Source organism: Enoplosus armatus, chromosome 11 (assembly GCF_043641665.1).
Source record: "Enoplosus armatus isolate fEnoArm2 chromosome 11, fEnoArm2.hap1, whole genome shotgun sequence".
Lineage (NCBI taxonomy): Eukaryota > Metazoa > Chordata > Actinopteri > Centrarchiformes > Enoplosidae > Enoplosus > Enoplosus armatus.
In genome coordinates this window covers 5,007,606-5,253,664 of record NC_092190.1, presented here as the reverse complement: position 1 = coordinate 5,253,664, position 246,059 = coordinate 5,007,606, and the positions used below count along the sequence as shown (strand labels likewise).

Genomic DNA, 246,059 nt, shown 5'->3' with positions numbered 1-246,059 from the left:
GCCTTCAAATCTCCCCAGTAAGCCATACTGTGTCTCATCTTTAAAATTTGAACATTTCGAGATGTTAAAACGGTTGCTTCACCAGAATATTTCATTTATAGATTCCACCACTGTAGAAGTACCACTTTTTTAGCTTAATTCTTGCTGCAGAATTTTGGCTATGCAACCATGAGGAACTGCTATTTTCAAATGCACAAAATAGTCTCCTATCCAGTTGATTGATTGAGTTCTTGAACAGAAATGGGTCAAGGTGGGCTTACAGCGTAATACACTGATATTTTGCTGGAGGGTGAATTCCTCAGCGGCTGAAAAACAAAGCAGGTCTGTCAAACAGTTCAGTCATCTGTCGAATGTTACCGAGTATCAGGATATCACAGATAATGAGGCGATCTGGAGAATTCCCAAAACACGCAACATCTCCTGCTTTCTCAACGGCCTTTAGAGTCATTAGAGTTTAATGAACGGCATGTTCTGTGTTGGTCACCTTTTAACCTGCATGTGTTAACGGCCAGAAGAGTGCTACTGCATGTTTTTGTTTGCATATTGCTCATTTTGTACTGAAATTTATCCCCCCCCCCCCTTTCAAAAAGATTTGCAACTGAAGATGCTCCCCAGAGGCTCAGACATAAACACAATCTGCTGAGGTGAAAGTTCCTGTTGTTTACTTTGTTTTGGGTAAATCGACATATGTAAGAGGTTCAGAATGTAGGAAAACACAGTCTTTCCAGGACCAGAAGATGAGTGAACGTTCTGGTTTTCTAAAAACACTTTTTTCATGTCAACTACAAACAAACAGCTATAAAAAAAAAAGCCTCATTACCAATAATTAGGAGGTCAGGGGTCACCCAGGAAATAATGGCTAAAAATGTCCAAGAAAAATGATTTGTAAAATTGGTAGATTCATTGTGGGAACTCGATTTTACACATCAAAGTCAGTTTACAGGTCTTTGAGAGTACTACTGCATACATAAAAAAGTATCTTAAAGCCTTTTGGGGCTATTAGCACAACACATCTGAATCTCTGAACAAAACTGTTGGTGGTCGAGTTACATTGTGACATTGTGAGTCCGACAGTGTTACAGGAGTATCGATATGACAACTCATCCGTGTTCCCTCTATGGGTTGGGCTCAGGTGAACAACGTAATTCATACTCACAATGCCACGATAACCTGAATATACATGTCTCTCTCCATCTAAGACGGCTGCAAAGCAAGTTCTCTTGAGGGAGAAGGTAGAGTAAGTGCAAGGGTTCATGGGCAGAGGAAGGAAAGGCTGCAGCTCCTCATGCATGGAAATCTGAGCAGAACTAGAGAGTCTAAACTGTCTCTCTTGCTCTGTCTCTATTTGTTCTTAACGAGTAGCAGGTACAGTAAGTCCTTATTTACAGGACGCAGATTCAGATTTGTTTTTAAATTCCTAATCAGAGTGCAGGAGCTTGGATGATGAACTCTAAAGTATTTGCTACAACACATGACGGACACACATCAGATCATAGTGTGGATGACATCACTTTACCAAAGTCCATTAAACACAATCATTGTTAGTCACGTGGCTCAAGAGCTGATTCTGCTTGTAACCGATCGCTGTGAATCCAAACAAAATCAATATAAATTTAACAAGGGGAATGTGGGATACAGCACTTGCACGGGACCCAGTTATGGGATTGCTTCCATGGCAATCATGCCACCCTACAGCTTGCATCACTGAAGAGTACACGTCATCAGCAGGAGTATGTCAATATTGGAAAATGCTCAGTCATGATCAATGTGTCAGCCAAACTGAGTAATGCACAAGAATGCACAATGGTGGACACCGTAGTTTCTATGCAGCGAGATGACAGAACAGTGAGTCACACAACTATTCCACAGCTGTTTTTAAACATTTGTTTACACAGGGACGTTGAGCTGAGAGCCAGGTTCTTCTGCTCCAGGCACAGTCTGCCTCCGAGTCAATTACATTAAGTATTCATGCAAGAACTGAACTCATTTTCAGCAGCAGCCTCACACTCACACAAAGCCAGGGAGGTTCACTGGAGCAGGGGGGTTTGGTGCAGCCCACATCCTATTTCACTACAAGTACCATTAAAACCTAACTTACAGAACTTGAAAACTATTTGGTGGGCTCTTTCCCCTCCCATTATATAAAACAGCAAAAGTTCAGACAACATTGTTTTAATCTAAAAGCTTGAAATTCAGTGCATGAATGAAATGAAATCCTCTTACTCTCCGTGCACCTCACAATTGTTGTTTGATGCTAACAATTATCCCACTTTTTAGAGGATGTGATTTAAAATGTAGGGAAGCACCCTTTCATTAAGGGCGACTTAGAAAAAACTAAATTGCTGACTTTTAAAACAAAAAATAAGCTACAAAGCTTGCAGCAGTTTGTCCCTCTCATGTTTTCATTGTCATTATATTTGACTCACAGCCCTGAGCTTCATTTTATCTGAAACATACATCTCTGACGATCTTAAAAAAACATTCTGAAGGTTGTTTAACAACAGTGATGGATTATATTATTTTAAGTATTTCCAAAATCCTCCAAGACTCCCTCTAACCTAAAAAGATTTTGGACCCGTTTCATCGTATTATATTTGTCTATATTAATGTTACTTGATTTTACATTTTCTTCCACAATAACGCATTTATGTTTTCATTGTGTTACACAAAACAAGCCTGTTAGCTCGCCAGGCTAACACAACTCATTGCCTACGCTCTGTCCCTGTCTGTCTTCCCACTGGGCGCTGTGTCTCTACTGTCCTTGCAGCACAACATGGATGCAGACAATTAGCATAGTCAGACATAGAAAGAGTTTATTCTTAATAAACTACACTTGAAAATAACCAAACCTGAACCCAGCTCGAGTTTAAAGCTTTTCTCAACAAAATGGCTGCGTCTGCAAGCAGAAATCTACCCTGTTATCACCTCCACTGCCCCCCTGCAGTTTCTACTTACTGCAATACCTAATGTCACCTGCCCTGGTGGACGTGTACACGCTCACGTACTGCTTTACAAGAAAAGATAGGGAATGTCGCATATTTCATTACAGAATGGCTGGCTTGTTATTCACTAATGAAGCATAAATGCTGAAGAAACAATATCAAAGCTGTCACCACAGCCGATGAGCTGTGCTCCTCCAGTGTAACCACAACAAATAACCAGCCCTCTGGCCAAATGACTCAGTCAACAGCTCTGGAACTAGAAACAATATAATATTAAGTAATAGGCGAGAGGTGAATACAGTCCAAATGTATTAAAAATGTGTTGAAAGTGACAACTCATAAAAATACCAGAAAGGTGCTGAATAATAGAAACTTTTTTTTACCCATGAAAACAAAATGTCATTCATGACAATACATTGAAAATAATAATCAAATAATAATATGAAATTTGCTTAGAGAGGGGACAGAAAAACTCCTTATCTCAGCTGTAATCCTAAACCAATACTTAAAGATATAATTCAACACTTTCTTTCTTTCTGAGAGTTGGATGAGAAGATCAACAGCACTCTCGTCGTTGTGTGTCAAGTATGGAGCTGGAACCAGGACGCGGTAAGCCTTGCTTAGCACAAAGACTAGAAGCAGAGGTAAACAGCAAGCTTTGCTCTATCCAAAGTTCAAAAATACACCTACCACCACCTCTAAAGCGCACTAATTCAATAGCAAGAGAGTAGAAAAGTTTGGTAGAAGGTAGTTACATAGACGATGTGTTTCATGTTTCAATGATTTCAGAACCAAAGACGAAATTCCATACGCCTCCATTGTATTGACAGAAATGTGTGAGACAAGTAGCTCAAAAGCTGGGAGAATAAAAACAAATCTATCTGCATGACTAGATACTCCTACTGGTGAGAAAATGTTTTTTTTTTAATGTGGGTGAACAGCATCTTACTGATTATCTTTCTCTCATAGGTGGATAGTTATTGTGTGTGTGTGTGTGTGTGTGTGTGTGTGCATGTACGCGTGTGTTCTTGTCCTAAAACAAACACTGAGATGTCCGCTACTGAGGCAGATGATGCCAGAGGAGCAGCCACAACAGCCGCAAACACTTGTAAATCTAGACCACGGCCTTTTTTTTTTCTTCTTCCAGAATGAAGCTGCAGGAAATCTGCAATAACTGTTGCTCTTCTCCCACAATGTACAGCACTTGTGTAAGTGTGTGTATATACTGTGTATGTGTGTGCTGAGGAGTCAGCAGACATGAGTGGTGAGCTGTACAGTACACTGCGTTACATTGGGAAACCTGAGAAATTTCCATCTCAGAGGGGTGGGAACCTTGAAAAGAGAGCGCAGGTTCCCCCTGAGCCGGCAGGAAACTGTCCACATGCTGCTACAGTCCACGCTGTCACCACATCTGTCTGTTGTCTGTGTCACACTGCCGGGCCCGCCACGCTCACCTGTACGCCGTGAGTATACTGTACTGCTGTGTGTGTAATCATATGCAAGTGTGTATGCATATACATACATACAGTTTATATATATTTTCGTATGTACATGTATTGAATGTATGTATTTGTTGATATGTTATTTAGAGTTTGGTTAGTATGAATAAGTATTGCTTTTATGTTTTATACTGTATACAGTTGATGTATAAAATACACTACAATGTTATGTTTGTATAAATACTTTTAATGCATTCCTTTTACAGTGTAGTATTGCTACTTTTTAATATTTTTGTACTACTGCTTATATGTCCTAGTTTTAGCATAGACTGTATACAGTTCATGAATTTGAGAGCATCTTCAAGTCATTAACAACAGATTGAGATTTATCCAAAAATGCAAAAAGAATTTGTGTATAAACTTTTGAACGTACATTATAGAAAATGTTGCATGCCTGTGGCTTCTAAATTTAATAAGTCAATAATTCCACATAATCAATCCATTATTCATAAATGCATATATGTATATTCATTGTGTACATATATTCATTTTTGTCATAACAACGCAATATCATATTTACTGTGAATGCAAAGGCAGACAAAGTACTGCAATGATGACTACTGAAACTGGCTCATTATCTCTCACTTATTAGCCAGGAAGAGTTCCTACATACAGTATCACATAACATATGACTGATTGTCAGGAGTTTGATCATCAAAAATAATCTCAGGTAGATATTTTTTGCTTTAATTGATCACATTTTAAATGCATGTGCTAAAGTTTCCATTTAACCCCACACAACGTCACGCTGACAGCACTGTGACTCACATGTATAGATTTCAAACAATGACACTCCCACAGATTTTATGAATGGGATTGCCCTTTGATGACACACTGATCCGGGAGTCAGAGAATCAGGGAAAAGATTTATCACTTGCTAGCTGAGGCTGTTATCACAGACGAGGAAACAGAAGCAGAAGTGAAAATCAGCTTGTTTCCATGGAAATGATGATTTAACTCTGCGGTAAATAGTCTCTGCACGAACTCGAGAGTTTACCTTCCTGTCTGACAAAGCCCAGCTAAAACGGAGAAAGAATAGAGCAGTGGAGTGGAAACTAATTTGACCACCATAGAACATTTTAAATTAGGATGTGATAGAATACAATATCTAAGAATAATTAGGTTAGTTTAATGCTTATACCTATGTCTTTGATACTGGGACTAACACCAACTATTCGAATTTCTTAAGTTTTTTTTTAATGTATTTTGTATTCTATTATTATTATTATTGTTAGTTGTCAATATTGCTGACCTCTGATATAAGTGGCCTTTAACCATTTAAAGTGACTCATCTCATGTGTTGCTGTTGGTAAACCCCCGTGGTTAAATTTGGCCACTGAGCATGAGGGCGGGATAAATGGGAGTGCCGGTATTTCGATGATGACTTTCGTGATGTCACAATTTTACAATCTACAAAAGACTTTAAATTAAAGCTGAACGTCCTTAAAACTCTAAGCTGCTTGGGGAAACAACATCGGCACAATCCCAGTACCAGGCACGACTCCTCGCTTTGTCTGCATTTTAGTTTTCCTCCATTAGTCCTCAAGAGCTTTAATGTTTTGTTGAGAAAAGTGGCATTTTGTTATTCCTCTGGTTTGTTCTTCTCTTACATTTACTTATTAATATTAAACCCAGTAGTTTTCCCTGGAAGCCACTGAACAAATCCTGCTCTCTCAGATGTCCCACTAGTTAGACATCGCTACACATTTTGTCAGTGGATCTTTTATTTCAGATTTTTGTGTCACTGCAGACTGCCATCATGGCCCGCTTGGTCTTGATGTTTGCTGCGGTCATCATTGAATACGTTTACGGACGACCTCCACTACCTCCTCTGCCTATGAAAGGTGAGCGCGCAGTATATTATGTAGCTGACACTGATCAAATGGCTAAGTTTGTGTCTGTACAGTATTTTAAAGTGCCTCTCTCTCCAAATATATAAATGTCGTATTATACATACATATATTGAGATATATAATCCAGCAGTTTTTGTCACAGTAATGACTTGTTAACAGTTAGCTCACTCTCACTGGTGAAATAGGCCAAGCCATGATTAAAGTGACTACAAAGAAAATCAGAATATCTATTTCAAAGAAAACAGTGGATGAGGTGGAGATGAAGAATGCCATGAAACAGAATGTTGTATTATCAAACGTTGAGTTTAACCTCATCAGGCTATTGCTGGGCTGTTTTTATATACCAGAAGACGCTGCATGGTCAATATGAGGTGTTCAAAGAATTAAGCAATGCTGGCCTAATATATTAGCAAAACAACATGTTGCTGTAACCGTTGTTTCCCCTGCAGACGGCTGCTACCTGGTGTCTCCAGAGGTGCAGATATTCAGAGTGGAGGGCGAGGCCATAATCCTCTCCTTCCCGATGTTCATGAGAGTGCTCGAAGTACGCAACATCGACCCCCCAACAGCAAAGTACCTCATCAGCAAGGACAATGGGACAGAGGGTGCGGTCTATCAGGGCGAGGGACGTGTCCAGCAGCGTAAAAAACAGTTGTGGTTCCTCCCTGCTCAGGCTTCTGACTCAGGGGAATACATCTGCTCTTACAGGTAGGCATCAAGACTTCTGCCTCACCTGTGCTGCCATTTTCTTTATGCTCTACTGAACTACTCATTTGCAGATAGCGACTTCAAAAATGTGACAGTCTTGCAATCAATAAGTGACAAGACAGATTTCTTTTCACGGCTGGAGGTTTTTCCCCCCAAACACACAGTCGATAAAATGTAATCTCACTGGAAACCACTGCAATATTCTTCAAGTTTTATCCATATTTAAATAAGTAGGTAATCTCTTTCCAAAGGCTGCCCTTTCTCTCGCCTCCCTCCATAGAAAGGTTAAGAACAGAGCAGGTTTCAATGGGGCAGATGCTTGCCGTCATGAGGATTCGAGCCTTCAAAGAATGACTTCTTTGCTTGCTACACTTTCTGGCTACCCATGATTTAATATTTTTTGTCCTTACTTTTGTCTCCAGAAATGACACCTACTGTGTAACTGGGAGTATCATGCTATATGTGTACGAGTCCAGCTCTGTTGACATGGAGAAACTGTCCTATCCAATCTCGGCCACAGTGGGAGAGAATCTGCCGTTAACATGTCCATCTCTAAGTGACTTCAACGAGACAGACAGACTCATAGAGTGGTTCAAGGTGAGAGGAAAAACACTTCATATGCTGGTTGTCGATCAGCACCAATAGGTCAATGATTAGTTGGTTGACTTTAATCTTCTAAAACGTATTTTCTGTCATTGTTATACATTTTAAACTTGACTTGAATTTTGATAGGGTTAGTGAGGAACCCTCAACCGTTTCAGTGTTAGTGCCTTGCTCCCGCCCTGTGACTGACGCAACATGTTGTTTTCTGACAGGACTCCAGCCCCACTGCCCTTCAGCAAGGCAAAGCGGGTTCCTTCCGCCTGGACAGAGGTGACCTAAATATCCCTACAGTGAAACGATCCCATGCAGGTGTCTACACCTGCCAGCTTAGAGTGCTCATCAACAACCAGCAGTACAAAGTCAGCAGAGTCATCCTGCTCCATGTGCAAGGTGGGTAACACCTCTCATGTCCTTTGTGAAGTACTCTGAGGAGCGTAGGCTAAAATCAGACATTCCTATTGCAGGTTTTATCAATGAGGGGTGACCATTATTGAATAATATTTATTATTAGTGCCAGGTGTAAAAGTACGACCAACCTGCACATACTGTGCATGCAGCGCTATTTGAAGCACACTGCTGTAAGGTGTTACTTGTTTTGCGGATGAATGTAAAGATTTATGTAATGTAATGCAAATTCTGCTCCGTTTAATGATAATAACACAAAAACTAACTGATTTTTTATTTTATTTAATGAAGTTAATACATATTAATTTTATAAATATCTGCAGATTGAGTCAGTACAACTAGAAAAGTTTGAAAATAAAAGAATGCATGTCATACATCACCAAATATTAATGTATTATATGATCATGAGAAATAATCATATACATTAATTCATTGGTTAGTTTACTTCTTCACAATAATACCATGAATCATTAGCGTGCCCTGCCCTCTACTGGCCTAATAGGTGCAACACACTGACTTAGCTTCACCACAGGGACCAGACAACTAAATCTCAATTCTCTGCACAAGATGCAAAACCCCAAAACTCCAGAAAAATATGGATGGGTTACTGAACGGGCCTGGCACAGCTAGAGTCTCTGTTTGATACGTTTGTTAACTTTTCTTGTTGCAAAGTCACAAAGCACAGTTAAAAGTAGGGCTGTCCTGATTGACCCAAAGACACTCAAAATGACTACAAGAGAACTACCACCAAGAGTTGCAAAATCACTGACTACAAGGAGACACAACATTACTGCAAAGAGATGCAAAAGGACTACAAAGAGACGTACATGACGGCAAAGATGCGCAAAATGACCACAAAGAGTCTCAACACGACCACAGATACATGCAAAATAATGACAAAAACTACAGTAGTCATTTTCAGTCAGTGTGTCTTGCTCCTGTGTTGGAGGGGTGGGGGGCCTTTTACATGTTTCTGCCCAGGGGCCCATAGTCTCTTTATCCGCCCATGCACAAAAAAAGCTGTTGCCTGACATGAATTAATATCATTGTGTGAAATGAGCCACTGTTGCTGTCATTTGAAGAGTTGTTTGTTTGGATGTGTTTACATCTGTCTAAATCTGTGTGTATGTGTGAAGGTCAAGACCCTGCAGTCACTACCACTGTGCCTGACCTCTCCATGACCTCTAACCCCGGGCTAATCAGCAGCAGCAGCAGCAGCAGCAGCACTGTTTACAGTGAGTTTTTTTGGTGTTCATTTTTTACTTTGTTGAACCCAAATTTCCCTGTGGGGACAATATAACTGACGTCACTGATTAAATGCGTTTCTCTGTGTATTAGCTCCAATACTTCAACCACCTGTGATTGTCTCGCCACTGAATGGAACCATTTTTGAAAGTCTGCATGGTGAGTGATAAAAATGATTAGTCCTAATATATCAAGTCTGCAAAATGCTTTAATGAATAGATGGAACATTTAGACCAATTAACCTCTGACTTCATTTAGGTTCAGGTCTGGAGCTGCTTTGCAAGGTACTCACTGAATGTCAAATGGCAGACTCCACTGTGGTCACATGGCTGGTCAATGGCCAATCGGTGGAGTCATCATACCTTGATGGGCGAGCTCTGCAGGGGGGAAGGAGGTAATTGCTGATTTGATTTTAATAGATATTTCCTCTCAGTACTGAAACCTGAGATCCCGAAGACAATATGCCTTCCTATACCGGCAACCTGACTGCACCTGGCTCCTGGCTCCGCTGTGTGAAGTAGCTGCTAACAAAGTTAGCTTGTAAATGTACTTATGTATGTACTGGAAAAAAAAATGAACAGCCGACTCCTGAGAGTGCCTTTTAGTCCAATCAAATGCCTCTATCTTGATTGACAGGTCACCGTGGTAGCGACTTGTCAATCACAATGTAGCCCTGCCCTAAAACATGCCCCATGCTTTATCGTCTGTTTTACTCTAAATAGGACAATAATTTACAAAATAAACATCATGCTGTATTGAAGAAGACTTGAAACTAGCAACTGAGACCATAAAGTCATTTGAAAAATGTTTACTGAGGTAATAAATCAAGCCATTAGAAAGAATGCAGGTTTAAGGTACTTCCACGTTGGCTTCACTAGGTAATAATGTACTTTGGAGCCCACACAAATACCTACAAATCACCCGTTCACTTGCTGCCATTAGGGAAGCACTTTGGAATGGACCTTCTTGACTTTGATTGTCCCTTTCTGTGTGTTGGGATTTCCAACCTGGCTAAGTCTGTCTCAATGTTTCCAGGGTAACCAGGGTGTTGGAAGGCTGCCAGATTGAGTTGAGGCTAGTTGTTGTAGCGATGATGGAAGAAGACGTGACGACGGAGCTGAAGTGCGTCACTGAGAACCAAGGAGGGAGACAGGAAGTTATCGCACAGCTTCACCTAGAGGGTGAGTTGTGTGTGTGTGTGTGTGTGTGTGTGTGTGTGTGTGTGTGTGTGTGTGTGTGTGTGTCTGTGTACAGTGTGTGTATACAGTGTGTAAATGAGAGAGCACTACCGAAACACTTAAATAAGGTCAATCAGGTTTATCAAATACTTATGATGTAAAATGAAACATGAAACACATACTAACAGTATGTCATATTTTTGTCAATTTGGCTAGTGTTCGTGTCGATTATGATAACGTGATAACGTTGTACTCACTGAAGTAATTGCTGCCAGTAAGCAGTCAGGGGATTTGACAGGCTGTAAACAAGCCAACAGTTTAGCCAATTATAATAAGATAATTTTAATGTTTGCCTTTTCTTTTCCAAATAAGTTTGGGTAAACTGGAGGTTTGCATTTGTTTCTTACCCAATATGACTTTGTTTTAACAATGTCACCATGTTCCAAGATCTCAGTAAATAACTTAGAACACGTTATCGTAACCAATATACCCAATAGTCCAAGTTCTAATACACTGGATTTATCCTTTGCGATGATCAAGGCAACCAGTGGCCTCTATATCAACACATTCATTTACCTCTGCCTCTCTCTTTGCAGACTCCACATTTACATGGCTGGTGGTGGCTGCAGTGGCCGTGTCCTGCTTCCTGGCTGTGGTTTCTGTCTTCATCTACGTCCTCTTCAAACCTAAAAGGAAAAAGAAAATGGATTACTTTCTGGCTCGGCAGAACAGCACCTTCTAACACCGCTAGAGTACACACTCCCTCCACAAAGACCTTCTTTAATGTGTTTGCTCTTACATCAAATTAGTCTTTCACACATGGGGTGCATGTGATGTCGTGCAGTGACACAACCACGTCGTGTTTGGTGTTCAACACTCCTTTTACAGGGATTACATGTGACCTGCTGTTGCCCACTGTCCTCCATTTCTTCACCCTCGACTGAGACTTGCACAAGGATTTTTTGGTACTTTTGAATGATATTATATGTGCAATTACATGCGTTGTTTGTTGTACGTGCAATTGTTTAATAAAAAAAATAATATTTGATAATAAGTTGGAGTCAGTAAGAAGTTGGAGCCATTGATCAATCTGTATTATGTTCTTTAAGCTCACTAAAACTAGACATATGTAACAGAAAAATGAAAACAGTGTAGGAGTGTACAAAAGTGCTTATGGAGCCACAATATAATGAATCTATTTAAAAAGAGGTGCAGGCTGGAGCTGTAGTTGATTACACCTACTCTTCTTAAAATACACCATTTATGAACATAATACACAGTTGTTGTTGTTGTTGTTGTTGAAACTGTTGTAAAGAGGTGCTGATCCAACTTTATTGCAAACTGAATTGCATTAGACTGAGAGGTGTTTCTATACAGTATATCTTCACTGTCCTGGGAAAACCTTTTTTTGCTTTAATGCGATGCATTTTTCAGATAATCAAATAGGTTTGTTAATGGTTTGTAGCCATTAATGTAACGTAAGAAGTAGGAGACTATGTCTAGTCCATAAAAGGTACATTTAATCTTTCAGTGTATCTGAAAAATTAAAAATCACCAAATTTGAACATCCATGGACAGGGTTCCCTCAGGACTACCAGACACTTTCCATAGTGTAACATCATTCATCATCATTACAGTACAATAAGGTCATTATATTTTCTTGAGCACCACAGAGGCCTACAGAAACACATCAATCCATCCATCCGTCTTTGAAACCACATCCATTTCAGGGTTGTGTGGGGCCGGCCTGTCCCAGCATGCACTGAGCAAAAGGCAGATCCTGTCTAGATTTAGACAGTCAAACACATTCACACCAATTTCTACTTAATCTAAACTGTCTTTGGACTGTAAGAGGAAACAGGAGCACAAAGAGGAATCCCACACCAACATGGACCCAACCTCTGAGCCACCATGGCACCCTGCACAGAAACAAACACATATAACTATTACTCATACAGAACTTTTCTAGTTTACTCCACAGCAGCACCACAAAGCGACCAGTAAATAAAATCAGACACAATTAATTAAGCACAAGAATATAAACTTAAACTTTAATATTTTAAAGGATTGGTTGATCAGTTCATTTGCAGGTATTTTGATCCCAAGTTGCTCCTCTGTGCCGCCACAAGAGGTCTCACCATGACAGTGTATTAAATGGAGCGTCCAATGACGTCATAATATAAACCAGAAGTATGCGAGGCAGCTCCACTGAGCAAACAGGGATTTATTAGAGCTGGGAAGGATTAATCTGACAGAACAGGGTGGGACACAGAGCAGATTGTTAATAACTCGATTATACGTGTATGAAGTAAATTGTAAAAAAAACACAAGTGCTCTAAGTGCTGCATGGTGTGAATCATATGAACAGCAGGATCCAGGCTGCTCTCCTCCCAGTTATTGCTCAACAGATTAGGACACACGCTGGCTTTCAAAAGATCCTTGACAAGGAAATTGCAACATGTGCTGAAGTCTCCACAAAAGAGGAAGTCAGAGCTGGAGATGACACGTCTCAGCTTAGAGTTAAAGTAAAAAAAAAAAAAAAAAAGAAAAAGAAAAAAAAAAAGAAAAAGCAATAAGATGTTTTTACAGGATTTTCATGTGACCTGAGAAGGCTGCTGCCTTTACAGAGGGACCAGAATCACATCAGGCTGGTGAGTTCTCTGTTCTGAACAATACTAAGAGCTGGGGTCATTCTAATACCCTGTATGATTTATGATTTACTCGCTTACTGCTGAAATATTTATTAGACCAAAGTGCTGTAATCAAATAAATACTTTAACAGTAAGTGAGTGGCACCTTTCTCCGACACACCTGTAACACATTCAAGTGTGCAGAGATTTTTTTATTTTTAATAAAAATCCCTGACATCACCGTTACTGTCTGTGAGATAAAGGTTTGTTTGATATGAACGGTATCCATACAAACTTGTCAAAACTGTAATCCAAACACATGTCAAATTGCGTTGACATCTATTCTACATCTAAAAAATGGTTTTCCCATCTCCCAAAAAGAGGCACGGTCGTGACGTTTTGCTGAGTACCCGTATGCTCCACTCTGGTCTATAAAAGCATAACGCAAATCCCACATTTATGTAACTTGTCACACACTCTCCTTGTCAGGTTCTTGGCAGCGGTCAAAATGATTTTCTCTGACAAATAATATTTCTCAGACTTTTTAGCTCCTCATCATCTGTGACGGCAGTCATTTTTGGCTGCGTGACAGATGACTCAGTCTCCAGTGAGTTTCTGCTGACGATGCTGGGAGATGCTTTCGACTTGTTGTCACTTGTCAGTCATTTATTTCCTCTGTGCAAAACATTTTACATGGGCCTGAAGAAACGCACTAGCCTAGCAACAATAAGGCTACAAACAACCCATTATGAACATCAAAATAATACTTAACTCAACTTAATCAGTTGATGAAGTGATTAGTTGATTGACAACAATTTTGATAAACAATTAATTGTTAAAGTCATTTCAAGCAAAATACAAAACATATTCTTTGGTTGCAGCCTCTTAAATGTGAGAATTAGCTGGTTTTCCTCGTCCTCTATGATAGTAAACTGAATATATTTGGGTTTTGGACTGTTGGTCAAACAAAACAAGTTATTTCAATATGTCATCTTGGGCTCTGGGATGTTGTAATGGACATTTTTCACTATTGTGTGAACAAACTATTCATTGATCAATTGTTAAACTATTGTTAGCAGCAGCTCTATTTCTGACATAAAAATGGTTGAATTCAAACATCCTCAACTGTTAATGACAGCTTCTGTATCACATTTCAATAACACACACAGTATCAATTATCAACTGTCCACACTCAAAAGACATTATCATTTAGCAAATAACTACAGATTGCACACTGTTTCCTAATGGTGACACACAATGACAATGTCTTTTGTTATTATTGTAATCACCCCGGCCCCTGCTCATCCAAGCAACATGGTGGAAACGTTTTTGCTATGTGAGACAGAAATGAGCGCCAAGGACTTTCTAGTCAGGATGTGTGTTCTAACTACCACATTGTGGCTGTCAGTGTAGTTCACGTTCTCCGCAGTGTATCCCGTTTGAAAAAGTGACATTGATTCAGGGAGTGTGGTTGATGGGGACTGACTCATAGCTGTCTCCTGGGGATTCCTCTATTCAGCAGGGAAGCCCAGGTTTGGCTTCACACCTCTGCACCTCTTAACACCTCTTACATTTGTTTTTGGAAGGATCTCCCACGGCAACTTAACATGATGGGAACCAAAACCTGTCCCTGGTACACGTAGTGCTCCATTTTAGTCCCTTGGTTCATTTAGTTCTTGAAGTCATGAGATTGTGGACATTTGTATCAAAAGGGTTGCACACAAAACTCACAAAACAAAAAAGTGTAGGTAATCTGCTAATTTACAAAGAAGAATTTGACATTAGAACATTTTGAATTTTAGAAGTTATTTTGGTTAGGGTTTTGCTGATGGTTTAACAGTGTGTTGTAGTGCAAAGGAGGCCAAACAGAGTTGAGAGGTGCAATCCAAACACACTCTTCCTCCTCCTGGTCTGTGTTTGTGCTTTCGTCCCATGGAGGTGGGACAGAGCTTGTTGGCTCATTGGCTGAGCTGCATGGTCGAGACTCCACTCTGCACGCAAGGGTCAGAGGTGAGGTTTCCTCTGTTGACTCTGCTGTGTCGCCTGAACTCTCTCATCCTTCCTCAGTCTGTTCGGTGCCTCGGTCGCGTTCTGAGGTGAGTCAATATATTCTGCTCACTTTTGCTTATCTGAATTCAAAACTTTTGTTTTCTTTCAGATTTCTTACTTTTGTAATATTAACTATGCCACTGAAAGCAAATTAAACTTGTTAGGAATACTCAAGCTTCGAGGAACAACACACCCTTCAGGGTTGCATGTTTACTGTTTTAGAGAAGTGTGTGGTAATTTTAACCACAAAGGAGACACACTTCCTTTCACACTATATTAAATGGCACCTGCTGTATCCACTAAAGATAACTGATTTGTGTATATATATAAATATATATATATAGATAGTAATATTGATGCTCCTTTTCTCTACCAGTAGAAATGTCCCTGAAATAAATGGCACGGCTTTGAATTCAAGAAAAAAAGAAAAGGTCAGGATCGTTATACAGAATCAAAGCTTCAAACTGAAATGAAAAGGAATGATTCATTTAGGTGCACTTTGACGATTGTTTAGTGTTGGTCTGCACTTTTCAATTGTCTCCAAGATTCCAGCAAGTTATGCCAATTTTTTGGACGATGCAGTTTGTGTTTTGACTGTGAAAGCTGTGCAGATGTTTACTAGTAATAGTGTTGGAGCACTTCATTTTTTCACATCCTGCACATCTGAGCCAGGCACCTGAAAGACAGAAGGTTGGGCACTTTATGCACCAATAAACAAGTGACCACATTTGACCAAGATAGCATTGCAGGCCTCAAATTAAAGGTTAGCCATGCTGTGTATGTTAGACTTTGACTAAATTCTTAACTGAGGTCGGGTTAGTTAGGCACAAGCATTAGAATAACCTTATTCTATTTACTGTTAACTGTGCATCTCCTGTTCTGCACTTCTCTTACGTTACTTGGTGCATTGCAGTTTGTTAAAAGGGACTCTGGCACAACTTTATATTATCGTTAATTTATGTAGCCTGTTGAGTTGGAAATGTAGCCCACCGTACAGTACATTCTAATGTTAATGCATGCTGCTGCACTGACTGTTTCCAGATCTAATTTAGTGTAGTTTTACATAAACTAATAGAGCCACAGTAAAAAAAACCCAGAGATAAATAAATTCGCCTGCAGTGTGAAACATCACATAGTCATATTCCCATCCTGTAGGGAGGGTAACTCCCATTACTTTCCCTTTCAGCCTTTTTTAAATGAGTCATGTATTCTGATAACCTCCTACAGGCTAAATGGCTTCAACTTACTCTCCACCAATCCTAATTCAAAGATAGCACTGATAGCACAAACTGCCCTTGGAAGGATATTTTCAACATTATATCTTCGTCATTTATATTAGAATATTCCCACATCGTTTTGTCCCTAATCAGTCCAGTAGAATATTATTTACTGCTGTATCTTGAAATTTCCGGTGCCTGCAGATACTGCGTCTTTAATTTCAATGATATTTTCTCAGACTTGGTTAAAAATAAACTGTTTTAGAGGCGGAAGAATCAGATGTAGGAGGATTCTCTAATGGCCAGCATGTTTCCTCTCAGCATGGAGAAGAATCCTAACCGGATGTTTAACAGAGTCAAGGTGTGGTAACATAACAAAACAATCCAACATGTAGATCAACATAAAGTGAAATAGTGTATTCATAGCAAGTCCTTCTTTGTTGAGCTATGATAAGTAGATAAGTACAGAAGCTTTACTGGTTCAGACTCGTAGTGTGGTTTATACGCTGTCGTGTCTCAGTCATCTGAACAAGTTGCTGCTTGCATTACATTCATTGAGAACATGCATTGAGGATCCGGGTTTCAATTCTCCATCACCATTTGGGATCACATCCTCTTCCCCTTGAAAAAAAAAAAGTTTTTTGCTTTGCTTAGCACTCTTTCAAGTGCTTTTGAGAGACTGAATCTCAGACAGAGCAAACTGAATCCATGTGAAGACCAAAAGCATTGTACACATATTTAAATCGGTTAAAATATTAGAAACTATCGGGACTTATTTTAAGGATGAACAGAACTGTAGATCTATGTGAAGGAGCTTTACACAAAAATCTTCAATGTTCAATTTAGACTGATCAATTAGTTGATCAAAAGGAAATTGACAAGAAAAAACAAAAACAATTTTGACTGTTAGCAATTTATCAAGCCAAAATGCTTCCAGCTTCTCCAGAGTGAGGATTTGCTTCTGTTCTCTGTTTTCATTTAGTGCTGAAACGGTTGATGCATTAATCGATTCGTCAACGGACAGAATATTTATCGGTCCCAATTTTGGCAACGGATTCATTGCTGAATTCATTTTTCAAGCAAACATGAGAAACATTCAGCTTCAGAAATGTCTTCATCATATGAGATATTAAACTGAATACCTTTTTACACACACAAATACACATACAAAAGAAATTGACGACAGCACCTTGAGCTCTTTGAAACTGTGATGTGAATTTTTCACAATTTTCTCACATTTTATAGATAAAACAATTAATTAAGTATTCAAGAAAACAAACAGCAGACTAACCAATCATGAAAACAACGATTAGTTTCAGCCCCAATATCGTTGTAATTTGAATATTTTGGGGTTTTGGACTGTTGATTGGGGGAAAAAACAAAACAAGCAACAAAGCGACTCTAACGTCTCTTAAATGACTTGTAGTGCTGGTGTGAAAATGAGACTCAGTGGACCAGGTGAAGTCTGGGCCATGTGGGGGTGTTTACTCTATTGTTTTCCTTCCAGGAGTTCTTCCACATGTGCACCATTTTGTTGGTCGTTCAATGTGAACTGTTTAGAAGAACACCAGGTGAAAGTACATCTTGCTGCTGACGTTTGTTTTGTCAGTGAATCACGATGTGAATGTGCATGTTTATGATGACTCATGAACAGGACTGCAGCTCAGTGGGCCGCACTCAACCACTGTTCTGACCAAATCACTGCTAATGTTGCTCCCCACTTCACTGTGGGGTTTTTCCAGTTTAACCTTGAATTGTAATGATTTGCGACTATATATTACAGTATAGTACATTGTTGTAGCATTACTCTGCTTCACATTTGCACTGTTCTCATACTCAAACTAAGTAATTACATTAGATTAAATTAAATGAACTCCATCTACTGTGACCAACAGTTGCCAACATAGCATGCGGTCGACAACAAAAACATCGACTCCATGTTGTTTATCAAACGGTTTTCCGTTCTGTAGATGTTCATGTTGTCACAACCTTGGACCTGTGATCAATCTTCAGTCTGTGTTGCAACCGTTGTCCCACAAACAGATGGACAAAGTTCACACGACTGAGCTGATTTGTAGGCCAACACACCCAACTACCACTTAACCGAATGCAAACAGAAATAAATGGACACTCCTTCCTTTCTGTCAGTTTGTTGTAGTGAAATCAAACATTGCACAAATTTGTTAAGTTAGTGAGGTCCATTTTCCAACAGTTTCTGCCATGCAAACACTTTCTACAACTAGATCTCAGTTTACAACATATGACTTTGTAAGATATATACTTAATATTTATTTAACAAACAGAAAAGATCATGTTGGAGATGGTTAGCAGCCTCTCTCTAACATTTGTGGAGCAGTTATTGCTTTAATAAACATATATTTACAATTTCTCACGTTACCCAGCAGACTTGCCCCTTCCTGTCCACACTCCCCCTCCCTGCACATTGGTAATGATATTGACATTAGCCTTTCACTCCTTCCACCATCTGCTGTCACCAGAAACCAGAGGCATCGTCTAGCATCGTCTTCTTTTTTTTGTGCTTTAAAAGAATCCAGCAGAGCTTCCAAAATCGGACACAGTGGCTCAACATAGCTGCTAATAGGAGAATCCAGAGGCTGGATGCTCCAAAGACGGTTTTTCTAGACCAAATAGATCAAACATGCTTGCACCTCACCAAAAATGTAGCCTCCTTTTACCCAAATTTGCTTTCTACAAAAGGTGTGGTCGTCAGTATTCAGCAATCCATTGTGTGCCGGCCAGTTTTTAATGGAGCGATTTGGTGATCTTTGCGAACTTGTAAACGTGGGAAATATCGAGTGACGACACTACAATTACTACAAGCTTGTGCACATAAAACCTTCGAGGTAGATGTTAACTGCAGCTCCCACGGTGCATTTCGGCAAGAATTGAAAACATAATCCGCTGCTTAAATTCTCCTGACTGGCCTCTTCTCATGCCAACCGCTGCTGAGGCTCATGGGTATTGTAGTTTAAACCCGTCCGCCGTGCCAAAAGGACAAAACAAAACATGATTTCTCAGACACCAAGTTTAAAAGAGCAATATGTAAGAATTGGTCACCAAACAACCAATTCATACTCCAAACAAACAGAGAAACTGGTTGCATCGGGTTGACATTTTGCCACAACACGATGCAACATCATCCAGCAACACACATTGGCCAATCAAATATGTGCATGCACTCATTATCTTATGTATAAATATATATATATAAGATAATGAGTGCATGCACATATTTCTGATGATAACCATGGAAATTTCTGACTCCACAAGTTGAAAAGGGATTCTAAAATAGTGCGGTCTCATGTGTGGGGGGCGGAACATGTTCAGCCTGGCCTTCAGTTCCCCTGAGGGGCCAGGTCCTTCAGAGGTTCCAGCCCCTGAGCTTGGGAAATAGCCAGTGTAGATTAGAAGCTCATAGAAGATATCAGTCCTTGATATGATGGCTTCGTTTTCTTACAATAATACCACTAAAGTGCTGCACGCACACAACTGCAATGTGAATCTTCGTGTTCAAGTAGTAATGTCAGTGTTGGTAGCCTCAAGGTCAAAGAAGCAGACATGGACATGAAAAGGCACTATATCAAGACTACAATCTTGGCTGGGGCAAGCTCTTTTCCTCTCTTCTTTTAACAGCTTCCTGCCAGGAAGCCATATGTCCATTAGCTATTGTCTGCAGTTAAGTGTGGAGTAGGTTACCAGTAATGGGGGTGAAGTTATGATGAGTTGCTGTAAAGTGAAATATTAAAGATGACGAGCTGCTCGTAGTCACAGGCGGTATATAGTCATTTCACAAAGTGTGCAAGTGTGGTCCTGTGTACATTGAAAGTAAAAACAAAACATGAGTTAGGCGACCACCGACACCTCTAAGCCTCCGGTCGCGAGGGAACTCACTTGCCAGACGTTTCTCTCCTCAGTGTGACTCAGTCAGTTTCATTCACCTCAGCCTCCCACATGTTACCCCCCTGTCTCTGGTCGTACCACAGGGTGCTGAGCCAGCTTCCCACGCTCCTCTCTGCCTGGACTTGTCCCAGAGTAAAACTATGCTGCCAAACCACTTACTCTGGATCCCTTAACAACATCCAGACGCAAGGGTTAAAATCTGTGTGTACTAAAGGAAAGATTGTTGTTCTTTTAATACATACATAAGAAATACATTTTTGATCAAAATAGCACTTATCCTCCAGCTATTGAAGCTACAACATGAAACTTTCGGAATACACATTTAAATAAATTGAGATTCACTTGAATACTTGCTTAGATTGTTGTAGATTGTCCCTTTCGGTACTTCTAGGCCTCCACACCGAGCAAGGTAGCACATTTGTCAACCTTCTCAAATGCTTGACTTTTGTTTGTTATATTCCATTGGTACTGAAACGACTCGTCGATTAGTCAATAAACAGAGAAATAGGTGGCAAAATTTTGACTTTTAACTATAGTGTTTGATGGTCTTTCTTGATTTATATCATTGTGACTCAAAATCGTTGGGTTATGGACTGTTGGCCGAGCAAAACAAGCAATTTGAAGACATCACCTTGGCCTCTAAGAATCGATGACATTTTACAGACTGAGACTAATGATGAATCAAAAAAATAATGGTAAACCACAGTATTTTTAAAAAAATACTAGATGTGATTTTAGTATGATTTCAAAAGCCACATGACTAATGAATCCATCTGCTGTTCGTGATGTGTATGAGCGATATATTCATGTAAATCATTTGGTAACCATGGCAACACGGACGTGCGTGTCAGTACGTGAGTGCAGAGATTTTCCCTGATCAATCAGAAAGCAATTCAAACTACAGTGTGTTTTGCTCGTGTCCCACGTGTATTTTGGCATTTTATTATATCCACTAAAAAGTGCTGTCCCATAGTAATTCCTCCAGGAGGATTGCTGTACACCTGTTGTCATTATTCCTAACACACGGTCGATTTGCAGTCTAATAATACTAATGATGCTTATAATCACTTATTTCTACACAAGCTCTTTGTGATACCACACAATGTAAGTATACACATTAGAAGCATTCAAGTGGTTAAATATCTGCCCAGCATCCTGTCTGGGACTTAAACAGACACTTTCCAAGTTTTACTATTTGTTACCTAAAGTAGGAGTACCGAAAAATATTTGTATATTCCTAAAAGTAACTTTTCAAAAAATACCTCGCCCTTACCATAAGTGCACACAATTTGGTCTAGGTGGAAACCCCAACCGTAACCTCAGTGTTAAAACAAAACTGACATGTTTACATCAGAAAGTGTCATATTTGTGGTAAAACAACAGTGTTAATGTGACTGTTGCTGCTAATCACACTGGAGCCACCCATCAAAAAAATGTTTTAATGTAACCGGACTAGAGAAGAGAAACCAACACCTCTGAACAATTACACAAAATATTAAGGGGACAGTAAACAAATACCACACACTATACCAAAGAAATACCCAAAGCTTAAACACAAGGATCCACCAACACACACACACACACACACACACACACACACACACACACACATCTATTGTTGGAGTCACACCAAAGACGTGACTGACTCAAACCAGCACAGTAACTGCAGTAGTCGTACAAGTTTGAGACAAAGCGAACCCCAATTTCCCCTGAGGGTTGACAGCGTTCATTCATAGATTTACAGGCACGGCTGAGTAGGAACATTCACTTGTGTTAAGCAGCGTTCAGGAATGCTGGGCCTCCTTTCAGTTCCAAAGCGTTACGCAGCGTTTTGTCAGAGATTTGTACACAAATGACTCCTGAAATACCAGAACGTTGGTCATCTATGTTTGAGGGAGAAAGGCAGTTGGAGAAGAAGAGAGAAGAAAAGACGGACGTACTTTTAGACGTGTTAGGTAGGAAAGGTTTGCCTTAAAGGGGAAAGAAAACTGTTTCTGCTGATTGTTGCTGGGTTTGAAAGCCTCTTGTGATCTGTCAGTGTCACTGGACAGAAGTGCTCCAGTAAGTTGTCAGCCGTTTCTCATGATTTCAGGCTGTTGTTGTAGCTTTTTCTCCAGTAGCATTTTCACCCTGACTTGTTGTTGATGTTCATTTCTAACTGTTGTTTATGTGTGTGTTTTTCAGTCATGGGCCGGCGTTCAACACTGGGAAGCCTTCTGTTTTTCCTCGGGCTATGTGGGATCTGTACAGGATTTGTACAGGGTGAGCTATGTCACACTGTTTTCTCAAGGAACTATATAATTACTAGTAGGGCTCTGAGACTAATTACACATACAGTATATATATATATATATATATATATATACATATACACACATACATAATGTGCATACATTTTATACGTGTTTTTTGTAAGTATTACATTTCATATGTTTTTGCCAGGTCTTCTAGTCTGTACTGAGGTATTCTATCACCATCTTGTGGCCATTGGTGGAACTACAGTAACTATATAAAACATACAGTATATGTATTATATATGATGCAATAATTAAATCCTCATTGCCTTAGTTTTCTCATAGGTGTATGATGGGAACAAAGCAAAACTGTTATGTAAGTTTAGCTTCAGCTGACAGAATTGGAAAAATCCATCTCAGTGACAGAGCAGCATGGAAAAATACTGGAAGTCCGGCACAATGTCCTCTGGGCAGCTCTAAGTCCCTGGGCTGCTGGTTAAATGTGGAAAAAGAACATCCAACTAGAAGGACAGGCCAGACAAAGAAAATCACTTGTATTACATCTTTCAACAACAAAGCAACTCAGTGTTTTACATAAGACAGACAGGCATTAAGAAAATATATCAAAGAAAGGTTTGTTGTAGACTAAAATTTACTGTATTCTGATGACTGATATTGTTTTTAATCGATGAAAGTAAAAATATACGTGAGAGCAAATATAAATAGTAAGCTTGACGAAAGACCCTAAACCTCTTTTCTTTAAATTTCCTCTTAAGTCACTTTACAGTACAGTAAAGACCATTTAGTTTTCTTGTAATGAAATGTGCTATATGAATAAAATTGCCGAGCCTTTCCTGCAAAACAATTGTTTCTTGCCAGAAAAAGCCCAAATGTGACATTGACAAGCTTTCTCAGAGCTCTATCAGTGTTAAATGGCTGAAGAAATGATGAATCCATTCCCCACTGATGTGTGTGTTGCAGAGAACTGTACCGACTACAAACTCCAGTTTGGGAGGGTTTTCTCTGTTCCTGGGGATATAGCTATGCTGAATAGCACCCTGGTGTCTCCAGACGTCTTCAACTTCACAGCTGTCCCTTACAACATCACCTGGTACGACCCAAAGACGGGCCGAGAAATTAGCAACCAGACCGGTCGAATCCTGGTGCACGGAGAGACTCTGTGGTTCCTCAACATAACGCTGGACGACGACGGAGACTATGTGAGCATACTGAGGTACTGTAGCATCAGCAGAAAACAGAAATATCAACAGAAGTTGAAAGAATCAATGGAACATTTGTCCTGATGTGTTTGTGTGCCAGTAATTCCTACAGTGTAGACAGTCTACTACCGAAAAAGTACCACCTCCTCTTTACAAGAGAATATGTCTGGAATGGGACTTTGGCAACTTCTAGTGGCATTCAGTGAGGGGGGGGGGTTCATAATAATGACACTAATGATAATATCAATGACAATCTATTGCCAACAATTATAATTTTCTCTTTCATTTTCAACAGAACTCCCTCTCGGTGCTACAGGCAGGCCACCAAGCTGGTAGTGGATCTGCCAGCTGCTGGAGAGTGTGGAAGGCCAAGGAAAAGTGGTCAAACACTTACAAATGGAGTCACTGACAGCCTGTCCTGCCCTCTGAAGGACTATATCGATAAACTGGACAGCTACAACGTCACTTCCTCCATCAAGTGGTACAGAGTGAGTTGTGGGAAAGTCTTGTTGATCACTGACAACAATATTCATTAACCTATCGAGGTTACTCCAGATGTTGTAGTTTTGCTCGGCCAGATCTATACAGACATAACAATCTGGAGAATACTCAGTCAGCTTAAATGGGGTTGGCGCTAATATGCAATTCAGTACACTATACACTGGTTCAGGAAAGGCAGTTTTGAAGTCTTGAGTCACGAATGTCACATGAACTGTGATGTGATGAGTTACATTGCATGCACAACCGCCGCAGTTCATGTGACTGTCGTGACTCCGGGTGTCTCTGCCCGTCATCCAGGTGGATGCTTGTTTTCTACTTAGTTGAATTATCTTGTACTGACATAGCTGCCATGCAGATGGCGCTGTTTTTTGTATAATTATTAATGCTTGACTATCTTGCACTTCAATCATGTTTTAGCCTTGTTCCATTAAAATGAAGGGTCTTAAATTAAGCAAAATGCTCACTATATCCAGCATGTGTAAGATACAATATTGGTGAAGATTTAACATTAATATTTTACTGTGAAAAAGTCATCCAACATATATTCATGTTATTTTAATACAGATTTTGGTGAATTTTACTACGGCCATTACTTCAACTCTCCTCTTGCCGATTACAGAGGAATAAAATGGACATTTCCTTATAGCAATATCAATCAGTGGATTATTACTTCTATATTATCGTGAGAGTTGTTGTTGAAGGGAGGGAAAGTGTAATGTCCTTACCCAAGACAAACAGTCAGTCTGATTTGGACTTGTCTACTTTCCAAAGTCTGGCTATTCTGCTGAAAAAAAAAATAAAGGGATCGGGTTGGCTGTTTCACATATTGTCATTATAAAAAGCCTGACTTTTGTGGTTCCTTTCCTCACCTAGGGTTGTGACCCCATAGTGGATGGGACAGGCAGGTACTCCTACTGGGATACGACCTACCTGAAGATTGACGGGGTGGAACCTCAAAACAGCCCCTACACCTGTACCTTGACCTTCACTCTCGGTGGCATCACGGGATCCGTGTCAGAGACCATTGACACATGGGTCACAAGTAAGAACGGAGATAATAAGTTTGTCCATAACATAAGACAGTGATTCCTACAGTGGAAGACACTTCTCTAAATCACCAGCATTACAATAAACCACTAGTGAACAGCAGAGTCACAGCAGGCTGACAAGAGGTGGAAATGATTCCCATGACCCTAAACAAATATACACAGTTTATTTAAGTGATTAGACAACCTCAGCCTCTGTTACTGTATTTCATGTTGTCTGTCTTTTCAGTGAGGTACTCTTTGGTTCCACAAGTGCATGAACCAGCCAATGAAATAGCCGAGGCACAGATGGGTGAGTCCATGTCTGCAACATATTCTGAGAAATATGGTGTTTTGCAGTCTAGTGTTGAAACCGTCTCAGGCTTTGTTCAGACCAATATTTGCATTGCAAACACAGCCCCCTAATTAATTTTAGTGACACCACTTTGTTGCTACGGCAGTGTGAGTAAACGCAGGTAGAATACTTTGTAACATGAACTGCAGTATTCTGCTGTTAACCTTGCAAATCGGAGATTAAAATGAATGTACCTGTGATAAGTTTACAGAGTTATAAACCACTGTGCAATTTTTTGCGCTTGATAAACTGAGAGAAATAGTTCTGTTAAATGTAATTTGTTTGTGCATGTGTTTAGGGTCCAATTTCAGCAAGCAGTGCCTCGTCTTCGTGCCGTGTGTTGGGAGGCCCTCGGTTGATATCTTTTGGTTGGTCCGAGGTGGTTTAATTTTCGATACCAACCCCTCAGACCGTGTCTACACGTCAGAACAACGGTCAGCACCCTTGCCTTTCCTTTCATTTTGTTTTGTTTTATCTGCTGCTTTTTGGGTTACAATAGGAGAAATATGAAGTTTATGTGATCATAAGGTTCCCAGGTTTCTTGGGATATATACAGAATTATAAGCCATATGTTGACTTGTGTATTATCTCTGTCTTGATATTTTAATGTAGCCTGAGTTTTCATTTCTTATCTCTTCTTAGTTATTTGGTTAAAGACTGAGGCTAGTACAAAGCACAGCAGTGTCACATTTTGCTGCATTACCTTTCTTTTCTCTCATCTGTCCGTCCTCAGCAGTTCGTGGAGCCAGGATGTTCCTATTAAAGGTGTGTGGTTGGAGCGACTGCTGATGTTTTCTGAGCTGAGGGAGGAGGATTTCCACATCAACTACACTTGTCGTGCGTACAGCGCCAGGGGCCTTCCTGAGGGATATTTTACTCTGCTACCAGCAGGTAAAAACACAGAGTTAACCTGACCAAGTTGACACCTTACATTGTTTGCTTTATCAAACTAAGAGTCCAAAACCCATCAGAGACTCAAGTTCTCTTAACACATCCATGGTGGAGACGCAGCCCTTCATTGCATGTCTGCTATATGTGATGTTCATCCCTACAGATCCCAACATCATACTTCCCATTGGATTCATGCTTGGTGGTGTGACTGTTCTCTTCATCAGCAGTGTCATCATCTACTACCGTTTTAAGGTGGACATTGTGCTGTGGTTCAGGAGAGCGTTTCCAGTCCTTTACATGAATAAAGGTAATGTTTCACAGCAGGTGTGTGATCAGTAATGTGCTCTTTATCACATACAGTATGCAATGTAACGATATGTCAGCTAAGAAAAAAACACTCTTGCACTACACTCACAATGCTGCAAGATGGAAAAACCCACAGTGATGCGTTGACCTTAAAACACAAATACATTACAACTCACAGAACCTTAAGCTCTGCCTTATACCTGACCGCATGTATCAACAGGGAGAGCTAACAAAGGAAACAAACTAACCACAGGGCTGCCTGCAGTATTTCGAATGAAATGTCATCTGCTGATTATGCAACAGAACCTTTTAACATTCAGGATTTTGTGTAAACATTTAGCTGGAAGCCCATTGGCATGACGTATTTTCAAAATTTGACTTTAATGTAATGAGGTTAGTAAATAAATTAATCACTTGCGTATTTACTCGTAAAAGCCTCCATGGCTGCATCAACAAAGAAAAGTGGGGGCAGAAAAGAGTCAGTCTTGCCATGTAGTTAGCAACAGAGACAAAGACAAAAAGTCTTCAGTCACGAAAGTCACATAAACTGTGATGTGATTAGTTACAGTGCATGCACGACCGCCACAGTTTATGTGACTGTTGTGACTCCAGGTGTCTTTGCCGTCATACAGGTTGAATTATCTTGTACTGACAGTCCATAGCTGCGTGGGATTTTTTTTATTAATGTGCATAACTAAGACTGCCATGCAGATGGGGCTGTTTTTATTATTATTATTATTAATGCTTAACTATCTTGCACATGAAGTCTTGAGAAAAGATACACAACATGATCATGTTTTGGTCTTGTTCCATTAAAATGGGCAAATCACCCCAATCTGTACTTTCAACCTTGTAGGAATAAATGAAATGTGCGCTGACTTCACTGACACTAGAATGACCTGTATTGTACATGCATCACAGTACTTCTCTTATTTGATGCACTGGGGTTGAATGACATTTTCTTCACCTGAGCAAAATGACCACCTCCTCTTTTTCTCCTGTGTCAGATTTGGATGGGAAGCTGTATGATGCCTATGTGGCATACCCACAGCCCTGTGCTGTCGGATTCAGCAAGGAAGTGGAGATGTTTGCCCTTCACACACTGCCTCAAGTGTTGGAAAAAGCTTGCAGCTACAAACTCTTCATAGCAGGCCGGGACTGCCTGCCCGGGACAGGTAAGTAATCTACATGGTGGACACAGCATTGTTGTATTACTTGCCTCAGACAGGGGGATGACAAGTGTCCGTTGTAGAAAAAGACACCGTCAAAACTCCTCAGATCTATCTTGCAACACCTTGGGGGGCCCAGACCCACGGGTCAGGAACCACTGGTCTAAGTGATAGTATTAGAGTTAGTGCAGTAATGTATCCTTTATGTGTGGCCACGTTGGGGCTCATCACTTAGCTTGTGTTTTTCTAATGAAACTCCACTGTCCTCTGTTTCCTCCCTGCAGCCATAGTGGACTCAGTGGAGGAGAACATGCAAGCCAGTCGCCGCCTCCTTCTGCTCTACACTGCATCCACTTTCACCAGCAAAAGACACACAAGCAGCACTAGTAGCAACAACAACAACATCTCTAAGACCAGAGACAGCAGTAGCAGCATGAGTTCTGATGGTAGCGAAGAAGTCTATCCAGACACAAGGCAGCAGTTGGAGTGTGTGGCAGCAATGCACAGAGCGCTGCTGGAGGGATCACTCAAGGTGAGAAAACAAACTCATTATGCATATTCTATGCATAGGCAGTATATAGTTCAAGTTCACATTAAAGCTCCACTAGTCAATATTAACAACTGGAAAATGTCTCAAGAAATTTTGAGTGTGCCTTGACATCGATGCCGGCGCTTATTTCAGATAACCGAGATCTACATGCCATGAAACTTGAAATAATGAGTAGAAATGAAATTGGTCAAAAGATGTCAAACATCATCTGGTGATGTTTGCTTTATGAACCGTTAAAATAACTACCCTGCCAGAATACCATAATAAGCACTGGGGGTGATAGTATTTGTTGCACTCATCATTGAAAATACTTTCTCAGCTCAAAAACTACAAGTCGTATCGAAAACATATCATCAGAACGGGGAGAACCTGTCGAATACACAACGTGAAATTTGTGCGTGTACTGGCACTGTCTGCTTTCCTGCAGGAAGGTGCGCTCTGCGTTTGCACTACAGTCAATGGCCAGTTTCTTGGAACATTTACTTTATGGTTTCATCTTCAGACAGCTGTGTTATCATCTTCAGACAGCTGTGTTATCATCTTCAGACAGCTGTGATAAACCCAATTGCTCAAAAGCAATTACAATTCAGTGATGATTTGATTGATGTAGTTTACTCTTCTTCATGGTCCATGGTCACGCGCTCAAAAGGGCACCCTGATTCTAATTCGAGCGCTGCTTTGCAGGTGGTTCTGGTTGAGTTGGAAGAGATCACCCCGGCTCAGCTGGCTCTCTTCCCAGCGTCAGTGCGTCACCTGAGGAAGAAGCAGGGCGCCGTGTGTTGGTGGAAGAACATGAGGACGAGTCAAAGTTGGAGGACATGTATGAGGAGGAGAGAGGCCGAGGAGAAAGGTGGACAGGACACGCCGTTGTCGCCATCCCTCTCCCCTTCCTCCAGGTTTTGGAAGGAGATGAGGTATCATATGCCGGTGAGGGGCAAGAGGGCGGTGTATCCTGAGAAAACTGCCCTGCTGAACTTATGACGGAGTTATGATATATAACTGTTGGACCAGAGAGCAGCTGGTTTCCAATGCAAATGTGTATGGTAGTGAATGCCATTTCAGACATACTGTGCTGTCCCAGAAGCTGTGAGGACCACACTCCAAGTCGAGGATACAGCACAGGTGCACCATAACATACTCTTACTACAAATGTCCCCTCGACAGGTACAGCTTTCCATTAGCGCCAAATTTCTGAGCGCCAAAGTATGTACAGCATGTGCTGAAGGCAGAGTAACTGATCCAAGACTCGACCTGATGTGCAGATCATCACAGTGACTGGTCCATCCTGAGGTTGCCTGCATCACTATATGAACTGCTGGTATTCCCTGGAGCTTGAGACTGAAAACTGATGTGGACAAAGAAAGACTGATCAAACCAAATGTTCATGTTTAACTGTAAAATGTATATATGCATGACAACAAGTGTAAATATGTAAAAGAAAGAAAGATGTAAAATATATATTTCTACAGTATCATAAGTCAAACAGCAAACTGTGCTTCATTTGAAATGTACTGTCATTTATTTATTGTTATTGAAATACAGATGAGGAACTATAAAGAGCAACAGCCAATGGATTTTTATTTACAAAAGTCACATTTCCTGCAACAAAGTAGCACAAAGCGCTAGGTCAAAGTGTGTCAAACACAAAACTGTGTGCAGACATTTTTCATCGTAACGGTTATTTTCATTTCATGCTGAAACATTTTTTTATTTTTTATTTTTTACATGCTAAGATTTTGTTCTCAGCAGTATGTAAAAGCCTCTGAATTAGCATTCACTGTAGACTGCCATGGGACACAAAATGTCCACCACATACTGTATATTCAATGGTAAGGAAACTCTTCCAACAGTCTTTGAATAAAAGCCTGATTATTCTGTCAATACATTTGAAATTTGCAAAGGAAACTGTATGTGGAAGGTTTCTTCAACTTCATTTTTTCTTCATAAATAAAAACACAGCGGTTCCAGTGATTCAACATCTTCCAGTCCATAACCTATACTTCAGACTGTCTGTTTTCAGGAAGAATTGCATCTTAAATGAGAAGTTAAAGGTCCAACAATATGAAATGTCGTGATTTGTTTTGGACTTTCTTCTTAAATGAGGAAGTCTTTTTGAATAATATACGGCTATCTGTTTCATATTTGGAGCAAATGAGGTCTGGTGGCCTACATTTGAACCAAAGCCCTATTGAGTCGGGATGAATCATAGCGGCGCACCTATATTGCAAAGCAAGCGGTACTTTTTTTTTTTCTGTAGAGTGGAAATGTCATGCAGGTGGTAGTGGAACAGTATAAAATGCTGTAATGACAGAAGGAGGGAAACCACAGCAGATCTTCAGAAGCTAAGTGCAAGTAACAAGCAGTTGTCTTTAAGTCTCAACACTCCTGGTAAGTTCAAATTATTATAATAACAGTCGGCTCTGTTCTTTATGATAGTAGCCCTTTAAGGAATTGTACTGTGTACTGTATGCGGCAGTGCAGGGTGAGTTTACATCAAGGTTCATGACTATTCTGTAGTATATCTGTTATATCCTTTTTCTATACATGGTCTCATAGTCAGTGAAATTGGTTTCATATTGACTTGATTGTTTTTATGGTATTTTTACTACAGTGCGTCTCTTATGTCATGTAATATTCCCGTAGTTCCTTTTGTGCCTTTTGCTACTCAAAACTGAATTTATAACCAACAGTTATAAATGATACAGAATAGAAATGTTCAGTGGCGCTGTGTGGGGTGCCACTTCACAGTAAGGCATATTTAAACATGATATCTGAGGGCACTGTCAAGTAAAATAACAGGCAAACAAAAATTCACAGTGTCTTGGCCAAATTGTTTGTCAATGATTAAGTATGAATCTAAAAAACACTTTGGGTTGGCACATTAACGGAAGGCTTGCTTTGACTGAGGAGCATTCAGGGCAGTAAACTCTTATTAGCGTTAACAACAGCCAAGGTGGTGACATGTAGTAAAATGAAAAGCTTATTCATTACAAACTTCAGTGCTCTTTTTGGTCATTATGGGCATTACATATGTAGTCATTTTCATTTTCTATTTTTGTGTTGCATATTTGCATACATGTTTATAAAACACACTACAAAAAGGGATTGCAAATGTACTTTGCTAACTGGGCTACAAATGCTTTGCTGTTACTTTAGTCCGTCCAGTGAATATTCTGGAAAAACAAAAGATCTTCCAATGAACACAGCCTGACCTGTTTTCCGAAGTTTTACATCATTCTGGACTGTCGGGCAAACAAAACGAGCAATCTACCGGTAAGTCATTATTCAGAGCATGCGGCTGATTTGCAGTCTGATAATATGAATAATGTTCCTCAGTTATTTCTGCATGAGCCCTTTGAGACACTGGAGAATATAAATGTACACATTTAGAAGCATTACAGGGCTGAATTAGAGCCAGAACTGTACAGACAACTGAGTCACCCGTCAGGCTGTGTGACTTCATGTTCACTCGTCTCGGTTCGTTTGTAAAAAGCCAGTGTGAACACGAACCGGACCAGAACTAAAATGCAGTCCATGGTCTGGACCAAATGAGCCAAACCACAGGTGTGAAAGTGCACTGTCAGACAAATCTGCCTTTTGACTGAGAGTAAAAGTAACTTCATATTCAACCGAACCTAACCTGAAGAGAGAAGCAGAAGCAGGGGGAGGAAGAGACAGATTTACTTTGAGAAATATTGGGCAAGTGTGTCACTGTGTTCCAGTAAGTTGTCAGCTGTTTCTCATGATTTCAGGCTGTTGTTGTAGCTTTTTCTCCAGTAGCATTTTCACCCTGACTTGTTGTTTATGTTCATTTCTAACTGCTGTTTGTTTTTCAGCCATGGGCCGGCGTTCAGCACTGGGAAGCCTTCTGTTTTTCCTCGGGCTATGTGGGATCTGTACAGGATTTGTCCAGGGTGAGCTCTGTCACACTGTTTTCTCAAATAACTACATAAAAAAACACTAGAGCTCAAAGACAGACATGCTTTACAAGTATTACATTTCCTGTGTTTTTGCCAAGTCCAACGCTAACATCTGCTTCTAGTCTGTACAGTAGTATTTTATCACCATCTTGTGGTCACTAGTGGATATGCAGTACCTTCAGTCCTCCGTTTCTGATTAATGTGAGGTCTTCAGAAGTCTCACTGATTTCAGGTCATTCTTGCAAAAAACAAAGGCAAAGCCTTCAAACAAAGCCAGGCTGCTTTGGTTCAGTTCGATTAAATAAAAAATCTGTCAGGCTTGCAGAATCAACTATGGCATCACTACTAAAATGTATATGCCATACTATACATTAGACTAAAATGTACCGTATTCTGATGACATTGTTTTTACTCCATGAAATTAATATACGTGAGGGCAAATATAAATAGTATGACTGACTAAAGACCCTAAACCTCTTTTCTTTAAATTTCCTCTTCAGTCACTTAGTAAAGTTAGGTAGAGCGCATTTAGTTTTCTTGCAAAGAAATGTCCTATATAAAAATTGCAGAGCCTTTCCTGCAAAACAATTATTTCTTGCTGGAAAAAGCCCAAATGTGACATTGACAAGCTTTCTCAGAGCTCTATCAGTGTTAAATGGCTGAAGAAATGATGAATCCATTCCCCACTGATGTGTGTGTTGCAGAGAACTGTACCGACTACAAACTCCAGTTTGAGAGGGTTTTCTCTGTTCCTGGGGATATAGCTATGCTGAATAGCACCCTGGTGTCTCCAGACGTCTTCAACTTCACAGCTGTCCCTTACAACATCACCTGGTACGACCCAAAGACGGGCCGAGAAATTAGCAACCAGACCGGTCGAATCCTGGTGCACGGAGAGACTCTGTGGTTCCTCAACATAACGCTGGACGACGACGGAGACTATGTGAGCATACTGAGGTACTGTAGCATCAGCAGAAAACAGAAATAGTAGAGTATGCTGTTGTATATTTTCACAACAACGAATCTCTGTTCATTGTAACAATAAGAGGTATATTTTCTCTTTCATTTTCAACAGAACTCCCTCTCGGTGCTACAGGCAGGCCACCAAGCTGGTAGTGGATCTGCCAGCTGCTGGAGAGTGTGGAAGGCCAAAGAAAAGTGGTCAAACACTTACAAATGGAGTCACTGACAGCCTGTCCTGCCCTCTGAAGGACTATATCGATAAACTGGACAGCTACAACGTCACTTCCTCCATCAAGTGGTACAGAGTGAGTCGTGGGAAAGTCTTGTTGATCACTGACAACAATATTAATTAACCTATCGAGGTTACTCCAGATGTTGTAGTTTTGCTCGGCCAGATCTATACAGACATAACAATCCTCTGTTAGTTTAAATGAGGTTTGCGCTAATATGCAATTCAGTATACTATACACTGGTTCAGAGAAGACAGTTTTGAATTAAGCAAAATGCTTCACTATATTCAGTGTTTCACATTGGTGAAAATTTAAAAGTTAATATTTTACTTTGAAAAATCAGCATGGTGGCCATCACTCCTCATGCTAAATACCTAGGTCTTCTGTCAATTACAAAGGAATAAAATGGACATTTATTCATATGAATCAGTGGATTATTACTATAACGTATTGTGAGAGTTGTTGTTGAAGGTAGGGACAGTGTCATGTCATTCCCTAAAATTGTTGAGCAGTCAGTCTGAATTGGACTGAAGCCTGACTTTTGTGGTTCCTTTCCTCACCTAGGGTTGTGACCCCATAGTGGATGGGACAGGCAGGTACTCCTACTGGGACACGACCTACCTGAAGATTGACGGGGTGGAACCTCAAAACAACAGCCCCTACACCTGTACCTTGACCTTCACTCTCGGTGGCATCACGGGATCCGTGTCAGAGACCATTGACACATGGGTCACAAGTAAGAACGGAGATAATAAGTTTGTCCATAACATAAGACAGTGATTCCTACAGTGGAAGACACTTCTCTAAATCACCAGCATTACAATAAACCACTAGTGAACAGCAGAGTCACAGCAGGCTGAAAAGAGGTGGAAATGATTCCCACGATGACCCTAAACTAAGCTACTAACTCTTTGGTTTACAAATACATATCTTTTGTATCTCTGATTAGACAACCTCAGCCTCTGTTACTGTATTTCATGTTGTCTGTCTTTTCAGCAAACTACAGTTGGGTTCCACAAGTGCATGAACCAGCCAGTGAAATACTCAAGGCGCAGATGGGTGAGTCCTTCGCTTTGCCTCAAATTGCGTTCCTCCGTACTTACACTTGCTATTTCGAGTGCGGTCACACTGACAATTACTAATCATAATGAGTGTGCAACGCTGGACACTTCTCACCTTCAATGTTTGCCATCTTGGCTACGTAGCATAAGGGGAGGGGGCACACACAAGCAAGTAAAAGTAAAAGCACGTTCACTTTTATTCAATTTTAAAATTGAATTGAGAAAACAAGCTGGCGGATATTTTGGCGAGCAACAATCGCAGTCAGTTTAAATGTCTGTTGTTGAAACCGTCTCAGGCTTCGTTCAGACCAACATTTGCATTGTGTCGAAAAACACAGCCTCCTCATTCATTTTAGTCACACCACTTTGTTGCTACGGCAGTGTGAGTAAACGCAGGTAGAAATAGAATGAATGTAAAAAAATAAATTAAAAAAAAGGGTTGTAAAATCCAGTCTCTTTCTGGAAAGTCAATGGGCACCTGTAACAGTTTCACACACAGTGCTATTTTTGGTCTGAACGCCTGCCAGGCTCTGAGGCCCCTTACAGGCATACATCAGTGTATTAGTCTGTTTGACAAACACTATTTGGAAAATTTAAATTGAGGTTTATAAATGAAGAGAAATAGTTCTGTTAAATGTAATTTGTTTGTGCATGTGTTTAGGGTCCAAATTCAGCAAGCGGTGCCTCGTCTTCGTGCCGTGTGTTGGGAGGCCCTCTGTTCATATCTTTTGGTTGGTCCGAGGTGGTTTAATTCTAAATACCAACCCCTCAGACCGTGTCTACACATCAGAACAACGGTCAGCACCCTTACCTTTCCTTTCCATTGTTTTGTTTTATCTGCTGCTTTTGGGGTGCGACAAGTGAGAAAGATGAAGGGAAAAAATCAAAGACATAAATCACAGGTTTCTAGGGATATATACAGAATTACAAGCCCCCGACACTGCACAAATCGCTATATGTTACGTTTCAGCACAAACATTGTCATCACCATTTCTTTCTTAAATGAAGTAAGTAGTATCTTTGCCTTGATATTTAAATGTAGTCTGGGTTTTCATTTCTTCAATACAACTCCATGTGGAGAATTTCCCTGGGGAGCAAGCATGCCTTTTTAAACAATGAGCTTCAAGGGGCTAAAAAAGCTCTTTAGAGCTGCAGAGTTGATAATAATTCTAATTCTAAAAGAGGTATTAGATAGAATATTTGTATATGAAGTATTAAGCAGCACAGCAGCGTCACATTTTGTTGCATTACTTGTCTTTTCTCTCATCTGTCCGTCCTCAGCAGTTCGTTGAGCCAGGGTGTTCCTGTTAAAGGTGTGTGGTTGGAGCGACTGCTGATGTTTTCTGAGCTGAGGGAGGAGGATTTCCACATCAACTACACTTGTCAAGCGCACAGCGACAGGGGCATTCCTGAGGGATATTTTACTCTGCTACCAGCAGGTAAAGAGTTAACCTGCCAAACGAAGACTCCAGACCAAGTTGACACCTCACATTGTTTGCTTCATCCAAGTCCAAATGGTTATTAAACAGTTATCAAATAATTCTGCCGACTAATCAATTAATCGACAGCTCTAGTGATGATGGTCTTTCCTGATGGAAAGTTGTAGGTTGACACTTTTCCTCCTCACTCAATAAAGATACTGACAGTAGCGGCAAACTCTTGGTGACTCTGAAATTCCACCTTGTTATATCACAACTGCAGCCATAAAATACAATTTCAACAGTTTTAAAAGCCATGTCAGTACCTTATTTTCATGCCAATGTGTTTGGAGAGTCAGACTGCTAATGCAAAAAACACAAAAGCCTGAACAACTTTTTTGACACTTGGAATTCGAGTGAATGAGGTGCGATCTTCTAACACACTTTTCTTAACACATCCATGGTGGAGACGCAGCACTTCATTGCATGTCTGCTATATGTGATGTTCATCCCTACAGATCCCAACATCATACTTCCCATTGGATTCATGCTTGGTGGTGTGACTGTTCTCTTCATCAGCAGTGTCATCATCTACTACCGTTTTAAGGTGGACATTGTGCTGTGGTTCAGGAGAGCGTTTCCAGTCCTTTACACGAATAAAGGTAATGTTTCACAGCAGGTGTGTGATCAGTAATGTGCTCTTTATCACATACAGTATGCAATGTAACGATATGTCAGCTAAGAAAAAAACACTCTTACACTACACTCACAATGCTGCAAGACGGAAAAACCCACAGTGATGCGTTGACCTTAAAACACAAATACATGACAACTCACAGAACCTTAAGCTCTGCCTTATACCTGACCGCATGTATCAACAGGGAGAGCTAACAAAGGAAACAAACTAACCACAGGGCTGCCTGCAGTATTTCGAATGAAATGTCATCTGCTGATTATGCAACAGAACCTTTTAACATTCAGGATTTTGTGTAAACATTTAGCTGGAAGCCCATTGGCATGACGGATTTTCAAAATTTGACTTTCTTAAATTGTACACAGCGTGACAAGTAAAAGCCTCCGCGGCTGAATCAACAAAGAAAACTGGGGGCAGAAAATTGAATTGTGGGGAAAGAGGTGCACAAACAGCACAGCAAAGAGCACTGAGCTGCAGAGACGAAGACAAAAACAACAACAACAACAACAACAACAACAACAAGCCTTGCAGAGTGGCCCGTTGTATTTTGGCAGTTTGAGTCACTACTCATCAACAGCATTATAAAGTTATATATCATGATAAATAACAATATTTATCAGGATCATATCTTTTGCCATATCATCCAGCCCTAATCGTACATGCATCACAATACTTCTCTTATTTGATGCACTGAGGTTGAATGTCATTTTCCCTACCTGAGCAAAATGACCACCTCCTCTTTTTCTCCTGTGTCAGATTTGGATGGGAAGCTGTATGATGCCTATGTGGCATACCCACAGCCCTGTGCTGTCGGATTCAGCAAGGAAGTGGAGACGTTTGCCCTTCACACACTGCCTCAAGTGTTGGAAAAAGCTTGCGGCTACAAACTCTTCATAGCAGGCCGGGACTGCCTGCCCGGGACAGGTAAGTAATCTACATGGTGGACACAGCATTGTTGTATTACTTGCCTCAGACAGGGGGATGACAAGTGTCTGTTCTCCACCGTTCAAACACTCTGTGTTTTACTGAAACTCTGCTAAGAAAACATGGGATTTGAAAAAGCCTTTCAAGCTTCACAGTTAAACATTGATGCAGAGGACCTTTTCCTAGGTTGTCACTACTAATATTATATTCTCGGTCTCAACCCAGTAAATGTCTGGTTCTTTACAACAGCGCTTGTTTTTCATAGCAGTGGTGATTGAAGGGAATGTTGGTTTTGGCTGAATGCCGGTGCCATATTTTGACTTACAAATACAGTACAGGCTGCTTTCTAAGTTGCGAAATAATTTTTATTGTATAATGTTTATTAATTTATGAGTTACACACTAATCTGGTAAACAATGGCTGGCTCCTTGCTTATATTTTCATCAGAAAACTAGCCTTAATCAGTGGTTCCTCAGCTTTTTGGCTTGTGACCCCTCAAAACAAAGCAGTGTCTACAGGCTATGACAAGTTTTGTTTTTGTTTTGTTTAATATATTCTAAAAATAGAATATACTACATATCAGACCCAGTCAAACAAAGTGATTCTCCCTACTCTGACTTATTTTTTTTTTTAGGGGTAATATTTGAATAATTCATATTGTGTGATGTATTTGTTTTGTGTGACAAATATATTTTTCTGCTTAATTATCCTATTAATTATCTTAAAACCTCAGATCTATCTTGCAACACCTTGGGGGGCCCAGACCCACGGGTCAGGAACCACTGGTCTAAGTGATAGTATTAGAGTTAGTGCAGTAATGTACCCTTTATGTGTGGCCACGTTGGGGCTCATCACTTAGCTTGTGTTTTTCTAAAGAAACTCCACTGTCCTCTGTTTCCTCCCTGCAGCCATAGTGGACTCAGTGGAGGAGAACATGCAAGCCAGTCGCCGCCTCCTTCTGCTCTACACTGCCTCCACTTTCACCAGCAAAAGACACACAAGCAGCACTAGTAGCAACAACAACAACATCTCTAAGACCAGAGACAGCAGTAGCAGCATGAGTTCTGATGGTAGCGAAGAAGTCTATCCAGACACAAGGCAGCAGTTGGAGTGTGTGGCAGCAATGCACAGAGCGCTGCTGGAGGGATCACTCAAGGTGAGAAAACAAACTCATTATGCATATTCTATGCATAGGCAGTATATAGTTCAAGTTCACATTAAAGCTCCACTAGTCAATATTAACAACTGGAAAATGTCTCAAGAAATTTTGAGTGTGCCTTGACATCGATGCCGGCGCTTATTTCAGATAACCGAGATCTACATGCCATGAAACTTGAAATAATGAGTAGAAATGAAATTGGTCAAAAGATGTCAAACATCATCTGGTGATGTTTGCTTTATGAACCGTTAAAATAACTACCCTGCCAGAATACCATAATAAGCACTGGGGGTGATAGTATTTGTTGCACTCATCATTGAAAATACTTTCTCAGCTCAAAAACTACAAGTCGTATCGAAAACATATCATCAGAACGGGGAGAACCTGTCGAATACACAACGTGAAATTTGTGCGTGTACTGGCACTGTCTGCTTTCCTGCAGGAAGGTGCGCTCTGCGTTTGCACTACAGTCAATGGCCAGTTTCTTGGAACATTTACTTTATGGTTTCATCTTCAGACAGCTGTGTTATCATCTTCAGACAGCTGTGTTATCATCTTCAGACAGCTGTCTTATCATCTTCAGACAGCTGTGTTATCATCTTCAGACAGCTGTGATAAACCCAATTGCTCAAAAGCAATTACAATTCAGTGATGATTTGATTGATGTAGTTTACTCTTCTTCATGGTCCATGGTCACGCGCTCAAAAGGGCACCCTGATTCTAATTCGAGCGCTGCTTTGCAGGTGGTTCTGGTTGAGTTGGAAGAGATCACCCCGGCTCAGCTGGCTCTCTTCCCAGCGTCAGTGCGTCACCTGAGGAAGAAGCAGGGCGCCGTGTGTTGGTGGAAGAACATGAGGACGAGTCAAAGTTGGAGGACATGTATGAGGAGGAGAGAGGCCGAGGAGAAAGGTGGACAGGACACGCCGTTGTCGCCATCCCTCTCCCCTTCCTCCAGGTTTTGGAAGGAGATGAGGTATCATATGCCGGTGAGGGGCAAGAGGGCGGTGTATCCTGAGAAAACTGCCCTGCTGAACTTATGACGGAGTTATGATATATAACTGTTGGACCAGAGAGCAGCTGGTTTCCAATGCAAATGTGTATGGTAGTGAATGCCATTTCAGACATACTGTGCTGTCCCAGAAGCTGTGAGGACCACACTCCAAGTCGAGGATACAGCACAGGTGCACCATAACATACTCTTACTACAAATGCCCCCTCGACAGGTACAGCTTTCCATTAGCGCCAAATTTCTGAGCGCCACAGTATGTACAGCATGTGCTGAAGGCAGAGTAACTGATCCAAGACTCGACCTGATGTGCAGATCATCACAGTGACTGGTCCATCCTGAGGTTGCCTGCATCACTATATGAACTGCTGGTATTCCCTGGAGCTTGAGACTGAAAACTGATGTGGACAAAGAAAGACTGATCAAACCAAATGTTCATGTTGTTTATGTATGTTTATTAAAATGTATTTATTTTTATTCAATGTCAATTATAAAAATGCAACACTTCCGGCACAAAGTGCTAGGTTAAAATGTGGAAACAAACACCAAACTGTGTGCTCACATTTTTCAAGTATTTTTGTCCCTTATGATTTTGTTCTTAGGAGTATATAAAAGCTTCTGAAATAGCATTCACTGTAGACTGCCATGGGGTACAAATTGTCCACCACATACTGTATATTCAATGGTAAGGAAACTCTGGGTAACAATACAGCTTTGAAACATGATTAATTTCCCAATGAGGGTGTTTGAATGAAAGCTTGATTATTCCGTCAATAGATTGGAAATTTGCAAAGGAAACTGTATGTGGAAGGCTTCTTCCACTTTGAAATTGTTTGTCCTTCTTCATAAACAGTGTTTCATAAAACATATTATGAAAATCAAACCCACAAAGCAAACAACATGTAAACGTGGATGTGAAAAGGATAGTCTGAATCAAGTCATTTCATGCGTTAAAAAGGTTACCGTTTGGCAGCTGTTTCTGAAATCATTGATGTTGGAGCGTCTTTGACGATGGTTTAAACTTGAATGATCCTTACAAGTTAAATGTAACTTCATATTTGGAAAGAGAGAAGTTGGATTAGATGGGGAGACTAAATCCATGATGGCGTTATTTTTTTTAGAAGTTTTATTACTATCAACTCACACAGTGTGAAGTCTTCAGTAAAGATTTTCAGGAAGACTCGCATCTTAAATGAGAAGTTAAAGGCCCAACAAAATGAAATGTTGTGATTTGTTTTGGAATTTCTTTTAAAATAGGTATTTGTGGAAAATCGACACACTCTTAAAAAGTCTTTTTGAATAATATACGGCTATCTGTTTCATATCTGGAGCAAATGAGGTCTGGTGGCCTACATTTGAACCAAAGCCCTATTGAGTCGGGATGAATCATAGCGGCGCACCTATATTGCAAAGCAAGCGGTACTTTTTTTTTTCTGTAGAGTGGAAATGTCATGCAGGTGGTAGTGGAACAGTATAAAATGCTGTAATGACAGAAGGAGGGAAACCACAGCAGATCTTCAGAAGCTAAGTGCAAGTAACAAGCAGTTGTCTTTAAGTCTCAACACTCCTGGTAAGTTCAAATTATTATAATAACAGTCGGCTCTGTTCTTTATGATAGTAGCCCTTTAAGGAATTGTACTGTGTACTGTATGCGGCAGTGCAGGGTGAGTTTACATCAAGGTTCATGACTATTCTGTAGTATATGTGTAATATCCTTTTTCTATACATGGTCTCATAGTCAGTGAAATTAATTTCATATTGACTTGATTGTTTTTATGGTATTTTTCCTACAGTGCGTCTCTTATGTCATGTAATATTCCAATAGGTCCTTTTGTGTGTTTTGTGTTGTATATTTGAATATGTATTTATAAAATGCACTTTTGCAAAATTAAGTTGGCTAACTAGGCTACAAATAAGCTTATATGTTATATTAGTCAGTCCAGTGAATATTCTGGGGATGAACCAACAAAAGACTTTCTAATTAAAAACCTGTAAAGTATTAATACATCTATATATCTATTGACAACTAAATAAGTGGTATCTTTTCTAGCATTTAATTGCCATAAAATCCCCTCACTGTGTATGCACATCTGCATAAGGATATTGGTGTCAATCCAATCATGTAACATGACAGTGATTTATTTTATTAAAAAGCATTGTGCTCAATTGTCATTTTCCTCCAAGATACAACATAAATATACGAGTAAAACTCAGAGCCCCAACCACAGTATTGTAATAATACCATACTGCACATTTTGAGCAAAAGTGCTACAATGAAAGATAAAAATCAGTTAAATCAGTTCATTTATATGGACAGAGAGACAGAGATAAATATACGTCAAGATAGATTGAAAGAGAGAGCTGGAGAGCTTTTCCAAAGAAAAACACCAATCAGTGGAACTTCCTGGGACTTTACAGGGAGTGTTTCAACCCTACCTTCCTGTGCAAACTGCGTGTCTCACTTCCCTTTATTGGAAGCTATTCAGTCAGTTCACTCGTCAGGAAATGTGTCAAGAAACCTTTCTTATAGCAGAGAGTCAGTGTGGCTGAGATCATGAGCCATGTCTGAGAAATCACACGGGAATTTAATGAAATGTGACCGGTCTCTTAGCCACAGACAAGGACAATGGCAGCAGCATGCTGGGGATTCTTGCTGGCTACACTGCCGTCTCTGGCATTCACGGTGGCACACAGTGAGTACTGATCTTCCCAGTTCTTCTGAGCCGTTTACAGGCTAAGACAGCTTCTGCTGTTAGGAAAAATGTCTCAAACCAGACTCTGGCTGCTTTACAGGAAATTTAAAAGATGTTGTCCAATTGTTGATATGAATTATTAGCTGACTCTTAGGTTTGACTGGGAGAATATTGAAAGGGAAAATGCTCAAAGAATTAGCATGGCCTTCTATGGCTTGGGGGGGGAAACAACTTTTGAAACCCTGTTACAGATGGAGCTGAAAACCATGATCCATTTTAGCTCCTGAAAAGTAGGTTTTGGAGATATAAAGTACATAAGACGGACATATTGATGCCATGAACTGAACGTTACAGCGCAGGGTTTGTGTTGCAACACTGCTTTTCCTGTTTATAACCTGTTAAACAGGCAATTGAGAAACCTGCTTGAGCATTACTTGTTAGGAGTCCCCTTCATCCAGCGAAGATTGCCTGTTTTTAGCATACTTTTTCCATAATAGCTAATAAGATTAATTGTTTGTGACATGATTGTGACAATTAAAGCGTTCACAAATGTATGTACCAATGTAGTTTTTTGAAGAAATCTTTTAAATATTTCTTAACCCTAAAGTATCATGAAATAAAAGATATCACATAAGCATAAAGTACCCATGAACAACAAAAATAAGTGAAAAAACAAATTCAAAGCTCTAGATGGTCTTCGTCCCTTTTTGCTTCTTCTCTAAATGAAAACTACAATACGACACTTCGGAGATCCCACTATTTGAAGGTGGGACGTTTTATTTCTGACGAGACGACCTTGGAATGCACTATTAGCACAATAGGATGCATTGTAGGGTGAAGGGGGACAGCAGGACAGCTGTGTGGTCAGTGGACAGTCTTCGGCATATGTCTGATCAGGTTGCGAACAGGCAGACGAGGTCAGAGGAACAGATTGATAGCGGATGGAGCTTTTAATGCAGGTATAGGGCAAATAGGGTCGAGGCTGTGTTGCAATCCAACACCAGTCAGTGATGAAACATGTAAAATCAATATCACGATTAATTGTCATAGTTACCTCAGTAATAATCAATATGTTATTAAAGACACAAGAATCTCTGCTACAGTAGCTCGCGTTAGCTACCCAGCAGGTCGAACAAACTGAACACCGTAAAAATCGTCTCCCATTGCTTCACCTCTCGTCACCAGATAATGCGTCTTTTTCAGTCTGTCCCTCACAATCAGACAGCCGGAGCCACCTGGAGTCACAACAGTCCCGTAAACCGTGACATGAATAGTTAACACTGTATGCTCGCCCGCCGTAGTTTACGGGACTGTTACTAGTTTTAAATGACATCAGTACAACGTCAAGCATGTCTTCAGCTGAAAAGTGATTCATAGCATGTAAATGAGCACACGTATGGTTGACAAACGAGGCCCCAGTAGTCGTCAAGGTTACAACATTTCTTCTCCATTCTCCTCTATTACATTCAGCAGTTTTGGCCCAGTTGAGACAGACAAAACGATGCGATACCTGTTATACATTTGGGTTAAAAACACAGCAAACAAGGGAGCTGACCCTCGTCTTGGCACAAAGCCTTTACACCTCTATTACAAGATGCTCTTACGCCCAACCTCAGTGTAAAGGTTAGACATCTGGCTTGGTGAGCAGTGAAAAGCAGGCCTCATGCACTACATCATTCTCATGACCTAAAATCATTTTTCATCAAATGTTAAGGTGCAAAGGTTTGTAAGGTCAGTGGGTTCTTTCAATCTGCCTCCTCTGTTAATTAACTAGGTCAAAGGCGGCAAACATTTATGGCCGAGTCTCCAGAAAGTCCCTTACTTGAAAGACGTCAACACTGCTTTACAAAGGAAATTGTTCAGTCAGAGTGAAGATAAACAATAAAAAACAGTTTTACATGGGAGGCTGAAGCTGAAAAAAAAAAAAAATCAGTAAAAGAATCAAAAGCTTTTCTTTTCAAAACAACTCTAGTAGCTTACTGCAGCTTGGTTAAGTTGTCTTTCAGTGAGAATGGAGAGAGACATTTTTGAAGTGCAATTTTTTTCCACATACTACGTGGTACTACAGCCGGAAGCAGGGAACATTTTACAAACTCTCGTTGAAGCAATCAAAAACTCTCTGAAATCCATCACATGGACAAGAGTCAGCAAAAGAATTGACAAGCCGTGCTGTAAAAAAAAAATAAAATCAGACCCAGTTAAGAAACACGACATATGATTCTGTATCTCAAGCAAGATTCAAGTCTCTGCAAGATGATTTTGGCTGCCTGAAGAATAGTATAGTATAGAATAGAATAGTGTATCATCAAACGTGTGCTTTCTGAAATAGTCACCGGTAGTGTACAGTATATACCATCTGTGGTTAAGGGGATAAAACATGCAGAAATGGAGAGGAGATACTTCAGACAACATTTCTCTAAGTAAGCAGGCTATACCGAAGAACCTGGCAGTCAATATTAAATTCAGAATCATCATTCTCTTATTGCCTTCAACTTTTCTTTTCAATATACACTCTTCGGCCTCTTGTTTGACGACAATAAACTGGCACAATCAGCTGATAACACTCAACAGCGACAACGTAATTTCTGGTTAGTGTCACACGTCACAGCTGTGGAAGGTGTTCCACTGATAACATTGACTATGCCAACAATGGATTTACATCTGCCACAGTAAGTGCAAACGAAGCTCCTCCTCAATACTTGAAGGAGCTGGCAATCCAGGAAAATATGCCATACTAGACAAATCAAACAGCCCCTATAATATTATGGCACAATATGAGAAAAATACTGTAAACTCTGCTACAACAGAACATGTTACTATACAATATAATTTAATGATAGTAGATTTTATAGGCAAAAAAAGCAACATTAGCGAGATCCAAACTATTTGCACACCTTCATTATTTGAAGTCCAACCTTGAAAGATTAATTAACTGTAAGTGCTTAAACATTTTACTGCAAGAAATAGGAATTTTGCAACAATGTCAACTCGTGAAAAGTCCGGTTTCACACAACTATAGATCAGTGACGAACTGCCAGACTGTCATCAACCACAGATTACGACCACAGGGGCCTGTAGGCTGACACACTGGGGAGGGCAGCATTGCACAGAGGCGAAGCTTCATTTATAAGCACCTGTGTGTGTGTGTGTGTGTGTGTGTGTGTGTGTGTGTGTGTGTGTGTGTGTGTGTGTGTGTCAAAACAGGATTTACTGTAATCGGCTGCAGGGAAACACCGAAAGACACACAGCAACTTGTTTTAAGCACACCACTCAATCACTCAATTCACTGATAAATCAAAAAACAAAAATGTTGTGATTTCCTATCCAAATCCGTCAGTCTGCCACCTCTATCAAACCCGGCACTGCCTCACCCACAAGTCTTTTTCTAATCCAAAACTTTGTGTAGTCGACAAACAAAGCATTACAATGACAGCTGGATGACAGACAAACATGACACAAAATAAAAAACTAAAAAAAGATACTGCACACATTTGCAAGTTAAATGTAGCTGACTTTGAACAAAGAATGTGTACTTTGATCAACAATAAAGTACACATTCTACACAAAACGCGAGATCAGCCCCACACAAACTGCTGCAAACAAACGAACAAACAAACAAACAAACAAACATACCTTGTGCTTGTTCTTTGCCTTCCTCTGTGCAGAAGCATCCACCGCCAGACTTCATCATCTTGGTATTCTTTGGACAACTTGCATTCACAAGGATGCAACAATTACTTAAGCTTGCAGCGAGCTAGCATCAATATCTGGGGCCTCACGTATAAAACAGTGCGCATCCATCCTGAACGTGTGCCCGCGCACAGAAGCCAAAAAATGGCGTGCGGCAAAAAAGAAAAAAAAAGCACCTCATGAATATTGATGCGTATAAACGAGCCTGCCGATCAATGGTACGTCACGTGGTGAAGGTGTTCAGGGTGAGACTGGAGGCTGCTTGTGGAATAGTTATGGCTCACTACAAGCACAAGTGCAAATAACACTGCTGGTTTGAATGTTTATGATGACATGGATCTATAATGAATCTGGTATTATAAAGAGTACGGTCTAGACCTGCTCTAAGAAAAGTGCCCTCAGATAACTTCTGCTATGATTTTGTGCTGTATAAATAAAATTTAACTGAATAATTAACATTTGTCCTTTTTGCCAAATTCTCAGTTATTTTAGTCGTCATGTTACGTCCGTAGTTTAGTTAGCCTGCCATCTGACTGAACTCTGTCTTGTGCTTAGGCCATCAATAGACCATGAATATGAACATCACAGTGGGGGAACTCCCTTGAGCCCTTATTCTGATATTAGTAAATGTCTGGAAATGTTCTGGTTCAAAAGTTATGAGACAGAACGTAAGTGGCCACATTGTGGTGCTGTGATTACAATCACATGCCTTTTGTGCCAGAGAACACTTTATAATCTGAAGCCTTGTGTCCATGCTCTTCTCTATTTACTCCAGACGTTCCGTGTCAGCTGCTCTGTTGCAGCAGCGTGTCATGCATGTATACTGGTGGCTTAATGTGCAAGTTTTTACCCCATGACAAATGACTGGTCTCCCTTTGCACTGTCACAACCAGACCACACCGGGGAGACAGAGACCTACCATGTGAGTGTTGGCCACCTCTTTCTGCTGAGGTGCCACATTGCTGATGCTCACACCAACGTGACCTGGAGGAGAGGGGGGAGGCACAACCTGAGCCTGCCCACAGGAGTGGAGGTCAGGGACGGGTTACTGTGGTTTTTACCTGTGCAGATGTCTCATCATGGATCCTACACCTGTGAGAAAAGGTACAGAAACTCCTGTTTGACTTATTTTGACCACATAAAGAGCTCAAAGTTGCCTGCTGTGCAAAGACGTGTTTCTTATATTTTGTCCACCCCATTTATATCAATTAGGGTAGACTAAAAACCTGAAATACCTCACCAGATTGTATAATGCAATACAGTTCAACAGCACCAATCTAATTTTCTAATCAGGATTTATTGCATGACTGTTAGACTGCATTAGTTTGAGCTGTGTGTACTTAATAAACTGGAAACTGAGTCTATTTTAACATTAAGATTAAAAATTAAGATTGAATGAATAATTAAATAATGGAAAAAATAAACTTACAAATTAATCTAAATTTCTCAAGTCGATCCCAGCAGAGATCATCTTAGTTTTTTCAAATCAAATAATCAACACTCATACAGTATGTCTCACTGTTTATCTCCTTCTCTCTAGGGACGAGACTGGATTGACGAGGATGAAGTTTAGGGTGTCAGTGTCTAATGGAGAGTGTCCTGATCCACCTGAGGCCATTACCATCCCCCAGGGAGTCAATGGAGGTCTTCATTGCAAACAGACAGAGATCTTCAGTCTGAATAACACAAGGAACATACGATGGATGAAGGTAATCACAGCTCCACGACATTCACATGCTGTTTTCATTGCATTCATGTGCCTTACTGTATGTCTTCTTGATTTATTTTGCACCCAGTTCAGTTTGTTTTGACTACAAATAAAGTGTGCAGTTCAGTGATACCAGTTTGCACCTTTAATCTATATAAACCCAGCTGATGGAAAAGAATGTAATGAAGAGTGGACAGAAACAATAAGTGAAAGCATGGGAATGGAAAGAGCAGAAATCCCAATTTTCAGGGGTGAAAATGTACTCCTTAATGCTGGTTGAAAACAGATTTGAGTCATGTCCTGTACATTCTGGCTTGATGAATGCAACACTGCCCCCTCCTGTACGCATCAGGAATATATGAAAGTTTGCTGACATCTAAGTGGAGGTAGTACGAAACATCTGCCCTATCTGCTGATGATGTTGGTTTCTATAGTTACTGCTGTTGTTGTAGATACAGTACACATCTGGGTCATGTGTATAATACTGTGTATTGCCTGTGTATTCAAAGCCTGATATAGCTACTTCCATTATCTATTAAAAACACATACATTCAGCACGTTGAACCTCACTGTGGCACTGCCTGACATGTTCCATGAGCACAGCCACTGTAGTTATTCAAAGTCAATCCCACATACACCAAAAGCGAATTAAACTGTGGCTGAAACCCAACAAATGTCCTGTTTACAAGTGCTGCAAGTATTTATAAAACTATTTTAAAAAACTGCACCTGCTCCTTTTATTAGAGACCTTATCCTGAATTCAATTTCTTATTTGTTTTTACTTGAGTTGCCTAATATTTCATGGCTTTTGTGCCTACCCTTTTTAATGGTCCAATTTAGTGTCTTTTGCTTTTATTTTTGTTGGCTTTTAATTTGTTGCCTTGTGTTCTATAGCACTTTAGGCATAATTTAGTGCTCTATAAATACATTTTGTCCTTGCCACCGCGCTGTAAAAAATCTGTGTGTGTGTGTGTGTGTGTGTGTGTGTGTTTCTGTGTGTAGGACTGCCACCCAGTGGAGCAGCAAGGGGAGCACATCTCTGTGGGTGAGACTGGCTTCATGAGACTGCCTGAGGCCTCAGAGGGGGATGCTGGGAAATACACCTGCCTGGTAGACATTAGCCTGGACGGCAGGAAGTACACCGCTGCACGCAGCATCCAGCTGACTATTGACAACGGTATGTACTGTGTCATCAGCTTGAATCCCTGATGGATAATTATTTATTCTTTTATTATGATTTTTCGCTTAATTGATTTAACATCATTACATGGTTTCTTTTTAGTTATTAAGGAAATTATTTATATTATCTTATATTATATCATTTATATAATGCCATTTATCTGTGATACAGAGATGATATCAGTTTGTTTGGCTTTTATATTGCACTGATTTTGTGTCTTTAGGGTTGGCAGGTACAGTTTTTGCAGAGCCCGAGGTGGTGTTCCCTAAACAGGAAGTGGTCGTTGTTGAAGTGGGCAAGTAACTCTGTCACAAATTATAACCCCTGTCACCATGAATTCTTTACAATAATAATTATTTATATTCACTATTCAAATGTCACTATGAGAGAGAGAAATAGTGTAAAATCAAATGATGAATCAAAAGCAAACATCCAAACTACCTCTTCAGTGAAAGCTGGACTCACCAAAGAAAATGTTTCTTTTTCTTTGCTTGTCAGCCTTTCGGGAGATATGAAGAGGTTTTCAGTTTACAGTGAAGTTTTTCATCTGACAGTGACAATTTCAAAAACACCAGGATGTGTGGAGTGACAGCTGCTTTGTTATTTGTTTCCACTGGCGACCAGGTACGAGAACGGAGCTGAAATGTTTAGCCTACATAGGCTTCAGTGACGACAACGAAACTCTCATGTACTGGACTGTTGACGGGACCTACTCTGAGGATCACGAGGAACTCAACGAGTCCTGGAAATAGTGAGTTTCTGCATCCTCTGATGCTGTTTCGGCCTATACGTGGACAAGGAAGGGGCTGTAAACAAAACAAGATAAGCCACTTATTGGAAAAAGGACTAAAACTCTGAAGTCACCTAAGTGCGAAATGACAGTGCAGTGCTTTAGGCTGAAAGCCAGTGAGCAGCATGTGTCAGCCATTAGATAAGTCTGGCAGTCAACACTTGATATTTGAGTAAAAACACTCCATAGAGGCCAAATCATTTTGCACAGATTGCAGTATCATTCAAAAAACTGTAAAGTGTAAAAAGAAAATAATAATAACATTGCTAATGCAGCTTTTAAACAAAACAGAACAAAAGCATGAAGCTATAAAATGTCTATGACTTTCTGGTTTGGCTGCCTGATTTATTAACTGACCAACTGATTGATCCACTGAGACTTAGATTGACAAAGTGATTAATTGACTCTCTGACTGATCCTTTCCTTTTTAGTACTCACAACAGAGGAAGGGTGTTTGGTCTGTCCACTCTGTCCATCTCTGAAGTGCCTCGTCGGTTCCTGAATGTCCCCATTCGTTGCCATGTAATGAGCCCAGCTGGAGCGGACGCCGGCTTGGTGTGGCTTCAAGAAGGTATTTTCTTCGCTTCTCTTCTTAGTCTACTCTATTAAACATTGCAGTGATGTGCACGAAACATCAACTTCAATATCAACCCAAAGCAGAACTGGTCAAATGGAAATGGTCAAAACAGCTTTACAAACTTTGTTTTGGATCGAATTTCAGCAAGCAATGATATCAGCATTTACATATTGCAAATAGAATGTAAATGTTTACTTATAGATGCTATCTCCTAAAATCGGTGAGATGAATCTCATCACAAATCAAATCAGTTTTAAAGTAAGGCAAGAACAGAAAAAGACGTTGCAAAGGAATTTCACAAAATTAAAATGTTGTTAAAATTAAGATGTTTCAGCAGTGGCACATCTATCTGTCTTCCAGCAGTATGTTGTTTTTCATGGCTAGGCCTCCAATCAAGAGAAATTCTAAAGCTACAATGTGGCAACAATTTGGAGCAGGCTCTCTCCTGTTTCAACATGACATTGCCCCCTGTGCACAAAGCCAGGTTCATAAAGAAATGCTTGACGTCATTTGGTGTGGAAGAACTTGACCTGCACAGAGCCCTGACCTCAACACCATCCAACACCTTTGAGATGAACTGGAACGTCAGTCCTTATCTCCCAACATCAGTGGTGGACCTCACTAATGCTCTTGTTGCTGAATGGGAACAAATCTCTGCAGGTTCAACATCTGGTGCCTGAAAGCCTGAAAGCAGAAGAGTGGAGGCTGTTACAGCAGCAGATTTCTGCCGGTGATTTTGGACTGAGCCGTAACAGTCACTTATGTGATGTCTGCATACTTTGGGCCATATAATGTATCTTATGGACTTCACTGAAACTGCACTATAACCTTTATTATTTTTTGTCTAGCAAGTACTTGATTCCATTTTTATGAAAATTCGTTTTTTGATTGTTATACTATTAAAGTATTATACTATGTTGAAAAAATAACTTTCAACATTGCATATTACATCTTATGTTTTATTTACATATTGTACTTTGTTACACATAGGCCCTTACCAAACACAAATGTATCAAAATGTGTGTCTGTATTAATTCATAGTGTCGGTGACACAAATGAGGCCAAACAGGAAAACACAACATCAGCTGCTATCACCTGCTACCTGCATACCATGAAAAACAGACACTCTTGCAGCTTGGGTCCATAAACAATTTGAGGAATACAGGAGACCTGAGGGAATAACTGAAGAAACTGAAATGAGTGTTTTAAGGTCCCAAGACTTTTTTTTAAGGGTTAAATGTTGCTTAGTTTGTTTTTTACATCTTATGTAAAGCATTACAACTGTCCTTTGAGTCTGAAATGTGATATATAAATAAACTGCCTCCTCCTCTCTCCAGCCGACCGCAGTGCCCTCTACACCGGTGTGGCTCTCTGCCTCGCCGCCTCCCTGACTATTCTGGCCCTGGCTGCTGCATTCCTCTTCTTCAAAGTAGATCTGGTGTTGGCTCACAGGAAACTGTTGAGACATTTTTCCAAACAACAAGGTAAGTGTTTTATTTGTAGAAGGTGTGCTTTCGTGTGGAATCATCAGACTGGATACTGCCAGGAACTCTCTTGTTTGCTTTATTGCATAGCAACAACAAAACTGCTAGTTCGGCTGATTGTTGCTTGATATAAAGAAAAGATAAAACAAACATAGATGTCAGCATAATAGAATGAACACAAGCTCCATAGAGAATAAAACCAACAGGAATTTATGAAGGCAATGAAGTAGTTGAAAGATGCAGTGATGCCCTCAGAGACAATGCTGTCTTCTCCACAGCTCCAGATGGGAAGCTTTATGATGCCTATGTGAGCTTCCTCCATCCCGACAGCATGACTTCCGCTGAGACGGCGAGCTTAGCCATGCAGCTCCTGCCGGAGGAGCTGGAGAAAAAACACGGCTACTCTCTGTACATCAGAGGACGGGACGACTGCCCTGGAGAAGGTCAGGAACAGACACTCACCCGGTTCACATTTAAAGGGGTAACAAAGGTACCTAATGGAGTTTTCTTTTGAACAAACACAGTTATGTTTGCATTTAGTGTTTCTCACCAAAATACATTGTGTGTATCCTTGTGGTCTTATTAGCATGTTGAATACATTTCCTCGTATGTATGCGTCCTCATGTGGTGCTCCACACTGCCACTAGTGGTAAAACCCCCCCCAAAAAACTTTACATAATCTATGATCTCCTATTATAGAACCTGAAGCGATAATTGGCAAAATGAACCTTGTTGTGCACATATCAAGTTGTTATTGAGAAGAAGTGAGTTTTGGAATACAGGTGGTTTAGCACGCTTTAGTCATAAATAACAACAAATCTTTCTTAGTGACCATTTTACACTCACACCTCCTGTCATGCCAGCCATTGGTTTCATCAAAGAGATAAATAATAATGTCAATGTACTTGATCACAGTCACATTGAATAATTCTTCACCTCCGTTTTTTTTCTGTTTTATTTTGTCATGTGTTACTGCAGTTACTGAGTTCCTTAGTGATGCATTTAAGGACACTTTTACATCTAATATTTAGTATATACTGCTGAAAAGTAGAAAATGTAATTGAGGATACAAAGAATAAGACAAGCACATTGGGAAAAGGGTTGTGTAAACAACGTCATTTCTTAAATATAAAAGTTTTCAAAATGTGAGAGGTTTTGAATTCACCAGCAGGGGAAGCTCTGAGTCCCTGATTTCAAAAACATGAATAGATTCAGACTTGTCTTGTCCCTGACGCTCAGGATATTCCACAGGTGTATAAAAAATTAAATGTGTAAAATAAACAAAGGTGATGCATGGTTTACTGTCACACATTGCCTTTCACACTTTTGTGAAATTAAAATGATTGGATGCCTAGCACTAGAAGACATTTGCCTAAAAGCTTACATTGTGCTGTGGAAAATGTCCAGCTGTAGTTTTAATATAGATTGTATTTTAGGCAATAGACTTGGCAAAAGAATCATCGGATAAGGTTAAAAATGTCTGGCCTCTAGATAAAAACCATGTTGTTTTCAGTTTGCTGAGATGTGTGGCTTACTCCACGGTGATGATTTGTTTTCATTTCCTGTGTTTAATTTTTCACAGCGGTGCATGATGCCATTGCTGCCACAGTGTGCCAATGCCGCAGACTGATCATCATCCTGTCACCTGTGGCAAAATTTTCCAGTGATGAAAAAACAGAGGAAACGCCCCTGTGTGACAACCAAAACCAGCTGTGTTATGAGCAGAAAGTCGGCCTTTATGACGCTTTGACCCAGAACGACCCCAGAGTGATTCTGGTGGAAATCGGTGAGGACAGACTCTGCTGGGCCTGATTAGAGGACAATTCTGACAGAGTCGCATCTGGCTGCTCACTAGAAGTTGCAGATTGATGTCATGAGGGTGCACTTGAATACATCTGCATACATTCACAATTGAGAAGTAAAGTCCCTTGGATTCTAAAAAGTTCCTTAACCTAGCAGACTAGCCTAAAGTAGTCATGGGTGGTGCTTTGCAGGCATCGCAAGCAGAAATCCAAAAACTGAAAATTTCTGCTTGAGATGTGAGGAACAGACACGCTTCTATTTGAACAAGTCTAGCTACACAGGCCACGTAACGGCCCATAGTCCAGCTAGCTGCCTCCCTCTGTTTCCATTCTTATGCTAAACTAAGCTAACTGGCTACTTTATATTTGCCCTACAGATGAGAGAGGTAGTCTCAGCAGGAAAGCGAATAAGAGGTTTTCCTGAAATGTTTTACTATTTCTTCAAGAATAGCAAAGTTTCCTATCCATTTTCCATCCCTCTAATGATTTTGTTTTGTGTGGGAATAAACCTCGGGGCTTGTAACACTACACAGTCATAAAGTTGAGCAATGCAGTAACAACTGCAAGTGCCAGAGCTCTGTAAAGTTGGAGGCATGTTACATTTGTTTCATTAATCATTGTGAAGGTTTAATAAAATAAAGATGATCAATAACCAATCAGATCAATAATTTAACTTTTTTTTTTTTTATATGAATACATGGTGAACATTTTATTCTATTCTACCAGATGGTCCGGTGGATTACAGTTGCCTGCCAGAGTCTCTGCGGTATATTAAGAGGAAACAAGGAGCTCTGATGTGGAAGAAACACTCCCTTGGAACCCACAAACTCACCAAATTGCGTTCAAACAGAAACTTCTGGAAGAATCTCAGGTATCACATGCCCTCAGTGCCTGCAGGGAGACTCCAGACTATTGTCTGAAGCGGAACATTTAATTTATCCTAAACATCTACAGATGGGATCCAACATGGATGTTTTGTTTGTTATATCAGGACCTCCGGGCTATTTCCTGGAACACTGACACAGACGGCATTGCATAGGATTACTGATAATAAACAAGACTGGTTGCTTTGCTTTTTGGCAGCCTGCTCAGTGAATTTCACATTGTGAAATGTGAGAGAATGAAATGAGAAGGAATCCAGATATCTGCTGGATTTCTTCCTGCTACAAAACAGGAATCGTTTACAAATGATGCAGCGTTGTTCCACAGAATACAGACTTCAAACTCATTACTGGCTCTTACCTTCTTGCTCTTCAGAACAGACTTAAGGCTTGATAGTAGTTAGATAATGATCAGAACAAAATATGAAGAGCACAGATATCCACACAGCTGTGGTGCAGAGAAACACTGATGAAGCACATTTTCAGCTGCCTTTTTCTCCTCATACTCCGGCAGAAAACATTATACAATCAGTGTTTCAGTCCAACATTAACTACATCAACATTAGTTCTGCAATAACCAATTTGACCTAATTTTTGTTATGGAACTACTGTATGTGTTTAATATCTGACAATTGTCTGAAGGTTTGAGACATAATGACACAAGTCAAGGCTATGATGTGTTGTATATTGATAAGATTGCTTAGGATTGGTCTACAGAGTGCTAAACTCTTCTTTTCCTTTCCTAGAAACCAACCTGTATTTATATTTCCTTTCTGATGTACTGTATCATGTTATGAGGAGGTGTATCATCCCTGATACGTGTGTGGCCTTGTGTTCTTTCACTGAAGTACTTGTGAATGAAATGATTAAAGATATTTGATCATTAGGGTTGGGTATTGTTTAGATTGTATTCTTTCTAATTTACTGCCAATATTGCTTATTGATTCTGGGTTTTTAATCAAATCGTGGTCCTGATTCCTGGAATATACTGTAATTTAAGTAGGAAAAGATTAGTTTTAGGGTTTTACTGCTGCTGTAATAACTGACACATGCTTTTATTAATCCTGGTTTCTGGAACAGGAGGTTTTCTATCAGCCTGGTTATTGAACCATAACATCCAGGACTGTCCAGTTTCGTATTTCACCTTGTTGATGGCCTAATCCACCTATTATTCACTCTTATGAGTCAACTTGTGTTTGGGAGCCTGCCAAGTTGCCCACTTTATTTTGTGTCATTTATTTGCCGATGTCGGGATGTGAATCTGTCATGGGGTTGAGTCTTTCCATTTCTGCATCTACAACAATGAACATGTCTGTATGCCCCAGCCGCAGACTGAGGTTTGGCCTGATTTGAAGATTTATTTTTTGCCTGTGGTCTGTTTTGCTTCAGCTCATTATATTCATTTAAAACAGAGAAATACACTTATTGGCTTTCTATCAGGGAGTGAGATGGGGAGAGCTATATCTCGTAAAAATGACTAGGTATTTGCGACTTTACGAGGGGAGTTGTGTGCTGTAACTACAGTATTTCATGGCAACTGTGTGCAGCTTCTTGGAGCGTTGTTGTCAAAGTGAGGTTGTGTCGTGGGAATTTCAGGAAAAACAGAAGACTGGCAACAAGGGAGTAGTTCTTGTGGTTTTATTCACGTCTGCAGACGGACGCCCACGACAGCAACTCATTCGCTCCTGCCCGGCTGACCGTACTGCATCTCAGAGTGGTCTGCTTTTATACAGCATATACAGCAAATAATGTGAACACTTGTAAGACATACGTCACTCTCTTTGACAGTCATCACCTTGTAAGGATCAAGGCCACAATAAATGGTAATTATAGAGGGCTGAAAATACACCACCGAGAACATGCAGAAAAGGCTATGGTCCCTTGCTAGGGTCAAAGGGCACCACAGCGAATACCTGTGACCTAAAATAAACTCTTCAGGGTGTGAAAGGGATGTGTTGTATTTTCCCACTACAGGTTGTTTTGCCTGTACAGAGACCTATACCAAAACCTGTACTCACCAACAGCTTCCAGCAACCAGCACTCCTAGCTGGAGACAGAAGTGGATATAATCTATTGTACGTCAAGAAACAGTTATGTATATACCATGTAACTCTTCCAAAAAATCACAAAGAACTATTAACACTTTTGCCTTGGGATGTTGTCGGATATGTTGTACAAATTACTTTTTTTCTACCATAGCCCAACCCTGTATGAACACTGTCAGGCTGTGTGTCAGACATATCTCAGCCACATTTTGTTACTTGCCTCTGAGTATGTTACTATATGTTTGGGCTCAGGTGAAGTGCATCAGATCTCTAAAAACCTTTATCTCCAGTTACATACAAGAGAAAAGTCTGTTAGAGGGCAGAGCATGTGTGAAACAGCCAGTTTAGGTAACAACAGGCTTTGTAAGTTAGAAGCCTTAAGTTAGAAGAAGAGTTAGAGTTAAGTCCTAAACAGAATTACCCATACTGATAGATTATATGAATCTTGGACAAACATTTCCTGTTCAGCCTTTCAGAGAAACATACTTTCTTATCTTCGTTCATTTTATCTAATCGCATCTGAGGCATCCTGTAACTTTACTGGTCTCTTTTTTTTCATCTCTTTCTCTGTACAGTCAAATGTAGTGGGGGAAAAAACACAACAGTCTTTTTTGTAAATAATATTTGTCAAACCTTTAACATTTTGTTTGTTGTCTACTTTTCTAAACTTTGAATTGCAACCAATTTTTAATCATACATGAAAATGTAATTTTCCTTATCAATATTTGGCTTTCTTAATGAGGTTTTACTAATAAATAAAAATTTTTACTTACTGGACATACTTACTTACTTGAAACGTAATTCCAATAGTAGGATAGTCAAAACGTGTAAGCATGTAAGCAGGGCCGTTCATATGCAGGAATGCTCAGCAGCATGCCTCACTGAGAATATGCTCCAGTGTACAATGCCCACAAATTGATGTGTTGGTTTTTGGAAAAGACTGATCTCAGATTAGCATGGCTGAAATACCCATCAACTCCAAAAAGACCATGGGAGTGTGCAGTTCAGCCTTGGAGAGTCCCTGATCTCATGCATGTCCTCACCTGCTCATTCCAGCTGAGGGATTTGGATTGTACTTTCTCCAGACATTAGGTTCTCTAAGCTGATGTGACTTCTTCTAATGTGTGTACGGGTGGTGATTGTGAGAACTATTGCTCTATTGAAAAAGATTAAAGAGGGTTGTGATTCCCGTGATTGACTGCTATTCGGGAACTCCGACCATGCTGGTGTACAGTCTGTTTTTGTGGGATGACTACAGACATTCTACGACAAATATTTACATAAAGATTTCCGTGTGTGTCCAGTTCTGCCTCAGAATGTTTTTCCGGAGGGGAAAGTCTTACACATCCAAAGCCATCAACAGACTGCATATACTCACCCCACAATGTCTCATCTGTGTCACTGCTTTTGAAAATATTCTCTGACAGTTTCCAAGTCAGACGACATGACACATACATTTCAAAATGACACAGTAATGATTTTGTTCCACTCAACCACAATTCCAGAAAATAAAACAGTGCATGCCCCATGTGCCAACGGTAACGGGCGGTTTCCACTACAAACCATGACATACACAATGCAGACCAATCACATCTTTACCCAAACTTGCAAGCTGCCACACTACCTGGCAACTAATCTTACCTCATACCTGCCATGTACCACCTACATTCCAGTTATGCAGGTTTCCAAGCCCCTGCCTCTACGGAGCATGCCCGACCAGTTGTTGAGATATTTCAGTCTGAACCGAAACTGAGCACATTGAATTTGTGTCCTCTGTATGTTCTGTTTTGTTTGCTCTACGTCTAGTTCTCACACAAATATACAATGTGGTGATTCTTTTTATATTTTAGAATTAAAACTCCCATTCCTCCTGTAGTAGTATTTTTTATGTCCCGTTTCAGTTTGATCTAAGTCCTTACAAATGTCTTAACAAATGTATTTTGGCTTAGCCTTCAATATTTTAAAGTAAAACAAGACTAAGAGTTTGCAGACACACAAGCAGCTCTGTGCGGTTGTACTTGGACACAGAAGTGCAAGTACTGCAGTCAGTGCTTTGAGCTAAATGCTAATGTCACTATGCTAACATGCTCCCAATGACAATGCTAACATGCTTACATTTAGCAGTTAATGTTTACCATGTTTGCCATATTAGTTTAGCATGCAAACATTTGCTAATTAGCACTAACAAAGTACAGCTGAGGCTGATAGGAATGTTATTAGTTTTGCAGGTCACAAACCAAAGCATTGGGCAAATGAAAATGTTGACCTTATGATGGCACTAGATGAAAAAGGATCTGAAAAAGTCATTAGCATTCACCCTCTGAGGACCATGAATGTCTGTACAAACTTTCATGGCAATCCATCCAATGGTGAAATATTTCAGCCTTGAAAAAAGTGGTGGACTGACTGACTAACACAGCAACACTGACATCCACGTGCCATGCCGGTAGCACAGCTAAAGTTCCTTAAAATATTTTTATATCCTTAAAGTGACAGAAGTTACTATTTAAGAACTAAAACTGAGAGATTGACATTCAGAGAAGTAATACTTACGTTTTCTCCAGGAACTAACGGTGTCAAAATTTCATATTGTATTTTGCTCAGATATCATATTCACCACAAATGGGCTGTTGCTACGAGCCATGAAGACCTTTTATGATAAGAGAAAGAGTTGTGTTGGCGATGGGGTGAGGAGCTCAGACATGTGGAAGGAGCTCGGAGTGAGAACCGTTGATCCTTCACATTTAAGGGAACCAATGGAAGTGTTTCAGGCATGAGATAGGGATACATCCTGGAGGACTCTCTTCACAGGTTTCTGGACACGCTGGAGGGATTACATATCCCTGTGTCTGATGTCTCAGAAGGACGTCACCACAACCCGATAATAAGAATAAGTAATGAGAACAATGGACACTAAAGTCTGTTTTCCTATTTTTTTCCCCCTGTGCCTACGGTCTTCTGACCAACAGGCCTTAGCACTGACGTCAATCAAGGCTGAGTTTCCTGGACCCTGGGCCTGCACTAATGCATTCTTGTGAATGAAAGTGAATGATGAACATTTCCACTCTTGTAACATGTACTGTTAAATTGCCCTTTAGCCCTTCCACTGTGAAATGTGTGCCCAGAAATAAAAATGTGCTCATGTGTGAAATATGAGTTGACATTCTTTAGATAAATAATAGTTAATACGCAAAGCAAACCACCGAACTGGCTTCTTTTTGCACTACTATACTACCTGAACTGGCCAAACAGAAACTGAGCTGCACTGTTAGGAAGCACTTACAGACATCTACTTGCTGAGTCCTCTCATTGGAAAGCACTTACAGTTATCGCTTACTGAGTAGGTGGAGATGTATTTGTTTCCATTAGTTCTTTGTGGGAAGTCTCAAATCACGAGGAATCCTGTATAAAATTTCCACGATTAAGCTTTTTTTAAGCAGCATCCTGCCAGTCATGAACTTAAACTCATGACTGGATTCATGAACCTCATGAGAAGCATAGACTGAATCACAGTCATGTACCAGGAAAATATAACATCTTTTGAATTTTGGTAGAAAATAAACTATCCTTGTGAAAATTGGTGCTTTTTTGCTCAATGATAACTGTATTGTCAAATGCTGTTCATCAAGCCATGTTTCCTAAAAGTTTTTTTTATTATTTTACACTTCAACTATCTGCAATATTTGTTCTTCATAAATGGCAGGAAGTCTTACTGTTAACAGTTAAATGTAATTATTCAACATAAGTTAAGGAAGTTAGTAAGTAAGTTTTTCTTGTGAGAGCAGAACACACATTTTGGTAAACAGTTACTTTATAATGTTAGGCTTCATATGATGTCATAGTTCTATAATACAAAATATTTTCATACTAATTTACACAATATATTGCTGACAACCATGATGCCGTTTTCTAATGTTTTCGGTCCTCGCTTTGACCCAGTTGTTTTGCATAGGGAACATCACAACAGGACAGTTTAGATCTTATAATTACACCTGGGAGAGAACATGTGATTTTCTCTGTATGTGCAAACTATCTGGAGTTACGGTTAACGGCTCAGAGGAATGGCAAGTGTGATCCCAGAAGCACGACACACAGACAATCAGGTTAAGACAAGCGAAGGTCTAAACCTGGTGATCAGTCAGAACAGGCAAACTTATCAATCATCAATTCGGGGGGACAGGCAGGCAGAATCAAGCAGGAAGAAAACGAAGGCTGGAAAGCTAGAATGGATGCAAACTAGCAGGTGAGTAGGTCAGATCAGGTGATGGGAATGGCAGGACAGGAGGGGAGCGGTGGGATCTGGATTGACAGGGGGATTTGTATGTCAGACAAGCACAAAGCAAAACATAAGAATGACTATTGAAGGAGCTGGCTGGAGTTTGGAGTGACAGGAGTCTTGTTATCATGTGCATTACACAATAAACATGCAGGATCTTGTTCTTATAAATACCATGGAGGGTGCCGCAAGCTGTCTGTGACGTAGGCTGTTGAAATAATGTGTAAATATTTTCCCATGCATTTTCCCCCATAAAAAGGCCAATGTAAGTTTTGGCACACACGCACACACATTTTCACTTAAATGTGGTAGAATAACCAGGGAGGGAGGATGTCAGGGTTTTTCCAGTTAAGATGCATCAGAGAGAGAGAGAGAGAGAGAGAGAGAGAGAGAGAGAGAGAGAGAGTGTGTGTTAATGATTGATTTCCTTTTTCTTGTTTTCATATGTGACTGATGCTGCTCACTCACTCTGCTGAGCTCAGCGATGGCAGAGAAGATATAAAACCACTTAGAAGAGAAGAGCAACACAGAGTCTGACTGAATCCACTCCGGCTGTCAACACACACTTTTATGAGGTAAGCCAGCGGTTGAATTGGCACTCCAGCACTGCAGGTTTATTTGAAACTGCATTGTATTGTAAAACTACAGGATGTGTTTGTTTTGTGTGCTGCAGTTAAATAGGTGCCTGAGTGACAGAAAACTGAAATATAACGATAACTTACAGATGTACGCACTAAGATCTAAGTGGTCAAAGTAAAAGAAGTGTTGTACTTAGTATATTTCAAACATTATATTTATGAGAGTTAAACCTTAAAATCCAATTCATTCAGATGGGCCAAAAGAGTTGGGATGTTCAAAACAGTGTCTTTCGTTTTGCAGCTGTGGCACAGCAAGCAAATGTTTACAGTGACTTCATCTATAATTAACCAAACCTGTTTCAACATCGCACAGTGTTATCCTCAATGTAATTTATGTAAACTTATCCAAAGTTTATTGCACGGTGCTATAACAGCCCTGCGAGGGAGCAGAAAACATTCAAAAGACATGTTATCTACAGCAGGGGTGTTCAACTAAAGTTCGAACAGCTCCAGTTAGAGAAAATGTCCTCAAGCAAAGGTCCGGAACATCCTAATGTCTAACTTGCGTTGTGATTTAGTGTGATATATATTGAAGTAGCCTAGTAGTTGTATCAACGTCTGCATGTCTTCAACAACTGACTGTCAAATCAAATAAAGAAAGTACAATTCAAAAACATTCTGACAATATTTATTGTCACTCAACATTGAACTATACAGATATATAATACTGTAGATATGTATAATGTTCTCCTCTCATTCTCTCATCAATAGCTTTAGAAAAATTGTGCATCTTAAAATTAAGTGTTTAATTTTAGAAAAAGAAAATAAAGTGTCGCAGCAGCTCGAGTTTCCCTTTTTCTTTGTTAACTGTTTCACATCTTGACTTAACAGTCTCAACCAATTTCACAGTAAATAACGTGTCTTCTCTTCCTGTGTCGCTCACTCGTCTTATCGTCTGTCACTCGCCTCTCACCTCTCTCGTCTGTCTGTATTCAGAGTCACAGTGTTTATCGCCTGGAATGCACACATTTGATTGGCTGAGTAGCGCCACGTGGGCTGGCGTGACTCGTATGCAATTGGTCTGTGAGTTTCTTGAGCCGCTAAAGTGCCGTAAAGACTAGAAGAGCTGCGCCGGTTAAAATAGAACCGTCAAAATTTGTAATCCCTGAATAATTTATTGATTATAGGTCCGGGTCCGTACAGGACAGCGTCTGGGTCCGCCTGTTAGTGACCTACGCACCACATGCTCAGCACCAAACAGCTGCGTTGGACAGAAAACACGTCTCTAAGTGAATGACAATGTTGCTTCATGTCTGCTGGATGTGTAATTAGGCAACTGCTTACTAAAACATACAGCACGTCACTTAATCGTCTCCTTTAAATTGTTTCTTCATACCCCGCTTTTACACCCAGGGAAACAAACGGCTGCTTATTTTCTATTAAAAAAACTGTTTTACTAACTTCACTTCGCTTCATTCATGAGTTAAGATGACGACTCTTCCAATTAAAGGGTTATTCAAAGCTGCTGATGTCTCTATGGGAGATTGTATTTGATGGCCGGAGTTGTGTTTAAAAGTGTGTTTATCAGTGTTTAACTGAACCTGCAGTTTTTCAGTCGTATCAGGAGAGGAACTGTACAGAAGATAAGATCGTTCTGTCCCGTGCAGATACTGTTTGAGAACATTTTCCACTGCACGCTTGTGTAACTGCTGCTGCATGTTTTTTTTTTCATTCATTACTACATAAAGCTAAGGGACTGTTGCATGAGAGACACTTAGATTGGTGCTGAAACAAATTATTTGCATTGATCAACTGACCAATAATTAATTGACGAAGATTTTGACAATTGATTAATGGTTTAAGTGGTTCATCAATGACAAGGCTTAGCAGGTTTGAGCTTCTTAAAGGTGAGGATTTGCTACTTGTCTTGGTTTTGTGTCACTGCAAATTGAATATCTTGGTTTGGCAAAAGAAGCAAACTGAAGACGTCACTGGGCTCTGTGAAACTGTGATACTGTCGGCACTTTTCAGTTATTCACTTGATGAACCATTCCATGTGAGTTGGCTGACTTTGGCTGACAGCAACATGTGCTTTGACCATAAGGTGTACAGTATACTCCATGTAACTAGGACATTCTAGGTTCAAGTGCAGCCAGTTGCATGTCATCCGTATATATATCTACGAAGAATAGAAATACAAACTAGCAAGCAATCTAACAGGTTAATCTGAGGACAGTCCTCCAACGTGGCGGCATGATGTCCATTCTAACGTGATTAAGTCTTCTAACATCGGGTGTGTGGCATTCCTACAAGACTTGTTTTGAAATTGCCATGATCATATCGTTCTGTGGGGGTGATGATAAGGCACTGGGAGGCAGTTTCAGGAAGCAGCGCTGTGGTTGAAGGTCCCTGCAGGGCTGACGGTGCATGAATTAGACAATTTATATGTAACACGTGCCAAGATAGTTACTTAAGAAGAAGCAAAACAATGCGGTTGAACCTTGAATGTACTCTGTCTCTCTCAGCAAATGGATTCTTCCCGGCTTCGCTTCCTCATCTTCATGGTGATAACTACAGCTGAATGTTCAGGTAGGGTACTTTGTGATGAAGAAGAATACAAGGAAAAGAACTGCATTAATGGATCTGTATATGCAGCTGTAACCACGCAAGAGGTTGATCTCCATTGATCCACTATATACACACACACACACACACACACACACACAGTAGTTTATTTTAAGTCAATCCCACATACACCATCCAGCGGCTGGAAATACTCACCAGAGCACCAAATGTGTATCAATCCACAGCTGAAAATACTTCATTTAAGTAAAAATGACTTAATCTTTTTTAGAAGTAAAACTATTGGTTTCACAATATATCTTTAAGGTTGCATGTCTTCAACAAAATAGGCTTGGGGTTGAGCGCCACACATGATAGGGAAGTTAGAAAGTATTGAGAGACGGACTAACACATGGTTTTGTTCTATTTCATGGGATGTGTTGTCAAGAACAAAAATATAGAATAATGCCAGCCATAGCATTTAATACAGTTTACATCTAAATACAATAGCACTGAATATAGTTATTAGATGTGGTTGTAATACTATTATAATCCCCACTGTTGAATTCAAAACCTATTTTTACTATGATCATCATCATGATTCATCTCTGCCAGCACACATTTCATCACCTTCTTCCATGTATAACAGATGCAAAGTTTCAAAACCTTTTCTCTTTGGTAACAATTGCGGCCTCTGTCTACCTGCACGTTTACATATCCAGGAACATTGTGCTTTTCACTTATATCGTAACCACCATTATCTCTATCATCTTCTGCCTCATTTTCAGAGACAAACAAGCCAGAATGTCAGAACTCTGACATAGAAACACATAGACTTCTTGAAGGTGAAGCATTTTATTTTGTGCCTTACGAACTAAACGACAGCAACATCCCTGATGAAAACGTCACATGGTACAAAAACAGCTCCCAGATTGAGAAAATCTCCACCGACGAAAAAGAGACGGTACATTACCACGGCGGTGCGCTCTTTTTCTTAAACGTCCTCCCTGAGAACTCTGGATTTTACACTGCCCGGTAAGAATACTTGTCTCTATAAAACATTAAGTTAACAACTTAAGTTGGATGTAATTTTTCTTATTTCTATCATTAAACGTAAGATATAATTAATTTTGTGCTCTGATCTTTTGGCAAAACTTCAAAATACAATCTTCCCACTGAGATGATCTGTTAATGCGGTCCCAGATCTGGATCACAGAGACCTATTGCTTCTTTTCTAGGCACTCAAAACCTTCAGGAAAGTGTAACTACTATCATTTAAAAGTTGAAGTCTTCAAAACAAGAAATGACCCAGAACTTCTCTACGGAGGAATCAAAAACTCTGACCTGAACCAAAGGATCCCATGTCCAGAATCTGTCAGCTACACGTGTGAAATAATGGAAGGAAAATTCACCTGGTACAAGGTATGGCCACCTGCGATAACAATGACACCTGCTGTGATCAGCAGAGAAAAGTGATTATGTTTTTCAGGTTCTAAACTGTAAACCTGTTAATGGGAGTGTTAAAAATGTCATGTGATTAAGTATCATTTTCTGTTGTTAAAATAGTAGTATTTAGTATAGAAGCAGTTCTGGTGGGCGTTGATTATAGGAAATGATTATCAAACTACGACACGTAAAGTAAAGCTTTACTTAACATTGTTTTAGAAGGCCAAACTTATTATAAAGAAATCAGGAATTATATATCATAATTTAATATATTTTGGACACTTTACATGTACATTTTTCTGATACTCCTCCTGTATGTTAAAATATTTACATTTAGAGTGGTGACAGATTTTTTGTGTATTTGTATTAGCATTATTCAGTTCAGTTCAACGTGCTATATTGACATGAAAGCTAAGAAAACTATTGCCAAGCGCTCAAGACAGTACATAAAATGTTATTTTGCAAAATGTCCTTTTCCAGTTTTTAGAGCATGTGGTTATTCAAATGTTAAAGTTCCTTCACATTCTCCGCATTCCTCCAAGCCCTTCTTCTATCCTGTTTCCAAATTCCTTTCATGCGACTTTGTTGGATTTCTTCTTTATTGTCCTCGTTAAATGATCTCGCCCCTCCTTATGTTTGTGGCCCCTCCTGCAGGACTTCATGTTAATTGAAGCTGACAATGAAGATGCCCTGTGGATTTATAATGCGACCAAAGATCACAATGGCATCTACACTTGCAATTGTACCTGGACACACAACCACAAGGTGTACGTCTCATCAGGCTCCAAGAGGCTGACAGTTAAAGGTGAGAGAGAATTTTTATGAGAATTTAGTTGGGGTGTAGTGGGAAGGAAAAGGAGTACAGGAAATCAGCTTGTTAGTCAGCTTACTTGTTAACTGATGGCATATAGACCAAAATCATCCATGGGTTTCTTGGAAGGTTCATTAGCCTCTAGCTAATGCTAATGCTCCAGCCTTTACTTACAATACAGGACATTAACATAATTCAGAACAAGAAGGTGAAAAGGGCATTTAAAAACTTACTTGACTATGTAAGTTTTACTGTACCTTTGGGCTAAAATCGGTGTTTGCATAGTGCCCTCTGTTACCAAAGACATGGCTGGGGGGAGGAACTCCTTCTCAGAGTAATGCTCAAATGACTAGAGCTTATAAGACAAGTGTGAACAGCATGTCTAAACTAGCAGACTATGAAGATTCCTTGTAGTGATATTTTTGCAGTTTTGAAATATTTTCAGAAGACATTTTCCAAGAAACTGTAAGTGGCACATTCATGCACGATCATCGACGCAGAGGATCTGTTCTCTAATTGGTTTATGTGATGCTATCAAGCTAATATAGTCAACATTTGTCAACAGCTACAATCGCCTCCAAAAGGAGATTAAGAGATTACAAGTGAAGTTCCAACACACAGTCCACATCAGTTATTTTTTTAGAAAATGCACCGCGCTCAAGAGATTATGATGGTTGTGAATAGTGAATTGGGTGTATGTACCACCGACTGTAATTTATCTTCAATTCTGGACGTTCTTATCAGCGAGGACCTCACCTAGATCTGCAACACCACCCTGTGGGTGAACAAGGCACAACAATGGCTGGACTTCCTGAAGAGACCAGAAATCTTGAGACTGCCATGGGCATGGTCCTCTTATTTCTGCAGATAGAGCGTAAGAGGACCTGCAAAAGGGCTCATATTAAAAATAAATAAATACCCAACCCATCCCCAATATAGACGGTGTGAAGTGTAGGATCTGAGCAGAGTGTGTCTCTGTGCATATAACACAATTGAATTGGACAGCTTCCCTTCCTTAGACCTCTTCTCTTTCAAAGAATCTACAATTAATTCAACTGTAGAAGAGAACGGAAAGAAGCACTCATTGTGTTTTATTTTTGCTTGCCTACAGATCGAGCTATCCACCGTACACCAAAAATCACCTCTCCGACCGGGGAGCAGTTCGCTGATGAAGGTAGGAAAACTTCACCTAATAACAGCACACTGCAAATGTAACAATTCCTGTATCAACTAAACCACTCACACCTCACATATGTGTGGGCCCTTTCTCATGTGGCAATAGATCAAAAGTTTCAAAGAGACCACAGAATGGGTCGATTTGGGTTTATCAATGTGAATGTTATGACAGTAAAGATGGCCAAATTCTGTTGAGATAACAGCGAGCAACTCAGTGAAGTTGTCATTAAAATTAGTGGAGGATCTTGGAGGTCTGTAAATTGTTAACAGCAGGATTTTTGGTGTTTCCTTCAACACAGTGCAAATATATTGAAAGGAGGCAAATCACCACATTTTAACTGCTTGCATTGAAATTTGTCTTTAAATATAGCATCAACACCACCACCTTTCCTTTCTGGTCGAGGAACATTAAGACAATTAAAGAGGGGCTGACTGAACGAGAACTGGTGCACTGCACTGCTACCATTATCTAGCCAAGAAAGTGAATTGGTAATTGGCATGTGGGGTGGAGACTCTGATGTCCCCCACGTTATAAACCCTCCTCAGGCTCTCCTTCAAGGTTTCTGGTGGGTTGTGTTATATCTTGACAACCTTAATGTGCACCAAGTCACATCCTAAAAGACATATCTTGTAAGAGCAGGACTGAGACAAAAAAAAATTCACTCATCTCAGTGTTTTAATTCAGTGCTGCCAAGTTCAAATGGCTCGAAGCCACTCTCTCCATACGTAGCAGGAGAAATAGAATAACTGCTGCAGTGTCAATGAATTACTTCTCTGTATGAACACACACTGTGAAGGTGAAGTGTCTCTTATTAAATGTGTTTTGTTCTTTCTACCAGGCTTTGAGATCAAGCTGAACTGCTCAGTTTTCTGTGGGACTAACGTGAAACCTCACTGTCATGCTAGCTGGAAGGTTACTGGAATCCCCAACCAGGACAACAGATACAATATAACCACCAAAACGTAAGCAGAACTGCACTAATTCAAGACAGAAAATGACACAACATACCGATATGTGTGACCGTGAATGCACAGCTGTGTCACGACAAAATGTAACTGTGTACTCATTTGTGTACTGTTATTTACACATTTGTTATTTAATGTACACTCATACAGACGTGTTTGCGCTCATGCTTAACCCTAATGAAATATACAGCCCACATCTGTGTTTAAACGTGCACATGAAATGACTCATGAAACACACAAACACGTCCCTGCAGACACGCACGCACACACGTTTTGTTTTCATCTGATGGCACATTTCGCACACTAGCCGGAAACGTTTTAACATCTCAGTTTAGCACGTTAGCATGCTAACATTTCCTAATTAGCACTAAACAGAAAGTACTGACGAGGCTGAGGGGAATGTCATTAGTTCATTAGTCATGAACCAAAGGACAATTGGACAAACTGAAAATAAACCAGGCGATGTGCAAAATGTTATAGCAATTCATCCAGTAGTTGTCGAGACACATTTTCAACTGGCTGGTGGCACTTGAGGAACTATAAGGGGATCACCAAAGTCAGTAGGTTACATCGTCTAGGGGCCATAACTGCCTGTACCAAATATTGTTCCAATCCTTTCAGTAAATGTCAACATATTTTTAGATATTTTACTGGATATGTGAAAAATTCGACCTGTTTGGGGCACTAGGTGAAAAGTCATTATGAGTCGTCCTTAGCGGACCATGAGATAGTTCAGCCTGGACCAAAGTGGTGGACCGACTGACTAACATTGCTATTCCTACTGTTGTTAGCGTGGTTGAAAACCTTCCTGCAACTGTAGAACATTTTTATAAAGGATTTGGTGGATTTCCTTGCCCAGGTTGGCCGCTGCAGTGAACCACTTCGGCCTCTGTAATCAGCAATAATCTCCTTTTCTTTAATCAAGCAAATTCTGTGTCTTTTGTTAGGGTCATCGAGGAACCTTCAAAGAATACCATCTCCACTGCAATCCTGACCATTGGAAAAGTGTCTGCTAAAGATTTTCAGGCTGAATTTAAATGCATCGGTGTGGGCTTTTACAAATTGGTGTCTGACACTGTAACTCTTAAGCGGAGAGGTCAGTGACAGGATCATTGATTGTTGTCTGTGGCTAATGCTGCATTCCCATGGATTCAGCCAGACGGCAGACAGCAGATGGACAACACCTTCTGGACGGCACGGGACAAACAAACCAACAGTCCAACAGAACGGCAAAACGAAACACGCATTAGGATATGTCGCATTTTCAGCGTGTAGGCTGTGAGCTCGGAGGTTGTTGATTCGTGTAACGGCGGGGACATTAAAAACAGTAGCAGAAGGGGGAGAGAATGGCGACTGAAGTGCTTTTATACGCATTGATGTGTTATCTCGAACCTAACCTGCTCCGGAGCAGAATGTTGGTCCGAATAAAAGACATTTTTTAGCTTCTCGTCCAGATCGCCCATGTTTTCTCCTTCTGTGAGGGAGCAACGTAACTTCTGGTAAATGTAAATTCCGTAACAGAAGACGGATAAAAGTAAAAAAATTAAAAAGATGATAATGCCGTTAACCGTTGCCTGCATTCTCTGCTGACATTCACCTAATCTTACCATCCCGCTCTCGTCCACTAAGATGAACTATGATATCTGGATTGCTGTCTACTGTCTGCCTGACTGTGTGAATGTGTGGGTGCAGGCTTCGGCTGCACAGGCAATACTTGTTAGTTGAAATGACTCATTGTTGGCTTTGGCATTTGTGTTGAATTTTTTGACAATGCAAAAAAATGCAGAATATTGCCAGCCTTATCTTTTAGTGATATGTACACACTCACACACACATTTTCTTTTACTCATTAATTGTGTGTTTCTCTTCCAGAGTCAATAATCCGATTGGTCATTGGAGGAGTGTGTGTGTTGTTCTTCTGTGTGTTTGCTGCCGTGCTGGTCAAGTGCTTTGCTATCGACCTCGCTCTCTTATTCAGACCCTACTTCCCACTAAGCAGTGATAATAAAGGTGAGAAGATTTTTTGAAGTATGGGAGTTTAGTTATCTTAAGTCCATACCAAAATAAAAACTTTTGTGTTTTCTCCTCATTTTACTGCTCTGTTAACTCTCTCCAAAACCACCGTCGTTTTTACATCTTTGTCTGTGTATTGACTAAACAAACGAGGTTAATTAGTCGGCTTTAAAGGTGCTTGAAGGTGGTCTTTCAACTTTGGACTGAGCCGGTCTAGCTATTACCCCTAACTTCCGGTCTTTATGCTAAGCTAAGCTAATCGGCTATCTTATCTGGTGATATTAGCTTGCATATTAGGATCTTTCTTACAGAGCAAGTAGAAGTAAAATAACTAGGAATCATAAGCAAGTGCAAGAGAATTGTGAATTTTTGTAGCCTGGGTGACCATGAGTCAGAGAGATTGTGTAACCAGGAAATCATTTTTATGTTTTTGAGGCAATTAGACAATGAGACAATTCTTGGATGTGTTTGCCGCCGCTTCACAAAAACCAAATTGGAGCTATAAACTACAGCTAATGCTTTTTTAGTTTCCCACGGTAGTTTCACTGAGGGCAATGCTGTATTTTTCCAGGAACCCTTTCCTCAAGACTCACAATTACATCCAAGCCTTTTTTTTTTCAGCACTCTAATTGCATGTGTAACAATTCACATTCATCAACCACAGAAGAGAGGGTGTGGTGACAAGGTTGTGTTGAGTCATAATGATCTCACGGGGAAGTAAACAAAAACATTTGAAATCTGAACCGACTAAAATCAGAACCTGGACAATAGACACTTCCATGAATTCTATGAATTTGTTTGTATTTCAACACTATTTAATTAAAAGTGATAAATAGCGAGACGGACTGAGGACATGCTGGTAGTTTGGGTGAGATGAGTTCTTGCCCCGCTCAGACCGAAATGAATAGCAATAAAGCAGTAATAGTTTAAGAGGGACACAGTTTGACTGTCTCTCTCAGGAGTGAACAGCTGTTGATACGTTTTTGATTATTCCCTTGTTGTACTCATTTTGTCTTTGTGCTTATTTTGTACTAAAATCAGAACCTGGACAGCAGACACTTCCATGAATTCTATGAATTTGTTTGTATTTCCCAGATGGGAGGGTGTACGATGCCTACGTGGTCTACCAAATGCAGAACATGGACAAGGTCACTGAGGAATCACTTTGTCAGTTCGTCACAAAGAATTTGCCCTCTGTCCTCGAGGAAAAGTGTGGATATCGGCTCTTCATCCATGGGAGGGATGACATACCTGGGGAAGGTCAGACTTTCCTGGGGGGGGGGGGTTCTTGTTTTTGTAATTTTGGACACACAGGCACACTTTTTTACAGTGCTGTTCACATGGTTTGCATTACTAATTGTATTGTTTTCAAATTGTTTGGTAGAGCAAAGTATAAGACATGATGATGTCATTTTAGGAATGAAGTCATTGTATTCACTTCTTTTTTCATTTTCCTCTCCACTCTCACACCCTCTCCTTGCGTTTCCTTCTTCTTCTTCTCCTCTTTTTTTTGCTTTAGATGGTGGTGTCAGCATTAATTTACAGGAAAGGCACATCATGGTAGCCTCTCTGAAAGGGGGTCCTCTACACCTTGTGCACCATGTTTTTGTTGTAGTACATGCCTGAGGAAACATTTTTCAAACACTCCATGAACTATTTTTTGAAAGCATTTTGTCTGACCCCACAGACCGCCTGGAGCTGGTGGAGGACCGCATGAAGCAGAGCAGGAGGCTGATGGTCATCCTCACCCCGGGTTTAGGATCAGGGTCCCAGATCAGAGACCGACATCTTGCCTCGCCCGAAAACACAGAACTAGGAGGGTTTGACTGGCAGGTAGGAGTCTTACAAATCTATCAAAGTGTGGGAGCTGTTGATACGTTTTTGATTATTCCCTTGTTGTACTAATTTTGGCTTAGTGCTTATTTTGTACTTTTGCTGTAAACATTTTTTTGCATCTCTATATCTCTATTTTTCCTCTTTCCCACTAAGCATTGTCTTTAATATGCAGTACCTTCTGTGCTTCCTTTTTGGATAATTCATGTTATGATGAAGTAGATTCATGTATTTTTTAATTGTACTGTATTTACATTTGTAAGGGTTTTTTTTCTATCATAGTCTTTTGTAGAAGCACTTGCTGTTCAGCACTGACAGTTCAGTAGCAACTTGGGTCCATATGGTCAATAACCAAATTCTATTCTACCGAGTAATGTTTGTTTGATTTTTGGTGTATGTGTACAGAATATTGCTTGTTTTCTCAGTGATCTTCGATCTGTTGAATTTATTGTGAGCTATGGAGTACGCAGATCTTTTGTCTTACTTGTCCTCACATTGTGGTCAAGATGAAATCATCTCTTAAATTAAAAGAATAATCAGAAAATGACCAGTAGACAATTGACTATAAAGTAATTGTTGTGACAGAAAATTACAATTTGTTACCTGAAGATGATGAGATAATCAAGTGTTAACCATCATAGAACTGTTTGACATCTTGACATGAGTTGCATTTTTAGAAAATAAGGCTGAAAAGAACATTGTGAGCAACTATGGCCCTTCTTGCTTTTTATACAAAGACTTCTTTGAATCTACCTTCTGAAGTTTTACTCAGCCTGTTAGAACCTCCAGGGAAAATATTTGTAGAAATAAACATCCAGTTTGTTCAATAAAGGAGTAAAAAGAATGCTATTTATCATTTTCCAGGTGGGGCTCCACCATGCGCTGGTCCAGAGGGAAATGAATGTGATTCTGATCCAGCTGGGAGACCCTGAGCCCCAAGGATACACACACCTTCCCCCTGGCTTGCAGCACCTGATTCGCAAGAGTCCCCCCATTAGGGGGCCAAAGGATTCACGGGGCGCTGCGGCATGGAACTCGCGCTTCTGGAAGAGAGTGCGATACCTGATGCCTGCCACACCTGCCAAAAAATGTCCACAGTATGATATTATTTGAAACCTTTATGGACTGTAATTTCCTTTGGCCTCCCTGGGATGACAGATGCAGTATGTAGCATGTACAAAACCAAACAAAAAAACACATGCACCCGTCCCATCACACCCTTCACATGTGATGTGATGGATCACATCACTTATATGTATATATGCCAGAATGATGCACATAAGTCCAGATAGTGTATATATAGTGTATACAGTATATGTTTATTCCTCCATAAAACGATGTACATTTCGTTGCTCACATCCTTGCACCCTATGCTAGTTAAAAGACAAAATATAAAGTAAAAAAAATAAAGTTCCCACAGAAAATAGAACAACACAGAAAAAACAGAAAGTAGAAAGTAATCATGAGTAATAAAATAAAAATGTACAAAATAAGAATGTTTTCAACAGAAGCTATAAAAGTATAATGTTAAAATGCATTCAGGAATCAAAGAAAAGGACCAGCGTTTAGAATGTCTGCATGTAGCAGAAATGAAAAACATCCTCAACATTTCAGAACATAACATGAAATGACTTGACTTCTTTAAGCTGTGTAAACGTGGTTTCAGCTGATCTCTGACATGATCCATGTGGTCACCTATCAGGCCTGTGGCTTGAATATTTGGAGCAGGTAAGCTATTGTTATCATTCATACCTGCGTATCTTCCCCAGCTGCTTTTCTTTGTAGTGCACAGTGAGGCGAATTTATTTCTGGCAAAATGGCCGTGTTTTAGGGTTTTAGGTGGTTACATATTAGAGTTAAAATATATTCAAATATTATTATAGAAGTCCACTATTTTAAGGTGCTGGAGGGACTTGTACAGACCTCATTATTTCTAATGTTGATGTGCCAGTGTTGTTGATTATTTTGCACAATAAGCTCCAGCAGAAATAAAAGATATGAAAACGAGTCAATATAGAATGAAGTCATGTAATTATAAGAAACTGTGTTTGGGTTTTTATTTCTTTGCAGAATAAAGATTGGACAACAAATTCAATTTCTGTCACCAACATCAAGATGAAGGAGCTGTTCTCAATATGTCTGGTTATTAATTAAAGATATGCCACAAATAGTACAGACGTTTTTCATGGTTTCTTGTGCATTGTCCTTATTGTTATGGTAACACGTAATGTTGTGGTATCGACACAGCAGTGTTCATAGGTGTTCAAGTATAGACACGTTCAATCTGGAATTTAGTGGTGGTATGTATGTATTACTGCAGAAATTACAGTTGTTACTCACATCCATCAACACTGCCACAACAGAAGCAGGCAGGTAACCTCTCCCCGTCTCCCAGCCCACATCACACAATTGTCTCCAATAGTATTTACTTTTTGGGGGATATTCTTGACCTACTATTCAACATGTTGAATGTAATTGTTGTTACAGCGTTCATCCAGTAGAGGGAGACATATGCTGCGTATGTTGTACGTAAGATGAGTGTGAATGAACATATCGCTTTAACCACTTTATCTTGAGATTTTCTGGAAGAGTTGCTTTACCTATTTGCAAATTGGTTGGTGTTTAATCTTATAATGCTGGACAGATCAACCTGGGAAAGACTTCATTTAACGAAAACTGTCTCTATGATGCCAAAAAGATAAAGTGAAAACAAAGGGGGAAAGTGGCCATGGCACTCAGGTTAAAAAAAAAAAAAAGCGTTTATTGCATCTGCAATAAAATATTATATTGTATTATATATATTGTAGTTGTAGCAGCAGTAATATGTAGTATTCTACAAAAGAGAGTGTTTGCATCGCGGACAGGTGCGGATGGAGGCCGCTGGGTGGAGACAGTCAGGCAGGTACACGATAGAAACCATGCAATGCCTTAAACTCACACACACACACACACACACACGGACCAAGCAACTGATCATGTGGGATTTTCCGACTTTCTCAGCTGCTTATTGAAACGGCAGCTCCTGTCTGCAAGTCCTGCTCTGCCTCCTGCGGTTCCTCAGCGTGTGATGGAGGATTCATCCCGCCATGCGAGAGTAAGTGGTGACCTGTCCTTCTTCTCTTCGTACGCGACGCGTTTTGTGTTTCAGACCAAATGAACACTTCAAAGCGTTACGAAGTCATATGTAGCCTGTTCTGACTGATGAGTAACAACTCCATTCTGACGGAAACATCAATGCAACAGCAGATTTGAAAACGCCATCAGCTCCAGACAGAATCATTACTGAGTGCTGCAGCCAAGAGCCAAAGAGAATGACTGGAAGTTAACAGGATGTGCTGCAAAGCTGCAGTCAAGTCAATATAAACTGTGTGTGGCACCACTAGAGTGATTCAAAACCTTTGAAGACTTTTTCTGCCTCTATGCAATATAATTAGTTCACATTGTGGCATCATTTAGAGTTAATGAAACAACCCATACTGAACAAGTTCTGCCTGCTTTCCTCGTCTCGAACACACACACACACACACACACACACACACACACACACTGCTGAGTGGTGAGCTGAGATGAATGATCTGTTTCCTCTCAACACTTCAGCACGTGGAAACACAGGTCATGTTACACTTTTATTCTGAAATCTCAGATGTTGGAATATTTAAAGAAGATTGCGCATTATGTGAAGAGATTAGGGGCTGACCATTCGGGGGTTTGGCAGCAGGTTTTATCTGCAGAGTGTGGGGAAAGAAGGCAAAATGATTTGTTTGCAATGGAAGATTTTAAGTTTTGTTCTTTTCTGATAAATGTTTAGAACCGGTGTGTTTGCTGTCGCATTCGTTTATTTCTTCAGAGGCGGATAACTCAGAACCTGGACAAATAAAACCAAATCTATTAGAGGTAAATGAGAAAGTATTGGGTTTTGTTGTTGTTTTCTTTTTTGGAAGTTGGGTGAGCTGAGCCTTTAAAGTCTTTTTGAACCTCTGCTATTTTAGATTTTGGTAGAATTCAAACATGAAAATTCCACCAATTATATTATCCCATAACCATTCAGCTAGGCAGACTTCAAATCCAACAGTTTGAACTAAAGGTCAAATGTAAAGTCAAGTGTTTGGATCTACAGCCAGGTGAAGACGTTGACCCTCTTTACCTTTACCTTCTAGCAGAGGTGTGTGGTTTTGATATTTTAAGAACATTTTGAGGCTACAAATCTCTGTATTTTAACTGAGGTATAATGTTGAGGACTTTCACTTGTAGCTGAGTATTTTTATATGGTATATTGGTTGACTTGACACAGTCTGAAACAGTCTCTAAGCAGTATTTCACCAAACATTCTTTATTTCCTGCACTTTCTCCTCTACAGTTGGACAGGTTGGCTGCTAAACTCGTGTTTAGTAAAGAGTTCTAGTGTCTTTTAATGGTTAAAATGCTGCAAAAATCTGAGGGGAAGCACTGATGTGTGAGTTCAGATGTTAGTCTGTGTTGTGCATTTGCATCCATGCATGCTCCGCATATGTCCCCATGTGCCCTTTTACCCCCTTTGCCTGCTGCAGCGAGCTCTAGACATGACTGTGGACCGCCAGGCGGGACATGTGTGTGTGTGTGTGTGTGTGTGTGTGTAAATGTGCATGTGTCAGCAGAAGCAGGACAGCGGCACGCTCCCATTGAAAAGGAAGGGGATGGGGAGGGGGGGTTGCTGGATGACGTTTGGCCCGGCAGCTGGGAGCTGCTCCGTTCTTTTGTTCCTCTCTGACCCCGCCGACCCGGCACTCGCCCCGGTGTCATGCACACACACACTCACACACACCTGCACGCAGTCAGACACATGGCCGCACATACGTACACACACACACACACACACAAGCATGCACCAGCATGTATGTAAATGTGGATATTTGCTAATACACAACACAGACACATGCACACATGCACAGAAACTGTGTTCAATAGGCCAGGCCCTGTGGGGACTATCTATCATGACTTAATCAGGGAGCTGTGTGTGTGTGTGTGTGTGTGTGTGTGTGTGTGTGTGTGTGTGCGTGTGTGTGTGTGTGTGTGTGTGACATTTCATCATAACAGTAGATCTGTGAATGTGAAATTCCATAACATTTCCATTACTTTTCATAACAATGTTCATGACTTAACAATGCTTTCCCTTCCTGGTTTGTCTGAAAGTTCCCAGATTTTCCCTGACTGTCACTGGGAACGTTTCCTGATGTGGCCTTTCTGACATAAACCTCTCAAAATCCCACTGGGCTCCAGCAACATCACAGAGTTTTCAAAAAGTCATCTTTTTCATGGTTAAATCTGGCAGAGGCAGACAGCAGAATGCAGGTGGTTGCAGTGCTTCCTTCCTTTTAAGCACTTATGGAAGTATTTATCCTCATTCACATGTGCACAAGTCGTTTTGCAAAAACCAGAAGTGTATGTTGTGTTGTGTGTCATTGTGCCGGCAAACACATGGCAGTTTATCAGCCAGAAATCACACATTTTGCAGGTTCTAGATTTACAGTTGTGAAGATCTCGATTCACTATTTTCTGACATTTTATAGACTAAACGTTTAATTAGTGCAGAATAATCGAAAATGATCCTTAGTTGCAGTCCGTCGCTCCTGTTTGAAAACAATTCCAAAGATGCTGACCAGGTTGCCACAGAAGCTTTATTGGCCAGAGTTATGTGGTAAATCTCAGCTATGTGTCTTGCTTTGTGTGGCTGCTGAATCACTCCATTTCCATTACACCAAACACGAGTCTGCGTGAACAGCAGGTGGTGTGTGTTTGTGTGTGTGTGTGTGTGTGTGTGTGCGCACACACGTTTTCATGCTGCCTCCTTGCCTCCTTAAGTGACCCAAAGGGCACTGGGCCTAAGGCCAACCTTTTGTGCCTTCAAAGTCCTCCGTGACCCTGTCCCATCCCCCTCCACACACACACACACCATGTGGTCTGGTCTGGTTTGTTTGGCTTCCTTCTCCATAGGTAGGAGCATGTGTGGGGGCTGTTAGTATAGCATTATGCCTGTAACGTGTGTGTGGATGATACCAGCTGGACTACCTCTTCCTCTCCGTGTATCCACTTCTCAGGCCTTGTTAAGAGCCTGGAGTAATCCCTGCTGCCTGGATCAGTGTTTACCCAGTGGGCTGAAGGAAGAGCTGCTGCAGCCTCTGCTCCTGCTGTTTCTTTACTGACACACATTCATTCGTCCCTCTGCCTGGATTATCTTTACACCTTCTCTTTCTTCTGTCCTTTCTCTTCTTCCTCTTCTTCTTCTCATCCCTCAGTTGAATGATTTCTCTCAGAGTGAAATGAGTGAAACTGGACTCAAATTTCATTTTCTGGAGGGGATTGATGTGAAATGTGTGTTTTGGGATGCAGGTTGTGCTTACTTGTGCTATTTCACCTATGGTGTCCTACCCTGGACAGCACTGCTCATGATGACAGTGGTGCTAATTGAGCTCTGAGCATGTACAGATACGGATATCAAAAAGACTAGATAGTAAGCATTTGTATCACTATTGCATGGACATGAATGTGTTTGTGTGGGTGCTCCAGTTTCCTCCCATTCCAAAGACAATGCCAGTTACTTGAGCTGGAGACTCTTAACTTTATTGATTTATCAGTTAGTTAGTAAATTAGTTTGTTGTACAAAATAAATATTTTCACCACAAACAATCCTTGAATATTCTGTATTAATAAGAATAGTTTTTGGATCCACTTTAGACAAAAAAAATTGAAGTCTGGACTTTCTCAAATAGAACAAAATCAAAGCAACACAAAGTGAAATGGCCTAATGGGAAGCAGAATTTCCCTGCAGAACTCCTTAACTTAATAAAGGTACAAACCAAAGTGAGATAATTGTGATTTACATCGGTTGCAGATATAAGAAAAGCTTTTTAAAAAAATACATGGATCCATTTTAGAAAATATTTGAAGAACATAGATGCATGGGTCAAATGAAAAGAGACTAAACTGACTCAGAACTGTAATAACAGGCTTTACTTTCACGGCTGTGATCATTCTCAGATTTGATGGCACTTCCATATGTTTCCGCTTTTGTTTGAGCTGGAAATGCCACACAGATCAAAGAAAACTACTCAGATTTATCTTGTGTAAACAGAAGCGATACTGCGCCGCACTGTGCCGTGCTGCGTTCGAGAGCCTTGGTAAGGTGCAGGCAGGCGGCAGGGAGCAGGACACCTGTTCATCCTGCGACCAGAAGCAGATGGTCCACATGGCTCCTGCTCCCTGAGGGGAAAACCTGTCAGCTGAGCCCCAATTAAGGAGTCACTGCAAGTCAGAGAGGGGCAGTGGTGGGGGTGGTTGATGGAGAGCAGAGAGGAAAATCAGTCTGATAATAAAATGACTGTGATGTGATAAATGAACGAATGGGATTTTGGAATTGTAATACAGATACTGTTTGGTTCGTTAATATTCCAAGCCTCCTTTTTGTTCTGCCCACTGCACACTGGAATATTGTAACGTACAAAGATTTATGACAAGATATGAGATATAAGTACTTTTGCTATGAAGCTTCCTTAAACAGTGCAATAAGTTGCCTGACGCTAATCTCTGTTAAGATGTTTATAATCCGAGGTAATAATTAGTTTCTTTTTTATTTGCTTAATTAGTTATTTTCTTTTCTTGTAAATTGTAAATACTTGTGGGCTTACTTGTGTGAGAAATGTGTGATATTAATGAAGTTGGCATAATGAGCTAATCTGCATATTAACTAAAATGCCTAAATAAAAGCTGTATTTGAACAAAAGTAAAAGTGTACTTCTACTGATATGACAATATTTTCTCTTTGTGTGTACCAACACATTTTCAATAGATATCCCAAGCATGTGTTATATACTGTATATTCACCTACATGTTCAGTGGTTGGTGTATATTTTTGTGTGTATTCAGGGTTACCATACTGTTGGCTCGGAGTGACGTGTTGATAGGCCTAAAGTACATTTAAAGGTCCCATATTGTAGAGTGAGAAAATAAAGCAGGTCTGTATAAATACTGTGAAAGTATCAAAATGCTCAGTTCAAGGAGAAATGCACACAGCCCATAATCAGAAACTGTGTCTTTAAACAGTAGAAGACAAATAAGGACTTTTTTGAACTGTGAATCATGCAAAGCTACTCTAGTGGAATCCCAGAATAAGAATATTATATAATATTGTTTTTACACAGTTTCTGAGACATTTCCATCCTGATAAGAATATTGTGGCAGAAAAAATGTTTGAGAAAGATACCAGCACTAAAATATCAGTGGAGGTTGTAACTTTCACAAACTTTTTGCATCTAATTTAATGCCTCCGCTGATGACAGTAGGAGCCATAACTACCAATCATGTTGCAGGCATGTTTAGCAAACGAACCCAGAACAGGTCTTGCCACCTGATGTGGATCTGGCCAAATATACTTTGTTCTAGCGTGGTGAATTTGCATATACAATACCAATGACATTTACTCTAATAACTAAATTGGTGCTCAACCCTGATGATCAGTGTTGGCTTTAGACTAAAATAGGAGCTACACCCAGCCAATTTGCATGTCCTGACCTGGGTTTTCCAGGTTTGTTCAGGGAACGTTTACTGAGCATGCGAAGGCCTGCATCACGCATCAGTGTTGGCCAGGCTGGCAACAAGCCGTCGTCACTGGTTTCCAAAGTTGACAGAATCAGTTGGTGTAAATGATAAAAGGTCTCGTTCCCATGAGTAATGAGGTTAAACAGCATCGCTGGGAATTCAGGAGATTGGTGAGGGCTCGTGCAGTTACACCAGGCAGAGGTTGAGGGGCAAAAGCTGTCTTTACTCTGTCAAAGTAAGAAAACACTTATTCCCTAGAGTGCAGTCAGATAGGTAGATAAAACTGAAGGGAATGGAAAGTTTAGGCAAAAGAATGAATGCTGGCTGAGGGAGTATATATACTGGGTCTGATGGCTAATCGGAAGCAGGTGTGTACGCAGGCTACTGCAGGTGAATGGATGTGGCAGGAAACACATATTTAATTGTTTCAGTGTCATGCTGAATGACACTTCGACATGACACTGAAACAATTAAATGTGCTACATCTACTTTTTTCTATATCATGTATTTAAAACTGGAAACATGACATGATCACTCTCTGAGACAAGAAGAAGCTCGCTAACAGGAAGTGTTTCGAAGGTCAAACTGTAAACTTCATAAGGTTGAATGTGGGCTGGGCATCATTTGAAAATTTTGAATACCTGAGTGTGATGAAAACGGTACTTTTTTCAATACCTTAGTTTGATTAACTAAACGTGTTTGTCCTGTGAAACCCCTTTTTATCATTTGACAAAAGAAACCAAACTTGGCAAATCTTAAATGTCATCTAACACAAACAGTTGTACAAGAACTTTGCCTAAATAAAACTAACAAAAATCAAATGAGGAAAAAAGAATATGATCAAATATTTAACAAGACTATGAAACTGACAAGGCCTCCGATGCTGGCTTTCTGTATTTGACAGTTTTTGATACTCAGTGGGTTTGTACCAAAGAAGTGTTCAGGTTTAATGCACTGGGTCATTTAAGTGTTATAATAATCAGTGAAGGAAAGTAGAAACTTTTTTTTTTTTGCCATGCTAGCACCACTTTGGTCCAGAAGGTAATGTCTCAAATCTCTATAACTATTGGATGGATTTCCATGAAATTTAGTACAGACATTCATGGTCCCTAGAGGATGAATCCTACAGACTTTGATTAATCTCTGACTTTAACTCTAATGCCGCCATGAGGTTGACATTTTTGTTTATAGTGAAATAGGCCAAACTAAGATTTTGAACCTGCTAAACATCGGCACATGTTAGCATTGTCATTGTGAGCATGCTGACATCAGCATTGAGCTCATAGCACCGCTGAAGTCAAAGTGAGGCCTAACTCTTTTACCATCTTCTATTTAGTAAAATAATGCTCTATGATAGACTTAATTTATGTTTTGTATTGCATTTGCACTCATTATATGCATAAGTGGACAAGGATTCAATTTCTTCTTGACAGGTTGTTTTGGCATGTATTCACTCTTGTTCTGTACTTTTCTCCACTGAAGGGTAAATCACGTTTTGTTCCATTGTCAGTGTTGGGGAAAATAATAAACCTCCTCCTTTCTGAAGGTAAAATGGCCTGGTAACTGGAACTGTTTAAGTCCAGCCTGACGGGCAGCCAGTCTTTGTTCCTGACCTCTTCTGAGCCTAAAAGTAATACCCCTCCTCACAATCTGAGGCCTTTGAAAAGACACCGCCATTTTATCAGGGCCGTGTCCAAACAATAAGGCCCTACTCTCGCTTTTTTCCTCCTTTTCTCTCTTTTCCTACTCTTTTCCTTTTCTGCCTCTTGTTAGTTTGAGGGCTTTTTACCCTTCACAGCTTCCTTCCCCACCTGCTAACTTTCCGTCAGACGTACACACACACACACACACACACACACACACACACACAGGCACTCACATTTTGGGAGAACACACTACTTTTAACATAATTCGTCTCATTGTCTGAGTCAAGCCAATCCCCCACCCATGAAACAAAGAGGTCGAAGGCGGCAGCCGTCCCCAGTGGGCCAGGTGTTCCGCAGGGCTCAATTCTGGGTCCTGTGGTTTTTTTCACCCGCTCTTTCTCCTCATGTATTTGTGTGTGTTTGTGTGTGTGCGTGTGTGCGTGTGTGTGCGTGTAATGGCCCTGAGCATGGTGTGTGTGTGTGCAGCTGCCCACCGAGGACCCTTCTTTGTGTCCCCCTCCCCACCATTGTCAACTCACGCTTTCTTGTCCATTCATGGCTCGAGCCGGCGGATGGGCTTGTGGTGTGTGTGTGTGTGTGTGTGTGTGGTGTGTGTTTGTGTTTGTGTGTATGGGTGTGTGTCTGTGAGGTTTTGGGTGGGGGGGTGGAGGGGGTGGAGATATCCTAGCATATTTTAGTGTCCCTTTTTATTGGTGGAGAGGTGGGTGATTGGTGTGTGTGTGCATAGAAAAAGCTTTGGTGAAGACAGGGAAGTGACACGTGTGTGTTTGTGGTCAGAGTTCTGCCTTCGTATTGGTCAGTAGGCAGACTCAGTGTGAGGAGGGGATGGTAGTTGCCTTACACTCCATCTGTTGTCAGTCACACTGCTAAACCGGCAGCTTCAGGGCACTGCAGTCTGCTTCTCAACCAAAAAGGAGAACTTGAAGGCTGAACTCTTAGGATTGCTGCTAAACTCAACCAGGAAAACAATTTTGCTCAGCCCCACTTGGATTGACAGCTTTACTTTCTCCAACTCTAGTGGATACTGAGATTTGACTTACTTATTTTTTTGCTTTACAAAAGGAATTTTGTCAAACATCCAGGCTTATTTTACCAGCACCATTATTTGGAAATTCCCCCTAAGGTTTTTCTGACTTTGTGCTTTGCTACTGGAATGACCAAAGGTAGCGTCTTAGGAGATAAATTGTAGGAGTTGTTACCTTTTCTCTGTTTTGCTGCCTTGCTGTTTCTCTTGGAGCTGTGTGGTAAGTGTTTTTCTTTTCTTTTCTTGCGTTTTTCCTTTGGTTAGCCTAAATTTTGCATGTTAAAGAATATTGAAAACACTGCTATCATGCTTTTTCGTTGGTTACTGTGTTTTGATCTTCATTGTTTATACATACATTTTATCATGAAATCTCTGTGACCATATTCCCCAATGATATATTGTTTGTACTCAACTCACAGCAGCTGATATGTGCAGATGCGATCAAAATGCTCATATGTGGTTTAATGTTGCACCTACTGTAGAGAGGTAGACGGACAAACAAAAATCAAGTTCCAAAGTTGTTGTGATGATTGTGTTCGTTTGTCTAGCTCGAATTTTACATGTTGAAAGTTGAAAATACCTCATTAGCACTCAAACAGTTGAATTTATAGACAGACAACACCAAATAAATGAATATTTTTTAGCCACGCTAGCAGCATCTCTAGGGATAGCAATGTTGATCCGCCCAAACTATGAAATGTCTCAAATCTAAAAAAACAAAACAACTATTGGATGGATTGCCATGAAATTTGCCAAGTGTGATTTTTAGGAATGTATTGTTCATGCTGAAAGGTTTTAGTTTAGATATACAGTATAAAATGTGTTTATGAGTGAAATTGAGGCAGATAGAAATGCTTTGTGTGGTTTTCCACCAGGCTCTTTGGGGGATTCCTTTGGGGTTCCCCTTTAACATGAAGAATAGTTTAATTTCACTTTTTTACAATTTAATTCATCCAAAACCAATCAGAGAATACTGTTTAAAATGATCAGAGTGGAACCAATGATGATCAATGCCTCCATTCTCACCACTATATCTCCACATATGAAGGGGACATGGTGATATGTCTGCTCTTGGGTTTAGTTACCCACAGGGAGGCAGAACCAGACGTAACCAACTGAGAGTCTGCACAACTCTGAGGTGAAAGTGAGTGCTACCCACACCCCCCCAAAAAGGTCACATGACAGACAGTGGTGATATGTATCACAGAGGATGAATCTGGACACCACCAGTTGCAGGAGAGCAGTAGGGGAGGTTAGAGGAGGAGGATGCTTTCAGGGAGGTCCCCTGTGGCTTCAGCAGGCATCTGTTGCCCCCGCTGCCCATGTATACCCCCACCCTCTACACCCCCTTTGTCCCCCTCCCAGCCGGTCTCTGGCGTGGCAGACTGGCTCACTGCCGGGCTCAGCCAGTAAATGGCAGCCATGCGGTGGCCCTGAGGGACTGGTCAGGGTCTGGCCTCGGGGGAGCTCATCCCTCCATACGACCCCAAGGGGGCTAACCCTAGATCAAGACACATACAGAGATACGCACAGTGCAGAGGCAGTGCAGGCAGGCTGGGTCACTGAGGTGGAGGTTGAAGCATCTGCTCACTGTGGAAAGATTCAGATCCCCCCTCCCACTAAATGAATACACACCTACAGAAATTATTTGGTGGATGAGTTATTCTTTCCACACAACATGTTCTCACAGACCTGTATTCAAAACCCTGGCATGGTAGCATTTTTACTATGGAGGTTCCCAATTGAGAAGTGTTTCTCTATCTGAATTATCAACCAAAGGAACATTATTGTGGTGCAGGTGTTTATTTTATTTTTCAATTAAAGCCAATTCAAAAAGTCTGTAACCCACAAATCTGAATTAATTTGCAAATGAATGGGGTCAAATTCCAAATGTGTTGTTTAACTGGAAAGTTGTTAAATGTATGTGCCAATGTAACTCATATTGTACTATATTTATCATTGAAAATTCACTGACAGAAAGTCCAATATTGTTGTGGGCAACTTGTAGTTTGGATGTGCAGAGAACATCATTAACCAGGGACTGGGGGGCTTGTATGTCTATGCATGGTATTTTATATAAATGTCAAAGAGTCCATACACTGTGTGTTACTAAATTGTTTTAAAATCTTGTCACAGCAAAATCTACCCAAACTCATATTCATAAAAATACCTAAAAGTACATAAACTCTTCCTGTGCAGCTGTAGATTACTGCATATATAATCTGACTGGTAGATCCGGTTTTCTGTTTATTTTGTAGTGACCATGGTTATTTCCTAGAGATTAATCTCAACATTAGAGTCAGTATAGCACATGACGCTAAAAATAATCTATAATCCTTCACAGAGCTCTCAGGAGCAGTAAATGAAATAATGAAATGTTTTTGTATAAGCATCAACAGTGGAGCGCAATAGCTGCTTGTATATTATTGTAGTTCAATAATTGCACTTATTGTTGATTTGTGACATTGATCATTTTACATCCACGTTCTTCTCAAAGAAAATATTCTATGCTCGAGACTTTTACTGCAAATTTTGTAAAATTCTGCAGCAGCTACTATATTCGTAGTATTATTTGCTGCCAAAAGACCTATGAATAAACATAGACTATATTACTTTACTATTGACAATGTTTTTCTGTTGTGATGACGGCAACAATTATTTTAAATAAAATATTTTAGGGTCTTTTAGAATTTAGTGAGTGTAATAACTTATTCTCAACTTCTTGAAATGAATAATTGATCTGATCAATAACACATTAAAAGCCATACTGACTGTTCAGACAGCAGTGGCAACACATACAGGACTTGACTGCTTCTGACTTGCTGTGTCACTGTCATATTTCTGCTGACTCCTCCGTCCGTCTGGCAACCTATGACTGAGGCTGGTGTGACTGCTGCATTACCAGGCATCGTGTGTGTGTGTGTGTGTGTGTGTGTGTGTGTGTGTGTATTGGTGGGGGTGAACGGGTTTAAAAAACCCCAGCCTCCGTCTGTGCACGCTGCTCAGGCCCAGAGAACAATACTCCCGTCACAGGAGGACAGATTGGGTAGCAGCTGCATTGTTGAAGGACAGCAAGCCAGACACACTTCTTCCCCCCACCCCCTGACACACACACAAAAACACACTCTCGCTCTTTCCTTTTGTGCCTCTTTTGTTGTTGGCAGACTAAATTATTCCAGCTCTCTTGTGGCATTCAGGGTGACAAACAGTGGCGCGGCAGCTTAGACGTCGGGGTCGGGACATTAGGAGGCCCCTGCTTTCCGGTGCCTTAGCCTGAGATCCAAGAGTCTCTTCATGGAAACTTCATACCATATCCAAAATGTACTCTTTTGAATCAGTTGGCAGAGTCTGGTTGATAAAAATGAGTCTGCAGAGAATCCTTGTTAAGCGCTCAAATGGAATTTGAACTTTACTGGTTTATAAAATCCATTTCATATCCAGGTACTACGTTATTCTTGATTTAAAGCGAGACTATGTACGCTTTGAAAGTACTTACACAAGCTGCCGCGTCAGATTAAAGTTTCAGCTAACGTGAGGATGGTTTAAATCCAAACAGCAATGAATCTGAATCGTATAATGCTTTCAGTGAGAGGGTATATTGGCCTGCAGGAACAAAGTTTAAAGAACACACACCAAGTAAATAACTGAGACATTCAGATGTAATTTTCTCACAGACCTGGGAGCAGTTTGATGCTTTGGAAGTACCCTTCGTGGGCATTTCCACTTATAAAAAAAAAAACCCTACATACAAACACACTGACACTAATATTTGTTTGTAGTGTGAACTGGTGTCAAAAGCAACCCAGACAGTCCCACAGCCAGTCTGTCCACATCATACCAGTGATCACAGGTGCTGTTGAATCCCGTTATCACATCACTGATCTTTGACTGTCAATTCCTTTGTGCACAGCCCCCTTTGAAGAAAGTGTTTTTGTGTTGAGCAAAAAAGACAAGTAGAGGCAACTGGAACCTTCCCTATTGTTCACATATTTGATAATCTGCAGCACAATGAACAAAAGCTCTGATGTACTGAGGGAAAATTATGCATCAAACAATACAAGACTGAACTAGAACTAAAGGAAGCCTTTGTAAAGTCTAGTTATTATGTAGTTGTACTGTAGTTATGTGTGTGTTTACAGTGGAGATGTGGAGACACGTTTTTTAAAAGGGGTCACTAAGCAGTGTTCCGTCACAACAGATCCCTCTTTGTTTCAACCAGTCTGTGGACCCCACAGGGCCAGTGGGCCACACTCTGAGAAGGAAAAGAGGCTGGAAGGACCGTTAGGGGTTCTTTCAAATTGCTGACATACGGGAAACTGAGAATCCTCCATGAAGGCCTCATAAATCCCACCAGGACTCACGATACCAGTGTTTTCGCATGTTTTCGCAACACGTTACGTGGCCAATGGTCACATGGGTCTTTCTGCATTTGTGACACTTTTAGCACTCACCGCCTGCAGGAAACGCCTGTAGGTTAAACTAGGCTTTATGAATACTTTGGGCTGACTAACTCAACCCATAATACAACATCTAAGTAACAGGTCCTGTCTTCTAATATAATATAACACGCCATTTTTCAGACACAATTTCCAGGAAAAAAACATGATCTTATATTCAGGCAAATATTGTGTATAACTTTGGTACTGCCACTGTTGCACACTCAAACATCTCATAAGGGTGCTGGCTGAGCTGAGGTGAAAACTTCTCGTGTGCCAAACTGATGAAAATGATTAGTATCGTTTTGATTTATGTGTGACGAGATGAGATAAGCTCAATGCTTCAAAGGCTCAAAGCTCAAGACTCGAGGTTTTGTAAGACCTCTGTCAAAGTAAGGATTCATAAATAATGACTGACACCTGCCTGCTAAGCATTTCTGCATTCCACTTATGAACTTATGTTATCACACAGTATGTATGCAACAAACAACACCACGTCCATCTTGGAATGTAAACTGCTTGCAGAGGTAACCAGAGAGTCTGCCTGTGGATCTCAAGTCAGTCAGACTACAAAGCTGCAAAGACGACACTTTTACTTTGTCTATCTGAAGCATGCCAGTAATGACAGCTTTGCGCATGGCGATGTTATTGTGTTATTAAACATGTATGTCTATTTAAAGAAGCAACATATTGCGTAAAAATAAAATGCCTGTGTGTGTCAGAATTCCGTCATGTGTTTAGGTTGTGTTAAGAAATCAACTTGAAATACTAAATTATCCATATTTAAAAGCAAAAACATTCGCCCAGCCCTGTATTGGCAGCAGTGTTCTTCCTTGCATGTTGTAAGGTGTTAATCTTGGCAGTCAGTGGTGTCTGGTATTTTGCCTTGTCTAGTGTGATTGATGTTTTTTTGAAAACAGAGCTCATTGCTGCTAAAATGCAAATCAGTAGAAGTGGACCGGCAGGTAAGGGAGGTTACAGTTTTCAACTTGCCTTCATCATGGGACTTGGGACTGCATTTAAGACCTGGTATTAATAAGCGCTCTTGTTGCCTCGCTTCTGTGGTGGAGGTGGAGCTGGCACATCGGTTAAGGGAAGTGATGCTGCTATCGGCTCTACTTATTTTTCCTTTACTGATGAAGAGGTTGTTTGTAGGCTTTTGCAGGGCTTACTTGAGATGGTGGGAAGAAGCAGAGCAAAGTCACCTTTCAACTTCTGTTGGGCAGATTTTTTTTCTGATGAATGTGGCTGGTGACTGTACACCTGGCTGAGATCTGATCACAATGTGAGCCAGGCCACCTTCAGATCTGACAGCATTCTGATTGTAATATGTTCTGTATAGAATTACACCTTGCATTAACATGCATTTTTCCATATTCAGGTAAGATATCCAGATACAGATCACATGGCAACAGCAGGTGTAAATGGGGATATAAGTCATGCAGTTTTTAATGTATATGGCAAACCATTAACTGATTGTGTCTGTATCTAAATGAATAGACCTGACTCATTCATGTAAAACAAAACAATCTGCATCCTCTCACTTTCGTGCAGACATCAGTCATTTCACCAGTCGATTCTTGTGTCTCCCTCAAGCTTCACTCCCAGGACCAGTCAGTGAGCGGTTAACTATCAGCAGTAACGGTGGGGTCTGTCAGGTGCCTGGGAGGTCACGGACGGCACGGAGCTGGATGTATGAGACAGCTTCATGGGCGTGAAGGACCATCTGGAGGATGGGACAGGCCACATCCTCAGTCTGGGGCTGGATCTGGACTACCTCCATGTCGAAAGTGCTGAGCGGCAGGCCGGCCTGAGCACTGCGACGGGTGCTGGGAATGTAGGGGTCAGAGCTGGTGCCCCAAGTAACAGCAGTAACAGTCTTGGTAGTAGTAGTACTAGTTTTAGTACTCATTCAAGCTATAGCAGCAGTAGCAGTTGCAGTAATTTCTCTGAGGAGAGTGCCGTCTCCGACAGTGACGATGAACGGCTCCAGAATGGGTGTGGTTCTGAATCTCAAAACCCTCTGCAAGATCAGTCTCACCCACACCACCAAGAGTCCTCCTCAGTCTGCCAGACAGTCAGGCTGGACCTGGCACCAAATCTATCCCCTGGAGACCCCCCACAGCCAGAAACATCATCTCCCACAGACCCCGTCACAGACTACCGCGCCAAGGTGGAGTTTGCTCTCAAGCTAGGCTACTCTGAGGATCTGGTGCTGCTGGTGCTAAGGAAACTGGGCCCAGACGCACTCATCAACGACGTCCTGGGTGAGCTGGTCAAACTGGGAGCCAAGACAGAGATGGAGCAGCAAGGTGGTTCGATCGTCTCCCAGTCGCCCTCCTCCTCTTTGTCATCCTCTCTGGCCTGCTCCTCCTCCTCCTCCTCCTCCTCCAACTCCTCCAACTCCTCTCTGGACTCCTGCCGGCTGCTGTGTCAGTCCCAGCAGCTGGAGGACAAAGAAAACCTTCGGCCTGTTGTGGTGGATGGGAGCAACGTAGCCATGAGGTAAGGAAGAGTATCTTGTGGATTTATGCTCCTCTGATTTCTACTTCTACTTCTTTTTACATGATGACAGTATTGATGCTTCACCCCACAGAGAAATTGCTATGTTGTAGAGTCAGTCAACAGTGGCTATTCACTACCATGAACAATTTATGACAAAATAGCCAATAGTCTACTCTTGTGAGATGGTCAAATGAAACTATGAATGACATAAGACATGACACGTATGCTGGCTAAACATGTTCACTCGCTGCACTGAAACGTATTTGTTTTGGGGTTGTTGTTTTTTGGACTCCATTTGACTTTTCATCAAGTCTTTAATTAAAAGTGTCTCCAAAGATAGTTAGCTGCACAGACAATGAAGAAAGATAGAGTCACACCCGCTGGCATCACATAAAACTATGTGTGTGCAATTATATTTCGACTGTCAGTATAAACTGGTTTAGTGGAAGATGAAAGCCGGAATGAAAGATGTGTTTCATGCCAAAAATGTTGTTGTGTTGATCAACTTTTGCTTATTTCAACTGATAGTGTGGTTTAAAAAGCAGGGAGTACATCTCACAAAAACCAGCCACCAACCAATGGACTACAACTGAAATTAAGCCAAGAAATGAAAACCACTTAGAGACGGATGTTAAGAGCCAAAATATTATCTTGGTGCAATTGTCTCAAAACTGTCTTAAAAACGTAAATGTCTTTGAAAAGTAAGATGTCTGGAATGATCAGCAGGTTCTCAGGAGCTTCTAACATTATGAGTATGAATCCAGGGTGCTGTACCATGCAGAGTTTAGTCAGGCTCTCTTTGGGTTACATGGCTGGTTACCAACTGGCTCTCTTACCTCTTGGTCCAGTCCAGCTAGGAGCATGTTTATATGAAAGAGGCGGTTTTTAAACACAAGCCAATCACACACAAATTAAACTTTTGATCAGAGAAGGAAAACGTTTGTTGAAGAGGCAAAAAAAGTCCTATCCAGCAAGCTGAAAACACGGTACAAACACACGTGGAACAGAATAATATGAAATAAAAATAATACAAAAACAGTACATGCACTAAATATTAAGTTATTATTATTATTAAGTGTGCCATATAGGCATTAAGTATGTAAATTAATATAGAACAACAAGTTTGATGAATTGGTCTAGAGTTAGCAGCCTTATGGATTACTGATATTTCTGTTGCCATGTGATTATTTATTCAGATGGACCTTGAAAATGTCTACATGAATACAGAACTGTGTGCATAATTTACTGGGAGAAGATTTCAAGTGTGCATTATTCTTTTTTACATATTTACAGTCATCACTGTCTGCTATATGTTGCCATAGTGACATATCCCAATTAAGTTCAGCCCAAAGCTTAATGGTGTGAGTGCCAGGCAAAGGCCTGCTTTGAAGCGTTCACAAGACTTTGAACTTGTTGTACTCTGTATTGCGTTATCTGTCTGGCTCACACAGGCGTAGGGGGTCTCCCCTTAATTGACTGCCAACACATTGTCTAGTTTCCATCCACTGCCCTCGTCAGTAAGGGTTGAACATTTCCACACATGCACATTATGTGCTGCGGTAGACTTTGAGTGAGAGTCATGTCAAATATGTAATTTCAATTTAGATGAGGTTTTACCGAGCTTCACTCATAAGCAGCCTAATCCTTGACTTTAGTAAAACTTGAGGGTTAAAACAACTCTTTCAGGGAGGAGTTTGATGTTGCACCGAGGCATTCAAAACTTTCTCTAGCTGATGACTGATGTGCAGCAGCTTGTTACCCTGCAGCAATAATTACTTGCCAAACGAACCACAGTGGTTAGACTTTACTGAACTGTGCACAGCTCTGAATGTACAGAGGCGAGAGGATGGATAGAATAGAAATAGACTGTACACTATAAAACAAAACATGTTCAAAAGTTTTATCTTCCATTTGATATTAATACATAATAATCAACTACCTTGAACAATGCTGCAGGGCAGAACACCATTTTATGACCATTTCCATTATACACAGATAAGATTTAAAAGGCCGCAGAGGTCTAACCCCATGTTTCAGCTTATTCCTCCTAGCTGTAACAAATGCACAAAATAAATACTTAACTGAATACATAATTCAAACACAAAAATAAAAGTATTGACACATAGAAATGTAAGGATTTTAAACCTTTCTCTCTTAACTTTCCTTTACATGGACAGTTCAATAAAATAAGCTTAACAACAATGTGATTGCCTAAAAAATACAACCTGTAATATATTATTGTATATAGTTTTCTCTTGCCTGAAAAAATATGATCCCTAGTATTATAAAATATCGTCAAACGTTATGATTACCAAAGATAACGTTTCTGTCTACTTTGGCAGCTCACTAAACTCCAAAAGTCCAAAAATGCTAATGTGTAGCAGTGTGTTCACAATCATGCAGTCACATCAGGCTTTGCAGAAGGTTTTGTTGTGAACCCTCCTCCCCTGCCGGCATCAGAGAGACTGGGGTAACCTGTCGACTGTGGATAGTTGTACACAAAACACAAAACATAGTCATCATGATATGCTCTATGTGTCACTGTACCAAACGCATTTAGAGGATATTACACAGTATACAAGATTATGATAACCTGTTTTCATTCCATCAAAATGGAGACATTGTTGTGGTTGAGAGGCAAAAATGAGGTCCAGTCTTCCTCTGTAGCTGCAGGAATGATGAGTTTTGCATATCCCCTAGACTGAAACAGTTCCAGGATTGGCTTCCTTACGCTGGATAATAGATTCTCATTGAAATTGCCACAGACCATGATGGGTTGACAATCCATGACCTCCTAGGTTAGAAAGGAATGATCTCTCACTGTGTATACAGCTACAATCAATGCAGTCACCAGGACTTCAACCTTCAAAACCATACATTAAAGATCAGTTACATTATGTATGTACTGTTTTTCACATACTTGAATGTGGCTTTTTACATAAATGCAGACTCCACCACCACCCCCTGTTCTCTTGGCTCTTGATGTTCAAGTATAGTGGCCCGAGCGGCGTTGTGGCATGGTCATCATTTTCAGAGGCTACTACTTTAAGTGCTCAGGATATTTTTCCTGTGAACAGCGATGAAATCTGATTATGGCAGGCTCATCATTTTTTCTCCTTTGAACAAATCCCATCTTATTCAGCGGGGGCAAAACATCTTAACGTATTGTCTGCCGGCCATAGACAACCCTGCATTAGCCAAGCACATTTGTATTCATCTATCAGATGAAGAAGATATCATCCACGCATTTACACTTTCTAATGATGTGTACTCCAAGTACGAGAGGGGCGACTCATTTTCACTGTGCTGTCATCTGTTGGTATTCCTACCAACCTTTTGTTTGCATTTGCATCACTGATTGTGCCTTTGACATGTCTTTTTGCTCCTGCAGTCATGGAAATAAGGAAGTGTTCTCCTGTCAAGGCATCCAGCTGGCTGTTGATTGGTTCTTGGAGCGAGGTCACCGTGACATTACTGTGTTTGTCCCTGCCTGGAGAAAGGAGCAGTCACGACCTGACGCTCTCATCACAGGTACCAGCTACTGTAGCTTTCAGTGATGATTTGAAGTCACAGTGAAATGACACCGTAAACAAGAATAAGTCCTCTTCTTTGGGAGGGATCTCCAATACCAAATGGAACGTTAATCAACTTTTGTTATGTTTAACTGTATCCCCTCTTTCTTCAGACCAAGAGATCCTGCGGCGACTAGAGAAAGAGAAGATCCTGGTCTTCACTCCATCTCGCCGTGTGCAGGGACGCCGTGTGGTTTGCTATGATGACCGCTTCATTGTCAAACTGGCCTATGAGTCAGACGGCATCATTGTTTCCAACGACAATTACCGCGACCTAGCCAATGAGAAGCCAGAGTGGAAGAAATTCATTGATGAGCGTCTACTGATGTACTCCTTTGTAAATGACAAGTAAGCAACTTACGCTAAAGGAGAAAAAAATTATATTGGAGAAAACCGCAAATTCCTTTAGAAATTCAATTATGGAAAATTCACAAATCCTTTAGTTGCATTCTCCCTGCCATATTTTATTAGAAGTTAATAATAAAAAAAAACATCAATGAAGAAAATGTGGCATCTGTTTGTGTAGGAAAATGCTTAATAGACCAAAAATGGATGCTTAAAAGGCTTTGCTGCATTAGCCAAATAAAAAGTTTTCACTTCCTTCCAAGAAATTACTTTTATTGTCTGAAACATCCAGTGTGTCCCAACTGCTAAAAGATGTTAAAACCAAGCCAGCATCCTTCTAATATTTGCACAATGTATTTTTGCAGGGAAATTATCTGAGGACTTCCTATTATCAGACACTTTCATTTCCTCAAAGCTGTTCTTTTGATCTTTATTACTTCTCTCCATTTTTGCTCCGCTGTTCAAAACCCCCTCTGTACACACTAGAAAAGATACTGCCTTCTGCAGTTTTTAACTTTTGACCTACGGCTTTGTTACTTGTAATAATGGAGGATGTGTGTTTAAGCTGCTTCTGCTGTTGCTGTGTTGGTCTGTCAGCTTAATGCCAAAAATGTTAATGTAAAGGTATTGTTCTTGCAGCTTATACAAACTGTAGAGCTTAGAATTGGAATACACTGTAAAAGCAGGTATCAGGTGTATTTTTGTGAAATTTGGGGTTAATAAAGATTTTAATCAATTAACTGTGTATTTAGGTTTATGCCACCAGATGACCCACTGGGACGCCATGGACCCAGTCTGGAGAACTTCCTGAGGAAGAAGCCTGTTATTCCTGAACACAGGAAGCAGCCATGTCCATATGGTAAAAATATGCACTTCTCTTCTTGTCAGTGGAGCACTTCTAAAAAATGTAACCTATTTCTGTTCTATTTCTTTTAGCACGTGTTAGCCTCCTATTTTTCCACCTGTTTTTTTTTTTTTTTCATTTTCAAAATAAATTCCTGGATTTTTCGGAATAAAAAACAAAAATAATGAGCCCTAAATATGTTATTTACCGATTTTGTGCTATATTTTCATGCTTTTCTCTAGAGCAAAGAAATTAACACTAGATAAAAAAATACAAATACTGTCCACTAACCAAGATGTTATAAAACATTTTCATTCCAGCACATTGATGAGCTTTTCTTTTTTCTTCCTTTAGGTAAGAAGTGCACATATGGCCACAAGTGCAAGTTTTACCACCCTGAGAGGGGCAGCCAGCCCCAGCGCGCTGTGGCTGATGAGCTTCGTGCCAGTGCCAAAATTTCATCAGTAGCTTCCAGAGGCCTGCTGGAAGATGTCCTGATGGTGAAGAGCCAAAGTTCCGGTCAACCAGAAGGAATGGCTGAGGCCGAGCCAAGTCGGGGCACTCCAAAGAAACAGCCTAACCCCAACCCTTGGCGCTCCTTCAATGACCTCCTGGAGGACAGGCTTCGGGTCCAGTCCAAAGTGGAAGGACGCAGGGGAAGCAACAGCAGCTGCAGCAGTAGCTGTAGCAGCAGCTTTCTAGGGTATCCCGCTCCGGGGGGGGGCCCTTCATCAGGAAGCTTGGACCGATGGGAGCACCCTGGGGGAAGTGGTGGAGGCAGCTCCAGGATTGCTGGAGCCTCAGGACCAAGCCAGGCTGAAACTTACCATAGATGTGAGTCTCCAGAGCTGGGCTACAGCTCACTGGTAAAGGCCTACTCTAGTCTCAGTCTGGTGGTGCCACAGAGTCCTGAATGCTTCTTCCCAGCTGATCTGCGAGCTGGATCACTGCTGTCAGACTGTAGCAGTGAAGGCAGTGTCAGCTCAGACTCTTTCTCCCCTGACCCCTTGTTAGACGATGGCCCCAAGTGCCTCCATCACCACCACCACCCTCACCACCATCATCACTGCTCTGGCCAGTACACTCACCCTGTAAGCCGTGTTCCTCCTGGACTGGGCCAGCATGCTCCTTATGGCTATCCCGTTCCTCAAGCACTGCGGAGACAACATGGTTTTGGCTTGGAAGACCCTCCATCTTCTGTTACCTCTCATGCATCTCCACGTCCCTTCGAGCCCCCTTCAGCCTACATCCCACCCCACCCTCATAATCCATTGCAGAGCAGTTTCCCTGGCGAATTCCCAACTCGTCCACCCCAAACGTCCACTGCTCACTCCCACTCTCAGAGTTCCCCCCTTGGCCGCAATATGATGGGTTCCCTTTGGCAGGAAGGCGGGCTCCAGGACTCCCAAGTGTACAAAGGGTCACCAATTCATACCAGAAGAAACCACTCTGGGATAAACCAACAAGCACAGCATCAGATAAACTGGGACCCCCATTACCAGCAGTCCCCTAAGCCTTGCTATGATCTGTTTGCCTTCCAGAGCCTTCCAGAAGTCCATGAGAAGGCTTGGCACTCTCCTTGGGGCAGGCAAGCCCATTCAACACCCCGTGGCCTTCCACCACTCCCACAGCTGTCCCTTCCACCCATCACTACCCATAAAAGCCACCTGCCCTCAGTGCCACAGCACCAGGAGCCCCCTGCCTTGGGTCGATACCAGGACCTTAGGGAGAGGATGTTTGTTAACTTGTGCCGGATCTTCCCTCCAGATTTGGTGAGGATGGTGATGACCAGGAACCCTCTTGTGATGGATGCTCAGGAGCTTGCAGCTGCGATTTTGTTGGAGAAATCGCAGCACGGTTCTTGAATTAAGCCAGAAGTTACGGCTTCATCTTAACCAGGCTCACTTCTGCAGGTTTATCCCTTGCAATAGTCTTGATTATTAAAGTGAGGTTGGACATACACAAACCAAAAGCACAAGATATAAATTTCCCTATGCTGTTAATGGACTGCTTTTTTAATTGCAGGGAAGTTGTGGGAATTCCCACATTTTTGAAATAAATATGCCTGCTATTTCAGCACTTAAGAGCAGGAAATGTTGGGGTTTAATGTGCATGTTTGAGCTATGGGTTATGAGTTAAGACACACTGGTGTGCTTAGGGAGGTTTTTAATGTGTTTCAAGGGTGACAGTGTAGTTCATTTTAAATTAATTTATTTGTTATATTTTAAGTTATTTACATATTTTAAGATTATTATGTTTTTGGCACTTTTTTGTTATTGTTCCTCAGCTTTTTTTTTGGCAATCATATCAGGGTATGAGTATAGCTCAAATTCATACTTTCCATACAATACCTGTGTTTTCCACTGAGATGACAACATGGGATATGTAAAAGAATCGTAATTTTACTGCCACATGCAAATACATCCCTACCGTATTTAGTGCTCGAATTAGCTCAACAAATGGATCTTTCTATACTGACAGGTGGTAGATCAGCGGCTGCGGTGAGATTTTGTGGATTTCCCCCACAGGGAAGTGAAACTCTGGCGGCACCCACAAAAGAAGATAGCAAAAACTCCACGAGAAAACCCCAAACTGTTGTTCACTTTTGAATTAGAGTGTAGTTCCTGTGCTAGCATATCAGCTGACTTCACTGTTTGCGAGCTGTCAGTGCTGATTTGTTCTTTTACATCTTTAAACCATATCAAAATTCTAAATCATGTGAAGGTGGCTGTTAAGAGCATGGTCACCAGAAATGTTGAAGAGGAATGAGGATCGTTGTCATTATTTTAATTTTAATTTAAAATATGTGTTAATTTATTACCTTTTTATCTGTGTGAATGTCTGTGGTGCATGAGACACAGGGTCTCCTTTGTCACTGGTGGCACCACGAGGAGGGTTTAGCCGCCTCAAACAGGGTATAACTCTTTTGTACCCTTCTGTTAAATACACAGACATCCACAGCTTTGCAGTGAAAGACAGGAACAGACAGGCAAGAGTTGGGAAACACCTTCTTAAAATTAAAGTCTTCCCATAGAGTATGTTACCAGACTCTTAATATCATGACAACAGTGGGAACACCTATAGATAGTAGTTTTTAGTTCTCCAAACTTTTCTCAGAGGCACCAGTAATCTCATTGGTTAAATTAAAAATCAGCGGATCAGTAAAGAAAGGAATCAGATTTATTTTTAAAATACACAAACATATAAAGCTAAGTTAGGCAGCAATAAGCTAAAATAACCACAGGTATCAAAAAGTCTTGTTCTGTACAAGGACTGCAACTAATAATTATTTTCATTACCAATTAATTTTTATTAATCAATTCATGATTAAATCTATGAAATGTCAAAATGTAGTAAAAAACGCCCGTCACAATTTTGCAGAGCAATTTTTCAAACTACTCATCTTTCTCCTTTTCGTCTGGTTTCTCTTTGAGAGTACTTTTAAGTTGTCTTCTCTTAATGTAAAGCACTTTGCACTGCATTTGTTGTGTGAAATAATAATATTCTTATTATTATCTCCACCAATGGGATTATTTGAATGTCTGAGGAAGCGTTTGTGAAGCTAAAGCCCTTGCCACGTCAGCACAATATCTAGTAGCCAGATGACACCTCTCTTTGTTGATACAAATTGTATCCTATAAACTTTTTAAACAAGATCATTGTTTTATATGAGAATATTTAAACAAAAAAATATTTCGAGTTGAATATTTTGAGTATTTGTGGCAAGCTTTGTCACCTTTGGTACTTTATTTATATGAGGGGGCTTTTTATTCCCTTTTTTTTTTCCAAGTGCAGGAAAGAGAAAGTCTCAAATGCACTTTTTGGAAACAGTTACTGTTATGAACTGAAAGCATGGTACTGTGTAGCCCCAGAAATATGAAACATCAACCAGGGTCGAGGTCGAGTCGGCCCAACCGTGGTGAAAAGCACACACGACACTGAAAATGACCATGGTTAAAGGTGTTAAAAATAATGTTGAGGTTAAAGGTGATGTGTTCTCATTACTCATGAGACATATTTAAGCTTGATAGCGTCATACTCCACTTCAGAACAGTATTTCCGAAAACTTGTGGAGCAAAAATGGACTGTGAGTATGGGTGCAGTAAAAAGAGAGGAGGCTTTAATGAGTTTGGCTCAAAACTGCTTCTCAAACTTATGCTCCAGGCTCCAAATCTTTCGTGACAGAAAACTAAAACCACAACCACAACATGTTCTTCTTTATTATCTCGAAGCTCTCTTACTCGGAAAGCTTTCTTCTCAAGGGTACTGTACTGTGTCGTCTCAGGAACAAGTCCTCAGTAATTCCTGCTGATCACATCACACAGCTGAAACGTCTGTCAGTTGGTATATTTTTCTCTGACACTCTAAAGGCCTTGAGCTGTGATGTGACGGCTGAGTAAGTCAGTCATAACTGAGGTGCTCTCACCCTGCTCGTCTGGCTGGCACTGTGTGCTGGTATTTGCTGCAGGGCTGAGACACCACAATTTAATGAAACAAACCTCTAAAGGTGTTGTGTTAACATTCCTGTGGATATTAATAACCCTATTTAGTGTATGAAGGCAAAAACTATTTTTCTATTATCATGAACTTGTGAAAGAGCTATTTTTCTAATTTTACATGTTTATCCGCAAGAAGAGATTGTAGTCAGTGTCAGTGTTGCTGAATAAGGGGATGTATACATTGCAAATGTTATGTTGTGTTTGGATCTCTCCACAAATGTTACTTGACAATGTTCAGACTGAATATGGTGAAGCAAATTTCCACCTCATTTATTCATGCAAATTTGAGTGTTTTTGTAGTCCATGTTTTTCCGCCACAACAGCAAATGTACTGGCTGTACAGATGTTAGCTGTAGCTGTTCGTTAGCTAGCAACATACCCACCGGACGTGTGTGTGTGTGTGTGTGTGGTGTGTGCTGTGTAAGTGTGTGACAGCTCAGACGCCCAACGCTTGACAGAAAATGTTTTGTAATTTGTTGCTCATTTGATTAAAATTGCCTCAAATCCAACTATTTTATCCAATGGTGAAAGAAATGTAAGATATCAACAATGTCCCTGTTTGTCACCTTTATTTCTAATGTGCTTTAATACATTTCTGGTACAGAGATGGTTTTTAAGTGCCACCTCTTCAGGGACCAAAGCCAAGTAAAAGGCTGTTTATTGCTTTTCCGATGTTTCCCCTTGCTCAGGTCAATGGTGGTTACATTAAACCAAAATGAAAAGAAGATATTCAAGTGTTTGACCATTGCTGCTGTTTCACTGTGTGTCCTGCTGGCAGATGAAGAGTTTCATTCCAAAAGACGGTCCAGGGCCGGGTACCAAAAACCCAAATGTGCTGATTCATATTAATTAATCCCAGACAAACTGTGTTTGAAAAACACCTATTTAACTTTTTAGCATAATGCACAATACTAACAAAAAGTAATGCTTTAAGCTGACATTGAATTTGAAAGCGTTCTGTACACAGGCTGTGCCTGGCCCAAATACGTTATCCATCTTAGAAAAACAAAAGAAAACAATTGGCTGAAATCAACAAACAAGTTTTATCATTAATTGTGTCTTTGTTCATGTTTTTCCTTTTTTTATTTTATGGTTAAAAGATGTCTTTTTGGAGTGGGTCTCTTCAGACGTTTGTGCTACAGGGCTGTGAAACTCGACTGAGCTTTAGGGAATGAAACCCAAAACTAAAGCATGAAAAACAAACCTGTCATATCTACAGAATCTGGGAAACTGTGGCCAAATGAGACGTGTTGACTGTCCTTGTGTGTGATGTAAAAGTAAGCAATAAAAGCCCTACTCAAGCTTTCATGTGTGGTTTGGTTCTTGTGAGTTTTACATTTACTTATTTGTGGTTGGTCACACATATTTGTTTTTTTAACCTTTTTATTTGTATTTAATAAATGATATAATTTTTTTGATAGTAAACACAAGTTGTCTACATCAAAATCTGCTTAATCAGATGATAGTTCTGTGGATGAATACAAAAAATGCATCTTACAGAACAAATGTCATTTTTAAAAAGTTCACCAAAAATATCTGTACTGACATTTACTGACAGTTTATTCTTTGTTATTTCAAAGATTGTAACTGGTTGCAGTGTTCAGTATGTGTGTGTTAAATCAGTAAATGATCCAAAATGATGGTAAATAATCAGCTGATAACGTCTTCTCGTCTTACTGACAAAATAACTGTTGTTATATTGCTGTTTCTGACCGATGTGCATAGTCAGATCATTTACTAACAGAAGTAATTCATGACAAACTGGCTTTATGCAGCAAATTCAGGCTTTCATTGAATTTTATAACATTGTGGGTCATGTTCGACACAACATCCGTGGTGAATAGATCCAGCTCTACTGGCTCTAACGTCAGTCAGGACTCTTAAGATCGTACTGTAGCTGCATAGTTGGAAATATAAATGCATTCTTTATTGTGGGGCAAAATATATATTTGAACAAAAAGTCTCGATGGATGGAGAACGCCAGCACAGTAAGAATGTAAAATAAGCAAAGTTTGCATATCTGTTTGCTAACTCTCACAGTGAGCATTTGCAAACTGACAGCCACTTAGTTAATTTGCTATAACTTAGTTAACTGATGCAACATTAACAGATCAATGACACTGACAGCAGAACTGAACAGGCTAACTTTCCCAACACATAATGACAAAAAGTAATACTAGACGGGAAGGAAATGAGACGAATAAGGCAGGTTCTTTTTTTTTTTTAAACAAATTATTTAAATTGTTCAACTGATGACAAAAGAAGTAAAGGTAAGGTACAGATATTAAAGCTTTACGGACAAGTGTGCCGGCAACATCAACAAGCTACAAATGGCCATTTTATTTTGTTGAGTAAAAGCACGATATCAACCAATTCTGTCCAGTCTCTCGTCTCGTCTAACGGTCCTGTGGTTCTTTAATTATCATACATGCAAGCGTTAAAACTGTCAGTATTGTGGAAGGGAGAAGTCCATGTTTAACAGGATACGTTGCTTGCTATTTTTCAGACAGATTAAAAGACGTGTGCTTCGTTGGGGTGGGGGCGGAGCTCTAAAAAGCAGGTAGCAGTGCAATTGGCCAACCGCTGCTAAGCAGAGCTTTGGCGAGGCTGAAGCTACAAAGCCCGTTAGCCGGTCTTTCTCCTGGATAGGAAAAAAAAAAAGCAGGAGTTCCTGGGGTGGCAGCAGGTTTTGGGCTTTACAAGGAAAGTGAGGCGTTGACATGGCAACGAGACTAACTGTCTCTTTTCATCGTCGTTTCCACCCTTCCTCCCGGCTCACATGGACTCGAACTCATCAATGCGCTGCTTGGTGTTGCCCTGGCGGATCTGGCGCAGGGTTTTGTACTTGTCTCTGCCTGCCCTGACGTTCTCAGCATGCAGCATGTCGTTCTGCGTTTTCTTGGTATCATCCCGGGCCTCGGCCAACTCTGAACTCAGAGCCTGGACAGCAGAGAGAGACAGAGAGAGGGGTGATGAGGGATAGCAAAACACTGCGCCACTGTTCACGATTCAGGCACTGTTGGGCCAAGATGAAATCAGTGGTGTATCATTTTCTAGAAAAGGTTTGACCATTCGACATACTCATACAAAATACTCAAACTGATTGTGGGCTGAGTTTCACTGTTGTGCATTATATGAAACAATACTCAATAACTTCAATAAAAAAGAATACATAGAATTATATTGAATTATACAGTAATTGTGATTCCATAGCACCACCCCTCCCATCCATCACCGTCTCACGGTATTAGAGTCTCATTATCCTTCACAGAACGCCTCGCTGCATCGTTTCCTGCCTGACCCTGATTCTGAAATACGTAAAAATCCTTTAAACTTCCACATGAGAGTCTAGAGTCTATACTATTGGAACCACAATCATGATAGTGCTGGAGAGGCAGTCCACTACAGTTGAATAAAGTGGGAGGAAGTCTGAATAACCCTGAATGGTATATCTCATACCCGAGGCAAGAACAAACCCCCCATCATTTTGTCACGAGTTGGCAGCATGCCATGAGTTCACTCTTGCACACGTGCATGAATTTTAAAAAGCATTTCACAGATGAAACCCAGTGCACTTCTGAGTGATACGTTACATCAGCAGTGTGTCAGCGTGTCTCCAGTTCCACATGCTGTGTAGTTCATTTAAAGCTTACATTATGTTCATTATTTGAACTTTTGCATATTTATGGCTGGACAGATTTTGTTTTCGAGCAGATATTTTGTCTTACCAGCTAAAAATAATCAGAAATTTGGATAATGTCAGTATCACATGTTCTCCACAAAGAGAAAAATGTATGATATTGTTATACGTTTTTAAGCAGTAGTTACGTCAGCAGGAGCAAAAACTAGTTTGCAAGCATTTCACCACACAGGGTGGAATCACGCTATCACCATTATTACATGTAAATGGAAAAACTAAGTTTGATTTCTGTGAATTAAATCCAAGAACCTAAAGCGAGCTGACCACATTCAGCTTAAGACATACAACTTTCCAGCAGCTTTAGGGGGAAATCATCTCTTGCACGGCTGCTGCACCTGTAGCTGTTTCTTGACACGTTCGTTCTTCTGCGCCTCAGTGATGCGTTCCTCTTCGCTGCGGTGGCTGTTGATGCCGTCGCTGAGCAGCTCGGCGCTCGCCTCGGCGCTCGTTTCATCCTGCTCGTCGTGTTCCGGCGCCGGGGGAGACATCATGGCCGTCTTCAGCTCCTCCCTGGTCTTCTCCAGGTCGTCTTGTGCTGAAAGAGCCTGTAAAGAACAACACAAGTCAAGTTATTTCTTGTGGAGTTTTTCATAAACCAAATCCAGGGCCTTAAGATAGTGGCTGTCATACAGATTGTAAAGAAAATGACATTATGACATTAGGCTATATTAATACGATTCACTGGACTTGATTTATATCAATCAGTGACTGGCTGATTAGTGCCACTTACTCGAGTACAGAAAACAAAGCCGAAGACACAGGAAATACACAGGTCAATAGATTTGAGTCTTAATTCAATCAAAGTGGCTCCACCTCCCATTTAACTCCTGTTCCCCTTTACTGCAGTTGGGACCATAAAGAGGGACTAATCTGATTAATCACAGCTTCTTTTAACTGTAATAAATGCAGGCCCGATATGCCTAATGCTGGTAAGACTGACTCATGAGTTAAATTATCACCATGTCAACATCAAAATGATATATTCATTGGCTATCTATACCTCTTGGAAGACGTGATGATTTATAATGTAAAATATATAGAATATAGTACAATACACATGAATAAAACATTTGAATTCTATGTGAAAACTGGTGCTCTGTGGTTTTCTGAAAGGTTTTGTGCTGTTAATGTGGGTTAGGCTTGTTTGTGTAACAAGTGGAGCTTCACACCTTTCGCTAATCAGCCGATCATTAATCGTTGGAAGAGCTGGCGCTTTGCAGGAAGGAGTGTTTTTTCCACACAGGTTATTGCAGTCTGGGTGCTTTTCCCTTCATATGTGACTATCCTGCATGTTTTTGCCAGGCACCTCTGTCATAACTCTGTCAACATCCTCTAAAACAACCAAGACCACTGACACTGTTAAAAGACATTGATTGAGTGGCAGCTGTGCACTCGTACATGTGGTCTCCGGGCTGTTGCTAACGTCAAAGACATGGCTGCAGCCACTGATGTGATGTGATGTGAGTACACTTTATTAACTTTGCTTTAATGCGGAGCCAAATGCCCCGAGTGTTTCTGAGCTGAAATTAAACGTGAAGTTTAAACATCCAAAATCAGCAGGTGTTGTTAGAGCATGTCAACAATGATCAGTTGTGCACAGAATGAAACACACAGCTCTTTGTGATTCACTCACACAGCTCACATGCAAACACTGTACTGCACACCCTTCAATATCCACACCAAAAGCCACTGACACCTGCAAATTAAATAATAATTTAAAAAGAATTATCAAATAATGCATGTGCACACACACAAATATGAAAACCACAGCGTGTGCACGTGATATTATAATCTGTCCAATTTTGTGTTTTTGGATCTGCATTCTTCTCTTTCCTCTGCACTGCAGTCGCTGCTGCCTGGTGTCAGTGTGCAGGTGCCACGACCAATCAGAAGTCACTAGTGCACTGACAAAAACATGATTGGCTTCCCACCCAGGAAAACTGCCATATGTGTTCAGTGGAGCTCCCGGCAAAGTTGGTGACACTGAAGCGGGACTCAAACCCAGGTTTTTGGGGTACTGGGTGAGGCCTTTTCCCTTTGTGTAAACAGGGTGCCACAGAACAAGATTTTTACCCAGATTTTTAGTTATTGATTTTTCCATAGCCCAAACATACATAATGTGACATAATGTGACACACACACACACACACACACACACACACACAGTTATATAAAGAGGTTACATTACTTTGTGTTGCCATTCTGTTGCTTCGTCTTCTTTTTTCCTCTTGGCTTCCTCAAGCAGAGAAATTTTGGCAGTGAACTCCGCTAACTCAGCAGCCTGTAAAAAGTTACCAAATTGAACTCAGTGTGGTGTCTCACCGACAGTCCCAAAACCCAAAGGTATCTGCAAAATTCTTCTTTCCTCTTCTTTCATGATTTATGATTTGACCACTGTATTAATATCAGTAAACCCTGAATCAAACAAATATAACACTGCTAGTTATTACTTTAATATATGTGCGCCATAATTTTGTGTGTAAGAGTGTAAGAGGTCAGAAGTATGAAACCAACAATAACGTGTTAAATGCGAAGTAAAAGAAGAATAAATAGATGAAATTAAAAGGAATAGCTTGTACCCAATTAGATTGAATTTAGTCATCCATTGTAAACAGTAGAACTGGCATTAGTCAGTCCCCTAACAAGATAACAGCGGTGTGGTTTGGTTTGGTTTGGTAGCTTTGTTACAAGTTGTTGATAATTAAGCTGCTTAAGAGTCGTGAAATGAATCAAATATAAAATATTCAATCCAACATTTCCGGCATATTTTCCGCTAAAAAGAAACTAAATGTATCATTTCAAGGTAAATGTTAGTTAACAGCTGTTGGAGTCATTTTCGCCTGGACAAGAGCGCTAAACTAAAGGATTAAAAGGATTAAATGTTGGAGGAACAGTGGCTGTGATCTGTGACAGATGTGCGTGTGCTGGTACCAGTTGCTCCTGGTTCTTCATCTGGTCGACAGCCTGCTGAGCCAGCGCTGCCTTGGCCTCCTCCGCCGCCTGCCTCTCCCTCTCCAGCCGCTCTGCCTCCTCCTTTGCCCGCTTCCTCTCCTGCTCCAACTCCAGCGCCTTGCGGGTCTGCTCCTCCAGCTCTGCGCACACACACACACACACACACACACACACACACGAAGAAGATTGATGAAGATGTTTATTTTCAACTGAATTAACTGATAAGTTACAGTTTCAAATTCAAAAAGGGCCACAGTTACACAATTTTTAGACAAGCTTATTGAGCAGTATCTCAACTTCACTGTCTGTGCTGGTCGAGTCAAGTAGTCCTACATTAATGCCTACATTTATTTTCAAGGCTTCTTATTAATCATGTATGACTTTTGGAGACCATTTCTTTGTTCAGTACATAATTATGTTCATACATGATCAAATGAATGTAGAATATGTGGGATTTCTAGTTTGTTAATTGTATACATGTGTGCAGATCTGTTCTACAAATGCTTTGATATGTGAGGCCTCAGGATTCCCACTGTGGCTCTAATGCAAAAGCTGGTTGGGTAAGTTTTCTTTTCCCCTGGTCTGAAGGTGAAGATTGTGAACATTCTGTCTTTATTTGAAACGCCCTCTTTGAAACTTCACGTATGCATATCTGTCTTTAAATCTTGTTCGTACAAGACTAATTTATGACATGGGCAGTTCTTGCGGCGGCGCGGCTTTCATCACGGTGAACTAGCAGGATTTAAGTGAAGCAGTAAAAATGTGGCCTGCTGCTGCCTGAAGCTGCTCCCCCCAGTCTGCGCTGGAGCCTCCACTTTATGTAAATTGAGAGAAACGAGAGATAGGACGTTTGGTTTCAAAGAAGCAGGCATCTTATGGATTGTGTGTTTTTCTTGGCTGACCTTTAAGCGACAACAGTGCTGCTGTTTAAATTATCTCTCAAAAACCCGGTAAAGCAGCTCCAGTCTGTGAGCATCAAACACTGAGCTGCTTAGACAACGTAAAGAGATGATGACCTTTCAACTTTGGGAAATGTTGGAAAATGCAAATAATTTGTGTGTACAGGGTTATTCAGTTTGGGGTTTATGACTTAATATATTTTATGCCTGTATAGTTTTCCACTTTTACTTCAATTTCAGTTTGGTTACGTTTCACCTTTTTGTGTTCTGCACGAAATACACCATTATTTTAGTAAAAACAATTCAGCATCAACAGGTATAGAAAACATAAAATCATCATCATTTTTATACTAGTGCAGATACGATATCTTATTTTCAGTTTTTGTTACCAAAATGTTTTTTGATGACCTGAAGCTGAATATGTCTTTCTACAAAAACTTTTTTTCCATTCGACAGAAGAAGCCAAAGTTGTCAGATGACGATGAATCTTGTCTAAACACAAGCAGCTGTACAAGAACTTTGCCTATATTAACTAGTAGAAAGCTGGCAAAAAGATCATTTCAATCAAAAATGAACTGATAATTAGTAAACAAACTTTGAATATGACTTGACATTCAATGCCAAGTTTCGACACTGTTGAAAAGATCTTTGAAGAAATGTGGACAGGGCAGAAAATAATCCTCATCCTCACTCAGTTTGGTCCTCACAAAGATAGAAGTACAGGCGCACGCACACGCGTACGGGTACATGCCTGATGTGGGTGCAGTCGTACCTTTCTGAGCTCTCTGCGTCTGCTCTTCGATCTGCCTCAGCCTCTCGATCAGCTCGTCCTTCTCTCGCTCTATCCTCTCCTTCTCCTTCTCCGCATGCTCACGCTTCTTCTTCTCGTTCTCCAGCTGCGCTCTGTCAAAATAACGCCGAAAACAACCAAGTTATACACAATGAAAATGCATTGACTGTTTGTATTGAGTCCGGTCTCATCAAGACTTTTTCCTGATGTGGTGTCAGCTGTTTTGCTTTCATGTAAACATGTTTTTCCTGATTTCTTACAGTAACCTAGTTTCTTGTGTGCATGTAAACCTACTGACATGTAGGAACATTATTTGATTTTTGTGACTTAATTTCAGGTATTTCATGGCCCCTCTTCACTGACCACTCAGCTCGGCTTCAACCTCGCAAAATATCTGGACACAAGGGGCTTAGATGAGTTACTGAGCTTGTGTTACATTATATTTGTTACATTATATTGCAATGTGTTACATTTCCAGTTTTCACAATAAATGTTAACTCTTCACTTGATAAAAGAAGACATGGCAACGCAGGATTCATACAGACACTACTGAACAGTACTAAACAATACAGATTATAATGACTCTTAAAATGATAAATCTAGTTTAGGATTATGAGTCAAGTAAAAAACCCATATATTGATCTAGGTGGAGTGCTGAATTTAGACTCTCAAACAAGACAACAATTATTGTATAATATTCTACCACTTAAAAGGGATTATTAAAGATTACACAAGTCAATACGAGACAAAAAATAAGAACTAAGATTGTGGACAACAGCATCTCAACACAATCAACAAAAATAGAAATGCAGAAGTCTCCACAGTGGCAGAAGTGGAGAATCAGATTCCTCGTCTCCCACACTAATCCATAGACATGCAGATCCTTTGAATTCTGCCTGTTGTGCACAATGCTCCTTGGCATGGGTGCACATATTGCTGTCTCATGTGCAAATATGATTTTGTACAGTACAATACAATATTCATAAAAACATTTATTTACCAACATTAAAATGAGTTATGTTGTGTTTGTTTTCCACTGAGTTCCCGCTCTAACAGATTCAGCCCTGCAGGCAAGCAACATGAGCATGATTCCTTCAATGCAGCACTGCCCCCTATTGCTTACTTCATCAATGAATTTCCACTTCAGACATCAGCTTATATCTGTTCATTCAGAACACCATGCAGTACGCACTGGGTGCACAGGGTTAGGAGAAATACACCTGGTGGGAACATGGTGGTGGGAACAACCCAACCTGCAGTCATCCATTTACTGTAAACTATTCAGGGAGGAGAAACCTCTACATGAAGCAATTTAATTAGCCAGTAAATGAGAAATACATTTCCATTTACATTCCCTGTGGGCAATCAAAGAACACAGATTCCCAAACAAGACCTCCAGTCATTTATGTGCGTACTGAGTTGATAAAATGCTGTACGTGTAAGGAGAGATTAGTAGCGTGTTGACTTGTTTCTAACAGCTAGCTCAGAATGAACTGATTCACAGAACAGCATGGCAGTCGAATCACTGCTTGTTTACTGCTCCCTTAGTATGCAGTAAGTATGCATTGGAGGAAAGACAAAAAAGACTACTTGAATATATATGTGTGTGTGCTTTCATGTCAACGCATTTACACGAGTGTGTTTGTGCCAGTGGTGTTAAACCATTTAGGAATAGACAAAAAAGCACATTGGAATACAGGAGAACCATAATTTCCAGCAGGAATAAATGGAAGATGGTGGTTCCAGACCAAGTCCTTAAAATAGTCCTTAAAAAGGAAACGCTGTGTGTGCTGTACCTCTCCATCTGTTTGTGGTGCTTCTCCTCTCTGGCCTGAGCCTTCATCTGCTGCACCTCGATGGTGTCGGGCTTCCTCCTCCTCATGTACAGCTCATGGTTTCCCATACATAACGCCAGGATGCGCTTGTTGATTCGCAACCGAGGGGCGTAGAACACAAAGTCCTGGAGGGCATACAAAGGATGGACATGACAGCGTAAAAACATGAAAAAATATATATATTCAATCACACATCAGTCCAACACTTACTGGAGCTTTCTTGTCGATGGGCTTAATGACAAACTTCTTGTCGTTGAAGGAAATGTTTCTGATCTCACTCCAGGGGAAGCCGATCTTCGGTGACAACCTGAGGCAGCAGTGACAAGACTTTTAATTAAGTAGCAGAATGATTTACTTCTAAACTCTTAAAAACTTTCACTGACACATACGCGTGCTTTGAATGTTTCAAAAATAAAACGTCATGTTTGAATGCTGGGTGTCTGAATAAAGCCTTTGAGGAGTATTTCCTTTTCTGTGTTCAGGTTGTTCGTCGGTTGTGCTGTTCAACACCAAAAGAGGGCGCTGTTGTCACACAAATGCAATCCAAGGTCATTGAGGGAGCTGGGAAAATCTACAGATCATATTCTTCATCAGTGGTAGCTGAGGTAGAGTAGGGGTAGGTAGAGGTACAGTATTTTCCTCATATTCTCCAAAACAGACTTTCATACGGAAAAGTGCAACATTTGATGTATGTGTCACACCTTTACGACAAAATAGACCAAAAGTTCTGTTTTATTGTACATAACATGCCCCCTCCTCCCCCTATACAATTTCATAAGAGATGTATTTCTCCAAATAAAGTCTTTTGCAATCAAGTTGGCACTTAACTGCAATGGTGGATCAATTGTAGCAGGGAATCTTCCTAAAATAAACTCTGTGAGTGGGCGTTGTTGTCATTGACAGCAACTTCTCTTGTGGTTTCATTTTCTTCCTCTTTATTTTCAGTTTTCAAAATGAAGCAACCCCTCGCCACGCGGTGCATATATATCAGGGCATTGTGAGCAGTTCCACCAAAGAATGATTCTTTTCAGATTGTCACATTTTAATATATTTTTAATGAGCTCTAAAGAGGTAAAACTATACAATAATTTACAGTAAAGTCGGAAAGAATAATATAATATAAACAGAACAAAGACTTTTTCTTACTCCGTTCATCACCTTGGGACCCCTCAGCTTTATCTTGTGACCTAAGCCCCTTGTTAGGAACCACTGAACTATACTGTACCAACCAAACATTTATGTTAATGAATGAATCTGAGTAACCTACACAACTTCATAAGTATGTAGCCACCATGTGTGTGTGGGGGTGTGAGAGTTGGTTACTTGTCTTCGTGCTCGTAGATGTTGAGTCCCAGGGCATCGACCCCCAGCCACAGTTCTGTTCCCTTCTTGTTTTTAATTTCAAAGTAGTTGACACCGTACATCTCCAAGTCCTGAGCAATCTTCAGATACTCCATCATCGCATCCTCCCTGCACACACACACACACACACACACACACACACACACACACACACACACACACACACACACACACACACACACACACACACACACAAACATACAAACGATGTTAACCACACAGATACTCATTTCACTGTTGGTGTCAATGTCAATGAATCCTCAAACACTTACCTGAGCATGCTTCTGTGCTCCTCATGCCAGGTCTGTATTCTGTCCTCCCACTGCTCCTTTGTCAGCTTGTGTTGCTCCAGAACTCTACAGGCACACACACAGAAAAGAAAATACAAACATAAAATGGATGAATACTACGATACGGTCAAAAGTGCCCTTGTGCAAGACATTGAACCCAAATCTGATAACCGGGCCACACAAATGCCTTGATTGGCAGCTCCGCAGAAATCGGTATGTGAGTGTGTGAATAGGTGAATGAGAATGAAGGCCTTCGTCAGCTAGGACAGTATAGTATTGTTTGTATGTATACATACTGTACCTCTGTGGCAGTAGCCGGTCGGAGGACAGGTAGCCAGGCTTGTGATTGTCTTTGTTGTAATCTCCATACTTGGCCTGGACAGCGTAGGAGGCCACCAGCACGGCTGTCTCCGGGGGACAGTAGTTCTCATCATTCAGAATGGCCTCCTTCACCTGCAGGGAGGACACGCACACACACACACACACACACAATGAAATATTCATATTTCGAGGACTATTGGAGGAATTGCCCTGAAATACACTACAGACATTAATAAATCCCTTGGCTTTACGACTAGCAGGTATAGCTGAGTAGAGCTGGGTATCATAACATTATCAATACTAATACTGATAGAACACCTGAGTTTCAGGACTGATACCAAGATGACAAATAAAAGCATTTGCCGAATACAACACAGATTAAAATGAGGAAACATCTGATCAAAGACGCGCATCTGACCAGAAATCTTAAGCCCGCTTTTATTACTTGACAGATGCCGAATTCTCTCTAAATCTTGCTTACACACACAAAGACAGCAGCTGTAAATCACAGCTCAATTTTTTAAATATGTCCACCTCATGTCGGTATCATTGTGGTTGACCTTACCACCACAATATCTATCAGTTGTACAGTACCTGCAGGAAGAAGAGCTTCTGTGTGATCTCCTGGATGAGTTCCTCAGAAACATCTTCTGGGAAGAACTTTGCTCTGAACTTAAACTGCAGAGGATTCTCCTTCTTCACATCCTGCTGGGTCACCTGGAGAGGACACCCATACACAACGTTTCATCTTTCACCCTTCACCCTCTGCCTTCACATGTCTTTGCAGTAATGTACATAAACATATGAATACGTCTTGAGGAAATCAAACTCTGACATTAAAGATAAAGATTAAAGAGACAGAGATGGCTACATTTTCACTGATGCTGATTTTAGGCACTTTGGATTAAAGCTTCTACAAACAGAATATTAAAGTAAGATTATACACACAGGGTTACTTCTAAGGCTTTCTAACATGCTAAGTGTAAACCACGAGAGGACGACTGTTTACTGTTTACAGGCTTTCATAACTTTAATATTATCATGTTTTCATGTTGTGGGGATTCATTTATCTGCACAAATGATAAAAACAGGAATAAAGAAATGAATTAAAAGTGTTCACATGGGCAGAAAGTCTTTGAGTGTTCACGTTCAGGGTCTCTCACCTTTTTGTTGAGTTTGAGCCACGTGATGTAGCCTTTACTGTCTGTGTACTGCAGGCCAAAGAACCAGACCTCCCTCAGACCCACCGTCTTCACCACCTGAAACGACATCGGTTTACCAGTTTAGGATACGATGGAAATGTCCCCGACACCTGCACTGGGTACTTGTTCCTGTGACTGACTGTCAATTGAGCTTATATAGCAAGCTTTGCTCAAGGCTCCAATGGAAAATCTCCAATGGGTGTTTTGTAGTTTCAGTTAATTTCGCTGTGCAATACAGATGATTAAACTATGTACATGTCATAACTTCAGGGGCAGATAGTCACTGGTTTTACACACAGACAAAGGCTGAATATTACACCAAATACAAGGAAAAGTACATCGAGTACACTGGCCACTGTGAAAACCAGAACAAAGCAAATAGACACCCCAAGGTTTTTTTTGCTCTCATTCAGCCACCAGAGCATTGGTGAGGTCCAACACTGATGTTGGGCAATAAGGCCTGGCTGCACAGTCGAGGTTCCAGTTCATCTCAAAAGGTGTTGGATGGGGCTGAGGTCAGGAATCTGTGCAGACCAGTGAAGTTCTTCCACACTAAACTGGGAAAACCATTTCTTTATGGACCTGACTTTGTGCACAAGGGCATTGTCTTGTTGATTCAGCAGGGGGCCTCCCCCAAACTGTAACCACAGGAAGCACACTATTGTCTAAAACATCATTGTATGCTGCAGCATTAAGATTTCCCTTCATTGGAACTAAGGGGCTGAGCACAAATGTACATACAATTATGAGGACCCAGTTGTCCACTTACTTTTGGCAATATAGTGTATTTCAGTTTACACTAGACTTACTTATCTATGATTAATTGATGTTGCCATAAAAAATGCACACACATACTTACAGATTAACTGCAATAGGAGATCCCATTACCCTGGGAAAACAGTTTCATGGTGCTCAACCAGCTTCACTCTGAAGTCTCTCCCCTCTTCCATTGCCTCTTTTCCCTACACATCTAACTTTGGCTTCCCTCCCTACCCTCTCAAACATGCTCACATGCTTTGTCATTCACAAACTGGCGTCCCATTTACTCACAGAGAGAGAGAGGCCCCGAGGGGATGCAGATGCTTACTCAGACCCTAATGTGATTTACACGGTCAATACGACGGCACTCACTACCATGTAATTAACTCTCTCTCACACTCAGACACAGAAAGACATGCTGACATAAACACATTAAATACCCATGTGTATCAAATAATCACAAGCATAAACACACTCAAACACCTTGTTGCAATTATAACTGTACAATCGATCACATTTGCACACGCACCCACACACACACGCAAACACACAGGGCCTCCAGTGGGGCTGGGAATGCGGTATGCAGAGACAGCTATGCGGATGCTGAGAGCTCAGCATGCAGGTTTAGAAGTGAAGTCTCAGAATGTGGATAAATGATTTGGGAACGTCGGGGTGAGAGAGAAGGAATAAGAAGAAGAAGAGAGAAGAGGGAAGACGTAAAAGCTGATTGGGCGACTGAATCAGACGCCTTACTTTCAGAATAGACACTTGTTCATAAAGTCAACTTTAAAAGTGTGTGTGACCGTGGTCAATATCATGTTCATGTTCAGAGGCAGGCTTACATGTTAGTGTTTGATTAAAAAGCTTTCCTATCACACGTGTGTGTGTGAGTGCGTTCAAGTGAGCTTAAGGGTGTTTATATTTAGCTCCACGGTCTCTTTATCAATGGAGTCCTCTCTTCATTCATGTGAATCTGCACCATTTCAAAATGAAACAGCTCTCAGGACCAACTGAAGGCCGCTTCTTGCATGGCACATTATCGCAGACCTCACCATTCACTGATGCGATTTCCTGTACTGTACGTAACCTCGACACACTGAAGAAATGTTGCTAGTTGAAGCTGATCAGTCTTTGATATGTACACTGAGGCGTTGGCATCATGTTCAGCATCAGTAATGTATCCCATCTCACTTGTTTATGCTGCATTCAGTCAGTCCTCGACAACTCGTGATCTGCAAACTCCCAGAAACCTTTCTTTTCGAATATGTCACATTATGTCAACAGAACCTAAGTGTGTGCTTTGCTCATGCTGGTAATCATTCAGTATTTTTCAAAGAGGGGTATCTATTTTACCTACATCTATTTTTAGTTGATGATGGACATTTGAAACTTCGCAGCGTCATCCACCACTGAGGTCTTTCGTTACTTCTACACCCGTCAGCTCACTCACTTTTCACCTTCTGTCTCCATTCTCTCTTAGTAGTCAGTGGGCCTTTCACCTGCTCTCTTTCCTCTGGTTGGGATTAGGACTGCAACTAATGATTATTTTCACTATCTATTATTCTGTTGATTATTTCTTTCAATGGACTGATTAATCGTTTAATCTACAAACTGTCAGAAAATTGCAAGAATTGCCTATATCGACTTCCTGTTTTTTCAGAACAACCCCTACTCACAGAAAACTAATAGTTCTTGAATGGTTCCTCAAAAAAAAGCTTTGTGGCTCTACAAAGAACCACCAACATAAAGAACTCTGTTTATTGGATACTAAAATTTAGTGAGTAGTTCATATAGTTAAAGGTTCTTATTTGAGTTATTTTATGTTTTGTTTGGTGTGTTTGCACGGTTTATAATATGTCGTTGGTTTATGACTAAAGGACTGGACAAATTGAAATTTCGACCTGATGATGGCGCTAGATTGGACATTTATCACAATCATCAAGAAGTTTTTGTAATTCTGCCTGAGGGGAACATGAATGTCTGTACCAGATTTCATAACTGTCCATCCACTGCAAAGCCAATTTCTTTCCCATTTTGAAAGTACAGACACAATGTTCCAAGATGGCTCTGAAAAAGCTATTACTGGGCCCAGATTGGCCCAGCTGGAAATATCATAATATGACACTGCATTGTCTGCGTCGGGCCAGTTATCCACAGCAGGAAGAAAAATACTCAAAACCACTAGCTGAACACCAGAGTTTGATTGGACAAGCATAATGTATGGACTCTCACATAGTATGGATGGTACTTTAGTCTGATAAGATACAGAAATTTGTCTTGTACAGCCTTAAAAGCTATTCTATTATTTGATATCATACTATAAAGCAGAACGCAGACAAAAGAGCAACAGCAACAAAAAACTGAAAACAAAGATTCTCTCTTTCATTCGGTCTTCCTCCCTCTACGTCACCACAACCCCAACCAACCTTTAGAGCCTGACATGAAACAATGCTGAAAGCTGCCCTTTTACTTCCCAGACACACATTCGCACACAGACCCACACCATCCACCCAACACGTACATCCACTGTCTCCTAAAAGCTCCCAGTTTAGACAAAGAGCACTTTGTGTCATCTCTGTACAGAACCAGTACCAACCCAAACCCAGCCAAGCACCCACTGGCACACACATTAACTGTATTGCTTTTCATAAGTAATGGATAACAAACAATGTGATTCTTCCAGTTCGCTTTGAAAGACCAAATTAGAAGTTGAATTCTGACTCTGTACTCCCCTCTAAATGTATTTTTTGCACCCTTCTAGCTGCTGTAGAAGTGTTTTTCCTTACAACCTTCTCAGGAATCAGGGCCTTTGAAATGCATAAAAAACATGTGTGTGTGTGTGTGTGTGTGTGTGCATGCGTCTCTTACCTGGTCAAAGAGCTGTTTGCCTGTCGTGTTGGGCTGGATGGCAAACTCCAGCTCAGCGTCCATTGTGGTGACGCGCACATTGATCTACAGAAAAGAAGAAAACGAAACTAAATAAATGGACCAATAAATAATACATACATTAGGATGAGAATTCAAAAACACTGTTGAAGGTTTGGCTGTGATCACTAAAAATTTTCTTTCTTCCTGTTTTTCCAGTCGGATTTTCTCTATAAAATTCTGCTACACTCCTGCTACCTAATATTTCAAGCTGGTCTGGAGAGTTTAACACATTTCTTGACTCCCCCTAGCCGGGAAATAAAATTCCTTACCATCTCAGAAATTCCAAGACCGGTTGTGACTTGGTCGCAGTACCTTATCAAGGGAACTTGAGAGGGATCCTTAAACAATAAGGAGTCACAAACACAGAGGCATTTTGCCTTAAGGAAAGTGTATGCATGGCCTTTATTCCTAATGCTGAGAATATAAACAGGTCTTCATTATTTCCATAAAGTGGATGAACTTAGGACCCAAATTTTATTCTTAATTGTACATATTAGCCAAGGTCAGTATGACTGATCACTGTGTGACTATTTATGATCGCGAGATGAAGCTCGTTTTACTGCGGCGCTGTGAGAGCATTAACTGAATATTTAAAACTTTAAAATATAAAAGCAGATCTGTGAGGTTCAGTGTGCAGCACGCAAAGAGATCACACTACAGAATAACCATTTAAAAGAAACAGAGTATACAAGTAAAAGTAGGAGAAAGTGTGAAAGAAGTAGTGAAAAAAGAGGAAGATACGAAGTGCAAATTAACAACAAAATGTGCAAAGGAAATGACATGAAAGGGCATGAAAATGCTCAAGACAAGGCAAAACAAACAAAGGGTATGAAATTAGGAGAAAGTGTGATGGAAGAGTCCATCACAACATTTGAAGGAAAGATTTAGTAAATAAGGAACAATCTGGGAAAGATGTGACCCCTGACTGTCCGCTGGTGGGACAGCCTGTGCCAGCTGTGTGTGTGTGTGTGCCCTCCTATCAGACTTCTATAAATATTCTTCACACATAATGAACACACACACACACACATTTACAAACACACACCCTCTGTGTTACAGCCAGTCTCCATATAAGGCGCCGGCTGTTTACGCTGCTCATTCCTCTGCCAGGATGCTGCAGAAAGGAAGTTGCTTTCACTTCACTCTAATGAGGGGAAATTATTGGGAAAACTCCACTTAGCAGCTCCAGCAGCCTGCCCTTAACCACACATGCACTATAATTAAGATCCCACACATGCATTTTTAATATGAAAATAAACTATGCACTGTATCTGAGAGATGAGAGAAAGACGGCCATGCTGACATGCTCTCTGAGAGCCCTCTGCTCAAAGAAGCATTTCTACTGGCTCTTCAGGGTCCACGGGCCATCGGCACTTCAGCTCGAACCAGTGAAAGTTTGCACCAGAGCAACAACAATTTGCCAAATGGTTGTTTTAAACGAAAAAAATGAAGGTATAGTTCTCAAATAGATGAGAGAAAATAAAACAAATATGATCACATGACAAGTGACTGGATGAACGGATGAATCAACAAGCGCTTCAAGATCAACGCACCCCATCTGCCGCTATTTCAGAAACTTCAACTTCTCAATTTAGGATACTGTTTTCTAAATGTCTTATTTCCAAGCAAATTTACAGATTTACTTTTTCAATCTGTTTCTTCAATAAGATATTGGGCTCCTACCTTAAATAATTGAACTTTTTTTTCTCATTTAGTTAAAATTACATCTTCAGTTTTGCTAAAAGTATATTTTTGAAAATGTGAATACTGTAATGAATAAGCCCTTCTTGGGCCTTTTTTTGCTCTCCCTGCACACTATTTCTATGTCCTGTGATTTTATCCCATGCCAAAAAAAAAAAACTAATTTAAAACATTGGCGGATGATTTTGAATTATTCATGATGATAAAATAAATAAATGTTTTACTGCCACTGGGAAGGTGCAGTGGAGTGCTGCTCAGCTGCAGAAATAAGAAAACTGTTGCAAGAAGAAAGCCAGTATAGAAAGGGATTCTGAGAGTTATGCAGTCAGGTGAGACTTTCAGAGCCAAATATGAGCATCTGGAAACTTGTTTTAAAATGGTGAGTGTGTGTGTGTGTGTGTGTGTGTGTGTGTGTGTGTGTGTGTCTATTATGTCGCAGACATCCAGACTACCAGGCTTCAAACCAGCAGCAGAGCCAAACCAGTGTCTTCCAGTATTCCTTCTGGGCAGAGTACTCCGCACACAACAAGTTTGCAATCACACATTTGTCTATGTGTGTGTGGCGGTGTAATACATCAGACTGTGCTCTGTACTGCAGTAAGCAAACCTAGCTGCAGTGAAACCAACTGACACTGTCCTCAAGTAACCCTGATGGAGAGCGAGAGACACAGAGGAAGAGAGAGAGAGAGAGAAACAGAGCAGATGAGAAAGAGGAAACAATGGTACAGTAAAAACTTAACCTCCCTTAGGGATAAAACTGCTGCATCAGTAGGGTCTCTGTTTGTGTGTGTGTGTGTGTGTGTCTGTCTGTGTGTTTGAGAGACAGACAGACAGACAGACAGACAGAAAACGCCTGAGGTGAACAGAGTGCATCAGTCATAAGAAACCAGCAATCAGAAAATACAAGACTCATAGACAGCTCAACTGACCTGAAAAATATACACAAAGACCACACACACACACACACACACACACACACACACACACACACACACACACACACACACACACACACACACACACACGAACACAAACCATGATACGCAGACAAAGAAACTCTACCCCCAACCATGCCCTCTGTACACACACATACACACAGTTTAACAATTTCTGGCAATCAACTAATTGATTAATTGAGAATAATTCTGACCGTAACTTTGGTTCTACGGATATAAAGGATTTGGTTGTAAGTGTGTGTGTGTGTGTGTGTGTGTGTTCTACATTTGTTCAGCTCCAGATGAACATGTTTGTACAGTAGATGTTGGGAACGCAACCATATGGTGGTGGTGTGTGATATGTGTGTGTGTGTGCCACGGTGAGACAGACGTCTGTGTGTATGTATGGGAGCGCAGCCATATGGCGGCTTTACGTGCGTGTACAATATGCACACACAATATGGCCTTTTTCTGTGTTCATATCACTGCATGTCATGTCTCTGTGCTCTGCCTGATAAGGTTTCCATAGCAACGCCCTTGTGGCTCATTTTAACGTAATTTTCTGAAAAGCCTTGTGGGCGTCCTAAAGGGGGATTTAACACTTGACAGGGTGACCTAGAGAGGATTGACCCCTCTTGAGGTGAGATTCAAGATGGACAGTTCAACACAGAGAGAAGAATAAAACAGCAGTTAAATTAGTTCGCTTGTTTGACGGACGTTTGTTTTAATTATCGATTCATTGGGTTTTTTTTTATTTTAGTATCCTAAATATACATTACACACACACATACATAAATATATAATAAATCCCTACTAAAACTTTTTATTAAGGACGGCCTCAGCAAAAAAAAACATTACAGATGAGAGAGAAAGGAAAATTGTGGAAACACTCCAGTTCTGCATTGAGGTGAATAACATCCATTTCCTTTGGGCAGTGCAGTAAGAAAAGTCCTGTTAATATAGTCTACCATTGTCTGTAAGGGGATTTGTTTCAGATGTGAGTGTGAAAGTATTTGTCTGTGCCTGCAGAAATTTGGAAGCGAGCTGTTTTAATATGTGTGCGAGGGAGAGAGACTGCTGGAGCAGAAAGACACAGATACAGAAAGAGAGCAACATGTCTTCTCGATGATAGCTACAAAACGTTAGCAGATAAAGCAGGCGGTCTCAGCCTGTCCACTGACCACAGTCCTTTCTGTTACCGTTGACTGACTGCTACTGCTAAAACCCTTTTTGCTCATGTGTCAGAGACATATTAGACTGCCTCTACTACTACTACAAATACTGCCAAGACATTGCAGTTTAAAGCTTAGGCCACTACCAGAAATATATCAACCACTTCTCCAAAGTGGTGGCATATGGAGCCTGGCAGATTCGGGCCAAAGTGTGTTTGAAAAAATGTCCTACACCGAAACATAGATGATCCCTGTTGAAGCCTCTGCATGCTGTAAATCCTAAAATATTTATCATAAAAATCTACTTGGATTGGATAAAGTAGTGCTAGTGGTTGGTCAAGTTTAGGTTGGAAGGTTTCCAGGACCCATATTGAGATCCCGAACTTGTTCTGCACACCGAAGAAATTTGCGGCTTGAGTGAATGCAGTTCCACTTCAGCTCATGTTTACACAGCGGGATCAGAAGCACTTCGTTTTTAACTAAACACAGTTAAACAAATCCTCTGACTCTGCAGCTGAGGGATAACCTCACACGTACTGTTTAGAGAGAGGTTTGGTGTTTGGATGACACAGCAGAAATCAGGTTGCTGACTCACACCTTAAAGCATACAACAACAATGACTAGTGCTACCACACAGCATGTTAACACTTGTTCTAAAAACCCATTAGCACCTACAGAGATGAAGTGAGAGTGAATGAGCACCATTCATAGTTATGCAAACCATCAACACCACTGACTCGTTCAATAACCACCAAGTACAACATTATGCTCAACTTCATTCAGGTCTCTAAGTAAGTGTGGTGGATGACCATGCTACTGAATTCCACTAGTGTTTTAATAACACAGTAAATAGCAAAACCTACCAGTCTAAAATCATTATTGTACATGTGTATTATTCCTTATCCCTTCCAGTCTTGAGGGTGTTCATTAGAGACCAACCAGCCTGGCCGATATTTATCAGCCGATATTATCTCATCACTATTACATCAGTATCAGCGTATATGTCAGAAATTGTATCGAACCAATGTAATTTTAATTTTTTTTAAATTCCAAATATTGATGATATAATATTGGCCTATACTGAAAATACAGTATTGATCAGGCTATAATGTTAATCGGTGGTGCTCAGATTTAGGGCTGTTGTAAAGTTAATACAAACCAGGCAAAATCACAAATGCTGCGGGATATAGTGCTGCTCAGTGCACTCAGTGCTGCCACTGGTGGCCGGAAGTTGTACTGCAAGAACTGAACTCTAAAATCAAGCTTTTTTACTATTTTAGATCCGCTTGACATCATTGTTTTTCCTTGTTATCGGTTGCTAAGGAGATCGCCCTCCGTCCTCTGAGTTTATATTTTACACACATCCAGGACTGTGAAACAGAGAAAGAATGATGAGAAATTTTCATGTTGCAGAATACTATTTTAATTACGAGACATGAGATGTATTAGGGTTTTAGCTGTTGAAAACGGAGTGTGCGTGTCTGCCTCAATTTAGCTGGCTGTGTTTACCAGCATCCTCCATGTTATTCATAACAAGTAGTGACAGCTAAATAGTAGGCTAGTGTGTACAGGCAGAGTCTGCCCACGCAGCACAGCCCACCTGTTGACTGTGCTTATGTGTGAGAGAGAGACTCAGACAGCCATAATTAAAAGCTGTTGGTAGATAAGCTGGTTAACAGAGGCTTTAAAGGCAACCAGGGCCGCGCTGCCTTCTTCACCTTTTCTCTTCTATGTTTTCCATCGTCATCCACTCTTTCCACTCATCTACTTTACATTTCCTGTCTGACACTCACCTCCACTCCTTTATCTGTCCTCTACTACTCTTTCTCTCTTCACCTCTCCTCTTTTCAACTCTCCTCAAACCCTTTTTTTTTTCTCTCTACCACTCTCCTTTTCCTCTCCAAAACCACTTTTCCACTCCTCTTTTCTATTCTAATGTCTTTCGGTCCTGGCATATACAGTAATGTGAGTATTTATCAGTCATGCTTTAAGCTTGTTCACAACGGCTGTTTGTATTCCCAAGCTCAAAGAGAGGTATCAAGGGCGTATGAGAGAAAATCCATCCATCAGCACTGTGTCAGACCACACAAGTCCACCCAGTCCTGGAACTGATGCTTTTCAAAGCCTAGAAATCACATAGGGATCTGTGGGCTGATTTGGATTGGAGTAGGAGGAGTTAGCATGAGAAAGCACAGCTTTGCCTTCAGCTGTGGAGAAAAAAATACATCTCCAAAAGTAATACTGATATTGCCTGTAAAAGCCATGTGCCACTTCCCTCTTTTTCTCCAATTATTTGTCTTGAACTTGCTACCAATGATCATTTTCAGTGCAGCCTAAACTAATAAATAACAATTCAGTTATTGATTTATCTGTCAATTATTTTGAAGGTAATGTTCTCAAATTGTTAGTTTTTCTGTCAAAAAACAAAAGATATTCAATTGAAAATGACATAAAACACAGAAAAGCAGCAAACCCACACATCTGAGAAGCAAGAACCAGAGAATGCTGGTTTGTTTTTGCTTGATAAATGCCTTAAATTAGTAACTAATTGAATTCAATTGATCAAAATCGTCAATGATACATTTTTAATTGATAAACAAAATGACTGATTGCTTCAGCAGTGATTTGCATTGCCTATTTGCAGTAGCTACATATGTCGAGTGACTGTGTTTATAACGGTATGCACCCACATGGCTCTCATGCTGCTGTGACAGCCTCCACTCTTCTGGTTTCAGGATTTCCACCACATTTTGGAACCTGGCTGCAGGGATTTGCTCCCATTCAGCCACAGCAGCATTAATGAGTTTGGCCACTGAGGGCGATGAGACCTGGCTCGCAGTCAGCGTTCCAGTTCATTCTAAAAGGTGTTGGATGGGGTTGAGGTCAGGGCTCGGTGCAGGCCTGTCAAGATCTACACCAAACTGGGAAAAACCTTTATTTGTGCACAGGAGTATTGTCATGCTTTGGTTAACTCTTGTCTACAATATCATTATACGCTGTAGCATTAAGATTTCCCTGAAATCATGAAAAACCACTGTACATTTACATTTGGCCATACAGAGTATTTCTATGAAATCATACTGAGTGCAGCTTTAGAAGTTAATGTTTTATCCTGATGTTTTAGTAATACAGCTTTTTTAGTGCATTCCAATAAAGCAGTGACTGAATTTAGTGGAGGTTAGGGAGAGGAGGAGGTGGGGGAACTTCACACCCTCCCTCTAATTAGATTTAGTGACTTGGATAATTCCCATTATATAAATGAAAATGGCCCTCTGAAATATTTAAAGCCTCCAGCGCAGGCTTGCTGCCCCCCCTCTACCAGCACCCAGCCCCCAGGGACACCATCACCAGGAGGGGCAACATGTGCAAAACGCAGGGATAAATCAATAATGTACGATGTCCCACCACATCTCACACCCTGGATTGACAGGCTTGATGCACGCTTATTCACAAACACACACACGAAAACTGTAAGCGCCTGAACAACATACTTTCCACTCAAGCAGGCAGATATATCGAGCAAATGAATATGTATTAACACATGTACACACCATTTATTCTTACACACAGATCTATATTCACACACACACACACACTCACTATGCCATTGGAAAACGCATGCACTGACCAAAACATATGGGAAATCAATGCATCCTTTAAAGGATTCTCCAGCAACATTTAACCCCCCAGGGTGTGTGTTATTGGATGAGTAGTTGTTTTTCTGTATTGTCCCCATGTTTGCTCTTCTTTTCATTTTCCATGTCTCCGTTCTTTGTCCTTCCCCCTCTCAAAAGCATTGTTTACTATTGTAAAGGGGTCAGTCTGCTTCCAACTGAAGCCCCTTTCAGACATGCACTCCTTCGCGTTACTCTGACGATAATTCAACATGTCGGTCTCATGTCTGAATGAGCACCCTGGTTACTTTTTCGACATAGCCACGACAAAGTCGTCTTACTAGATCGGATGTCGTGACATTTCAGTCATCAATGTTGTCAGATTAGTGGAAATGCTGCTGCAGCACAAGGTAAAACATGCAGACAGAAAGAGATGAAATGCACTTCTAAGACTTGATACTGTCTAATACAGTAAAAGCAGGCAGCAGAATTTACTATGAATAAATGATGAAACCAATGTGAAAATGTATCAGTGGAGGCGAGCATCTCTCACTCTCACGATGGTCATTAAGGCTTCAGCTGAAAAATGTGTTTTAGAATCCATCAGTGATGCAGCCTGTGAGAGAACAGGAAACACTCTTCTTCGACGCGATCACAACTTTTTTTAACTTACCGCTGCTCTCTCTATAAAAGGTCATAACTTAGCCAGCAATGTTGCGTATTCCGTGTCTGAAGAGGGCTAGTGTCAGATCATTGAATGGTTAAAAAACATCCTCCCAACATGCTTTCCAACTTTCTGAAACCGACAATCCAGCATGCACACCCACGTCATGCAGCTATCGGCCAGCTGTGTGAAGGTGAGAAAGTAAGCAGGGTTTTCTTTTCATTCTTCACACAACTACTTACGTCACCATCATTTTGTATGTATAAACGAGTGCCTTTGAGGAGAAACTGACGCCCTTATCCCCTTTTGAACTATTATCATCATCTCTATCAAGGCCAGCTTTTCACTCCGCCTCCAAGCCTTTACAGCTTTACACTTTGCCTTCAAGGACATATCTACGAACTAGCTGAGTTCTAAGAGTGCTGGAAAAACGTCATCGGGACAATTTGAACACAGCAAACTTTCAAAATCCTTTGAAATATTTCTGCAATTATCAAACCTTCCACGGTTTGTTGACGAGTCAGTAAATATAGAAACATCTCTGGCATAGCCCAACGCATAGTATACACAATACATGTACAGTGAAATGTGAAGTAATAATGAGATTGTTTCATGGCGTTTCCTCTTCTTAATTTGACTGAATCACCTCCTGTTTGTCCAACATTCCCTTTCTGGTTAGCCTGCTGACACAGACCCCCTTTTGTGCAAACCCCCTTTGAACCACATCATGAGAGACGTGAATACCAGGGGACACCCATGTTGTTTTAGGGGTGTATGTACACACAAAAACACCATTAAAACACAGCCTTGAGGAGGGTCACGGTCCAGACCAAATTCACTTTTTAATGGCCTGCCTGAGGCTAACTAGCTTATAGCCTGCCTCGCCTTTTAGGGAGACAACAGACTGTTTCTAAGTGGCTCAACAAAACAGAGACTCCATATGCCTCTTGCTTGCCTCACCTGCACAATTGCTGAAGTGTTTTTCATTTCTATATTTTGTTGACCTTCATTAGCTCCGAGCTAACGGAGCCAAGCTAGCTTACTTGTTCAATGATTATAAAGCGAGCCTGCAGGGGCCACTCAGCTTTAGCTTTTAATCCAATGTGACATTTAAGCGTTTTCATGGCGAACAACAAGCGGAGAATTCACAGATGAAGCAGTGAAAGGGCTGATGTGTTTACTGTCCAACTGCTAGGCTTAATGTCAAAGTATGGCCTAATGTAACCGGAGTGGGAGTTCCCCTCGAGGGCGGCTTGGGTGTCGTTTTTCTGGACTGGATATGAACAAAGTGCCTGTCACTCACTCCTCTCCCAAATCCCCTTTTATCCCTTTGTGTGCCTTCTTTCTTACCGACGGTGAGTTTCAATAATCTGACCTTTACTCGTTCCCTCCAACTTTCTCTTCTGCTCGCTCTTGTAAATTTTCCCTCCATCTGTCCGTCCACGTGGCTCCGTCTCTTATCTCCGCCCACAACGTTTCTCCAACTGTTCCTCTCCGATTTTATTCAATGACTTCTTTGCATTGAGGTTTCTGAGAGTTAATACGGCTTAATCCCTTCACAAAATGTAAATTATATATGTAATCTTCTCATTTTGCTACAGCAGACAGCAGGTATTTTTTGATGATGTGAAAAGACTGCAACACCTGTTTAACACTTTATGACATTCATGCACTGAAAACAACCTTTAAAAGCCTGTTTCATACAAACTCTTTCTTCCTCTGCTCCTCTCTGTCATTATTTCTTTCTAATGAGCTGTTTCATCGCTTCTTATCTTCCTCTCTCAGTTTCTATCACCCTCTGTCTCTCTCTTCACCTCCCATCCTCTCGCTACTTTTTTCCATCACATGTCCCTGGACTCTTTCCAGGAATTGGGCCTGGCCTAATTCCCTATTACTGAGATTGATGGACCAGGGGCTCGGTACAGGCGCTGGCTGTAGATAACTGTGTAAGCAGGATTGTAAACACCCGGCAACTACAAGCTTCCTATCTTTGCTGTAGTTTTCACTGACCTCTATCAGTCTATTTTTAGTTGATGTGATCATTAGAATTCGGTATAGATTTACAGTCAGGCGATGAGATGCTTAGATAACAAAACTGAGGCTGTTCAAATGTTGCTTCGATTGACTTTTTCTTTCTACTGAAACAGATATTAATCGAAATAATCCTTGCATCTGTGAATGTTAACTCTCAGTCTACCCCAGGCTGCTAGATAGTTTAGGTTGGAGAAAAAATGAAAAGTATTTAACTTAAAACTGGTTGTTCTTGATGCAGACACTGGTTGTAATACTTAAATTCTGAATGCTGCTATTTTACACATTTCCTAAGTGGAGGAAAGCACCTTAAATAGTTGAATGGAATTGAATATTTTCTGTGTAATCCCTGTAATAATTTTTGTTGACCTGATAACCTCTGTATACATGTAATAAAACACCTAAAACATTTAAAAACATCAATACAACTTTTGATCGTATCATAAAGCAAAACAATACTATGGTTTCATACTTAGAGTTTCAAAGTGTTTTATCACTGGAGTCTATGTTCCTGCCACCAACGTTAAAATATAATGAAGGTAATATATCAAATGGCTTCACAACTCTCAGACTATAATCCTGTTATTTAAGCTTCAGTGCAAACTCTGTGTGTGTTTGTGTCAGAGCAACATGAAAGCTCCCACTGTCCTTCAGTCCCAAAATAGAGCAGAAAAGCCCTCTTTGTGTTTGCTCTTCAATAGACAGGACAGTTCCACAAAGTGACCGACTGTGCGTCTGTGTGTGTGTGTGTGTGTGTGCATGTTTTCCCAAAACTCTGTGCACTCCTGTAACATTACTTCTGGCTGGGAGAGCTGATGACTGACTCTTGGCGCACTTAAAAAAAAACAGACATAGCAGGCATGAGCAGCACCAAAACAAATGTTTCATGCTGCACTTTAGGAATAATAATATAATATAATATAATTTGTTTCATACCTATTTCTTATCAGTGCCTGGAACCCATCCTGCACTCACACTCAACCTCTCTTATACGCCAATAACTTGTCTTAACTAACGTGGTGATCTTGGCTGCAAATTCTGCAATCTGATACTGAAGAACGCAGATAAATTGGAAAAACCTTGTGGGAGAGAATAGAAAGAATAGCAGCACAGGCAGTAACTCTCTACATGAGAGGTACGCAGGGGTGCAAATCAGCCATTAATCTCCAACATGTTAGGTACTAACCGGTTTGGGCATCTTTCTCCTCTCTCCGCCCGTCCCCTGTTGCTGAGAAAACAGAAAGAAGTCGTCCTCCGTCTTCCTGTCTCCCTCCGGGGCACCAGCGCCTGGGACACAGCAACAACAAAAACAAATGCACCAATGTCAACAAACAAACAACATAAACATCATATTCTGTGTACCCTTCAGGCCGTCATGCAGTGTACTTTTCTATGGCTCTCCTTCTATTTTTTTCATTTCTCTCTCTCTCTACATCAAATTGTCACTATTGAAAGAGCCAACGACAGGAAACGATCAAAGGGAAGATTCAAAGGTCGGAGCAAAAAGAGGGAAAGTGAAAGATAGAATAGAGAGAGAGTTAGATAAGACAAAGCAAAACACAGACAAAAAACATAGAGAAATTGGAATAGGAAGACACTCCACAGCTATTTCAAGTGTCCTCTGTTGTTTCCCCTCGCAGACTCATAACCAATCAAAGAGTTTAAAAAGGGAAAATACAGCCTGGATGGAGCCAATTAAACTGAATCCAGTACAATCTTGCTCTCTTCCCACAAGCAAAACTGTTATTGAGAGTCAACCAAAGAAACACATACAGACACACTCCTGCTAACAGCTGCTACTGAGCTCCATCACTTTGGCTACAGCTGGAAGTGAATTGAAACTGGAATAGCAGAGGTGTATCTGGACTTTTACCAGCATACCACACAACATGCTCAGTGGCAGGTTGGGAAAGACAAATGAGAAACAGAGCCTGGAAAAGAAGAGACAGGAGAAGGAACCGGCAGTTACTGAGATAATTGGGCGAGTAGCTGAGAGGGAAAAAGGAGAACTCCAAAAATAGAGACGCAAAAATCGTACAGAGAGAAATAGAGACAGATATGTAAAGAAAAAAAATAGTTTCCATTTCTCTCTTTTGCATGATCTGTTTGAGGTTACCCCTGACCTGCTTACTGCTACTCGTTTGAAGTGATGGTTATCTGGACAGTGTGGGTTTGTCTAAAACTGCTTGTCAGCTAAATGACTAGAATCTAAAATAGAGAGAGGACATGGTAGGTGTCCCATAGGTGCCAGATCTTTGTGATGTGTGAGGCCAGAAATACACCTTTCTCAAGTGTCAGCACAGAGAATTAAACCAGGCTCGATCACAAGCTCAGGCTCAGGGGGGCAGAAACAAGCTGAAAACTGGGGTTACACTTGAATCTAAAGTGCGTTTTAGAAAGGTTTGCCTGGCACAACATGACTATAATATGGTTACATATTATACATACTACACATACATAAGGTTGTTGATCAATGGTTTCAAAGCATTTCCAAAATGTTTAAGCATACCAAATGTGGTTTGGTCTAGATGATTCATAAACTGGCACACCGAAATATTTAGTGTGGTTTGTGGTGAGTTCTAGGCCGCGAGAAATAAGAGTTAGATATCTAATCAGATCAGAGGTAGTATTTCTTTCAACAGAATGTTTTCAAAGTGGCTTCTCTCAGCACTGTCCTCAAAGAGTCATATAAGTCATAATTATTGGTGGATTTGCTTTCTAGTAAGAAACTTCTTCTTCAAGGAAACTAATAATTGTTTGTCTTCAAGAGACCTGGACTTAAATTAATTTAGAATTTATGTAAATATGATGACTTTGGGTACATAATGAATGCATGAAATTGCTTAAAGATGTTCATGTCCATGTGGGGCTGCGGTTACAACAATCAACTGCTTAAACAGTCACCATAAATCTGGCTTTTAACTGATTATAATCAAATCCATAGACTATATTTAAACACACTGATAGAGGACAGTGCTGTTTGCTACAAAATACAATGACTATTATTATATTACTAGTATATGTGTATGCTAGACCTCTGCTCTGATTAGTTTCTGTATTTATTGTGAAAATGTGACATCAACTCTGTCTATTACAAACTATTGCAAACTTTACCACAGTTGTGTATCTCATCAAAGTGTATGTAGGTCACAGATTTCTTGACACTTCTTTAACTGTCCTAAATGTTTCCGTTTCCATTAGAAACATATCCCAGACTGAGAAAAGGGATTTCTACATATTTGAAATGCATTGAATATTCCTGAGGCAAACGTTATAATCACATCAGAGAGCATTATGAATACACTCTGAAAAAACGTGGCTTAATTCAGCTGTAATTCTCTCTTTCACATCAGTCTTCAGAAAATTCTCTTTGATGTGCCACATAACTGTGGGGCATGTCCTGCAAATCAATGCACGGCTCAGTCAGACCTTCCATCATCCCTTCAGTGCCCTTTAGGGGCCAAATCCTGAAGGTATACGAGGCCTGGAATATGTCTTTGTTCAAAGTGAACACTGGCAATCAGACCAACCTCATTCTCAAGGCACAAAAGCAGCTCAGCTGTGCCAGGGTTGTCATTTAACTGTCCTCTATACCACCATTTACACTAGAAATAGCACACACACGTGATGAAAGACAGCAGAATTATGTTTTAATCATTATTCTGAAATGGGAAACAAAACTAATGTTTCTACTATTTCACTAAATATTATGATATGATACTAAACACTGAAGCTTTTACTGCTTTTAAACAGAGATAAATCTTCTGCAGTAACAGTAGAGGTAGTGACCGAGTTCTGCACAGGCCTAAAACTGAGACCAAAACCTGACCTCCACCTGTGTCTTAAAGACAAGTCCCTGCTGCCAAGTGCTTTCAAGTTTGAGCCTGAATGTGACTCCAAACTGTATTTGATTTATTTTCATCCATTATAACGCATTGACTGCATCATCTTTCCTGCTTCCCACTGGGCATTGTATATCTACTTGCAACACATGACATATTACACCTTATTGATGGTGAGAGATGGTGAGAGAGTGAGGAGTAGAATAGTGCACTGATGGGAGAAAAAGGAGAGAGAGACACACATAAGAATTCAAAGCTTGCCTTGACCCATATACCTGCAGCCAGGAGATACGTAAAGACCCTGAATACCAACATAACTAACAGACTTAAAGCTGCCGCTCCTCTCCTGTAGAAAGTTAGAGTTGATGGCTCTCGCTTTGAAAGAACAGAGTATGCAGGGGTTTATTAATCCGCGCTGCAAGTTGTATAATATTCAGAGCAAGATAAATATATTCGGGACAAAAAGCCTCCTCCAGATCTCTTTCTCTTTCTTTCCTGTGTTCATTCTTCAGGTCTAACAGCCACCACAATGATAACATCAGCTTTGTTCTGCATTTGGCAAGGTGAAAGTGATTACCATCTGCAAAATTTAATAGATTTAAATGCTCCAGGCTTTACGGAAACACATGACCCCCAGGCCTACACACACACACACACACACACAAACACATACACACCTAAGGGTGACCTTTAGTGTGTGTTGTAGCTGACAGCATCCGGAGCTTTCCAAAAGAACACAGGTCTGCTCTGTTTAGCAGCCCACTACCTCGTAAACCTGGATGTATAAGCCTTCAGGGTGTGTGTGTGTGTGTGTGTGTGTGTGTGTGTGTGTGTGTGTGTGTGTGTGTGTGTGTGTCACTTCATTCAGTGAAACTAGAGGGTCGCTCCCAAGCGGATACAGCTTCCAGGTCACCATTCATGCAGAAAGAAACTCTGCTCTCTGTGCACATTACACTCTTTCATCTCTCTCTTTCTCTCTTGTTGTGTCCGGATCAATCTCAACACACTGCTGCATTTTGCACACACTTTTATAGAGTGTCTTGTAACACTGCTTTACACTTTCCTGCTCCTCCTCCTCCTCCTCCTCCTCCTCTGCGTTCCTCCCCCCTTTAACAACGCTGCAGGTGAGGCTGGGTTGGGTATCATTCGGAGTTAGAATACTGTTCTGATTCTCTTCATCAATCCTGACTGGTTCTGATGTACGGCATATTGTTCGAGCAAGAAAATCAACCCAATTTTGGTGAAAGCACAAACCGCCTTATATTCAAAAACAATGAAAGCTTTTTTGTGTCTCTGCTTGAAATGGAAAATATAGAAGAACTTAAAGATTCTCTATCTTGCCATGTACATATTGAATACTGACTGATTATGTTGGAGTTGAACATGCATTAGCTGATTCTTGGCTATTACGACCACAACCGGGGACATCAATACTGCTTCATTCTTACACAATGCTCCAAGTACATATCTACACAAAGATATTTATATATTATATATTATATATATTATATTTCAACACAGAATGAACAATGAAGCCGTACATGTTGAAGTGACTTCTTCAAAGGAGGAACATTTTATTATTTGAGTTGTGTCATTACATTTGTGTTTGCAGAGTCTACAGAACAAAATGTCCTGCTGTAAGTGCCAGAGACGACACACACACAACTTCCAACAGCTGCCATAACAGCAGGAAACTGCACCAACTGCTTTGCTTGACAACAAGGCTTTACTTGTACAACAGAGCCAACTGATTCCTCGTGGAGTGTAAGGAGGAGAGTGTTTGTCAAACAGCACAAATGGTGTGTTCAGGGTGTGACCTGAGAACCCACAAACACAATGCAAAACAATGCTGTGATGCCAATGCCAAATGTACTGTATGCTGAAAGCAGCGACACCTCTCTCAGTATCCCTTCCAAACAGGTTAAACATGCAGCCTGGATTAATTATAAGACAAACTGAGGAACAAGAAGAAAAGAAGGAGAACAAGAAGGATATTGAGGTACACACAGAGCAACTACAGCAGTTTAAGTTAGCAGCTAAAAACAAACACATGGATCCAAGTTCACCTAAACTGACAAAGCCATGTCAAGAGTAAATATGGACATCTACACGCTTGGGACAAATGATGCTCTCAAGATGAACTAAAGTCTTAATCCAGAATGGCATGAATCTCGAGGTTCTACAGTACAGATGAAAGAAGAAATAGACCGCAGACTACTTGACCTGGAGAAACCACAAACATTGCTATTTCCTGTCCATCGCTGTGAAGTAATCGTTTGTTGAGTCCAACACCAACATGGTGGTGTTTTCAGCATTATTAATATTCATGTGATCAATATTTACTGTAATAAATATTCATTTGGCTAAACAGACGGTGACAAAAATAAAGTCAGCAGGTTTTGACAGCTGTTAAAATGAACGGCAATCTGAGATGGATGGCATCATCGCTCCTGCGTGGAGTTGACTCTCATCCAGGTTGATGTTCAGCGTTTTGCTCAAGGACACGGGGGTGGTTACTGGACTGAACACGACCTGTTGAGTAGGTTAAACCTGAGACCACCAGACTCTTCTGCATAAGAAGACGAATGGAGGATCTAATAATGTATAAGGTTTCAGAAAAGCAGCACAGGAATGACACAGATGCAGAAAAAGAAAGTGAAAGAAATCAAGAGAAGACGTGATGGTGAGAGACGGAAAGAGTAACTAGATAGCGTCTGTCAGTGAACCTGGCTGGCTGTGATGTGGGTTGTGAAACTAAAGCGTTTGATCCCTGTCACCAACTGACACTGACCAAGTAAAACACCTGCACCGTATCTCTCAGAGCTGCAACTCACTTTTTTTTTTACAGTCTGGGTTGTTTCTTCAGAGATTTACCATAATTTTTATTGGTTATAATAACATTTACCTCAAACACAACTTTCCAACCAAGAGCGTGAGGCATCAGGCATTAAAAGACCCCTTTAATTATCTAAACCACTGATTTGGATATGATAATTAAATTGAGCGTTACAATTATTACTCAAACTGTAAGTGCAGAGCAACTCCCTGGTTCAACTTTGATCTACTGTACCTATTATTAATGCATGCATGCACTTTTACAATGCAGTGAACGATTACAGCGGATATTTCAGGTACATTTCTTTTATTTTGGGTTTAACTGGACTGGGCCACAGCTGAAGGAACAAAAACACAAAAAAAAGAACCAATTTCCCAAATTTCCACTCAACATTAAAGTGCAAATGTGAACTAGGGAAACTGGAAAAAGCAAATGACACAAATTCAGAGACAAAGAAAGGTGGATGCAAATATCCTCTAACAAGCTCAATGAGCCAAATCTCCAAACATTCAGTATGAAGAGCCGACCAGGAACCACAACCAGTTTCAGACAGTCTCACAGCAGCAGCTGGTGTGTGAAGAAATCTATTCAGCCAGCTTCAGATGCCGATGCTGAGGCCAAGTTGGCGAATTGCTTCCTCGATTAATGTGCCTGTTTGTTTCTGCGTAATGGTCTCAGTTCATTTCTGCATGACGTGAATCACGACCTGTTCGTTTCTTGCCTTCAAACACCTTCATTGCTGTAAATGTTGCTTTGTTGAAGGTCCCAGGTCAGGATTCTTGTGCCTTCCCAGTGTCTTCCCAAAATGAACAGTTCAGACATAATGATGAGCAGCACAAACACATAAAATGGTTCATGTACTGGGACACTACATGACTTGAAACTTTAGTTTTCCAAATGGTGACTTACCTAACACTTTTATTGTAGCCTATTATAAATAAACAGTTCATCTTTTTATTCAAAATGGATATGAATGATTTTAAAAACTAACTGGTGCTTTAGAATGACGTTTAAACCTGCACAACAATTGACAAGCTAAATCTTTCAGTTATTGACGTGAATATGTCAATACGTCTGGCCAGAATTAGACAACATTCTCCTACTCTGATCTGGAGCCATGAGATTATTCAACAGGTTACAAAAAAAATGCCCTGCTGGGAGAAATCTAAAACCAGCCGTCAAAGGTATCTCATGTCATGATGCAGTGAGCCTCTTTCTCAAATGAGCTGTAATTTGGTCCCCAGAGGAGGCGGGGCTAAGAGCAACAGGAGGATTTGAGCGACACGGATAACAGCCAATAGACTCACTCCCCCCCTGCTGCAATGAGGCCAATCAGAGAGTCGTAACTTCCCTGACGCCGACGGAGCATCTGTTTGTGCCAGATGGACCGCTAGCATCGTGTGTGGGCGCGTTAAAGTGACTGTATTCAGGACCGCTGTTTACGTACAAACGCCGAACGAGCCCGTGTTACACGGTTTGTAATCCGGCGTGGTTTCCAGGGCGGTGGGTAAACTCACTCAAACTTAGTGAGCCTACGTGGGGGACAGAGCTCAGGCTAGCCTACATACCATTTACGAAGCAGCATCAATCTCTCTCATGTGAATGTGTGCTTTTTCTGTCATGACAACAAGCGTCAGGCTGTTGTTGTTGGTGGTTCACGTGATTAAAGCGATGTGGTTGTTGCTTGGTTCAGAGGTACAGCAGTTAAGTTAGCCCTGTGATGCTTTGGCTGAAGGCGCAAGAAATATTGCCATTTGAATCGACCACAGGTATTCAAGAGTCCCCTGACCGCGAGAAGCGAGTCCATAAATACAACAAGACAGACAACGACAGCTTCAGTGTAACAACATGCTAATTGCGTTTTCGCAGCTGCTGTTTTGCCACATTGTCGGGAAACAAAAGGCGCGTCAGCAGCAGCAGGACTCTCTACTAAAAGTTGCCAACGGCGCAAGAAACATTGTTTCCGCTGCGAGCTTCACAAAAGAGCCGACATGAAAAAACACCGACGGGACCTCCGTGAACCGCAGCACCAGAGCTGGGCACGACCATGCCCGTCCAGGTGACAGTGGTGAGATAATTGATAAACGCCACAACAAAAAACAAAAAAAAAAAGTGCTCTTAACATGTGAACCGCTGACAGGTCATTCTGGGGGGGGGGGGGGGGGGGGGGCAAGGCAAGCATCTGATTACCCTGACCACTAATGTGAACCCTGTTCTGTTGCATAACATTTGAACTGACACACGGCACCTCGCGCGAAGTGACACCAGTCCACTTACCCCGTCCTCCCGTCCCGAAACGTGCAAGAAGCCGGTTAGAAACGGAGGTGAGGCAACGTCGCACCACCACGCCGTCCTCAACCTGCCTGTCAAATACGCACGTTGCTGTAAAAGAAGTTAGAAGCGCTACGGCTCGTTAACGGGCCCGCGTAAAAACACCGCTACTCGCTCGAGAGGAAAAGAACCCCCCCCCCCCCCCTTCTCATATAAACGTCTTAAAGGAAGGCAGGCAGAGATGAAGGCGGTCAAAATCACGTCTAACGCCTGGCTGCGCTGAGGATGTGTCCAACTGTCCCCCCCCCCTCCAGCTGGCAGCAGTACTTTATATATCCACCGCGAGTAAAAATAGAGCGTTTCACCTTCCCGTCCTCTGCGCTGTTTACCGGACGCGGTGCGCACTGAGAGTGCACAGTGACACAGGCTTGGGCGCTGGAGACTCCTCCGCCAGGCTCCCACGACCGGAGAGGAGGTACAGACACTCAATATGGCTGACGAACTTACCGTACCGAGGCGTGGTGAGCTGAGTCCTGCAGATTCACCCCCCAGCCCCTCCCTCTCCCCGTGACTGAAACTCTGCAGAGCAGCCTCCTGCGGGGTGTAAACCAGGGGTCCCGAACTTTATCATACCCAAAAAGGAGACATTTTATACCTCAGGGGCCCTTCTGGTAACTGGTTAGGTCACACTTTATTTCGGATAGTTCACTTCTAATATTAAACTCAGTGTATACACATTGTAATGTGCCAATAACCGGTTTATACGGATACATTAAGTGTAAAATAGATCTTCAGGGTCCAAGTTAGGCTTTCTTCTTTTGGTTTCATTTGGAGCAACTGACACAAAGCAAGCAATGCTGTCCCTAATATGGTGTTTTGACAATGAAATCTCCACTAAAGTAACACATATCCCTGTGGTAACCTATCAAAGACAAGAAACTATTTAACATAACATCATACAGGATGAGAATGATGGGCACCTCAAGTTTCCCCCTCATCTTCACAGAGAATATTTCTGTCTGCCTGCACAGAAGTCCGCACATTCATTCACCGATCAGTCGCACAGCCAGTCGAAATCAGTAAACAATCAAAAATCAGCTTCAATATTGGAGCATCACGAAATAAAGTTGTGAAAGACCCAAACTGTGGCTGTTAAAACTAATAACCACAAAGGTTCTGGTAGGGCTCAGACATTTTCTTTGGGCCTTATATGACTCTGTTTAGCCTCACATGTGGTTTTCGCAGAGTGTCCAGTGTGACTGTTGCCTTAAGTCGGCTCTTAACAGCTGAATTTATTGATCAGAAACCTGAGAGATGATAATCGGCTGGTGAACAGTATTGCAATTACAAGTCATTATGTGGGGAAATCAATCTCACCGGACACACAGTAAACAAACATAGAGGTAGGTAACTTCCTTATTGTGGCAGCTGGTTTTAGAACAATATATCAAATGTCAAGGAAACTTTTAGTGATTTCCGCACTACAAATGAGCCCATAGCATCTTAGAGAATGGTGTTAACGCTACACAGATAAAATTCAAGTGTGTATCCAGATAATTGCTCGTGTGTTTCCATTTTATAAAACTTTATTTGGAGTAATAATTCTCACAGCTTGATGTCAGAGGCAAGGCCGGGGGAAAACATCTCAAGTGTTACAAAGTCTACAGACCGCTTTCCAACACTAATGCCTCCCCATGTCCTGATGGGAAAACCACAAGAAATGGAATCGAAGCAATACCACCATGAATGTTTGGTCTCTCAGTTGTACTTGAGCTGCAAATCACAATTCTTGTGACATTTTACTGTAATAATGAGTGTGTTCAGTGTGCTCAGCAAACAAACATATTACCCACACTTGTCTGTCGAGTTTTCCTTCCCCCTCGCCGGGCTGTACTGATCATCTCCATCTCCTGAAAAAGCTCTCCATTCATCACCGCCTGTAAATGAATGCTTCATGAAAATAGCTGTGTTGTGAAACAGAGCCCGTGTGGTGGTGAGGAGGAGAGATGTTTCATCTTTGAGCTGTGAGTCACCGGCATGCAGCTTGCCTCAACCTGAAGTCATAATGAGGAAAAACACAGCGGGACACTACCATCAGCGATCTGTAATAATCTGCTGCGTGCAATAGAGCCGGACTGATGCAGAGCCAATGAAGTCAATATTGAAGAGCAATGACATTCCGATAAATCTATCAGCAGAAGGGAGCCCTACTACATAAATGGAGTATTACTATGAATATATATGAATGGAGATTGTTGCACTGACTTTTAGCAAAGATATCTCAAATATTGAGTTGTAAGAGTTAATACGCCAGTGCCAAAATATATATTTGTTCCTTGATGCAAGTCAGGCTCACTGAGTATTTATTCTCTAGTAAGCATAAAGAAACTAAAACATAATCTCTGGACTCTCTTCCTGTCACCTGCCCTACAGTATGTCCTTTTATTTGTTTGTTTCGTTGTCACAAGAGCACATTTATCAATTTTCTCACTCAATGCTGATTTTATTTGTATAAAATGATTGAGTGTTTCCAGAACAGAGACTGTCTAGAGTTTTGCGTCAGATGCTAGTTCTGAACGCAGGCGGCAGCAATCGAAAGCAGTGCGTGTGGTAAGCTGCACTGCTACATTGGACGCCAACTGCTTCATCACAAGGAGAAAGAGAAAGAAGTCAGTTGAAAATGGAGGCCAGATTATAATGACAGACCTCTTGGGAGGCTGATTCATCAGTTTGTATCTCTGGCCTATTTTGATATCTCTGACATAAACGTGAATCACTGTGAGGAGAGTGAAAATGCTGCATGGTGAAAATGTGCAATAGATAAACTGAGATGATTAAATGATTGTAGTTGTAAATGTCTGTTATTCTTACGCTGCCATGTTGTGACTTTGTTAAGTAATTGTGTCGTGACAGAGAGGACGCAGCCAAGGACGAAGCTCAAAGCCTTCCACATGTGCATATTATTCATCTTCCTCCCACATTTGCTTCCTCTTGTCCGTCTCACCTCCTCAAGGCCGCGTCCCTTCACTTTCACTCACCAGTGTGTTGTCAGGCAGCGGTTTTAGGAAGTAATGTAGTACATTAAATGGGATTACAGTAATCTCATGGGTGCACTCCAATAACACAGCTGGTAGTGTAATTCTCTTCCAGGCGAATCGAAGTCTTTCAAACCTAAAATTTAAATTTAGCTAACGATTCAGAAACCTGGTTAATAAAAACCTTAACGTGTGTTTATGTTATTATGGAATAGGCTGCCCATAAATATCTGACATGTAACAGACACATTTTTTTTAATCTGGCTATTAAGTAATATATTGAGCAGTTTGTTGGTAGAATTTTTAATTTCATCAGATTTTACTGAACTGTTTTATTCAGTTTTACTTTGTGTGCAATTTATTTAACCTGTTTATCTCTTTCATGACTTTGTTTTTATATAAAGCACCCTGCACTGTATGTATGAACGGTGTTATACAAATATTTTTTATATGATTACTATTGAGTGAATGATTATAGTGTGCTTGACATCAGATGTAAGAACCTCGGTGCAGGTCGTTTCAACATTTTTTGTTGTGCAACACTGACATCTTATGGACACTTATGGACACTCCAGCAGTTTGCTGGTCTCCATGGCAACATGATGATACAAAGGCACTGCTCAAGCAGAACGAGGTTGCTTTGTAAGGATGTGTCATTTTCTCTGCAGCTGGACATGAGAAGGTGAAACAGGTTTCTGGTTCACGACAGAGCATCTCTCATCTCTCTCTTGCACTTTTAAACCCACCAATAATGAACTTTATGTCAGTAACTGTCACAAAAACACAGAATGACTCTTGGTCTGAATTCCTACAAATGATTTAGGAGTAAAAGGAGTAAAGCTAAATTCTTCCAGTGTGTCAAGGACAGGCAGAAATCAATGAAGGAGCATGTGCAGTGTTCATTTTTGTTCATTATGTTTCAACATGAAAGGACAGACACAATATTTCATAGGCTATTCAGTCTATTCATTCAAAGTCAGTGAAATCATCTACTACTAAACACGCTGTTGTATCATGTCAGTATAATGATTGTTAATATGTGCGTTCAATAAAGATATTGTACTGTCTGTAACACATATCACATTCATGAGTAGCTGGTTTTCTATGTGAAGATTTGTAGCATAAAGTAAAGTGAAACATGAAGTGAAAAAGTGAAATGGCACTGTGATATTGGCCATGGCTGTTGTCATGACAGCACCGCAGGGTGCTCCTGTGGCTATAGACCGTTCCTGCAATCTGAGGGCTTTACAGCTAGCTATGTTGGTAGAATAAGACAGAAATGCAGATTTGAGTCAATCTTTTTTGGGGTGGGGGTGGGGCATATGAATAAAGAGTGGAAACATGCTACCACTAGAGGGTGTAGCTTGACACTCACCCTTCCCATGACCTGAAAACCAGGTGTTCTTTGACCTCACCTTATGTTATTTCTGTCTCCAGAGCAACAATGTCTCTGATAAATGTTTAGAAAATGAAAACTGCAATCTTCATTCAAAAACAAACAAACATAAACATAGGGAGAGTAAAGTCATTGGAGTTACTCATCGAAAGCAACTAGAACTGCAAAGTGAAGTAAAACAGCTCAATGACAAAATGTGTGTTGCCCTTCGGAGTATCTGCTGACAGCACGCATGCTGTACCAGGCTCCCCTTCACTGCATTACAAGTACAACTTGGTCCTTTTGGAGTTAGCCTAATTTTTGTGACTTTTAAAACGAATGCTCTGACTCCTTTACGAATCATCGCTTGAATTATTCACAGTGATCTGACACATCCGCCTTTCAGACGCTGGAGTTGACAAAACAGCTCTCAGCAGATGTATTTATGTGTATAACATGAAATCTTTGAACTGTCCTGTTTCATTAATAAGCCCAAAGAAAAGGTTACTCCACACTGACCTGCAGACAGTGGTTCAAGCTAATCTTCCCATGTGATGATTATTGTTGCCGGTCTGCAGGTCTTTATCTTCCTGGAGGAAATATCAGGGCAAGACCTGCGGGCACTCATTCACCTCTCCTCCCCCCGTGTGCTCAGAAACGTTATGACTCTGTTTGAACTCCCACTGAGATTAGAAATTACTTTTTCAAAGCACATTTGATTGAATAAATTGAATTAATTCAATCAAATTGAAGTGAATAAAGTGATGAGAATTTGCTGTTATTTTTGTTTTATATTATTTTACGTGATATCTAATGTTTATTTATGATTAATATATTTGGCTTTTGGACTGTTGGTCAAACAAAACAAGCGATACGAAGATGTCAGGAACTCTTGATGGGAATTTTTCACTATTCTCGTCATTTCAGAGGCAACAATGAATTGAGTAAAAACAAAAACTCTGCAGGGTTTCGCATGTGAATGTTTTTATCTTGAGTCAATTAATCTGCCCACTCAATGTAATTTCCTCATGTGTTCATGAGTGCATGAAGTTTATGACTTGGTCATTCATGTTTACCGGGGGTCAAACTGTTGACATTGTTGGGCTGGTTTTGGTTGCTTTGAATAGTACATTAACCTTAACAGTAAAACCTTTGTAATTAAATGACACAAGGTGAGTTTTTTTTCTATTTCTAGAAGTCAGTTTTACTTTTGGACCTTTTAATCTCTTTTGTCCCAACAGGCCAAAAACTGGATTTCGTTACTTTTTCAAGTCCCATATGAATTCTTTTCCAGGACAGGATCTATGCAAAACTTCCCTGGAGAATTCTGTAAGCCTATGATACCTTATCACAAAATATATATAAGTTAAATTGAGGCATGTGAGGTAAATTACTTTGCCACATCGCAAAAGGCGAACATTACTGTGGGATACAATTTGATACCACCTTGCATTACCTTTTGGATTCTCAGTCCACTTCAGAAAAAGTCATTTCAGTTGGAAACGCTGGTTTAAAATCTGACTGAAAGTTTCCTCCGCGGCCACATGAGAGCAGCAAATCACCACCTGGTGCTGAATGCGCCACCTCTGGATCTCTTTGTTGACCGATATATGAAACAAACAGTGCCGAACAGTTTAATCTTGAGGTTTGCACGTGGCATTCTTTCTCTATTGATTCCTTAAAGTTTAAAGCAAACAGAGGTTTGTCTTGTTTGATAGGAGAGTCAATACCGCCCGCAGGTCCCATTATGTCCTCGTTATGAGTTGCTTTACAGTACAGTACAGCTCACAATAGCCAAGCTGTTTGCACATGGGGGGTGGTTTAACATTGTATGATGATGTGACTGAATGCTCTCTGACCGCGATTGAACTTTCTGGCAGTTATACTGTGAATGATTTATAGTTCAGCTTTAACTTGTTCTAACCTCAGAAGACCTTTAGAAACTTTCTCCCCATTGTATGAATCTTTTTAAAACTGTGTTCTTATAGAATCTGCTGATCCAGGTGATCTCCTTCTTTTTTTGTTGCACTTTCCATAGATCACCCAGTACACTGCAGTACACTGTTCTTGCAGTTTCTGTAGTTGTCTGTTTCTGTCAGTGGCACTCTTGTCTTTGTCTTTTCAGCTGTTCTATCACAAATCTTTTTTTGGCATTTTGGCATTTTGATGGGCTTCATTGGCAATAAGAAAAATACAGCATAACACCAGCCTTATTCATTAGCTGCATATAGGTAAGATCACTGTTGCTTTACATATGAAAATATAATGAATTATTGCCATTTTGACATGTATTCTTGTCATTGGTGCTTGTAAAAGGCACCTAAAATACATTTAATGTATGTGTAGTGAAAGTCCAGGACTTTCTACTAGCTAGAGACAGCCCACTGAAGTTATTCCTTGTATCCGTCATCTTACAACCTCATAACTCCAGTTCTGGCGTTTATAATATTTCAGTTGTTGGTTCTTGATGTTGCCCAGCACCTCACAGAAAACAGGCCAAGGAAATAAACCTGCTTTTCTTAATTACCCTCAACCAGATATTTTTAGAGATACGAGTTTAACCCCCCCCCCACCCCATCAATATCCACTGCTGCATATATCATCTGGACATAGTTCATCTTGTAAATGTCAGTTATGCGAGCTTTGTTTGGGTGTCAAGCTCTGGCAACCAGACCAAAACAGACTTTGATAGTCAACACAGAGTTTGGCTTTGCCTGCAAGGTGACGTGATGTTTTCAGCAGCGTAGAGGAGAAACAGGGAAAGCAGCCATCAGAGCTTCTGAATGCCAACTGAAATATTATTCAGGTGGAATAATGTGCTGAATAAATGAAATTTTGCCCCTAATTGTGATAAGAAAGGTAAATGCAATTCTTGTTATTGTTATTACTGTAATGATGCCTGTTATGATGTAAAACAGGGACAGAAATCAAAGTGGCCGGATGAAATGTTCCCTGTGTTGCTCCGTAGTCGCATGTTGAAGGGACGGGGAAATTAATTAAATACAGTTCACCCAAATTACAATAAATAAATACAAACATATTTTAATACACTACCCCCGTGATATCTAACCTAACTCCAACACAATGGATATAAATGGAATTTATTTTAAATTGCTGTAAATATTGAGAAATTACTCAAAGTACATTTACTTTGTATACTTTATACTTTCCTTACAGTACACATTCAGTAATCCTGTCTGAGTGTTATACACTACTAAAACTAAAGTAAATAAATGCTGTAAATAAACAGCAAACCAGCAGTCAGATCTTTGCCCCACGAGGCCAACAGGAGATCGTTTGTGTTTTGTTTCTCCATATTAGGTATTGCAGGATTATTGTCACAGTTTCACTCAGAGGGGCACTTTCATATGCAGCCCAATCAGTCTCAGTGACATGCGGCACGTGTCGCCTTCAGCCCAGGACCCTCAGTGTTTCCATGGCTTTATATGGTGGAATCACAACATCAAAGAGCACAGGCCAGAAACAGAGAAGGGGGGGGGGGTGAAGATGAAATGTGAAATGAGGATGAAATGGAAATTCAAAGTGACAAGAAGCAGGAGAGGAGGAGAAAAACACTGAGCGGGAGAGTGAGGGAGAGAGAAAACAGCAGGAGAAAAGCAAGTCAGGCAGGGAGAGAAGAGAAATGATTCAACAACATGACTCCTGTGGCGTTTTGGGATATGTATCTGAGAGTTTCTCTACTTTAATTTGATGCTGTCTTCAGGTTTAGTGCAACTTGTGTTCATCATTTCGGATAAGATTGTTCTCAAGTTAATAGCTGAGATCCAAAGGGGCAAAACAACAGCAAAAACATGAGCAGTGAGTTTTATCAGACATGTTATAAACAAGCTAATAGTTTAGCAAGATTGTCCAAACCACTTTTTTGGAGGTATAACAGGAGTACAGTACAGTATAATAGGAGTGTGCACAAGTACAGAAGGTACTTGTGCGTTGAACCAGGAACTCAGTCTGTGAAAAGTGTTGTGTTGTGATGTTAAAATCTTACTGTTCTTAAATAAGTTTATCTAACCTGGTATTTGTTTATGTTCCTAAGTCTCAGCAACTTGAGTGAGTACAATGTCATTATTATGGATGGAGTTGATGGGCTAAATAAGATCCATATATATATATATATATATATATGATAAATGTATCTTTGTATGGCTTCTGATAAAGTCAGTTTCAGAATATCAGTGTTGGCCTTCAAAAACGTGTTCAGTGTTGATGTTACCAAGGTCGCCTGCATGACCTCACCCTCCATTCTCCCTCACTGTCCTGCAGCTCTGACCTATTTTGGTATTGGGATGATAACATTTTCAGGCGGGGGGGGGGGGGGGGGGTCTTGTTTCCCGCCAAAGTCAAAGTCAGCCCTTTCTTTGAACTCCCTTTCCCCTGTGAGTGTGTGTTTTTGTCTTTATGCACATTAGATAGAGGCAGAAATAGAGTTCCATACAGCTCTGATGCAGGTACCTAAAGTACAAGCTATCACCCGATATCGCTTCAAAACACAGCAGCTGTTCTAGCGTGACTGAAACTTTTATATTGTGCTGATTGTGGAAGATAATAACACAAATGACATTCAACTTTTGAATGTTTGGAGACTAGTATCATTTTGAGCGAGTGGATTTGATGTTTAGTATGTTTTAGCTACATTTTTAGCTCCTTGTTCTTCCTTTTTGATGAGATCATTGTATTTGTTGAGACTGAAAACGTTCTGTTAATGAATTGACGTGCACAGGGACACTCATGCTCACAGTATGGAGATGTAAACAGAGTGGATGTACACAGTTTAAAAGATAATATTCCACTCTGGCATACATAAGAGATGCTGTGGAGATGAGCTCAGACTGCCAGTAAACTCCATTAGAAACGTGACTGCAGGCGTAAACACAGTATTTTTGTTTAGAGTTGTTTAAAAATGGTATCATGGGGTAAATATTTGTAACGGAAGGTGAGATTGACAAAGTCTGGTATATCATGTACGGTTTATATTTTCCTTAAGTACTACTGAGCTAAGAAGTAAGAGACATTTTACCCTCAGTCTTTTTGTGTATTTGTAATATTTTCTTTCTCTATGAATGAGATGGAAGCAGAAAATGCTGTGCAGCGGTTGTCAACCTAAAGTATTGTTTTTATATTTAGCAGAAAAACTACTACAACAACAACAACAACAACTACACAAATGTTGCAAGTCCCACACAACAATGACACATTTCTGGGGACATGCTAAAAAAATGCAAGCAACAGCAACAAACCATTCATGTTTGATGTGTTTCCCGGCTGGAGGTTATTCCTCCGGCTGCTTCCTGAGCAGAAGGTAAAATCAGAGCTTTTCCGAACCTGTCAGAAGTGAACAGACCCCATGCAGAGTGCTGAGACTAATGCTTTTCTATCGGTGACCTTTTATTGCTCTCCAGGCAACCCCCACCACTGCTTCAGTGGCCACGCTTTTGACAAGAGGGTTTGTTATTTTAATGTAATTTCTGCATTTGACTTGGCAACCGTATAGACCCTGCAGACCTTTGTGTTTTCATTGTCTGTGCTGGGTTTGCATTTTTTCTATATGTCCATGGAGACAATCCTAGAAATCCAGGCTTGCTGCCAAGTGTGTGAGTCTCTGGTCTGCGCACACACATGCACACACACCTGCTCTCTGTACACCTGCTTGTACATATCTAAATGAAAACTAAAATGAAAAAGAATTAATGTTAGAAGCCTGTAAACATATAACAGCCGTTCTGTCAGCCAAAAGCTACATTTGTTCAGCTGCTAGAGCGAGGAATTCACTCAGTCTCAGATCCACTGTTTCCTTCTCTGGCACAGATCCCGCCACAAGGATAAACAGGTGCACAACCAGGCCCAATTTGTCTTCTCCCATCAATTCATCGCTAAAAGCTTCAGAACTGAGGAGTCCATTTCCCAAACACTAAATATAAAGTTCATAATGTAGTCATTCTTATTTCATTTCAGTTGAATTAAGAGAGGCCAGGTCTAGGCTCCCTCTCTGTCTTGTTCCACCAAAGTTCAAACTTCAACCTTTGACCTTGTCGACAGCCTCCTCTCAGCCTTGCCAGGACTCAACACTTCGATGCTTTTAACAAAGACAAGAGTGCTATTTGAACTTGACAGCTCTTTCACTCTGTGTCTTCCTTTCCATCTGGCTTTCTCTCTCTTTTTCTTCCAGCTCTCTCCTCCTCCTCCTCCTCATGTTTTGTTTTTGCTTGTTTCAAATTATCTTCAGTTTGTGTTAAAAGCCTTCCTAAACTCCTCTGCTTTTTCTCCCCTGCACAGAAAAACAGGTGCTGCTATTAATTCAGAATATTTATACTCTCTTATTTCATGGAATGCTGAACTTATCATTTGTCCTTGAGTCATCTTGTCTCATTTTTCCGTTTTTGTAACACAGCATCCAATTTTATGTCTCAAGGGAGAAACAGGAGGTGATACATACAGCGTGGGCTTCTATCAGATCCAAGATGGCAGATGTTAAACTGGGAGTGATGCCGTCAGAGGGCCTCATTTGGCCCTTCACGGCAACACGTGAGCTGGAAGAAAAACTGAGCTGTGAGCTGTGGGGAGTTACGCTCTAGCTGCGGGCCAAGGTGATTTGCATCAGTGGAACGGAAACTTGTCTTTGCAAATGACCTCTGATACTGATTGGCTGTTGCATGTCCAGGCACAACCTACCAGGTGAAGTCTCGGCTAAATGCTCTCATTAACTGTATTCATTTATCAGTAATCAGTCACACTACACCGAACACACGCTCCAAAATCTGGAAATGTAAGTAGGTTATCCTCTTTTTTCTGTGCACACATTTACATTCATCCTACGTTCTCCTGATTCCTGTGTGGCCTCGGCATAGGCAGTTTGTGAAATCTGCAATGAAACGTCCTTACCATGCCTAGCAAGCAAAATGTTCATCTTAAGACTGAATCTAATGACTTCCTGTGAAGAAAAAAATGAATGAATATTTTAACAATGATGGATACTGGAGGACATTTGATACCAGCAGCTTTAAATCAATTCAGTCAAAAAACAAAGTCAGTCAGGTTCAACTCTTTCTGCGATTCAGATTTGGCCAAATAAAGTTGGATGGAGAGAAACAGGAATGTAAATGTCACTCTACTATCCATCTCTTTCTCTGCTTCCAAAACATTTTTTTTTTTTACCACCACATTCAGACAGGACTTATTTTGTCAGATGAAGGGAGGAAGTTGTGTGAGGAATGTTGGGTTTGTCAGACCAAACAGGGAGTGCACTGGTCAGGGAGGTGGGTGGCTTGGTTTCTGGATGACCTCTCTGCACGCATGTTTCTCCCACTTGATTCTTGCTTTCCAATTGCTGCAGTGCCAAGGAACCAGAAGCGAGAATTTAGGTGGTTTCGATGCCAAGCCTGTCAAATACAGAATTTCGTTCCAGCACCTGCTGAGATCCCTGAGTTGCTGTTGTAGTGGCGGCAAACTGCAGTTGATTCACTTTAAGTCATTTGTGCATGTTTCAGATGAGATTTAACTTTATGACACAAAACTACGTCCCTGCAGCCCTAAATTAGACTAACTGACACTTCAAATAAACATCAAAACACGGTGACATCTTTGTGAGCTTGAGGGTGTTCATGAAACCTTTATGACTGAGGTGATGCAGCTCTGACACACGACCAAGAACCTTTTGAGGAACTCAGGAACTTTCCCTGCGTTTCGACTAGAGGAACCAGGGACAGCATCCCAGGTGTAAAAAAAAAAAGAAAAGTCCCCACTCTGGAGGACTTTATGATGGTCCTGGATTCATCAGGGTAAACTTTGCAGGGTCAGCTGTCACTGGAAGTTCTGGGTGACTCCAGTATTATGATGTAAAGAGAAAGTGAGCATGTGTGAGCAAGCTGAAAGAGGGAGATATGAGAAGAGAACAAGGGGAATAAATAATAATAACACAAATGACATTCAACTTTTGAATGTTTCATCACAGTTATGTTTTAAAGCAGAAGTAAACACTCGTAAATTGCAAGTCGTCAACTGTGGAGAGTTTTCCGTCTCCTTTTCCACATCTGCATGTCTCATTATTCATTAATTACATCCGACTCAAACATCAGAATCACACAACAGCAAATACAAAGATCAAAATGATGACTCCAATCATAAATAAAAGCTTCAGAGAGAATTGCTTTTCTTTGTTCTTCGTTCTGATAATGAAACAGGATGAGCACAGCCAGATAGGACACAGTGATAATGGGCTGGACATGTTGGACCTGGCCTATGAACCTGCACACACACACACATAGAAAGGGATAAGCATGCAGATTATCTGAATTGCATCCCAGCAAATAGGCTGGTGAATGACAGCTGGTGAACTCTGTCTCCCCTGACACCTGCTGGGCTGTGAGCCAATAGAAAAGCAGAAAGTGGGTCAGCATGGTAGATTATACTAACATCAGTGATGGAGACATGCCCGAATATTAGTTTTCCTTCTCTCATTGTTCAGTTAGTCAGATATGAAGCGAATTGGAACAAAGCCTCTTAGGGCCACTTACAATGATTGTTTTAATCAGATTTGAAGGTATTTGAAAATCAAATCCCTCTGAGGGATTTATTGAGCTGATGAAAACTGGAAATTGTTCCCCTTTCTGTGGTATCTGCAGAAAATGTCATCTGATAAAGTGACAACTATTGTACAAATATAACAAAGTCTGCCTATAAATGGGTCAAAGGTATAAAAAAGTAAATTAATCAGAAGATATATTAATTCTGTGGCAGATCTAACTGATTTATGCTGATATTTTGAAACCGAAACAACATTCCTATAAAGCCCAAACAGCAACACTTTGTTTGTGAGCTAAAGTGTTTTTATCTGTTTCACTACATATGTGTAACATTGATGAAGCTTTTATTTTACTCATGTCCCAACCAGTGTTACATAGTCAGTGTCAGTCAGTTAGCTGTTTCTTTACATTATTCTGCTATAGTTCTGCAAAATATTCCAAAGAACACAGCAGGAATTTACAGCATAAGAAAAGGACATTAGAAATATGTTTTATTAATTGAATGGCCTATGTAAACATGTAACAGCCCTTGTAATTACAAAACAAACATGTAAATTCAAGTTTATTTTCTTAAAAAGTCCATTTACATTTTGTCATCTAATGCTGTCAGAAAGGTGTAAACTATTATCCACTGCATCTTTACCAGACGCTCTAGTTTCTCTGTAAAGTACTGCTGTAGTTGCTCCATCATAAATGGAAATAGTTTGCAAGGTTCAGAAAAAATACACAATGAGTAAACTGTGAATTTGTAACTTCTGCTTGTTTTCAGATGTTACATGGTGAGAAGTCATAAATAAATATGTAATATGAAACGTTGAACATCAACCAAGCTCCAAAGAACTGCTCTTAGTTGTGTGGTGATTTCAGCCTAGTGGCCACAGTCTGAACTACAGGTCATATGATGCCCTGAGACCCAGTAAGACTTCTGTCCATATGCATCCATCCCCAAAACATGCACTGGCTGAGCAGCATTCATTGAAATTAAAGGCATATTTACATTCCTTATTTATTGGAACATTACAGAAAATGTGCTGTGAATATCAATAGTCCCAAGAAGTTGGTGACCCAATCACCTTTCCCCCTTTGTTGCCAAACTCTGCCTGGTGTTATGTAACCATGATGTCATCTACAATGTTGACTATAACAGCTTTGGGGCCTTGGCGGAGGTGTGCACTGTGCTCTCTTCTCATTTATGAAAATAATGCTCTACTGAATAAGAGCAGTCCAGTGGGTTACAACACTAATTGCGTAACATATGGCATTCATACTGTATCCAAAGCACCCTGTAGGCTTTGACAGCGTGCCTGATTGGCCCGACTGTTAAATAAAATCCTAGCACAAGATTATGGCGACAAATTCAGGCAATGAAAAACAGGCAAGAAATCTGACTCACTTTCCTGAGTGTGATTCTGCAGGAAGAGGTTAAGAATGGAGCAAAGTTCAGGGAGGATATTTTCACATGCAGAGTGATTGTCAGGTGGTGCAGTGAACGGAGGGTGAGGAGGTCAGATAGAGAATGGGAGAAAATGTGGAAAAAGGGGGATTTGGATGGGATTTTAGACCCTGGTTTCTAAATTCCAAAATGGGACTCTGTAAAATTGAAAGAACATAGTATGTATGGATGAAATATACCTTTAGTAGACTCATTGCTCTGAGCATCCACATCTTTCCCGCCTCAGTAGGTCAAAGGTCACATTCCATCATTAGCAAACATTGGAAAATTAGAAGCAGAGAAAGAGAGGAGAATTCCTGATTACAAATGTCCTCCAAAAGGTTTGTTTGCAAATCCAAAACGTTTTTCGAATCCAGAAAGTTGAGCTGAAATCTCGTGGATGGTACCTACGAAAGACGCGTCTCTATGAGCCATTCTTGATCAGAGTGACAGTTCGGCAACATCCACTGTTCGTAAACGCCAGAAGGAGTTTTGAAGTCCGTGGAAAAGACAAAACGGGAACAAAGAAAATCAATGCTGTCTTTGTAATAGCAAGAATGCTGTGTTTGAACTGGCGCATGTAATTGCTTTTTTGACTGTGGTCATTCTATTCTGTCCTATTCTTGGTCTGCGCTCTGGTCTCCTCCCAGCTGGATTTTACTAGAATACCCCCAGAAAGAGGCATCCAAGAGGCATCCTTATCAGATTCTTGTACCATTTCAAGTGCAATCTCGTTCTTTTGGTCAATACCCAGAGCTCATGACCATAGTTGACATTTCACATTCTAAAACTCAAAGAGCTGTACACAGCCACTGTTGCACAAGAACTGTAGACCCCCAGTATTGCTTCCAGGCGGTGTGTTATATCACCTGAAAGCCGGCTCTGAGTCATCTCTTGGGAAGCAGTAGAAAACACACACTTATATTTTGGCCATATCAAAAGTTTTGGATACCCTTGCTGGGGAACTGTAAAACGGCCTGAGTGTAGTAAACAGGGAAGCTTATGTAAGGGGGCTGGAGGTCATGAAGATAATGGCCACCCATGACCAGGTAATAAGGAGCAAAACACACACACACACTCCTCTGGCTCCCTGCCACGGTTTCAACTATACCTCACATGCCTGCCAAGCCCTTCCTCTGAGGTCATGCTGTTGAATCACAATCCTTGGACACACAAACATGTTATTATAGTCAACAGAGCATATTGCAAATATGAAGCTTTTGAGTTGATCCATCCATTTATCTATTCAGTTCTACCTAGCTTAAATTCTCAAATCATTTATTTACCTCAACAGCAGAGAGAGGCTTTCATTTGGAACATGCTTTTTCCTACATTATATGATCATGTAATATGAGACTTTAGTAAGACGTCTGTGTCTTTGCTGTTGATGCAAACTCTTTCACACCCTCAAGTGGTGATGCGTTTAGTGGTTTCACTGTTAAAGAGGTTTGGTTTGGGTCGTTGGGGTTACTGTGCATTATATAACATTGTGTGTGTGTGTGTGTGTGTGTGTGTGTGTGTGTGTGTGTGTGTGTGTGTGTGTGTGTGTGCGGAACACGTCTGTGTCACATCAAAAGGTTCAGTTGGTAATAAGGGGTAATAAGTGAGACGGATGGTTTTTGTGGTGTAAATTACACACTGCCTGAACATGGCAGTGACTAAACTGTGTTATCCCTTTCTGTTGTCAGTGTCCAGAAATGAGTTGCATCAGGCGTTAGGACCAATTTAGTATCTATTTCTGACAGAAAAACGTACCTGGAGCACTCTTCTCAGTAGAAGTGAAATCCTGAGATGTCCTTGGTGACCTCGGCAGATGTTGCTGACGGACAGACATACACAAACATCCCTGCACACACTTGTAAGCTTTCAAATATTCATACACACAGCGGCAGTCAGACAGGAGATTTCCCAACCGAACCACCCTGGAAGTTACACTATAAAACTGCCCTCTGTTTACAGAACTGTCTATGGACAGTAAAACTCCGTAATGCAGAACCCTTTTAAAAGAGGAAATAGTCTTCAGTCTGTTGCATAACACAGGATCCAAATGGCAAGATGGCCACCACATGCAGGGAAGAGAACACTTTATTCCTTCAACATGAATAATTTTGACCTGCCACCAAACATGACTCACAAACGTGTCATCAGAGAGGGACATGGGGTGTACTGTATTGATGGGGGACAACTATGTGCTTTTGAAGCCTTGATATTTGGTAGGGGGGGGTCCAACATCAGTGGTTGTTGATGTCTCACCTCACTCACCTCACCTGCCATTTCATAACCCCCCCTCTCATGTTCCCTTCCATGTTTCACTGTCCGTCGCAAACCGCAACAAAGTGCATCCTAAATCTAGTTCTTTACTTTCGTTTTGTTTTTTACAGTTCTGCAGTTACAAATTGAGTTAGCAATGAAAGATAAAATCCTTGTAAAATCCTTTCTCATACAGTAGTATTATAAACAGCTGTTTTGGCATCTGCCTTCTGAGTGATCTGTTACTCAAACTGGACCTCCTGGATCATATTTCAACACCTTACCAGCACCTGAAACAACACATCCCCACCAACGCAGCCCCTTGCATTGTTTTAATGTAGGGCTGTTTTCAGTCTCCCACTAACTGTCATTAACAGACTTCCCTAACCATCTGATTGGTGCAACATGTTGGGCTAGCGCTTTGTGTTTCCAAGGAAAATAAATAAATTCACACTATGATTTACAGGTGAATTGTAATGTGTAATTGTGACATTCTCCCAAAAGATGCTCGAATTGAAAATATCAGAACTTAAATTCTTTTGAGCTGCGCCTGAAATTTGTGGTATTTAGATGTAAAAACGTCAAACAAAAAACTGACATGTTCTTTAAATGGCTCCCTACCTCCAGAGTCCCATAAACCACTGTGCAGTGTGGGTGCTGACACTGCTGACACTGACACACTGAGACACTACTCTGGCAGTGCCATTATTTTGAGATGTTTTGTACATACAAACTTATGTACATCATGTATGTAAAGATGCAAGTGTAACTTCTATCGACACCTAGTGTGTTCAATTAGCATTATTGAGGAAGTGTTATTTGCTCAGTTGATTTAAATGTATATGAATGTAGGATATCACATTCAAAGTTTTTTTTCCCCCTCACTTTCCAGCCACCAAAATACTGAAAGACGTGCTCTGTGCTCCACATGTTGATCTGCAAAAGAGGGCCTTGACACTTCTAAGGTATCCTTAAGATTCAAGATCTCCATATGAAGGGATTCCCCAAGGAATATTCTGGGGTCCCCCTGTCACAGTGGAAAAAAAGGATCTTCAAAGCATTTTGGCATTTATGTAATGGGGAACATCGATAAGAGCGTTGGTGGTGATAACAAAGGGGTAGATGAAAGTTTGGCCTAATCCGTTTCTTTTCATGCCAGCAAAGGTCAGACTCATGTGCCCTCCCACCCACCTTCACCAGCGCACACATGAAAAGGACACAAATAAAAAAGCATACACACCAGCAAGTGGAAAACCTCAGGGAAGCCATCCTGAGGTGTCCCCATGTTGCAGATAAGAGACTGAAGTGTCAATGTGTGTGTGTCCACATTTACCTGTTAATATAATGATTTGACACGTTGTTTGAGGCAGAGATCTACTGAAAGTATGTGCTTAAATGTTTGTGTTTGTGAGTGTGTCATGAGAAATGTGCGTATTATTGGTGTGCAGAGAGGATGGGGAATAATTGTTCAAAAGGGAGCTGTGGGCAGGAGTCCAATAGAGACTCCAGCCTTTGTAGATGAGAGGAAAAGTCTGCAGGGTCATTTGTAGCCACAAAGTCCATCTAATGTTGGAAGCTTTTATCCAAGCTGCCTCACAGCAGTACGGGTGTGTGCAGTTTAAGCACCGGCCAGCTCTGTGGGGGACAAACACCAAACGTTGGGGATTCATACTTGGGCTTTTCCCAAAGAATTTTCTACATGTCACATCTGAGGCAGTCAACCTCAGCATCTGTCAGCATTAGAGCAACATTCACAAACAAGGATGAAGAAAGACTAACACTGACTACATGAAATGGTAAGCTGCAGCGTCACATTCAAACAAGTCACATATGCACTGATATGTCCCTTTTTTACATGACACCACCACCCTCAACATTTTATGTGTCCATGTGAGTGCACAGAGAATTTCACGCACAATAAGTATTCAATGGAGGGAACATGGAGTACAAACAGACACACATTCACATACACAGAAATGTGCATACCTGGACATATACATGCACAGGAATACACACTTTCACGTACACAAACAGACAGAAAAGATAACACAAAAACGCACATATATCTTCTTCACCGTCTCTCTGACAGGTGTCTTTGTCTCTCGGCATCACATTTCCTTCAGTCCTCTTTCCTAACACATAAATCTTCTCTCCTTATGTAACTGAACTTTGTTGGAGGTCTTAAATTCTTCTGAGCTGCACGTGGAATTGGTGGTATTTAGATGTAAAAATGTCAAACAAAAAACTGACATGTTTTTCTTCAAATGGTCCATAAACCACCACACAATCATATTTTGTGGGTTCCAGCTTGGAAGGAAACAATGCTAAAATACGCTTGTTTTTTATTTTTTTATTTTACAGCAGCTACTTCCATCACATGGGATAAGATTGTAAAACAGGATGCAAGTTGGCACGGAGACATTCCTCTGTCAGTGCCATTATTTTGGGATTTTGCACATACAAACTTAATCGACATCAGATGGAGGGTCCCGTGGGCCTTAAAGGGGGAGTTTACTCAAGCCTGCTTTTCATTGCAACACAACTGAAAAACAATATGTGGGAATATCACCAGGGTTCCTGCGCAGGGAGTTGCATGCTTTTCGGAGTGGGTCAACAGTATAGCGTAGGGAGGAAAACACGACTAATTGCTGTTTTGACTGAAATTCATGAGTGGGATAGATCGTATCAGGCGTGACCTCATTGTACAGGGAGCTACGAGCTGGCAGAGGAATCTAACCGAGAAGCCAAGCGGCCCTAAAACTCCCTTATCATCCTTCTGAAAACAAAAGCAAACTTTTGTTGCCAGGAGGGCAGCTGAGGGTCTGAGAGTGTGAACTGCACCTGTAAAGCCAGCAGCAAAGTAAAAACGCCAACAAGAAAGCAAACATGAAGAAATACTCCACCGGAAACTTATGTTTGGAGTATCAAAACACTGCTTACAGGCTTGAAAGGTGGCTCCCGAGAGTTTGACGCAGCCCTAGACCTTCTTGCTGTGAGGCTGTAGTGGTTACATTGAAATACGAAGGTGACCCAGTTTCACAACTAAAAAAAAAGCCCTTGAGAAACTCAAATCCCTCCTGTAGCATAATCTGTTTCTTTGTTGTCTGTCTGTACGCTCAGTATGTTGTACATTGTTTCAACATAACATGACAAATGCTCAACACAAACAGCTAACCATGAAGTGGATTATGCTGCGGCAGTAATTTATGGCCATTCTTTTGGCTTTGGAGTCTAAGCTGACTACAGCGGCTGTTCTCTGCAAAAGAGGAAGCTGCAAACTCTTCACAGCCACCTGAAGAACGTACGTGCGGTGAATGTTTTGATGCTCAAAACGTAGGATTTTTGGTGTAGAATTAGAAAAGCGCACAAAGCTGCCCCAGATGCAGGTGAGGTGCATTGTGGATCATTGTGGGGTTGAAGGTTCAGCTGCTGACCTGCTCTACAAACTCAGCAGCACATAATAAGAGACATGGTAATGTTTTATCAAAAGCACATGGTAGTCATGTACAGTGCAGTTGGTTCGCCCCAGCGGGAATGGAACCCCTCACCCTGATCTGATTTGCTCTGCTTTCTGCTGGACCAGCACAGAATGGGAACCAGAGCAGAAACCAGGCTGATACAGCTGTACGTGATCCCACAGCTGCTGCAGATGTGAAAAGTCTCTGTGGATCAGTGTGAAGTTGAAAGATTCAGAAGCTGATTGGCTCCACACGTAGCTCAACGCTGGATGAGGACAGACTGTGCGTACCTGCCATTTGGTGGATTTAAATGTCCTCACATATGATTTTATTTTATTACAGACTTGCTTTTATGTTGTAATTTCTCTCTATCGGAGTCATAAATTATGTATGAAGTGCTTTCTAGAGTTTACTTCTTGTATTTTAATTTATGACCATAGTGCATAGTTTTCATTTTGATAGTTCTGGGCTCCACAAATCAAGAGTAGCCTTTACCAAGAGGCCATGGTAAGATAAAATAAGTTGTATAAATGATTATTACTTATCACATCATGAAGTCATCGTGTTCTTGTACATTTTCACTTTAGCTGTGTGTGTGCGTAGCAGGTAAACCAGCAGCCAGGTATGTTGGGCTATAAATACCAGCAGTCACCAGCTCCCCTCCCTGCTTACATCATTTTCCAGGTCTCAGAGGACACAGAGAGAGTGAACTCTAACATAACACCAGTAAACATTTCACAAGACTTCTTGACATTTCTGGTACAGTTTGTTCCCTTCAAAGGATTCCTGTTGTTATTTGATGGCGGCAGCATCAATCCTGTTTTACAGCTGGTTGTTACATGCCGTGTCCAACATGTCCGCAGGCTTTCCTTTGACTTCGCTCACACACAGGTTGTTAGACCTGAGGCACAGAGGTGGTGAACTTGAGTTTCTTGCATAATCTGGATACCTTCAGACCCTGTTAGCTCCGTCAATCTGGTCCTCCGTTGACATGTTTGCGCACTCACATTTTGTAGCCTAAAGGTGTTCTTTCATTTAATAGTTGCATCGCATAACATTATCTGTTAAAACTAGTACATTTTAACTGACCTACTTAAACTACTTCATTACTTACTCATCTGAGTACATTTTACTTTTGCTCGAGTAAAATATTCTGGTGCTCTTTCCATCCCTGCATGTAGGTCTCTTCCTCTGTAGAACTCATGTCACCTGGCTGGACAATGTAAGCTCAAGGTTTGATCATGAACAGACACAAAACTATCAATTGTTTCAGCACACTAACAGTGTAGTGTATATGTTTTGTATTTACATTTTCATTAATTTAGTGAATGAGTCCCCATTTTAACTGACTCCTCCTTTTTGAATTATCGTAGAATACGTGTTCGCCTCTTTCATGGAGCTTTATGCCAGATCTCCCTTAAAAATGGAGCAAAACATTACTTCCAGCAGAGCACTGAAGTCACGGTCGTATTAGCTGATTGGCGGCTTCATTCATGCTTCACCATCCATGGCTCATTAATCAGCTGTTTGGCTACTACTGTAGCTGACTAGTAACATTCAATCACATTTATGCATGCATGCATCATAACCATTATAACCAGATTCTTCTCACTATTAATATGCTGATATACTAATGCCAGAGCTGTTTGCTGCTGCAGATCTCTCCACCACCTCCTCCTTGTGTTGAAGCTGCTTTTAGTTCAAACTAAGTTGCTGCTGCTCCCAGTCCCCCAAAGAGTCTTTCCCACCAAATCTAACTGTGTAACCATTTGCTATAAATGTTCAGTTCCTTGATGAAAGTGTCCCTTACTGACCCGCCCTGCAGAAACACTACATGCTTCGAGTGCACACCAAATAACACATTCAGTTTGATCTGCAGAGTAGTTTCACAAGAGCAACATTTATTAAAATCAATGATATTTTGTTCTCGTGAGCATTAGACATCAGATGTACACAATATACAAATGGTGCGTTTTGTAGCAAATATACTTTCTATAGAGACAGCAGCAGCAGAATTGGCATGTACAAAAATACACATTTGATTTTCTCACACAACACAACACACCAAAGTAACAAGATAATATATTTATATATAATAATATACTTCTGTATCATAAATATGCAGAACTATACACGTTAAACACAATTCACTGTAATGGAGATAACAATTATAATATTAATAATACAGGATAACGTACTTTTTGAGACCATTTAAAATGGCAACACTTAACATGACAATGGCCTTATTCCAGCGTGTGATCCTATGTTAAGTTCATAATGATACTGTGTTAATACTGTGTCATTGTGTAAAGAATATATTATCTAAAACGTTTCTTTTACTTTCCTGTAAATGAATGCACAGTTAAATAAGGTCATTTATTGTTAAGTGTCACCTATGAAATCAGCACTGCAATGACGGCAGCACTGGAACAAAAAGATCATATTACTACGGACAAAACATACAACAGTTAGAGAAACTGTGTTTAAATGGTGCATTCAACTCAACACACACACACACACACACACACACACACACACAACAGGCTGTGTCCTTGTCATTCTTGGTGAGAATAATGAAGTGCTATAAAAGCAAGAATAAAGAAGAGTTCTCCCTCAATGGCACGTTTTTTTTTTTCACATTCCTGCTCAGGACACACTGTCAATGATCATATTCAACAACATTCTGACTTTCTTTCACACAGACACAAACACACATATCAACACCCCTCCCTCCCAGGTCACAGAGATATAAACCAGAGCTCACTGTGTGTTGTGTGTCTGGAAACTCGGCTCATATGAATAAATACCGGCCCTATTAATTCACTGATTCAGACAGACAAACTCTCTGAGGAAAAATGTTTCACTTTACAGATGCAATAACAGGTCTAAGTCTAAGATGTTTTGTTTTCTTGAGGAATAAGTATGTACAGCAGGGGCATCTGTCCTAAAGCGTCCCTCCTCTGGCACTCCAGTAAACATCACAGCATGTTCATGGTATTTGCATGAAGTCATAGCAGTCATCATGACCATATTGTTATTGTCATTACTGCTACAGAGAACAGGGTTAACAAACATTTGCTGTGCCAACATTTGTATCCCCTAAAACATTTATGACCTTGGTGAGTTTCTTTATGTATGATGATGAAGTCTGAATATTCATGCAGCTTTAGTCACATTGTAAATAAGATTTTGCATGTCTTGCTGTTAAAATCAGAGTACAAAAATGTGTCATGGCCTTGATTTCCCATCAGGTTTTATAGATTTTCTGCTAGATTTGGTAAAAATGTATTTTCATTTCACAAGCTTCCAGCGGATGAAAAAAAGACCTTCTTTGTCCTTTTCCTTTCCATTTCTGAAGAATTCATCTTCCTTCATTTTTTCTTCATGTGCTGAAAGAGCAACGACACATTCCGAAGGCAAAACAAGGACACACTGCCAGACAAAAATATCTCCCAGAGGAACCAGATTTTGGCACAAGAGCTGCAACGCTGCAGCTTTAATGATTGTTCAGGGATCCAGATGTCCAATTAAACCCATTGTTTCTTCACATCTTCTCTGTAAGGAATTCATAGAATCAGGAATCGCTACTCAGTAAATCATTTTTTTGAGGATCCCAACTGTAGTGCTACAAAGCACCGTCACTGCAAAATATTGTAGATTATAACCAACAACTTCAAACTTTTCAGTCTACTGTTTGCCAGATGTCAATTTCATGGTTAATTTCAACAGTTTACTATTACAAGGAGGTGAGACACGAAAGCAGGAAGTGCATCTGTACCTTTTACAATATTAAAACCTTGGCTGTACCGTTATAGTAAACTGCAACACCTTTTTGTATTGTGCTGACTACTGCTGCCAGAAGGAAAAAGGAGTATATGGAGGAATATTATCACGTCAACAATTAACACAGTTGTATACAAGTGAACATATCAGGTAAAAACCAGTCTCTCATACACAGTTTGTCTGTACAAAGTTCTTATTTACACGTATGACTCTTCTGCAAAAAAAAGCTGGTCAAAGTCGTCCACTCGTGGGTCACTGCACCGCCTGCTCTGCCATTCCCTCTTACCCTGCACGATAGCCAGTGCCACCTCCTGACTCCTCCGCAGGCAGGCATCTGCATCCTCCTGATCCTGGGAGGAAAAGTAGTCCCTTACGGCCCGGGTGGCGGAGGGAGACAGGCAGAAGCGTGGCTCGGTGTGGTTGGGCTCCACCTCTGACACTCTCAGGCCGCCATCTTGGGGCTGACCTTTAGAAGTGCGAGGTCTGTCCAGGGTGAGGCTGGAGGAGGGGTTAGAGTTTGCAGTGACCTTGGCAGGGTCAGATGCTCGGCGGGGATGGGGAAGAGTCCTCGTCCCTTTGTGTCCCTCCATGGCCGGAGTTAACAAGTGGGACTTTTGCCTCTGGAGGACCAGAGTGGTGGTGCTCTGTCCAAAGAAAACACCCTGTGGGGGCTGCATGCACTCATTTCTAGCCAGCCTCGGTGTGACCTCACTTCCTGTGTGTGGTTTGGGGTTGTTAGGGGGGGATGGGATTGGGGGTCTGTTGGTGCAGGTCTGGTCATGGAGCTGCCTCAGCTCTCTGACCGTCAGAGGTTTCTCTATCCCCCTGTAGAAAGGAGAGCGGCTGCGCTGCAGCTGCAGCAGAGCCTGCTGGTAGGACGGAGGGCTGCTGGATCTCCGTTGGCAGTTTCGGTTCGTCACCACGGCCTCCTGAGAACAGACGGAGTAGCCATTACTGGTTGGGTGGGTTTTCCCATTTAGCACAGGCAAGTCCTCCTCTGTGTGTCCATTATCAGGCTGCCTTAATGAGAGGCGGCGGTCCTTCTTGAGCCACATGTTAGGGTGGAGGCCATGAGGGTGAGGGGGGGTTTGGCTGGTCCGAGGGGGCTGGTTGAGGTGTGGCCAATGAGGCGGAGCTTCCCTCTGAGGAGGAGAGCCCCTGGGTGACACCTGGGGCCGTCCAGGAAAGAGAGGGGACAGAGGAGCAGGCTCAGCCAATGGAATCGCCCCATTGGTGGCATAGTCAGTAGAGTACTGTGAGAAGGCGGAGTCTAAAGAGCTGAGGGAGGAGCCTGTGGGTGAGGTTGCCGGTGACGACAGACTTGAACAGCTGGCGTCCAATCGCAGCGGAGGCGGAGGGGCGTGCTTCATCTTCCTCCGTCCACCATTTTGGACTTTGGCTCCTCCCTTCTCACATCCATCCTCTTCCTCCTCCTTCAGCTGCAGCCCGCTCAGCCCCTGGTCAAGAAACACCTCGTCCTCCTCTCCCTCCCCCTCCATGGCAGCATCATAACTCGCCTTCCTTACTGGTAGACAGTGGTTATCGCCGTGAACGGTCACTGTGCCCGAGGGCGGTGTGCTTGCCAGGGTCAAGGCGGGCTCTGAACTCCTCCTCAGCCTCCTGGGACCCTGTGACGGGCCGTTGGCCTGGCGGTTGCGCAGCTGTCGAACTGCAGGGCTGAATCTCCTGGGCCTGGCCAGCGGGGGGAGCTGCAACAGGAGGTCGGTCTCGGGGTCGGGATCAGGGTCACAGTCACTGAGGGTGATGACGGAGTCACGGCTGCGGCTGTCGGGCTTGTCCTTGTCACGAAGGGGCAGCTGTTCCTGGTAGGGAGACTCAGGGTCGTCGTTCAGCTCGTTCTCCAGACTGTCGTAAGACGAGTCGTTCATCTGGAAGGATGACACATCTGGGAAGAGAAAGACGGAAAGTGATAGATAAAGTGATGGATGAGGAGGAAGATGAAGGAATAAAAGAAAGAGAAGAGAGTCAAATTTAACCCAAAAATACACAAAGAAACACAACAATTTAGAAAACTAAATACAAAGACTTTACTTGCCGGTCTTACTTTACCATCACATTTCCTGTAATGGTAAATTCATCCTCAAATTATACAATTATACAGCGTTTTCAGACATCCCCTTTCATGCAAGCATCCTGCAATTTAGGGTCCACCTACTAGCTACCAAATTAGCAATCCAAGTTCAGGCAGACTTCATATATTTGCACAACAAACCTACACCAACAAATGCAATAAAAACCATTAATACATCTCCCACATTCTGCTGCTCTCCCTTGGCAGAAACTTCATCCACAAAGCTAAAAAAAAAAAAGTCTGAGAGAAACTAAGAACCTTGACAACCGAACTGAATGAACACAGTTCACTGCTGGAGACGAGGAGAACAGGGGACAAAGCGTCGTCCTGCTGGGTGACCTCTGGTGGTTATTTATAGAGCGAGGAAGAAAGTTAGAGCTATTTATGAATGAGGAGATTCAATGCTGTGTTAATCAGCACCTGTGACCCTGGCAATCACTGAAATTACTGCAGGTCGATCTGCTGACCCCAATCAACAGGCCTGAAAGAGCCTAGGCCATTTAATTAGACACACACACACACACACACACACATACACACACAGTGAGCTAGTCAGTCTCAAACCACCTTGGTATAATATTTTGAGGTGTAACAAACTGAAGCATTGTCAGTTAAGAAGCACTTTTAGAAAAAAAGAAGCCACACACACACTTTGATTAAGACTTTGACCTTGATCCTGACCCGCATTAAGAACTACATCCAATACTCAGTGTTGTCTGATTTTGCTTTTACTGCTTCTCCTTATTCCAAAATGGATAAGAAGTTTCTTTTGAAGGTCACAAAAAGATATTATGTGTGCACATTTTTGCTTTACAGACTCATTGCATGTATTATTGACTCAAAACCGAAAAAAAGCGCTTTGATTAAGAATTGCATTTAAAAAAAAAAGTTTTTGTTGGAGTTTTGTCCTTTTTATGTACAATCTAACATATCCAACGAGACACGACATTGTGGGACTTTCAAGTGGTTAATCAGGTAGCAAACAGTGTAAAATATTCAGATATTTACATGTTTCTTCGCTGTTGTTGTTTGCTGTCATGTTACTGACCTTCTCAACCCTTCATCTCCACATGAACAGGTAACAGAACTGAATTTGAAATGTGACTGTTGGTATTATGAGCTGATATAAATGATGGGATGGAGACTGTGCATGTCATTTCAGTGGTGAAAGAACAGAAGTGGGAATTCTGGGTAGAAGCCCAGGTCACAGTCTTGTCCCCAATCTTTAAAATGGTTCAATCAATCTCGATTCTTCTTTCATTCATTTTCTGTTCATATCCTCTCCTCTCTTTATTCCCCTCTACTCTGCGGCTCTCAGTTACCTGATCCGTGGTCACTGCTGCTGCTCTTCTGGCTGAAGCTTCTGAACAGCGAGGTGACGTCCTCTCCCAGGACGCTGCTGCAGTTCTCTATGAGGAAGCGAACAAGCTCACACACCTGCAGGGAGAAACACCGCCTGGTTAGAGCATGAGCCGTTCGACTTGTCTTTGCGGCAGCTGCAGCTGCTGACAATCGTTTTCATTGTTGTACAGTTGGACGAAAGTGTGATTCTGTTCCTGTTTATGAAATGCTTCCCTTGCTGAAGTAATTCCTCGGGGAAGCAGCCAGAATTCGACAGTGATTCTGCAAACATGCAGTTTCTAAGTTTCTATGTCGGCTCAACATGTTGAGTAAACTCGCCACACACACACTGAAATGGAGAGCAATATACTCACACTGCCTACTGAACATTTTGACACTGATTAGATGGATATGACTGCGTGCTCAAACATTGAAAATAAAACTAGCGTGTAGTTGCTTTTACTGTAGCTGCTGCCTGCTTTATTTTGTGAAATCATGACCTAAATAACTTTGCGATATCAGTTCCAAACAGCTGTATAAAGTTGTGTTTTTGTGTGTGTGTCAGATATTATCATCCTGAGAAAAGTTTGTGTTCGTTTGTTTGCGCTGATGTCGAGTATTTGCATTCCACACCGCCCAAGAAAACATCAAACTTCTTCTTCCCAGTCCTGGATAATGTCCTGATAATAATACATGACATCATGTATTGGCTTTGATTATCACTTTCTCAAATGCTTGTTGAATGACCAAGACAGACTAATACAGTGTGGGAGTGTTTGACAGTAGCTTTTTCTACGATGTCTTCTAAGATAAAGCATTTAACTATATTGATCATCACATTTAGGAGCAAATAACCAAAATCACAGCAAAGGAATTAGACATTTTGCAAAGATCTTCCAATATGAACTGTCTGCTGTTTTCTTAAAGAGTTGACACTGCAACAGGTCAAAGTTTTGAAACATGCCAACAGCGTCTGTTGCTTTTTGGGAATTATCAACCCAGTTGGAATATGTCCTCAAACAAATCACATTACTTGGCTAAAACCAACGCCTTTTAAACTAAACAGACACAATTTACTAAACACATGTGACGTCCTGTAACACAAATAGTCGGCTAACGCCAGGGAAGCATTGGAGTCATGTCCCAATTTGTGGAGAGTTTCCACTAAAATCTGTCCGTCGTGTTTATAAATGAGTTGCTTTTCCTGCCGTCGCTCTGCTGCTGTGACACTATGGAAAACACAGAGGAGACCAACACTCTTCAGGGCCTCCCTGTTTGTTTGTTTGTTTGTTGGGCCAGATGTTGTCTGTTCATATGTCTGTATGGTGTCCATATGTGTTACATGACTTTACCCACCATTTGATGTATTGTACCAGAGCTAGCTTAAAGATAATTTTCATCTGCAGTCACAACTAAAACGTACACACAGTGACAGAGCAGCACTAAACAAACTGGACAAACAGGTCAAATGCGGTACGACGAAAGGGTACAGTACGATCTCTGGAAGATATTATCCGAAAGTGGTTCACATTTTACCTGACAGATGACGGGAGATGAGAGCTGTATTTTCAGAGTTATATAACTCAATGAGCAGTTTCATTCTAGCAGCCAGACACCGTTAATCCCTCACAATTGTTACCAAAGAGCAAATGCAACATTAACCTTGTGGTTTGATCTCCTGTGTGTGTTCACTACCTCTCTTAAGATACCACATGTGCTAATGGCTGCTGTATGAAAGCCCTGAGGCCACACTGGATTATGGGTAACTCTCAGCTCTGCTATCCATGACCTGCAGTGACAGTTAGCAGACACTTACACAACAAGCAAATAGGAATGCACAAATCTGTCTGTGAACCTTCCTCATTGCCTCCAACATGGCTGACACTACTAAAGTGCAGGTGGATTACCCACAGTTTACCATTTCACTATCTGCCTTCATATACCATTGAAAAAAAAAACCCAGAGGCATTTCAGTGATTTACTTCAGGGAGGGTGAAACAACCCAATCATTATTAAGAGAATAAACCTGTTTCTGACAACAGGTATCGTTCACCTTTAGATATTGTTGCTATTCTGTTTGCTTTCAGTGCACAACGACATTCCACTGTCCCACTCCTGAATAACAACACATCATCTGACAGGCATTCAACTGGCAATTGGTAAGAATGTGTCTATCACTAAAAAAACAGTGTGCAATCAACGGTGCAAATCACCAAATCTGTCAAACAGGTCAAACGTCTACATGTCCCAGTCTGAGACTGAGCAACATTTGGTTGGAAGGTGAAGGTTTTTTTAGATGTCTAGGTTGTTTCAACAGTATTTAAGTGACTACATTTCTATGTGAGCATGTCCTAAATATAAACTGAATCATTGTTATTAAAATACTGTTGGACTTGTGCTCATCACCAGTGCTGTTGTTGAGGACACTCTCGAACAGTACACCTGAAGCAGCCCAGTCGGACCCAAACCCATAATTACAGAGAACTTTTGTTTCTTTGGAGAGTGAAATGCCTCTCTAGTTACTGTATGTCCCCACAGCCACTACATGTGAGCACCTCTCACACATCCAGCAGAAATGTAAAAATCCAGGACTTTAAGCAAAGAAAGTCAGAACACTTCAATAATAGGCCTAAAAAAAAAAGGTGTATTCCTTCCTCTTTTGTTAATGATGATACAGTTTAAAAAAAAACAAAAAAAACGAATTAAAGGAACAATAATAAGCCTTCTTTACTTCTTCCTTTCCTCTTTCTCTCTTTTCCTCTCTGCTTCCCTTCACTCCTTTCTTACCTGCTACTCTCCCTCTTTCATTTAGCCTTCCTGCCCTGCTTCGATCACTCATTCAGCATTCCCCTCACTGTCACTCAGAGAGGGCTGCTACGTGCTGCAGAGCACAGCTTGAAAGAGCCTGTGGGCATCCAGGAGACTTTCACCCATCCATCAACAGCCCATTCAGAACAGCTTCTTCTTCTTCAACTCAATGGGATGTTATCTTGAACTCTCTCTCAACCATTCAGAAAAACAGGGAAAAAAAATCAACAGAATGCTGTTTATCATTTACAAAGTATTTGTCTGCAGTGTGAATGCAGGTTGAGAGTGGACTTTCTACAATGACTGAGACAGTATACAATACTGCTGCAGGACACATGGCGCATATACACTATCTGCAAATGTGCGTGGGTGTGTGCGGCGGGTATTAAGAGATGTCACAGCTGTGTGTTAGTGGGTCATTTCTGAGTATTTCTCAGGTCATCAGTCAACACATACATCCAACAGTCTGCAAAGAAAAGTCTATTGAGCTTCCTGCGTATCACTTCCCTGTTCTCTATTGGATACCGTAATATAGAAAAGTCACTGTAATCAAAAAACAAAACGAAAAGTAAAAGTTTCAAGAGCCAAGCTCAAGAGAAAAACAACATTCTTTTTAATGATTTGTCTCTCTGTAAGTAATACACAGACTAAAGCTGTATTTACCTCAGACACTCAGCTACGTTCAGCCAAAAACATTTAAATTATATGCTGCATGAAGGAGGCAGGGACACGGAGACTAAACTGAATTGGCTAAAACTGAGCGCTCACGTGTCTCCAGTCAAGGTTGGAAACTAGCCATTACACGGCCAGGGGCCCTCGCTAGATCAAATTGGCCCCCGGCTCCGACCGCAAGGAGGGAAATGTCGAAATCTCACTTTGTTATTTTTTGAAGTTTTTTCCCAGAAAAAGGCCGCCTGTGCTCAGGCTGCACACACAAACAAGCAGTGTGCAAGAGGGAAAGTGTTATCAGGGGAGTATTTGTGAAAGAGATATTTAGGTATTTGCGGCTGTTGAGGGTATTTGTGCTGACAAGTGTGTGTGTGTGTGTGTGTGTGTGTGTGTGTGTGTGTGTGTGTGTGTGTGTGTGTGTGTGTGTGTGTGTGTGTGTGGGTGAAGAGAGAAAGAGAGGGGTCTTTCAGCAACACAATTTTCCGCTAAAACACACACACTTGGCCTCAGGATTCTGGAGGAAATTCTTTGCATGTTTTCTCAATGAACCTCAACCACCTCATGCACACACATGCGCACACACACACACACACACACACACACACACACACACACAAACACATATACACGTTTGAAAAGATAAGCAAACCAGCCACCCACAGAGACTGTGTGCAACTCGATTACTGTAACTTTCCAAAATGACCACAAATCAAAAAGCTTTGTATGCTTTATGTCTTAGTGACTACACGATGGACTCTGGTGGGCGAGGGGGCTTCCTCTGGGGGCTCTGGCCGCAGCCACTGCCGTGGAATTAAGTAATTTCAGGTTAGCCTGGCTGGCCAAGTTACGAGGGAGAAAGAGTGAGCAATGCTGCTTCACTGTTACTGTTTCACTGTTTTACTGCTATCTGCGTGGCTAGATACCACCAAAGGTAGATGAAAAGATTTTATTGTAGTTTAGGAGAACCAACCCTTTAATGGTGACACAATCTCTAAGCAGTAAACTATATATTCCTGTGTGCTTGAGAGTAAGTCAGCATGAAACTGTGAAGCTTTCCTGTCATGTCTTGCTCTAAGCGCGGGGATTTCAAGCTCAGCAGAGTGTAAGAATGCTGTGATTTTAGCTCATGAGTGATTGTCAGTGGTGACATGTGAACGTGACTGAGCATGTGTGTGTGTCTTACGGCTGTGTGTTAGTGGGTCAGCCCCTGCTCGGAGGTCAACACTCACATCCGCAGGGAAACCTTCGGTCTGCCGACAAATGGTAAGAGGCTGACAAGAGATTGTGTGTGCATGTATAGTATACCATGTCGGTAAGAACTTCTTACGGCGCCTGTCTCTCTGGTCACATGTGTTTCATTCATCACAGCAGTACATACACACTCATGCTGAAGCAGTTCGCTGGTATTATTCAGCATCGCTACAGCCCACTGCTTTTCACACGATTTGTTTGTTTAATCTCTACAAAAGTGTGAGGGAAGCTGAGAATGGCATTTTTTTCACTGTTTTTGAACATTTCACATGCTGATTAATAAACTAATCGTGCAAATACGCATATTTCCAAAAACTATTCTGTTCAATTGAATCTGCCTGATATGAAGAATTAGCTCCGTTAGCTAAAACATTCCTTATCGTGTGTCTGTGTGTTCCTCCTCACCTTTTTGGTGCCCTCCCCCTCCATCTCAGGAGTGCTTGGCGCTGGAGCCCAAAGCATGCTGGGAGCGATGCAGACGGACAGGTTGAAGGCGTTCATCTGGTTGTCGTGGGCGTTGCCTTGGATACAGTGCAGCACGGCAACTACGTGTCGCAGCAGAAGCAGGTTCTCACTGGGCAGGAGGTGGAGCAACCTGAGAGAGAGAAGAAAGGAGGGTCAGACAGAAGTGACGGAGGGATTGTAGGAGATGGACATCATGTGAACTAAATGACAACAGCAATCATAAATAAATAAATCCTAAAACACTTGGTTCTTGTTCTCTACATTGTCTGTGTGTGTTGTTGTTTGCTGATCTCAGGCTACGCAAGAATTTCCCCACAAACATTTTCGTTGTTGCTTTCATGTTACTTGTTTTTCATTTTCCTAAGCAAAAGGAATGTGGTTTGTTTGTCTGTATGGCTTTGTTGTGTCTGTGCAACAGCAACATGTTGTATATTATTACTCTAAAATTAGCAGTTGGAATTTGGCATTAAGTATGATGTATTTTGGGATCTGAAGAGAGAGTTCCTACCTCTGGACAGCTGACATCCTCTCCTCCCCTCCCTCCCCCTCCATCACATCCATCCACTGGTCATACAGATCAACATACAGCATGCTGCCCGGGATATTTCGCAGGAAGTCCTGTATGCAAAAATGAAAAGAGATTTTGAGTTCAATGATCGAGATCGGAGTTAATGATTTAGTCTGTAAAATGTAAAAGAATTGCCAAGGTAATGCCTTGAAATTGCTCACAAAACCTTCACATCTTGCATTTGAGAAGCTGTATCCAGCAAATGTTTTGTATTTTCACTTTAATAAAAGGGTCAGGATTATTTCATCCTTAATTCACACAACATTTCGGTTTGAACAACCTTCATCAGATATGTGAACAATAAGCCATACAAAAGTTCTAATATAGTTACATAGATTTTGAATAAAATAAGTCAGAGTGCCACAGAAATGAGGTCATTTGGTGCATGAAACACCTTGAGGAATTAACAGAAATAGCCATCAAGGTAATGAGGTATAAAAGTAAAATAGTTCATTAATTTCCTGTCAATTATTAATTAACAACAACATTGTTTCTGTCTCAGGGGAGCACAATCCTTGTCCACCGTGCGGAAAACAGGTAAAGCACAACAAAGAAGGGAGATGAATCAGCTCTGTATAAAACCCCAAACCACCTCAGCTGCCCCCTGGATGCCCGAAGCTGTGGTGGCTGTTTGGCCTGGATGCTGAACAATGCAGCACCTTGTGTGTGTGACTGGCAGCCTGCCTGGCTGTGCAGAGACAGATTATCCTGTCTGGATTTATGTGACTTTGGACTCACATCAGTCGCTCCAGCTTTCTGTTGTCTGGTTTCAAACCAGCGAGACGGGGCAGAGCTGTGTGTGGTTGAGTGTGTGTGTGTGTGTGTGTGTGTGTCTTACAGTACCTTGAGGACAGCAGCGATGACGAACACAGACTGGTGTGTGATCTCCGGGTCCTCCGTCCCACTGTCCAGCCTGTCCCGAAGCTCCCGGCAGGCTTTGGCCCCAGCTGACCGCCTGAAGACGCCCCTGGTGTACGGCCCCTCCAGGTACAGGAACACCAACATGTCCTGGAGGGAACAGGGAGATGGAAGGTTACCTACATGCAGTCTCTTCAAATGATATTATTTTATAAATATTCTTTTTGTTTGTGACTCCAGGAGACAATCCATTGGTTATTTCAGTGTGTATCTGGATTGCTCCAGCATCATTCATTGTTCATTATTTCTTCAATTCAAAATTTACGACTTAAACCATTTATCTGAGACATACAGTATACAATAGTAATGATAGCGCTATATCAGACAAAAGCTGCAAAAAAGTGAACCTAATTCCCCACACCACCACATCTCCCTTTCCCCAAATACACGGTAAACCCCAAATCCTCCCGTGACCCCTCCAGACGGGGGTCCTGACCCCTCCTGCTGCTCTACGTGACCTCCACTCCGCTCACCATGACAGGCTTGGGCAGGCCGTGGTCTGGAGAGCAGACGGAGCTCAGGGGTCGTCCGAACAGCCGTCCCTGAGTGGGGGAGAGCGAGGTCGGGGACAGGGGCAGGCCGTCCAGCTGCGTGTTGGAGCCTCTCCAGAAAGGCCAGTTGATCAGAGACCTCTTTCTCTTAAAAGACTTCTGCTGACCGGGCTCTGCGGGGAGAAGGAAGAGGAAGAGGTGAGCTGTGGTTTCAGACAGAATCAAACTGCTGTTTGCTTGAGCAATTCATGTTGAAGTCACTGGAGTTCACATCACATTCACCAAACTGCTAAATTGCAGCCCATGTAATTGTTTTGTAATATTTATTTTTTGCGTTCTGGGTTAGATTTCCAGACAAAGAAGGTTGTGAATTGTTTAACAGTCCACACGAATGCTTGGTCTGTCCACTAAACGTCAGCTTAATAATCGCACCCTAGAGTGAGAGCAAAAAGAAAGACACCAATGAGACAGTGTCAGAAAGACAGACGAAGAAACAACCACTGATTCAGTGTTTGAGAGAAACATATGTAGACATGCCCTCTAGCTCCAGAGCACCATTTCATTTGACATTTGTGTGTGTGTGTGTGTGTGTGTGTAGGTGTCTGTGTTTATCCATGTGTGCTTTTGTGTGTGAAAGCCTATATGCATGTATGGAGCTCTGTGTGTCTCTTCAGGCTTGTGACTGTGTTCCTTGTTGAGTGTTTGCTCAGCGGTGCCAAGTCACAATGTCTACCTGTGTTGTTTGTGTTGAAGTGTCTGTCTGCAGGTCTGTCTGTCTGCAGGTCTGTCTGTCTGCAGGTCTGTCTTCACTGCGTCTAAATGTTCTCTGTGACATAACAGCTCAGCATGTTTCTGCAGTTATAAAAGTGCATACCGTCTGTGCGTTGAAGTGCATGTTAATGAGAATGTACAGCAGACATTCATTATCTAATTTCTACCTTCAACCGAGTGAAACCAAACAACAGGAGAAACAGAGATTCAAACGTGTGTCGTCGCCATGGGACACCAAAAATAAGTCAGTTAATAAATCAATCAATTTTGATAAATGATTAATCATTAAGGTCATCAACATTGCTGGTTTCAGTGTTTGAAATGTGATGATTTGCTGCTTTTCTCTGTTTATATCATCGTTTTATGATTGGATAAAACAAGCGATGTGAAAATGTTCCCTTGGGCTCTGGGAACTTGTAATGGGCATGAAAGATGAATTGATTAAAAAATAATCTTGATGATTATCAGAAAAATATTCAAAAGATGATGTGATAATGAGAACAATCATTAATTCTAATTCTACTTAAACTACTGGTGCAATAAATCAATTTGCAAACGCTGCAATAAATCAATAATTAAAGGGCCACTGTAGTGAAATCTAATTGTAGCAACTTTGACTTGCCAACAATTTTGGAATGAATAACATTTATGTTATCAAGCGATTGTGATTGTATCCGAGGGTGGGACTTTCCTAACAAACGAAAGATTCCTTCAGTGGGTGGAGGACCCAGCAGCCCAAAAGGGCCCACAAAATATGTGGCATACCTCACATAGAATTCATTATTCAACGATCTGCCGTGGCGTTATGCCCAAATACACTCTTAAACAAAGTTCAACAGTAACAGAATTACTGGCCTGCTCCGGCACTTCTCAGCAGGCGTTGACCTCACTGTAAATCAGGCGTTACATCATTAAAGCTCTCGAGTCAGGCAACAGTTTTGGGGGGGGGGGGGGGGGGGGGGGGGGGGTGAGGAAACAAAGACGGACTACTTGTAGACTGGGTGGGCAATGCCTGTCATCCTATTATAATCTAACAGGTGCTAGGTGCAGTATTTCTCTTCAGAAATCGTGTCTCTTTGGCTCGTGATGAACGGTGATGCTCAACTCAACTCGATCTCTGGAGCACAAGCAGTGTGTTGCAAAGGACACGTCTTGGAGCAATTTTGGAAAATCAACATCACCAAAGTTTTATTTTACACAATCTGTTTCTAACATTCAAGACAGAATTGCCTGCAGGGTCGTTCAAGGATAAATTCCTGAAAAGGTGGCGACCACTCAATAGACACACACACACACACACGTTCGTTAGCTTTCCGGTTGGGTGTGAGCGATCAGGCCTCTATGGCGGCGGCGGGGCTGGTATGGAGCGATTATGTAAGATGCTGTTATGCTTGAGGCAAAGGAGTCTGAGGCGAAGTTTGTGGTTGGCAAACTGAAGCTTCTTTGACTGGAAAACACACTTTTTCTCCTCAACTTGTTTTCCTCTAAACCTCACCCCCCCCCCTCTTTTTCCATCCTGGTCTCTGTATCCACATGACTCTTCCTTGATCCTGTCCACTGTCCTCTTGTTTTTCTTTTCCCTCCTCCTCATTTTTCTGTCCCTCTCATTTTGACGTCCCCCTTTTCAGTCTCTTCTATCTGTTACAGTCCGTTGTTTCTTTTTCCTTCACCTCCGCTGACCTTCAGACTTAGTCAATAGCTGCGTCATCCCTTTTTACTTTCCATCTTCCTATTCTCACACTCATCCGTCCCTTCTGGGGTTTCTTCCTCTTTGTCCGTCTGATGTTTTTCTTATTTTGCCGCTGCGTCTCGCTTAACCTCTGCTGTAACCCCTTGCCCGCTAAAATCTCCTTTCCCACCGTTCTCGTTGACTCCTTTTCTTCTTGTTCACCTTCTGATTCATCCTCAGAACTAACAACATCACTGTATGTCTCCGAGAGTCAAGAGTGAGCACAAACAAGGTGAAACAACTTCTGAAGAAGTATTTTCTGTTCTGCATTCATTCTTCTGTTTCCTCATATGGTTTCACAATTAGATTTATGGATTTGTTTATTTTAATCTTGACACTGACCAACTCGGAAACCTCAACCATCATGTTGATGAAAAAACTGTTTTCCACAGCACATACTTTCACTGCTCTTCATGAATTGTCCTCATGCATAAAGGTTAATGGGCAGATGGCCACTGTTGACAGTGCCTGTTGCCGTGTTGCAGTGCAAAGTTTTTTTATTCTCTCTGGGCAAAAATCAGCATGATGGCTTCACTAGGCCAGATTTTTATGTTAGAAGAACGACAAAAGGAAAATGTCATGTTTTCTTTATAAAATTCCCCACACATGATTGATTAGCCATGTGATTGATCATCAATCAGTGTTGTTTGTAGCAGAGATAGTCCACTGATAGTAAACTTGATTTTGGAGTTCAAAGTGCTTTCAAACTGTTACCTGTCGCCATGAATCTTGAAATGTACCTTCTTGTGTTCTGAAAAAATGCCTAAAAAAAACTACAATCCTGAGTAGCTGACTTTACCTATAAGCGGAGCCTGTCCTGGGGCAACCTTGCTGGGTTTGAGGATAAACTGGCACTGGGTGTCTGGAGGGAGACACTGGTCCAGCAGCAGCACCCCTGGACAGTCTGTGGGACTCGTTGGATCCCTCCCTCCTCCCAGTCCTCCACCACCGCTCCCGCCATCGCGAATGTGGCTCATCTTGATGCTGAAGGGAAACTCGTGGCCTGAATGAAACGTCAGGGTCCAGAGGTTAGAGGTCATGGGCCTGGCATGTTGGCTGATAAAAATTAGCACAGAGCTAACAAATAAGCAGTCTGGATGTTAAGAATTCAGTGAGAACTACAGAACAAAAGATGGTAACAGAATGTGACGGAAATGCTACTGTGACACAAAGCGAACTGCTCTCATATGCTGCCAGATGCTGAGATGAGTTTTTGGTGTACTGCTGATGCTTGTACAGTAGTGCCCCTCACTCTCTGTGTATTTTCTATATTACCACTGCCTGGTTTTCGTCGTGGGAGGAAAAGTTGTAAATGTAAGCCTACATGCAGATTTGAAAAAATCACCAGTATCCCACTCTTACTTTCAAACATGTACACTTTGGGAACTCTCAGTATGACTAGAGTCTTATCATAAATCTTATTTTATACACAACACTGGAGGTGAAGAACGCCTTGAAAGGGGGAAAAAAAAGGTAAAGGCTGCAGGGGAAAGAGTAGTTTTCTTTCTTTTCTTTTCTTTTTCTTTTTTTAAAATCTATGACAGGCGGGCTCACCGATGAGAGGGTATGGAGGGTCGTCCTTGCTGGAGTTCACCCATAACCGGTGGTCTTTAACGCAGCCCTGGACAGAGAAAAAGAGAATCTGACTCAACACATTTGCTACTTTTCCATGTTTTTCCTGCTTTTCACTGTCAAAGAATGCACGTCGGCGTTGACAACAAATCCCTTTATATGCTCTTACAGTAGAGATTGGTTTGAGACCTACAGAAACTTTAGCCAACAATTTTTTTTGTACTGTTATGCAAAATTACTGATGTAAACGTTCATTTCGATGTTAAAAATGCTAAACTTGACATCTTTGTTTAAGACATGGTGAGTATAGAGTGTCAACAGTTACTCACTGATATGCCAAACTGCAGCAGAGCCATGCGGATGACATCAGTGGTGCTGTCAGTGTTGCTGACCGCAAGTGTCTTGGCCTGTTGGAAACATTTTGGAAAAATTATGGAAATATCTTTGTGTGTTACATAAATGGTAGCCCTGCAAGTGATGTCATTAATTACCCACTTAAGGACAGACTAGACGATCAAACAATATTCACTTTTGTGCTGACAGAAGCAATAAAAACCCCAGAGGAAAGAGGAGAATCTTACATATGCACAATTTCCAATATCCTTTGCAAATATCTTCAGTGGAATGGTCTTGGGGTCGTCCTTCTCTTTTCCCTCAATTATCCGGCTGTGTGTAAGGGAAAAAACAAAGCATAGAGGTCGGCCTTAAAAATAGAATTTGAATATAAGTTATAATATAAGTACGAATGAATTAAAGTTAATATGGCCAATCCAGCACTGTGATATGGGAGACTAGCATCTGGAACGCCAGCACGTAAAATATCAAGTAATTCATCTTAGCTGTAAATATGCATAAGTCGTAAAGCATTAGCTAGACTGTATTCAACTCAGTGGTTCAGATCTTATAAATTCATGGTAACTTCTATTCTCGTTCATCTTGAACAGGCTTCTATTTCATCACTTCAAATCAAATCTTTCCTGCCCCGTAAGGGAAATTACATTTGCAAGACGAACTATAAGCTAAAATACCAAATCAATAACCAAAGATTTACCTTTTGATGAGTGCCAACCACTTGTCCTTGTGCTCCTCAGAGCTGAAGAAGAGTAAAGAGAGTGACAAAACATAATCAGAGATAATCACGTTAAAGGCAACTGTCTGTTCTGCTTTGTTATGTAACTCCTGCTGGCTATAGCCGCAGACTTCGCCCCAAGCAATGACTGGATTCCTGGTGATGGAAAATATGAGAGTGTGTGAAAGTGTGCATGCCATCGATGAAGGTGCAAAAACACAGAAGGGCATATATGAACGTATTTATACGTGTGTTGCATGTTCGTGCCTGTTGTGCGTGTGAGGTTATCTTCTCTAGTCTCGCTGTGGTTGGATTGAGCAGCTTTACGACTGGGAAGTGCCTTCGCACTTAAGGGTTTAGGGATTTTGTGGTTGCGTGTTCAGTTTTTAGTTCCCGTCTACACTGTGCATTTGCACCTGAGAACACAATGTACTCTTTCAGCTGATTGCTGGAGTGACTCAGAGAGGCCTTTTAGAAATATGTTCAGTGTGCTTGGCATGAATAACTGTCATGCTATGCAAGCAGATGAAGCATAATGAAGTTATATAAGAGGAAATTAAGTTACATTGAATTGCTCCTGTTTGATCAAATTAAGATAATTGTGAAAAATAAAACTACAGTTCACCCTCCAGACATTCCTCTTCTTGATTGTGAACAACTTGCTTATGTTGTTATGTTGTACTGTGTGTGTGTGTGTGTGTGTGTGTGTGTGAGTGTGAATGTGTACCTGAAGGTGGCCACACAGTTGCAGGTGGGCCAGCCCATGACGAAGCACCTCTCTGGGTTGGTGCTTCCCTCACACACCTCCTCCATGCAGCTGGCCGTCCACATCTCACACACTCGGACTTGGGCCTTCACCTTGAAATGAGTGGGAGACCTGCAGAAGACACATTGTGCTACATTAAGCTAGGCTAGGGCTCCAGCTAACAGTTATTTTCATTACCAATTAATCTTTATCAATTACAATCGAAGAAAATAGTGAAATATGCCCATCACAATTTCCAGTTGACCAACATGATCTCCAAATAGTTTGTTCTGTCTGACCAGCAGTCCTAAATTCAAAGATATTCAATTTAAAAACAGGAAATTTGAGAAGACAAAACCACAAAAAATTAATTCACAAATGTCTTAAATGATGAATCAGTTCTCAAAATTGTCGTAGATGAATAATCTGTCAATCAGCTAATCAATTATACAACAAATTTAGGAGACGTTCTTGCAAAAGAGAAACCCCAGAAGGTTCCTTTGACTGGGAACAAACTGGGATCCCCTACTCTTTTCTTCCGAGAAAGCGTTCCTTCAAGAAATGCTTTATATAGATGAAAATTATAAAAAGATCTATTTTCAGTATTCTAATACAGATGTGCTCAGTAGAAGTGGATTTATCCACCACTGCATCTGTGATTATATAGGGAAAAACTCCAAATGCACATGTGGCACACACACACACACTCCCTGCTATTACACAGATACAAAGGCACACAAACTCACACACACACATCAATTAACTTCTTCTTCCTCTCTCTCAAACACACACACACACACACACACACACACATACCGACACACATTCCTCTAACTCACCCTGTGTTCAGCCACAATGTAATAGCCAATTATAGCGTATACTCTCTGTGCTGGAAGGGTCAGCGCCGCCCACTGGCACATGACTCCCCAGAGCAGACCACAAAGGTCCTGCTGTGTCTGCATTGAGGGGTGTGTGTGTGTGTGTGTGTACAGTAAGTACATAAGTACACAGAGCCGAAGTCTGTTTCCGTCTCTACATGTCTGTGTGCATTGGTGCATGTACATGTGTGTTTGTGGACTTCAAAAACAGAAATGTGCTCTATTTTTGAACATGTGTGTGTTGCAGTGTGTGCAGTTTGTGGGTGGGGAGCCCCATACTGTAGGCCCAAGGCAGGCCAGTGTGGCTTTGATCTGAGCCAGGCTTCATATGGATTTAATTGGCCGGGAAATAATTATATACTGGGGAGAAAATGAGGGAGCGAGAAGTGAAAGAAGCAGGGGAGTGAGGGAAGGAGACCTGAGGGAAAGAAAGCAGAAGGATGTAACTCCATCCTCTACAGATTGCTTTTTGTTATCAGAGTTAGAGAAACAACTAGGAACAGACGAAATGTTGCTTCTTTGTTTCTCAAATTTGTTCTCTGTTTTTTCCTGTTTATGTCTCCCTGTCTCCATTTTTCCGTCTCCGTCTCACTCACACGACCACGCAAACATACGCTCTTTCATTTCTCTGTCATTTCACAGAAGCAGACTCACTTGGCCTTGGCGACGAGCAGTGTGTCGGTGAAGAGGAAGAGGTGTCTCTCCTGGGTCTGCAGGCCTGTCTTCAGCTGCGTTTGGGCGTGACCCAAGAATAGGCGGCCTGGACACTCAGCCAGGAAGGCCTGAACCAGGGGACACGACTCTGGGCTGACTGGCGTCAGGCAGTTTTCCCTGGTGGACGAAACCAAGACAAACGCAATACAACAAAGGATGAAATACACTATTGATCCCCAAAGGAGAGATGTGTGGTCTGGATGTGTTTAGAGGCGTCTGAACAACGAACTCAGTTATCAGCTAAACCTGAATAACCTGGAACATTTAGTATTTAGTGTTTTTACTGTGCTGTATTAGCACTGGGAGATCTTCCAAACTTCCTCAGAGTGTGGGATAACGATGCAGCAGTGTGAGCATGTAACTTAAAAACACGAGGCCCATGTTTTGGTGAAACAAACTTGGAAGAGGCTGTGAAAAGGCTTAAACATCCAAACAGCTTGTTCAGCCCAGTTAAAGTCCGAAAGTGGAATATGTACCTCATTATTTCCTGAATGTCCTTTACTGATTCCTCACAGTTGCAAGCACGCAATCAAACATTGTCAGTCAAATAAATATTGGAGTTTTGGACCTGCAGGGCAATCGTTTGGCTGCAAATCTATTACTATTTGCATGTTTTGGAGCTGCACAAAGATGTCTCTGTTAACTTAAACAGTCACAAAAAGAGCTGAGATGGAACGAGAGGAGCTCCTGCCAGCATCAAAGGAACTTCTACTAGTAAATAGTGAATAACTGGCATTTCATTTGGCAATGAACCGTTTTTGTTTGTCTTGATTTTATATATTTTCTTGTCTTTTGTTTCCTCTTTTTCCTTTTTCCATTCAATAAAGCCCTTTGTAACTGTTTTGAAAGTTTGAAAGTTTGAAAGTTTTATAAAAACATCTTAAAAGTTAGTTTTAATTAAAATTGTCTGTCTTGTATCGGTTTCCCTGCCGTCAATATGTGCCACTGATGGACGGATGACAACGGAGGGGAATTTTTGGAGGAAGAGGAAATAGTTGGAGAGCTCCATCCTTTCCTGTTTACCCTTCACTACCAGATAAAAAAGTTAAATCTCCACTTATACTCACATTTTCTATCTCTGTCTCTGCCTTTGTGTCTCTTTGATGTACACAAACACGCACACACACTGTCTGCTCTCTCACACATGCACACACCCACTTCTTAACATCCTTGATACCCACGAGGACACACACAATTCTGTCGGTAACCCCTTAAACAGAGCACCCAGTAGTCCAAGTCTTGCTGGGAAGACAGAGATTGTCTCATACAGCGAAATCCCTCCAGCTACATTGCGTAAGTGATTGGTTACGTAATTAATTAACGAAGAACAGACGACTACGCTGGAGTGCTTCCCTTTTTTGTCTTTGTGTGTCATCCAAAAATAAATCCAAAAGGGGACTGAGTGAATTCAATTATAAGTGATGAATGTAGCCAATTAAGCGCTGATGCTCGGTGGGACACGTCGCCCTAGAAGGCCAGGGGTTGAAAACTCAGTAAAAAACAGGTGACGGATGGGATAAGAGGAATACGTCCCATTTGTTTTACTGTATAAAAGACATGACACCATGTTGCTATGATGATTACAAAATCAACAGTTGCAAAACAACCAGCTATTGTTCCTGCAGAAAAGAAAATACTTTCCATGTGGAATACTGAGAAATTATTTTAGCCCCTTTTGCAAACATTCACATAACTCATGCAGCCCTCCACTGCCATGAATTAAACATTTCATTCTTTCTTCGTCAGGCAGATCACGGCAGCAGCATGTAAATCTTTCCTTTTTGGTGTCAACTCCTTCAGCATAGTGTCATTCTGAAACAAGCCTCTATATTTTTCCCCTTCCCTTTGTCCAAATATCTCCAAAGAAGTTCATGAAGTTCAAAATGAGTCTTCTCTGTCTCTCTGTCTCTCTCAACCCTGTTAAAAACCCAGTTTCTTTTTGTGGGGAGTTGTTCCGTATCAGTATCAAGGGTCTAAGGACAGAGGGTGCCATATGCTGTACAGACTGTGAAGCCCCTTGAGGCAAATTTGTCATTTGTGATATTGGTCTATATAAATAAGATTGACCTGACTTGATTTGACTCAACATGGCTGTAACTGCTCTATTACTGTCATGTCACATGCCACCACAGGAGGACAACACAGGGAACCTGCAGAGGAGCGTTGGGAGGATTTACCCTAACCCCAACACCATCACAGAGCAAAAGCCTCACAAATTCCCACTGAGTTTATCAACACATCCTCCTCTGTTCTTATTGCTTCTTATTCAGAATTCTCCTGTCAGAAGAGCCCACACACACACACACACACACACACACTAATACAAACGGACAAACCTTCCCGTAAAGCCCCTTTCACATCTTGCTGCCCCAAAAAAGACAACATCTTCCGTATTCACCACACGACCCTCCCTCCTGAATGTGAGATTGACAGCTGAGCCGGCCGCCCTTTGAATCTGATGGATGAGGAGCTAATGGCTCCATTGTACGTCATGTGATGTTGATAAATTGAGTGCTCAGCCTGCCCGCGCATACATGGCCACCTTTGTTGAGGCATGGCACCGAGGGGACAACTGTTGACTTTTTGGAACACAATAAGGGGCCAGTGTACAATGCTCCACACAACACAGCATACTAATGTCCCAGCATGAATTAATGAAGCAGCAACGGACAAGATCTGTACATAAAGGTTGATACGTCTTATTAGCACTAATCTCAAACTGAAGTGAGTGTATTTGATTTATACATAATCTGTCTGTCCTTAGACCCTCAATGGATCACAACATATGGACGGGATTGTGATATAAAACCAAGAACTACAAAGGTAAATACAAACAAGGATATAACAATTGAATTTATGCACTTTGTCCAAATGAAACTCCAGCAACAGAAAGAGCTGGAGCGAAACTGGACTGGGCACAGTCAGCGGTGAGCTGCATCGTTCATGTGGACTGACATGCTTGTTGTTGTTGCATTACTCCTGATTTCTACAGCAAACACACACACACACACACACACACGTCTGATTCACTGAGTCCTTAATGATTTAAGTGACTCAGATGTGTGGAGGCTCGGAGGGGAAGCATAAGTAAAGTCTTAGTCATGGACACAACCATGATTGACAAGCACCTGTTAAGTATACACCCTGAGGACAACAGCTGGATAAACAGCTGTCACTCTCTCTTCCCCCTCTCTCTCACTGATTATCTTTTCTGTCTTCTTCACTTTTTACCTTATCGTGTCCATCGTCCCGTTTTCCTCTCTCCGCCCATTTTTAATCTCTCCTGCCATCGCTCATTCAACTATTTTACATACACCGTCGCTGTGCAACAGCGCAACGTCACCTCAGCTGTCAGATGGCCCAACATGACCGAGCAGACCGACTCCCTCAGGGCAGCAGTGACACGCACTTATATAACTCTGTCCATCTGCTCAGCTTTATTAATAACCCCACGAGAAGGACTGTGTGTTTCTGTATCATCAGTTTGTCCACAGCTGATTTGCCTCTGGTAGCGAAGCTGACTCCACGGCCACCAACACGTTTTAAGTTTTTATGGCATCAATCCAAGAAGAACTGAATGAACAGAGGGCTGCTGGCTGGGGAAGAATCCTTCAGCTCGCTCCTTTGTTCCTTACGCAACATGTGAACTCTGACTGGGATGAAAAACAAAGTAAAAGAGGAGAGTCAGAGATGTGACAGTCATTCACTGAAAAGTGTTCACTGTGTGTGTGTGTGTGTGTGTGTGTGTGTGTGTGTGGAAAGGAATGTGTGGAAAAGAAAGTCAGAGGGTGTGTGCATGTGTGCTCGTCTGTTTGCATGTCATCCATTGAACTTGTACGTGTGTGTGTTTCACATCTCCAGTAGTTTGACCTCTTTCTCCCAGATAAAAGCTAGTAATTCTCCAGGAGTTTATCACTACTTCAATTTCAAATTACACACATCATTTGATTGTTACTGAGAATTGAAGTAATGATTGGTGGAGAGTAAGCATGGGCAGCCTAAACAGGCAGACGAACCGCTACCTTGAGAAACTCAAACGTCTTTCATGGAAAATGCAAAGAGAGATGCCATCATCCTGCCCTCACTGTGTGGTTGACAGAAACACTGAATGAAGAAACATCAAGCAGCCTACCAGACTGTCAAAATCAAACTGACGGCTGCGCATCTTTTACACCCTCTGTCTCTTTCCGGTTTCCACCTGACTCCCCTCCCCCAGACCTGACTCTGGCTGCACCAGATCATTTCCATAGGCAAACTATAATGTCATCCCTGGCTGACACACAATGCTCTCTGTATAGCCAGAGGAAGCACACACACACACACACACACACACACACACACACACACATACAGGGACACACACACACACACAGAGGATGAGGTCAGAATGCTGAAACTCTTCCCCCTTTTTTTTCAGTAAAAGAGAAGTGACCGGGGGCTGTTAGCCATGATATCCTTAGCAGATATCGTTATTCAAACCAGGAAATGTCTTTTGCATGATGTGTGAGTGGGTGTGTGTTCTTTGTATATGTCATTTTGAGGAACAAATGTCCTGAAACAACAAAACATCCAAAACAGAGAACTTTTTCTCCCTTTTTCTCAGAGCTTAATGCAGGTTAGGACTGGTTTCAGGATGAGATTAGAATTGGGGTTAAATAAATACACTAATGTCTTGACAACTATTTGAATACAAATGTGTGTCTACTGGCGTGCAGAAAGAATGGACAGAGAGGTCGTTGTACTGTGTGTGCAATAAAAAGTGAATGAAAAGTATGTGTGTGCCTCGCCTGCATGCATGTGTACAGTCAGGTGGTTTTTGGATTTGTGTGTGTGTGTGTGTGTGTGTGTGTGAGTGTGTCACTTTGTGGCTTACAGTGAGTGAGAGTGTGAGGTCAGGGATGTGAGCCAATCATGTGTTTTTATGCTTTATGGTTCCTTCCTCCCTGCAGTATAGATTTCATTGGCAAAGGGGGGGGGGGGGGGGGCATAATACTCTGCACTGTAAGCCTGGAGGCAGAAGGATGACGTTATACTTCTGGATGAGGTGCATGTGTGTGTGTATACATATGTGTGTGTGTGTGTGTGTGTGTGTGTGTGTGTGTGTGGCGGTGATGTAAGTGGCTGAGCTGAAGGCCAGAGAGCCTTTCAGCGCCTCTTGGCCTGATGGGAAAGGCAGGACAGAGGGAGCAAAAGAAGGAGTCACCTCAAAGATAAAGGAAGTGATATGTTTATCACTAAGTGCATATTTCTTCAGGCCATCAAAGAAGGTCATCAAATAAGAGCTTAAAGAGGCATACTGAGCTTGAACTCAAGTACATTAAATGATACAAAAAGTCATTGCTGTTCATTGACTGCAGAAGCTGAAAGTGGAGGAAAAAGAAGCAGAGCGAACAGAAGAGAGGCAGTGAAAAATACCAGAGAGTATCAAACATCCCAGCAGAGATATCACTCAGGTCGTGATAAATATATCAACTAAGATTACTAAGATTGCCAAATGGTCGAGGTGAAAGAACCGATATGACTTTGTGGCTGTCACAATTTCAATACGGATCCACCAGGCCGACCAGTTGCTCTGCAAGTCTTTGTTATTCTCCCGAGAGGAGATCTTTATCATGAAGCTTTCTCTCAGACTGCCTTAAAGAGATTCAGACCTCTATAAGGCCTCCTGACTTGGCAAGGAAAGCAGAGCTGCAGGCTGCTCTGTGGCCATTTAGGATTTGGGATTTTAGATTGCGCACAAAATTGAAAAAGCTGCTCAGTTACATGTAATTGATAAACATAATATGTTATTGACTTTCTTCCCTTTGTAATAACACCTGAGCCAGGGATTTACTAGGATAACGAGCACAGTGGTGATGCAATAATGAGTAAACCACCGCCAAGTGTTGTTGGCAGAACTGACGTATTCATTAAAACTGTATTAATAGCACTTTAGGGTGTTATAGTTTTTATACAACAGTTAGATGGAATACACTCAAAACAACAAGAAAGATCAATAACTATAGTACTCCTTAAAAATATGTTTAAAAAATGACCTTTCACCTTTACCAGCTGTGAGTCACCTGACCACTATCATTTCACGTCTCCCCTGGTGGCACCCCCTGCACACACACATATCCACATCCGGACATTAATGAACACCTCACACACTCACTGACATGGGAGGTGTTGACCCCAGGTGACCCCAACTGGCCCCTACACCTCCTGACGAGAGGTCAAAGGTTAAGGGTGACAGCTGAGAGTGTCAAGCCCTGGCTCCATAGCTCCTGAGACTTTTAAGACAGACACACACACACACACACACACACACACACACACTGGTCGGACTAAGTGACTTTCACTCAATAGTTTGCCTGTCTCACCCTTTCTCTATGCCTACAAACTGAATATGTGAGTTGTCTTTCACACTTTCCTCAGCATACACACACACACACACACACACACACACTGCCCCAAGAGCACTGACCCATTTAACAGTGTGGAGTGTTTCCCTCAGCACTGGTCTAAATGGTCAATTTTCACAGTTCAGCATGCTCTCTCTCTCTCTCTCTCTCTCTCTCTCTCTCTCTGCAAACACTAAAAACTGCCACATAGCTCGCACACACATCATAAACATGTCAGAGTGTTGCACCACATCAAGTTTCATCCTCGGGCTTTGGCTCATTGGAGACATTATGATGGCATGAAAAACCTATATTTTAAAGCCTGGGAGTGCTTTGAGGAGAGCTTTGAGGTTTTTCAGCCTGCATCCATAAGGAACTCTGTTACATTCCTGAAGGGATCCTGATGCACTTCAAGCTGTTAGTTTCTCTGTGACAATTTGATTCAAAGGTACATGACATTCCTTCAATTGTTCTTTTCTTTTTTCTCTTAAATCCCCCAAAAAGCTGGCACTGGCAAAGACTTATGAGACAGATTCTAGTAAATAAATACCCTCCCCAAAGGGTTTGTAATGGCTTATTTCCGACCCCGTTAAAGGAGGAGGAAGGGATTTGTGCGATAGGAGGGTGATGAAAAGCCTGATAGCTCTGGGAGAAGTCAGCATTTAAACCCGCTCTAAGCCATGAATGAGTCAGGGAGGCCAAGCTCTTCGCTCTGATGTTTGAGAAGACAAATGTAAGACTATGCGGGAGAACTATCTGAATCTTGTGAAAATATCTCATCTGGAAGCTTTTTTTTTTTATTTGCAATCTGTGTTTGTCCACAGAGAGTGCAACTAGGAGCTTCCCAGAGGAGGCACAACCATCCACTTCTTTTAACCTGCAGCCTCCCAGCTTCACCTTTTTCCTCTCTAATCTCTGTGCTATCACCCCCTTTAAATCCCTGGATCTGTGTTTCTGGGGCTGAATGGCTGAGAGAATTCAGTGAAAAACATGAAAGGTTTGTGAGTCAATGCATGCATCAAACATTCATAAGAAACTGTGCAGTGACAAATGGTGGTGAGTCATTAATAAAGATAATAAATAATGAATAAATAATGAGCTATGAGCAAATATTGAAATTGTTGAAAAGTTATTATTAAGGCTTCTTTTAACTATCTATAAAGTCTGCATTTGTAAAAATGAGTAAGTTGTTAGTAAATGGATATTGGTACAGAAGTTGAGTGTATTAAAAAGACTAAAGTGTCATACTGCAGGAGGACATACACCAGCAAGAGGAATTTTTTGGCCAAAGGTTTAGACAGAAGTTACAGGAAGTTACTGGAAGAAATAGTAAACTTTGGAAATGATAGAACTGCAAACTGCTCAGAAACCAGTAAAACTCGTACAGCGGGGTTAAGCTCTCTTCCAGTGGCGCTCTCTGCAGCAGCTGCATCTGTAACACCATCTACTGAGGGAAACCATTGCTCCATTGAGGAACTACAGGCCAACAGTGATGCCAGCACCACAGCAGCTCCTTTGTTATGAAAGCAGGGTGTACGTGTGTTTGCTCTTACCTGGATGTGCTTCTCGATCTTGTAAGTGCTTTGCTGATGACCAGCGAGGGAGCTGACTGTCGTCTCTGGGCCAGGGTCTTCATCTTCTGCACAGCCAGAGAGAGAGAGAGAGAGAGAGAGGAGATGGGTCAATGCAAGCGGCGACTTAAGGTGATGGTTTGCATCCCATGACGAACTGCACTGCTCGAGGCCGGTTGCTGGCTTCGGTCAATTCAGGAAATGCAGGCAGATAAGGAAATAGACCAGAGAGAGCGAGAAAGAGAATTTAAGAGACAGGGAAGGACAGTGACTGCAAGAAAAGGAGAAGTGACAGCAGTAAAGAGGGAAAAGGGGAAAAGAGGAAGTGAGCTAAATGGTTAAAGATGGCGACTGACGGAAAACGACAGCAGGACATAGAGGGAGACTGAAGTAGAGAAATATGTCGTCTAGAAGTTTCACAATGTTTATGAACCCTCACATATTCTCACTGTAACGTGATGCATTGTAAGCTCCCTCACTGAAGTATGACATGCATCCCTGTGGCCACCGCAGCTATTTCAATTAAACTTAATCTATTTACAACATACCAAAACCACGTGAGCCCTGAACCAAAAAACTACACTACAGTCATTTAATCTGGAAAGAAGGCGACAGAAATCAAATAAGACTTTGCTTCCTAAACTAATTTTGCAGTGCCTTATGGGTAACATTCCTCTCCTCTAGAAGTGTTGAAGGAAGAATTTGACTCATGGTAGTCATGCAGGCCAAAGTTACAACAGGCCAGCATAAAATGAAACAGGATGTGCACCATGGGACACTAGATTGAGCGCTTGGAGAAAAGAAAGACGCATCTTTTACATTACTTCAAGCATGCTGATTTTTAAATACATACTGACAAACCTGGTCTGAAATGAATCGCTGTCCTGGCAGGAAAAAAAGGCCCAAAGTAACAAAAACACATTTCCTATGTTGTAACATAACTCTGAAATTTCCCCCGACAACTATTTCATTACATTTGGGTCAGTTTAATTGGGTTTATGGTTTGCTGAAAATATTATAGTTGCGGTTAGGGTATATGGCTTCCATTAGTTTCATGTGAGAAACTGACCCAGTTGAGTCTGCAAAGTCAGTAGTTGTCCACACAAAACAAGAACTTCTGTTTTTCAGACACATTAGAACACATTTTCAGGCTCAAAGACGACAGTAACATTGGTTAGGTGACATGCTTGTTCTGCAGGTGTGAGGTGATCGACAGAACGTATGACATGATAAAACAACAACGAGGCTTCTTGTGAAAAAGAAAGAAAAAAAAAAGCAAGCCCAGATGTCTCAAATTATGCTGACTGTCTGCAGAAACCAAACAGGAAGCAGGAGGCACCAGTGTTATCATTTCAGCTAACTCTGCAGGATAAACTCTGATATACAGTATACATACATGTCATGCATGTAACTGTCATGCATGTCGATGTCAAGTACAGCATGTGGAAACTCAGTGAGCTTCAGCTTCTGACAGCTCATTTCTCACAACTTACCAAAGCTGAACACAGCACAAAAACCCCCCAAACCGGGACAAAGTGCAGCAACTGCTCATAAAAAAAAGGGGCTACAGTAACAACATTTGTAGATTCAAGAGACAAAATTTCACTAACAGCAAGCCCAGGGCTGGGAAGTGGTGAAATACTTATGAAAACATGACGAAAACATGAGTAACTGTGTTCTGTTGCCAAAACGTGATGCACTGGGCTGAAGAAATTGGAGGATAACAACATAACAGTACTGGAAACTAATATAGTTGTACAGTACTTGCGAACCATCATGCATTGATTTTGATGTTAATCTGTAGCCAAATTTACACAGTGAAAAAGATCTGGGTTGACTACGTTCTTTTGTCATTAAAACTGTCACAAACCAGGCACATCAACTCCGCTCAGCCTTCTTTTTACAGATGAAGGCAGGAGAGTGGCGGGTATTTCAAGGCACAGAACAGGCTTTGATATCATCAGAAAAGGTTTATCTGATGATGTTGTTTGTGTTGGTTCTGTTGGAGGTCACGATTTACCTTATATTATCAAACGTTTGCCACCAAATTGTTGCTTTTTGCAGCATGTTTGCAGATCTACTGCCTGCTGGAAGTTGCAGTTACAGCTTTTTAAACACGCGTTGGATGGGGGCGCTGTTTACTACAATTTAACCGACCAGCTGCTGGAGAATCACCTCTATGTATCAGTGCCTGTCACAGAAAGCTGGGGTTAGAAAGCTACAGCAAATAACTGTAACAATGATTGTGAATTAAATGTAAAATGATATATTTTGCGTTATTTAAGTATTGATGATTAACTTAAGAAGAGCCAGAACCGACGGCTCCGCGGTGCAGGAATCATTCCTCTGTGTTTGCGCGGTGACTCCTGCCTGTCTGATTAACAAATAATCACTATCAGCACATTGTCCTGTTGTGTTATTTGGTTCTTTGTCGACTCCTCAGCTCAGTCAGATGATGCTTTATTCAGGACAACACAAACGATTTTGAAACCAGTCAAATCTAATGGTGATTTAGAGGATTGGACTTTCTCGCTATATTAAGTCAGGATTTTGTACCCTTCCACATACACAATGTTCGTGCGCCATGGATCCAAATGAGTTTCCTGAGAGCGAAATTCATCAGATAAATCAAACGTCCAAACCCGACCTCGACTTGAAGCCCGCCGAACAACTGCAGATTGCAAGAATATTAAGAAATAAAAAAAAGAATAAATGATAGAAAAGAATGCAAACCTGTCATCTATTCGTTCTTTAAAATCACTCCTGACAGACACACCATACTGGGAGTTGTTGCCGTTCTCCTACGAGTGCAATCGGAATCTACTCATTTATCCTTAATGAGCCCAATGAGGGCAACTCAGTGCGCAAAGACGCACCCGGTGTCCACAGTCCACACCCCACCACAAGCACAGGTCCTACGGAGAAGCGCCACTGGTACCTTTTTGCTGTCGGGAAGCGCCTTGCCCTCTCCGGTCAGAGAGTCGGACCTGTTCTGTCCCATGGTCCCCTGCTGCGGTGACATGGTTTCCATCAAGACTGCATAGATCCACGGGGCCGAGCGCACAGGCAGTATACTCCCATCATACGAGTGGAAGTCCAAAGTTTATCCGGCGGAGAGCAGGGCACGAGCCCGAGGAGAGTCCATGATGGAGAGGAGTTGATCCGGAGGAAGAGGAGGTGAGACCTGTGCGCCGCGCTCCTCTCTCTCTCGGTGTGTGTGTGTGTGTGTGTGTGCGGGTCTGAGCGCTGTCTGCTCTGAGCGCCGCGCCTCCGGTCCGCCTCAACGGACTCTAATGTTGTAAAGTTAGCGGGGACGATACACGCGACTTCCGCTCTAGATTTTCAAAATAAAGGTGTGTGTGTGTGTGTGACGTGAAGCAGCAAAATGAAAGGAGAGACGAAGGGAAACCTTATTGACTAATGTTAGCAGTGCTTGTTACAAACAAGTGAAAGTGAAATTCCAGTGTTGCATTTACGCCAGAAATGGCTGGATACCTGAGCAAAGCAGGTAACTCTCTGGACTGAACTGAATGACCAGAACAAGAAAATAACTAACAATTACAAGAAACTCTAGCTCTTCTGTTTGTGGCTGTTTCATAATGTAATGTATAGTGTAATGTACAGTATAATGTTTGTTACTTGTGGAAGTCTGTTATACTGAGCTCCTTTCTGCATTTCCAAACACAACTAGAGCTTGTTATTTTCTGGTCTCTTCACTTTATCTTGTCTCTAAACTTTTAATTATCTCGACCACGGTTGTCGTTCGAAAATGTTTTTACAGTTGTTTTTAATATTACAACAGAAAGACGATCTATCTGAAACTTACCCTGAGTATGTTGGAATATCTGTGAACTCCGGTCACTGCATCAACGCTTGGCCTCTTTTATTTTGAAGACAGAGTTAACTTCTGGTCTTATCCTGATCTAATGTGCATCACTTGATGCAGCTCATGTAGCTGAAAGCATGCTTTGGTTTAACTCTTGAGCTTGTCTGTGTACCTACAAGTGTGTGTTTTTATTTGAAGGGCCCATCATATGTTTTCCTTGTCTGGCAGTCAGCGCCATATAGAAGCTGACTGTTCTCGTACCAGAGGAAGGCGGTTTGCAGAGGGTCCAGGCCAGGTGTTGAATGTACTCCCAGGGCCAAGAATAACATGACTGATGAGGAGGAATGTCCACAGTATTTTTTCTCTACATAGGCATGACGCATGACACATTTGCCTTGTAGTTACAGCTACAGTATACCTCACTGTAGGATGACTTTACCGAGTGGGTGGGAGTGTTTACTTTTAAAAGTCTGAAGGCAAGAAGAGTGTACAACTCCATCAAAGCTGGAGTTAAACTGATTTGTTGACCATGCAAACGGAGAATTTAGCATTTGGGGTTAACTGCTTTTTTCCCACTGCTTTCACAGTTAGGATTTAAATATTAAAGAGATACCTGAAAGTGGATAACCATTCAAAACGAATGGCTCCTTGGAAATCCATTTAGAAGCTTTAGTAATTTCCTTTAAACAGACAAGCAAAACTCTTTTGGCAGAGACATGAGGCTGCTGTGTGTGGCTGTTTCTGTGCCACTGAAAAATTCTTATAAAGTGTCTATCTGACAAGATTATTTCCCACGATATCTTATTGTAGGCCATTGTCTCTTCTGCACAAACCCAAAGGTATGCAACAATTGTTCCATTTTATCTATCCCCTGAAAAGTGGCATGCATAGGATGATAAGAACATTGATAAAGCTCGGCCTTCCCCTTTGATCATGTCACAAGCTGCATGAAACAACAGCCGGGGCTTCTGTCTGGAGAACAGCTTCAACTCTTGATGCACAGACAACTACATTCCTTCTCTCTGCAAATAAATCCTTTTTTCATCAAGAGCCCAGTGTGGCCAAGTCATATTTGTTCTTGAACTTATATTGCACTTCAAGTTCCCTAGTTTTAGGGGTTAAATGACTGCTTTTGTTTCCTGCTGTTTGTCAAGAGTAGCCAGTCTGGAGGGATCCAAAGCAAAAAGCGAGACTAAATTGAGGGTGTGTCTGAAATGCGGTTGGAAACGCCACTGGCTGACCACGGCTGCCACTGCACTGCACTGTTTTGTTTCTGCCTCCTCTTTGTTCCACTCTGTCACTGGAAGACGCCGGGTTGTGACATTAAAAAAAGACTCTCTCTCAGTATCCATGGCAAAAGCAACACATCCCTCCATGATAAGTTAAAAACACACTTTTTATTCAGCCCAAAACCCCCAAAGTGGGTCACACACCTCGCTGTCAGACGGCAGCCAAATACTCCAAGATTCTCCTCATGCCTGAACCGAGCTTGGCAGAGTGGCTTCAGGTCAAGGGAGAAATGGGAAGCATAATCTGCGCTAGCGATTCTCCCCTCGAATGAAAGACAGAGAATCAATATGTGTCCTCGTGAATGTCATCTGACATTTCCTTTGAAGTGTGTCTGAAAGGGAATGTCTCCGTCTCGCCCCGGAGAGTCAGGCTATTGAAAACCTGAAGCCGAGGAGAGTATCGACTTGGACGGCAAACAGTCGATTCCGGAGAGAGAAAATGTGCTGGAGAGAGTCCAGAGCTCTGACAGGAGCTGCACATGAAGGCTTTAGTCTTGTCTGCGCAGGGTTGGGGTGTTAGGGTTGCACTTTGCACTGTAAACGCATGCACGAATGCACCTTCACACACACACACACACACACACACACACTATACATAGCTGAATATCTATTTAAAGAGCACGCTGTCCTTCCCTCGCTCCCTCCTTTGAAAACAAACACAGATGCTCATGTACAGGGAGGCTGAGGAGAGGCCACAAGGACGACACGGAGCAGTTAGTGGACAGATGGACGGATGGATCGAGTAAGGAAGGGAGGGATGGATGTGTGACGGATGGCAGAGATGTTTCAGGCAGACAGGGAGTTGCTGTGACTCAAAACGACATCCACCACCCCGGGATGGACGCCTCCACCACTGCCGCCACCGCCGCTGCTGCTACTTTAAGAAGCCAGACATCCACGTAGCCTGCCAAAAATAAACACCCACTGTTTCCTTTTTTTTCCTGAACAGCATAATCCAGAGGTTTCTGGGTGATAATAAATGTTTGAGGTACGGCTATACATATTCTGGAAAAAAGTGACATGTTTCTACCCATATTGCCGTGTAAGACTGTAGTTTCTGGTCAGCTCCAGTGTTTTTAGAAAGCAATGTAAGCTTTAGAATACTTCAGAAGTCGTCACCTCACAGCGAAGCTGCGGGTTCATACACCCTCTGAGCAAAACCAGGTGATTTTGAATGTTGGTTTGCAGAATATGTAAATATGACAACTTTAGAGCTAATAGGAGTTACCCCCCCACCCCCCCACCCCACCACCTCCATCTCTTGGCTAAGCTAACATGCTCCAAAGCAGTCATCACTGAACCCTCCATCAAAGCCCCAGTAAGACAACAGTTGTAACATTAACAGAGCTTTACTGGGATTAGTAACTGGAGTGTAATTACTGAATTTTGAATTGTAATCCCTTACACGACATGCCACTATTATAAATAATCACATTACTACAACACCCAAGGAGTAATGTCCTACGCCCCAACACTGGGCGGGACAATAATGATGAAGGTTTGGTTAAAACTTGGGTCATGATTAAAAGGAAGGAACCAACACTGACTGTTGATAGGAGACTGGATTCAAATCGTGGTAAATCTGGAGGCTTTGTACCCTCAACATTGTCCCTACAAAGTTTTGCTGTGCTACAACAACGTCTTGGCAACAGTCCTTATTCACACAGCCACGAAAGGCTGCATGTCAGGAACATGTTAACATAGAAAGTTTTTGAACAATAGACCCATACTGTCATTTTTCTGATGAGGACATGTCTTGACAAACCTTATTAAAACACTGACTCTAGTTTGATTAACCTTTATGTAAAACACTTTGAATTGCTAACGTTTAGAGTTTAATGTTGCATGAAAGAGGAGCTCTTTCAAAATATTTGAAAGTGAAGGCTTGTTCTCATTCCCACTGTTTTCGTCCTCCCATGCTGAGTCCATCATCTGTTTACTCCTCAGGGATGTACGGATCCTGCCTTTAAAGCCTCTGAGGCAAACATCAGAGTCGGTTACATAGAATGAGAGGGCGGAAATTTTAGCTTCACTCTCCTCCACAGTCAGCGTGTCTCTGTCTCTTTCAGTTTGTCTAAACATTGTGGCGCAGAGAGGCAGAGGCGGATCAGGCCGCGGAGACGTGTGGAGGAGACAGACGGACGCAGCCTGGGTGAACCAGACTGAGACAAAGCCTGCGGTGAGAGGGAGTGACTCAGGTGGAGGAGAGGGAGGGAAAGACATCTAAACAACATTGTGTTGGAGATGGAAATTGTGGGTCAGCTGGCCACTGTCCCTGGCAGACCTGGATCGAGTGGTATGACGTTTTCAGGGCTTGTTCGAAGCCATTCAAAGGTTTTCATCACATCAAGGCCACCAGATAATGACCTGAAAGTAGTAAGATATATACTAACCTTCTGTTTTCTTTGTTTTCCCAAATTGGGAAAGTTTCATTTGCTTTTCAGTTTATTCAGGTTCTAACTACTAAATTATAACCAGGGTTTTGTTAATTACAGTCTTAGGACTTAAAAGAAGCTGACAGTTTATTTAATCTGTCATCCTGTCAGGTTAGAAAGCTTAACCAAAGTTATTTCCAGTTTCTGTAATGAACTAACTTATTTGTTTCTTGAAAAAAGAGCTGAATGTGCAACTGCGTTTCCTACAAAATATTCTACAAAAAAAAAACGTTTTGGAGGAAGCATCATCGCTGCCAGGATTGTTTACACTGACATCGTTTTTCAGTGTGTGATTTTCCTATATGCCATAGAGAAGTAGTAGGAAGGGGGTGCTTGGGTACAAAACAGAGTAAGGGGTTTGTGTCCTGTGTCCCACATGGTATTACCTTTAACTGCACTACTCAAACAATTGGTAAGGGTTAAAGAAAGATTGTATTCATCGTTGCTGCCTCCAGAGTTCAAACAGCATTTTCCTGGGAAAAGTTTGAAACACTACAGGATGAAATAGTAGAGTGTGAATAAATGAACTGAAATTAAAACGACTTGTGTGAATGCCCTTTAAAGGGTCAAATTCCTAAAAAAAACATTGCTTACCCCTTGTGGTACCTGGTTATGCTGATTCACTGTTACTTGCTTAGATCTCATGTCCACAAGCCTCATTGTCAATAGGTTTCATATAAAGGGACTATTTGTTCTGTGGAAAATATTTTTCAGTGCTGTGAGCACCACAGATGAAATCCTTTTCACCTCCATTGTACAGGGGTGGAGGCAGAAATCTCAGAGACAGATATCTCAAATCCTTCGCAGACAAAACCAAAAGTATGTCCAGGGCTAGATACCACGAGAGGTAAGTGGAAAAATATGTGACCCTTTAAGTTGAGACTTGGCCAACATTTTCTGATACCTCTGTCTTCTCCTAAGCTCCACCCGTCTGAGACAGACAGTGAGACACACAGACAGACAGATAGGCAATCATTCAGTCAGTCAGTCAGTCAGACAGAGAGATACTGAGACAGAAGTCAGAGAAACAGACGGTCTGAGCCTTGCTGTTGGCCTGTTACATCTGCTCTCTTGGGCACACACACACACACACACACACACACTCAAGCCCCTCCTCCACCTTCCAGACCCTCTAACCCTGCTAATCTGATTAGTACAGTCTCCCTACAGAGCGAGGGATGCTATTGACAGACACACTGCAATGGGAGTGTTTGCGCTCTATCGTTGTTGTTGTTGTTGTTGTGACTGTATTATCCTGACTGAATGTCACTGTGTCACGTACGCAGCGGTATGTGGCTTAGCTGTATGATTTAGTTTTGTTGTGTACATTACTTTACATACAAATAAACACACACAAATCTGAACACAGATTCCGGATGATATTTCTTTATTTTAACTTTATAATAAGTATTTATAAATGTTTTAGTCCGTCTGTTATATTTGTTTTAAAGTACTATTATATCATAATAATATTTTTGTCATTACTACTATCATTACTATTATTTTAGTAACATTGTTTTGATAAGTGCCATATAAACGACACATAATAATAACAACAATAATAACAATTCTGTTACATTTTTCTCCATGTGCTTGCAATTTTGACTAATCTTGCTTTAAAGTCTTGGTCCCTAACTCAACACATTTGTGTACTCTTGTGCATATATGTGAGTGTGTCATTTGGAGGATGCAGCGCGACAGGTTGAGTTGTTTCCTCAGGGCTGACAGGACCGTTGGGTTTCAGTGGAGGGGTCTTGCTGGTGGCAGCAGCAGGTTCAACTGTAAAGGGGTTTCCTTGAGAGAGCAGCAGGGGTCCTGTGTGAGCATGGGAGTTTGGATCAACCAATCAAACAGCAGATGAGCTATTGCTGGGATTTTCTGGGACATGTGGCCATACAGTGTCAGCGATATGGCGAAAGGCTCCTATAAAATCCATTAGAGTGACTTTTTTTAAATATCCGTTTACATTTCTAGAAAATAAGTATTGGACTCACCTAATGTATTTCCTTGCCTCACCACATTCCCCAAAACACCATTAGAAAAAAGTTCATTTGGACCTGTTCTAAATGGCTCAAGGGTGTGTGTACTACTCTGTAAAGCAAGCTATTCAAGATATGCGAATGAGCGAGATCTTACCTGACGCTACCTGTCACGTTTCAGTAAACCCCACTTATCGGGTGCTCCCAGCAGGTTGAAACAAACATTGTGAGCAGTATGAAGACATCGGCCCTTAATGTAAATGCAAATGTATGTTCGTATCAGGTGATGCGGCAGTGCTCGATTTGTGTCCAGTGTCATCTGAGGTCAACTGTCCCTCTGGCTTTAAGATTAAAACCACACTTAATTACACCTTGTCACACTCACTCAGCTTCCTGTTTTTGAAACATATACTGGAACTACAGGCTAACAATCCTGCAGGCTGACCCTCATGACCCCATCAGCTAAACAATCTCCAAACAAAAGGTCGTCTTCTAATTAACTCTTCCCTTACAGGAATTACGTTTGACCTCCATAAATGTTTGCACAACCCGTCAACAGCACTGTGCAGCAGTTATATTCTTCCATAAACAATGCAAAAATGTTTTGTCCAAACCTGAAAATAATGATCAAGAATGCTCTAGAGATTATGCCAAAATGTGATTCCTGTTTCAGCCGTCAGAAAGTGCAAACATGGTTGTTTACAAAGTGCAGCTATTGTGATCCAGATACAGGGTTCAAGAGTTGGTTCATGAAGATCTTATGCTGGTTGATGTTCTCTCCTAAATCTTTGATTGACAAAATGTTTGCATTCACTGACACACAGTGTGACTGTGTGTATGGAGTTACCTCCGAACTGTTGATGTAATCACAGTGGGTCATCATGCTGCCAGGAAATGTTTGCAGACATCTTTGGTGTTTCTAACTTAATTGGCTGATGTTTTGAGACTTCTTCATCCAAACAGCAGAAAAAGTCATGTCAGCATCCAAAAGTTTATTCTATCTGTGTGTGTGTATCTGTAGAAACCTCTGGGGAGAAATCCCTTTGGGCAATGACTATGACGCGTTCATACAAAGGTCGTCCTTAAATCATCTGAGCAACATTCTTTCCCAAAGTAATTGTGGTCACGTTTGATCCTTTTAGAGACCAAAATTAGTTACTGAAGGGAAAATGAGCATGATGTACAACTGAAGGGGGCAAGGACAATGCCAGTGAATTGAAATAATTTGATTTACAAGTACAAAGCCGGCACGTTTTTTCCTCAAAAGTCGTGACAGCCCTGAAATGTCACTGACAGCTCGAAGCGAGGATTGCTCTCAAGCAGTTTGACCTTCGTGCAGCGGATCAGTTGGCGAGTTACAGACAGCGTGCAGGAGCTTGTTCATACATGTTTGTACGTTGCCTGATGTTTCCGTAAAACCTTTGAATGATGATGGGTTGCCAGTGAAACACAGCAACTTTTTTGGGCAGCTCTGCTGGACAGCAGTGTGCATGGAGCTGCCCCATTTGCGGATTCCAGTCTCTCGATTATGAGGATTTGCTGCTTGCTGCTCTCTGTTTCATGTAATTGGATTCAGGACCGTGAGTCAAAGACGAAACAGCAATTTGAAGATGTTACCTTGGGCTCTGGACACTTATGATTAGCAATAATGCTAATAATTATTATTATTTCACTTCTTACTCGTGGGGGTTGTTGTAGGAAAGTAGCCTGAACTTTGACTAGTGCATCACCATTTCAAGGGTGTTATAACTCTAATAAATTTGAGGACTTGTGCCCCCTGCCCCCCTGCTATGTAATGTCACTAACCAGACAAAGCCATTTGATATATGCTCATATCCGGTCCATCAGCTAAGCCCTCTGAGGGGGCCTTAAACCTCTGACCTCATCAGACCTGGCGTCTGACAACTTGACAAGGTGGAGCAAAAAGTTGGTTAGAAACTGGTTAGAGAACATCACCTCCTTCAGTATCATAGTGGTCCTCTCTAGTCAGGTTTAAATGTTCACAATAGCTTCCAATGAAATGCTGAGTGAACCAGTTATAACATAACTAACTTTTGCAGCTGACATCTATAATGTCCGCTTCATTTTTTTCCTCTGTCTGTGATGCTCGTCACTGATTTCTGTGGGGTTTCTGCACTGATTTCACAGAGCTCACTTGTCAGTCTCACATTGTGGTTAATGCTGCAGAAAAAGGTAGCCCTCTTTTCTTTGCCTGTTTAGCCGTGTCACTGTTCATGTTAATCTGTACCTGATATGCTCTAATAATATCAATCCAGCAGGTCTACTGGATCTTAAGGGAACTGTCAGCTACTGTCACCTCCAATCAGAACCAAACAAGCTGCGTTTAGCTTCTATGCTGCACACAGACTGAACCCACTTCCCGACGATCTAAAATTCATCCAAACTTCTGCCACTTTCAAATCTAAATTACAAACTTCCCTGTTTTCCTGTGATTGCTTACTTTTCTCTTCTGCACTGTTATTTCCTTTATTACATTTGGGACAACTTATTACTGCACTGCAACCGCACTGAGACTTTTATTTTTACTCTTTTTAAATGCCGTTGTGTTGTTCTTTACATAAAAACAGCGTTATGTAGCGTCTGTGTTTGAAAGTTATAAACAAATAAACGTCCAAAAAAATGACTTCTTATGTGGCAGAGAGGAGCTGAAAAACATTGAGTAAAATGAAAAATTAAAAAGCCTTCATGATATAGGCATATGTTAAGTCACTCTTTTGTTGTAGCAACAATGGTAATGATGTCAAAATGTGTAGCCAACTAGACATTTATCTGTATGAAAGAGTGGATAATTTCTCTGAGCATCCCCTTTGAAAGGCCAGAGGCCAACAAAATTGACTTGAATGAGAGTGTCATTCAATAATGTGTGTCTGAAAGCACGGCAGAGAGAGAGAGAGAGTCACTCGAGGATTCATGACAGTACTTGCTCTCTCACTTTCTGCTGGAGGAGTCAGACAGGCAGCAAAGAAAGAAAAGCTAATCAGGAGCTTTTAAAGGAGGGGATAAGTATGTTTATGTACACTTCAGTCAGCAGCCTCAGCCGGTAGGTGTGTGTGTGTGTGTGTGTGTGTGTGTGTGTGTGTGTGTGTGTGTGTGTGTGTGTGTGTGTGTGTGTGTGTTTCTGTGTCCGTGAGTGCACAAGAGAGAGTGTGTGTCTGATTGTAAAGTCCATCTGCCAGCGTTTGTGTGTATATGTGCATGGTGTTTGTGTGTGTTGTGGGAGCACATCAGTCGGCGCTCACAGCGTCGGCAGACCCCTGTGTGTGAGCCGCTATCACTACCAGCCGTCTCTTATCAGCCCACCAAAGGTTAAAGGTCAAGAGGTCAAAGCCTGCATTCCACCGGAGGTCAGGATCATTAGCGAATGCTGGATGAAACATTTACATTTTACATTTGTTGGATAGTTTAGTTTTCTCCCATGCAACTCTCAAAGCAAGACAACACAATGAGCTTCCTCTCCTGGATGATGAGCATCACAAACAGTCGATAATCGAGAGGTCAAAGGTCAGTGGCTAACAGTAGAAGACTGTGGACTGAGCATCAGTGTGAAGCAGGGATCATGTGAGTGCTGAGACATAATGTATAACTGTAGTACTGAGATCATTTACTTAAGTAAAAGTAGCAATACCACAGTGTAAAAATACTCCAGTACTAGTACAAGTCCTGCATTCAAAATCTTAAAAGCATTAGCAGCAAAATGTACTTAAAGTATCAAAAGTACTCATTATGTAAAATATTATAGAGTATTAATACAATACATTATTGGATTATTACTGATTCATGAATGTGCAAGCAGCATTATAACTAACTTTAACAACTTTATATACTGTTGGGCAGTTTAATCTAAAATATATATTTTATAAATTGATGACATGTTTACATATAAAATCTTGATCTGAAAAGCAACAAGTAACTATGGCTATGAAATGAGTAAAAAGTACTCTATTTTCCTCTCATATGTAGTGGAGTAGACGTATAAAGTCATGAAACAGAAATACTCAAGCAGAGTACAAGTACCTCAAAATCATAAAATGACCTCAGTACTTGAGTGGCAAATAAACAATCGGTTTAAACCACTGTCAGTGACGTGGGGATGGAGTTTGTATGGCAGCTTGCACGGGACAGGAAGAGAAAAGCTGATCCGAGGTCGAGGGAGCGGCTCCCTAAAGTTGTAATTTGATGGGATCCTGTTCCACTGCGGCTTCGCTACCCGGCAAGAACGGGGAAGGCATGGTCTGGATTTTATTAGAAGGCAAGGATGCGTGTGTGTGTGTGTGTGTGTGTGTGTGTGTCTTATTGAGACTGGATGGCACGTCTTGGCCATACAGTGCCAGAAATAAACCAGGATCTGGACCAGAATTGCAATGTTGAACTTTTTTTTTCCATTTTCTAGCCACAATTAAGCTGCCTTAATTTAAGAACACACACACACACACACACACACACAAACCGTGGACACATGGTTACACTCACTGACACAAACCCAATAATCACATCCTAACTTACACGTACTCACAATCACAAAAATGTGTTAGTCGCACACAGAAACACACAGCCGGCTCTCTCCCCCTCTGCTTCCAGGGAACGCCTGTTGCTATTTTTAAACGCGCTGTACAACCGCTGTGTAGCCGTGAGTGCTGTAATGGGTTTTTTTGCCGCACATTCAGTCATGTGCCCTGTCAAAACACGGCGGCAGAGAAACGTGCAGCAGTGGCCGAGAGCCAACTGTAGATAACAGGACTTTTTGGCCTGACGCCCTGACACACAGCCTCCCTGCTGTGTCAACATCTGTGTGGTGGGTTTTTGTATCATACGTCATCCTCCTCATCACTGATGTACAACTCTCCCTCTGAGGAAATGTTACCATCTTTGGCCCTGTTTACACCTGGCATTAGCATGCGCCTTGGGTCCAATCACAAGTGGACAGCTCTAAGTACGTCAGTTCAAATCTGGTATTAGAAAGCGTCTCCACGTGCGTCTCAAGTGTCCCCGCTCTACATGCAAATACACATACATCTTTTCTGTTTGCGAAGACCAAATGTACTTTCCATGCCTAGTCTGCTGGAAATGAAAAGAATAACCAGTATTTTAAAACTGGATAAATGTTTCTTCTAAATACCTTTCACAGTCAATTGTTCGACAAATGTCATCAAAGCAGGGTGCAAAATGAGTAAACGAAAGACCAAATGTGCAGGTGACTTAATCATACATGCAAGCGGAGTGCAGGAGCATTCATTGAGTACAGAGGAGGGCTCCAATGTTTCAACAAATCCTCAAACCAGCCAAAGTAACTGGACAAATTCTTCACAGAAGTGGTTGCATGAGGCAGACTCTCTTACACGTTGTAATTACCTCCAATCAGTAGGCCACTACAAATGTGCTGTGCACTTGTAAAACTGTAAAGTTGTAGATATAAAAACCTGTGAGATTTGCTGAAAAATAGAACATTTCACTCTCACTCTTTTTCCACCTCAAAGATAGAGTATGGTTCTTAGTTCCTCTGCTTTTGATTGTTTGAAAAAAAAAAAACTGAGATGTAAAAATGCATAATTTCCTTTGCACCAGAGGAGCAAAAGTAATTCATTATTGTGTTATTTCAGTCAGTCAAAAGACAAACTTTTGAATGTTTTTTATTTGGTATAACGAATCTGTGTGCCTTGAATTTTGGGGGGAATTCAACCCCTTTCTTACGGACAGTATTTAGCCAGCCTGTGCAACAGGAGCCCCTGATCCAATTAGCACTTCCTACATTGTTTTGCATTTTCAACACAGCTGAACTTCTTTGCTTCCAGGAAGTCATAACAACTTGTCCTTCTTACAGTAAACTTGGTACAATGTTAATAATCAAATTTAACAGAAACTAGCAACTGAAAGTAGTGTGTCATGCAACCAAAGTGTGTGTGTGTGTGTGTGAGGAAGAGAGAGAGACAGTTTGTGTGTGATTCTTTGAAGATGGTCATACAGAGGAGACTAATGGACAGCTCTGTTTATTTCTTGGCAGTGTGCCATAAAGGGGCAAGGACACACACACACACACACACACACACACACTCAGAGGCAAATGTAAGCATTCACATAAGTCATTAAAGCCTGTGTTGCCATAGCAGAGCTCCAGCTACTGTGGAGGGGAAACAGTGGCATCGCATAACGAGCCCTGGACTAAAAATAGCTCTGATGAACTGAGCGGCTTGTCGTTCTCTCTTTTCATCCCCTTTCTCTCTCTCTCTCTCTCTCTGTCTCTCTGACTTTTTCTCTCCCTCCTTCTTTCTCACCAAACAGCCCTTCATCTCTCAATCTACAGACAGAGCCGCTTTCTTCTCCCGCCCCGTCTCCACATCTGCAGACCTTATCTTCTGAGAAGTGCTCTGCAAGATAAACTTCATTAATTCCTCCAAATTGGATAAAAGGAGCAGTATGTGATTTGCAATATGTGATGCATAGCCTATGTGATTAATTCAACATTGTCGTATTTTGCAAACATTTACATTTTTAGGGAACCAGCGTGGGTGACATACTGTATATGTGCGACATAGTAGAAAAGGTTTTGGTGTTGAGATTGAAATTATGATAACTAGACTCTAAAACAAAAGGGTGACTGCAGAGTGGTACGACAAATGCACGTATCTTGGAGAAAAACAGGGGTTGGAGACTTGTTTTTTAGTTGACAGTATTCACTGGTTTCAAAACAGTCTATAATCTGGTTTAAAGGTCCCATATTGTAGAAAGTGAGATTTCCATGTCTTGTTTGATCATAAAGCAGGTCTCGGTGCTGTATGAATACTGTGAAAGTATCAAAACACTCAGTTCCCAGAGAAATGCACACAGTCCGTATTCAGAAACTGTGTCTTTAAACGAGCCGTCAGGACTTCTGTAAGGTTGTGATGTCACAACTATACAGTCTCCGCAGACAGCCACGCCCCCCTGCAGGTCATCTGATCCAGGCTCAGCACACCCACCAAGCACAGGGACGCTCATCCACCCGCTCAGTTAGTGTAAGTTATAGGAGCGCTCTGCTCAGGACTGCTCTTCATGTGTTCGGAGGTTGTTCAGTTTGTCTAAAACGGCTTGTTTCAGACAGACGGTGAACTGAGGGGCTGCATAAAGGGCCAGGAGAAGATACATAAGGACCTTTCTGAACTGTGAATCATGCAACCCTACTGTAGCGGAATCCCAGAATAAAAATATAGAGCTGAAATGAGCATCATATGGGACCTTTAAAATCTGGAGATTAGTTAAATTTGCCCTTGAAGATTACAGTTCCACCAACATGATACCGGTTGCACTGAAGCTGTGAGGCGGTGTGGAATGGTTACTGTAAGCTGGATAAATGCGGAGGAGAGTGGAAAAAGTGCAGGCATGGTCCACACACCTTCCCCTGAACAAAGAAATATGGAAAACAATCATCGATTTATTCTCGTTCGTCCTTTCTGCAGCCACATTGCAGCGCACGTCTTTGCAAAAGCTATCAGTGTTCCATAAAGCCTTCCTGTCAGCAGAACAATTAACCACAAGATTTATCTGTAGGAGCCGGACAAGATTAAACAAAGGTTGTGGGTGGCCATTTGGTTTCATCAAACCAATATGAGACAGGAAGCTGTCTGTGGTATGAGAAAGCACACATCTTCGCACTGTAATGTGTTGATATTTTAAGTTCTTGAGCAATTGCACACTCATGATGATGTGTGTTTGTAGAGTTCTTTCCTATAATGGACACTTTGACATTTGAAAGGCAAATGACTGAAACATTCAGTCATTTACAGAGGAGAAAGCAAGCTAATAAGAGCAGAAGTCCAACAAACACATATAGTGAGAGATAATGTATTACCTGTCTAAACACTGGAACAATAATACACTGCTTTTTGGGCTGGCAAGTATTACAAAACTAGCAGAAAAACGAACTAATTTTTCCCATACTGAACACTACACATTAGCTGCAGCTGCTTTGCCTCCTCATATTGCCACTATAACGCAGATTTATGTCTTGTTAACGTTACAAATCTGTCCAATTTGCAATGTTTACAAGACAAACATCAAAGTCTGGTTGCAGCACATTTCTCATGTAGCAACAGGGAAATGTTAGAAGTTTCCAAAACCTTGCTACTGTGTTGTCTGAGAGAGTCTGACCTAAACCCTTCTCTGCTATAAAAAACACTTTCCCTGCTGCATCCCGCCACATTTTCCTGCGCACAATGAAATATTTCATCCACCTTTCTTTTTTCCTCTGTTGTAATTCATCGCTGATATTTCCCAAACCCAATTACATAAAGCCTTACTGATGAATCACTCTCTCCAATGTGTCAGACATCTTTTTCTTTCTTGTTCTTTCTGCTTGTTTTTGTCATCACATCCACATCTTCCTCCCTGTGTGTGTGTGTGTGTGTGTGTGTGTGTGTGTGTATAGGCCTGTGCATGTTGTTACACTAGGTCAGCTCAGATACCCATAATAATGACCTAACCTATTGACCAAATTACTTCACGGGTGGTTTAGGAGTGCACACCACTTCTCCACACACACACACACACACACACACACACACACACACACACACACACACACACACACTACAACAACAAAGCAAAAGCCCAATCTAGTCTCCCATCTCCTCTGACGCTCTGGAAACAATCTGGAGGAGCTCATGCGCCGCAGAGCTCCCAGGCTCTCCCTCTCTCTCTGAAGATCAACTGCTGATGGGACAACAGTGGTGTTTGGTGATGTTGCTATAGAAACGCAGTCAGTGACATGACGTTTGGCCACAAGCACCGCCTCCTTAGTCGTACCGCGTGCTCAGCATCTCTGAAATTTTTACAGCTGTTTGAATCTGGAGAGTGCAGTCACATGACACATTACAAGGTTTGTAATCATAATTGTCCCCCAAAAAATACTTAATTGACAGCTACTTTTTAAATAAATAATAATAATAATTTCGTGGTAGATGGGCAGCAAAAATAAGTCATGTATGTTGTTCAATCATACACACATTCTAGATGCAGGTCTCTCATTTGCACTAAATTCTTTGTGCTGCTTTGAATGTCAATATGTATCGACATGTATGCCTCATCTTGCTAATTAATCCCCGGCCACCTAAAACACCAAAATGTGTTAGCACTTCCTTTCTAGGTTTTTATCATGTAAAGAATCTCCTCGCCACATACACTAAATGCCAAAGCACATAACACTAAATGTTAAATGCATCAGTTGGTATCTGAAACAGAAACATTGACTAATGCAGAAAAGTACCCCCAATATACATTTATAGATTACTGGTTGCTATGTTAGTAACCATGGAGCTATGGTATGCAGTCATTCTTAAGATTGTGGGTACTTCAGTGATGCACCTCATGCATGGGAGTGCCCTAATCAGCAAAACCACAGTCTGGGGTATTATCCTATTTACTTTTATTCACTTTTGTTAACCTCACAAAGTCACACTTGGTGAGCTGCAGCTTGCAGGAAGTGTAAGACAAAGAACACGACAGCATTGTTAGAAAACACACAAGTGAAAGGAGAAGATGCACTTGAAATCCTGCTATTGTCGATTTCAAAACATGAGTACATCATGGGCTCTTATTTGCTACCTATCTGCGCTGTATTTCCTTTATATCCGCCATCTTATTCAAGAGTCCGAGTCCGAGTAATGTTTGGTTTAAAACTCCACGAGTAAATGCTTCACATTTGATAGTGTACAATTACAGTTATGTGGCACACATTTGTTCATCTTGTGGTAAGAGGTCAGTCTCCAGAAAGTAAAGGTGCAGTCAGTCTATTTTTTGTTCTCAGTCTATTCATAGACGCAGCAGCAGAGGGAGCTACCTCTCTCACTGAAGTTGTTCAAAAAAAGTTATCGGAGTGGCGGCCAAGGCCTGCCATATGCCATCTCATCAAAAACGTTATCCCCTTCTCTCCTTGTTTCCTGTCCTTCCTTCCTTCCATCTTCCATCCTTTTCCTCCCTCCCTAACCACCAACCCTTTTCTCCTCCCCTCCTCTCTTTCCATCTCTCTACCCTGACACCCATTTTCCTTCACCTCCTCTGCTCCTCCTGCTCCTGCTGCTCTCTAACCTGGGAACACAGGGTCAGTGGGACATAATCCCTCCTCTTACAGCTGGCCTAATACCTCCTGCCGCCACCCTGACGTCTCAGACTTCACAACCTGCCGTGTCATGACCGCAACGAAGCCGAGGAGACGTAACGCAGCCTGACACTGAATCCTTCGCTCTTGCTCTCTTTGGAGATGATGATGGCATGTAAGGAGGCCTCACAGAACCAAAATGGCCACCCATGGTGGGGGAAGCTGAGAGAAATTCCAGTGAAAATTACTAGCTGATCAGGAAACCGAGAGTCCTTGGATCTGAAATGGATCCTAAATGGTATAAAAGTTCAGGTAATGAACACCAGAGCTGCAAGTTTTTTGGTTCAAGTCAAGTCTCACCTCTTGTCAAAGCAAGTCCACGTCAAGTCTCAAGTAAAGTCTCTTAAGCACAAGTCCAAGTCGAGTCTTGCGCAAGTCCAAGTCAAGTATCAAGTCTTTTTAAGCAAATTGAAAGTCAGCTGCAAGTCTTTCATGTATCTGAATGCTGGCCATTCAAATGACACAGCATTGTTTGGATTTTACCAAGTCAAAACTTGACACTTGAATGTTTTCGCTCTCAAGTCTTCAGTAGGTCAAGTCTTACAGCAGCCAGGTACAAGTCAAGTCTCAAGTGCTCATTTTTGTGACTTCAGACTGACTCGAGACCAAGTCTCTGGTCTGAAGTCTGCAGCTCTGGTAGACACACTTCCACCCTGACACTACTCACACTGCAGCATTGATTCTAAAAACGCCCTACATGAAACGCATTCCCACCCCCCTCCCATCTATTCCCAATTATAAGGCCAAGATTTGGCTATTGAAGATCTGAAGGTCTCGATTTCCAAAGATGTGACTTGATCTTTTATTTATTATCCACTTAGTTAGGTCTCTAGAAGACTTTGGTGGGATTCCCCTTCAAACAAGGACACACCGAGGAGATAAAGTACCAAATCCCCGGAGGAATCTTTCACACACATACTGTACATGCATTAAATCAGTCACGTGCGGACAATCGCATACCTTCATATAGCATGATTGTTAACCCCCTGAACCCTCTCACACACACACACAGAGGGTTTAATATATACACAGGCACCATACATGTCTAAATACATATACAGTGCATCAGTATGGCCTGATTTGTTATGACTTCGGGGCAGTAATGATATACCTGGAGCAGTCAGCAGATAACTTTAATGATACACTGAGCTTCAGGGCTTCTGAACTTCAAACTCTCAATGTATGTGTATATGTTTGTGTGTGTGTGTGTGTGTGTGTGTGTGTGTGCACATGTTGATGGCTGTATAACTGATAAAGCATCAGACCCGAGGCTCATAGCGTCACTGGGCTGTGTTGAACACAAACAGACCGTCATTCCCGACACACACTGACCTGAGTCACACAACCTTCTTCATGGTTTTCCTCCTTTACCTGCTCAAATATATATATTCAACCTCGCTTCGCAAAGAACCATGTGTTAAACCACAAATCATGTCGTTTTTGCTGACCATTTTTGAATGCATGCAGTTTTGTTTTGGATTCTTTATGTATTTTCACCACAGGTCCAGGCAGCAATTGTTTGAAACATTTCTGTACAGTGTTAGCATCAATTAGGAGACTCTTGAAACTTGCCGAAAAGGCGTAATATATTGCAACGGACATTAAATCTGCGGCTCACTTTTGACACTGCTTGATTTGACAAGTCTGGGCTGTATAATCACATAAGTTTGACAAAATGCAGACTGGATGTTGTTCAATTTGATGGTTTACACAACTCAAACAAGTTTCAGGAGCATGCTGACTGGTTTTCATATTACACTGGAACACAACATAAATAAAGCATTATTTTTGTATTAATTGGGTGAAAACATATAAAACCGTTGATATGTTCCTTTAAGCACTCGACTACATGCCTATTCTTGGATAGTTGATGGCCAGTTTTCAGCCTGACTGTTTGGTCCTCAGGTGCACTGATGTTCCAGTCAGAAAAACGAGTCCCATCATACGTCAGCACCAACCTACGCATGCAAATCCTGTCATGTTATAAAAAGGTGACATACAGTATACTGTGTACTGCATGCACGTCCTACGACTCATTTGCTTTTATATTCTACCACGGCTGTTAAGAATGATTAATTATGATTGGCCAGAGGTTGTGTATCGTTTTCAAATGATCTGATGTCTTGTCACAGTTTCACTTAATACACTGAAGGATTGTTTTTATACTCAGCTGTTACTAGGCTACAGTTTCTCCTGCCTGCTGGAGCTGAACACAATGCTCCTTCCAAGGTTCACAAAGATCATTCCAGCGCAAAGTTTCCATCGAATGACCATATTGCCCCAAAATATGATCGCTTATATTTTGATGACAAAGCGGAAGAAGGATAATTTACTCCAACTCGAAGGCTATTAGTTTCCACATTGTGTGTGTTTTTATTGTTTGTTTGTTTTGGTAACAACACAGTCTGCTGTGGATTGAACATGTTATGCTCCACTTAAGGTCCCATGAAATGGCTTTGAGATCAGAAATTAGTATTTGTCTCAGGTGTGACGCATTTACAGTAGGGACTTCCAGTCGTTTTATAAACAAACAAATCACAGTTTAAAAATAAACCCCCGATCAACACCTTCAAGCCATGCCACTGCTGCTACAGTTTATTCATCTATTTGTTCAACCTCTTTTCCTTTGCACCTTGACAGCAATGTCCTGTTTAGCTGAAGGACAATGGTGGATGTGCAACTTTGAAGAGAGATTACCTTGGTCGCCCCCCAAAATCTAAAATCACATTTTATTGGATTACATTTTGAAAAAAAAAGGATTTTAATAAATAAAACTATGCATTTGGACACATTGTGTCACTGAAATTTCACATTTTACATTTCACAGGACCTTTTCTATCTATTATAGATTAAAATAAGAATTATTTAGACATATCGCAAAACTTATAAAGTCATTACTTAACCAAATCCATATATTTGTACAATCTGTTTACTAATAGTAATGCATTTAGCTTTAAAGAGCCAACATAAAAACAGCATTCCTCTGAGTCTATCTGGTCTGTGGGCCGCCTCACGAGATGCCACCTGACTTCCTACTGTACACACTGACTCACACTTACACCTCTGTAATCCAATAAAACCAGACTGTTTAATGTGCGTGCAAATAACACAGCCAGAGTGTGACAGAATAATCTGGATGAAAAAAAAAATGAAAAGACGTAGACTTTGTTTTTCACAGCGGAGTGACAGAAGGAGAAAGAGAAAAAAAACCGAGACAGACACACACATTTCATGTCCCTGTTAAAGCCCCGCTCACATGACCCTTCCTAAACTGACTATGACTGTCTATTTGCTGTATGGCAATAAAATGAAATGTAGGTCAGGTGGACATTATCAGGTATCTAGCTGACCTACTGTTCATCCCATGAAGAGAAGGTCGAGTCAATCAGGTCAGAGGACTTTATGCAGTCAGACAACTATATGGTCTTTGTAAGTTCAGCGTAAATCCTTTAGAAAGCATGCAAGCCATCCACCTTGGATGAACTCCATGTTTATGATTTATCAAGAGTAAGGCGCAGGCATGAATAACATTTAAATGCAGTGATAAAACAGTCTGATAGCCAGTGTTTCTTTCTAAAGGGATTCAGATTGACAAATCAATAAAGTTGGACGGCTGCCCAGCTGGTCTTAGAGAAATAAAAGTTGTCGGTTAACTGCTGCCAGAACTGATCATAAACAGGCCGCTGAGCTCAATTCAGGCAGCTGAGCTCAATTCAGTATCTCTTCCATGCCTGCCAAAAAATGTGCCTCAAACTACATCAGGTATCACTTTATTGCCTGCGGTTGACTCTTAGCAATGGACAGCTTCAGCGGTGCATCAGATGACTGCCATGAAGTGTTTCAACAACCATAGTTTCAGTTAACTATCAAACACTCAGCATGAGAGTGACAATTTATAACAAGTGCACCTGTTCAGTTTCCTACTGGACCATCAACAGCTTCACATAAAGAGACACTCATCTGTTTGTGTCCAAAACACTGTTCTTGCAGTACCCTCTGTCTTTTAGGGCAAGCCCCTGAGGACAAAATGACAGAAAAGTCTGTTCTTTAAGGACTGTAGTAAACTCAGCCCATCAGCGTATTCATTATGTCCCAGTAGCATAGTGTGTTTCCATAAAAGATTACATATAAAGTTGTGTTTATTTGTAATGCCCAACATTATATGATGAGGATGATGTCCTTGGTCTTTACATACAGATTTCAGGTTCAGCTGCATCAAGTTTGAATGACGTTCCTCCAACACAGAAGGAAGATTGATGGATTTATCATAAACCGCAGATAAGTCATGCTACATTAAAATGAGTCGAGTGACCCTCAACACATACAGTGTTTCCTCTCTACCAAAAGCAAAGGCCTGTTGCAAGACGTCGAGGTCTTTAACCCAGAGAAGAGCTGGGAGGAAAAAAAAAACTTCAGGTTCGGCTGTGTTCACCGCCGAGGCAGTCTGAGCATCTGGCAACGCGGCTCAGACCCTCCTCGAGCAGCTCAGCTCTTTCCAGTGAGTCTCTTTTGGTCTGCTGGCTTTAACAGAGGCACAGAGAAGTGGTTGTAATAACGTTTGGACTTATCCATCTAAATACCACCGACATTATGTGTACTTTATTGTATTGTGGAGATTTGTATCTGCTTAAAAACACACAGAGCCCACGGTTATGAAACAAAGCTTGAGCTGTTTTTCAACCTGTGGTCCACGGTATACTCTTTTCTTCCCCTTGTGAAGCACAATTTTTCCCACAACTTATTTGTTCATTTTCCGTGACTGAGTCAGAAGTAGATAGTATTTCATTCCTCAGAAATGCAACAAGTGCGTGAAACACATGGGAAAACTCATTCTGGTGTGTTCCTGTGAAGTGATGATGAAATTCTCTCATATTCTCTGACTTCCCAGTCTGACATCCACTTCTCACAATTCCACAAAATTCCAGAAATTTGATTATGAGCTGAAATGCTGAGTATCTACCCCCCTCAGCCCTCTCCCAACTTTATCAAAAGCATAAGAGCGAAAGAGAACTTACTTTGACGCTGTAAAACTCCACGCAGCTCCCCGCCCTGCTCCTGGCAGTGCCCTCTTGCTTGTCCTCCATCCCTACTAACATCTCCATGTCCGAAAACCTCTGTCCTCCTGTTGGCATTGTGCAGGACCGTGGGTGAGTCTGTCCGTGTGTTAGGATGTCAGATGTCTGTGCTGACAGCCTCAGTCAACATCAGCTCAGTCTCACACTCTTGATTTCCCTCCTCCTCCTTTAGTGTCTTCCTTCCTGTGTATCTCCTCCTCTTCTTCCTCTGGTCTTCCTTTCAGGTCTCTAGTTCAGAAGCCCCCTCCACCACACCTGCAGCTATATATATCCATTGAGAGGAAGCAACAGGCAGAGAAGTTTCATTTATTAACTGTCCATTAACAGGAAAAGGCAGATTTTCTTAAACTGAACGCATATACTCTCAGCCTCTCTGCTCCTGCTCGTCTGGCTGGAAAGGTGTTTGGTCCTGTCCAGTTGGTCATTCCCACTCCCTCCCACTCCCCGGTCATTCCATGCCCGGACAAGCCCGTCTGGTCCCATTGGCCAGTCAGGTGGAAGGGGGCAAACAGGAGGAGGGGCTGAGGCCAAACAGAGGAGGAGGAGGTATAGGGGTAATGGATGAAGGGGGGTTGACAGCGTCCTCCAAACTGTCACAGGGGGGTAAAAAGGAGTAAAAAGGATTTTCAGCACGTCCTCCTCTCTACTGTCCCAAGGCTGAGGGGTCAACAAGAGGGGGGGGCGGGCAGCAACAACAGTGGATCACTGTAAACTTCCTTGTAGTTTAAAAGATGTTACACTGGAATGAAAGGGGAAAAAACAAAAATAGGAGAGAGACAGAGTGACAGAAAACCTGAATCAGCCAACGAGCCGAAACAAAATGAGATCAGTGGTCCGATAAACAGTGTTCTGTGTGTGTGTGTGTGTGTGTGTGTGTGTGTGTGTGTGCGCGTGTCAGTGTCACCCAGTGCTCCTCCCGCAGACAGATACTGCACCACGCTGACGTTGTTCTCCTCCACCCACCACTGCCCCAGTAGCCTTTGCTATTCAAATGCACCGTGCTGATGTGAGAATAGACGGCATTTTGTTCAACCATGTGCTGAGGGACACAAATACACACACACACACACGCACACACACACACACCCTGTGTATGTGTATATGCATTGTCTGTTCCTGTATCTGTCTGGTTATTACAGTATTTAAAATATTGTACTGCAGATGCATAAATATATTTATTGTATGTTAGCATGCTGATGTTAGCATTTAGCTCAAAGCACTGTTGTGCCTAAATTGAGCCACACAGAGCAGCTAATTGTGTTTTTGTTTTTTACTATGTCAACATTCACAGTTAACAGTTTACAATTGATTTAAAGTGAAATGAGGTTCAATCCACAGAGAAGCAACAGGAACTCTGATTGGCCAGCGGCTTCAGTTAAAGATGAAGTTTAACTTCAAATTGCAGACATAAACAGACACACTTCTGGCTAATTTTCTTGATGAATTACCGGATAAAGCCTGAAGGCCACAGGATGTTCATTATTTCCCAAGCAAAAGGCATTTCCCACCAAGATTACGGTGAAAACATAATGGTAGATTTGTGTTTTATTCCATTTCATTCCATTAATCTTGTGCCGACCCTGTGCCCCCTCCCACTCCCCCAAAATCTGCAGGAATCAGGCATTAAGATAAGATAAGATATTTTGACAGCACGTGATGGCATGTTTGGAGTCTTTCTCATACTGGAGCCTAAAACCTTCTCTGGACTCTCTCCCTCTGTGTGTTTAGGTTTGACTCGTGCTCCAGTTTCAGCAGTCTATAAAAGTAATGTGTATGTATATGTAAGGATTATACTCTTGCTGTCGTCATGCTGGAAGAACGGCATGTTTGTAAAACCTGGAGAGACATTTACTGTAAAATGTAAATATCTATATACTGTCTGTTGTCCCATAAATGCCAAAAATGCAATGGAAATAATCTTTAAAAGATATTCAGATTCAATGCAGTCAGAAGCATGGAAAATTAGGTTAATGAAATGAGTCCTGAAGGCACATATCAGATGCATGCACATGTACACTGTGTACCCACTAAGCATGAGTGGGACATATACTTCAGACTCATGTATATTTATACCCACAATGCATTTGAAGGCCCAGAGCTGTTATTGAAATGCAACATTTCTGGTCCTTGTGATGAAATAGTCCATTCAGGTACTGTAGCTGGTTTATCCAACATCCAGCAACCAACTGCCGCGCTTGCCCGACTCCGTACAAAGCAGACAATCTTACATAAGCCCAACAAATTGAGTGACTGGCCAACCTTTGGTCTGGGTCTGGATTTGACTAATTGGATCATGGCTCACTCAAGCTTTCATAATGCTAAACAGACAGCTGACAAAGACAAGCAGACAAAGAGTTTAAAGTAGGAAGAGCGACACAAGACGTCTAATTAGCGTCCGCTTTGCTTCATGGTCAGCCCACTATAAAATGTCTTTATAGTAGTTAATTTAAGCCATCTGATGAATGAGGTACGGCCCTTTACAAATACCAGCAATCAGCCAATGTCGTCTTTATTTCTTTATTTTAAGTCATATCAGAAAGCTGAATTTTATGTCAGTGATGAGGTTTAAAACAATCTGGGATGAACCCCACTCAATTTATACGTTTCTTTCATCTTCTTTTATATCTGTATCTTATGATTTTTCTCCACATGAGTACCCTTACTTCTAGTTTTCTACGATACTTGCTCATTCAGGTTATGGAAAGATCTTGGTGATGGCAAATAAACTATGGTTAAATTATGGTTAGGGTTAGTTGACTTAAACACTTGGTTCATTTTAGGGAAAAAATTGTGGTTACGGTAAATAAAAGGTGAACATTAATTGCATCTGGGATGGGACGTAAACTCCAGTTACCTGCACGCCCATCCACTGCCCCAACCAATGTGGACATAATTCCTAGGACAACGGGCTGGGAGTCGCCAAATCAATAAGCACTGAAATCTTAAGGATTATAACTACAAGAAAACAGTGTTATGGGTAACCATGGGTTGCAGGGGCAACACCTCCCAAATCCCACAAGTACACTGATTGGTTGATCCAACTCCTATTAGGAATTTGAGACAAAAAAGACAAAAACATGGAAATGTTTAGTATAAAAGCACATACACATGAACATCTCCAAACTACACCCATGAATGTTCGCTCGTGGATGAACATTGGCCCATTCTCCGGTGCCCCATCTCCTGTATATGAATTCTTTGTCTGGTAGTAGGAGTACGAGTAGCAGCAGTAGTAGCAGTATATACTCGTCAGACAGAGCAGGTTGAGGTTAAAACTGTGAATGTTGTTGTAGCACTGGTTCCATTTTTAAGTGCATAATTTTCCCCTGTTAACCCAAATAACTCAAGCATACATTTGCGGGAAAAATGTGAGGAGATTAATCAACCTCCCTCCCTGTCACCACCTTTTCTTATTAAATTTGGACAAACTGCCGGCTTGAATCATCCTCTTATCAAACAGAATGCTATGCCCATTTAAAGAAAGAACATTTGTATTGGTCGAGAGTGTGTGTACGTGTGTGTGTGTGTGTGTGTGTGTGTGTGTGTGTGTCTGTCTGTGTGTGTGTGTGTGTGTGTGTGCGCGGCAGGCAGCGCTGACTGACGGCTGATGTCTTCACCGCGCTAAGTTAGTTAGTGAGCTCTACGCTCGGCCAAGGAGTGAAATGAGTGATTGGACATCTGGCATGAAGCCTCAGGACCGGGATCCCTCTTCTGGCTCCGTCTCCTGTCCTCTCCTCGCACCCTCTCCATCTCCCTCGCTCCTCCTCTTCACATCTTCTCACCCTCTTCATCTACACCCTCTCTCTCTGTCTGGATTGTATGGAGGCCCTGTTGAATCCTAAATTTCTTTTTTCACCCCTGTCTCCTCCACTAAGAGTGTTTACCCATCTGTAATATTTTATGTCCACTCTAATGAGAACTGTAAATCGTAAATCTCTCCCTGTGGGATTGACCTTCAGCAGGGAGGGATGGTTTTTGTCCGCTGACCTCACATTACATTTTACCACAGTTCTGAATAATTTAAAATTATATGCAGAAATATGTGGTTTAAATGTTGAACTGGCTCATTCTATAAGCTCAGCTGACAGCAACCCACCCACAGATACGGATGCAGACAGATACTCCCTAAAGATTTTGATATATTTTTTGATAAGTCAGTTCCAAAGAATAAATATCAGTGTTAATGGTTTTCCCTGACGTAGAGCTGCATAGGTGGTTCACTGTAATGTGTCACGCTGCTCCATCAGAATGATTAACCTTACAGTACATTTGGACAAACGAATCTGTGATCTCATTCCAAATGTAACAAGGAGTTTTCTGGTTAATGTCTCAGATAGCAGATTTACAGGTTAAAGGACAAATATGTTGTTTCTGCAGTAAAGCAGACTGCCCTGGGTTGGGTTTGATGTTTCATGGCACTGATACAGTGCCAGTATTTAGTATGAAAAGTCTTATAGCAGATGATTCTTAAATATTAGAGAGATTTCTTTCCCGTTATATTATATTGTATTAATTAGCATTTCCTGAAGGCAAAGTCATACAGGTTTAACAGTCCAATTTAAATCATAGGCTATCATTATTTTCTTTAAGAATATGGAACAAACAGTCTCATGGAGTAGTTTCACTCAGATGCCCTAATTAAATGTATTCATCTACAGAATTCAGAGCATTTTCTTTGTTACTGATAGTTGCATGTCACTATCTCTCCATGGCAACTCGACAAAAAAACTGTCAACAGAAACACAAAGAGCAAATTTCTTACTAAAAAGGCTGCAGTGTTCAAGGACTCTCACTTGGCTGCTGGAATCTCAAAGCTGAACTCTCAAATGCTTTTTTGCACAGAACAAGGACTGCAGGTTCTGTCCCCCATCTCCCACAGATTTGCCAGTATAGACATCAGGAATGACTACACCGACCAATACCTCTTTCAATGTACATACGGCAGAGTTTGTACAGCTTTTTAAGCACCTTTCAAGCACTTTCAAGGTACCTAAACCAAAACTTTGCATTCTAACAGCAGATTGTCACCCTCATGACGATGGGTTTATACCAGACGTGGAGAGGAACAAAACGCCCCCCTTTCATTTTGGCGTCCATGTCCGTCAATCTAGCTCCGCTCAGGTCCGTGTCTGGTGTAAGACGACACGAGACAACAAACTAACTTGACGACGGGATCGTTTCATTTCATATATTAAAAGGTTTTTGGTTTACATGAGTGATTGTGTCGTTGAAACACAAGATTATGTTGAAAACATAACGGTTAAAATTAAGCATTTTGCAAACTTTAGAAGACTTTGTACGAACCCTGATATGGGCATGTAAGCATTGTTGCACCTGTAACCACACCCAACAGTGACGTCACGGTGTACTGACACACCCTGGAGTACACTTCTACATCACTGCAGCAAGTTGAGAAGTTGAACCACCAGCAAAAACAAGATTTTCACTGGGTGTTTAGTTACTCTTTAATTGAATTAAGACCCAGAGTCATTAAAATGCTGATTTGCATATGCTGAAGGTTAACTGCAACAGCTGAGGCTGTGACATCACTGCTGACGCTGCACCAATCTGCCTCTCACGGCCCGTCTTATTCTTTTTAACTACTGTTTATCTTTCCCCAGACGACATGCTTTAACACATGGACGTGTTGATGATGAGCCTGATTTTAGCCTTGACGTCTTCGCGTAACATATACCCGTAATTATTTAATCACTGACAAATGGCGGAGCAGGATCTGTGGGTGAAAGGAAGACCAGATGATAATTGCTTTGTGCCAAGATGTGGAGAGATTATGGCTGTGCTGCTGTTGAGTAAGAAGGACAAAAGGTTAAAGGTGAGTCACACAGCACATACGACAGATAGGGAGGACAGCAACACAGAGAGGGATGCAGACGGCTAAGAGGAAATCAATTGTGTGCGTGTGCATGAGTCAGAGGGAGAGAGGACATGCAGAATATAGCACACGAGGAGGACAAGACGTTCTGAATTTATTCTCTTTTACCCACTTCATGCCTCCTCTTCAGGCTTTTTCTCCTCCAACGACGACAACTTGAGGCAAATTAACGAAACCAAATCTGTAAAAAAAAAACTCCACGAATCCTACTACAGCATGACGGTTATTACTCCTGTTAAGAGGCTGCATTTAGTACCTGAGTTTATTATGTCTTATAGCTGATCTGAACAGCCACACTGGAAGGCAGGGTAAAAAAGATGGCCGTCATAGAGAGTAGAGAGATATTGTTTAAATGTGGGGATAATGGCGCACATCTTCAAACAGACTCTTCTGAAAGGCATCCATAGTGTTGAACTTAGTGCCACAAATAATTGTGTAACAAATTTTTTTTTTTAAAAAGAGCGATTGAGAGAGAAGTTCAGACCCTGGCTCCTTTCTCACTTTTGCACAGTGTGAAGTGGGAATGTCGGATTGTCGGTTTCTGAAAGTTACAGCAATGGTCAGACACAATCCCCCCTAATCCGACGTCAGAGAGGTGGTTGTGGGGTTGGGGGGGGGGGGGTCTCCAAGCTTTTCAGCCATTTATGAAGTATAGTGGCCCCTTAAGTCAGCTGCAGAGCTTATTAAGTGAAATGACTGTGTTGAGCAAGAGTCAACACACTGAGAGAAAGAGGGCTTGTCTTGGTGGAGTCAGAGTTTATAGCATGGAGCACGACCCGGTTCCTGGTGTCTGATTGGTGGAGTTCATCTGTAGACTCATACAAATGTAGACAGCCACATCTGTCATCGGCCGTTTTGAAAATAAACAGCTAATTTAATGATTTTTAGATGTTTTTGCTTTTCTTTTTAAGAGGTGTGCAGTAGAGAGACATGTTATATCAGCATTCAGTACTGGAGGTACATGCTAAGAGAACACAGAGTTTTCCACCTTTCAGTAACTTCGAACCTTTTTCAATCTTGAAGACTAATATGAATTACGACAACACTGACCGCTCTGACTTCCTTCTACAGGCTTTAAAGTATTTGTCCCAGAGCCGGACTGGGAATGAAAAATGGCCCTGGACTTTTTGACTCAGACCAGCCCACCAAAACTAACACTTGAACTGGTATCACTGGGTTCAATGGACTGCTCTCTCTGCTGCCAGTGAACGTCAAGCTCACTAGCGCCAAATGAATGATTTGTTATTTTAACATTTGGCTGCATCAGCCTCTCTCAGCTTTACAGCACCACCTTTAGGTTTTTTTCTCTTTCTGTTTGTCCATCTTGCTCCGCTCCACTATTTATCCAAATGTCACCACTTAACAGAGATGGAAAGGGGCGGGGGCCCAGGTCAAGTTTGAATGAACTGGACCAAAAGCAATTGGCTGGGGGAGAGAGGCTGACAGATGTAATATCCAACCACAGTGGGCCAGCAGCCCACTCACCTGGGCCAGTCAGTCACACTGTACTTCCTTATTTTTATCTAAAAGGGGCTGGGGGGGGGGGTTTAAAAATGCATATTTTGCGTTCAGTCGGCCCCAATTGTCAAGCAGCCCACTGGGAAAAGTCACGGTGCTCCCCATGGCCAGCCCGACTATGGTTTGTCGTATTTCTAGTTCAGTGATAAAATTCTGGCAGCAGGAGAGCTAGAAAAATATTTTTCATTGTTTGGTGTGGATTTGTTTGACTGACCTCGCTGTGCACCAGACCTGCAGAGCTGAGGGCGGCAGAGCAGTGTTTTAGAAGCAACGTGAGAACAGAAGTGCAAAAACCAGAAAGATAAAGGCCGAAAACATGTAAATATTGGTGAGGCTACAAAGAGAGAATGTTGTGCCAACATGGAGGTGGCTTTGTTTATACTGGACAACAAAGTCACATTCATGCACAGCACTAATAGCCATGACTGCATATGAACAGAAACTTGAGAATATCAGAAAAGGTATCAGTGCAACATCCTTCATCTTAAGACCTGTGAACATCATCTGTGATATCCAATCAATTTTGCACTGACGTCGTTGTCGTCGCGCTACAGGGCCCAGAGACAGACCATAAGAACGCATACTTGTCCGTTATTTTGCCAAATCAATGTGAACGCTCCTTCTGGATGTGATACGACCTCCTGAGTTCTCAGAGTTCAAGATAGAGATGATCAGACAAGCAAGAATCAAGGCCCCCCAGCAGGTAAACATTCCTGAGCTGTGATTGGGCCAATGTGTGTGTGTGTGTGTGTGTGTGTGTGTGTGTGTGTCGAAGGGATTGGGTTGCTGGGGCGTTCATCCAGTCAAGTATGTATGTTGTCACTCACAGGGATACATGTCCCTAGTTTGATCATATCTAAGGTTTCTGTGGGTGAAAGCAGAACCACAGATGTGACAGAGTTTGGCAGAAACAGCTCTTTTTTTTCCAGCAGCAGCATTGCACGCTGCTTTCACTCTCATTCACACAAGGTGTTTTACCGGTGCCATATCTTAGGTCTTGGTAATTTCTGGGACGACTGTAATATTTTTCCTTTTTCTTTCTATCTTTGGTGTTATGTATGGGTCTTGTGGCAATGATCAGGCTGGTCCAGGAACACCACAATTTGGAAATTGGTTCGAACAACAACCTCAAATTAATTCTACTAAAAAGAGCAGCCAGGAGATAAATTCATTTCACATGTTTTTATTTGGACTGTTTTTTGGGGGATGTGGACTATCAAGTTAATGAACTGTAATAAAATGTATTGTATGAAATCAAATGTATTTTTGAGGAACCAAAAAGGAAAGTAATGGCTCTATTTATTTGTTTTGTTTTAACGGGGGTCACTTTATGCATTTGATCTATGTGTTTTTGGTTTTATATGAGAATTAACATTTACAGTTTGTCCTCCTTCAGTGAGTTTTGTTTCATCATCTCGTTGTAACTTAGTACTTTTCTGTTTTAATCACTGTGCAACTCAACATTGAGCAAAAACCAAACGTCAAATAAAGTAGCGGTCAAACAGAATTAGTACAAACAGTCGACAAACACAAGAGGTTTAACTTCTAAGAACTGGAATAGACGCCAAATAATGATTAATAACTAATCATAAGTACACTGGGCTACTTCTGCTTCCTGTAGTGCTTCACAGAATTAACGAAAGCAAGACATGAGCCAACGACACAGGTGATATGTCGAAAGAGTGTGCATTTCATGCCAGTCACCATTATCATAAATCTCTTAACAAATACGAGATAATCCTTCACCCAGAGGCACAGCACGCTTCAAACCACAGCAGCTCTGCAGCCAAGGTTGTGGTTAGTGTCACGATGCTGCAGCTGAGGGAAGCTTTCATCCAGAACACAGGTGTCTTTATGAGCGGGCGAAGGCACACAGTTCAGAGCACAGGTAATACTAGGCACTCACTACCAGACAGACACACAGGCATTAATGGTGACTTATGTGCAGGAGAAATTGTGATACAAATATATGAAGGCCTGCTGCATAGATACGAACTCATAATGACATCGTCCCCACGCATTATTTCTATCTCTGTCTGTATCCGGTCCTTTTTTAAAAAAAATCATACGATCTTTTTTAGAACATCTATCTGATGGTGATTTGCTTCTTTGAGTTGTTACTAGTTTGACGTAATATAGTACGTCCCAGTCTGTTCTCTAGTAGCTCATCATTATATATATACATATATATATATATATATATGTATATATATATATATATAGTCCTCGACTCAGAGAACTACAATTCATCAATTATCGTGTCGTTCCTGATTAGTTCCTCACTCGTCTTACCAAATCTTTTTTATACAATTGTAGATATTGCAGAAGCCCTTTCCTTCTTCACATTCAGATGAAGACACTTTGAGATATTGTGTGAATGTATATTTACATTAGATATGTGAAGAGATTTCATGGATTAGCAAGTCTGGTTGAAGGTGCTCACATGTTTTATAGCGATTTGGTTTCCACCTCTTTCCTTGTTCCATTGCGAGATGCTGATTGGTTGTTATGTAAATATCTGATTTCCTTGCTAGGTGCCAATACCAACGCTCCCGAACACCTTTTCCTACTAACTTGGTTGAGAGGGTACGATCTCCTGCGAGAAGTGTGTAACACTTTATGGCACGACGTCACACATGGGGTATTTTCCTCAGTATTCTCAGAACGGACATCGTGGCAGAGGCGAAGAGACCAAAGAGTACGTAAAAAGAGAGAGTGACCAAGCAAGAGTAAATATTGGAATAAAAGGCTGCAAGACAGACGCCGATCGAAATTTAGTTGCCCACTATCTTGATAATCGATAAATCGTTTCAGTCATTTTTTAAGCAAAAATGTAAACTGCTCGCTGGTTCCAGCTTCGTAAATGTGAGGATGTGCTGCTTTTCTTTGTCATTTATGACAGTAAATGAAGTCTTGGGATTTTGGACTGTTGGTTGGACAAAAGAAGCAATTTGAACACGTCACTTTGGGCTCTGGGAAATTGTGACAAGCATTTCTCACAATCTTTTGGCATTTTGTTGACTAAATGATTAATCGATTTATCGTGACAATAATCGGCAGATTAATCAATAATGAAAATAATCGTTAGCTGCAGCCCTAATTAGCTGGCTCGCTATGTCTTGTGTTGTTGCACTTGCTTGATGTTTGTAGGGGCGCAGGGTCACATAATACAATACCAATTCTTACATAATGTTGCTTTAAAGGGGATCACCCGTGTTTTGGGGTTTCTGTACCGCATGGTCGTGACCCTGATGAGCGCTGCATGGCTGAAAACGTTTTGTCTTCTGTAAATAAATCTTCATCGAGAGTGACCCTCCTCTGTTATTACTGCTTCCACTACTGAACATATATTTACAATTGGACTAAACATGAAAAATGACTCACAACTGGATATCCTTCAAAGTATAAGTACGTCTTCAGCCTGCTGCCATTCGGGTCCCTCTGGAGTTGTGAAATGTAGGTTTCATATGACAGAAAACAGGCAGAGAATGTTTCCATGGCACTGTATGCTGGAATTTAGTACTGTGCTCCAAATGCACGAATCTAACCCCTAAATATTCACGATATATATAATATGAAAAGATCGAACCTCCACTGTGTTAATGCCTGATGCATCACTCGCGACAGTGTTGACACAGTGATGTTTGAAGCAGATAGGAGTGATCCCGTGTGTGTTTCAGAAATACCACACGTGTCTTATCAGCATGTGATCGGATTTCTGAAAACTCGAAAGTCAATGTTGATCTTGGAGGTGAGTGAAGTTTGGCCGGGATCACGTTGGGCTGTACACAGTATTATCTTAGAAGCTGAGACTAATCTTACACTCACATCTTTACGAGAGAGAGAGAGAGAGAGAGGGAGCAAACACTGAGGTTGCCAAGTTTCCTTTTTCTCTCCAAAAATAGTGGTGTTGACATACCTACAAGCACACATGTGTAAAAACCCCACACATGCACACTGTCCAGAAGACCTACATCTCACCCCCATCTCGCTTCTAATCCCGGCATATTTATTGTCGAAGAGTTGAATTTATTCCTCCTCAGGGGGGCTTTAAAACAAGAGAGAAGAGTCAGAGGTGAAAAAAGAAATATGTGCCTTCAGTCAAGCAGATGAGCTGCACAGTGGAGGGATACGGTCAAACCTTTCACTCTATCTGTGCTACTTACAGATAGTGGCCGAACCTACTCTACTGTACTTTAAGTACAAATTTGAGGCACTTGTACTTTCCTTGATTTTCTGTATAAAAACGTTTCATGGTTCCAGCTTCTCAAACGTGAAGACTTGCTGCTTTTCCTTTTAATTGTTTTATTCATTTGAATTTGTTTTTAATAATTTTGAGGTTTATACTATTGGTTGGACAAAACAAACATCATGAAGGTGTCATTTTGGGCTCTGGGTAATTGTGATGGCATTACTCACTATTTTCTTAATTTTTACAAACCAAAAAAATCAATCGATTAATGGAGGAAATAATCAGCAGATTAATCGATAATTAAAATAATCATTAGCTGCAGTCTGATAAAAACAGGTAAAAATGAGCTCCACTTCAAGCAGCTACAACAGTAAAATGCTGCTTTTACATGAAAGCATGAATAATGATAATCTAATGATATAATATATAACAGTATAACAGTCACAGGGGCCATTTGAGTACTTTTACTTTTAATACTTTAAGTACAGTTTCCTGATTATACTTACGCACTTTTATTTAAGTAACATTTAAAATGCAGAACCTTTACTTAATATCTTTACGGTGTGGTATTAGTACTTTTACTTAAGTAAAGGATCTGAATACTTCCTCCCCCACTGCTTACAGGTGCTCCCACTATAGTAGTCCAGTCCAATTCAAATCTCACATCTCACACAACCGCACATTAGTGCTCTCGAGGTAATTATTTTTGTCTGCATGAGAAAGCAAACTCCTGAAGCCTTTCTAAACTCTTTGTACCAGAATACTGACGCTTTTTATTGAATTTAGCTTCTGTTGCATCTTCGTCCTTCTGCTGTCAGAATTTAAGAGAAACATAAAAGGTTGGTTTATAGGAAGCTAGCTATTTGAGTTGGGTTTTATATACGGATTTCGTTCTGCTGTGCAACTTTCAAGTGAGGATATGATACAAGACAGATGCAGGATAAACGCCGTGGGCTCACAGCTGTAATACTTGATTTATGCCATACCATTTTCTTGTCATGTCGGGAAAAATGCACAATTCTTCTCACTCTGAAGGTTTTACTGCTCTTGGTCGCGGATGTCTGGAACCAGAGCGAAATCAGGTGGAAAGACAGAGGAAATGAAAGAGAAATTAATCAGTCTTTCCATGCTGTGACTCAGGATGGGACTCTGCTCAGAAAACGTCACCGTTGTTCCATTGTTTACAACAAGTCTGCAACAGCTGATTGTAATCAATATCATCTGGATTTCTTTTAGACTGCTACAGAGTGACAACAGTGCAGGGTAGTAACACAACACTCAGTAATGTGACTACTCTTTCAGCAAAGATTGGTGTAAGGTTTAAAGTTTTTTCTATTATATTATTTTTTGGCATTTCAGCCTGTTTTATAGACCAGATTTGGATTTGGATTTTTTGTCTCACCCTGTCATAAGCATTTCCTCTCTCCACCCACCTCTGGGTGCTCTACCCTTAAACAGTAGTTTCACCTCTTCTTGGAAAAGCTCCATGTTCTTTAAAGCAGTGGTCATAAAAAGTTCCTCGTTCATACAAATACATCAAGATATAATCCACTAACATCTAACTTCATATCTCTCAGTTGATGCAGTTTCCATAATCCATGCTGGGCTTCAGTCTATACAGTGTTGTGTTACTGACCTAATTCTAAGAGCAGCAGATTCATAGCTTTTGGATACCAGGCGTTACAGAGCTGACAGATGATCGAGAGTCTCATTAATTTAATTTACTGTGGCCATCATCACCCTGCAAATTAACTCTGGCTCTGACTGTGTGAGCATTAGCTAGCTCTCTGGTTCACTGCCAATGAAGTATTAGCGATCCAGGTTAGGACAGTTAGCACAGAGTGCTAATGAGGCCCATTTTTCTGCACTGGAGACAGGCTAAATATTGTGTTAAATAACAATCTGCGCTAACGGCTAAATGCTCAGGGTGCAAAGCTACTGAAGATCAGCCAACAAAGAGAAGCAGATGCGGGTTCGTCTGGATTTACTACCAAAATGTCAAATGAAAGGCTAAATTTTAGTTTAGAGGTCAGAAAGGCAGGTTTAGGACTGAAACGCTGGCAGCTTGAATCCAGGATCAGCTGAAAAATAGGTGGGAAAAAAGAAAAAAGGGGGGACTTCTATGCCTTTTTTCAGTTGCTGTTGAGGTAAAACGAGAGAAAAGTACTGAATCAACAACTCAGCTCCAGTGGTGAACTGAGAACAGAACTGAGCAGCTTTAAGGTGTTAATGCATCACTGTGATGCAGGACGTTTCTGAGAAGTAGTGCTAAAAAGCTGATTGCTCCATCGGCCAATAGAAATTATTCACTTAAATCTTTTAAGCGAAAATGCCGAACATTCACTGATTCAATCTTCTTAGATGCAGAATTTCCTGCTTTTCTCTGTTCTGTCTCGAGGTTTTGGATTTAAATCTGTTTTCTAAACGTCAAATTGGGCTCTTGAACACTGTGACAGGAATTTGTAATTATCTTGTGATTGTTTATAGATTGTAAATGAATAATCAATTAATAGAAAAGATAATTACCAGATTAATTGCGAATAAATACAATTGCAGTAGTTGCAATAGTTGCAGCCCTGCTGAAAATATGTAAGCCTGGCCAATCTCAGTGAATAAGAAGTTAATATTACATCCTGTGGACAAACACTACTCCTCTAATTAGGTCAAACTTCTGGTTTGACTAATGGTAACTGTAGCACAACGTCTGTAAAAAGGGAGAAGAGATTGCAGATTTAGTTGTCTCGCTGAGCAGCGTTTTTCAAGCCATGCTTGGCGCACTGTGGTGAGACAGTCAGGATCACCAGCTGTTATCAGGTATTTCTAGGAAAGTATTCCATTACACAGACCTTAACTCTAAGCTGAAGGCCAGAAGCAACACTGAATTAAAAAAAAACAATGAAAAAACAAAGAATGTAAAAGATAACAAAACATAATTTCAGAGTAAAGCTCTGTTTAGCAGCTGGGAGGAGCCGCAGTTGTTTTTGGCAGCACTGCAGTAATCCGCCCACATTGGCCATTAATAAACAGCTGGTTTATCATTGAGCTGTGTCCAGAAAAGTGTCAAAGCAAATGGGTCAGAAAATGTCTCTCACTTTATTTCTGCTTATTCTGGGTGAGTGGGTTTATTAAACCTATCTGATGTATAAAGACACCAGATAGACAAAGAAAAGATAAAAACCTTGATTCACAAAAGACAATTTAAAAAAGGAAGAAAAATTTCAAAATCCAGATGTGACCAAAGTTAAATGCTTTTTTATTGTTACTTTACCATTTTGCTCTCCTACCCTGGTGCTGGAAATGATTGGAAAATAATTCTTCTGAGTGGAACTTTATTCTGTAGTCATTTTGATGTGCAGCATTTTCACATAAATACATGTCAGTTTTGTTGTTACAAGGTAAGGAACAGTGTTTAATATGGATCGGTGGCGTCTGGCTGGTACTCAATCTGTCAGTGGCATCCCTGATACCAGTGTGTATCGAAACGCAGCAATAATGAGTAAAACGGGAAATAAACAGGAATAACTCAAGAAGAACAAGAGTAAAATGAACCCTGTTCTTGTTCTTGAATAAACTGACTTTACTTTCCTTTGATTTTTACCTTTTTCCTGAAATCACCAGTTGGTTCTTTGAGTAATTTGTTGGTCATTTTTTATTTGAAGAGTGCTCACTCAAGTTCTCCAAATTATGTATTCTGGACACAACTTGATCACCTAAGTAGTCCCACAAGAAACCTCATGTTTTTCCTCAAGATATTTTTTTCTATTCTTTTGTCTAGTGTATGTCTATATGTTTAAGACTGATTCTAATACCACAGTTTTCACTGTTCAGACACATATATCGAATTGTTCCCACAAGCCTGTTTTGAATGTCTGACCCCATTATTGATGGGGATAGTACTGTAAAAAATATCTTATAGTTCCACTGGGGGCTGAGTCTTTACTAACTTTTCCCTTTTTAACTGCCAGAGTCCCCCTTACTTTTACTGTGTGCATATATGTCATATCTACCATGTGGCTGTACCTGATAGATATGACATAGATATGTTTTTGACTGGGTAAAGCTCAAGCTAAGAAGTATGTTGGTCGGTAAAAATACCCAGAAGACTGCCCTTTACTAAGACTACAGTCTTATAATTGGAGCTGGTTCATTTTTAGATTCCATTATGTGCTTTCAGTCTTCCAACTTAAGCAATCAATTTCAAATTGTCTCCAGAAACGTTTTCTTTTCTAATCACACACATTTTGTCTTTCAGGTCTCCAGAAACCACAGAGTAGCCTTGGCCACCCCATTGATACACGTCTAACATCTGCACGTGTCCACGCTCTTGATGATTAACAGTGAGTGTCGACCTGAGGCAGTGAAAGTGAAGCTGTTGATTAAAGGCAGAGTTTAGGCAGAGAAAGAGGAGATGGAATCTGATGTATGTACTGACCTCACACTCCCCCACCTGGATCTGAGTTTGCCTTCAGCAGACAAAGTGCAGGTTTGTGTGTGTACATATTTGCGGTGATACATATACTGTGTGTGTGTGTGTGTGTGTGTGTTAGCGGCCTGAGGACACCACAGCACACACAGTTGCAAGGCGGCGTGAAGTCGATGACTCAAGTCTGCTGAAACTCTGACTGTCAGTAACGATCCTCTTCTCCTTCTTTACCTCCTTTTCTCCGCCTCTCATCCCCCCGTTCAGCTGCTCGCTGGCTGCACGGTGTGTGTGTGTGTGTGTGTGTGTGTGTAGTTCTGATGTCACAAGACGCGGTTCGAGTAGAACTGCCAAAAACAGTCCTGTTTCTGACGTCGCATGCAGTTTAGTCCAGCTACATACAGTACGTCTTGAACACCCACTTTGAATACACAACTCTCATCATTGAGGTCCATCATAAAACAAAACACCTTTTATCTCTGTTGCCATCAAGACACCTAGAAACACAACAAAATAAACGTCGAGATATGTTGGAAAGAAACGTATAATTTGGTGAATCACCGGTTGAACATGAAGGCACGTTCACTGCTTGTTTCATACAGACACAGCTGCCTGGTGAGCGGACACTAAATTGACTTTTAACTAATAAATTTGCCCTTCTGAAAAGAAGACGTGATTTTGAGCAAAAGCAGCTATTTGTGGCAGAAATCCCTGATTGCTCCGTCAGCTGTCTCTAAGGCAGTAAGCAAGGATTCAAAAAACAGCAAAAAGGACATTTTGCTGTGATAACGAATGACAAGGTGTCCTGATATACAGAGATACGCAGAGATGTCATGTCTAGCTTGTATCATCATCCAATTGTAGGATGCTGTGGTCGTAAATGTCTCCGTTAATCTACTCTGAAAGGGGTGTTATGGGCAGCTGTAGGTAATGGAGGCTTGCAGAGAAATCTTGACACTACATGATGCATCCCTTTTAAATCTTGCTGACGGGCCGCAGCGCATATTTCACACCTGGTGAAATATGGCTGCAGGGAATATTTCCCCGAGAGGTAAGGTAAAGCGATATTTCCAAGAGATCCTATCTGAGTTAAGTGACTGATTTGGAGCTAATCTCAGTCATAACAGGTCGATTTGCATCTGGTGCAGCACGTGAGGAGGGGAGGCCCACACTTGCTCCAGGGGGTAATAGTTTTTTTGGAAAGCCCTCGCAAAACATGTGAACTTTTCCACTTCAGAAGAGAAATGATGCAGAGAGCTCTGTGGTGTATCCAGTTATATACTGCTTTCAGAAACAGACATTATATCCAAAATCAACAGTTGCCTTGATGATGTATCATATGCTGGGACTGTACTCTGTAATTCACATTGAGTTCTGTGCCAGAATCTCATGACTCAGACACAAAACTAATTAGGCGTGGTTATTGATGTTGGTGTTATGATAAAAAAAACTTTTTGAAACTTTGTCTCACTCATGAAATGTTGTTTTTTTTTATTCTAAACTTCTCAAAAAAACCCATAAGACCAAGCCAAAACAGCATTTGTTATAGTTTATAATCAGCTTGCAAAATGAATCTCGCTCATTCAACATTTTCCACACAAAACATCTGGGAAGAAATGCTGCAACGGCAACAAACAACTGGAAGTGATGATTGCAAAGTCAGAGCTGGACAAAGTCATTGTCTTGCAGAATTCATCGGGAAAGAATAAAGTCAACAAGATGTCTGGATCAGCATCTGGCCACCAGGTTTTAGAGAGACATGCCTCCACCCTGCTGAAGTGCCCTTGAGCAAAAATGTAAAATTCCTGCCAGCCGCAGAGCCATGGCTGCTGCTCTGTGGCTGACCTCTGAATCCCCCGGAGAAGCAGCGGATTTCTCTTCAGGGATCAATACTGTAACTACAACATTTACATTGGTCCCGCATTGCTGACGTTATAAGCTTTGGTGATCATTAAACAGGGTGTAAAAAACTGATAAACAAACTGCATTCCTGTGGAGAACTCAGTGGGAGAGCTGTCTAATAACTCTTCACACAAGTGACGAAGACAATGCAGCTGCGGCCAGAATACTTAATCTGTTTTATTAAAGGAAGAGAGGGAGTCGTCCTGAACCAAATATGGTCATAAACACATCACCTTACTCATCTGTCATTATGCTGACAGCATACATGTGTGTCTCTGGGTTATTTATCCCTATTCTGTACCTATTGACCTGTTGCAATAACGAATATGTTCTTGATCCCAAAAGACTTTTATACAATAAGGACTATTCAATATCAGCTGGAGCAGTTTGATCCCTGCTCTGTATCTCATAGAGACTCACACACACACACACACACACATATACACATGTAAACACATTGACTTGTACATACACATCTACTCAAGGATGCAGTGCTTCAAAACGAATGCCTGTAACACACATACACGCTGACTCACACACTCCAGATTAGGGCGGTATTGCTTTACTGTAGCGTCCAGAGGTGAAACCTCACACACAGGCAATGAGAAGCAGAAGTCTCAGATCAGGATGGAGTTTGGAGGAATGAAGGGCAGAGTCACAGACAATCCCACTGGGCACACAGCGGAAATCACTCGGCAACTGGCACAAAGCTCCAGTGGCACTGAGCCCTGTAGTCGACTACCAGTCCACTTCAAAGAAACTCCCAAAACAAAAAGGCTTCGGTATCAGCCACGCTCGCGCTGCGACGCCTCCAACTGACCTTGAAAGTGCTCACAGAAGCTGAACTTGAACTTGAAGCCAAAGTTAGTTCCTTTGTTTTTCCAAAAAGTTCATATTTGCAGTTTAGTGGATGCCTTTCACACAAACAACTGAGCCTAACAATTAGGGTTTGATGAAATAAACGTTGTTAGGTGTTTCAAACTATTTAAAAGGGATTCTTTGGGAAAACTGAAATGAAAAGGACATGGCAGCCGTCCTGGAAATGTCATGTTTCTCCAAAACATAATTAACTACTTTACATTTAGCCGTTATGAGCTTTGTGAGTTTCAAGGGGGGCATGTCAAATCATCTAAGCACTTTCCAAAGTTGTCTGACAGGTCTGGCATATCTGTGGAGGCTCAGTAGATGCTTTATAGACTTTTTAAATCTCGTAGCAGAAAGTGAGCCTGTGAAATGTACAGCAGATGGGTTTTCCTGTCTTTATAAGACAACTGACAGTAGAGAGATGACAGGAAATGAGGGGTGAACTGGTGACCCAGTGGTCCACGGCAGACATGGTATACCCTAAGCCACCAGGGCGCTCTGTGTGCAGTAGATGCTTTAACAAAGCTAAGTTAGGAAGAATTATACTATTTTGGACAACTTGTGAGTGTGATGCAACATTTTCTTTTTCTTTTTTTTATGAATCAGTCAAGTGTTGCCCCCCCTAACAATTTTTGCCGCATACACAACTACACGCATTGTCAGATTAACAAAGGCCGGAAGTCATGAATTTCAAAGGAGAGTGAATGACGGACAGTAACGGAGTAGTGCCCCCCCTTTTGACTGTTGAATCCACCGGCCTTGGGATCACAGATATGTTGAATCTTTCAGTCTGGTTTTGCGTTGAAATCTGACCATCAGTACAATCGTAAGTAGAAAATGGACAACAGGAGCAAAAAATAAATACAAATAAAATAAAAAATAAGTCTTTTGGCTTCATTTTGATTTTTCTTACACAATAAAAGTTTAATTAGAATATTAGGTACTATACTATTCTAATGATGATTATAAGAAAACATGCCTTTTAAAAAATGGTCTACCAAAACAGAAGAGCAAGTTGTGCACCTTTTATCTCAATGCTCTGCGCTCAGTGAGCAACCTAACACCACAATATAAAGATCAGCACTATCTCGGACAAAGATAAGTGAAGGTAGCACGAGAGGGGCAAAAATACGTTTTTGTCTTTGGATGACAGAAAAGCAAACAAACAGGAAATACCACAAATACTCATAAAGGCATTTAAGGTGCATTATCAGTGTAGTTCAGTGAAGAGGAACCAACGGGGACTTCCCTCGTGACCTGAATTATATTGAGCTGTAAAGGTGTGTTGGCACTGTGCTTTACAAGGGAGACGTCAGGTTAATATGACATTTATGAGTGGTTGTTCAGGCGTCCAGAGATACAGCTCCAAGAGAAAATGAATGTTGTTCACCGAGTGACTCAGAAGAGAAACACGCCAGCCAGCTGCATCAGGTTTGACCTCTTTCTTAACCCACTGTAGGTAAACATTATCACATGAGGTCCTGTGCACATATAAATCCCAGTCTTGTTACGCTGATTTTATCTTGTGTGATGCTGCACTGCACACTCAACCTCGGCGAGACAACAGCTAACTAAAATGTCACACTGTTAGCGCAGGTTAAATGCCCAAAGGATGAGGGAGGTCTGCAGTATTTTTCTGTCCAACTTCAAGTCAACCAAGCCAGCCCAGTATGGCCGGTCCCAGTCCAGTTCAGCTCCAAGAACACCACAGCCATGAAGTCACTGATGTGAAAGACAGGAGTGCTGTGGGGGGCAGGACTGGATCTTAACAGTGAAATAGAGCAGAACATCTGGAGGGGGGGGGGGGGGGGGGGGGGCTCGATGATGAATGAATGAATGAATAGGAAGGATGGCGCTGCATTGATAGATAGAAGAGTCAGCAACAGATACTGTAAATTGATTAATAAATGAAGGGTTCATTTGTAAAAACATATATCTCTGTTTTTATTCATTTTCCTAAATCATGGGAATATCAAGTCGAACGGATGTTGGTTTATTGCTGTTTTTGCAAATGAACTCTTCAAATAATGAATATGTTCAAATAATGAAGGGCAATACAAAAGTCACCTCTAAAGCTGTGCTAGTTAAATCTAATTTCTGTGTAAATATACACTCAGCTGCAGTTTATTAAGTACACCTAGCTGAAACGAATGCAGTCTAATAAAGGTTATTGTTTTAGAGAAGTGTTGATTCCACTTTATGGAAACTATGTTAACTCAACTTTGTGCTGCTGTTGAATTGAGAGGTGTTTATATTATTTACTTCACCCTCACTGATATAAATTGGATATCATATTAGAAACAGCTTTCAACAAAAATGTGTGATTTCACTTTTATCGTATATATAATCCAAAAGACAAAATCCGTGTTCTACCATCACCACCATCCTCTGCATTAGTCTTTCTTCCTCTCTCCACTTACCGAGGGAGTTGTTGATCCTCACAAATACTGATGGAAAAATACGCCCATATGGTTTCTATTTCAGGGCGGTTTCTGTTGAAGTATGCAGCTCAGAGAAAAATAATAACAAAATTACGACTAAGATGACTAACACATTTCAGATATGCTTGGAAATGATCCCTTCGGGGATTTGATCCCACATGATCCCACAACAAAAATGATACAGTTCGTCGTCATCTTTGAGAAATGTTTCTCAGTCCGTCACTTGGTCTTTCACCTTGTGTTGATTTCCACCTTGATGTGAACACAGAGGAGATTATTTTCCAGTCTCGTCTGGCATCATTGTATTCTGTGAAATAAGAACGATGTCTTAAAGTGTAAATACAAAGCATAAAATTTACGATATGTTGCAGCAAGAGAGACAAAGTCACATAAACGGTTCATGGTGGTGGAATATAATGTTCGCCCTACTTGAGCAGATGTGTTGTTCTGCTAGGTCTGATTCATTTTGAAGCTTAAGTACTGCATTTAAGTGACTTAAGTGTGACTTGAGTCCACAGCTTTTGGTATTTCTGAGTAGGGTTTGATGAGATCTGACAAAACACACCGCCATTAAAATTGTGTTGACTGCATGATGATTCCCGTGTAAACCATCTCATTTGGGAAGCAATGGGCAGGTTCAGTCTACGAACCTTCGGTCCTCCAAAGGCAGCACCTTCATGGGCCGCATCCTTTGATGGAGGCCGCCCTGACATGAAGCTTGTTTCAGATTTTGAAAAGTGAACACCAGCACCCCTAGGGGAAACAAGATGTTTACAGTCTGAGGCTGTTCAGTTCTTTGGCTGTAGAGGAACACATCACATACGGTATCATTCAAGCACAAAATGAAGTCACTTTTTCTTTCAGTTCCCTGTGGATCAAATGGTTTGCAGAAACATCTGTGGTATGTTGGGGACTTTATCCTCTCACTCGCTCTCTCTGTCTGTTTTTCTATCTCTTTCTCCCTCTCCACCCCCGCCCCACCACTTTTCCAGAATGGTCTGTATTTTGGGTGTGTTTCCGAAGTATATATATAGCCGCATACGTCCCTAAGCCACTAATCAACATAACCACAATCCCAGACTTCTCCAGGAAACCCAACATGTGGTAGCTGTATGAGAGATCTCTGATTGGTTGAAGAAGCATAAAAATAACCTTCAGATTGGTAGAATGAAGGTACTTTTTGAGGGAAGAACAGCTATCTCCTGAGTAACATTATGGGTTCAAATGGGGACTGAAAAACAAGCCATTTGTCCACCAAGATGTCAGAAAAGTTTCAACCATAAAGGAGGTCCAGTGCACTCCACTTGACAACACGACACCCATTGTGACATGAATTCTCACAAAATTACAAACTCTGAAATAAGACAAAGATGGCTTCAACCTAAGTTGACTTTAACAGATTAGATCTTCAATACTTGAAAGCCTGAACGATGGAATTACGTTTTTTTATAATATTGAAGTTCTTTACGTACCCCAGCAGCATTAAAATCATCTAACTAACTAACAAAGCCTTCTACCACAGTGAACAGTTTCAGGCACAGAGATGGGACCACATGGGTGAATGAACACTGTAAGATGATTTAAGGGGTGACACTGAGTGACTCAGTCGGTGTGAATCACTGTTGTGTTGGAGCCTCAGAGATGCGGTCGACAGCCACATCATTGACACACAACAAAAGAGGATTTGACTATTGAAGGGGTTTGTGAAAGGGGGATGGTTGAGGTCAGGCTTCTCTCTGAGTCCCTCTGTGCGACCAGGCTAATGCTTAGAGCATACACACTCATCATTAGTTAGCAGCAGATGGAAAAGCATTCATAAACATGCCACTCAACAGCAACACATTCAGTTTTAACATGAGCCTAAGTATCCATGTTACTGTTGTGTTTCTGCAGTAACTTTCTTAAACATCATGTTAACAAGAAACCTGGTTTCAGAACTCAGACATTGAGTTATGGTGCTGTCTACAGGGAAAGGTGAAGCCCTCTACACGTGATCCAGAGAATCACTTTGTGCCAGCATGCACCGTTGCTTTGGAGGACAAGAACATGCCAAACCTTGCAGCAGCGCTACTTTGATGCGTTGCATGCTGCTCAATTTCTACTCTTCGCTACTGCATTCAAATTTCAATCTGTTTCAATTCAATTCAGCCTTGTTTGTCGGTGAAACGAGAAAAATGACGGGAGACCAAGATGTAACCGGAAAGCGACCCATGGCCACCAGAAATTCAAAATTCCTGCATACTAACTCATCTTAATCGTGTGGTTCTGAAATGTCTTTCTCTCCAAAGAAGGATAATTTCCAGTAATGTATTTAGTGTTAAACTGAAATGCATACTACTTTTTTTTATATTACCTGGAGCAAGTTGATGAAACAAACCTACACTAAAGAGCACAGCTCATACTGTAGATAATGTGCTGTAGCCACTGTAGTTTCATCAATGAAGTCTGGAGGTGATCAACCTCAAAAAGAAGAAGAACAACAGGTAAGACGTTTTTGATGTTTGAATGCATTGAAAGCTCTTAAAAACTGAAATGTTACAACAGGCCACACCGTGTATTAAGTTGTAGTATAATAACTCTAATAACCCATAATAAACTGCACAATGGAGATTAGTAATGTAAAAGAAGTCACCAGATGTATTAGCTAGTCCTGCAGCTTATCAACAACAAATGCCAAAATCACCTTAACTTTCCAGAGGAATGGCCAGCAGAACTCCACATTCACATTATGAGCCATAAACACTCTTACTTGCTGCTCTGGTGGTGCTTGTGTTCCAATGTTTGTGTTTCTGTAGAGATTAATAGGAGAATTGTTCTGGGCGTTCACTGCAAAAATGGTCCACTTTTCCACAGTGCCACATGTTCCTACTGCCTATGTACTTTACAAATATAACATAACATTAGCGGAGCTGTGACGTCCAAGCATTCCTCCCTGCATTTTTATAGCTTTGTGTGTGTGTGTGTGTGTGTGTGTGTGTGTGTGTGTGTGTGTGTATGGAGGGCCAACAGAGGACGCAGCCAAAAGAGATGAATTGCAAACAGCAGGAGCTAAAACAGTGTTCTGTTCCCTTTTGTTTAAACTGCAATTTTAAGGGGATTTTTACACTTGCTCCAGTTACTTCAGTCAAAACTCAGGTTCATTTCTTCAGTTATTTGGGAGTTGGGAGTTGCTGCTGTTTTTGCACACCCTTCAAATTGTGGATGGATTGTGCAAACCTTATCTATGTCACATCAGTGGGCGTGCATGTTCTGCGGACGTAAAACAATTCTCTCTCACTATTTTTTAATATTAAAACAAGTATTGTATGTGATGACCTATGTGTCATGTAGACAAAGCATTTGGAGGGGTTGGCTGTCACTTGGGACTCTGTGGGACAGCACCATAGCTCGTTTAAACAAAACCCTGGACCAATCTTCTCTCCAAACTCTTGTGAAAAAGGCCTCAGGTCTGTGAAAACACCCCAAACAGTGGCAACAATACACTCGAGTAACCCACACTTGAACTGAAACACAGGTATAAGGAAGTTTTAGGAGACTCTTGCAGACCTTTGAGAATTCATGATCTCTGAGGGCCATTTGTTTTAGCCCATTTATTACAAATCACGTGATTAAGGCTTTTGTCACGGTTAACCACTGTAATGTACTGTAATGTTTCCAACGCTCCACGCACACTCTGGTTTACATTCATACCTGTATGAAACATATTAGCAGACACTTGAAACTTGTTTTAATTGTGTATTCCATCACAGTGAACACACACACAAACACAGCAACAGTGGCAGCCAACCCCGGCCTATCTCTTTCCCATTGAGCCTTGTTGGACGGTGACCAGCAGATGTTCCTCATCTATCTCGCTGTACGTCCTCTGTGTCTGTCGTTGTCTCAGCCAGAACTCTCACACAGCCAAAGATAGACACAGATGACAGGGTACAGTATCCTCCCATGCCCTGTTTCACATCCCGGTTACATAAACCCCCGTGCCCTCCAAGAAACCCTACCATAGTTGGCTGAACGGCGATCGCACTCAGACGTTCATCCTGCCATTACACAACCTTCCAGCTTGGCAGGGGCAGCTGAGAGAAGCCCTCGGCCAGGCTCAGACATGTTAAGATACTCTTCCTTCCTTCACTAAATGAAATCTGAAGGCCGAGGCTCAGTGGCTGAAGCTAGGCCCCCGGGGGGAGAGGAGTTAGCTGAGCACTTAAACCTCCACCTATCTCGCGTCTCACAGCATCCTCTCAACACGAAAGATTATATGTCATCACATTATGTCAGATTCACCTTTTATGCATTTATGAGATGTGTCTAATTTGCCAACAAAAACTACGGCAAAAACTATTTACTGAGGACTTTCTTCGTTCACTAAAACACTATTTAAACCCTACTTTTACAAAGACGTCCGACTGCTCTATGATGCAACATGCTGCTTCATGCCAGCAGCCTTTGCTACATAACTAAACCTAAAGATCAGAAAAGGCAACTTGTGATTACATCAGTTGCCTGTAAAGTGACTGTTGTGGAGGCTTGTTTTCACAACAGAGAAGGTATTCTGGATCAAACATGGATTTCAAGTACAGCCCAGTGGCTCCAATGAATTAGCGTTATTTTGAGTGTAGATCGTGGTTGTTGCAATAACATTGCCAGTGTTAAGTTTGATTCCCACCAGGGCGGCCCATATTAAAAAATGGATCCATTCACGGTACGGTGAGGCACCGGGGATAAAAGTGCCCACAACATGGCATGTGTTACGTGTTTCCCATGTTGTGTAATGTTATTATAAAAGGCTTGTGGACGGCAAACAAAAGGCATTCTTTGGGTTTTACGAGACCTGTGGAGGAGAGCTAAAGAGTCACTGGAGACTGGTGTTAGGGCCACCACAAATCACATTCTTGTGATATTGATCTGCTTGAACATTTCACTAATTTTCTATGCATGGATGCAGGTCCTTTTTCATGCATGTGTATGGCTGGTTTGAAGGTTCTATGTGTTTGGGTAAGAGAGATTTAGTGGTTTTCAGCAAATGTTCAATAGTCTCGAACTATAATTTAAGGGACTGACCTGCCGAAAGGATAATGGTAAAACGCACAAAGTCATCAAAAGTAAGCAGCTAACTGAAGGTTAAGGCGAAAAGATGAGTCACAGCCCACTACTCTTCTTAAACATGCAGTGGTTAGGTTTACGTGGAATCTGTTCTTGCTCTATTGTCTAGATATTGGTCAGACATAAATAAAACACAGCAACACAAATGATTGGCAGTTAACTTTAACATCCTGCTTGACCCCTAAAATTGTAATTTTCGGAGGTCAAGACGTGGCTCATGTAACACAAACAGGCTTCTCACACTAACCTGCATGAGGCTTGCACAGAAAGATTCAAAAAGTTGTTTACAAAGCTTCAGTGCCACCAGAGCTGGATGAACGGGCGTGTTCGAGAGTGTGTGTTTGTATTCATTCCTCAGGTGCAGGTGAGCGCTGCAGGTTGTCTTGACACAAAAACATAATGAATATAAGGCCAAATCAGCTCCTAGAATAAACCTCCAGGCAATGGGGACAGACACAAAATAGTGGCTGCTTCTTGGCAAGGCAGCCATCCTGACATGATTGCCATGTGTTTTGGTTGTTATGCCAACAGTTAGTAAGCACTTTGTCTACTTTCGACGACCATGTAGTCCTTCAACTGATCTGAAAACAAGATAACCTCCAAAACTGGAGATAATGTGGGTTCACCCAACAGCCACAATACGGGGTTTAAACCCCCCCTGTAGTGTGACACGGTGCTTAGAGTCAGGTCCAACAGCCTTTACAATGAGTATCTTTTACTCTTGATACTGGAATACATTTTTCTGCCGATGCTTGCATTAAACTTTTGAATTCAGGACTTTGAAAGGAAGTTGTCGCCAAGTGCTTGCTCTTGGTGGAAACTGGAAACTCTCTGTAATAATATTATAAATCTGCTCTATATGTAAAGTGTTATGAGATGGCTTTTGTTGTGATTTGGCGCTATATAAATAAAATTGAATTGAATTGAACTTCTACCTGTGATGTGGTATTTTTCTGTTGTAATAATTCAATGTTTGTTTTAGTGTAAATTCTTCACCTGATGTGTCTATTTTCTTAATACTTTCTGCATCAATTTCTGCAGGCTCAACAGCACAACAAATGTCTAAAACATACTGCTCTACTCACACTTAAGGGAACGTTTTACATCATAGATAACAATCATTTAAATTTTTTGCATTGAATCCCATTGGCTTTTCTGAATATCGTGTTTTTTTAATCATGCTTACAACCAAACAAAATGTACATACATTTATAGAGCCTTTTCATGGCAGACATTTTGACTTGTCAAAGCAGGAAAAGATGGCTGCACTCCATTTAGTAGTTGAGGCAGGGCTTTGGTATTGTGCATGTCTTACTGGGACACTTAATGGAATGGAGCCATCGTTAATGTTAATATTTACACCTGCGCTTTCCCTGCTTTGACAAGTCGAAATGTCGGCTGTGAAAAAGGAGCATTGTCTCAAGATTTTAGGAACTTTTGTTTGTAGATGTTTTACAAATACTGTTGATAAGAAAGGTGCAACAGCAAAGCGGTTTTCTGACTTTAAGTATGTGAAGGTGAAGCTTACAGTATGTGAGCCAAAACACATTTTTTGAGAAAACTGCTTCACTGGTTGTCCAGTGTGTGTAGTTGAAATGTCTCCTTTTCCTTTTTCTCTCCGCTGCAGCGTTGTCAGAAGAAAGCTGACTGAGACGGAAAAAGCCCCGACGTTTCCATTGTCAAAGTCATACGATTAGTATGACAGGACTTAGAAATAAGCTGTAGCTTAGCCACAAACTCTTTTGTACAACACATTTTTTTTATTTCAACAAATGAGATGTAATCACATTAATTGCCCCCTCTCTCTCTCTCTCTAATCTCTTTCTCGCTCACACACACAATCACATCAAAACATTGGTGGAGGAAGGTTTTAGGCTCGTCATTCGCTGCAGTTATAATTGCAAATCTTACTACAAATTTCTTCATCTCCAAACACATAAAAACGAATGTAAATCCCGTTGCATTCACGCTTACAGTCACAACTTCATAGAATGATACGCAAAGCAAAGCAAACTGAGAGCTGAAAAAGAAGGATGGAAAGTGTGTCAGAGGGATGAGCTAAATGTTTCTTGCTGTTTGTGTTTGTTGGGTCTATAACCAGATGGTGGATGTGGCATCTATTTGGGTCAAGGATGTTTCGCATTTCCTAAATGCCCTACAGAGGAAAACCTCAGCCACCACTAGTTTGAGCTCAAAGAATTTAGAAATCTGTTAGAAATTAAGACCCATCCAATGAATCATTAACTCTTGAAGAATTAAATGAACAAATGGCACAGAAATGTTAATCATTTACTGAGCTGACGGAGACGTTTTTAGTTTAAACCATCAACAACAGAAGGAGAGGTCTAATGTGTGTCCAATGCATGATTCTGCTGTCAGACCTCACTGCGGGGCATCTGAGAGTCACACACCTGATGCCCAAATGAGCGCTGACCTTCCAGAGTTGGAACTTCTACATGTCGAAGTGTCCTTAGACAAGACACTGAACCCTGTGCTCATGATGGTCAGGGCAGCAACTTGCACGGTAGCTTGCTGCCATCAGTGTGTGTGTGTGTGTGTGTGTGTGTGTGTGTGTGTGTGTGTGTGTGTGTGTGTCTGCGAATGAGAGACAAGCTGTAAAGTGCTTTGGATATGGTCCATGAGGATGAGCAAAATTGTCATTTGACATTTATCTCAAAACCTCAGCAGATGAACCAAAACTACCACCGTGAAGAGTCATCCCTTTAAAGATGGTAAATATTGGCACAAAATAGTATCAGCTATAGCACATCAGTTAACCCTTGTCTTACCTCATGCCATATGTTGTGCTCTGTTACATAACTTCAGTAACCCAACAACAAGTGGCGTTCAGCTTCAGTAAGAGTGAATGGAGATGCAGTTTAATTGGCCCAGTTCCCATAAACTACGTACTGTGTGTACTGTGTTAACGAGCTTTAGGTTTGATGTACAGTATACATGTGCTGTAAAGTAATATCTGAACACACACAAAGACATACAGACATGTTGTGTGTGCTGACTGGTCTTCCAGATCCAAAGCATGACACATACTGAACTGTGCAGAGAAACAATGAATACAACGAAGCCAGTTATTATTGAACAATCAATTGGAGCATGTTTTGTATAAACAAACATGGAGTACTTTCGCTGCGGTGGAAACACACGTGTAGCAACATGCTCTCACAATGCCTTCATCACAATGGGTGCCTGCAACACGCCTGTTGCAGCTTAAAAAAGTAAATATTGAATGAAACCTAAATAAAATAATAAAAAATGGTGAATTGACAGTGAATCGACATAAAATCAGCCAACTAGCTGCAATTTTGATTATCATCATCATTGAACTAATTTATCAAGCCAAAATGCCAAATATTCTCTGGTTCCAGCTTCTCAAATGTCAGGAATTGCTGCTTTTCTCAGTTTTTTTATCACTGTAAATTGAAAACAACAGCAATAATTGATCAATTAACTACAAAAGAGATGAATCGCTACAGAAAAGGATCATTAGTTGCAGCCCACATACCTTAGTAGATTGGAGTATGTCAGTGTTAATAACATGTCCCTCTGTGTTGGAACTCACATTATGATGTTTAAAAGGTTTAAAGGCTTAGAATAATATTTAAGTGTTGTACATCAGCCTTAATTATATAATATACTGTGTATTAACAATTTAAGTGCAGTAGAGGTTTATAAAGCAGCAAGAGAGCCTTTCAATGCTGCAGACTTCTTAGCGCCTGCTTTTAAAAGTGTTGTTTACACGGAGATTTCAATACACTTGATTTTAATGCTAATTGTGTAGTGAGGCTGTCAGAGTACTGGAATAACTGATCACAACTTGGTTGGTGGTCAGAAGGTTGAATCCATCCGAGCACACGCTCATAAACACACAGACACACACACAACAGCACAGGTCTTTATGCGATGGACAGATCCACACATTCCTCTTTGTCAAAACCTGGCGCCTACATTTCCCACAGTGCAACTTGGCCACCAACAGTTCAGATGGAGATTTGGTTGTGTTATGCTAGTGGTGGTTAATGTAGCCTCGAGCTGTTAGCCTCAAGCTTGAGCAGTCTTTAGCCCCAACCGACACCGTCTCAGATGACGCACAAAAGGCTCTATACAACTTTTTCAACTTTTTCATGACCTGTAAACAGATCACATGTCATGTTTTTTGTATTTTTGTGCATCAGTAACATTTTCTCAATAAGAAAAGGTTGATGAATCCTACTCTATACTTCCATACAAGCATTTCATTAATGAGGCCCGTTGGTTTTGGAATAGGTTTAGATCCAGAGATGACAGAGTCTTGTACACACACTTCTCACAGCAGCCTTTATGATAGTGTAGGAAGCCCAGGCTACGTAGCCCCCCCCCCCCCCCCCCCCCTCCTTTTTCCCCATGAGGCAAGTTTTCCTTATTTAACAACCTTGGCTTTCCCCTCAGAAAATATTGTAGGGGATGGTGGTCTTGACAGCCTCGACCCCAAACAAACAAGGCCACCTGACATCACATCGGTCATGAGACAGCTCCGCTGCACTCCCATGACTCTTATATAACCGCTATTTCATTAATTAGCATCAATTTTAAAACAGCTCACCGTTGGCTCATAAAGCTGTGATCACCCAGGGAAATCTTGAAGAGGGGGAAAAGGCCAAAATATATATATATATATATATATATATATATATATATATATATATATATATATATATATATATATATTTCTTTCTTTTCATTGTGAGATCTTTCAAAGAATTCTAAAATCCACCAACTTTCACAATTACGACTCTTGTTTAATTGTGCAGCCCTGCGGAGTGTAATGACCTGCACACATTTTGCAGCAGATTATACTCCATAGTATTACGCACCCTCTTTATCTCCCTCCTTTTTTTTTCTTCTCGCTCTCTGTCTGTTCGACTTGTTAAAAACGTCGGTTCACAGTAACCAACGTCTACATGACCCGATACTTTCCCCCCCGAGCCAGAATCTCCTGCTGCTTGTTGTTTTTTGCCTTCACAGGCGCGCCCGGGTTCACCGGCACGTTCGAGTTCATTTGGAAGCTGCAGCTTGTCAGGTCTAATCAAGTCGAGTGGATTTTTATTGTCCCAAGTAAACAGTCGGGTGAAATTGACTGTAGTTCCTGCGATGGCGCAACAATAACAAAAACATTAGATAGGAAGACAGTACAAAGAATTACATCAAGAATTACATGTGCAAAATGTTGCAACAGTGCAAAACAAGTACAGAAGAGGGTGGCAGTATACAATAGCACAATATAATACAATCCAGTAGTACAGCACGGATACATTTACATATCGTTCTGTTTGAACAGAGCCGAGTGTACGTGCATGTATACTTCATGACGAAATGATATCATGAATACACACTTTATCACATTTATTACAAAAATCTGGTCCTCACAAGGTCAAATATTAGATTGTAGAGTTAAGACTTGTTTTTTGTTATAGTTAAGGTGGGGGTAGGTCTGCAGGGAGTCCATGTAAGTCAAAGCAATGTCCTCGAAATGTGTCTCTGTGTGATGAAATGCGTGTTGACAACATTTAAGCTCGGTAGCCCTCTAATGTGTGCTGCTAACACACACAAGCACACATGTATACACAAACAGACAGACAGACAGACAGACAGACAGACAGACAGGGCGAGTGTGGCAACATCCAGTATGATGGCTTCATTAAAGCCATTTCACAGGCTGTCAGCACGTATCAGTCCATCCCCCATCATGACTTTGTTATTGTGATCTCAATCTATCTCAGACCTTTGTATTCCTTAAGAAAATGGCAAGTTTTGTAAATAACAGTAATAAGTCACAGTAATTCAGCTCTAGCCTGCTCAAAATGTCCCTAATCTATCGGGCAGGGGATGATAGTTGGGTTGTTAATAAGTCCTGATCACTCATTGATTAGTTCACACGGTGCTCTGATTTATGGCTTTCAAATATCAGAATCTAGCCAACAATAATGACAATAATAAACTGTATTTATATAGCAATGTTCAAATACATGTTTACAAAGTACTTTACAGATGTGAAAAACTAAAAGTATATATGATTAATAAAATAAAGAAATCATTATCAGCTTAGCTATTAAGTATCCCCACTCACTGTAGTTTCAAGATACCTCCAATTTAATAAATGTGTTTGAAAACTGCCTTAGTGTCAGTTTTATGCAGTTTAAGCTGTAGTTACTATACAAATAGAAAAAAAAACACTTACATACAACTTAATCTCTTATACACCTCATTTGTTGCACCTTGATTTTTCATCTTGCATGCACTTTCCTTCTCTTTCATCTCTGCTTTATGCCACATATACAAACACACACACACACACACACACACACACACTTCCATTCTGCTGTCCCGACTCTTCATCCCTTCATTCATTCCCTCCCTGCCTCTAAACCTTCGCCTTATCCACCCTTTGTCATTTTTCTCTTTCAGATGCATGTCTTTATGCACCTTTACATGGGTTTTACTGTTGTTGGCAGTAAAATAACAGACTAGACCAGTAATTACATACATCTGTCTGCAAACAGGGCAGCTTCAGGAGAGCGTCGCGTGCCTCTTCTCACTGTAATACTCACTTCCAGAAGGGTTGATTTGGTCAGATTTGACACAGAGGCAGGTGGGCTGGAAATAAAGCATTTTCCCCTTCATTTAATTGACACAGTTGAAGTTAATTACAGGGATGTATTTCATAGTTTGACCTAAATTCTATGGTAAACCGTGAGGCTATATTTCATGTTTTAACCTAACTTTTGCAGGTAATTATGGGTATAAATTTCACAGTTTAACGTAAATATTGCGGTTAATGACAGGGATACATTTCATCATTCGCTTTAACAAGCAGAATATCCACTCAGTGGTCCTCAAATGGCCTCCTGGGCATACGTGTTACAACTTTCACAAGAGGGAGAAAATGCCACAACTGTTTCACTGTAAAGCCCTGGAGGCAAGAAGTAGCTAGATTGAAAATTTCAAAGGCTTGACATGTGAGAGAAATGTCAAGGGAAAAAGTAATTTTATGACCCCCAAAGGATTGGCAGCGCCTCGTGTCTCAGATTCTGGTTAGAGCAGCAGAAGTGACTTTTCTACCTCACACAGAGAGGTTTCAGATTCATGTAATTATCACCGATTATCACTTTTTCTACAGTCAAGTGTCTCTTCTTCTCTTCTCTTGATAGTAGTGCAGTAGTCCAACTATGTTATATCTACATGCATGATTATCAGATTTACTTGTGCAGTGAAGGCAGTGCCTTTAATCAATTCGACAAAAGAATAAGGAAAAAAAACATTAGCCTAGTTATTTTTGTCTTGCTTTGATTTAAAGCCCCTGAAAACTTCAAATCTCAAGTATTTCTCTAAAACATTAAGTATTCATAACTGCAAGTTAAACAGCAAGTTTAGCACTCATAAACATGGCTAATACTTCATGAGGACTGTGTGGGTGTGGTTTCCTTTAAACATTTAATAATCTAATGCAAATGGTGATCGACAAGATTATTTATCTTGGAGATTTAATCATCCCAAAATAAGATTGTTTTCATTAAGCATGTGTACGTTCGTCTTTCACCAATGGAAAGTTTGCCACTGAGCAGCCACTGCAGTACAGTTCCCAAATGACTTTCTCTGCATAGACTTTCCCAGCCAGTCTGGGGATTTGGAGTGCTCAAAGGGACGTTTCTGTAACCTCTTAGACTACTACTCCAAACTGGGTATGAAGAGCTCCCAGGGGCCCATGAGAGCTCTTCATGGAGGAGCATGGTTTCAATTGAACTACTAATTAATGTAAGAAATTCTACAGAAGAGACATCACCATTCTGTACATTACCTGAATGTTCACAGATGAGGATATTAGGGGATCTGCTTGACCAGCATTTTGGGAATCTCTGTTGTAGGCTCCACATTACCATTAAAGTGTATACATGCATGCAGTTGGCAGCCCAGTAGCCCGATGGCTCAGTGGTCTAGTAACAGATGGAGGTTAGTGTGTTGACTGCTCAGCCAGGAGAGCTTTTTGGCTGTCATCTCCAAAACACTCCTGTCATGGGCTGGCAACAACTCTGCACTAGACTACAACCAGAAAATGAAAGCCACAATGAGGCAGCTTTGTAAATATCTCTACGTGTCCACTGTGTCAGGAACATCCCCATGTTCTTACAACAATCAGTGGAAGTAGGAAACTAAATGATTTGAAAATAGTAATTAATTCCCAAGAAGATTTGTGTGGAACATTGTGTTCAAAGACACCGGAACATGAGGTATTAAAGAAATACAAATGTTAGTAAATAATCATATTTTGTTGAAGATCTGGGTCTCCATTAAATCCAGTTATAACTGATGTGAATCCAAGCTGTCTCCAGCCCCATTGCAAGTTGGTCCCCTACTAACTCCTGACCCCACCTGTGCATTTTGTATATGTACCTTTTAGCCTCCAACGTCCCATTGAATACAGTGCACGCAGCCCAGACACGCAGAGACCAACCAGTACTGCAGTGACTGGAATAACCTGATAGCAAGTTTCCTGTGTGTCAATTAGTTTATGATAATTTCCATGGAGTGTTCCTTTAATTATAGCCACTGTCTGGTGGACGAGGAGGAGGATGAAGATAGATTTCAACATTAAGGTGACCAGGGGTCAGCATGCAGTATACAGGGAGAGGAAGTTGCAGCAGTTGTAGTAGAGGTGCTTTGTATTGTACTTTCTTTTTACTTTGTCAATGCAGTGTTTCCAGTCTTTCCTCACTGGACTGAAAACAAAGCTTCAAAAAGTGCACCAGAATTCTGCTGCATGGACTTACATCCAACCTGTTTTGTTCAAAAGCATCAGGGTGTGTTGTCCAAGTCTCTGTCCCGGCAGGAAGATGAAAGACCAAGCGGAGCTGTGGCACATCTTTTTCCAATGAGCTCATCCAAACACAGACAAAACTCATTCAGTAACCACGGAGGGGCTGGGAGGGCAGAGGGGTGAGGAGGATGGGGAGAATGGTAGTTTTTGGATAACAGGGCTGGAGCATCTATGGGAGGGAGGGGGGAAATGGCAGCAGGGCCTGGACACTGAGCACCTGTGTGGTTTTCTTGGCCATGCTGATGTCCGGTGG

At 41.2% G+C, this 246,059-nt stretch overlaps 8 protein-coding genes across 9 annotated transcripts; 6 read left to right on the top strand and 2 right to left on the bottom strand.

Annotated features, from left to right (window-relative positions):
* The first annotated feature begins 6,197 nt into the window (after positions 1–6,197).
* On the top strand, positions 6,198–11,487 carry LOC139292500 (interleukin-1 receptor type 2). Its single transcript, XM_070914851.1, has 9 exons — positions 6,198–6,285; positions 6,744–7,002; positions 7,425–7,599; positions 7,818–7,995; positions 9,147–9,245; positions 9,349–9,414; positions 9,514–9,649; positions 10,291–10,436; positions 11,030–11,487. The coding sequence occupies exons 1-9, from the start codon at positions 6,201–6,203 to the stop codon at positions 11,173–11,175; spliced, it is 1,290 nt and encodes a 429-aa protein (XP_070770952.1). The 5' UTR covers positions 6,198–6,200; the 3' UTR covers positions 11,176–11,487.
* A 1,201-nt stretch (positions 11,488–12,688) lies between these two features.
* LOC139292723 (interleukin-1 receptor type 1-like) lies at positions 12,689–30,472 on the top strand. 2 transcript variants are annotated; one of them, XM_070915089.1, is made up of 12 exons: positions 12,689–13,084; positions 22,435–22,512; positions 23,466–23,718; positions 24,000–24,192; positions 25,079–25,247; positions 25,481–25,543; positions 25,884–26,019; positions 26,322–26,476; positions 26,640–26,783; positions 27,790–27,957; positions 28,236–28,483; positions 29,186–30,472. In XM_070915089.1, exons 2-12 carry the CDS (start codon positions 22,437–22,439, stop codon positions 29,480–29,482), a joined length of 1,902 nt encoding a protein of 633 aa, XP_070771190.1. In that variant the 5' UTR covers positions 12,689–13,084; positions 22,435–22,436; the 3' UTR covers positions 29,483–30,472. The 2 variants fall into 2 exon arrangements, with proteins under 2 accessions (XP_070771190.1, XP_070771189.1); XM_070915088.1 differs by having other exon boundaries at positions 26,319–26,476.
* Positions 30,473–32,336: 1,864 nt separating this feature from the next.
* Positions 32,337–40,671, top strand: LOC139292334 (interleukin-1 receptor type 1-like). Its single transcript, XM_070914650.1, has 11 exons — positions 32,337–32,415; positions 33,126–33,378; positions 33,497–33,689; positions 34,179–34,350; positions 34,611–34,673; positions 35,337–35,472; positions 35,960–36,114; positions 36,612–36,755; positions 37,544–37,711; positions 38,620–38,867; positions 39,614–40,671. The coding sequence occupies exons 1-11, from the start codon at positions 32,340–32,342 to the stop codon at positions 39,908–39,910; spliced, it is 1,905 nt and encodes a 634-aa protein (XP_070770751.1). The 5' UTR covers positions 32,337–32,339; the 3' UTR covers positions 39,911–40,671.
* A 1,787-nt stretch (positions 40,672–42,458) lies between these two features.
* Positions 42,459–55,567, top strand: il1rl2 (interleukin 1 receptor-like 2). The gene is made up of 11 exons (XM_070914717.1): positions 42,459–42,569; positions 47,153–47,363; positions 47,800–47,968; positions 48,970–49,144; positions 49,371–49,442; positions 49,772–49,898; positions 50,369–50,508; positions 51,852–51,998; positions 52,277–52,441; positions 53,581–53,784; positions 54,527–55,567. Exons 1-11 carry the CDS (start codon positions 42,503–42,505, stop codon positions 54,718–54,720), a joined length of 1,671 nt encoding a protein of 556 aa, XP_070770818.1. The 5' UTR covers positions 42,459–42,502; the 3' UTR covers positions 54,721–55,567.
* Positions 55,568–61,481: 5,914 nt separating this feature from the next.
* On the top strand, positions 61,482–74,560 carry LOC139292528 (interleukin-1 receptor-like 1). The gene is made up of 12 exons (XM_070914886.1): positions 61,482–61,577; positions 64,106–64,169; positions 64,931–65,177; positions 65,381–65,564; positions 66,243–66,393; positions 67,511–67,573; positions 68,415–68,538; positions 69,489–69,637; positions 70,414–70,551; positions 71,650–71,814; positions 72,242–72,387; positions 73,252–74,560. Exons 2-12 carry the CDS (start codon positions 64,109–64,111, stop codon positions 73,498–73,500), a joined length of 1,677 nt encoding a protein of 558 aa, XP_070770987.1. The 5' UTR covers positions 61,482–61,577; positions 64,106–64,108; the 3' UTR covers positions 73,501–74,560.
* Positions 74,561–89,793: 15,233 nt separating this feature from the next.
* On the top strand, positions 89,794–97,216 carry LOC139292767 (probable ribonuclease ZC3H12C). The gene is made up of 5 exons (XM_070915142.1): positions 89,794–90,590; positions 93,982–94,121; positions 94,276–94,510; positions 95,260–95,366; positions 95,706–97,216. Exons 1-5 carry the CDS (start codon positions 89,794–89,796, stop codon positions 97,214–97,216), a joined length of 2,790 nt encoding a protein of 929 aa, XP_070771243.1.
* A 4,281-nt stretch (positions 97,217–101,497) lies between these two features.
* On the bottom strand, positions 101,498–136,585 carry LOC139292909 (radixin-like). The gene is given in 18 exon segments (XM_070915310.1): positions 101,498–102,790; positions 103,886–104,095; positions 105,739–105,831; positions 106,482–106,642; positions 108,174–108,304; positions 109,988–110,151; positions 110,237–110,333; positions 111,350–111,496; positions 111,661–111,744; positions 111,980–112,131; positions 112,594–112,716; positions 113,163–113,258; positions 116,829–116,912; positions 128,192–128,288; positions 136,211–136,368; positions 136,371–136,431; positions 136,433–136,509; positions 136,511–136,585. Coding segments are annotated over 18 exon segments (2,175 nt in total). The 3' UTR covers positions 101,498–102,625.
* Positions 136,586–159,423: 22,838 nt separating this feature from the next.
* arhgap20 (Rho GTPase activating protein 20) lies at positions 159,424–188,924 on the bottom strand. Its single transcript, XM_070914739.1, has 15 exons — positions 188,798–188,924; positions 185,842–185,927; positions 177,846–178,022; positions 176,296–176,445; positions 175,551–175,592; positions 175,081–175,165; positions 174,829–174,906; positions 174,482–174,548; positions 173,727–173,930; positions 170,410–170,600; positions 169,862–170,026; positions 168,959–169,068; positions 168,391–168,580; positions 163,239–163,353; positions 159,424–161,730 (listed from the first exon to the last, which is right to left on the bottom strand). The coding sequence occupies exons 1-15, from the start codon at positions 188,888–188,890 to the stop codon at positions 160,022–160,024; spliced, it is 3,462 nt and encodes a 1,153-aa protein (XP_070770840.1). The 5' UTR covers positions 188,891–188,924; the 3' UTR covers positions 159,424–160,021.
* Between the last annotated feature and the right edge of the window lie 57,135 nt (positions 188,925–246,059).

Coding starts and splice junctions, on each gene's coding strand:
- LOC139292500 (XM_070914851.1), top strand. CDS start 6,201: ATGGCCCGCTTGGTCTTGATGTTTGCTGCGGTCATCATTGAATACGTT. Junction 6,286..6,743: donor ACCTCCTCTGCCTATGAAAG/GTGAGCGCGCAG, acceptor TTTCCCCTGCAG/ACGGCTGCTACCTGGTGTCT. Junction 9,650..10,290: donor GCTCTGCAGGGGGGAAGGAG/GTAATTGCTGAT, acceptor CAATGTTTCCAG/GGTAACCAGGGTGTTGGAAG.
- LOC139292723 (XM_070915088.1), top strand. CDS start 22,437: ATGGGCCGGCGTTCAACACTGGGAAGCCTTCTGTTTTTCCTCGGGCTA. Junction 26,020..26,318: donor GTCTACACGTCAGAACAACG/GTCAGCACCCTT, acceptor GTCCGTCCTCAG/CAGTTCGTGGAGCCAGGATG. Junction 26,477..26,639: donor TTTTACTCTGCTACCAGCAG/GTAAAAACACAG, acceptor TCATCCCTACAG/ATCCCAACATCATACTTCCC.
- LOC139292334 (XM_070914650.1), top strand. CDS start 32,340: ATGGGCCGGCGTTCAGCACTGGGAAGCCTTCTGTTTTTCCTCGGGCTA. Junction 34,351..34,610: donor CATTGACACATGGGTCACAA/GTAAGAACGGAG, acceptor CTGTCTTTTCAG/CAAACTACAGTTGGGTTCCA. Junction 36,756..37,543: donor AGTCCTTTACACGAATAAAG/GTAATGTTTCAC, acceptor CTCCTGTGTCAG/ATTTGGATGGGAAGCTGTAT.
- il1rl2 (XM_070914717.1), top strand. CDS start 42,503: ATGGCAGCAGCATGCTGGGGATTCTTGCTGGCTACACTGCCGTCTCTG. Junction 47,969..48,969: donor GGAACATACGATGGATGAAG/GTAATCACAGCT, acceptor TTCTGTGTGTAG/GACTGCCACCCAGTGGAGCA. Junction 49,443..49,771: donor AGTGGTCGTTGTTGAAGTGG/GCAAGTAACTCT, acceptor ACTGGCGACCAG/GTACGAGAACGGAGCTGAAA.
- LOC139292528 (XM_070914886.1), top strand. CDS start 64,109: ATGGATTCTTCCCGGCTTCGCTTCCTCATCTTCATGGTGATAACTACA. Junction 64,170..64,930: donor AACTACAGCTGAATGTTCAG/GTAGGGTACTTT, acceptor CCTCATTTTCAG/AGACAAACAAGCCAGAATGT. Junction 66,394..67,510: donor CAAGAGGCTGACAGTTAAAG/GTGAGAGAGAAT, acceptor GCTTGCCTACAG/ATCGAGCTATCCACCGTACA.
- LOC139292767 (XM_070915142.1), top strand. CDS start 89,794: ATGGGCGTGAAGGACCATCTGGAGGATGGGACAGGCCACATCCTCAGT. Junction 94,122..94,275: donor ACCTGACGCTCTCATCACAG/GTACCAGCTACT, acceptor CTCTTTCTTCAG/ACCAAGAGATCCTGCGGCGA. Junction 95,367..95,705: donor GAAGCAGCCATGTCCATATG/GTAAAAATATGC, acceptor TTCTTCCTTTAG/GTAAGAAGTGCACATATGGC.
- arhgap20 (XM_070914739.1), bottom strand. CDS start 188,890: ATGGAAACCATGTCACCGCAGCAGGGGACCATGGGACAGAACAGGTCC. Junction 185,928..188,797: donor CGCTTCCCGACAGCAAAAAG/GTACCAGTGGCG, acceptor CTGGCTGTGCAG/AAGATGAAGACCCTGGCCCA. Junction 174,907..175,080: donor ATATTGGAAATTGTGCATAT/GTAAGATTCTCC, acceptor TGTTTCCAACAG/GCCAAGACACTTGCGGTCAG.